General features: G+C 38.2%; 3 protein-coding genes and 1 long non-coding RNA gene across 18 annotated transcripts; 2 read left to right on the forward strand and 2 right to left on the reverse strand.

Moving 5' to 3' along the window:
- Positions 1–11,442: 11,442 nt before the first annotated feature.
- Positions 11,443–198,365, reverse strand: BIRC6 (baculoviral IAP repeat containing 6). 8 transcript variants are annotated; one of them, XM_054196359.1, is made up of 75 exons: positions 197,930–198,364; positions 180,894–181,075; positions 177,830–177,967; positions 177,220–177,413; positions 175,204–175,315; positions 173,831–173,913; positions 172,494–172,716; positions 172,233–172,393; positions 170,271–170,329; positions 167,541–168,935; positions 158,358–158,507; positions 154,673–154,898; positions 150,077–150,237; positions 147,104–147,235; positions 145,287–145,418; positions 144,828–145,006; positions 144,114–144,244; positions 143,049–143,210; positions 142,810–142,941; positions 142,468–142,565; positions 141,064–141,211; positions 136,563–136,696; positions 135,315–135,449; positions 134,700–134,788; positions 133,628–133,942; positions 133,126–133,225; positions 132,492–132,706; positions 132,095–132,303; positions 131,269–131,615; positions 130,148–130,367; positions 129,079–129,212; positions 126,369–126,506; positions 125,470–125,597; positions 124,747–124,878; positions 122,596–122,811; positions 122,021–122,204; positions 121,440–121,595; positions 120,946–121,079; positions 119,147–119,300; positions 118,259–118,375; positions 117,102–117,256; positions 115,798–115,924; positions 114,960–115,070; positions 114,729–114,791; positions 108,316–108,449; positions 107,197–107,324; positions 104,664–105,226; positions 101,410–101,585; positions 100,753–100,849; positions 100,373–100,567; positions 99,205–99,405; positions 98,299–98,578; positions 95,966–96,222; positions 94,655–94,763; positions 93,917–94,138; positions 90,090–90,870; positions 89,275–89,418; positions 87,269–87,398; positions 83,463–83,594; positions 81,146–81,313; positions 79,116–79,289; positions 75,635–75,831; positions 73,565–73,865; positions 70,636–70,853; positions 66,278–66,442; positions 64,087–64,255; positions 34,782–34,992; positions 25,912–26,057; positions 24,681–24,791; positions 23,256–23,473; positions 22,430–22,591; positions 20,804–20,881; positions 15,850–16,038; positions 13,839–13,973; positions 11,443–12,827 (listed from the first exon to the last, which is right to left on the reverse strand). In XM_054196359.1, exons 1-75 carry the CDS (start codon positions 198,180–198,182, stop codon positions 12,648–12,650), a joined length of 14,535 nt encoding a protein of 4,844 aa, XP_054052334.1. In that variant the 5' UTR covers positions 198,183–198,364; the 3' UTR covers positions 11,443–12,647. The 8 variants fall into 8 exon arrangements, with proteins under 8 accessions (XP_054052334.1, XP_054052329.1, XP_054052333.1 ...); XM_054196354.1 differs by having other exon boundaries at positions 134,601–134,788; XM_054196358.1 differs by having other exon boundaries at positions 135,303–135,449.
- A 268-nt stretch (positions 198,366–198,633) lies between these two features.
- LOC128906650 (uncharacterized) lies at positions 198,634–199,396 on the forward strand. The gene is made up of 2 exons (XR_008465267.1): positions 198,634–198,969; positions 199,136–199,396. It is a non-coding gene; the product is annotated as an uncharacterized LOC128906650 (long non-coding RNA).
- Positions 199,397–201,567: 2,171 nt separating this feature from the next.
- YIPF4 (Yip1 domain family member 4) lies at positions 201,568–216,174 on the reverse strand. 3 transcript variants are annotated; one of them, XM_054194214.1, is made up of 7 exons: positions 215,950–216,174; positions 212,245–212,398; positions 209,198–209,369; positions 206,951–207,028; positions 204,981–205,094; positions 204,493–204,594; positions 201,568–202,604 (listed from the first exon to the last, which is right to left on the reverse strand). In XM_054194214.1, the coding sequence occupies exons 1-7, from the start codon at positions 216,035–216,037 to the stop codon at positions 202,467–202,469; spliced, it is 846 nt and encodes a 281-aa protein (XP_054050189.1). In that variant the 5' UTR covers positions 216,038–216,174; the 3' UTR covers positions 201,568–202,466. The 3 variants fall into 3 exon arrangements, 2 of the variants coding, with proteins under 2 accessions (XP_054050189.1, XP_054050190.1); XR_008465266.1 differs by lacking the exon at positions 204,493–204,594 and adding an exon at positions 203,409–203,584 and having other exon boundaries at positions 202,589–202,604; XM_054194215.1 differs by lacking the exon at positions 204,493–204,594.
- A 2,138-nt stretch (positions 216,175–218,312) lies between these two features.
- NLRC4 (NLR family CARD domain containing 4) lies at positions 218,313–238,716 on the forward strand. Of its 6 annotated transcripts, XM_054194210.1 has the most exons (11): positions 218,313–220,239; positions 220,367–220,454; positions 222,681–222,866; positions 223,529–223,586; positions 225,191–225,451; positions 226,807–228,786; positions 231,122–231,214; positions 232,038–232,208; positions 234,320–234,412; positions 234,753–234,920; positions 235,832–238,716. In XM_054194210.1, coding segments are annotated over exons 4-11 (3,084 nt in total). In that variant the 5' UTR covers positions 218,313–220,239; positions 220,367–220,454; positions 222,681–222,866; positions 223,529–223,585; the 3' UTR covers positions 236,149–238,716. The 6 variants fall into 6 exon arrangements, with proteins under 6 accessions (XP_054050185.1, XP_054050184.1, XP_054050186.1 ...); XM_054194209.1 differs by having other exon boundaries at positions 218,313–220,454; XM_054194208.1 differs by lacking the exons at positions 218,313–220,239; positions 220,367–220,454 and adding an exon at positions 220,810–221,970.
- The last annotated feature ends 49,642 nt before the right edge of the window (positions 238,717–288,358 follow it).

Below are 288,358 nucleotides of genomic sequence, written 5' to 3' on the forward strand. Positions count from 1 at the left end.
ATAGCATGAATGTGTTTGTGGAGCAAAGGGTAAACGGGCAATGGAAATGGATGTTGCTAGCTGAGTGAGGGATCAGGCTGTACCGATTTACATACATGCATATTAAGAGCACTAGTATCTTGTTCAGGAGGTGATGAATGAGAGGAGTGGGTGGACATGTAAGAAGTCTGATACGTTATTGTTACTGACAAGGAAAACCATTATTAATGGTAGCATTTGATGCTGAGAGTTATGTTATGGAAGAACCCTGGTAAATTGTGGCAGCATTGCTGGTAGAGGTTAAGCATCTGGACAAGATGTGGTTCAGTGGCTGGTCGAGAGTATTTTGAAGTCTGCTTTGTTTCTTTAGAGTGCAATAGGAATTTTCCAAGCAAATGAAACCTAGTCCATGTTCTTTCCTCCCACACACAATTTACATCCTTTTCTCCAAAAGACTTCTTGGTTGTCTTGGAATAAAGAGCATTTCAGCCTCATAGCTCAAATACGGGGCAGATGGTGCCCTTGCAGAATTTAAATAAGCTATCAGTATGTTGTCACCTGTAAGTGCAGTGGTTAGAGCAGTTCTGCAGTACTATCACTGGGATGTCAAAAACAGAGGAAAGAGAAGTTTTACTTTAGCAAATGCTGCGTACAACAGTTTTGTGAATTGGTTAATGCTATTCTTTGGCTTGCTGCAGTGCACCTTGCAGAAAATTATTAGAGTGAGACACATCTGCACACCAAAGCACTATGAGTTTCAAAAAAAAAACGTAGTTGGTTTCAGCATGTAGTAGATTAAGGGAATTACAGGGAATTTAATATATCCATAGCTGGCAGGTTTAATTTGTCAGCTTTTAACATCATTTTAATGATAATGCGCCTCAGTATGAATTTTAAAATATACTACCTTTATCAACATCAAGGACTACAAAAATATGAATCCTCAGTTTTCTTGAAGTAAATAGAAGGTTGTCATCTGCAGCCCGTTCCTAAGTTGAACACGATATGGAGAACGTGTGCATACCTTTCCCTTTTCATCTGTATTACTATTGTCAGTGTCATTTAAACATTACGTTAACATATTGCTCAAGTAAATCACTGTTTTGATTACTGAATTCCATTTTATATTTTTTTCTTAAAAGGGGCAGAAAGGTGGAGAGCTTGCAAAATAATTTAGATGGAACACGATTATTTAGGCTGCCGTTTTAGGAAAAAATGGTGACATTTTTACTGTTAACCTAGGAAATACTGTAGGAGTTAGGCATCCAAGTATGAGGTAAGTACTCACCACTACTTAAATAATCTGGAGCGAAGGACCTCACATTACCAGAAGGGACCATTTTTTAAAGAAAGAAGTCAAGCTTTGCATTAGCAATGGAAAGAACAACGCAAACACTGGAAAAGTTTTTGCAGTGAGAACGAGATAAATGAATGAAAAAATCTATTAATCAATAAAGGGTCACACAGGGAAACAGCACTTGAGAACACAGTGTTTGTGATTAAAATGTTTTCGTGAGAGGAAATCATACTTGTTTTAGTGAATGTTTTTTGGATGCAATTCTGTGTTGCATCTCTTGAGAGTCGGCAGTAAAAATTCCGTTTTGGGAGTTACGCTATCCTGACTGATTGCTAGCAAGGGTTGTTCTTAGTTAAGGTGGCATCCTCCAAGATGCCACTGACCCAATATGCAGCTATAGATAATCCAAAGCACGTGATATTGCACATTAATCTAGTTCCTTTCCCTTCTCCCATATCAGTATAGACAAACCAGTGAAGCTTACCAAAGCACATCAGAAGGAAAGGGACCATGTCATCCCTGTCAAACAAAGCAGAATTATTTTATTTGATTTTGGTTTTCTGTCATCATCAGTGGGCTCACACATAGATACAACTACAGAAATGCAGTCTCTCTTTTTATGAAGGATAAGAGCAGAAGGAGGGGGGAAGATTTATTGTCCCTGAGGTGGTTGGTTTTTATTTTGATGTGTCATGTGAGAGGCAGAAGGATGCCTGGACAGTATGCAGACGTATGGAAAAGGAAAGATTTCTGTTTGCGTTTCTTATGTGTATTGATGAAGATTCTTTACTGGTGATGTATTGTTTGGATTTTTATGTGTCTTGTTTTTTTTTTTTCCCCTGTACTATGTACTACAGGTTTTCCTGGTGCAAGGGCATATTAATGATAAGTCTTCCCCTAAAGATGTATTTCAGAGCACCTCTAGAAGAATTTAAAATTGATGAGCTAATCAAGCTGAATAAAAATGAACAAACATCACTGGTGAAAAGACTAGGTTGAATCCACCAAGAAACTGTCCTATTGTAATGAATCAAATTACTTTAAGGATCTATTGAAATCTATAAATAGAGTTTTTTTATTTATTTTTTTTTTTTACAGAGAAGGAAGCTGACAGTTACAAGGTAAGTTTAAAAATTAGCATGGTAGAAGAGCTGAAGCTGTACTTGCGTGAGCAGCCGAGCTGGCCAAACAGCTCACTGCCTTGCCCCTTCCTTGGAGGTTGCTCTGATACCCAGGAGACCTTTTCCTTGGCAGGACCCAGTTCCTGACAGGTTCCTCTTTGTACAGGCCGCTTTTTGTCAAGTTAAGGACGACACTGTCACAGTGATAGCACTGGTCAGATAAGCATTGGAGCCCATCTGGTAGCTGAGCTGTAGGAGTGCAGGTCTGAACTGAGGAAAAGGGGACCATCCTCATTCCCACAGTTCATCCCATCATTCCCTCATTCCTATCGTCTCACACAGCTGTGTACTATCCTTCAGGATGAAATGGATAATTAAAACATTTGTGCTAATTATCAAACCTGCTTAACTGCTTTACAGAAATAAACTGCCCTGACAAAATTGCTTCTCCTTTGGAGTCAGGTGTTGAAGTATAATTTGAAGGTGAAAAGAAACAAATAATGAACCAATCCATATTTTTAAGTGTTAGTTCTCTTTTGCCCAGCCCAGGTGTTCTACAAGATGGTATTTGTTTCTGTGGGGTGTGTAATTTGTAAGTGAAGATCTAAAAGTCTTATGTGCAAAAAGCTGGCTTCCAAGGAGCTGATCAGAAAGCTGACAGAGCTGCAACCATGGTGCTCAGTGGAGGCTGTGAACCCCATTTTAAGAGCTGGATAAATGCTGAGGGGATATCCAGCTTTATGTTTTATCTCTATATGAAATAGCTGTTCTAAAGGGGACTCGCTTCTTTCATTGCAGCCGGCCTGTGTGGGCTGTAGCACACCTCTGATTACAGCAACTGTGCGGAAAGAGAATTGCTATGCCTTACCCAGCAGGGCTGCGGTTACTGAGCATACATACCCACTGCTGCAGTAAGGAGTAGGGATTAAAGCTATGTGAAACATAGTTTTTTGATCTATTTCCCCCCCCCGCCCCCCGCCAAAAAAAAAGAGCAAATAGAAAAAAGAATGGTTTGAACCAAACCAAAGTCAGTAATTTCTTCCAAGGCTTGACTTGGAGAGATCTTATCCTTCTGTTTTCCATGATGCCACATATGTATTTATTCTACCATGCTTTTGTAGGATTTCAGTAAATAGTTGCATTTTGGTTAAGGTATAGACTGCAATTCAGGCAAGGTTGGTTGCTTTTAGGGGGGAGAAATAAAATTCTATTTGTTTCCTGTACTTCTGTTTAATTGTTTGAGAATTCTTACAGAATTCATATAACCATATTAGATGCAAAGCTATTTTCAGTTAAAAGAATCTGTGTATTCAACTATATGTACATGTACAAATGGTATCATGAAGGGCTGAATTATTGCTCAAAAATTGTCCTTAAAAAGAGGAATGATATTATGCAACTTGCAAAGTTAATTTTTATTTTAACGGTCTCTTACAAGTTTCAGAAAATCTTACTATTAACTGGAGTTGGATTTTTATTCTAGAATGGTCTTGGGCTCTTACTGCTCCAGTATTAAGTTATGGGTATATTTTCTCAGTCTGTAAAAGTGTGTCTGTGTCAATATAGTATTTAGGTCTATTTTATGAAAATGAAAACCAAATTTTTCTTACCAGCAGCTGACATCAATCATGCCCTGCCCCCCCAGTAACCTTAATGCTAAACAATGTTCCAAAAGGCAAATTTATTAGATCACCTATTTAGATTGTCTGACATCATTCTGTCATGGCAATGTAATGATTTACATGGAAAAATATATTACCTCTGCTTTTAGACAAAATGAGTTTACGATGATTAATGGTTTTACTGCAAGTATGAGATAAACTGGAAACGGCCAGCCTTTTCAAAGTAAAACAGGACCGATGCTCAGTTTTCCTCCTCATTTTCTTCACCTATTGTAAAATGGTTTTGGTTTTGAGTAAATTAAAATGCACAAATTATGTCTTGTAACTGAAGTAAGCTATAAACGCAGGGTATCCATGGTAACATCACTACATAACTGGGACTAGAGACAAAAGGGAGAAAGCAATTACCTTGAAGCAGAGAGTCTAAAGTATCGTGATGGTAGGGAACCCAGATCACGTATTCCATGAGTAGCAGTAGCTGTTGAGGGAGCTAGCCGAAGAAGAGGGGGGCCATGACCTCCCGCTGTCCCTCCTGGTCAGCATTTCTATGATTTTATGATAAAACTGACTTTGGGCAGAGGACTTAGTATGCAGAATGATCATATGAATGGCGAACTAGTATTTTAACAAGAAAGCAAAGAGCAAATCATCTTTTCTGATACATGCATAAAAACATTTCCTTTAGCTTCGTAAGAGCTGTCTTTTTCCTTAGATATCATATAAATAACAAGTCATACACAAAGGCCTAAACTAGGATGAGAAGATGATGCAGAGTGAAAACTGTGAAATATTTTCTTTACATATGCTAACTAAACTAAAATCCAAAGGCCACTAAGGCAAAAGCTGTTCAACTATGGAAATACTTAAATTTAGGGAAAATGTAAATAGTGGCATTTTTTCCAGAGGGCTTATGGAACAAATTCAGTCTGATACAAAGAAGGCAAAGGTTGAGGTGAACACTGCTGGCAATTTAATCTGCACGGAAACTGCATCAGTCACAGGATGTAGTATTTGGGAATAAATAGAGAATAATTTTGGTACAACAGATCAAGCACGCTTTGCTGTGGGACCCCAAATTCTGACCAGTAGGACGCTTAATTGCAGCCCGTGATGAAGGCCAGGGCACAGAGCGCTGTTCTGGTGCCTCGGTGGAGCTTTGATGCATAGAAGGTCCGTGTGTTGAAATGTGGAAAATGAACTGTCAGGGGAAAATGAAAGCTGGATGAATTTACAGTCCTGGTTTGTCCTTAGTGACATTGACTGGACAACTGTCTTTGAGGGCACACTTGGTAATGGAAAATCACTTGCTGTTGGATTCTGTGCCTGAAAATACATTTGCAAGTAAAAGCAAAAGCATATTTAAAGTAGTAATTAAAAATACACTTACGCAAGTCATACTAACATTTTCAAGAAGACAGGAGTATCACAAGAAGCATTTTAACTGTGTTATTTTTATTCAGATGATTAATCCGTGTCTTGCATTAGGCATACATTGAATTAAGCATTCCACTGCAGTTCTCTGGATGCAATCTTGAGATTTCAGCACTATCCTTCATTGATTTCTGCTAGCAGTACACTCTTGAGAGCTCTTCAAGATAGAACCATCTTTTCTGAATTACACAGTTGTTTATCAGGAGCCATGCACTGTTGTTCTCCTATTCTTTGTTGAAATGGCTTGGCTTCTCCTCTGATACAGGTTATTGATGTTCAGTTTCCTGCTGTGTGTCATTTGTTCATCTGGCTATTTGTTTTCAAACATGAATGATTTCCTTGGCAGAACAACTAGAAAAGAGCGGAAGGAGGTTTAACACATCAGTAGGCGGCGCAGATAGAAAAGGCTATTGTGTTCTCTGGAGCACCTCTGCTTCAGTCTCCACTTGCTGTCATCCACAGCAATTGTTTGTGACTGAGTGCGTATTTGTAGTGTTGTTGGTTTGTGTTTTGTTGTTGTTTGTTTTGTTTTTTAAACGAGAGTGAAATCTCTATTGAGCAAAATGATCATTTGGATATAATTTCCACCCTTGTCCTCCCTGTTCTGTCATACGGATCAGGTGGTCTCTATTAGACCCTTCATGTTGCTAACGTTTAGAGCCTCCCAGGGAGCTGTATGGCAGCCGGTGTTTCAGTGTCTGTGCGACCTGCCTGCACGCTTTGTCGCCTTTCGTGACCAGGAGGCAGACGGGAGATGTATTGAACTGAATATGGAAGAAATTTTTTTCCCTCTAGTTTATGGCTTTTGTAATGCTCTGGGACTTATCCAGAATCCCACATGCTATGGCAAAATTCAGCCAGCCAGATGGTCGCATGATTTCTCTTGTGACTGCTGTTGAGCTGGAGGCAGCCCCTGTGAATTCCATACATCACACCAAGTTTTGCTGGTTGAAACTGCCTCAAAATCCAGTTGAGATTTCCTCAGTGAAGACTCGGTAGTTGAGAGGATGGGTCCTGCTGGCAGACATATCATTCCCTTTCCAGCAATCCTGCTGTCGGCTATTAGTTTTTGATCTGCCATGTCACCTCCGTTTCCTCTTGAACCATTGCCACGGTACGCTGCCAGCAAACATTCACAAGGTTTTCAGGACAGCCTGAACTGTAGCTATAGCCAGGATGGAGGCTGGGACTCACATCCCACAGGACCTTTCCCAGCCAGCGCACACAGGGATCTGGCACCCTGGCTTCCCTCATGTGAGAATGCCGGTGCTTGGCTAGGCTGGTTGCGCATATGTAATGATAATGGCCTTGTTACATCCTAAATTAACCCCACTGGTACCCCTCAGGCAGCATTAATGAGCTGCTGTCATGCTCTAGGTTTAGGATTGTGCTGTGCTGGGCTTCAGCTGAGTGCTGTACAGCTGTGTGGCATCCAACTCATTGCGACCTTCTTACAAGCTGCTTAAAATAACTGTAGAAATAAGCTTATCATTATTACCAGAGGTTTTAAACAAAGGCATTTTGACTGACAAAGTCCTGGAAGTTTGCATTGATGTGGTTATTGCTAATTTAGGTATGGACAAAGGTTTTCTGTGACTGAAAACTTACAGTTTCAAGGTGAGAGAACAGGACTTCTGGAGACATCCAAACCATTGTTTGGGAGTAGGTTGCAAGACATTTTCTGTTGGTATTCTTTTTCTGAATTACATACTTGTTTAAATATCTGAAAGAAAAGAGAAAAGATGGAAAAAACCTGCCACATTTTGCTTTTCCCATTGCTCTCCTGGTAAATGAGAAAATGCTTAATGAAGCAACTGAGGCTGTTTTTAATGATGGCAAATTGAATTTTTTATGATGAGATTTTAGTTTGCTTTAATTTTCTCGTTGCAGGGGTTGCCTTTTTTTATTTATTTTTTTTTTCAAAAATGTGTTCGTATGTTTGCTATTGGGGGACTGGGATGTGGTTGCTTTCTATCCATAGAGCTTTATGGAAAAAGATTATGAACTAGGGAAAGGTTTGTGCGTGTCTGTGGATGTGAGTCAGTAGGCGAGGAAGAGAACAATGAATGGAGGTGCAGGACAAATAAATTTAAAAATATGCAGTAAGTGGTGAAGCTGGAAGTATGGAGCACAAGTGGCAACAGGAAAGTGACTGCAGGTTTTTAAATGCAGTGACACATGATGTGTTTGAGAAGCTTGTTCCTCATGTAAAACCATGTCCGACTCGTTGCTCCGACGACCTTAGTAGGTCAACCTGCTCCTTATTTTTGCAAATATACATTTATATTTGGTTTAAGTATAATTTTGGACATTACTCAAGGTTTAACAACTTCTGTTGTGTGCAAGTCTCAGTAGTTACCTCATTTCTAAGTGTTTTTGAGGTGGACAATAACATGCCTTTTCTTGCGCCCAGGAGATTTCCTTAGGACTCTGCTTGCACTGGTTCCTAAGATTAACTCAGCTGTCTTCCCATCAGAAGGGGGGCTGCTAAACGCCCTGTGCCGTCTCTGACTGATAAAGGACCCTGCTTCTTCCCTTTCTGGACTTTTAACTAAACCACCTTGAAATAGAAAATTTCGCTATCTGGATTATAGAAATGTTACCAACTCTAGCATTAATATTATCTAGACATTTGAGGATGATACTGTATTATTAAGTGATGCAGATATTACAAGCATTCTTGATGTAAAGGGTAAGTAGCATTAATACAGCTGGAGAACTCAGTGGAGCAGGTTATCACTTTTCAAGAGCTAAAAAGCTGCTTCTGAGGTAAGAAGCATCGAAAAGAAGAGATTGCAGCCATCAGAGATGACAGGTCACAATATGCAGAACTCTCTCAATCAAGATGGAGCATTGTGGTTTGGGATTCAGTTTTCTCTGAGCCTTTATTAAAAACAGAGGCAGTGGTGAGAGATTATTTTAGAGCTGTGCTATAGTAATTCACTGGGTAGATTATTGTATTTTCTGCACTCATGCTGTAGGAGAATAAAGCAATGGCAACAACTAAATCTCTGGAGAATGAAATGTTTTTACCTGTGATTTGTTTTAGTAATTGTGGAACTTACATTTACCCCTATTCAGCTTACTATATTTCAGAAAGCTCATGTTCTGATATAAATGCCTGCACGTTCTGTCTAATGTTGTCACTATCTGTGGAAAAAGAGAGGGAAAATAAAGCTCAGAAAACTGTTTTTCAAAGACAAGTAGCTGTCAGACCTGATGCATTTATACATATATAGATAGGTATGTGTGTATATACAGGGTAAAAAAAATAAATTGAGAACACATACCTGAAATAGCTTCCGTACCTTGTACTTGTTCCTTATGGTAAGGTAAATGTAAATTTGTGTCTCCTTTCCATTGAAAAATGCTTCCAATTTCTGTTTTCTAACTACAGGGAGTTGCCAGTCCAGGGAGGCGACTCCATGCAATGGTGACTGGCTTCTGGAGAAACAAATAAGAGAACAAAAAAAGAACACTTCTAAACCACACTAATAGAAAGGGACCATGGAGGTAAACAGTTAAGAAGACGTGCCTGAGGAACTCCGACTAAAATCCCAAGCCTAAGTAAGTCTCCTTCACAGGGATCAGAGTAACACAGTATAGTCCCAGCTTAAATGTAGGTCAGCTGGATTTGTATTCACATATTTATGGGTAAACAAGGTAAATTAATAATGTGGTTGTTTGCTTATCAAGTTGTTTGTCTCAGGGTGTAAAACAGAACATTTGTTTATGTAACACCAGAAACATTTTGGGGCAGGAAAAGGTCCCCTAATAAACATCCTATGTGTAGGATTATATAGTTGCATGGAAAAAAAATATTGTTTTGTAGTACTGTTTTCTTTAACAATGTGATTCGTGCTGGAAACTGAATGTCCTATTTGATATAGCAAGCAGAGGTTAAAGCCATCATAAGTAGTTTGGTACACTTATTTCCTGTATTGTATGGGAGCTTGCTTTATTATTATTCTTTTTTAAGTAAAGAATTCGAGCTCTACTGCTGCCAAATAGATCATCATCCAACCATAGCACTGATGACAGACCCACACTGAAGCTATGAGTAGTCCAGTGCCTTACCTGTGCATGATTTTACCTGCTGCAAGGGAATCTTCTCGACAGGAGAGCAGGCGTGCACGATCTCCACCTTGAACTTACGTCAAAGATTTAGAGAAAAAAAACAATAACAAAACCCAACCAACAATACCAAACAGGCTGCTGCAGACCCCGTCAATCTCTAGTCACACATACTTTATTCTGCCAGTACCTAAATATCTAACGTAATTACCAGAGTGAAACTTGAGGTTGTTTACAGGGTTTTTATGTTTCAAATTTTCTTGTTTTTCTAGATTGTTATCGTTGGTTTTTCATGTATAGCAGTGGTGAGATTACAGAGGAGCATTAATCCATACCTTTATGTGTACATCTTTTACCCAAAGGAAATTCCAGAGGAAACACCTAAATCTTGCAGCGCTATCATTCATGTCTCTCTACGAAGAGTACTCTGTCTACAGCTGCGAAACAGAACCGTTGTTTATGCATAGCAATCAGTATAACGAGTGGTTTGCTCTCATGGAGCACAAGGTCTCATAGATTGCTGAGCTGTTCCCTCTTCGGTAGGTAGCATGGATTGAATCAGTCAGAAAAGCTTGGCATTGTCATCATGAAGCGTCAGCAAAGACTATTGACTTATTATTGCGGTGCGCTCTTCCTTCCACAGAGTGGCTGCAGCGATTCCACTGGCTGGTAACATCCCCCGCTACATGGCATGGCAGGGTGTTAGTGGTGAATCTTGGGGCAAAGGCAGTACCAAAAACTATGGGGTAAAATTCCACAACGAGCTGATTAGCAGTTTGCTGCCCTTTGCGCTTTTGAAAATAATTTCTGTTGATTTTTAAAACATTTTCTACAAAGACAGCGTAACAGTTAAAACACAGTAATGTGATGGCTAGAAACTGTGATCTATCTATTTAGGTTTCTATTTAATTTGATGAAATGGTAAAAGACGAGGGGAACTGTTTAAAAAAAAAATACTGTTGTCTACATACATCATTGGATTTACTGTGATTTTACTGCAAAATAACATAACTATCTTTATGTGTTATACCCAAAAAACTGAAAATAGGTATTTTGTATCTGTCGCCAAGTTCACAGTGTAGTTACTAGACAGTAACATAGTTGAAAGTTATTAAGGATCTGATCTCTGCATTAATTTGTTACAATGCCATTCTACCTTCAGCAAGAGCGAAAAAATGATAATTGGTACGTGGATACAAATTAAGAGTTTAATATCCCATGCAGCTGTTTACATCTGCTTAATTAAGCAGCAGCGACTTTACATTAGCATTGCTACGATACCATAAATACACACAAGAGAAAAAGGTACAATCATGTTAGCCACCCTCTTAATGTCAAATCAATGCAAGTTAGGTGCTTTTTATTTCAGTGTTGTTTTTTAATGGTTAAAAAAAAAGTCTTCACGTTTAAGGAGGATCTTCAGGGCTGATACATTTGGTTTTGGTACAAGTGCCAGGATTTTGTAAAAAGACCGTGCTCCTGTAGGCAGACGGTTTAAGCACTAAATGAAGAGCTCTAATGGAAACCACTAACTTAAATATAGTTGGAAGTCAGTGAGTAATTTTGCTGTTGGAGCCTTTACAAGAGCATCGCAGTCATTTTGTACAGTAATAGGAGGCAAGTAAATACCCATCTAGAAAAATGCAGTGCTGTTTTAACAGTGATGAAGGTCTAACACTTTGACTGTGTGGCATAAACTCTTTGTTTCACGTATTTACCAGCAGCTCCGGCACAGAGCGGCTTGTTTTGCTTTTTGATTAAGGATCCCCTGAAGTAACGCAGACGAGCCTGTTGGTATTTTGAGAGGTATGTACAATCAGGACAGGCCTTGGATTAACACAACACATCAATATAACAGAAAAACTGTACTTTGGTCAGAACTATCGAAGTCCGTTAACCATCAGCATAAGAACACAACCTCGGTTGGTGCCGTTTTTAATGATTAGAAATAATACATTGTAAAACAAAAAGTGAAAAAATTCCAGCGTGATACTTATAAACAAAGAACAAAGAGAAAACAAAAAAGCTTCGGTTTTGCCTGATTTATAGTATTTATAATACAACAGATCATTAGTCCGAGGTAATACCAGTAATAACTTTTCAGTCCTTCAAGGACTGCTCAAAAATTAAGAACAGTGTAATAGTAATGCATGTCAGGTTAAAAGCGAGACTTGATTGTTAAACAAATCCCTTGCCCTTTTTAGTTAGGGATCTGTGATTGCAAGTATAAAATTGGAAATAAGTCTATACAGTAAGAACTACAGAACGTTAGAGTCCTGCGCGGTGCGTCATTAGCCCCTGCCTGTACTCAGGACTACAGCTGATTATGTAAAAATCAGATATTTCAACAGAGAAAAGACTTTGTTCCAGAATAGCCCTTAAAAAATTTAGAATACTGTTAGTTTGCATAAAATAGCCAAACAAGATGAATTCAGAAGTCCAAATTTTGGCATGAGGTAAAACCATGTGCATTTATTTCATCTGCATTTTAGACTTATTAAGCATAAAATTAAATATGTTGACTGTAATGAATTCAGTCATACAAGTGCAAGTCTCCGGCTAGAACGTATTTTATGGCAGTTTATTTAAAAAATGTACCAGTAAATCATAAAAGAGGGATCATGTCCATTTAACGTTTATTGAAGTATACAGGAGGTTTTCTTTAGAATCAAATATGAGCATGAATATATGGCCAAACGTAAAATCTATCAAATTCAGTGAAAATTTTCTGACTTTAAATAGTAGCTGTAAGAATGACCAATATATATTCTTTGTTACAACCGCCCTCACTCTACAAGTAAAAAAAAATAATAAACATTCAGTAAACATTCTTTCCTAAGGTAGTTTCCCTTATATATCAGTGATTTATCCATTTCTTGTATACATAACTTTTTAAACATACCAATCAGTGGTTCTCACAATTGAAAAATAAAAGCACAAAAAAGTTTACACTCTTGTACAGGTAAATAAAAGATCATCTTGAATTAAACTGTATATCCTTAAGGGCATAGTATAGTTTCAATTTCATTACCTATTACATAATTAGCTTCTTACATACAAATATTGACATATTTGGCTTGTGCTTCAAAGCCTTTGTGTCTAGAAAGTCCACGTCAATGCAACTCATAACTTGAAATCAGTGGGGATATCTTTACTGCTGCTGGGTTTAACCTGTTCGTGCAACAGAGTCTCTTCTGAACTAGTTGTGGCACTGCATTTTTCTGTGGAGTCCTCAGTGTCCGGATCCAACCCTTCGGGACAGGGAAGTTTGAGAAGTTCTTCCCGCAACTGAGCTGTGTGACGCTGAATATACAAAAAGAAGTCAGCATGGAAGAGACTGCAGTTAATTTTCACGATGTTACAGAACACAAGGCAAAAAAAGGAGTAAGTAGAAAAGGTGGAAATATACTGTTTCAATGACTGGATGAACTCTTCCCCTGTATTTAAGGGCTGGTGCTTTCCTTGTACTGACAGAACAATTAGCAAATGCTGCTAGGGACAAATTAAAGGCAGTAAACAGAACTGCAGCAAACAAGTGCATCAATATAATGCTCCGCTATATAGTGCTCCGCTATTTGTCTTGCAGTTGATCTGCAATCACAGCAGAAACAGGCTTGGACTAGATGGTTCATAGCATCAAAACATGAATTGATAAAGAGCTCATGGTCTTGGTGAGATCTCCTACAGAGACAGCTATACAGAGACTCCCGTACTCAGCACAGTAACAGGACCAGTCGGTCACATTGAAGGAATGCAAGTCTAGCAACAGAAAAAAGAAGCCTTTCAAACTTTTTTTTTTTCCCCCAGGGGAAGAAAAAAAAAAAAAAGAAAGGTCTGTTGTCTGTGTGGACACAAACTACACAAATGATAATACTTGGCCTAGGAAGGAAGAAAACACTATAATGGTTCTAACTGCTGATAAAAATTTAACACAGGGTAAAATTAATTGTAGTGGAGCACAGTTCAATAACTCTGCTTGTCTATTCAAAAAGCTTGTTTTCTGGCAAGGAATGAGCAGTAGCACAACTTTATCACAAACCCCCAGCCACCCTTAGAGAGAACAAAATAAACTATATCTTACATAAGTATTTGGGTGCTAAAGGAAAATCTAACTTGTAGAAAAAAATTCTGGAGGAGAAGTGGAGTGCACATACACTGTATCTCTTGACAGCTGAGGAACTTAGGTTTGTTTACATGTTTTAAAGTTGCTGGGGTTTTCTATTATTATTATTATAAAAATCAGCTGCTGAGCAATTTCGTCGCCATTTGTCATGTTTGCATTAAAGAACATAAAATTATAAAAGCAAGTCTCACCTTTAGAGCTGCTGCATGATGGGACATAGTCCTGCCTACCCGTTTGTCACTGCTGTACTGCTGTATGTCTGCTATCCACTCCTCACACTGAGCCATGATCTCCACTCTTTTCAAGTAAAAATGTTTGTGGATGACCTGCAAGAAAATATTCCAAATGAAAGCATGGTGTGTTTGTTGTTTTCTAAGAACCACAGACTTCAACAGTACAAAATTTGCAAGATCCCTGTGAGCCTAACTGGATATAAGGGGAGGGAAAAAAAAAATAAATTTATCTCAGAATTATCCTCAGTATGAGGATAATTCAGCATTGAACCAGGTTGCAGATAAATTGTGGAATTTTTGTCCTTGGAGGTTTCCAAGACCCAACTAGAAAAAACTCCTGAGGAACCTGGTCTGAATTCAGCTGATCCTCTTTTGAGGAGGAGGTTGGCCTGGATGTCTCTTCCAGTCTGTATGAATCTACGACTCGTGTACAGCCATTGCAGCCTTCGCTTGTGTTACCTGGGTGAAGGGTAAATGAGTGCCAGAAACACAGTATCACAGCGGGGAAAAGAAAAAGTGTTGGCAAAACGTTAAGACACATTCTTCCGTTCACTATGCAGGCACTACACATGGATGTTTATATCTGCATAGGGGCAGGGTTACACAGATAGAATCATAGAATCTTCATGGTTGGAAAGGACCTCTGAGATCATCAAGTCCAACCAAACAACCTACAATCTCTGCCACTAGAACATGCCCTGAAGTGCCACATCTAGACGTTTCTTAAACACCTCTAGGGATGGTGACTCAACCTCCTCCCTGGGCAGGCTGTTCCAGTGCCTGACCACTCTTTCAGTAAAGTAATTCTTCCTAATATCTAATCTAAACCTCCCCTGCCGCAACTTCAGACCATTTCCTCTGGTCCTGTCATTACAGATACAATATTAAGGCTTTTATTTTTGGTTTCACAGTCCTATTTGATTAAAGAAGGATGGGTAGGAAATGTATGCACCATGTCTTCCCCTATCACTAACCACTCGCTGCCTGAACAGAAAACAGACGAGCAGAAACACTGTCAACGTGATGAGCACAGGAACAGAACATGCTTCTGCATAGAGCAGGATCACAGCAGCTGCTATGGAAGAGGTACAACCACAGGGACGTGCCCTGTGCAGAGGCAGCACCTGTGGGGACAACTGGAGCTCCCAGGCAATAGTAGTTGAGCCACTTCCAGTTTGGGTGGAACCAGCATTTGATCGCATAGTAATTTTGGTATTTCTGTACAGATTTGAGTTTTAAAAAAACCAAGCGATCAATCCTCAGACAAAGTTGTGAAACTGTGCTTAGTGTTGGCTTTGTCTTAAATGGTTTTCTAAAACTCTGCCTGGTGAAAGAAACAATAAAATCAAAGAAATTTTATTGAGCACAGAGAGTTCTTGGCAATACTGCAACATAATTGACAAAATCATCTTTCCCTTTAGACGTTACAGAATATAGCTATCTGTCTAAAGAAAAACTGCATACTGAAGGCATAATTGGCTCCAATTCTGGATGCATTCCTTATATCCATAATGGAGCTTGGAAGAACTGCCAAAGACCAGCAGTTCGGATCTCTTGAGCCTACCTGTCATTTAAGACACTGAAGACAGCTCAGATTTGTGAAGACAAAAGATCTTTGAAGCTGAAGGATGTACGTTCTTTCATAGACGTAAGTTTTCAGGATGCCTTTGCATTTATGTTACTGAATGATCATCATGGCTAAGGTTCCTAACACAACCCTACAAAAACTCTATAGGTCTTAACAAGAAGCCAGCTCCTCAGAGCAGTGCTCAGATAACCTATACAAGAGACGCATTTTCATTCCGATGGGGCTGCGTCTCTGACTCTCTGGAGTCATTTGCCCCATGGAATAAAGGGGAGGCTCAAATGGACATCTCATGCATGATGTTTCCAAATACTTGCATTATTCTTAACACTCAAACAAGATAAATAAATCAAGAAGGTATTTACTGTGTTTCACAAAACCTACCTCCTTAAAACATGGTGATGGGTTTCTGATTTGTTCAAGCATTGCCCACTTGACCGTTGCCTGTCGTATATTTCCATCGTATTCTCTGGAGCTCTGGGTACCGCTCGGAGTGCCTCTTGATCGTTCATAACCCGGTTCATTAAAATATGGTTCTGCTACCAGTATTAGGGATTGGACAGACACTAACACCTGTTAAGAGAAGAAACTAAATATTAAAATTGTGCCACCCGCTTGTTTTTATAAATATACGTAGTTTTGCTCACCTTATGTGCAAAACCACTTCTCTGGCAAAGTACTGACATTTATAATACAGGCTACTTGCAAGTAGGGAATGTCCGTGCTTTTAAACCAAAGCCACTACTACACATAAAGAAACTTAAGTCCTACAACTAGGTATTTAGCTTAAACACTGAGAAAACGAAAAGATAAGTTAAAAATAACAAAACCCCAAATATAAGTAAAAGAAAACGTTTAAAGGAAGAGATGTCTGATTGCAGCCTTTTGTGAAAGAAAGTGTATTTGTCAAGTTCTCAGTCAACAATTCTTGAACTTTTCCTGTGTCTGAGCTTACTCATCCTTCTGATTCTGAACTCGATGGAAAAGGAACAAGGGAGGTAAAATGCGAACCACTGGAATTAATCTTGGTATACACGCTATCCCATTTTTTCTTTCAAATGCATTCAATTGATTTAGGTATGTTTTTAGCCCTTTAGTTTCAGATTTTACATAAAACACAATGCGTCACATGCCATTAAAACAAAACTTCAGTATTTCTCTCGAGACTGGAAAAAAATGTTTTCAGTACTATAGCAACAAAGCACCAACTATTCAGTGATAAGGAAATGACAATTTTGCCCCTTTCAATTTTATTATCAAGTACATGTGGGAATAGATGCAGACAAGGCATTTAACTATATGTCCAAGTATTTAAAATATAAAACAGAATTAAATAGGGCACTTCAGAATCCAAATGTATATGTACTACATATTCCTGATTTGTTGGCTTGCTAATTTTCCCAGTATTAGAGTGTTTGGCCCTGTCAACCTGTTGTTGTACTTAATCAGAACGATGTTAGGTGCAAAACCATTGTTATATAGGTAGAAAAACATTGCTTTTTTTTTCATTTAATTCATTAAATGAAGGTTTGGTTTTTCTTACATACTTAGGACCAAGTCCACCAAGAACTTTAGGAATTACAATTCTGTGACACATACGTAGTCCCAGAACTATAAAGAATTCAACAAAGGTGACTTGAACACTTACGTTTCCTCAAATATTGACAAACTGATGATATGTTACGTGCCTAAAAATGGCATTTCCAGCACCTGACGATACTTAGCTGCAAGACCTCCACTGCAGGAGATTAAAAACATCAGGGCAGCTCTTTCTGGAGCTGACTCTCCTCCCACCCTAGATACAATATAAAGCTTGGAGCCATCCCCTAATTTAGCAGCCCGGTTTGTGAATTTGGATATGGATGACAACAGTCCTTTTTCTTGGAACGTGCAGAACATACAGCTCACGTCAGATAGATACGGTGTCAGTGACAGTTCAAGGCTTTGGTTCTTGCACAGGGCAGCGCCCCAAGAAGTAGGTAGTTGTGCTCTCTGCTTAAAGGTGGTGTGGTCTCAGAGTTTCTCTTGTAGCAATGCCAGCACAAAGGCGTTCCACCTTGCCATACTCTCTGCGACGTGTATTGACACAACGCCAAACCAGTAGCTCGTATCAAAGCAACAGCCCAAGAACCAGTTGAATAAACCAGGTTAATCTCAGTCCCACCATCACCTCACAGAAACACGCCCTTATTGCTTTTGGTGCTGTGACACCATCTTTGTAGTTGTGTAGTTGCTGTGCTTTGACTATAGCACAGAAAGGCAATCTCAGGCAGCTCAGTCTTTATCCTGATGGATAAGGCAGGTGGCCGTGCAGTGGGAAACGTGAACTAGCATCCTCCTTTGGGCTGAGATGGAAAATTAAGTTTTTCTGTTTCCCAGTAGGTGCTCCAGCTATCTGCTGTTATACGGTATAGTGTGCACCATCACGTTGTCTCCCGTGCCCGCCATGCATTCATCTAGAAGCAGCCATGGCTGTTTTGTGTCACACTTAAAAATTAACATATAGGTAAATGCGTTAAAATATACAGAATGTGCCTCGCAAATCAGGTTCCAGCACGAAAATGGCCACTTGTGACACTGAAAAAGGCAGAATATTAATGCAAATGTGCTGAGACAAAGACAGAGTACTTCAGGTACCTAAGGTGTTTTGGTGATCTGTGGCCTTTACATGTGTCTGGAAGTAGTTGGGTTTTGCTTTTTAAAATTTTACATTTTAGAGATATATGTATTTTTAAATAGCTAGGTAGAGAAATTTGACACGATGCACCATTGTACTTTCTTGGCCTTAATAAAGAGTTGTTACTTTGAATTATAATTGTAATGAATGAGAAACTCTAAACTGATCTTCCACATTCATTTGGGTTATAAAAGTGAGTTTCTGAAGTATTTTGGGTGGTCTGACAATAGCTTCATCTTTAAGCCAGAAAACACATGTACAGCTTAATCCTTTCCAAGCAATTTAGTTAGTCCTACAGCTGTTTTCCATTTAAAAGCTACAAAGTGTTTTTCTCCCAGAACGGTGGGAACTTTTTCCAACACCTTTCTTACTATTTTCAAAATGATACCCTAAAAAACTTCAAAATTTGAAGCTTAAATGCTGCGTGAGATTTCTTACAATCAAATCTAACACTTTAATCTAAAAAAAAAAAAAAAAAAAGACTTTAGTGAAAATAAGACTCCACACTACTTGCACCTTTCTGCACTGATTTTATAGTTAAAGAGTCCAAAATTTTAGTTCATCTCTTGATTAAGAAGTTGTATCTTGGGAAAGCGACACTATGTAAGGAACCACAACTTAGATTTCCAAATCATAGTTGTCCCTTGAAGGAAGAAGGAACATTAGTATCTCCAAGGATGGAAATTCCACCATTTCTCTTAGACAACTGTCCTAGTGTTCGATCACTGTCATGTGAAAAAGTTTTTCCTAATATTTAAATCAAAATTTCCCACGTCCCATCTTGTGTCAACTGGTACTTGTCCTAGTGCTCTGCATCTGTAAGAGGTGCCTGGCTCCATCTTCTCTATACCTTCCCCATTTAGGTATTGAAGATAGCCGTAAGATCTCTTTGCCATTGGTCCAGCCACTTCTTCACCCACTTACAACGCACATCTCACCGATGTGGCTACAAGGGTGCTAGGGGGGCCTGCATCAGAGGTCTTGCTATAGTCAAAGCAAGCTATGTCCACCGCTCTCCCCTTGTGCAGAGCCAGTCACCTCACTGTAGAAGGCAACCAGGCCAGGAGTGCTATCCGCCCCCAGTAAATCCACGCTAGCTGTTCTCAATCACTTTCTTGTCTTCCATTTGCTTGAAAATAGCTTCCAGGAGGATTTGCTCCATAATCTTCCCAAGGAGTCCGGTGGTGCTGACCAGCCTGCAGCTCCTTCTTGCCCGATTTGAAGCTGGGTGTGAGATTTGCCAGGAAGCTCCCTTGATTGTTCTGACCTTTCAAAGATGAGAGCTAGTGGCGTTGCAATGACACTGGCTGGCTCCCTCAGCACCCCCTGATCCATGAGATTTGGTTTCATGAGCCTGTGGGTCCAATCAGCTTGAATACTGTTTCTTCTACTGTGGGTGATTCCTCATTCTCACAGACCTTCCTAGTGAGGGCTCAGGGACACAGGAAAGTAAATCTTACCCCTAAAGAGCGAGGCAGAGATGAGCCCTGCCTTTGATATGTCCTTGTCAGTAGGTTCCCTGCCCCACTGAGCGGCAGGAAAGCCTAAGGAAAATGTATAAGAAGCCCTTGTTGCTCTTTATATCCCTTGCCATTTTCACCTGAGCTGAGCTTTGGTGTTCCTGATTTCTCTCCTGAATGGCCAGTGTCTTTATTTCTAAAAAGTAGCCCATTCTCTCCTTCCACCTCCTGCGTACTTTCTTTTTGCAGTTGAGCTTAGGCAGGAGTTCCTTGTTTACCCACGCTGGCCTTCTGCCACTCTTGCTTGACCTCCGCACACTGGAATAGACCATTCTTGAACTTTTAGGAGACTGGTCAACCAGCTCTCCAAGGCCGATTCCTGAACAAGCCGAAATCTGTTCTGCTGAAGGCCAGGGTTGTTTATTCTACTATGCTGAAACACAAACTTTGCCAAAAGACTTTTAGGATATGGAACAGAAAACGTACTTTGTGCTACATAATTCCTCCAAGGAAGGAATAAATTCAGGAAGCGCCATAGGAAATAAGCCATTGCAAGCTTTACTTTTATTTAATGTATGTGCTTATTAGTCAGTGCGTTTCTATGATATAAAGCTGAAAATTATAAAGAATGTATGTCCTAATAAATTCAAGTCTAATTTAACACTAATTGTTATTGAACACAGTACACCTCTGCTTTAACTCCCTTCAGCTTTATTCTTCTATTCAGCTTACTTGTAGACTTTGAAGGACTACCCTTACAGATCTCACTAGCATACTTCGCTTCCTCATCTCTCACCACGTGGAGCCTGCTCTGTCTCCACCATGGCTAGCTTGTGATAGAGAGTTCCAGAAGCTGATGCCATCTTCCAGTCTTTTTTTTTTTTTTTTTTTTTTTTTAAATAAAGTATTTGAAATCTTCCAAGCAAAGTCCAGGCAGTGCAGGAACAAGCTGCACACATGAACAGCCACTCTTCAAGACAAGACCCATAGAAATATCAGTTGAAAAGAGCACTTTGAAGAACTTGTCTACTCTACAGCGTTTCTCTTCTAGTGTTCCAAGGACGTTTTCTGGACTTTTGTCTTACTTATGCTTATTTAAGAAAATTCTGGTTTAAAAGCACTAGAAAAAGAATCCTTAGGACTGACAGACCACTTACTACTCCTAAATAACATCTACTGAAGAGAAAGAAGAAATGCTCACCTGCAAAAAACTTGATGTTTGGGGATTCCATTTCTCTTCTGGCCTCCCGTGCCATGTGTTAAGTATGCTTAAACACACCTGAAAAGGTGACATTATTAATACCACAGACAAACATTATGAAAAAATTGTTCCGCTGGGCAGAACAAAATGTTAACATTATGTTTAATTTTTTTTGACAAACTTTTGTATAACTGCGTTCTGAAAGACAAATTTGTTTCCCATGAAACTAATTTGAAATAAAAGCAGATGAAAATAATGTGGATAAGCAAGAACAGCGTGTTAATAAATGAACAAAGTAAAGGTCGATTACTTTTCTTCAAGGAAAACCTATGGATTCTAGTGGCTCCAAAAATAAATGAATCATGAATACTATCTGATTCTCTGCTTTCCTCTTTAAATACTGTTCTAACACTTACTGTTGTGGGTTTTAAAGACAATCGTTCTGCTTAAGCATGTGAAAGGTGGTTTCTGTCACACAGACCATCGAGGGACTGGAAATATTCGTTAACTTTTATGACTGATCCGGGCTTTAGGGAAGTGTATGGAGTTCTTGAACCTTATCCCAAAATGGAACAATCAAAGATAGGGAACACAAAGAGACAAAATAAGGAGAGGAAATTTAGAGGCGAGTATTTGCCAGGACTTAAGGTATATTAGGCAAAGAAAAGAGGAGATAAAGTCTCCGGTGTGAATTACATTTGGTGTCCATGTTAAGAGAAAACTCCGTGTCTAGTACTGGAAAGGAATATTACAGCTTTTGAAAATAGGGATCCCATGAACGACAGTGGAATAAGGGGAAAATATTAGCCTGTGGATTAAATGTTTACACATACACACACAAAAAAAGGCTGAAGGAGTGCCACAGTGCTACAGCCAAAGCTACTCTGCGGGCCTGTGCTTTGGTGGGGACATAGGCATCGCCATCTCTATAGCTCTGCAGTGAATTTAACGTGTGCTTATTTTTATTCCAAATAGAAATTGCATCTCCCTGATATGCACTTGACTTTTTGTTAGCTTTTTGGAGCCTTTACAATGAGCCACAACATACCAAGGAGATGGGGAAGGGAAGGGGGAAAGCTTAACTTTTAATATTATTTGAAAAAGCTTTACTATTTTTTGAGAAAACCGTCATTAAGTCCATACTTTAGAGTTACATTTTTTTAAATAAAGGCTACTGAGATTAGGGAAAGCCTTTATCTTCCCACAAAAGGCACTTTTGCATGGAAAGAGACGGGGCACTTGTCAAACACGTTCAGTTGCAGCTGCTATGAAGCATACTTTGTCCGTGGAAAGGATCCTGGGTATTTCAGCAAGGCAAAATAGATTTCCAGCTGGTTAATTTAGCAAAGAAGATGGGAAAGAACATTTTTCTAGGTCCAAATTACTTGCATTTTGTTGCAATCTAGCTCATAAAGGCTTTAAAAAAATCTCCAAGACTATTCAGAAAGGAGATCATTCCCATTTGAAACTGTTAAATCACTCGGCATTTCAGTTTGAAGACCAGTTTTAACCAAACAGCTTCCTGCAGTATATTGGGAGCGGCTGATCATTTGATTGTAAAATGAAGAAATTTTCATCCGTTTCACTTTCTTGTGACATCTATACACGGGAACAAAGGTGACCTACCTTGCCATCATTGTAGAGGTTGGGATTAAATCTCACGCTGTGGCCTCCAGTTGTTTCCAGATTCACAAGTGGAGGGGAATTAGGATAGTCTTGTGGAAAATATACATCAAATTCAAAGCAACCATTTGCGTAAGGGGTGTCTGCAGGACCAGTAATGAGAACCTACCATTGTAAAAAAAGACAAAAAGATGCCAGTTTTAAAAAAAAAGAAACAACAAAAAAACCCCCAAAAACCCCAAACCCCTTATATTTGCCAAACAGTTGAGATTTTTCTACGTTATATGAAGCATTTTATTTCCACATCATAATCACATGCAGGCTGTCAGTCTGTTTATTTTGATACTCTGGGTAAGTGAAGCTCTCTGCTAATTCTCATTTCTCCAGATTACAAATGGAAAACAAAACAGAAGGAGCTAAAACTCTACCCCCTATTGGATGCTATTAATAGGACTTTTCTTCAAACTTCAGGTCCAAACTCCTCCATAGCTACTGCTTTTAATCGACTTAAATGGTTGTGTGCGAAGATACACTTGGACCATAATGGAGTAACAAAATTAAACTTTTCTCTTCAGAGTAGGTGAAGAAGAATGAACCTTGTTCTGTGACATCTGCTTGGCCAACAGAGCAGTCCTGGGGTAGATGAACTCTCCCTGCCCCCTGCCAAGTTATTGAGAAATCGGGATCAGACTAAAATACTACTACTTATGTTAAAGTTTGGACAGCAATTAAAGTACACGTGAAATACCTCTGGTTTATTTAAGGCACCTTCTTAAACATTTATCTGCCAAGCTGAAAAAGGGAAATAAAAATAACTTTGCTTCTTTACCTTCATAATGTCAAGCCGCTCCTCATCACAGCGTACAAAAACGCTGGATGAAGATGAGAGAGGCAGCGATGTTGAAAGAGTCACAGCTTCTTGAGCAAGACGTCGGGCTCTGGCAGCACTGTTGGCGTCACTTGCATTTTTTACCTGAGACATGTAGTGGTAATTTACTTTAAAAACCAATTTTCCGTCATCATCTTCAGAAACCATTTCAAATGTATCTAGAAGAGAAGAAAATTTTAATGCATCAGGACAATAGTGAAGTTAATAATGGATTAGGTCTTGGATAAAGATTCTAAGTATTTTTTAATCAGGAAAGTTTAATTTGCATTATATTACTGCAAAAAAATAACGTCTCTTTTGAGTTAGTTTTGTGAGAAAACAAAGCTTTAACAGTCCTGGGTCAAATTAATTTCTGCAGCAAATTTACAAGCTTTCAAGTGCAAGTTGTCAAACGTACACCATTTCTGATTTGGAAAGCTACCAGCCTCTCCAGGCCGGGAAACTAACGGTACTTATGAATACATAATAATGCTAATAAGGGAATCAGTGTGAAGCAGAGTGCCAACAGTATTTACTTGTGTGGTGGCTGCAATGTGTTATTAAAGAATCATAAAAAAATTACAGTGCAGCTAGTTTTCTTTAATCACTTACTACGCAAAATCTGCTTGGCTTGGCTGCCAGGGTGAAAAGCTACCCTTGCAGACTTGCCTCCCTCCTATTCTTGGCATACGCTCCAAACATTTGTGAGGAAAACCCCTTACAAACACAACAGCAAAGAAACGCGATTGCAAATGCTGTCACTGCAACTCAAAAAATAGTCATAGAACATGTTTTTGCAATAATTTTATAGCTCTGTTTGGATGAGATACTATTTGTTCTGTACGAATTTTTTTTAACACGTTCCCTTTATAGCCAAAATAAGCACCGATTCCCATCACATTTTCCCAATGCAACATACTGCACTCCATGAAAGGACACAACGAAGTTATACTACAGTTTCATGTTAAAAACCCCACCTTTTAATCCGAATCCTAGTCCATTTAAACAATAAAAGCTACACTAACAAACATATATAGAGTCATATACGAGCTTTAAAAAAATCTACTAACATTTCAATATGCTTTGAGGACTGAAAGACTCACAAATCATTACTGGAATGAAAACACGAGTATCGTCATTGAATTAATCTGATCCCTTGAATTCATCTAGTGTACGTTTAAAACATTTCTTATTAGTTCAAAGAGTGCATTAGTTGTTAATCAAAAATACAGACTTACATCATTTTCCGTATGTGAAAAGTCTCAGTGGTCACATACGTAAAAAAGTTGGTAACTTTCTAAAACAATTAGGGATTCAAGGCAACAGATTGCTTATTTCTTAGATATCTCCGTTCTAAGAGACAAATATTCACACTTCTCAACCTACCAAACTGGAGTTTTTTCATGACAGCCACATACTTTTCTTCAAGAGACCGTAAAACAGACAAAGGCTTGGGCTTCACAGCAGCCTTTTTGGAGTATTCAGCCATCTTCTTTTCTGTTATATAAAATGTGATGATTATTTGTAGTTAACCATGTAATTTTGAGACAAGTAGAGCAAGCACTGGGGGATTATTTAGCTTGAAATGACATTTTATGGTGACGCTGTTTGCAGAGAAGCCTGAAAACGGCATCGTTCACAACATACAAATCCTTTTTTCTCACTACTACATATTTCATTATCTGAACAGCTCAAAGTAAATACAGATTTTTATCTCAGAAATAATTCTTGGCTGCTGCTGCTATGAATATTCTTTTATTGTTTCTTCTGATTCTTTTTTTTTTTTTTTTTAATTTAAAGTAGGAAGTATGACATACACTTTAGTGGATGGACGTTAACACAAGTATTCTTGATGCATTCTCCAAAATCAAGAGTTGATTATACACGCCTTTTTAAAATCTACACCCCTGATTAAGCTACTTAATCTTTAGGGGTTTTTTACTAGACAGCCACATGGTCCTTTGAACGTCTGCAGGTTCAATCCATGAGTTAAGACTTTGTTCTGCATTCATCTAGTTAAGAGTTAATCTAATGCACAAGATTTAGTTTTAACAGCAAAGGCTTTACTATTAAAGGTCATGTATGTTGTCATCTGCCACGAAAACAAAAAAAGGTGCTACGATATTTTGCTGAAAGTTGTGAGGTGTATTCTCACCTCCTTGAATTATTCTATTTCCTGACTGAAACATTTAAGAATTCCACAAGGTCCCACCCGCCTTTGAAAAGGTAGTCAGTGGTAGGGGGACGGAAGGAAAGGAAGGAAAGGAAGGAAAGGAAGGAAAGGAAGGAAAGGAAGGAAAGGAAGGAAAGGAAGGAAAGGAAGGAAAGGAAGGAAAGGAAGGAAAGGAAGGAAAGGAAGGAAAGGAAGGAAAGGAAGGAAAGGAAGGAAAGGAAGGAAAGGAAGGAAAGGAAGGAAAGGAAGGAAAGGAAGGAAAGGAAGGAAAGGAAGGAAAGGAAGGAAAGGAAGGAAAGGAAGGAAAGGAAGGAAAGGAAGGAAAGGAAGGAAAGGAAGGAAAGGAAGGAAAGGAAGGAGTTTTTCTTGCTTTTAAGCTATTTTATAAGTTACCTGTTAATGAATGTATTACAAATAAACACTACAAAAGTATTTCTATTTTACCTTGGTTTGCTTGGCGCAAACTGGTGGTAGCAGCATAAACTATCTCTGCAGTCTTTTGGATGTCTGGTACCAAAAGCGTCAGTCCCTCTGGTTCTTGATCGGAAGTATCTGGTTTTACTCCTGCTTTAGCTTTGTCTTTTTTAGACCTGTTTTTGGCAAAGAAACAGGATATACCATGAAGGAATGTTTTTCAACCAGTCATACAGTACTCAGCATATTTGCCAACAGGGAAAAATACGAAAGATTAAAGATCAAGATTAAAACAAGTCTTCTGAAATGGAATGTCTGTCTGTATCTCCAGGTCCATCACTGAATGCAGCCATCAGCTGTGACAGTACTGAACATCCAGCCTTGATCCCACAAACAGAAGTACACTTGATATGAAGAGTAAAAGCGTGTATACAAAGCCAGTGATACCAGTACACGAGTTTCTGCTTCAACCATTTGCTACTTTTGATTGTTACGCCTGCATGCTGACCTTACATTTGCACATTTTCAAAAAAATATTAGAGAAGCTTATGAAACGAGCGTAAGAAAGATCATGTCGTGAATGTGCGCTTCATCCACCCATGTAGATCCTGGTGCAAAAATCAAGTCCTAAATAGGTAATACAGAACTCTTTCCCATTCCATAACGCACTAGCCATTCTTTAAAATACACTGACAATAAAACACTAGGAAAACTCAAGTAAAAATTCCCAGTATGTCTATGAACTACAACCTCGCAAGCGAGTGGGTGAAAAAGGAAGTTTGTGTCTCTCTGCAGTTCTCTTCTGGGCTATAAATTTAAGACCTTTTATGTCAATAAACAGTTTAACGTAACGTAGTTCTAAAAGTCTAACAAATATAGAAGGTGCCTGTATTATATTGGATGTTTATAATCAATGTATTGCAATTTAAACACCTCAAATTTTCATAATAATTTGAAAATACAGTATGTATTACCACCGTTGTTTGACAGAAGCTAGCTGCCTAATAATTGAAATATTTTGATTGTCATAAGCCAGTCTTTACTAGAATATATATTCAATGGTTGAAATTAAGACATACTTGATAACACTGTAACCTAAACGTATATATTTAAAAGCTGCTATATGTTTTAAGAGCTAGCATAAATTTACACTGTTATCTTGAGAGATCTTAATGCTAACAGCTCCCAAATTATTTTACTGTAATTTCTGTATGGTTTTTGTTTTAATAGCATTTGTTCATTTTAAGAGCCAAACAAGTTCAAAAGCCAAGAAGCACTGTTTTTTTCTTTCCCACTACCATACCCAGAAGCAAAACAGAACGCTATCTACACAAGAAAAATTAACAGTTTAATGCTTTGACGTCCCAAACATATTTTAGCAACTACCAAATACTATATCCTTTCTGTATTTTAACCTAGACTGAAACGATGCATAAAGAATAAGTCTCTAAACTATTCAATAGAGGTAGTTACAGTAATACTGAAAGTCTTTGTACTGTACCTAATCAAATTAGAATATCCCCAGAGCACATTAATAACAAAATTCATTACTGCAGCATGGTGAATCTTCTCTGTTCCAGACTTACTCCAAAAGGACGTTAGCCTGTTGTTGGCTTCGAGCAATTCCGAGCTTTCAGGCGCTCAAAGTTAGGAGGAAAGCATCACAGCCAAACAGCGCCATTCAACGTTTGAAGAATAGTTTAAGACAAGGAAGCACCAGCAGCTGCCTCTCCCATTCATGCTTTCCAAAATCCTCATCGCTGCCTTCTTCCTTGAGGAAATCCAACTCAATATTTTTTTTGAAGTAACCTAAAAATGTATATTTAAGCCCACTAAAGCTCAGTGATGCCTATTTTAACATCACAGACATGCTAGCAGCCACCAGCCCCAAGAAAGGTGTACAGATGTAGAACTGCATGCTGCTGATGTAGAATCCCTAAGCTATTTGCTACAGAACCCTTGGAGAAATTTAGACTAAAATTAAATGTCAATGGGCTTATCCAAGAGAGAGATGCATGAAAAGCAATTAACATGTGATTGGTGAAGATATTGAAAGTGAAATTAATTCTTATGAATTTCTTTTCAAGACGGTCATCTTGTAGGGCGTTTACCTTCCACATGGTTTTACAATTTAGACTATCAGCCTTTCCCTCTTACTTGGTCTTAGAGTGAAACAAAAATTAAAGTGTTGGCCCCGTTAGACCACATGCTTAAAACCTCCTACAGATGAGCTAATGACAGTCAGCTCCCTAAGCAGACAAGGATATATAGATATATATATATAGTTGAAACAGCAGGAAAAGGAGGCATCTACTCAAATGCAAATTCTCAGTACCAATAACAGAATTTCCGCTCGTTCCCCTGCTATCAGCAACAGTTAACACTTCAGCACTTTTGAACTATCACAACAGAACATATTTTTTTATGTCCCTTTTACCACCGATACAACTATTCTGTCCACTGTTATCCTGAGCAAAACAGACAAAAAAGCCCCGCTCCTCAGAATATACCTTTTCAGTCAAGGGTTGGCAGAACAGCTCTGCCTTGTCACCTGCAGGTACGTGGAGGTTGTGTGAGGGTCTGTATTACCAGGCTGCCTCAGTCAGGCCAGAACTCAGGCTGTATAAAAGCAGTTTAGGAGGTGAAGTGCAGGAGTGATTCCACCCTGGACACCAAGAAGAAACCAGGTCTCATATTTGACCTTGATTCTGCCTAATGAGGGATTTCAGTCAGTTCTTCATGATTATAAGGTAGCTGGCATCACAAAACTCCCAAATCAGATGTACTGCCTTATCAACATTTACTTTCCTCACACAATTCATGCCTGTATATTGTAATGGTCAGGGTAAAGATAAGTTTTTTTCTGTCTTTTGGGGAAAAACCCAACTGATCCTGCCATAACTTGTAAGACTCCCATTAATTATGGCCTCCAATTTTTTCTTCCCTCATTTTGCCTTCCTACCCTTGTTTGATTCAAATCTTTTGCTGTTTAAGTAAGAATACCAACTTAGCATGATTAATCCTGCACAGTTCCTACGATGTCACTACATGAGCTTCTTTACATATGTAGTGTTATACACAATTATTTGGAGATATTTAACAATACTTTACAGCTTGTCAATTTATTTACAGTCGACATATGGTAAATGAGGTAATTCCCTAGACTCTACATGGGGAAATCTGCCAAAGGTTCCCTACTGGTATACATTTTCATGCTGATTATGATTTGTAAAGTTCACACAATTTTTGTCATCTCTAGCCATCTGAGACAGAACTGAATTTCATTGCAGACATGAGCTATTACACTTGATTTTATATTTCTCTACATTAGAAGACCACAGCAGCCCTTTCTAAAAATCACATCCTTACAATCATATCATGACTATTAAATGAAAATCTAAAAGTCTATGCAGTTTCCTAACCTGTATGCTTATAAAAGGGGAGAGATACAAAGGTAATTCCCAAGCCCTGTGAAAAAGATGAATGGGTTTACATATAACTGATGCATAGATGAATCTTACAGCACTTGGAGAAGTAAAGGTCAAAGACTCTCGTGGCCTCTGTAAACCTGCTGCGGCCTGTCGGCCTGCTGCACGGATCCTCAGTAATGAATACTTTGACAGGTGTTGTTAGCTTTGGTCTTGGAGGTGGGAAGCAGGACTTTCAGAGCAGTGCAAATGTTACTCGAAGGACAAAATTACAGCAATACCAAAGACGATTTTTTTAGTCCCCAAACCTGTATCTTAGTGTCATCTGAAAGACACGGTGTTACGTTGTGTGCACGTGAAAAAGAAGCCTGGTGACCATTCTACCATTCGTGAGCATATGTAACATGCGCAAACAAAATTATTAGTTGAGAAAACGTCATCCTTCCTTCTTAGTATCATCTCCACTTTTATACTGCTGCTGCAGTCCTGCCTGGATTCAGAGCCGCGGCGAGCTTCTCCAAGCCGTGGATGATACGCAAGTGTTTCAAAGGGACGAGTCGAGTGCCAGCTTGAGAGAGGCAGTTGCTGGGAATTACAAGGCTCTCCCACGAAAAATATGAATGAGAAAACGAAATACCAAAATTAAAGCGATAAAACTGGCAAGATCCTTCCCCCGCACTCTAGCAGCCTGCATATAAATTTAGGTATGCAGGTAAACTAACAGTGTTAATCAAACTCCTGAGCTGTAACTATACGGTATTCCAAAGAAACGTGAAAACCAATAATACTCATAAATAATAAACTAAGGTCAAATATGTAACCAATTCTCTCTATTTTTAGAAACATTTAAATGCCTGTGTTATACTGTACATCTCTTTCTGCCAAGATTCTGCATATGAAGCCAAATTTAATGCAGTTATTTAATAAAGGCCAAACCTTTAACTAAATGTTACAATTTTCAGAGTGGAGGAGGAGCCAAATATTTAATTTAGACTTAAAAACTTCCCTATAAAGTTTTTCAACTATTGAAGAAAACGCAGGCAAAATCATGTCAACTCATATTTAAAGGGATGCCAGTCACTAATATATTCGCTAGAAGAGACAGCAGTGTACATGCTAATAATTTAAGCCATTAATTTAGCTTGTGCTAGAAGATGACAGCCTTCTCTTCACGCTGTGCTAAATGAATAATGAATGCTACGCTCCCAAGGCAACTTTAATTTTTAAAGCCAATACTGATACTTACTCACCCATGCCTGACACTGCGAGGTAAACGTGCTGATGTGGAATGATACCTTTATCAAAGTATTCACAACATAAAGCCAATGAACCAACCATTCAGCCCCTCTGTACTACAGAGATGGAGCTTATAGCTGAATTCTGCTCAGTTTTATACTGACGCTCACTGTGTTGGGATGGAACTGCCACAGGTTTGCAACCGTGGTATCGCTCAGCCCTCACGGCCCCCCACCCTCTGTAGGTTCCCACAGGTACCAAGCAGAAGCTCATTCCTTCCAGTAACTCGCAGATTCTTAAACCGATCTCCTGAAATCAGGCAAAAGAAGGACGGGACTGTGCCTTTGCAAATAACCACGGGTGAAAGCGAGTAACCTCCTCTGAGGTGGCTCCACACACTCCTCCCTGGGGCTTCCAGCACTGTATTTAGAGACACTAAGCTGAAGCATCCCAAACCAGCAGAGGCTGCAGGACTGCTCCCTGCAGCCAACCATCGTCTCCGAACACCAGCTTGAGAGTGCAGCAAGAAAAACCAACAGTTGTTTCATCTTTTAAAGAAAAATAAATTTAAACAAATTAGGCCTCAATTCTTGTGACGCAATTATAAAGAAAATTTTTTGTTTGCAAAATGTACCGTTTCACATAGAAGTTCTGCAAAATAACAGTGAAGGCAATGAAAAGCCATAGCAGGGACAATGCCTCAGGCCTACCAGGTTGTATTCTAGCATCTCCGTGCAACAGAAAAACATCCAGGTCATAACTGCAATGTGACGGGCAGGGCTGATACATTCAGCCAGCCTTGGAACTGGCAGGATTAACCCTCAGTAGCAACGCTGACAAACGACAGAAGTGTGAAGATGAGAGAATTCAGATCTCCCTCAAGCAGTCACCATGGGGGTGGGCCAGGGTGACGTGGAAAGTTAAAGCACAGTTAAGAATTTTAGACATAGGCTTGCTACATACCTTACGCAAACAAGCCATCAGCTTATTTTGTCAAATTTAACAATTTGCCATGGAAGCTCACCTGGCAGATGGTGGTTCAGATGAGCCTGCTTTGCTACACAGCAGCAGCTCTCTGCAGCAGAGGGCTCAGCCCTCACAGCAAACAAACGTCTCAAACTCAGCCCTTGTAGAAACCACTGCACAAGCCCGACCGCTCTCAAATTAGGCATGGCTTTTCACTCCCCAGCAGTCCAACAAACAGTCACGAGAAACCATCTCATACCCAAATGTCTTCTCCATTATCCAGAATTTTCCCAATAGACTATTATGGCCTTTTAAAGTACATGAAATCAAATGCTAGCTGTAATCCAAACCCAGAAACGTTCCCCCTCAAATTCTGTATCCAAGTGGACACTCTTGCTCCAACACGGAGATGGTGTTTGGTAGACATGCAAGTAGAACTGCTGTTCAGATAAAGGAAAGTTCTGTCTTTGAAAGCAGATGCCATAATTATGCTGTTGTTCTGGCATTTGACCTAAAAGGGGCAGCAGATTGTCCCACTGAAGAAATTCATGCCAACACTTGCTTATATTGCTGGCAAACCTTCAACTAAAATGCTGAGAATTAAAACCTTCCACCCCACTGATTCCAGGCTGTGCAGGCTGTTGGTGTTTTCATCCTTGTCTATATAATGCTTTAAAGACAAACAGTATTATGCTTAAACCAACCAGTGAAAGACAAGAATTCTTTTTGTGCTGATATATCAAAGTAATAGAAGAAAATTGTACAGATAATGTAACTGAGCCAACCATGGCATTTTTATCAAATTCATCAATTATTAAAATAATACCAACTGTGCTTCTAGAATTGCCCTTCGTTTTCAGATCCTAAGCTGACACTGAAGAACGAGTCATACCGCATTTTATTTTTCCAAGTTGAAAAGAGCTTATGACGAGTAGTCATATGCCATTCTCACAAAGAGACTTATTAGACTTCAACCTGGGCAAGTGACATGAGAAGATACAGGTTTCCATGCCCATTCAATCTGAGGCTAACAGGTGATTGGACTAGCAAAAAAAGCTATTGTGTTGGAGAATGTTTTACATACATCTATACTGAAAATGAATTACACAGAAGCCAAATATATTTTCTTTTCTATTTTAAGAAGATTATATATACTATGATCTACATAATATTGCCAGCAAGCACAAGCTGATATTTTCAGATGGGTATCCAATATAAAGAACCGTTATTTGTCCTTCCTAATTCTGCTTCTTTTGCCTTTAGTCAGCAAAAAAATCCCACCACAGACACATTACATGCTTGATAGGCAAGACTAGCAGTCTCAGTCAGGAAGCATTAGAGAAATTCAATCGGTAAAGTCCGGTCCATCAGGAGTTACTAGAAAGAGTTCCCAATGAATGGGATTCCTGCTCAGAAAATATCTCACGTATTGGCTGGTAAATACTGTCAGCTTGTAGTGGGAGGAAGAACATTGAACGCACGCCTTTTCCTGGCATTATATTGACCTTCTTTTCATGATGTTTCAGCATATGCTTAGGGACAGCACTAAATTTTTCAGGGAAGGACGGGTATTATTTCCTAACAAGCCATCTTTAAATTGGAAACAAGTAAACAGAATTGAGAAACCAATTAATTGCTGGAAGCAGAAAATTATTAAAAGGAAGAAATTATTAAAAGAAAGGAAAGTGTATATTGCAACATTTGCTTTTTCAGCTCCCTCAATCAGGGCAGAAAAAGATGATTAAGGCATTAAACCCCACCAAATCTTCGGTTATGGAAACAAGAGCGGTTGAGGACATGGAGAAACAGAGATGGAAAGTTGATTGTGACATCTGTACCAAATACCGCACCCTCCCAGAGGCAGGAGGTATTGGGAGGCACACAGGGGCTCCTTCCTTCCGCGTGTGCTAGTCTGGTGACTGTCCCTTCAAACAGCTACAACCACATGTAGCACCAACTTAATCGGTCAATTGACTGAAAACCGGGCCCTCAGGCTTGTATCTTGGCTATAACAGAAGTGCAACATTTCACAGAAGGTGACAGTCAGATCTCAGTCATAGCGGCATTTCTGAAGATGAGAGGCCATAGTTTTGCGGTGTGAGAATTGATGATAAAAGCAACCATAAAGCAACACTGTGTGAATCACTCAGAAGTGCTCTGAGAAGATGATTTGAAGGGATTTACCTAGAGGCTCATCCACAGTTACTGAAAGGTACTGTCATTCATGGTTTGTCTGTATGTGTGGCCTTAAGAAGTCGGCTGAACTCTGGAAGGAGTGCAGAACAAGCTCAGACAACACTATACTACAACACTTCCGCAGCCCAGTGCCATCACAGCTGAGATGGGATATTCAGATACTTTTCCATTTGTTTGCTAATTGCTCTGCTGGACTGCAAGTGTTTGACAAGAAGTGTCAAACACAGAGTTTCTCAGAGGAGGCTGGAAGACCCCGAAGCCTGGCAGGGATGACTCCAGGGCGTTCGTTTGTAATTTCACATCATCTTTAGCACACCAGCTCACCTCTGACGCCTGTGCTAATGGGCAAACCGTCATAAAATCACAGATGGATGGAAACACGCTTTTCATCTGTAGCACCAACAGATACCACTGGTCAAAAATTTTCAACCGTCTCTAAACAGTTAGGGTTCTCACCACAAGTAATAAATCCCAAATCTTTTGCCTCCTGAACCTTATTCTTCCTGACAGAAGCCAAAGGCTTCTCTCCTAACCAGTTAGCCTCTGATGGAGAATCCATTGAGGAACCCGGTCCTTACTCAATGGGTACAGCAGCACAAAAGCATACAGAAGAGAGCTGGAATATTTCTTGTAAAAGCTACCATTTGGTTTGGCCCTCCCTGATCCCATTCTTTACAGAATGCTCCTGCCTTCAGACTGACGGCAGGAAATGCACAGTCTCGCAAACAGAAGATTCGCCTCACTGAAGAGGGAAAGAAATTTAAGAAAGCTTTGAAGCTCCCAGATTCCTGAGCAGCAATCCTCTTTCTGATCATTGGGCTGTTAATGATGAAGAGAGAAGAGTATGCAAACCTAGCAGCTTCTCTGTGTCATTGAAAAAAAAAATCCTTGTAAATAGTATAGTAAAACAGAATACATACATATAAACAGAAGTTTAGATCAAACAGATGGTACGTTCTCACTCTGGACTGCAGTACCTGTTCAGATAAATATGCAGAACGGAATCTTCTTCCACTTCTCACCTAAGTGCAAAATGCAGTTTAAATGAAGGTTAGGGATGACAGAAGCGATTACCTCAGTCGGTTGGTGTAAGTATCTACACAGGTCTTCATTTTAGCCAACAAAGTCCCAACAGAAGCTTGTGACTCCAACTGTTCTTCCTCCTCTTCACTATTTTCTCCCGACAGAGGAAGCAGTAATGGAACCATCGACGTGCAGGATGCAATAGCACGGAGTAATTCCAGCAGGGCTCGGTAAAGGGGAACGTGGCGGGCCATATCCAAAACTAAGAGAGAAAAACATTTTTCAAAAATTACTACAATTGAAGACGACCCTTCTTCTCTAAGTACAGATGTTTTGTATAGAAAAGCTAGATTTTAATAAGTATTAAAATGTTAATGACATTTAATGATAAAACACAGTATGTTATAATACCAATTTATAAGTTCATGTTTTAATGGACTTGTCCAGAAAAAAATGCATAAGATACCTTGAAAACAAAGGTTAGCAAAAGACACAAGAGGACAAAAGTGCTAACAAGGAAGGGAACAGGATTACCACATGCTATATTCATTTCTAGTAGCTTAATATACAATCCTAGCTCAAGTTGTATGCCAACAGTAATTGCAAAAAAAAAAAAAATCTATGGAGGAAAAATTGTAACCCATGGCGTAGCAGGGCAGCCTCTGCTGATTCTAAATGTGTAAGCATTAATAAAGACAGACTTTCATATCACCCGCTATTTATAGTTATCTTCTCCTTTGGGAAAATTTGTCTGCATTACTGCAGCAATATTTATGGTCATGAAATAAATGAAGTTATCTACTAAGAAGTCTAGCTTGCTGCTAGAGAGTATCATTTTAAGTATCATTTTAAAAATCATTACGCATTCTTCAGAGCATGCAAAGGCTCTGACGAAGATACAATTTTTTTCTGCATACATATGGACCACAAAACAGTAAAGATTATTAACAAGACACATTAGGTAGGCAAAGCTCACCGTCTTAGTGTTGCTCAGTGCGATGTATATATATTATAGAAATAACTGTGGGTAGACTATAGATATCAGCTGCCCTGACTGGGAAAGACAGGCAGAGACACACAGTTTAATGGACTCTCTAGCACATTGTTTATTTTTCTTTTCCACTTGCTTGGACAAATATGTAATGGATGTCATTTCAACTGACTTTGTAGCATTAATAGAAATCCTGAAAATGTAGCTATACGCAGATACTTTAACACAGCTGCTTCCTCTGTCCCTAGGACATGCTATTTTTAACCTAACTGCAGAAAAAAATTGCTCTAGTTCAAAGTATTTACAAATGACTGAGTTTATGATAAAATAAATTTATGCTTTTTCCATCAAAAAACCCACAACAAACAAAAAGCCCCTGCCAACTCACATTAGGACAGAACAAAGCATAGAACTCTAATGTTTCATTTAGCACATCTCACCCTCTAAGCTAAAGTGTATCCCAAACACCAAAACCCTTAGCTCTAAACACAGCACGATGGGACAGCATGAACAGCCAAGCCAAATTCAACAAGCAGGTTTATCCATGTTTAAAGCTAGATTTATCTCTCCCAAGAGTTCTTTGATCAACAGCTTGCTATTCATATTTGGAAACTATTACAATGGCACAAACTCTTAAGTTTGTGGAGTTCTGTTGTGTTGAACAGGAAGAAATTTTACTGAAACAAAGCATTCACCTAAATGGCTCTAAAAAAAATCCTGTGTCAAAATATTCCATATATTTAAAGCAACTTATATTGAATTTGAACACTGACATTAAGAAAATCAGTTTCAATTATCTGTCAATTCTTACATTTTATACATATACACATTTTTTTATATATATCTCCATTCCTTATTCTCAGTCTCTAGTCAACAACGATTGCCCACAGAAAAATCCCCACCATGTGTAAAACGGCCTTAAAATAAACAGGAATAGATCTGATGATGTGTGAATTTAAAGAAAAAAAAAGGAAAGAAAAAAAGAAAAAAAAAAAAGGAGTGTGGGGGCAGAGCAGGGCAAAAGAAAGGGAGAAAGGGAGATCATAAAACCCATCGTGTAACCCTCGCCAGAAACGACCTCCCACCTGTAGTGCTAAAGATCAAGCGGTTCCTCAATTTAATCAATAGCTCTTTATTATGAAGATAGTGAGTGAAGGAGAAATATGACCTCTTAGATAACCACAGCATTTCATTTCTGGAAAGCTTTTATTTATTTATTTTAACCATGAAATATTCATGAGGCCAGAATATATAATTTCAAATCCTTCAGTGCTTATTTGCCCTCTCCTTTGCTAAACGGATAGTTAAATTCGAAATTACTGTCAGGAGGGAAACTGAACTGACATAACTTTAAAATGGGAATGTTATCCAGAAAGACAGGAGCGAATTTCTGGCTTTAGCAGATTCAACTCACTTGCACTGCTTTGCAATTCTTCCCATGTGAAACAAATGAAAAGCATTCACTTGGTTTCAATTTAAACAATCTTTTGGGGAACAACTACCAATTTCTTTTACCTGAATGCTAGACTCCTCTAAACTCCATTTTTTGATACCATTATGTGTCTCACACTATATTTGTCCAAGGCCTTTACTATACTTACTAAGGATTATGACACATGCAGGTGTGTTTGTCTATCCAAAATGCCAGAATTCCCCCCCATCCTCAATATGTTTATCAGGACTGGATATCTGGAGAAGTAGCAGAAAAGCTTGCTGTAAAGAACTCAAAATTGACAAATTTCTGTTTATTACCTTTACTTGGCAGTTCATCTGCTCGTGCCTATTTTCCTTTCAGTTGGAAGAGAAGCCAAACTGACTACAGTATACGTTTTCTGCAGACACAGCTCTGCTCAAAAAAATTGAGCATTTTTTTAATTTCTATATTTACATGTAATTAGATGTTCCAAATTGGATAATGCTCAATTTTTAAGAGACGGTGTTCAAGCCACTAGGACTACAAGACACTCCTTTGTAAAAATAATCCCCTGGCCCAGATCTACTGTTTGCTGACCTGCCCATCTCCGCCTGGCATGGCCGGCTGCAGCTCCAGATGTCCTAACAGCACCTTTCTGGACTGACAGAGGCTTCGCAAGTCCAGCAGTGTTCAAACGAGAGCCTCAGCCATCAGGCTGCACCACTCAGACTCCACCATCATCTTTGCTGCTTTTAGTGTCGGCAGCATATTTAGTTAGTTGGGATTTATGATCGATTTATTCCCTTTAGATATCATTTTATATATATGTATTTTTTTTTTCAGGAGAGTATTTCAGAAATAGAAATGATAGAGCTTTGTAAAAAAAAATATTTAGATCCTGTAACAAAATCCTTTAAAGGAATTGAATGAAGATAATAAAAACATGAAGAAAAATATCAGATACAAATCTTCAAATTAACAAACCGTATTTCCATCAAATGGAAGCAATGGAACCTTCAGACTATCTTAGCAACTAAGAAGCCAGCAATTTGGATTTTAGCAAATATAAACTTCAATGGAGAACAAGCGTTAAAAGTAATCCACTGCTTTCTTCAAAGTCTGCTATTCCTTGGGAACATACGCAATTTTTTTTTGCCCGACTGAATTGGGCAATACAGGAGTAGCGTAACACTTTACTCGAATTAAATAAGGTAGCTTCTTGCGTAGAAAAGAAAATCCAACACATCACAAAAAAGAAACAAATACTTTTGCACATAGCAGAGCTATAATTTGAATAGCATTAGCACATCTTAAATATGTCAGGTTTTTTTATATGGGTACTTCAGTTGTATGAGAAGGCACTAACAACATTTGATTTATATGGACACGCGCATAAGCACACTAAACTGCAAATACACAGCATTCCTAAGAAAATGAAAACGGGAGATTAAGATTCTTGGCTCTGTAAAAATGACAGACGGATATATTATCTGGGATTCTCTGTTATCCCAAAGTCAAAAATGTCATTAAATAACGACAAATACCTTTTCTGAACAGCTCCGTTTGCTGCCCTCAGACTCCCACACTGCGTATGCCTGGACCGTCCCGCCTGGTAGGCACACGCAAACTGTGGGGTCTTTCACATCTGTCCATTTTTGTGCTCTCGGTGCTCCCCGATTCTATGGGGCAGTGAATTGCTGAGAAAGGTCCAACCCCCAGCACCAGGGACCAGTTCAGAAGCTCCCCCTTGTTGACCCTCAAACAGAATGCTGCCCAAGAGAGCCTATCTGCACTTCTGCTAGGTTTCTTCAAATTAATACTATATGCCACACACTTACATCAAAAGAGAGGTAAAGATTAAATTATTTTATTACTAGACTCAGAGCAGGGATTTGTACTCAGTTTTTCTCCTGCTTCCTTGTCCACTTTAAACAGGGCCGGCAGGACAGGGTTGCCTGGTGACAACAGTGTTGTCTCAGAGAAAGCTCCAAAACCGGTGCCTGGACTGTGGCTTTTGCTCCACCTGACCCAGTCTGATTCCCCTGGGAGCTTTGTATGTGCTTCTTAACTTGCAGTCAGCAAATACACATCAAGGTCCACCTTTTGGCTACACCAGCAGTCAACCAGTTCAAACCGTGGAGCAAGAAGCAGAGCACAAGCTAAAAACTGCTGCTAGACCTGAAGCATAAGCAGCCAGCTGCAGGAGACCTGCAAAACGGCCCCTCGCTGGTGGCCGGGAGGTGGCTGTGACAGCCCGGGGCACAGGAGTAGGACCGGGAGGCGACAGAGAGCAGCAGGGCAACACCACCACGTGGTGGGTGACAATGCGATGACAGCCGCGCTCTTCAAGGTTGGAGTCCCAGTGCATCTTTATTACCATCTTTGTTTTAGAAATTGCAGGAACTGGGAGTTCTAGAAGGACAAACGGACACATCCAAAACACAGACCGATGTCTTATTGTCCTTGATAATTAGCAAGGAAGTTCACTGTAGTCTTTCTGGACAATAGGCAGCATGCATATATACTCATAATTCACATCAAAAAAGTGTCTTGAGTCTAAATTTATTCTGTTGCATTTATGAAAAGCAGAAATCTTAGCCAGGACACTGCCATTTACTAAGACAGGGAGGGATGGAAAACATCTGGAAAACATGTTTTAATGGAATAAGGTCTCATCCCTCCCTCCCATTCATTTGGGTAATAAAGGTCAAGTTTTACCGGAATCACTAAAATTCAGTTAGCCTATTGACACACTATTTATAATTTAGAAAGACACTGAAGGCTAAATAGGTAAAAAAATAGACATTTCATAAAACCAGATCTCCCTTATATGCTAATAACAAGCAGTTCTGATTTTGGGGGCTGGTGGAGAGAAGAAAAGTCTGACTGAAGTTATTTTAAGAAGTCTTAACTTTCAGAAACTGCTGAGCATCCTGTCTTTTGGAAACTGCAGTCTTTCACAAATGCCTAAAGGTCAGGAGGTATTAAGGTACTGATCACATTTTTGAAAACTTCTAGACACAGACTACTTATTCCTGGGAAACAACTGATTACCGTTCAAAGATCGTCTGTGTGATTTCAAAACATTCCAATTGCTTTCCACGCATCTATTTATCACCAATATAGATCTACTTCTTACAAAGACCCAAGGCTACCCATATGCAATTACAACCTTAATATAATGAAAAAGCATATGAGGGAAGGTAGTTTCACAGGATCAAGGTATCACCTGAAATTGCATATATATCTGTAACATGATAATGGCCCAACTGAGTCTAATACTCCTTTGCTTTCTTTTAATATTATACAATATTCAAACAAAGAATAGCCAGACCTAATGGCCCATTAAATAGATAGTACTGAACAGCAATAAATTTTTTTTCAATTCATTTAACATCCTCAGTACAACTTAACTGGCTATGAATAAGATTATAAAACTTATTTCCATTGCAAAGGATATTTAAAACATATCACAAAGAATATGCACATTTATTTTAAAATAAAGGCAATTATTCATGTAGCATATCCATTGTATCCAAAAATTTTCACACTTTGCAGCAGATTAAAGAAACAAATAGAGAAGAACAATTTGTAAGAAAATGATGAAAAGTGTATCTAATGTGAAGGCCTTCCCACTGTGTTTCTCACTGTGACCAAACTAGGAATTCCTACCCTGAAAGGGCTTACAAATTTGATGTAAAATATAACAAGAGACACTTGAGGAAAAAAACCATGCATACCATCCCTGCTTCTCTGCTACAAGAAAAGCTGTAAGTAGATGCTCTCAATCTACATCCTGTACATCATTTCTCATTTAGCAGACTCACTTCATTTCCGGACTTCTTGAATTTCTGTTATTTTAAAGGCCCACAAAAGTATGACTTTTTCAAAGTAGTTTTCCTTACATGCAATTTCTTTTTACTTCTGACCAATACACGTGACTGACTTTCTGCCTTTGTTGAAAGAAAGAAGGGTGTGCTGGCAGCCACGGCAGAAGGCACCACTGGAAACTCTTTCCAAATTACAGCCCTTTTATTTGTTCTCTCAGAGAGATCTGCCACTGCTAACATGAGAGGGATGGTCATGAATGGTCAACTAAAAGGAAATAACTGGAAAAAAAAAAAAAAAAAAAAAAAAGGCTTTCTGGAGAGAATGCATATCTAAAACCAAAAAAATCTTGCAAATGGCTACAAGCGTGGCTTACATTTAACAGGTCAGAAGAGGGGGAAAAAACAAGTCAAAACTTGAAATGAACAAATTGACCCCTATAATCAAAGATCAAGTTGAATTCTAATTTTATAATTACGTTCTCAACTTCCATTCCAAGAGGCCTCTCTCTTGCATGAGGTAGAGTTTCCAGTGACCCAAAAGACTCCTTCAACTCTCATTTCTTATTTTGTTTTGGATCTATTCTTCTCCTATTTCAATGAGACTACATCTTCCCGAAAAGACGACTGGTTGTATTTTGTTAAATATTTGTCCAGAAGCAGCCATCTAATCCTGCCTCTGTTTTAAGCAGTGTGAAAGAAAACCACTGACAGTTATGCAGAGCAGCTGTACTATAAAACTGTTCTATTCACCTTATGCGCAAATGCTCAAAATTTAATACAGTATATCCAAACCTCCACCGCAAAAAAACCCCAAGAAAATACCTTTGTATTCCAAGATATCTATTTTTCTTTTGTAGTAATAAAGTTTAAAGGACACTGTTCTCATCAATTTAAGAAGCTAAAGGTAAAGTAAGACATTATCACTACCACGCTACCTACTAAAAAAGTTTAAGTCCAATGTTAAGATCATGACTTGCGTAACATGAACACCCGCCACTACATTTGTCTTCTTTATTTTACTTTATTTTTCCCTCTGAATAATTTAAAAATACATCTTAAAGTCCTGTCAATTTTACACCATTTCTAAAACATGCTTAGAAATTACCGTGGACATATTTTTGATGCCTCAGTATGTTATTCACAAACCTAAACCCCATAGCCATGACTAAATTAAAGACTTCAGGATCTCATTACCATATTAAAGACTCTCAGTAGCTACAAACGCCGCTGTTCAAAAAAGCCACACAAAGGAAACACTCGTTTTCATATTTTAATTAAAACCTTCAGACACAGTCTTGTGGCCACAGATACTGCCAAGCACGAGTGAGAGGCACTGTCTTCCCAATAGGGCCACATATCCATTTTCTAAACATTTTAAAACCGGAGCCGTTCCTCAGTCCCCCTTTACTGCATCTTTGCAAACATATGATCTATGAATGCAGTCCACGCTGCAGGCAATAGTGTCAGTTCCAAATACGTCATGCTCTACTGCCTCTTGATTTTCTGTTTCAGAATCAACCCAGGGCGAGCCTCTTTTATAATAGACCTAATTAACACCCTGTGTTCCGCTCCTTATTGATAGTAAAAAAGATTGCCTACAGAGTATTTCAAAAGCAGGTCTTTTTAAGAAAGTATTAGCCTTTGGGTAAAAACGAAACAAATACTTTCTAAATATTGTCATCTTGTAATAATTTAATTAGTTTGACTTTTTCTTCACTTTTCTTTATAGGAGTAACAACACAAGCATTTTCACAATACTATTTTGAGTATCAGAAAAAACTGGCATCAGAAAAACTGGTCCCCTTGCACAATGAAGCAGGAGAAGGAGGGGTTAAGCCCCCCCACAGGTCACGAGTTACAAATTCTGTGTCAGAGCAGTAAAACAATGCAAGAAGGGTGGGACTCTCAATTCAACATGTACAGTGTCAGGCTCCAAGTTGATGGATATTATTGTTCAGATACAGCCTTAAAATTTTGCTCTTCTGATGTCAGCACTGAGCCCGTTAGTAGTCAAAAAAAAATAATTAATCAGATCAAACGTTAGAAAAGGTGAAGAGAAATTAGAACTTACTTAATGAGACTGCATTCAATCATTAGTACCACTTCAATAACCATGTGAATTTTCCCTCTTTCTCAAAAAGACTGGACAGAAATGGAAAAGGGATGAGAGAAAAGCGACTAAACAATCCAAGGTAGGGAATGAGGTACTGTACTATCTAAAATGAAATAAGCTAAGACTTTGCGGCCTCAGTGACTAATGAATTGTATGATGAAGTCTTTTTTTTAAATTATGAGTGGTAAAAATAGTGAATAGAATTGGACTGATCAATACGTTCAAAGGACTAGGCACACCATTAGAAGAAATATTGCCACTTGTAAAAGAACATACACTACAGAACGTATCACTGTTAAGCTTTGGAAAAGCTTAGCACTAAATGCTGGGGCAGTAAACATTGTTACAGGTTCAAAAGTAATTGGGTAAATTCATGTAAGAAAGACCATCAAGGACTAATAAATGAGGAGACATCACCCCATGCCACACACCAGCAATACCAGGGTCTGTGTGTCAGCCCTATTCCTATATTTTCCCATCTGTTATTGTCCACTGTTGGTGACAAAGTAATGGATGACCTCGGTCTGTCTTGGCGTTGCTATTCTTACAAGCGTCTTCTAGGAAACTTGGGAAAAAAACAACAGTTTAACTGCAATATAAAAGGAAAGCAGGGTAGTTCAATTACAGAAGCAAAATGCCTTGCTCAACTTAATTGGTCAGTCATCTGGAGTTAGTGTAGTAATGTGGCTCAAGGGAGCAGACCATTGCTCTTAACTATTTCTGGTTTGCTTATTTTTTAAGAAATATTTTATTTTGGTGAAAGTAAGTATTTTCAGGAAAGTTCTATTTCCAAGTGAACTTGAACAACACTTACGAACTTGTCACAAACATATACAAGAATCCAGAGAAAACCTTTGCCAGAAAAAGCAGGAGGCATTCTTTCATTAGGCTGGTGCGTACAGTTGAGTAAACTGACACAATTTCCCGTATTTTGAAAGGAAAGAAAAAAGAAACCCCAAAAATATAAGAGACATAAAAACCAAACTGAGCTTTTAAAGCATAAGAGATTGCTAAAAGCATGCGTGGTCCCCAGTGTTGGAGATACTACTATTCCCATGCCACACCCTAGTCCCCGATAATGGAACACATTAGAGAGATCACTCTCTGCTGTTAAATAGTGCTCCAAATAATCTTGGAAAGGTGGTCAGGTAACGAAGAGATGCTGCTTGGAGGCTAGAGAGTCATCTAACGCAGGGAGTGGTGGGGAAGACATCATCAAGAAAAAATAATTAATGAAAACGAAAAATGCAAAATTCTATATTAATTGGTTTTGTGTGTTTGTTTGAAAAAAATGGCCCATCAGGCATTGGTGTAGACAGGATGTGAGCAGAGCACTGCGGAGGAAGCTCCTGCCACAGGATCCAACCCCACTGCAACTTTTAAGAATCTCTCCTCTGAAAGATCGCTGGTTTTACCCAACATCAGTTCTTTAAAACCAATAAAACAGGAAGAAACACAATTAAAGCATAAAGCTGTAACCAAATCATGCTTGTATCCAAATTTAGAAAACAAGCCTAGGGAAGCATCAATGTAAAGCTACAGGATTGCTCCATATTATCCAATAAATACATAATGATATAAAGAAACGCATAGGTAAAAGAAAGATATAAAAAAAGATATGAAGAAAGATATCTCTCTATATATATATAGAGAGAGAGAGATAAAGGCATTCAGAGACCGCATGAGAATAAAGTTTTTTTGGCTGGTCAGGGGATGAGGATGAAAGAGACTTCATTATTAATACAACTCTTTACTATGGCACTTAGCAATATAAAAAGGACCAATAACTTCTATTTGAGGTAAATGTAATGAAATAAATCTAATATAAAAGGTAACACAGAAGTGTCAAATTAATCTTCCACTTAGCCAAGAAAATAAGAAAAATATGTTCCATAGAGAAAAAAAAATACAAGATTTAAATACTCAGCAGACATAACCTTTCTTGAAAAAGTAAAAATAAAACCAAAACAAATGCCTACCACTTCATATTAAGTGTCTCAAGTGCAGGCACTCCACAGAGATAAAAGGAAAAGTATCGCTGCTCTAAGCATGAAGCAGGATTTTTAAGGAAGTGAATCTGGCTTTCACCATCCCTGCACTGGAGGAGGGAATAGTGATTTCACTATTTTTGGCAGAGGAGTGGGCAAGCAGCCATCCTGAAATGGTCCTCAGTCTGAGCGTCACCCCTTCCCGCCCATAAAAGTCACCAGCATTTTACAATAAGATGGGAATTGAAAATAAGATGGAAATCTGCCATTTCATTGCACATGCTGCAGAAATCGACGTAGAAATTCAAAATTAGGGGTCTTTTTTTAAACCATTACTTCAGCAGATGGAAAAAGGCCAAGACCCAAGTCTTCTATTTTACTGTCAGACTGTCAGCAGAGGATACCAACTTCGTTACTGGAATGAAAGGACACGTGGTTCCTGAGCTTTATGGCAAACTTTTCACATGTGTAAGCACACCTACAAGATCACAACCCCAGGGGACAGAAATGAGAATACCTAAGAATCTCATTCTGCCTTCAGTATCTAATTATTTTGCTTGTCCAAGATGGCAGAGCCCCTGTGCATATGCAAAACTGAACCTTTATCATTTTAGTGTCTTTTCTAGACAATAGTTGGTTGTTTAAATCCCAAGATGGGCTTTTGGTAAGCACACAAAGTGCAGGTTGAGGAGAAAAATTCAAGCCTAATAGCCTCCCTAAGTTAAATGAAAGGTAACCCCTTGCACTCACTGCATGCTGAAAGTGCCTTAGAGTGCCAACAGCTATATGGAAAACTTATCAACCAGTTTAACTGAGCACCACATATGATATGATGGGGAGAACCATCTCCACGCCCCAGACTTGTGGAATAGGAGAATTTGCACCTTCCGTGCAATCTCATGCAAGTTCCCGCATCACTTCTTAAAATGGATCATCCCCCATTACGTTAGAGTGTAACAACAAAGACAAACTCAAAAGAAAAGAAAATATTCTTTTGCTAACAAGAGGTACTATCTTGAAGCTGTCTTCTAGAGAGGACAAGAAGATATAAACAGTAGTAAAAAAGCTAGAGTTCAGACGTTGGAATAATCTACCATAAATTAACTCTTTCTAGACTAACTCCTTCAGCCACAGAGATCCATTTCCTTTGACTTGTACTCAATACTATGCCTACCCTCAGAGCATAGTAAGAAAGGAAATACCATGACTGGAAAGTGTCTGCATATGAGTATAGGAAATGCCAGGTACGTTTACAATATTTTGTTCTCAAACACAGGAGAGAAAACAAGAACAGAAAAGAAATGAAAGACAAGTGAGACTGTTACTGCCCGGAATAATGAAGACCTACCACTTGACCAAAAAGCCAAGACTTTCAACCACTGAAAATGAAAGCCGTCCCTCACCTCAATGTTCCGCTAAGTTCCCCTTCAAACGCGTGCTGAGCTACGCATCTCAGCTGGCAAAACTCTTTCCTGAAAGCACAGTGAGCTTTTTCTTACATGAAGTAAAAATATCTAGAACTAACGCAGGCACCCAGGCAATCTGCTCTGTAAATGAACAGGAAGAAAGGGATTGCTAGTTTGTTTGGTCAAAACATTTTTAGCAGCTTATCCAATTGTGCTACCCCTAATTGACAAAGCCACTAATATGTAAGAAGACAAAAAAACCCCTGAAAATGCATTACTTACAGTCCTTTCGGGAGTCTCGTGCGTACCAATAAAACGTTGTGGCCCATTAGCGGTTACTGCATCTTTAGCAACAAGGACCAGGAAGCATGAGAGTTAAAGAAAAGGGAAAGAAGTGGATCGTACATTTCTGCGATATAATATGGAAGCGCAGGACATCTAGTATGGTGTCACATTCTCCTCTGATGTCATATTCTTTTCTCAAAAAGGACTGAGTCTGTTGGTAACGAGAGGCATAATTTAAAAAATTAATTCTTAATGCCTCCAGTAAAATCTGTGAATGCTTGTAGCATATGGTGCTGCACAGCAATCTATTCCAGACACCAAGCGCTCATATTCCCATACATGATTACCAAGTCTAAATGAAACCATTTGAGATGTACTGTCTGACTAAAGTAAAACAAGAAAAAAAATGGGAGGCTCAGTAACATTTACTCTGGAAATTTTGGAAGATGAAATGTGGTATCTCAAATTTTAAAGGGCCTGCTGAATGTCTTTACCAATTATCTTCAGAGGGAAACCCAGTCTAGTACTTGTCCTACAAGCAGGGATATAGCTACCAGGTTTGGCGTCCAATTAATGAAGGGAAAAAAGGAACTCCTGGATGAAATGCTCATGGGCCTTAGCAATGAGAAAAAAGGACTAGGAAAGCTTAAGGACAGGCCCCCACAACTTGAAACAAGGCAGAAGCTTTACTGCCATGTGCCTTAAACAGTCACGTCAGTGACCTGTACTGTTTTCTGTAAATTAAACAGATATTGCAAGATAGTGACAGTCTATTGGCAGAGAGAATTTCATGGAACACTTATGGCCAAAACTAATCACTTTTGAACGCAACAGCCCCTAACTTTTATTTCTCAAATAAATAATTCAAAATAAACACACAGAAACTAACTTCAGGAATGAAATGAACACCAGCTGCATCTCATGTATGATTTGTTAGCTTCTGTACAAGCTTGCATCAAGGATCAGCATCTAATCGCATTTCTCCTGAAAACTTATTAAAAGAGATAACTCTGCTGTGGGAGGCAGGACGGCAAACACCACAGTTTAGTTTCCTTTTACATAAAACGTATTACATAGTGGAGGGCAAGGCATCAAGGTCTGTCAAAAAAGGTGTCGCTCACGTTAGTACCAGAAGAGTGATGTCTAAGTGGATTCAAAGGGAAATAGTAAACGGATCGCAGGTCCTTGGCAGGCAGATACAGATACATAAGCAGTCTGTTGCTCACGCTTTCAAGACAGTCACACTGTCCTGTAACCACAGAGGTCCAGAACTTCACAGTGGTCTCCAGATGAGAAAGAAACCTTGTTTACTTATGTTTTCACTATTGTCCTGTAAATCACCTTCAGTGGCTCCGTCATCATGTGGAAAAATTTGTGTGATTTAAGGCTCATAAAAACAAACAGACAAAAAAAACCCAACCCCACTCTTGATTACAGAGTACTGTTTTTCCGAAAAGTACTCTGTATTATTTAGGCAGTGGGACAAAGAACATGTGGGTGAGAAGCAGGAGAAGGAAGAAAAAATCCAGCCTTTACCCCTCCTATTTCTCACCTGGTAATTTCTTGACTATCTTTTCCACAAAACTCCCTTCCTTCTGGAAAATCCAACATGCACTTGAATTCACTGCGATCAAGTGAATGGTGCCAGAGGTTGCAAGCTAGTCTGAAGTACGTTCTCTACATACAGCTGCAAAATCCACCACCAGCTGTGTAAATCAATGAAGAGCTCTCCAGTTAATGGATTTGTGTTTAAAAGTCATAGAAAACAATGCTGCAGTACAGAAACAGGTAAAGACTGAAGCAGCAGTTAGTCTCTCAGTGATCTTGGCTAAATAATGATTTGTTGAAAAAATATTTCCATTATCTCTTTGAAGTAAGTACACTTCAGTCTTTAAAGGACTAAGTGCTTCATCTGGCATGCAATCCAGTAGTACTCAATTACAACCCAAATCTAAGCTGCTTCGTTCCTTGTAACAACTAGGTATTTAATTCCCAAAGATCTCAATGCCATGATGTTTCAATACATACTTCATAATTACTTCCTATAAATTACAACAAATTTCTGCAACACAGTAGAGCTCGAAGTACAAATTTACAATTTGTTCTTTCATACATCTTTTATATTATTAACCACTCAAATGGATAATTGGTTTTGACATTTAAAAAAAAAATCTGTTATTTAAGTTCTACTCTAAAAGCACTATCTACTAGGAAATAGTATTTTCAAATGCTTTGAAAATATAATGAGCATGTATTCATATTCTTTTGCAGTAGAAAATAAGAGATTTCATGAGACAATAATTGCATCCTTTTATTTCTACTAACTACTTCCTACTAAAGGAGATAAATCAGAGGAAAGGTATGTGGCAAAAGGTGCTGGGATGGTGGTATCTTCTAGGTTTGTTTGTTTCGTTTTTTAAGATCAGTCAACTGGAAACTTATAGGGACAAGATTTTTTCTTTCTCACAAGGTAAGATGCTTTAAGGGCTTTGGAGAAAGAAGAGCGTGTTTTAGTACTGTTGTTCCCCATGAGCCACCCCTCCATGACTAGGATCAGTTCTCAGTACTCTGCTTCCCTCTGCTTGCCCAGTAAGGACCCAATATTCACGTAATGGACTTCTCTAACACAACAAAATTTATGAACATGACAGGTCAAAAACCTGATACGTGAAAGCCCTAATACTCCTCCAGAACCATGCAGCCTACACTCAAACCAATGTGAAGAAATAGTCCCGGATACCTGCTGTCTGACAAAAAACCTCTTGAGCTGCAGAGAACAGCACTGAATCATGACTGAAGCATGTCTTCATTTAAAATTCATTTAAAAATGAAGACTGCCTGATGTCCCATGTGAGACTAGAGACTGAAGAAGAGGGAAAAAAAAACCAAACAAACAACCTCTTGCCTTTTTTTCAGTCATTTCCTTCCACCATATCCAGAAGGCCACCACACACAGTTGGGGCTGAAACCCTCACCTCTAACTCAGCAACATTCATCGCTCACCAACTTCTGAGTTGCTTCAGTTCATCAAGAGAGCGATTAACGCAGTTCCCTCAAAACCAGTGTGTGACATGTCACTTGACACCCTCCAAAGGCAGGATGGCTCAGTTTTTCCTAAACTATTACTCAACCGGCACACTTACCCCTTTTCTTGGCAAAATACTGGTGTGCATTCTGACCATATTGACAGACAATAAAGCAGTGGTTGATGTTGACTGGTGCTAAGAGATGCTGGCATTGAAAGGAGTGTGGCAGAAGAAGTCCATTTAATTGATTTCTTAACACAGAACGACTTTAAAGCAAGTGTGAGAGACTGGAACAAGTAAATTTCTGGTAAGCGAAGACTGACAGGTGGGAACAACCTTGAGGAACTTCTAGTTATGAGATAATTCTGGATTTTTCCAAGGATATTCTGGGTCGGTAACTAGGTTACAAAATCAGGGAAAAACCCAGATAATGGCCAAAAAGCACTGAAGTTCCTCAATCAGAAGGAAAACAAGACATAGACGCATAGCTGAATTGTCAAAATCATCAAGTCAATGCCGAGTTGAAACACATGAAAGAAGTGTGAATGAGAATAGTAAGAAATCTAAAAGTAACTTGTGTTGCTACAGACAAAGAATCTGAGTTCTTCCTCTTTTTTTTCAACAGAAGAGCAAAAAAACCCAGCAACTTTGAAACCTGTCTCAAATTGGCCATGCCCATCGCTGCTGACTCAAGGGCATCATACATCAATCTATATCATAAAAAAATAGGCTAACAGCTCCCACAAAGTAAACAGTAGCTGTGTTTAGTTCTCGGGGGGTGGGGGTGGGGGGTTGTGTGTGAATAAAGAAAATAAGAAAAAAAATAAGGAAGAAGGAGGGAGCATGGATATCCATACATTCCTTGCTTATGCTAAGTGAACAAATTTATCTTAATTTATGTATACTACTGCATCTCCCAACAGACAAAGCTTTGCTCTGCTGTTCTGTGATTTAACTGAAAAAGTGTCAGATCTCATAAAGAGAAGTCTGTAGAGGTTGTCAGAGAAGAAAACCAGTATGTATCACCTACACGATGCACGTGCTACTGCATTTCAAGTATCTTCCTGTATCCTGGGGAAAATGCAGAACAACTAACTGCAAGGAAAAACAGTCTTCATGGACAACTGATGTATGAATGATCTTTTGGATTTCATTACAGAATTTTAACCTTAATAGAATTTTAAGTCTAGACAGCTCTTTACATTTTTCTTTCCGTTTTCTCCTTCAAATCTTCCTGTACATTCTGCTTTAACTTGCAATCTTCAGAGCATTTGCTCTCTAAAAGAGCAAACAATATCTGACTCAAAACTTGCTATTTTAATGAAAAAATACAGCATAATCTTAGAGTACATGAAAATCAAAATTATATAAAACCATGAAAATACATGAGGGAAAAGAAAACTTACACTTCGATTAAGAGCACTTGTTCCTTTTGTAAATGCGATGTTATGGGTGTACCACATCACTCACAGCAGTAGCGTATAGCAGGATAATGATCATCAAAGGATCAAGACTGTAAATCGTTGAATTTATACCGCTGGGTTTTCACAAGATAGCCTGACAACTCCCTCTTGAAGCATGAATATCTTTAAAATCTGACATACATTTGTACTGCCTAAGGTCTATTCCCATGCAATACAAGTGCTCAAACACCAGTGGTAATGAACAGAATGACCTCTAATCAACAGAATTTGTTCTGCTCTCGGGATGCTACATAAATCAGTTACTAAGATGTTGCCAAAGTCTTACTAAGTGCTTGAAAGCTCTGCCTAGACAGAAGTAAGAGAATTAAATTTAGGACATTTTTGGATAACAGTGCCAAACCCAAATACTGTGTAACCATGTAATGTTCACCCCAAAACACGTGGTTTTATTACTGACTTGTATAAAACATACTCCCAGACTCTAATGTTATTTTACACAAAATATAAATTATCTCCCCATTTTTCCAAATATCATAAAATATTATAGATAAATCAAGGTCTTTTCAAATCAACCTATATTAATAGCTTCACTCATGTGAGGAATCTCAGAAAATTTTCTCTTCACACTGAAGATGCACTGTAGCTATAAGGAAGTTATTTGTAAATACCAGCTTCCACCCAACACGGATGAATTCCTCAGGTTTCCTGTAACTGAGAAACCTTTCTCTGTCTTTTTTTTTTTCCCTTTCCATTTTTTTTTTCTTTTCCCTCCCCCCAACCAGCAACTCTTTGCCAACACTGACAGCTTAAGCAGCTACTGCCCCATCCCTCTTACCGCGCTGTGCTAGAGATCTATTTTTGGCTGGGTGTGTTTTCCAAAACAGTTCATGGCATGTCCACATAGACACACGTATCAATGCAATGGAAGGACAGGACGGGAGAAATGCCATCGAACCAAGGTCCATGGCAAACCTTGGATCTGAATGCTGGTGTGCAGAGGGAGCCCAGAAAGACTTGTTTCCCTGGGTTCACCTTAAGCCACTGAAGTGCCAGTTGCATCACAGCTATGTAAATGGCAGAGCGCTGAGACCTCAACCATGGCAAAAAACAGGCCAAGAAATATTGTGTGAATCTTTTACTGCTTTCTGTGGATACATCTTCATTAGCTGGTTATTTGCAGTGGAGCTTCCGAATTTCCTTTATTGTCACTATTTACACTTGACAATACTGCAAGAAAGTCTTCTGCTGACCTTGAATCTTTATATCTGGTGGTGTTGACAAGGTGACAGATTCCTACCTCTCAAATACATCATTAATCTTTAAATAAGAGACAATGCACATTGCGCAATTTCCCCCCTTCACAAAGGAAAGGGTTTGATTTTTAACATGCAAGGGTTAATACGGTACAATGGCTTGAAAATTTGGTTATTGCTAGGTGCTCTTAGCAACGTGAATGGTCAGGATACACAGGGTAAAATTTACCCACCTTTGTATCTCTGAATGGATGTAAATGAATACAGAAATATGTTCCAGATACATGGACAGAAAACAATTCCAGAAACAAGTGAAGTTGCCGCAGCCTTTTCAGAATAAGGGAAGAGCTTAAAAGGAAATACCATATAGACATATTAGAATATATGTTAAGGAAAGCTATGTTGGAGAGATTTAACCTAATTACTTAATTCTTTTAGAGTCAAACAATTTCACTCTGGCAACGTTACTTTCAGGATAAAGGGCAAATCGTGTACAAGTACCATACAACTTGTGGTACTTCAAACACTGTATTTTCCACTAAAATAATGCACATGTAAAATATGCAGTTTTGTCCATTACTAAGAAACTAACAAACTACTCGGACGCTTTAGAAAAATAATGAGAAAAAAAATTTAACACTTAAGTAAATGAATTTGAAAATGGAAGTATTTCAAATAGCAAAGGAATGATTTTACTCTCTCTTGCTTTCTCACAGAAAGATTACTGAAAACTGAATTTCAAATAATGCCTTGTAATTTCTAAAACATGCTGTTCTGGTAAGTGGTCAAGGTTTCCAGTTACATTGCTACTGTTTGAATTCAATGTAATTAATTATCTTTTGATTTTTCATATGCATAAGCTTTTTGTATTTTGAATTGTGAATTGATTGATATTGCAAGTATTTTTTTTTAAATAAATTTTCCAATATACATAAAATATAGTTGCCTTCATATCAAGAAGCTATGCTATACCAACAAAACCACACTGCATTGGTAGCCTTCATGGAACGAAGTGATTGAATAAAATTACTTGAAACACAGCTACTTGCAGAGGTTATTAAAATTGTGGCTTTTTGTCTGAAGAGACTGGGAAGAGGAGTTGACTTTACAGACACACATACCACACACACACCCCCCCACACCCACACCCCGCCTTTCAAAGAGGGCGGGCAAAAAAATACCTCTCTGATTCACCTAGGAAAAAAATTGAGTTACTGCTTCCTATGAAATCGGAACAGGAATATTTTTCTTGAAGTCTGTGTTTTCATTAATTCCACACTAACCTGCATTCTTTGGGTGGCAAACAAAAAGAGGAGAAGCTTAGAAGTACTATTTCCCATAGAAACAATTGCCTGTCAAACAAAGCATAAAAAGACAAAAGGCAGAAACACTGTTTCAGCTTGAATGCCTTAATGTCACCATTTGTCATGCAGCGCTTCCCCAGAAAACCCCCCCAAGTACAGTTAACTCTACTCCTCTTTACACCGCACACTTTCTCCTCCCTTGGTGGAGGATTAAAATGTGCCGGGCCTGACAATGAAACAGCAGAGCCATCGCACATTGTTATGCAACTCACTGTCTGCAAGGGTGGCTCGTAGCTCCTTCTTTATTCAGCAAGTGCCAAGTGCATGTTTAATCAATGTCACAGCTCGCCACAGTGTGCAACTAAAGCCACTGTCATTCCGCTCTTCAGATTTGCCTGGCTAAGTTATGCAATGCTCCGAAGAATACCTTGGAATTCTTTCCAGAGGCTCTGAATGCAGGTGTGTGACAGCGTTCACACTATTGCCAGTAAAGCAGACTTCTTTTCGTCCTTTTTCAGGCTGGACTAAAATTACATAGTGTGACTGCACGTAGTTCGCTGCATTTGGAATTACAGCATGTCAACGTGAGAAAGCCTCTTCAGACGGCTGCCACAAAGAGTAAATCAAAGGCTGGGTTTTCCTGAAGTCTTAATAAATAACTAAGTGCAACTGAATAAAACCAGGAGCTGTTCGTATTTTTTTTTTTTTTTTAAAGGCAAAACCGAACAGCATGCATTTCGTGGCTCTGCATCATCTAAGGAAAAAAATCCTCAATTTTAATGAGAATTAGTCAACAGCGAGGATCATTACCAGAAAAGGTTTTACTGTTTTTCGACTGCACTTGCTGTAGTGGATTACCGAGAGAGAAGGCCAGTCATTTGGAAGATTCTGTAACGTTATTATCCTCACCGATAAACTTCTTCATCAAGGAACTGTTCATGCTCCTATCTGATCTGTCTGAGTGAGGACAGCAGCCCCCTCCATGAAGAAAAAAGCCTGGTTTGCCACCGAATCGACGAGTAAGAAGCATGTCTGATGACATTTTATTCCTGATGCAATGTAGGGTAAGAAACATCGTCTTTTTTTTACCTTTCTGTGAAATATGCTCTGAGCTGATGGCTTTAATTAGACTCACAGCAGAAATACGTTTATCTCCAATGATTAAAGATGTTTGCCAGGAGAGAAAAATGCTATTGCACTATAAAATGTGGCTGCAAATTTCCAGTAAATTGGGGTTATCTGAACTAGTAGACACCCCAATCAAATTTTGGTTTAAGGTTGGAAATTTCTGATTAATAAGGCTAAAACAGCATAGCAGATCACATATAAGATCATCATTTTAGCCACCAATTAACATAATTTTACAGGCAATATGTTTCTAGAGGATATTTGACTGCAAATTAAGAGTACATGAGCAGCTAAGTAACAGAGATGACCTGTCAACCCCACTTTTGCCACAAAAAAGGTAATAAATCATATACGCATCTGTAAATATCTATCTCAAGTCCCTATATTGCATAGAATTTGGTTACTATAAGAATACTACTGTCCTTTGGCAGACTGCAATAATAAGCATATATAATAACAACAACCACCTTTATATTTGAAGAGAGACATTTTCTGTTAAATGTTTACTGTTGCATGGATGTCCAAAAGCTGATCTATTAAACACGTAAAAGGATAAGATCTCACCTGCAAACGTCTACTTAGGGCTCACTCGTCAAAAGATACTGTGATACTGTATTAAGGAGACATATTCTTCACGTTCAAAAACAGCAGACTTGAACATTTTCAACCGGTTTTTGTACTGTGACAGTTAAATATTTAACAACAGCTGAAAATTCACATAATCTCCCGAAGCATTTCAGAGTATCTGACAATGCTCACATACCTGCTTTCACCAATTTGATGTTTCATAAGGAAACAAATTAGCTGACTAAAGACAGATTTTAAATTTCTTTTATAGTAAAGCATGTTAATTGCCTTGAAGCATCAAGCTATTTTTCACTCCTTCTACCAAATCTGTATCTACAAGAACAATTACTTTTAACATGGACATGCACATACAAAAAGAAAACAAAAGATGAATACAAATCAATCAACAGAGCGTTAAGGAATATTGTGTAAAGAAATAGAGAATTGTTTTTCAAAAGATCAAAGCTTGCATGTTTGTCAGACCAGATTTACCATTTGCCTTCTTTCTTCTAGCTAGCTGCCAGAATACTGGTGAAGGTATTTGCAGGAAAAATGGGGACCTCTGCCATCACAACACTGGAGGATGTGAAAAGGCAAGAGGAGAAAGAGGAAAAAGAAGAATCTATTTTAGCACTGCTTGGGATTATTGGAACTGTACTCAATTTATTTGTTATTGTTTTTGTGTACATCTACACTACACTTTGATGACATTTTTGAACATCAATTGCATAGCACACAGTGCAAAGACCAGTGATGGTAAGAATGATTTCTAAATTTAAAGCAAAAAAAACCACTGTCTGAAGAGATTATCAAAAATATTCCAGAGCAAAGTGTCTGGCTAAGGGTGCTGCATCAATGACTGCTAAATGTATCAGCGAGCCCAGCTAGCGTGCTGAATTACGTAAATGAAGGCAGGCGATACTCAACTTCTCATTGATAACAGATGAAATCTAAATAGCAGAAACAGAGACAGCACTGCAAACATGCAAGACACAAGAAACGTAAGCAAACGCTGAAAACAATCAGTACATAGAGATTAATTAAATATATAAATACATATAAGCAAGCCCCATGATGCTTTCTATGGTTTTGTGCAATGTCTCTTCATAGCTGAGACCAGAAAACAGACAAAAGGGTTTTATTTTTAGATCACCATAATTTAGGCTTATAACTTACACTAATGTATAAGTGTGGAAACAGGAACACTGTTATACCAAAAATTGAAATATTATAAATAAAATTTTAACTATTGACTATATTCTGCAGCATTTTTGTTAGTCTTGTGGAAAGCTGAAAAAGGTTAGATTTTCTTGCCTTTACTGAATCTGTATTTGAAATCATCATGCTATACTGACCATGTGCTTTTCTAATTAAAAATCCTTTAAAGTGGTGTGAAAAAACAAATAATAGTTTCAGTACTTCTTTTCAGAAATATTAATAATTACAATGACACACTAATACATATTCTCCAAATGAAAAAAAAAATCTTAAGTTACATTTTCTATATCACCATTTTTAGACTGTATTTAACATAAGTCAAATACAACTTTCATGTTTTCATCCTGACGCTTATTTTCAAGTACAATAAAACATATCACACAAGGATTCATGGTGTTGCATGGAAAACAGGTTTAATATCTTTGCCCAGAAGGGTGTACTCTCTCTGGACCAGGTCTTTAAGACATTTTCCCTTTTTTTATCATTTATGACTGAGGCCCAGAATTTTAACTCTTAGGCATACTTCATGGAATATGCAATTAGACTACTGAAATTGATTAAACTATTTCCACGTTTTAAATTAAACCTATGCATGTATTTGAATTAGATCCAAAGCTGCAGACAGTCTGAGATCATAGAAGCTTTTATTTACATGAATATATCTCGCATATACCTTCTAATAGAAAAGCTGCTTCTGAGATCTTAGGATTAAAAACGAAGTAGAAAAACACTACTAAAAAAACCCCAACACTGATTTTAATAAATACCATTCTTAGTATTACACGTGCCACAGAGGAACAATGGAGCTGTATTTCTGAAAATCTGTTCAGTTATCTCTCCTAGGCAGCAAAGCTACATCCAGTCATTCCATAAAATGACAAGCAAAGAAATACATCTCTTGTATAGGTGATAGCTTATTACTGTGTAGAACTTCATAACTGCTACACCAACTGAGCCTTTGGAAATCACTTTGAAACAAGCACATACATAAAATAAGGTCAGAGATCTAGAACAGAATGAATTTGGCAATGATATTTCAGTCAGTTGCAGAAACTGTAACACACTGATTTATGGACGAATGAGGTGGAAGATGGTGTATTCTGGTTTTGCCTCTCTGAGTCAGTACTGGCTCATCCAGAAGAAATGATAAACAGATCTGAGGCTGCACCGGAAGAAAACGTGTGCAGACAAGAAAATTCATTCACTATCCATAGTGTACAGCAAATCTCTACTCATTTTCAGTATATGAAGCACCAAAGCATTCTGTAAAACTAAGCTACCTTCTAGAGAAATTATGCAGGTTATTCATGTTTATTTAAGACTATAGAATACAGTCAATACATTGAAAAATTTTTCAATGTACTTCTTGTATCTACATACTTATGGATATTATTGCATTAATCTCATAATACAAGGATATTTGAGATGATTCTTAAAATGAGAGGTTAAAGGAACCTGAAAACTGAACAGAAATATGAAATTCAAGTAGAAATTACTGCTGTTTATTTTCATCCTGAAGTTATTTAAAACTTGTCAATTTTGTGAAATAAATAAACAGTTTTATTTCATGTCATTTCAGTCCATAGCTGTGTTCTCAAAATTGCGAATCAACTCCAGCACTGGAGTGAGATACTGCACCTTTTTTTGTAAACACTTCAACAGCAAAACAGAAAAGAACGATCCCAAAGTTATAACCAAATGCGGCAAAGGTTCAGCATCATTCTTTTACCACTGAACGAGTCCATTAACACTAATGAAAACTAGTGGAATTTTTAATTTTGGTAATTATATACTGTCTATCTAAACTGCCATTGTACTTGTAATTTTGCTTATAGCAAAAGGCTTTGACCCTGTGAAGGAAGTCACAGGGTAATATTATCACTAGACACTGCCCTGGCATATGAGTTAGATTTTGTTTTAAAACAGAAGTCTGCTATCCTCTCTTAATACGTAATACTTGCGCGCTGTACTCATGTGGACCTAAGTCTAAATTTAGTTAAATGAGCTCCAATATACAGCGCTGGTGCTTATACATTTAATCCAATATATGCATAAGAATCTCAACAACAAAAAATACCTTAACAGCAAACACCTCTTATTAGGTACAGTAAAAAGTCAATAGTCTAGGGAAAAGCAGAATTTCATGGTGATTCAACATTTACACTGCAGTAGCACCTTCACACCCTCAGCAACAGATGAATAAAGATGTAGTAGCTGAATGAGCTCAGCGTACCAATTCCAGAGACCCATAAGGGAACACAAGCTTCCTCAGGTACTCAGCCTACTCAGTCCAGTGGAACTGCTTTGCAAAAACTAAAGCAACAGCATATAATGCCTTGTGAGAACAAGACTAATAGAAAATAAACAATTTCAGCAGGCAACCTACTGTAGTTCTAGCTCTGAGGTAAGGCCTGAAAAGTATGACTTTAATGGACTCAACTAACAAAGGTATATCAACAGAGGCAGAAAAAAAATCACTCAGTGTGTTCACCTTCAAAGGTTTAGTCCATAGTACTTTCTAAATAAAGTTCACAATGAGGCATTTGGCAGAGGGATGAAGCAGCACAACCATTAATGGAATCCACAAGTCCAGGGCGTGACAGTACTTGATAAACTATGACATGTGCATTAAAAGCAAATATTGGACTCTTACGAAGTGGAACATGCTGGTCAGTAAACACAATCCTTTCAGTAGAGCACTCCCACAGAAATGCATCACCTCTTCTCAGCAGTCAAACCCAAGGAAGACTGAGCTAATGTTCCACCACAAGCTATGCTGACCACATCACACGGAGTCTTTGTCCACCACAGAAGAAAGGGTGGCTAAGAGGGGAGCATGTGAGGAAAGGGCTGCAAGAAAACCCCAGCCAAAATCCCAACATCTGCTTTCTGAAAGCATGGGATCTGAAGCAGAGAGAGTTCAGGCAGAATTCTCCAGCTTGCTATGAGGTCTCTCTTCCAAGGAAAAGGTTGTACCAAACCTCTCTCACTCTTCAGCTTTAAACAAGATTAAGTCATCTTAAAGTTTGCTAGAGACTAGTTTACGGACAAACTAGTACAACTACATTTAAAAGCATGAAGAGTCTACCTTATATTGTGGTATCACTGATAAATCCCAGCTTTACTGGGCTTTCTGCTGTTCAAGCCTGTAACAAAATATATACAATCCCTGTTCTAAAAGTCACTTGATTTTCCTTCTATGTCACCATTCCTTTCCGCTGCCTTCTCTCTATAAACCTTGTTAGCTACAAAGACTACTATTGCTACTGCTTTCTTCTCTCCCACTTGTAAATACTAACTTGTATTAGTCTTCATAAACCTAGGTCCACCAGTCAAGTAACTCTTACTTTTATCAGCAAAAATCTAGACCTTCAAGATAGCCGTGTACTCTAGTTAGAACCTGGCGGTCACGGGTATGCTGGGAACCTCTTGTGGTACGGCACAAATTTCATTGTTGAGCATTTTGTTTAAGGAGAGAAACGTTCAGATATTTGAAAGAGTTCCTACAGTGGTAATTCTTTCAAGTGAAAAGCGCTGCATACAAGACAACAATGAAAAGGTTTTAAATGACAGATTTCAGCATGAAATGTGCATAAATGCTCAGCAATTAATACACGCTACACGTTCCACAATACAGAAGTTGAATGACATGAATTTTATCAATGTAAACATGAATTAAGTACTTACGAATAAACACAAATGTTAAAAAAAAATAATCTCATCATATTACAAAGATAAACTTTTTTCATTTATAAAATGAAAGATAATAAAAGCCACCGTAATGCCATACCAAGATCTGAAACAAACACAGGAAAAAACGATCAAGAAACAGGGTGAGGATTACAGCAGCTATTGCTCCTTGTGAGTATAGCTATGATCTCTCTTGCATAATAAGGAAAGTCCTTCATAGACACATAAACATTCTTGCTCTACAAGAAAAAAGCAATTACAGAAATTAATGAAAGTGGTCAGCTCACAATTTTCAAGGACTTCACACAATCACCTTGCTCTGATGCAGATGAAGCTGCAGAATGTGTCAGGGCAATCTGTTTTGTAAGGATCTGCTTTAAGGTGAGGCTTCTAAAAGATTAAATGATACGTGAGCACTCCTTATCTGGTCAATATTCCTTTTATGTAGAAAGTCTAGATAACAATCTAGTCCATGCATGTTTTGGGCAAATTGAGCAGGGACAGCAAAACATATTTAAGCGACAAAAAATCTAGGTAAATTTCTAACTGTGCCAAAGGCCAATTTAGATTTTAACACCAGAACTGTTCAAGAATTTTGCCAAAACAACTTTGCAAGCAGTATGTATCATACCTGTAGCTAACAGAACACGTTTAAACCAAACACAAAATTCTCATCGATACCAAAAGATTACATCTTGTATCACCACAGTGGTATCAGCCTACCGTGCAATAAAGGGAAACAGCACACCCAGCAGCTTCACTGCATATTATATTTCTTTATAAATTTTTTTCCCACATAACTTTATGCTTATGGCAGATACATAATATGTGAAGATCACTGTTACTGCAACTGTTTACAGCAAAACCAAAAATGTAGTAGAGGAATACCTCCAGCATAAGGGTAACCATTAACTGATACCGCTAGCATCCATTCATGTCTGAGAAAGTTACAAGCTGCTGAAAATTGCCATTTTCTGTCAGCATTGTGCTGGGCACAGCTTGTACCCGCTGGAGTGCCAAACCCAGAACGCTCTATTAGCATCCTGTATGCAGTGTCCTAATTTCTCAGTCCAGCACGTTACAAGGAAGAATACAGTTACCTCCTCCTTCCACATGAAAGTACGTTTTGATAGCAGAAGGTACACTGGTCTGAAAACTAGAAGACCAAGTACATGAGTGTTACAGATAATGCTGTTTGCTTTCCTGCTGCCCCTGAGTAGGCAATTCAGCCCTACTGGAGAAGGGAATTTTTCAGTCTTACAAGCATTGTACCAGAGCTTACCATAGCTCCAGAGCTTCTCAACCTCTGCCTCTCTTGTGACAGCCAGGCTCTCTGTCAGTGCCGTCTCCAGACACTCTGTTAGTGACACCTAGAGCCCCGGCATCACCTGCAACTCAGACTCATTCGTGTGAGAATTATCTGTCTGCTTTTGAACTAAAGAGTAATTACTGCATTGGAATTATGCCTGGCTATCACCAACACAAACTATTTTCAGGGACTTCTTTCAAACTAAATGCATCTGACTCAAATATTCATGAAGAGAAGACATTCTTTCTAGAAATCATGCCTTTTTGCACATTTCCCTCTCATACTGATATCCTATTACGTTTTCAAAGACAAGCTTGACTGACATAAGCCCGCAAAGCTATTTTGTTTAAATCCAGAAGAACATTGTTAACTAGTTTTATGTGTAGAATTTCCAAAAAACACAGCAGGAAGCATTCAAGACAATTGCTTGGATCAACGTATTAAGCATAAAAACGCTGCTACATTAAGAGCTACAGATCCATTTATGAAAAAGCAGGAAGCATCTGCTTTGTTCACTCTTCACTAATTTTTATTTCACAAGCACCAACATACGAACACCCCCTACCAAACACATATAACAGTACTCCAGGAGTGGACAACATACCTAAAATGAACATTTCCCACTGAAACTTCTCCTTTTCTTTGCACTTTGGGAAAACAAATGGTTCCAGAAAGCCAAACAAGTCTGAACTTCTCTCCACCAGCCACATATCTCATCTCTTCTATCAGTATCTGTCTGTTCTTCCCCAGTTAGAGGTGACTTATACAGACAGACACGTTTTTCTACTGAAAACAGCAAAAAGCAATTTCAACAGCTGTATTCCTCTATAACTCTGAACCAACAGCTTTATCCTTTAGATAACATAGCAGTTTTGCCAGGTCTTTCAGTGCCTTTTCCTTCCTACCTCAACAAAGAAGAATTTACGAGTATCTGTTAGAAAGATTACTTTATCGTTTTACTTTATCATTTACTTCATTGTTTGATATTAGATTTTCATTTGCAATAACGAGCCTGGTGCATAAGCTACAGAGTTCATTCTCCTCACTGTAATATGAGAAAAATAGAACCAACAAATTAGGGACAGGTGTCAACCTGTGGACTGGCAAGTAAAACATCTTCATATTTTTATTTTTATTACAAGGCCCCAGCAGACTTTTTGAACTACTTCCATTCCATCATACAAGATTATGTAATGCCCTAGTTACCACAGATTAAAAGAGCCACATTCTTGTTTTAGTCCTATGTAGCTTTGTAAATACTTAAGACACAGACGATTTCTCTTTTACCCTGGAGATAAAACATACTGTGTAATTCAACCAGAAGCTATGACATTGTTTCAAGAAACTCACATCACCACACCCTACAACTGGCATTCAAAAGAACCACAGTAATGTGACAAGACATTTAGCAGTTACTCCAAAAATAGGGCAAGCAAAAGAAGGGTCCGAAACCCAAATTCTTCAGATTTGGAACAACTCCTTCTGCTACTTAGGGATTAAATCCATCCTTACAAAGCAACTAAACAAAAAATTCAACCTCAGGCTAAGGCAGTGTTTAAAAACTTCAGGCTGACAGTTATCTGAAGAAAAAAAATGCTTATCAATAAATTCATACTAAAGCCTGTCATCTAATGAGATTGAAAATAAATCACAAACTCAATCTGCTGGTTTTTGCCACTAGTTCCACAAAGGCATTTGCTTAACTCATACTGCTTGACACTACGTTGTAAAACTGAAATGGTTTTCACAGCAAGGTACAACATACTGGATGGAATTCTCAAAATGCCTTTGTTTTAAAATTATGAGTAGAAATGTGATGACAACAAATAACTTACCTGGTTTTCCTTTTTAAAAAAAAAAAAAAAACAACAGCAATTTCATTGTTCCCATATATTTGAAATATTTTGCGGTTTTGGTAAGAGGCTTATTTTTATATTTCCTAAATAAAGCAGAAAAAGCTCTGATCAAAGTGAAAGAGAATTGCCCTAGTGCAACATTTACCAACTTCATGCATATACCTGTTGAATTTTCTCACAAAATGAACGTTTTTATTCACAGTAAGATTCATGGTCTTGTATAAAGCACTCTCCCTCTCTCCATGTCTATTCTAGAGAATAACTAAAATACAAACTTTCCTGTTGCGTTCAACAGTTTAAGAACTAAATTTCAAATTTAAAACAGACATTAGAACAACAAAGTTTAAACTCTTACCACAAATGAGTATTTCAGCGAACACCATAATTTCGTTTTCTAAGGCTCAAGTGAATGTTCCATTATATACTTACAATATCTATACAATTCTAAAATGGCAGACATATTGAAACTAGCCAGAACTACCTATTGTTTAGATAAACACTGATTTGACAGACGTAAGCCAACTTTGATTTAGAAGGAGACAATGGCACATTACCTGAATCGTTGCGGAGGTACGATGACATTGCTGGGATGAGGCAAGATTGACTGAGTAGCTCTAGGAGAACGGATGGAAGAGCACTGCTGTTTTGTCCCCTCCCCTCATGGCTAGTTTGGGTCTCTCCATTTGACGTACTCCCTGCAGGATTTATGTAACTGGCAAGCACCTGGAATACACGAAAATATTTAATCAAACCTGATTTACCTTAGGCAAAAGAACTTGGACTTTCCTTCCTTAAAGGAAGACACCATAATACTTCAGTAGTTATTTTTCTAATTCAGTACTGGGATTTATTTCAGCAGTCCCAAAGATCTCTCAGAACAAATTCTATACAGTTATTAGATTACAACTCCACCTTTGGCTAATGCTAAAATTAAATAGCTATTATAATTATGAATTACATTAAGACGTCAATTAATATGAATTTTGACAAAATCGTCAAAACTGTCAGAGTTACTCAAAGCAGGACCTCGCCAGGTCACACCACCGAGACATACAGCTGATCAGTCCCACTTACTTCAGAACACCCGCTAGCCACAGAAGATTTTTATTTTTTTTTAAACTGCAAATGTTTTAAAAACACTTCTAACTTCCTTTTGGATGGCACTTCAGGGTTTACAGATGAAACAACTTACAGTGAGCATGACAGCTACTTGGAACAAGCACTTGTGAGCAGGGCTCTTCCCTCAGCAACCAAAGAGCAGCCTTCCCCTCAGTGACGGCAGGGGAGTCACCTCACGACTGCACATCTGCTTGTCCCAAGGGCAGTTCTTCCTGAGTTTACAGGCCTTTACCGTGTGTTGTAGACATTCAACCTAACACATTTCCATGGGTCTGATTTGAGAGCTGTACTCTCAAATGAAGTAACTTCAAGTCTTTAAAGACTACATTATTTGAAGTCTCAGGGTCTCCATTCACCTTTTTAGCCTCTTCTTTCTTTCATTCTCCCTCTTTGCTCTAACCCCTTCCCCATGGTATTTTGCTGCAGCATCTTCTCAGCACTCCGTACGACAGAATCTTTCTAAACAACCTTTCTAGAGAAGGGACGAGGCAAAGTCTGCCGTACAACTGCCCGACATCTTCAACAAAACGCTGAAGGGTTTTCTACTTCTTTCTAGAATTGCTGACTGCTCAAAGCAAAAGCCTCCTTACCTCATGATCTATGACACGTATAGCTAAACCTCTGCATAATATAGAATACTGCCTAGAAGCTTCGCCAAGAGTAATTCAGGTGATTTTCCTCTTTCTTGCTTAGGAAAATTGTTTCCGATTTTATTTGTTTTGCTTTTGCAAGGGACATGATACTTGTGCCTCGTAATCTACGGTGACTGGAATAACTGATAAAATCAAAATGATATCTTCACTAGTCAGGGCATGGCTATTTTCAGAACTTCATCTCCTTTGTGCTCTACCCCAGCAGTGAGGTTACCTAATGCATTTGAGCTGACAGTTCTGTGAATGAAATTTTTGATGACTAGACAAGAGTCTAATTTTACCTACACTGACCTAAGATAACAGGGGTTGGCTGCATTTCACAATGGACTGAAAAGCCTAATTATGCAGGATTTTCTTCTTGCTAGCACGAGGCATTTGGAAGGCACCAGAATTTTACTAAGATCTGGACACTTACTGGTGATTTACTGTTCTCATTTAATTAACACACTTATGATTTTATAGTATGTCTAAGTGCGATTTTGTTACGTTGGCATAACATACTCTTGGACACCAGTAACAACTATGGGCATTTTCTTAAAGCAGAGCAAAAATATGCGAGAAATGAATAGGTAAGATTATTTGGCACACAAAACAAAATGCCTGTTCCTGCATCATCCTCCTTTAGTGGACAGTTTTTACTTTTGACTGAATGCAGTTATGTCCACAGAGGTATATAACACCTCCAGGGAAATACACAGGAATGCTTCTTGGTTCATTGTCTATTCAGAACTGCCACCCAGGCTTACCCACACAGGTCTTTTTGTATGCAGCAGCCTACTGACGTTTGAACACAACCTCACTCACAATATGATATATACCATTTTTCACGTAGACAGGCAGTTGTAAACTAATCTTCTCACAAAATACCATAATTACTGTGTTATATGACTGAAAAAATACATGCCCAATTTTTATTATCCAGGTTCTAACATTTCAAATGCTTATCATTAATCAAAATTTCATTATTACACACCTGTAGAAGGCAGGTCACATGCTCTTCTTCTAGCCTTTGCTTAGTCAAAGCTTGTTCAACATCCCATCCTGAAGCTGTGGAGCCTGTTCCAAAGCCTGTACCCTTAGCCCAGTACAACTGCTGTTCTTCTGTGGATGCACTGTTGTGTGTACTTGACACCTGTGGCTAAGGTAAAAACAAACAAACAAATACACAATAATTTAACTTTTTTCATCTTATGAACCAATTCTTTAGAAAGCCTTTGTTCTGTAAAAGAAGGTAATCCCAATTTATTAGCTTAATAAAGATATCATTGGGATTCAAGGGAATTCAAAGCTTTAAATAGGAAAGACCTTGCCACACACGGATTCCAGCATAGGTCAGTGCTAAGTTGTTGCAAGTTATTCTTCTGTAAGCCCATTTATGTTCTCTTTTAAGATACTGTCACTGCTTAAATGATTAAAGGCACTAAAATGCTACTTAATCCATATCATGCTAAACATCACAGCTCTGTAATTATTACTGTTTAACACCTAGTCAACTTCAACAGCATAAGTAGATGAAGTGAATGGTAGTAAAAATGTTGTCAGAAGTACACAATCAAAAGTACAGAAGCTCAAGCACGTGCCCATTTTGAATAAATGCTCCAAAATGGCAAGAGGTGTAAGTTACATGTACAGCTCTAACAAATCATCTCTGGGTCACTGAAACACACGCTATTTCCTCTCCAATTATTTAGGGGAAATACTTTGTCCTTAAAATATTCTGAAAGACGGCATTTTTCCAAAGGTGTTTGTATGGCTTTTTCCAATGGTCTGCATCACTGCATTTTACTAACATTAACTCCAATATGATATTGCTTAGCCCTTATGAAACTATTTAAGTGCTTATGCTAATTTTGAAAGTCTACCAGATTTTTGGTGAAAAGGATGCAGAAAACACTGCTAAGCATTTTTAAACTAATGCTTTCTTAATTATACATTTAGCACCCTAAACAAGTGACCTCATTTTCTGAAGTGATGAACACTTGCTACCCTCATCAGAGTTACTCAGTGCCAATTAGCCTTACTGGAAACAGGTCACATGAGTAGATGCCCAACTTTAATTTGTAAAATTTGATTTACGGCTCTGAAAAGTTTCATCTTCTGTTCAGATCGTCTTCAGTGACTTTGTTCAGGATTATATTTGAAGGAAATTATGTGTGAGCAGACTGCAATGGTCAAAAAAGTTATCACCTATGAAGTACTGTACTGACGGTAGTCCGGAATGACCACTGAACTTTTACACTGGGAATGTAGAGCATCTTGGTGATGAAACAGCTATGTGGTTATTCTCATGTAGACATTACCAAAGCCCAGCTAGAACTTAACCTAGCTTTGGATATTAAGAACAACAAAAAAAGTTTCTATAAATACATTAGTAATAAAAGGAAGACTAAGGAGAATCTCCATCCTTTATTAGATGAGGGTGGGAACTTGGTGACAAAGGATGAGGAGAAGGCTGAGGTACTTAATGCCTTCTTTGCCTCAGTCTTCAGTAGTAGAATCAGTTGACCTGAGTACCCAGAGCCCTGAGCTAGTAGACACAGGCTGTGAGCAGAATGAAGCCCCCGTAATCCAGAGGGAGATGGTGAGGGTCCTGCTCCAGCACCTAGACACACACAAGCCGGATGGGATCCACCTGAGGGTACTGAGGGAGCTGGTGGAAGTACTCACCAGGCCGCTTTCCATCATTTACCATCTACCTCCCTGGCAAACCGGGGAGGTCCCAGTTAACTGGTGTCTAGCAAATGTGATGCCCATCCACAAGACGGGCCGGAAGGAGGATACAGGGAACTACAGGCCTGTCAGCCTGACCTCAGTGCTTGGGAAGATTATTGAGCAGATCATCCTGAGTGCCATTATGCAGCATGTGAAGGACGATCAGCCCCAGTCAGCATGGGTCCATGAAAGGCAGCTGCTGCTTGACAAACCTGGTTTCCTTCTATGACAAAGTGACCTGCTTGGTGGATGAGGGAAAGGCTGTGGATGTTGTTTACCTGGACTTTATTAAGGCCTTTGATACGGTTTCCCACAGCATCCTCCTTGAGAAACTGGCTGCCCATGGCTTGGATGGGAGTACTCTCTGCTGGGTAAAAAACTGGCTGGAGGGCCGGGCCCAGAGAGTGGTGGTGAATGGAGTTAAATCCAGTTGGCGGCTGGTCATGAGTGGTGTTCCCCAGGGCTCGGTATTGGGGCCAGTTCTCTCCAATATCTTTATCAATTATCTTGATTGATCAGTAAGTTTGCAGACAGCTCCAAGTTAGGTGGGAGTGTCAACCTGCTTGAGGGTAGGATGGCTTTGCAGAGGGATCTTGTGAGGCTTGGATCGATGGGCTGAGGCCAATGGTATGAGGTTCAACAAGGCCAAGTGCTGGGTCCTGCACAACAACTCCATGCAGTGATAAGAAGCTTGGGGAAGAGTGGCTGGAGAGCTACCTGGTGGAAAAGGACCTGGGGGTGTTGGTCGACTGGCAACTGAATATGAGCCAACAGCGTGCCCAGGTGGCCAAGGCGGCCAACAGCGTGCCAGTTTGTATCAGGAATAGTGTGCTGAGTAGGACTACGGAAGTTATGGTCCCCCTGTACTTGGCACTGGTGAGGCTGCGCGTTGAGTGCTGTGTCCGCTTTTGGGCCCCTCCCCGGAAGAAAGACTTTGAGGTGCTGGAGTGTGTCCAGAGAAGGGCAATGAAGCTGGTGAGGGGTCTGGAGCACAAGTCTTAATGAGGAGCGGCTGAGGGAGCTGGGGTTGTTTAGCCTGGAGAAAAGGAGGCTAAGGGGAAACCTTATCGCTCTCTACAACTACCTGAAAGGAGGTTGTAGAGAAGTGGGGATTGGGCTCTTCTCCCAAGTTACAAGCAATAGGACAAGAGGAAATGGCCTCAAGTTACGCCAGGGGAAGTCTAGACTGGATATTAGGAAAAATTTTTACGCAGAAAGAAAGAGTTATTAAGCATTGGAACAGGCTGCCCAGGGAAGTGGTTGAGGCACCATCCCTGGAGGTATTTAAAAGACAGGTAGACAGTGCTTAGAGATATAGTTTAGTGATGGTTTTTGTCAGAGTTAGGTTGATGGTTGGACTAGATGATCTGAAAGGTCCCTTCCAAACAAGGCAATTCTATGCTTACTCATTACATTACTCATAAACATGCTGTGCCTTTAACACTCAAAAGGACTGTCATGAGCACTGACTTAAAGCACTTAAGGGAAAGCCTGGCCCCAGAAATACTATCCTCGCTACAGGCCTGATGGATCTCTAGTTTTAGGTTACCATCTATCACCTGATAGATATGAAGTATGAGAAAGGAAGCTGTTTAAGGGGTCATGGTAGAAGTGAAGCAGAGATAAGAATTAATGGTTGCCCCTTCCCTCCAAAAGCACGATAATGCTGAAGCATTAATGTGTCAGCAGCCTGATACCCCATTAGGAGTAGAATATTTCAGCTTCCCCTTAAAACTGACTAGCCATTAAAGTGAATCATTCTCATGCACAGTTTCATCTCGTCCTTGCTCAACCCCTCATCAGTATCAGAGCTGCTAAAATATGGACAGCCCTGCATTTTGCATCTACTTACACATATTTAGCCACCAGAAGCTTTTTCATGCAAGCCTCTGCGACAAAGATGCTGAAGAGGGCAAGTAATGAATTTTTTAAAAAACTCTTTGATAGACAATTGGTATGCTATGCAGAAACGGCAATTCATAAATCCTAAAAAAATCAGGGGATACATGTTCTGAATAAAGGGTAGTATCATACAGTAAGTACTTCAAAAAAGTTTAATTTTGGAGATTCACTTGGGATCTTCAATGCTATGGAAAATTTTTGTCTTTGGATCTCTTTTCCCCATCAGTAAAAAGGGGATAAAAAAATCACTACATTAATTCATTAATTTTCACAACTCATTTACGTTTGTGAAGCATTTAAGAGGAAATAATTTGCAGCCAGTAGAGTTTAGATGATGCATGCTAAATAAGGTAATGAGGTCATGCTATCTAATGAGGATTAAAGAACCACCACCCATTGAGCATTATGCCTCTCATGCACTGAAAAAGAAGGTCCTGTGAAAGAAACTGATTATATCTTGGTCCTGTGAAAGAAACTAATTACACCTTAATGCCTCATGACAAGCCTTCTTTGTTGGTTAAATTTCATGATTACTATGTTTATTTGCAACATGCAAGGACAATTACTTAATCAAATACTTTTGAATTATTTTTGCTCTTTATTCAAATGCCAACTCTGCAGAAGGCAGACTACAATGAAAGCATGGAGATTATTTTATTTTTTATAGTTAAAACTCTTACTGCTTCTCAGTGGTAATTACTCTGCTGCTAAACTTACCTCTGCTTGGTTGGGACTCGAGTTGGGCACTCTTGGTGCATGGTGGCTTAGAGCAGACAGACAAGCAAGGATAAGGTGTATCGCCCCAATCTCCAGTGCCATCCGCCTAAGCAGTACTCCATCATCAGTAGTCAATGGTGTAGTGCTGAACAAACTACGCAACACATGGAAAGGCAGAGTTGGAAGCACGTTTGCTGAAGGGGACTGCAGGATATGACCTAGATTGAAGAAGAAAAATATCAAAACCACATTTTCTTTCAATAGTTCACTTCAGCCTGTTAATCTCTACAATGGTTTATAAACAACACCCACAGAAATATACTAAGGACTTGAGCATTCGCATAAAGTAAGCTATCTAATGTCAGGCTTCTCTTCACAAAACCTTTTCAGCAGGAGAAGAGTACAGAAGAAAGAACGTTTCTTTATTTCCTTTACGGATTTGGTTAAAAACCAAAGTTATAAAATCTGATTCACCATTTCCAGGGAGAAAACTTAGTTTGCGGGTATACTTCTGTATTTGACTACATTCAGTTCGTATTTCTGAATGAGGAAACAAAGGTGGTTCGGACTAATTTAATTAATGTATTTATTTATTAAAACATTCCAACTACAGGCAATTAAAGAATGCACATGGCCAGTTAATAGCAGCTCAGTGGACAAGGAGCTGTAGTTTATCATGATGTAGGAATTTTTTTTCATATTCGTGTCCCCAAAGTGGGAATTAAGTCACTGACACAACCCAAGCTGTGATGCCATTCAAGTTGAATACACGGTGAAATACTAACATAATTCTAATTAGATGAGATGAATGTTTTAATTTTGTAATAGAATTATTTTAAATTTTTAACCCTTTTGCATTATTAGCAAAAATTACTAATTTTAAAAGCCACATTTCAAATAACAGAGTGAAGTGACGTATTAATGCAATGTACTCAGATTTGGGAAACTGTCTCAGTTTCTTCTGAATTTAACAATGCATTTCACATTCTTTCCCCTGTGCATATGTAAATAGAGATGTTTGACAACTGAAAACACTTCAAAATAGCCAACTTTGCTCAGAAGTTTGCTTCTTATTTTAAATATATTTATATTATTTTCTCCCTCATTTTTAGAGTTTATCAGCTATATAACAATCCAGAGGTCTAAACTGAAACACATGACAAATATGTATGTCTATATTTGTATGCGTATGTATATGTATCTATACACACACATGCATACACACATGAGTTAATTCATATCTATCTGATACTCTTTGTAAAGACAGTTAGAAGAAGGAGGCAAAAAATCCTCTGACTAGGATCTTCACAAATAAAACTGAACACCTCTGGAAAAAAGCCCATACAATAGACTTCCATAACTGCAGGTGTAGCCAAATGACAAAGAGACAAAAGAAAAGAAAATCTAAACATTTGCCCATGATTTATTTTAGCAGACAACTGAATCCATGTTTATTCTATAAGACATGGATTTATAATTGCAGCTCTTCATATTACGCAAGAAAGTAAAGAGGTATATGAAAAGATGCGTTTCCAACAGAAAAGGAAAATATTAATGCTTTATTCAGAGAACTGATGTGGACTACTGCGTACAATTGATCCCACATTTCGTAAAGAATTGAATTCAGATTGTTTGGCTTAGGGAATGGAGAAACTGACTGTTTAGTCCAGCAAAAACAAAGGCTAGGAGGGAATACAATTCCTGTCAACAAATGCATCAGAGAAAGCAGAGCTATTTACGCTGAGGAACAATGCTGGCACAATGATAAATGGGCACAACTGGAATATGAATAAGTTTAGCCCGAAAATTAAAGCAGCCCCTACCTATCAGGAAATTATATTCTGGAACTGTATTCCAATAGCAATAGTGGATATGCACACACACAAAAAAGAAAGCAACCCAAATTTTAAAGGTTTGAGTTGGTATCTCTTTGTTGTTTTTTTAATAAAGAGATATAAAATTGTTTCCAGTAGCAAAAATATGAGGGACTGCATATCCTTCAGTTAATTACTACTCAAATTAGGTGGGACTAAGCAGCCAGACTGAATTTTTGTTACCCAGTTTATTCTTGTCTACTGTCCTGTACCTAAATACAAGAGAAATAAAAACATAAACAGAAGGGAGGGTCAACAAGATTCTTTGTTTCTCACTTGGTCTCATGAGCTACACACTGTCCACCACTCTACAGGCTGCTGAACAGAGATTAACTTCAGTTGATTGCTGCACAGAAAAACCAGCATTCTTTTCAAAGTCATAATGAAAGGAAATATCTTAAAAGTACTAAAACATCTTTCGCATACACTCTTTAGTTTTTCAAAACAACTATTAGAACGACATGCAGAATTCCAGGTTTGTCTGCAAAGACACTGACTACAAATTGTTTCCCTGCTCATCTGTTCATTCATCGAAGAATACCCCGTTTCTCCCTCTGAACTCACACCATACCATTACGGTAAAGCTCCTGCTCAGCTAATTTGATCACTGTGATCTTTAGATCTTTCTCTCCTTTTCTAAAACAGTATTATTTAACAGTTTATTCTACGTCTGCTGTAGCTATGCTCCTACCCATATTATTCTGCATTTGGTTGTAGAATTATATGATGTTTTCTCAATTAGTTGAGCACACACAGCTACTTAAGATTGTTCTGTCTGAGCGCGCTGTCATCTTTAGTGTCATTGGAAGTTTTATCAGCTGTTATTTTACATTTACTCTGACATTTGGATGAGAACACTTGAATACCGATGACTGTGACAAAACTTTGCCAGACAGAATTTAATATTTAGGGACAACAGACTATCAAAGATGCTAGCAACACAGTTCTGCACAAATCAATTCTAACTTCCCGATAAAAACATTACAGTGTAAATAAATTTAAGTAAAATGATCTAGTCGTGGTCTACAAAGAAACATAGTAATTGCAGCACATACTTCCTTCACCATCATCTGTAACTCCCAACACCAATCTCAACAGACACTGAGCATGTTTCCGTTCTTTTAGCAGCACCTCAGCATAGCCCGGGAGACGAAGAAATAAACCAAAGGCAGCCAAAGAATGCGCGGGTATGGGAGACATAGTCTGAACTGTTGACTTGATCGGTGGAGGTTCTGCAGCAATTGTTTCTGGTGCTTCATACACCAATTCCCCCGATTGTTCAATGGTAACCCATTCAAACTGATCACTGTCCTTCTGCTTTTCCTGCGTGGTCGATGTAACCACTGGAGTGCTCACCTTAAGCAACAAAAAAACCAAAAAAAATTTGGTAGTCATTCAGTTAATCACCTAGGCAAAAATTTTGTTGAAGTTAGGATCTAAAGGACATACAATCTTAATACAGGACACCATTAAAAAGTCACATGAAATACAATAGATACCCTTTACAGATACAGGTACCAGGGTAAATGGCTAAAAAGGGCACACTTGTTGCATTTTCAATACACTCCTAGAAAGTCCCACCTATACCAGCGAGCAACTATATTTTGCCACCTAAAATCCTCAGTTAAAAACGTGTTGCTTAAAATCTAGAGGAACAGGAGACATACATTACACAGACATAAACAATATGAAGATCAGCTTATATATCAGACTGTTAAATAAGAAACGGCCCTTTTAATTTTAACATTAAATAGTGTGAACTCAAGTGGTTAATTTTTAATTACATATTGCAAAAAGGAGAACAACTACAATACCTGTAAAAACTAAGAAGAAATTTGGGTATCTTAACATGCTCCTTTCAGGCTTTTGATTGATTGACAGGCTTTATTATTATTATACTTTAACACAACAGTCTGTAGCTCTATTTTACAAACTAACGCTGCACAGAGGACTAAGCAGCCAGGTATTATGATGGCAATCAGAATCTAAGATGGATAACAGTTGTACAATCCCCCAGGAAAGAGTTAAAATGAAGGTATGACACCCAGGTCCCTCTCATCAGATGAACTTATGCAATCATATTTAAAATTTTAGTATTTATCACCAGACTGATCTAAACTGGAAAAGATTAATCTGAAAAGCCCTTCCAGAATTTATCCAGAATACCAAATTCCTAATTAAAAGTCAAAGCCATGTTTAGCTGCATTTATTCCAATCATCTACACATTAAGAGAATAATTAGGCAAATCTTAAAATACAGAATTTAGAGAATCAGAATTATCAGTGACAGAGAAATATAAAAGTAAAATTAAGGAATGAAGAGTCTGGAGAATTCATCAGCCGTCACTCTGAATCTTTGGAATCATTGTACTTAATTTGTTTTTACAGATCATGGAATTCTTATTCATCATTTGAATACAAACTTATATCTCAAGCTAAAAGACTATGAAAAGAAAGTAACTTCCCAGGACTATAGAAAAAGGAGGAAAAAAAGGGATGAAATTTCTCACGGTCGTAAGTTGCCTTTCGTCTGTTGCAGAATCTCACGAATCAGTCGTCTTCAATACAGAGTACGTTACCTCTCTCGGATTTCAAAATACAATAATTGCTTAAGCAAACACATTTCCTTACCTTTTATTTTTTGAACAGGCTTGATACTAGACTTCTAAAACATCTTTGCAGAACTATTTACAAAGGATTCATACTAATTACCCAGTTTCACTACAGGGTTCCTATGCCTGCCATAGTTTTGCAGTCAGGGTACTGAACAATACCCTTAACTCATAACTAACTTAATTTCAAAGGGAACAGACATGCACAATCTTTCCTACTAGGAGTATCAGCCAAAAAATTTTTTAAAAAAACCAACAAACCCACAACCAAATAGAATTTGAATAATTCACAGGTTATTTTTTTACTCAAGCAGCCTATAATGCGTGCAGGGAAGCAGGATGTATAGCTGAACTGGGCTGTGGAGTTAAGCACTCGCCTATTTTAAAGCAGCTTCGACAAGTAACCGAGATTGTCAAACTGAACCATGGAGAAATAAGAGGAAAATACTGCCCTTAAACAAATAAACAAAACACTCTTAGCATGTTTTTGTACACTGATTTTTTTTCACTCACTTGCTGAATTACGTCGGGATAAAGCATAGGGAGTCTCTCTGCAATGAGGGCCAATCCACCCATTCCTGCAAAAACTTGCAGTGGAGACTGAATGGGACAGGTTTCAAGAAGCGATTCATCTAGGACTGCGTCCATGCACTCATCCCCAGGACTGATGGCTTCATCTTCAGGGCAAGGTCCCAGTAAATCTGCATGTTCTACATAAACACGGAGGTAAAAGAAATTAATACATCATGATCAATACTGTGTTTGTTTCTTCGTCCTCGCTTAAAGGTGTACTTCAAAAGTAGCAGTTCCTTCTTAGGCAAAACCTGAGTCGAGAACCTGAAATGAATGAGTAGACAAATATCAAAAGAAAATAAAAGTATTCGTGGTACTTTTTGTCAATGATGTCAGATCCATGTCATAATTTGGGATTATTTATACAGGGTTACATGTTAATTATTATAATTTTATGTTTTATTAGAATATGACCTATGCCTTCAAAATTTTGTTAACTTTGGAAGTATATTTTTAAACATTGTCTTTCATCTAGGAGATAAGAGTAGGTTTGCTACTCTCTGATAGAGAGTTCACAGTTGAAAAGAAAGATGACCTCCTCCCAGTTTTACTAAGCACTGTAGTATCTTGTACAATGGACAAAAACCTGATCATTTTATACAATGATGCACACAAGCTGTATACACAGACCCCTAGCACAATTCACTGTGCTGAAAATTAACCCTCTTCTTGTTACCACAGGCAAACTTCACAGTGTATATTCAATTTATTTCACCTAAAGAATTTGCATTGCAGATTATGTTGTTAAATACTATAACACAGTGGGCCTCAAAACCTTCACAGTATACACACATCAAAAGGCAGCATGTATCAAGTGGTTTCAGTATCTCTTCGCTGTGAGCACCCTGACACCCAGCTGAAAATCCACGATTATATTTAAAATCTTTACACGGACACACACTATCATTTAGTATATACTTGTAAAAACACGGAAGCACATTAAAGCATAATTCATGCACCTACCAAAATGAACTTTTATTTAAAAAAAAAAGTTTTAGCCACAGATACCATATCTTTTAAAACCTTTTCTTCCCTAATTTGAAAGGGAATAGGAAACAGCAGGTCTTCCCCCATCCTAATTCTGAACTTCTAAATGTGCAAGAAGCACCAGGTTACAAGGACATCATGGATATGTTGTGTGAGGAGCACATCGCTATGGAGCAATGTGGTCAAAGGATCAGATTTAATAAGGTCAAATCAGGGATATGTAGAAGTATGTACATCAATTCTCCTTAATTCAACCTCAAGTACTGCGAGAAACAGAAAAGGTCAATATGCTTCCCAAGCAGGATAATCCTTGTCAGAAAGAGCCCAAACATAACACTTTGAGTACACACAGCTTTAATGTCTACTGTTCGTAAGGATACAGACAGAAGCCACCTCTGTGGAAATTTTCCCTGTCACCACAGATAGTGGACAAGGATGTCTGCAAACATGCTGGTCTCATCAAAGGACCACCTTCCGTCAGTCTTGTGGAGGACTAGGCTAGGCTGAACATGATTTACAGTTCAATTGCTTGCAATGACACGAATTGATCAGACCATGCAAAAGGTTAGACTTCCTTAATAAGGAAAATTTCAAAATAAAGATTTTGAAGGAAGACTAGCCCTTCTGTTTTACACTGTTTTACAGTGTGAAAAGCTGTAAGCTTTCCCGAAGAAAGAAAACAAGAAACTAGACACACACAGATATTCAGAATGCACAGAAAAATCTCTAAGGTCAAATGCTTCTCTGCAAAAGACGTTATCAGTGAGTAAGAGTATAGGCAGACCTTTTATTATGTAGCAAATATAATGCTACTCCTTTCACATCTTAAGTATTGTTGCAAGGAGTTACACAAGTATGGTTCCACAGCGCTCGCTTTTGTTAATCTCCTTATAACCCAGTTTAAACCATTTCACCTCCATGAATGTTCTGCAAGGTTTCAGTGAAGTAGTGCACTTCAGCTATGGAGAACTGCTGATCTCAAAGGCACTGAAGCACACAGGAAAAAATATAAATAAATGACACTTTTCCTCAAATACAGTAGTAGTAAATGCAGCTCTGGAGACACCATGTGAAGCTATAAAATCTATCCACCACATATTAAAAAAAGTCTACCTTAAGTCGCAAGTAAGGAAATACTGACATTTAAGAATGATTTCTACAGATATTAAAAACTAGTCATGAAAAAGCAGTAGCACTAACCTTTGTAACTGATGAGTGGTGGCTGTGAGACACCTGAATGTAACTAATATTGTGCTGTACAGCAGCACAGATCAATGGATTTCTAATGACAAATTCAAATTTTCAAAAGCATTAGTCTCAAGTTAAGTTAAAAAACAGCCTTGTAACTTTTAATAAAAGTTCAAAGAGGACCTTCATGTTTTCATATGCAACTCTACTACTAAACTGAACCTCCTCTAATAATTTTTGAGTTTCATTCAAATAGAAAAATATTTATTATATGTTTAGATTTTAACTAAAACAGCAAAACAAAACAAAAATATTATTTGAAAGAGAAAGGCCTCACAATAGCATGCGAGATCTGTATATCCAGCCACTATATGGAGACATAAAATACTTAGCTCAGACCAGATAGCAAGAAAACAGACTTTTTTCTTTTTCAACTCTTTCTGTTTCTTATCTTTTCTAGAAGGAGGTGGATCTATCGAGTGAACAGTTTTTACAAGAAGCCCCTGTCTTAAAACAGCCGAATGATTAACTTTGTAATTCCATGCTGTGTCAGTGGGCTGGTGATCAGCAGATTGCCTTAGCTTAATTTCAAGGTCCCATCCCTCTAAGTCCTTCCCTAAAGGAATGATATAAAAATATGTCAAAACAGATTCCTGGGATACAGCTCCTCCCTCCCCTTTCCCCAGCACTATGAGTAAGTAGACAGCAAGCGATTAGACAAAAACCTTAGCAAGAAACAGACCATATTAGAAAATGTCAAAAATAATGTTTTAAAAAGCTAGAGTTACAAGTCCTGCTTAGATGGTCTTGAGAATAATTCTCATTTTCAATGAAGCATTTAAGTACCCAAGTTCCCACAATAAAAAATTTCACAGGCTTCTATAACTCATATGGTTTCAAACAGCTTCTGCATTACTGAATCTGCCCTGGTTATCAGCACAAACACTTACTACAGAGAAGTGGTATACATGTCAAGAAATAAAATACACAGTATCTATACAATCATATACAACACTATAATGAAAACAGAAAAGTGAAACCAGAACAACCATATTGGTGCATCTTACAGATACAATCTAAAGCCAGGCAATGAATTTGTTCTTCATCACTAAGTTTAGCACTTGGCTCAGGAACATCACCCAAGAGAATACAGAAAACCGCTGTTTCTTCCCAAGAAAATCAAAAACAGTTTTGTCCACAATAAATTCATTTTAAAAAGGAAGATACCAAAAAAGTAAGAACACACCTTTTTCTGTATGAAGACGTTTAAATGAGTCTGTTTTCGATAAGCTTGGATCTGAGATGACTTTGGAACCAAGCTTAACTGTCAAATCTATTGATCGGTATCCTTGAGGGAGTTTACGGTCATACAGCAGAGTCAGAAGCTGGGCAAGTGTCATTTCAGCTGGTAACGGTTGGCCTAAACAACAATGGCATTGAGTCAGAGAGGAAAATTATGATTAGGTTATTTTAACATACATGTCCAGGTGCTGTTCATTACTTGTACCACAGATGCCAAGTAGACTAAATATTATCTGGCTCCAAACCAAGGCCTTAATTTTAACATTTGTTCTCTTGGGAAAAGGGGCCCCATCAGTTTGGAACCAACTATCAAAGAACTATGCCAACATTCCCTAAGGCAGCTTTGTGCTACGAGCCCAAGCACTTGGCATATTCGACAGATGGCTAAGGCTGTAATTTGATGTTCATTTTAAGCCTGTCCCCTACTTTCAAACACCACCCCTGCATCACACTTGAATTGTGGTGGCATAAAGGTGTGTGACCATGAAGTGGAAAAAAATGGAAACCAAAGAAACCTGCAATTCTTTTTCAGTCATATTAGTCCCAAGCACCCTCACTACTCTGGTGTTGGGACACAACTCAGCGAGAAGAAATGAATGGCATTGCCAGGAATACTTTTCTCAGCATCAGCAAAGACTTGAAATGCACACGCAATACAGCCCAAACCGATCACTGGAATCAAGATTTTGGCCACTCTGTTGTTTACAAAGAATATGTTCTTCCCTGAAATTACAAGTTACTCTCAAGGCAAAACAATTTTTTCCCTGATAACAAGTAGACTTACATATAAAGTGAATTGCTTTATAGTTGGATCATATAATACACTTAGCATGCCCGTTTCACCGTGACTGTGCTTAATCAAGTAACACAAGTTCCAGAAAGGTCGTTAGTTTCTGTTTCTTCAATAGAAAATGGTGTCTTAAGAAATGAAAATTAAAAATATCTCCCATCGTGCAAGTGAAGAAGTTTCTGCCCTTTTCTTTCCATCACCAATTCCGCTTTCCATGGCTTCTTTTTTTGTAACAACTGGCTGTTGCGCAAGATGTGTGATCAACCAGTACAGAATGCTCTACCTTACCATTAGTGGACAGTCAACCTTTACCAGCTAGGTACTAAAACAGGCACCGAGTTTTGATCTCCTTTCCAAAATAGCAGCATTAACTGTATCAATTTTAGCTATTTAAATTCAAGTATATGATACCTCTAACAATTGTTGGAGGATAGTCTCAAAACCAACAATTTTGTAGCGAGTTCCAAAATTAGATTTTTATTGGGTGAAAACGGTCAGAAGTTTATGGAATTAAGTGGTTGCTTATTTTTATACTATAAAACAGGTAAGAAGCTCTTCCACATAATATAAAGTGTTTCACCCATGTTCCTGTTCTTTATCACTGATCTAAGATTAAGAATTCCAGTCACACCAATCTCTCTCTATAGGAGAAAGACCTCTATGCCCCAGCTGCAACATTGCCACCAGCTTTTTCCCAATAAAGTGCAAGTACATGTCTGCTATACGTAAAACGTGACTAACTTAAGACATGCTGAATATTCCTGAACTGGCAAGTCAGCCTTCCAGAGAGCAATGCAAGCTGGCTGCCCACTCATAACATCAAATAACAGGGCTCAAATACCAGTTTATTTGGCCTTGCAGGTCAAAGAAAATGTGAGTCAACTTACAAACCCATCCCCCTTTTATTTCTGAGTGAAAGCGGAAATGTTTTTGAGATTTTGTTTAGGAACAAGGAACTAAACTTCAAGGAAATCAGCATAATTCTTATTTTTGTCAAGCCACCATGATATTATAATGTTCCACTTCCCATTGAAAGCTGTTACCAAACCCAGAAGGGCTCTACATTCAAGATACTCAATAGAAATACAGAAGACGTCCATTAGCATTATATCTACTTTCTGATGACATATCAGCCACTGAAAAAGACCATGATTTTTAAGTTTAAAAAAAGTTATTAAAGTTACCTGGTAGAAGTTTATGGTATAGATGAAAGACTGGAACACTAATGGTCTTGCTGGAAGCTTCTCCTCCTGAGGAAGAGGTACCTACTTTATCTGCCATCACTCTCCCTCGCCTTGATGGTGGACGTGGAGGTGTGGATGAAACAGCTCTTTTTGACTGAGATTTCAAACCTAGTACAGAAGTAAAAAAAACAGTCATTCCCGTATTTAGTTACTTCAGCTAGCCAAGATGGAATGTACTTGCTACCTTCAAATATAGCAAAAAAAGTCAAACTTTTCAGCACTGGCAAATTAGATATCAGAATAGCATTCATGTATAAAATACATTTGGATATAATCCCGGCATTTTTACAGTTACAAGGCTCCACACCCTCCTGAGCCCCAAACATAAACCAAACCGTAACCGTACTAGATCATATCATCCATTAAAAAAAGCAAAAAATATTCTGGTTCTGCTCTTAAATTTAGTTAAAGAGCCTGCCAAGCAATGGGCCATACAGTAAAACTTTTTCAGGTTGTTTTTGCAATGAAAGCAAGAAAGGCAAAAATTTCTAAAGTGACAGAGATTTCAGCAGGCAAAAATAGATAACAACCATTTGTCTGGCCTACGAAGGTGACTTCAGCTGCAGTACTGACAATAGCACATGTGATGAAAGGTGTCTTTAAACATGCTTAAGGTGGCCTAGGTAAAAACCTTTAAAGCACTACATGAAAATTAAAAGACAGAATAGGAACATAAAAGCTTACTGATCTTATACAGCAAGAGTGTCATATTTTGGGACAGATTAAGCTGACTTAAGGTACAGTGAAATTATACTACTATCACTTACCCTTCTATGCAGGTGACAGAGCAAGGAAAAAAGCCAGCAGGTCCATACACAAAGACTCATACAACTACCGCCTCATAATCAGCCAAGAGCAGCTGGAAAGCTAGCAACATCCATACCTGAAATGCTACAATACACTCTGGTTTCAGCTGAGCAGGAGGAGCCGTTATAATACGCAACACATTCTCCAATAATCTCAGTATACTAAACTAGCTTGTCTCAGGAATACCAGGCTCCAAATACCATCTCTACTCTTTATTAATTTTACCAATAAGGAACAAGTTAAACCCTGGCTGCATGAGGCTCTGAGGACACTAAAAAAAACTCAGAATATGTAAGACGACAAAGACAAAAGAAGACAAGATTTCACAAACGGGTCCATAAAACCAAATAAAAATGAATTAAGTTTACATTTAAACTGATCTACCGAACTGGAGAAAATACAAGGAAAAATAAGAAAAAACTTAATTCTGCTTCTTTCTAAATAGGGAATGGGCTACATCAGGCACTACGATCAGAGATGCAACTGGGATGAGACATGGCTGACCGTGCTATACCCTGTCTTCAAGGCTGGTATATTACTTTTTTTCTTCACAGATTCTTTATTCATGTCTTAACCCTTCACTTGGGCCTATTAATATTTTAGATCTGACCCATTTGAACCAGCAGCTACTGCAAATATCTTTCCAGATAAAGATGCGGTAATTAAAAATCAGCTGTGTTGCTTTAAATATATACCAAGATCCATGAAACTGCTGTGCTATTCAACACTTGAGTTTAGAGTTCTATCTACATCTAAAAACCTGAAATAAAAAGCTTAAGAAGTATTGGTGCCAGAAGTCAAAGGAAATCAGCATCTCTTCTTATGCTTCATGAAGTGTAAAAGAAATTGAGGTAGCTCAATGAAGGCAGAAAGCTAGATAGGAAAAGGGTAGTTTGAAGTTCACTAATCTCTCTCTCACAAACACACCAGAACTTCAAACCAAAAGACTAATGACCTCCACAGCCATCATCTGAACAGTAGTCTTCTCGTACCACTGCAAAATAACTATGGTCAATCTACAACCTCCACATCAGCTTGGGAGGAAAAGGGTTTATATGAATGATTTCAGAAGGATCTTCACATTAGTTTTCAGAAGGCAAATGCTTTGGAAGAAAATCCTGTATGTGTAGTTTCCAAGTGGAATAATATGCTTTTATGCTTACATCTCCATCTGACAGTTTTTAGCAGAGTACAACCAGTTGTTATGCAAAGTATATGAACCCTTGTATTTCCAAAGCATATTGTGGGAGTAGGTGATCACACTCTGATGCACCAACCACTGCAAAAAGGTAGAGGTAGTAACACCCATACCACAGTAATACTACATAAATACTAATATATCGTCACATAATCCATGCTCCAGGTGTGTTTCTATAAAATCCTGTAAAACGCACTAGCAACAGCAATGTCTGAAAGATCCTTTTCAGAAAGTGGAATTAAAAAAACATACCAGAAGCAACAACAACACTATAATTGTCCTGAAATCCATTTTCTGCTTTAACTTTTTCTTTCTCTTCATAGTTCTTTTTTTCTTTATCTTCCTTCTGTTCATTAATTAGCTTAGCTGTGATACTGGGTGTATCTATACAGGGAGAAAAAAGAGGAGAGAAAGGGCTTTCAAGATATCAAGTTGACTTTACTACAGTTTCTAGGCTATTAACAAAGCTATTCTCAACTATTTTAGTGGCTTAGAGTTCCATCCCAGGCAGTAATAGTCTTGTAAATATCCATAAATTAAGGCATCATGATAATTCTGGTCCTCTCTTCCCCCAAAAATCTGTCCTCTGACAATTTAAAACTGTAACAACTTAAACCCATTACCTGATGAGTCAAACACATTCATGTTAAAGCACCACTGCAACCAACCAAAAATGAGATTAAGCAAAATAAACAAGAAGAAAAACAAAAAAAAAAACAATAAAAAAAAAATCCTAACAAAACAACAAGAAAAAACCAAACCCCAAATCCAGAACTTTTTCAAGGACACCTGCAGACTTATTTAAATAAATTGTTGTATTTAGGTCTGTGTGTCTAGTGTTATACTGACTCAATTTCAGAACTGGCAAGTATGATTGTTCCTTTGAAACTGGAATATGTCTAAAATACATTACACATCCAAACCTTGTGCTGTTTGCTTAAATGAGTATTAGATTACTGCAGTTCAACCGGTTTGATTCAACTGCTAGCGTAGATCACAAATATCAGCAAGCAACTATCAAATCATTGATTACTGGTGACAATGGATCATTTCACACCTTGTAAGGTACAACACCAGCATCAAAAATGGCTAAATAATTCTCTAATTGCTTCTGAGTAGTAACTTGTTTCCACATAGCCACAGCAGCCTTAAGATATAATCAAAGACTCAAGACCTGGAAGTACCCTCCCGTTACTTTTACCTGTATATCACCAGTGGATGAAGTGCTGATAGAGATTTGGTTTCACCTGCTTGGAAATATATTATTATTTGTGCCTGAAGACATTGGTTATGTCTGTGTTAAAGTAGTGCAGACGAAAAGAAGATAAGAGAGTGTGAAATTGCTGCTACTCAGGACCCAACGTTCACACACATGCTATATATATTTATTTTAGACTGTGTGCTTGCTTTTTTAAAAATTCTCATTATTATTTTAAACTTCAGAGTTGCCCTAGTTTGGTCTCACGGACTGAATGCCCATATATATGGCTGAAGAATTTAGAAGCCATTAATAAAATTAGTAAGGAAGCTTAAGCAATGGTATTATTAGTACTCAGGTAATACCCAGATTTGTTGTTCAATTTTCCTGACCAGCCAAGACCAGTAACTTAAGATAAGATGAATGAAATACAAAACAACTGGTACTCATCCTAGACAATCCTATCTGCAGTGATACAGCACATTTTCTTCCTATGGTGAAGGGATGTGAGCAGCAGATTTAGCAATGATTTTAGACACCCCCCGCCCCACTTTTTTTTAAAGGCTGGGAGAAAAACTATGAAATGAACATGCTTATTGTGATTTATTTTTGCGGTAAGTATGACACAATCAACTTGAGACATTAGCACCATAGTTAAGAAAAAAGAAGTTAAGCCAAGGGACAGCCTCTGACACAGGATCTTCATGACTTCCTATTGTTGCAGTGGTGACAGTCTTTTCCTTTCCACCCCCTTCTCTCTCCCTGTCACCCCACACGGTTTACTCCTCAGTCAAATCTTCCTTACTGTGTCCTAACCGTGGAATTCATGGAATGGTATACAAGCATGACAAAGCTTTTAATACAATCAGAGAAATCACATTAGATGAAGGATGAAAACAGAAAAGAACCCAAACTTTTCCAGAATTAATTCTTCCAATTTAAAATAAGAGTTAAGCTGAGGAATACCAATTCCGTAGCAAACCACAAAGTTACGGTGCCCTACAAAGTCAGCAGCTGATCAATTTCAATTACAGGCATTACAGTACACCACATCATCACATTCCCCTGCCCAGTCCCTATGAGCACTGGCTATCAAGCTGACTACAATACACCACTAAGGCAGCTATTCAGTACAGTTTATGTCACTGCTCAACAACTGATCCCTGCCTCCTACGGGGTGACCACCCCACCCGTTACAGAAATTCTCACCATAAATTGTACGAGGATCTAAAAAACCTTGGTCACACTCCACACATGACCGTGCCTGGACAGTCAATGAATACAGAACTCTACCAGAAATAGTAGATTATTCCCTGATAAATAAGCGTCAAATATTTTTCTAGGCTTTACTATTTTTTTAATTAAAATCCCAAAGCACATGTTCTGTCTAGTGTTCTGCCAAATATCTTTTTAGTACTTTATCACCTTGTTAGATAACATACTTACTGCCCTAATGAATTTATTAACAATTTTGATGTAAAGATCTTCAGTAGATAACAAGGCAATAGTTCCTCTGAACTCCATGAAGATACGCTTCAGAAATTAAAGTTGATCTGCACTGAGTTCCAAAAAATTACACATACAAATATATCTACATCAAGAACATACAAACCTAGTCAGGTATGTGTGCAGCTAGGGCACACACTTCAGTGCACATCTGCAAAATGGCAAAATCATAACTGCCGTGATGATCCTTAACTTTGCTATTACTAAGAACCACATATTAAGAGTAAAGAGGATGTGCTGGGGTTTTTTTTGTTTGTTTGTTTGTTTTTTAATTAGACTTGCTTAAAAATGATTTTTGATGTAACGAGACCTACCAAATTTCCCTCTATTTCTTACCTGAGGAGAATCAACTTGCATCTTGCTGGTTTTACCTAGAGAGCTCTAAGCATGGGTGCAACACCCTTAGTACGCATTCTACTCTAACTACATTTAAAAAAAGATCACTAACTTTAACATTTAACATACAGCTCTATTTTCTGAAGTACTGAATAAACACTAAAGTTCAAGGTGGGATTAATTTTAAGATTAAGACATCTACCATTCAGGTGTCAAAACTTGTATTATGGTCTGCGGAGACCGGATCAACAGAGCTCCCTACAGGGCGGTTCATCTCTCCATGTATATTCAAGCAGTGTAATTGAAAGTACTGAACTTCAAAAAAAACCCTAACAAATAAATTCTTGCCTTGACATTATCCTCTCATTGTATATATTTTTTAAATCAATCTCTAAAAGTGAATTATGGTTTTCAATCTCCATTTAGTGAGCAAATTCACATGTTCAGGCAAATGCATAACCACAGAAATTAGATGGAGCCTTCATTGATGCCCTTTTCATAGCAACACAATTTCACCTCCATCTTGAGATAAACTTAAGTTCCCGGATATTTAATTGACATAATTTGGGAATATTTAGGTGACTGGGTGAAAGACAGGGCATTTTAAAGACAGATATTTGCAGCGTCTTTTGTACGGTCTTGCAAATATCTCAAGAGATTTGAGAACACATTAATATTAAAAAGCAAACAAATACCCCCAAAATAACCAACCAACCAACAAGCCCCCATCCAAACAAATAAAGAATGAAACAAAAACCCCACCTTCCCCACATGAGCTTTATAGAAGGAAAAAATTGTATTTGAGCAATAAAAGTGCATTTTACGTGGAATATATAAGGCATATGCAAAAACTTACAACTTAAACTTTCATATTCTGCAATTACTGATGAACACTGCAAATATATATCTTAGACTTACTTGGTTTATGCAGGTTTTTTTTGGTGTTGTTTTGGGGACTTTTTTTGAAACCGTATCTTAAAAAACCAAACAAACAAAATATGAATTACTGCAAACTTGCCTGACACACGATCAAGAACCTCCGCTAGTGTTGTTGAGACAGGCAAATGAAGAGTACGAAATTTGTGTCCAGCTCCATACATTGGATGTTGAATTACATGACTAGTAGCATTGATTCTACCTTTGTACAGCTGAATGAGAAAAAAAAAAGAAAAAAGTTGACACTTAACATGATTTTAACATTCAGAAATAAGTTAACACACTAAGTCCTTATAAATTCAACTCAGCAAAGTAAAGTTACATCTTTTGTGTGCTAAAAAGAAAACTGACACATCCTTCAACTTTGGAGGTATACAATAAAATGCATAAAATAAGGAGTTCAATTTTTTGAAAAGTTAAAAAAAAAACCAGTTCAATTTTTTAACTCAATTTTTTAACTCTAAAGAATTTGCTTCAAAGTCTAGAGTATTTTTAGAATCAGAAACACTACAACATATTTGTTAAAAAAACCCCAATCGTTTCATATAGCTGTATATGTCAGAAAAACTGAGTATCTGCGACTTGCAATGATTTATGAAATTAAAACTTAATTCTGAAAATAAATTAGGAAAATTACAATATACTTAGCGTAGAGAAAGATGTCATTTCCCTATTGCTCTGACTTGAGGATGAAGTTTATTCTAGATTTAATATCTACTTTTTGCTATTATGACAGATAACTAAGTCACTAATAGTTAAAACATTTCAAATATTTTAACATAACATATTTTAGTCTGAGCTCTGTTCATGTTTTCTGTCATTCTTTGCTTGCAGTAACTTTTTACAGCCTTTTTCTGCAATGATAGTGCCACTGGTCCCCTTCCTCCTCTTATCAGGAGAACTGTTTACTAATACTCACATACGGAACCAATTTATCATTGTGCAAGATTATCAAACAAACGTAATGCTTGATGACAATCAGAATTTAGCTTATAAAACACAGGTTTGGTAAGAAGAGATTAAAATGAGGATCCAGTCTTTGATGGGTTATGTTGTTGAATATGCTAGAAGTATATTCTGCACATCCACACTATTTTTAAGGTTTCTCTCTGGATGTTAAAATCATCTTCTCCTCTGTAATAAGAGACAGATTGTTTCCTGGTGTTTTTAACAGAAGAAACTCAATTATTTGACAACTACTTTTCAAGATATTTTTTCTGCTTTTACCTGCCTAGTAACATTTTGTGAAAATCTGTTCCATGCAAAACACGTTATTAGAGAATTGATGTTACCTTCACGTTACCAATGGCCATGTTAAAAAATCATCTCAGCCAGGTTAAAACAAAACATTTAAATGTTTGCACTAAAACTGTATTTGTTTCTCCATTTCCATTTTGTACTATCTAGCCAGTTTCCCTGTCATATATCTCATGTAGTACTGTACTTCTGAGATGTAGTAAGAACAGCAGAAACCAAAGCAGAAAATAATTTTTCCTTGTTTAATAACTTCTGGTTTTCCTATATTTCTTTATTCAAAGCATTCAATTAAAAGCATAGCACTGCAGTCATTAATTATAATTCTATTTTATGGTGAAGCATGTGGAAGTATAAAAGCATACATCTGCTTTATCGATTAATTCAAGTATTTGTCACTCAAGAATTTATTCATGGTGTTTTGATTAATGCTGAAGGATCTCTGCCAGTTTTGAAGCATCAAAACTTCGACTGTTCCTCAATGAAACTGATAATGAAGAACTGCTGGAAGGACGAGAACTTGTATCTATATTTGCTGCTAATGCGTAAGGATACTATTAAAGAAGTCTTACATAAGATAAATTTCAGTTGTCAATTCTTTCAGAAGCAATATATTTTCAACAAGATGGCTTTGTCTTAAACAGTGCCTTAAATTTCCTTTTAAAATACTGAGTTACAATTCACCAACACGTTCTTTTCCAAAATTCCGCAATGTGTAGAGTAGGAAAAGCTGCCATCTGACATTTCAAAGTTGAATATACCCAGATTTTTATATTTTTTTTATTAAGGCTAAATTTATTCCATGTTCTCCATACAGTTATTAGAAATTCTTACTGGACACGGGGATTGAAGAAACAAAGTCACTTTCTCATCCTCTAGCATCAGTTGCAAAAAAAGCCTCCTAATAAATCCTGAAATGTTTCCAGAGGTTGGAAGGTTCCCACGCTGAGGAGAGGACTGGAACAATTCACAGAGAACCTGGGAATGCAAAATGACATCAGATTTAAAATATTTCTATATTTAGGTCCATAAAATATAGCTCTACACAGCCATAATAGGCAGTGCCTAAGATCTACCTTCCAGTTATCAAACCAGATCAGAAGTGACCATTGAGGAAAATACTAGCAGCAAATAAGTTTGGTTTTTTTTTTTTTTTTAAAAAAGTTCAAGACATTGGCTACAGCATCTAAGTAATTGTAAACACATAACTACTCAAAAAGATAAAAAACTGAAGATAAAAGTATTTAGAAAAATAGCTTTCAAATTCCTAAAGCAAAAATTTCCCACTGCATAACGCAGGATTACTACCAGCTACTGATTTTTTTTACTGAAGTCCACCTGTCCCCAGGGCATTGTGATTCTTAAATCTTGAAAAATCTTTTTTTAATTATACTTTTATTCAACTAGGTCTGCAAGGCTAACAAATGTGAGGAAAATAGCTGAATTTGCATTAGAATACCAGATGCAAAGCCATATTCTGCAATAGCCGACATTTCCCTGGTCACAGATTGTGCAGGCTATATACAAAACTTTTCCAGTCAATGACAGATTAAAGTTATTTTAAAGAAAGCTAAAGAAAAATAAAAATGTTTAAAAGTTGGCTGTAGTTATTAATAAAGAAATGAAAACATTTTTTTTTCCTCTCTCACCTGTGCCATAAGTCTCTGGTTATTAGGATGGCAAGAAATGCACTGTAAGAAGAAAGCAACTGTTGCATTTTCAATTGCTGTCCGCTGCTGAGTGGTCAACCCTGTTGTTACAGTTGACGAAAGCAAGCTAGATCTTGCGCTGGTCTGTTGTGCTGTCACATTGTGTCCTCCAGAAGTAGCACCAGAATGGCACAACAGAAATAAAAGTGCTGTCCACAATGGATTGACTTCAGAGCCACCCAACCAATCCTTCATCATGTGACTGTTGCCAACTTCTGTCAAAAACCTGAGAACAGGAGCAACCAGGTCTGCCGTGATGGGCATTTTATTAAAGTGCTGCGGAACATGATGCCTCCTGAGCCTGTCCTGGGGGATATCCATTGATTGTGCAGTGCAGTCAGAGCTAGAAGTATGGTTAAAGCAAAAACTAGCAAGACTTCTTACAAGCAGTGAAGGCAAACCTGAGTCCAATAATTGCTTGATAGCTTCAGGAGACTGAGATGAGGCAGCAAGAGTAGCCAGGTGAGACTCTGTTAGTGCAAGAGGGGCTTGTGCGTTTTTAGAGTCATCTGTTAAAGACGAACTAAGGTCCTGCTTTTTGCTGTCATCAGTCATGGACAGTCTGTGTTGACACTGCATTGGAGGAGGAGTAATACCCATCCATCCCATGAGCAAGGAAAAGTAATTTGGGTGGATGTGGCACATTGAGCAAAGCAAACTGTCAACAGCTTTCTTCAAAACCATGTTGCAGGGAAGAGACATGGACCAGTTAAACAGTGACCTGCAGAAGACAGAAAATCACGTCAACACAGTTTGCCACTCATAGTCCCTTTTCTTCATTGGTTCATAAAACATCTTTCTACCTTTAAGATTAACTACTGTAGAAGCTGCTGTAAAACACACTGAGCTAAGCTTGAAAGCCCTACTTCCATCACACTCTTTGCAGGACATTCATTACCCAAAAGGCATTCCTCAACCCTATGTCTAAATTTCTTTCATCATACTGTATTTAAAATAGAAATAAGCCGACTTTTTTTGGCATGCTGCACGTGAAAGACAGGATTTCAGTCTTTTGACAGTTGTCACATAATTTCCACATTTTTAGCCAACTGCACCCTCTTCGTGCTTCCACTCCCTAAGCTGCAGCTACTAGGATCACATACGCACACTCATTTACATAAAGCTCTCTTAATCCCTTGTAAGAACTAAAAGTATTTTAACATGTTCCCATTTTTTTTAATTTGTTTTATTAAGGTTCTACCTAAAGATGTTCCAAAAAAAAAAATGAAAGCAGCAACAATCTTGTTGGTTGAATGATGTTACCCTCGCTATCCTTACTCAACTAGAACTTAGGACACAAGTTAACAACAGAATTATTCCTCAGAGATACTAAAAGCCCATCTATTTTTGAACCCACTTCCATGCAAATACCATGTGCTTGAATGCTAATCCAAGGCACATGAACACAAAAGCTAATTTAGCTTAAATTATTCAGCTTAAATTTCAGAAGTGGTATTTGTAAAATAGCGAAATCATCATTTCTTCACATAGACTTGCTCAGAGTAGGTGAAGTATTCAAAAAACCCAACCAACCAGTTTTCTGAACTGCATTCACAGTACTGTAACACCATAGATAAGTTACATTATCTTAACCTTTACATACACAGGTGTATGCACACTTCGTGCCACTTCAATGTTAGTTTTTAAAATAAGTTTGGATGTATCATCATATATCACATTCCCGTCTGAATATAAGAATTGTTTTCCCTTCTTCCGGATGGAAGTGTTATTCTATGTTTAGTCTAAGGGACACTAAGAGTCTAGAATAGAACATGGGTCTAACCCAAAGTTAGCTTTATCATTACGCTCTAGTGAATGGCTGATAAAACACCCTCTCCAAGATAAAACATTAAAAAGTCACCTCAGTGAAGAAATGACCCATAACTTTGGGAAGAGAGTCAAAATTTCCCAAAGCCCACATACAACAAAGGTACACTTAAACTCTTCTCCAACTATACATTCACACAATCCTTCAGCCAAAATTTTCTGGGTAAGTTCATGCTCTGTGAAAAATAAGATTCTTTTCCAACTAGATATTAAAAAATAACTGAGGAATAAATTAGTATCCATTGCCCAAAGCAGAACTATTGTAATGGAAAATGGGGATGATAGGAAAATATATCCAAGACAAAAGTGAAATAACACATGAAGGAGAAACTAGGAGTTATAGCTAGAATCAATGAAAATATTTCAAAATTTAAAATATCAAAGAGGATGAAGCATACACATGAGAAGTTATTTTTATTAGAAGAATTATTTAGCCTTAAAAGTCTCACAACAATCCTCCTCTATTTATTAAAAATGCATTTTATAATTTGCTCCAGATGCTGGCTGATATGAATTATAGTTTTATGTGGCATGACGTAGAGGAACAGGGCTATATTGCAACATGCATATTCAAACTAGGTACAATAGTTTTATTAGTATTCCTTCATTTCGTACTGGGATGAAAACAACATACTCTCCTCCAAAAGACAGGAATTTTGTTGTGAAACCCACTTTTACATTAGTACAAATCAAAATAGGCTATCCATTTTAAGAAGTCTATTTCTGTTAGAGTTCTTCCTTTTCAAATGTTAAAATTGTTAAAATCCATCCTGAAAATATATTTCTGTTAAAATGTATTCCTGGAAGGACTAATTGACCTGCAATTTAAAATCCTTAAATTGATTCCCAAAATGAACAAGCTTATTTTGAATTAACAATTATTTCTATGACAGTATCACTGAAGTGTCTTTGGAAAAGTTCTAGCTTGTAGTCATGTATCTAAAGACCATCGGACTGCACATACAGTTATTGGTAGGAGCACAGGGAGCTCTTCTGTAACTTGTACACCTGAGTGTTTAAATGTTTGACTGTGGCTAATAGAAGACAGTGAGGTAGCAGGAAAACATGAATGTTTCCTAAGGGCAACAAAAAAATTATGTGCTATCAAAGCTCCTTTTATTAACTGGAATTTTATTTAATGGTAGAAAGGAAAGATGCTTTACTAGATACAGGAATTTAACAGCTGTATTTCTGTAATATTCATGAAACAAAGCCATGTGGCGTCTCTTTTTTGTTTTGTTGAAACAGAAGAGATGATTAAGCAACATAAATTAGGAACGTTACCTCACATATTTTCAGTCTGTAAACACCAAAAGTATATATTTGGTGTTTAGGGTGAACTTTCCTTTAGAATCAAACAACATCCAGCAAATCCATAGTTCAAGATTCACTCAAGATTTTATGCTTTGTTTCTTTCAAATCAGACTACGGCTGGAACAAAAGTGGCAACTAAAAAAATACCCCCCACACACCCTAGCTCTTAGCTATCAGTTACAGATATTGGATTCCATGAATAATAAACCAATGCTTTTATAACAGGATACTAATGAAGATCATGATTTATAGCTACTGTGAAAGTTACTGCCAACACTCAATTTCAAAAACAGCAGCCCTGGGTTATCCATCAAAAAACCAAAACAAAACCAAAAACATGCAACAGTTTACCTTTTATATATGTGCAAGTATATACATGGATTTGCTGTTTTGTTTTGGATTTTTGGTTTTGGACACAATTATACCTGGAATATGTGAAGTGCAGTTTTCGGTTTAGAGCTACAAAACTACCTGTTTAAATATCTTTATGCATTCACTCTGTCAATTAGCTTCAGGGATGACAATTTCTACTACTGTTTCACGAGTGCACTTCAAGTCATACCATTTCAGTGAACGAAACAACTCAGTTTTAAAAAGTATGTGGTGCAAGACTTTGTTTTACTTACTCAAAGAGCTCTCTGTCCAGCAACGCTGGTAAATCATATTCAACAAGCAATTCATAACTATGCCACAAAATTGCTGCCACGCAATGCAAATGGGAAGGAGACGGCATCAAAAGACCATACTCTCTTGTCGAGCTATTTGGACAAATGTAGCTGACCCGGCCACTTTTTTTCATAGCTGCAACTCTTGCGGAATCGCTGACCCATTTCAGCAATGCTTGAATTCTGGAAGGCAAGATGATGTAGTACATTACAAAGGGTCAAAGAAACACTCAAAAATAAATTAGCTTGCTGTCTTTTAGTAATCTGAATTACACGTTTATCTCTTCCTTTGAAGCAAAGTTCAAGAGTGACTTCAAATCCTGTTTTCTCAAGACTTAGATCACTAACAGGGGAAAAATTAATTAAAAATACTTATTGTCTTGGAAAGGCAAATATAAGTTTTCTTTCTACAGAGAAAAAAACATAGCAAGTATCCCAGTTTGAGTATTTGAGAGAAAAGTCAGTTGAACACTAGAAGTTTTATCACATTTATAAGAGCAAAAAAAGAGGGATAGCCTAAAAGTGCAGAAATCTAAAGAAGCTTTCCAGCTTTCCCTCCTAACTCCTTGCATCGTTTGCAAAAAACGCTCTCTCATAACAATCAGATTTTTAAAAGTCTTGTTTTGTGCAGTAACATCAAGCCACTATTTGGCAGATTATTTTTGTATACACTTCCACATGAGAATCCAAATACATTACCTATCTTTTGTTCCAGGGTCTTGAGTTGTTCCAAGCTGATAAAGAATGTCTATTGTGGAGTCAGAAGAGAGACCATTTAATCTTCCAAACAGTAAAGGGCTATTCAGATCTTGCCGCATTAAAAAAAAAAAAAAGGGAGGAGGGGAAATAACAGAAGTACTTACATATGTATTTTTTAAAAGCACTGATGAAATTATTATAGAATTACAATATTAACATTGAATTGAGTTTAGCCATTAACATAAGGATGCAATTCTTACACACAACACTATCTCAAAACTGTGCATTTTGTATGTTCGATGCAATGTTCAGCCTTACTAGAAAAGGAAAAATCACTGCAACATTCATCAGATACAGGCCTTAAAGGTTTAACTAGTAGGATTTTCCTCAATATGATCCAAAAAGACGTGACTAATTCCAATAGAGCTCTCCAACATCATACCTCACAGAAGCAAACAATTATTTCAAAATGGAAGCTTATTTAACTCCAATTTCCATCAATAGGAATAAGGCCGAGGATTTCCTCAGATTATTTCCTATTCATCTTCTCCTTGCTGTGCTCATCTCCTGCCCCAGAGGAAACTACTCTCCTGTCTCACAGCATTCCAGCAAAAGACCGTAGGCTACACTGAAACGTTAACTCACGGCAAAATAAGTCACGGAAATAATTTTGAAAAGAGTGTTTTCTGTTAGTATCAGCAATTTCAAAACAGGGAATACTGATTCCAGCTTTCTTTTACTTAAAAGCCACTAAACACCAAAGCAAAGTGCTATGGAATCACAAATACAAAAACCCAGTCCATTACCAGAAGAGCTACTGGAAAATTTTGCTGTGGGACACAGACTAGTTGTTCAAGTGTCTTGATTATGTAGCTCCACCTGTAAGTATTTTTAATGTTTAGTGCTATTCAGACTTTATACTGTCCTACAGACTATTACTGCCCAAATTTTTATGCACTTGTTTTCTTTAACACTGCTCATGGATGCTCTGTATTTTGAAACATCTAGACACAGTATATATAGTAAGACATGCTTACAATATACTGCAGGTTCTACTCTCATGTCTTCAAAACATTCACCTAATTATGTATTCTACACAAAAATCAAAACAACCCTGGTTGCGCTGCTTTACTGCTGTAGAACTACCCACATACAAAGACTGTGATACTTAGAAGCATAACAAAGCACAACGGCAACTTCTGGCAACCCAAATTCAGAACAAGAAAGTAACATGCAAATATACTGTATGTCTACATTTATTCAAGCAGTGTTTTTAAGCAACAACTGAAAAGAAAAAAACTTTGCACTCACCTGCGGGATCGCTCCCTGATGCTGAGCAGTTTCTTAGAAGAATGTCAATCAATTTTAGGCCTATTCTGGTGGACTGAAGCCCAATTTTTACAAGGACAGCCTCAATGTTTGGAGAGTGCATACCACAGTAAGGTGACATAAGTAATGCAGCACATGTCTGCAACAGATTAGCAGTGGGTGCTGCAGCACTAGCCATCATTCCTTCTAAATCACTTATGTGAGTGAGGCAGTGGTGCAATAATCTTAGCCATCCAATACTGAAAAGGAAAACATGAAAATGAGCTAAGATAGCATTTTCTTATTATTTTATTTTTCATCTATAACTACTTGTATTAGATTCTACGACAAGTACTGCAGAAAACTGCTGTGACATGATCAGACATCATATGAGAAAAGCAAATTAAAATGACTGAATTTAAAACCACAAAGTTTTATACATTAGCAATGCTGTTGTAATCACTGGCTTAATGTAAGAAAGGCAAGGCCTGTGGGTAAGAAGAGTTAAGATCCTGCAAGCTTTATTACTAAAGTTTCTCAAGATTTCTCGATTCGCATACATACTTCTTCCAACAGGGTCAGCCTACTGGGGGGAATGTGGAGGGGAAGGTGTTTATACAGGGGGAAAGTGGAGGGGAGGGTGTGTTGTTTTGTGAGTTAGGTTTTGTTTGTTTGTTACATTAAAAGGAGCTGGCCAAAACATAAATGTGAAACATGAAACAGCACATTGCCTCATTTGGGGACCACTGGATTTATTCGTATTTGAGGTCAAGATTCTGCAAGAGTGGTTGGCATTAAAATTATACACCTGCATAGCTTTCCTGACTTTATAACCTTTTACAGTCATACACATCTACAATAAATTACAGTGAACCTTAGCGAACCTGATTTAAAAAGCACACAGCAAAAGTGCAGAAATTAAAACTGTTATCCACAGCATCTCTTATCCCCATGCCTCTCTTATTCTTTAGCAATATTGTTCAGTATTCCTTTTAATATTAAATCTGGAAAAGTAAACCTATTGTAATTGAATCAATTTGAAAACACATTGACTAGACTTTATTTATAAAAAGTATACTACAATGTTGTTTAAACAATCAGACAATCAAGTTGCAGGTGAAATAAACGGCATCATTTCACTGACAAACTCTAAACTAACAGGTTAACTTATTTTCACAGCTAACCTTATCTCCCACAGTTCAAAAAAAAGGCAAACTTGCATACAGACCTTAAGTGAAGTTTCTACTTTTATTTTAGGAATTATTTACTCCTAAATATTTATCATTTTAGAAATGATTAAGTTTTCTGTTAGGTCTAAACCAAAATTATATCCAAGTTTATTGAATATATCTATCCTACTACTACCACCACCACGCAATAAAACATTTCACGACACGAAGAAGGTACACTCGCCTTCTTTCTTTAGATGCTGATTAGTTTTGTGTGACTTTAAGATAACCTTTTCTGAAGCACAAATAACAATAATATAAATTTGGCTGTGAAAATTTGCTTCACTGCTATTGAAGATCAAAGACCAATTTCAGTTATACAACTTTTATCAAATATATACTGGATAATATTCATGTTCTATAAATTTACTTACTCTCAAAATTTTTCCCAGCAAAAGAAGGAAGGTTTTTTAAACTTTCCCATGCTCTTTTTTCAAATTTATAAACATTAAGGTTCAAAAATGAAATATTTCAAAAGTAACAAATTTTTACAATTTGGCAAGTTAAATTTCAGAACCAGGAAATCTCAAAAATTCACTCATTAAATCCTTAAGGGTTTTATTTTACAAATGAGTATGAAACTCAAGATGCCACCTAACCAAATAAAAGCTTTTGGAAAGAAATCTTGCTGATATGCCAAAATCACAACAACATTCAGTTCCTATTTTGCAAATGTTTGCAAACAGCAATATTAGATATGACGTCCACAAAACATCCCATTGTCCTATTTCTATTCCTGCTCCGATACTTATGTAACTCTGTTGACTTCAGTAGGGATAAGAAATATGTCGCTACTTCAGTTTTTATGACAACTGCCTACCCATTAAAAACTCAGACTGCAACTCTGAATGCTTTACTATCCTTTGTATTCTTTCACCATTGCAGAGATGAAACACACCCTTTTACGTATGCAGATTAAGCATACTACCAAGAAAGCGAGATATTTGAAACAGATTCTGCAAATGTCAAAATTCAACTGCAGAAACAGGTTCTCATGAATAGAGTTTGCTCCTGAAAGATCTGTCTCTGAGCAGAAAACATCACTAAAAAAGACAAAAGCATGAAGTGGCACAAACATGCCTCCGTCCACTGATATTAGAGGCTTACCTTGTTTTAGAGACCTGATCCTCAGAGGGCAGGAATGGATTATTGACGGTTGCAGACGAGGTGTTTCCGAAGGCCGTGAGGCCTAACAGCTTGATCTGGGAGAGGCCGAGTGTGCTGGCATCCCGAGGGCGATGGAGACGGAGGCAGACAGCTGAGGCAACTTCAGCTTTTACCAGCTGGATTTTTATATACGTGAGACCACTTGTGATAACAGGAGTTGACAAAGGTAACATATTGACACCATCTGCGCTTATTTCAACAGATACTGATGAAGGGCAAGCTACAGAGTAAGATAAGAAGGTTTAATACTATTTAGAAATCTGTAGTGGTTTGAATTTTAAGTGTTAAACACGTATCCCTGTTAAAGAAACAGAACAACGTGACTGAAATAATCTTAGGCAAACGCTACTGCAGAACTGCAGCTGGAATATTTGACCTGTGCAATGGAATATGTTAAAATGCATAAGCATTTTGATACATGGCGTATACAGTTTATTTCAAAGACTTAAGATGATGAGAAGTCCTGTCAGTGTACAATGCGACACGTTTCCCTAAGCAGGGCTATCACAATAAGAGCTGAAAATCTCATGCTTTATTCCAACCACCATACAAGACCATTTTGCCTGAAGACCCCTCACAAACATCACATTATCACTATGGCAAGTTTGGCAAGGTTTTTGGAATATTCAAATTTAATGCCACAAAACACGTACTGAGATAGAAGAAATCAAGTGGAGGCAGGGCCTTTCTCAAGGAAAGCAGAATTAGCAAACTTTTCAACTTATTTTACAGGCATTCTTCAAACAATCTGTCCACTTTAGTTCCTTTGATTATACTCTTTGTATCATTTCTAAATCCTACCCTTCAAATTTTCAAACCGGCACCAACGTCGGTGAATCTACTTACTTGCCAGAGAGGCCAGGTGAGGCTGGATGTGGATCTCCTTGAGCAGCACGGCCGCGGGGAGGTGAATCGTGAGGTCGCACCAAGCTTCCTCGGGTAAAAATATATACGACCATGCGGCAGACCGAGCTCGCCTGTGGGGAGGAGTAGCCTGTAACAGCACTTCAGCGGGCTGGGCAGTGGGACTGCTTGAGGTGATGGAACCTTCAAAACAAGCACCGTTAACACTGATTATTAATGTTTATTAATTAAAAAAACAAAAAATAAAATTAATAATAAACGTGAACTGCAGCAAACACTTTTTGTTCCCACCCTATCTCACATGTTTCGGTTTATTGATAACATCCCATGTATAATAATGACAACTGCTGAGATATTTTTCTTTTACTTGTAGACTGTTTTACAACAGGCAGTTTACACATCCATATGCACATGCTTGAAAATTTGCTAGGGGACACTTGCTACCAAAATCCTAAACTTTCTATAAAGAGTTCATTACGAAAAGGTGCAGGTTGAACAGTATGCTTAGAAATTGAACTCAGTTAATTCACAGTTAACATAAGGAAGGCTTTGAAGTTTTAAATATTATAAAGATAACATAAGCGACTCCATAACCAAAATCTGCAAACCTTTTTCTTTAAAAAGGTTTGTTTCACATGAAAACCTATTTCTAACAAAGACGTCAGAAGCAAAGAACCTGACCACAGCCCCTTATTTTTCTAATCTTAGCATGAGTTAAGAATGAAGCAAGAAGATCTAGGCTATGTCTTCTTTAGCACGTAGTATGGCACAAGACCAGATTTGTGCTGCTTAAACTACAGGTACTTGGGGTGTTTTACTTTAAAGTGGCTCTAGGACTGAATGCCTAGTAGCAGCTGGAGGTTAATTCCCAGACACACTTTGATAGACTTTCATTCCAAATGAAGCCAGGTCGTCTCTCAGAGAACACTACATGATGAGAATCAGAGTGTAGTAAGTGAGGACAACCTTTCCTTCTTTCCCCTATCCACAAACTAGCGTCCTCCCCCAACATCTTCTTGAAACACCAGCAACCCCTCTGTTTAGACAATTTAATGGCATCGCAACATTTGACACTATCGCAATATTTTTTGTTAAGAACTCGATAAAGATTCAAATGTATATTAATGTAAGAGAAAGAAGTATTACTTACCCAAAGGTGCAAAATTGTGAATTCCTTCTGCATTATCAGGCTCAGAAGCTAGCACTCTAGCTTTCAAACTGCTGTCTGTTGCTTTGGTGGGACCAGAATCAAGAAATTTCATAATAGTCGAAACCATACTTCTTGCTGTGTTAACAATGGCTCTTGTACTCGTTACCATGTTGTTACAAATAAGCTGAACACCACCTGTGTATAACGCAGGCAGAGGGGAAAATAACCAATGCTGTTCAGAAGCATGCATTAGATTCCAAGCAAGCAAAGGCCTATTTAGTGAATTTGGTCCTCCAGACATATCTATATTCCTTTTTAAGTACCAAAAAAATCTACAATAAACCTTTTACTTGATGCAGGGAAAGAAAAAACATTCTTACCCATGTCATGGAAAGCCTTCAGTGCCTCGCTTGTATCCAACACCCGTAAAATGAACCAGAGCAGTGGCTCGGATAACTGACAAGTGGCGAGAGAACCCTAGAAGAAAAAGTTAAGAAATACACAGTTTCATGCAAAATTAGCATGACAGATATACGCATTAAGTCTCCCTTTTTAGTAGGCAAAAATCCCAGAGGGGAAATGCTACCATGGTTGACCTCTATACCACAAAATAGCAATATCATGCTCCGTATGGTTCACTCCTACATAGGAGAAGTCTTTGTAGTAGGAAAAGATCAAACTATGGGGGGGAAGCAGCTGAAAGGAAATACGAATATTGAGCATTTAAAGTATCCACTAATATGAACACAATAAATGTGTTTCCCACCTGAACACAATAAAACATTCAATCCATCTTCAAGCCTTTAGCCAGGAACGTTTACGGGAATGTCAAAATGTCCCTACAGAAACTCTCTCTCCCCCTCTACCATGGGTAACAGAGGGAGGCTTCCTAACTTCAGCATGAAAGTGAAGTGAGGTTGGAAAAATGTTAACACTTCTTTTACATAGCACTAGTTCAGTTTTCTGAGATTATTACAGGTTACAGCATCAACTAGCCTATAATTCCCTTGAAGCACAGCAGCCCTAAGGGAACTTACCTGTCTTCCCATGTACCCACAGGCCATGTAGGTAAGAATTGGCTGAAGCATCACTTGCACTGTTGTTGCTTTTTTACTAAGTGTTGTCAGGATAGTGAACAACCCATCTCCAACTGATATTGCATCCAAGCCACCATGAAAGTTTTCGTGCTTAGTGAGATGTAAGCCACTTGCACCTTAGTGAAAACAGAAACAGTTCAAAGACGAGAAGCTGAGACCTAACAAACCATTACAGCACATAAGAGAACTCAAGGATACTAAAATGTCTTTCCGGTTAAACGTTCACATGGATTTTACAAACTACAAAGGGGCAAGTTTTCAGGATCACATAAACTACTGTTAGTGTTCCCAGATACATGCTGCCTTCTTTACAGTATACATAGGAAGACTAGACCCAGGAAGTCAGGGAATTTAAATCCAATTTTAGATGAGACCATACAAATGACTGTAATTAGTGAAGGAAACAGAACAACTAGAAGGATTGGAATCACCCCTAGCCAGAAGCAACTAACAAGTATTTAAGATTTTTTTCAGATAACAGAAGTGCAGATGTGCCGCCAAAAAAACCAAAACCATTTAACATATATATTTCTATCAGAAATACTTCTCTTGAAATCATCTTTCTCAGTGTTACAGCTCAGGATTTATTCATGAGGTTTTACTGAATATCAATATTCAGCATTATTGATTACACATTGCTGAAATTGTGGATGGAACGCAAAAGAATAGTCTTTCCAAGGAAGACATCACCTCCGTAAATACAACTGTCTTACAAAGCATAGGACATCAATCTGGAAGAGCTTTTTAAAGTGCTTTTAAATTTGGGCGGGGGGAATGGATGGAATAATCACATTCCATTTAGAGAAACTGCAGTTATACTAACTAAACTATATACATAACTATATATAAATGTATAGTTTATATGTAACTATATAAAAATTATACTAACTAAAAAAAAATAACATGTTCAAGTGATGTTTGAACATGCCATAGAGAAACAATCCAGCAAGAGAACTGACAGCTGTAGAACTTAAATCACCTTCAAGCTATCAAGAATGAAAATATTGATGAGCACTGGATACACGGAGACAGAGAAAGAAGAGTCTTAAGACTCAGTCTCTGCACGGTTTAGAAAAGTTAAATGGAACAAATGATGGAACTGAAGACAACTATGGTGGATTTGCTGTGAAGCCTTTGAGGCAAGGAGAAGGAGGGGAATACTGTAACATGTATGATTTTCATAGTCTGTCAATGACAAAGCAAAAAAAAAAACCTAATGAAATGAATAGACAAAATGGTCATAAAAGAAAACTCCAACAGACGTTTTAACTTCATGTGACAAATGAATTACGCAAGGCCATGCTGGTTACTGACCAGCTGGCTCGCCAGGTGCAGTAAATTAACATTATTAGCATAAATTTTGACACCGTAGCCACTAATTATTAGTACACATCTGCAGACATCTTCTTGTATATCTTTCCTGGGTAGCTAGCATGCTGCACTAGGTATTATGTGTTTACTACTATATGCTGATAACGGATTTTTGGATCCTATATAACCTTGGCTGTAGTCTTGGAGAAATGTTTTGTTCATAGAAATTGTCTGGAGAGAGCTTAATACGGTTCTTCATGAAGGAACTAAAACCACAAATAGTTGTGTTATATCTTCCCAAAATACACATACAAATTAGTTTTAATAACCTATATTAAAAGACCTTGGGAAAAACAATCCACTGAAGGGATCAGCTTGCCCAATATCCTGAATTCAATGAAAAACATTTTGAAGAAACACTACCTTTCCAAACTGCCTTCTTAAAAATGCAAAACAATCGCTGGACAGAAATCAGTTGTTTAGAAAGACATCAAAGTTGAGAAGAATTTTTGAATTTCACCCCAGAGAAACACATATTGAGCACAAACCATCGTTCCCAGAATAAACTACTTTCAGTGTTCATAGTGTACTTGCAATACAACACCAACTACCCAGAGCAAAGCAGGATATGTTCTGGAATTAATTTCGGGAAGGTTCCGACAGCACGATCCAGGCTTGTCAAATCCTGCCTGCTGTTTAATTTGACTACTGAAGGTTACTACTTTCTTCTTAATTGCTTTTATGCCAAAATGAACCACTGTTCTAACATTCATGTGCTCTCATACAAGTGGTATATTTTTTTTTGATAATGGCATTGGTTAACAGTTTCACATCTCCTTAAAGGAGACTAGCACAGAAAAGGCCAGAGGTACTTTGAAACATGAGAATCACTATAAACAGAATGACATTTTTCAACTACTACACCTGAAACGTAGTGCAAGCTCTTTGCCTGTCCTCCTGCAAAATGTTTTTCCAGTTTTGCGCATGCAGTAACATTCACAGTATTTCAGTCAGTGGTTTAATTTGTGCAAATAAACTCTATCCTATCATCACAGCTCACAAGCAAGTCACAAAGACACTCTCTGAGAAAATGCACCTCAGGTTCATGTCTGACAAACAGTAACTTCGCTGTTCAAATTATTATCAGCTTCCTCACTTGTTTGTAGCAGGAATATCCCACCCACAACTATATGACTGGACCTCCCAGAACATGATGTTAATGACATTTCTGGTAAAACAGAGGAATGGAAAAGTTTATGTATTCTGTGCAAGGGCCACAATTGTAATTTTTCTTTTTCAGAAATGATTAAAAAAGAAGGAAAATAACACAATACAGACAGAATAATTGAGGTAATGTGTCTATAGTACAAACTGAAGACTAATCCTAATCCATGCATACAGGCACGTGACGGGCACAGATTGAAATAGAGGAAATTCCATTTAAACATAAGAAAAAGGCTTTTCCACTTTAAGAATGACTGAACATTGTAACAGGTTGCCCAGAGGGGTTGTGGAGTTTCCACCCTTGGGGAATTAAAAACCCAACTGGACAAGGTACTGAGTAACCTGCTCCCTGAGGCAGGCTCTGAGCTGACCCTGCTTTGTGCAGGGAGGTTGGACTGGACAATCTCCAGAGGCCCCTTTTAACATCGACCATTCCGACATTCAACAAATTCAAATGCCAAACACATTCCTGTTCAGTTTTAACTACTGTCTAGGTTTTTTCCACATACCTGTTTCCCCTTTCACTTCTTATCAGTCTCTTATTTCCTGCCATTACTGTGGCCCAGACTTTCACGTATACACCCAATTTATGAGTTTGCAGAAGTTTTAAATGTTTTACCACCCCAAAATATGTTTCGTTTTATTTACAAAATACCTACCAATAATCATTGCCATAGCACTGCTGTTACACTGGCCAAGTGCAGACAAAATCTGGCTCATAATTTGTTGGTTGGCTAACACCAAGTCTGCCACATATGCAGTTGATCCTTGAGTATTGGGGTTGCTTCCATTGCCATCTTTGCCTCCTGAAACCTTTTCTTCATCAGACACACTGTCTGTAGTACTGCTTGCTACTGGAACACGGGCACTATATTCTCGGTTACTGGAAAGCGGCAGTTGAACTAAAATGTTGACCAGCTTTAGCAAATCAAACATAAGTTGATCCCTTGTCATTTCTCCACAAACTGCTTTGGCATCACCTGGACGGATAATATTGGCAAAAAGCCCTCCAAAACACGCTCGAGCACCCACAGAGCTGTCTGAGCCGCTGCGAGACATCACTTTGTCCGAACATGTAATGTAATGATGCACAAGGAAGGTTATAGACTCAATTACTGCAGAAATAGTGCTAACTGATACAACTTCAAAATTCTGTTCCAGGGTAAATTCCAAGAGTTTCACTTGTGCATCCAAAGGTCCCTGGCCTGTCTGGAAAGCACCCCTGAAAGGAGAAAAAAGAAAAGAAAAAAATAAGATATTTAATTGTTCAATATTAACAAATTAAACACATTTTGTTTTTGGATTTTTTTTGTGGGGATTAATCTTTAAGAATCCAAAAGCACGCCAGACTTTCAAGAAGTAAAAATCCAGCCATTTTCAAAAATGCATGGTGAAGTAAAATCTGATCTTTCACGTGAGTCAAGCATTCATCACTTTTTAATATACTGGTCATTACACAGCCTGTAGAACCTGCTCATGCAATCACTTTCCTGGTACCACTAAGGATTAAAGTGTCCTTTGAAAAAGTCTAAGATGCATCATTTTTTTAATCATTCAGTTAATTTTGTAGGTATAGGCTTAGAATACAGTCCTGTTCAGTTGTGGGTGAAAAGTTTCATATGGTTGCAGGGAAACTTCATGGGAAGAGGCCATCTAATACTTTAATATCATTAGGATTATTTGTTTTCTAACAGGAAATCATGATGGGTTTTTTCTTCCCACAGTTTTCTGTTTGTTGGTTTGGGATTTTTTTTTTTTTTCCTTTTTTTGCCCTGAGGCAGAAAGAATAACGGTCAGGTTTTAGCTATCTAAATAGTAACTATACATAAGACTATGAGAAGGTACTGAAACTATCACCGCTTGGTGCTTATAGGTTGATTGTTTGAAGGATCCCTTTTAGGGATAACTATATTTTCCCAATTACTTTTACACGTATACTGGTGAACTGCAAAACAAACCTTTTGAATCAGGATATTTAAAATAAAACTGGTGCTAATTCTTGAAGTGTGTTAGTGATTTTTGATATATTTCTCTCTGACATTGATTAATCTTACTATATAAGTAAGATTATAACTTTTAGATTTATATACAGAACAAAACAGTTTATAGAAACAGCCCTGAAGAAAATATTTGGCATTTAATTAGTTCTACTAGTAAAACACTGCTTTTCTTCACAATCAATCTTATGCTTTGATCAGACATGGTATACTTCAATAATTACCTGAGGCTTTAGAAAAAACCACCTAAACCCTTTTCCGGTGCTTTGCCATCCTTCGGTTTGTCTCAAAAAAAATAAACCTAACAAATTTCAAAAACTATCCTTTCAGTGGTCTCGTCAGCTTATTTCAAATATTTCAAATGCAGACACACATTCCAAGATTCACTGTGAATTAATGATTTGATTGTATTATGACGTTTCTTGTATAAGTGATTGATCATCAATGTAACCGGGTAACCACCACCCATTCAATTTAAATTACTAAGGTAAAATCTCTTAGAAAAGGACAAAACTGTTTTCTGTATGATTAAAGAATAGATAACGCCAAAGTGCCACCTACTGGGAAGCCAGAAACTGAGGAAACTCATCCCTAATTATATGAAGCCTTTGTCTGGGAATGAGCAGAACTTCAGTAACAGAAATAAATGATAATTCTAATTTACTTCAGACCAAACAGTTGGCACATTCCTGGTATATTGCTTCATACATAATGGTCTTGTGCTCATCGACCTAGCCTTGAAGAAGCAGAGCTTGTATTTCCTCCTACCATGTTATAAATGCCATCCACGTTATTCTCACAATCTACAAATAATTTCTAGAGTCTTTCATTAATTCGGGCCTCAGAATACTTCTTCTCTTTCAAATAGGTAAGCTCATCGACAGTGCCCTCATTTCAGGGATTACTTTAACAAGGCCTTTAGCTCTAGATAAAATCAGTCCAACCAACTGTTTAGCGCTTCTATTCACTGTCCCTCACACATGGACGGCTATGTGTGGATTCCAGCTGCACTCTTCCATGTGCCAGAAGCAGCCCGGTTCCTGCTGGCATTGGCGCAGCAACACCCAAGATCTCCGTCCTTATATAACTTGACAGTATGACAATGCAGGACATACACATCTTAGCTGTGATTCAGACTCACACAGATTTTAAAGGCAAAGAGGGCGTGAAAGGAAAAAAAATAGTTAATATTTACCTTTCTGTTGAAAGTATATGTATTAACTTCAATAAAAATTCACTGAACATCTGAGGGCAAGTTGAAGAAAGGTGCACTTGTAACCGAGTAAGAAATTCTTGCATAGCTTGTGTCGCTGTTGGTCCAACCTAGAGGGAAAGGCATTTTCAGAAGTATTATATAAAACTGAAATGTCTTCAAGAACATTAAGTGTTATCTAACAAGAACATTTTCCAAGAAAAGAAAACTATTATGTAGCTTAATTTACTTTCTGAAAAATTTTACAGGGTTTTCACAGAACTACTCCGTATCAATTTATATGTGTTTTTCTATTACTAACTACGAGTAAAAGGCAAACCCTTCAGTTCTTTGCCTAAGACTCGTTTTGCAGCTTGAGACTTTATCTTTTCAACAATGCAAGCTACACTTCACACAGAATACATTTCTGTGCTAATCTAAACATTTTTTTTCCACAAACTACACATTTACACATAAGTGCTTTAAATTAATGGCACTGCGCAATGTTTAAGATCTACAAAAGACTATATACTTCCTGGAATTTTTTTCCTGGAAAATACTGGAAATATCAGGTGTTTTCTGAGATTTCTGTGAAATATTACATACAATTAAGTTAACTTGGCTTTTTTTTTAATCACTATTCACAGATGTTTCAAGGACTGCAAAAAGCAAAAAAAACCATTAGCTGAAATTATGAGAAACAGTAGACACCACATGAATTCAGAAAACAGGCAGAAAATAAAAGCATAATTTCAAATTCTGGAATTTTTAGATATTTAAACTTAATCTTCGTTGGCATTTTTATCCCAACACAACAAGATTTCAGGAAACTAACTGAACTCATTACTTTTTTCATGCATGCAACTAAGGAATCCTAATGTGGAATACATTCACTGACATATCACATCGCATTCTCCCCCTGTGGCAAGTCTTCAGACAGTTATAAAATCGTATGATCACTACTCAGAGTGCTTCACCAACAGGAACTTCCCCATGGTTGCTCATCAGAACCAACTAAGACTATAACCAAAAAAATAAGAAACAAGCCAAGCATATAATACATGAATAAGACATAATATGAATAACTAATATTCATGCCAAGTGTGTTGAAATTCTATTTACCTGTGGACTATGTTGATTTGTTCCATGAGGATTAGTGCCGGAAAGGAATTTCACTAACACATGAATGAGGTTTGGATCTGACACCAACAATTGGGCAGTACTTTCCTGAGCTCCAATGGCACTGCTCAGACCAGCTTAAAAGTAAAGACGTAAAAATTAAATTTGTAATCTTAAGCATGAAGTGTAAATCAAACATTTATACTGCACGTCCCTTATATGTATTTCATGATGTGCAAATATTCTCAGCAAAATCAGCTATCAAAAGCTGCTTACTCAGGACAACAATTTTGAGTGTAGAGTTTTTTATTAAGTACTGATATAAACCCCCAAAACTGTTCCACCAGTGCTCCAAGCTTGCTAAGGCAGTATTCCTGACAGTAGAGCTTCATGTTGGAGAAGCAATACATACAGACATTTTTATTTGTTTCTCTTTGCTAGTCCAACACTTTAATAAGGCTTAAGTGCATTTGTTAGTTTCTCAGAGACCACATGTTCTATTATCCTGTAAACAATCAACATATTTTTGGCCTTGGCACATTCAGAGACTTCTCATCATTCACTAAAACTATAGGGAGCTTAACAGATTAAGGACTTTGAGGAGCAGAATTAGAATTAAAATACACCCTTCAATGATCAAACAAATGAGCTTTATTAAATATGAAGTCTTACTCATTCAGTAGTGGTAAAACCAATCAATTCAAAACACAACTTGAGAAAAGCATAGCTACCTACTGAATAAAAAATAAGTATTCTTGTAACATTACACGCACATAAATGAAGTTGCGGTCTCTTTCTGACCATCTCATCGTGTACAAAAGATTAAATCAAGAGGAAATGATGCTCTAGTATGAGAGCTCATCTGGCATCTCTTCATATCCCAAGATAAGATTCTTACCTAGGGAGGCTGTTAAAAGAACCAAATCCTGAACTACTTACTAGTCATTCTGTTTATCAGTCTTCATCTTTCACAGCAATTTCCTTAAGCTAAGGAAAGTTAAACTAAAGATCCAACCAGGAGGGAAACGTCTCCACCAAAAAAAGAATTTAAAAAAAAAACACAACAGAATTAAACCCTGACTGCTTCCATCTCAGTTGAAAAAGCTTTCAGAGCAATGAAATAAAAATAGCATTGGAAAGACACTTGCTATAAGAAGAAGTCCTTACAGGATGATGGAAGGAGAAGATAATCCACAGTAAGTTTTCCCCTTATCAAATGCCATTTTATTCTCAAACTGTAAACAGATTTCTTGCTTTAGATGAATGCGGAAAACTAATGCTGAATGTATGCCTTGTACAGCTGTACAAACCGTTTTGCATTGATTTATCAACAGTAGTAGTGGAACGAGGCTGTACGGCTACAACTGATGGCATGGCAATAGCTGGAGTTGAATAAAAGCAAGAAAGCATCCCACAGCGTTCCAGTTCCATTGTACTGTAGACAATAGACTGCTCTAGTTTACATTTGATAGTGCAAAAGATGAAAAGGCTAGGTTTTGTCTGAATGGGGGACAAGTCTGTAAAAAGTAAATGCACAACTCCACAGGCTCTCTGAAAGAAAAACTGAACATTTCAGAACAAGAGAGAAGCCTTCCATCGCAGGATGTGCCTTGGAAACCCCAGTCCAGCTGAACTGATCAAGTTTATTTTCCCCTGCTGAATCTGCACCCCTGAACATTTACTTAAATAAAACATACAATACGCTGACTTTCCCTCTAAGAAAAATAGGTATGTTGGTTGTTGGTGGGTTTTTTTTTTGATTGGTTGGTTTTGGGTGGTGTTTCTGAGTATATCACGATACAAGTTAAAAATGAAAATGACACTCAGGTCACTAAGAATATTAATGTGCTAAGCTCATAGCTCTTGCATGTATACTTAGATCTGTTATATTACTTCATTTTGTTTGCCCCCCCCCTTTTTTTTTTTTGAAAAAAGTCCCACTCAAACTATTTTGAAGTTTAAGACAAATCGCTATCACTAAAATTACATTCAACTGCAGCTGATGTAACTAATCAAAATGAGAAGTTAATCTGAATTTGGTTATGCTGTTTTTCATAGTTTTCTGTAATTTTTCATTGCTTCAATGTAAATGCATCATTCAGACTTTGTGTATGACCAGTTTTGAACTAGATGTCACTTGAGTTTGTCCGAAAGTACTGAGTAACCAAATTAATTTGAAAATAAATGTATAAAGCGCCCAAAATGTTTACACTTCTATTTGAAAAAGGGACATACTTTTGTGCTTTCCTTCATTCCTGACATAGGAATAGACATAAGAAGGTATTTCATTTTCTTCAGAGACCTTGAATCACCTGTGAAGTCTATAATGATCAGTGTGACAAGGAACACTGCTATTCAATGTTGTTCGTTTTTAAAAAAGAAATGAAAACAAAATCTCCATTGAAACTACAGCTTCTAGAATATGTATGCTTGCATTTTTCTGAACAGGGCACATCTGGGGTGTAGCTTCAAGTTATCTAATTTGTTCACTCAGTGTTTCTTTGAAGGTAACATTATTTTAAAAACTCCAGTTTTTAAACTTTTAAAAGTTTTTCCTGCTGTGTTCACTTTCACTTGTTAGGTATGTACTGAAACTACTTAATTAAATCTGGCTATTCGTGAAGACTTTAAATCTTAATATCAGTAGATGTTACATTAGAACTTCCCTGGAATTGATAGTCCCAGACCATCTCCTCTTGCCGAGCAGTAGCCAACTCCACGCGCTAACCTTCAACTCATTTCCTTCCAGGATTAGAAGGCTCCGTAGTTTTTTTTTTTTACTGTTTCATGATACAGTTGATGCCATAACTAAATAAATACATCTTCATTACTTCCTACGTTATTTTATTTTTATATTTTATATTTAACAGATGAAAATACCTCTACAATACAAAACCTCACTTTGTCTACCTTATGTTTGTAGTCTGACATGTTTTGTTTGACATTTTAACTCAGATTTCACGATCTACATTATCTACTCAAAACACCACTTCTCAAACGGTATTTCTGGTGACAACGATAACGTAAGCAAAAGCGCATGTAGGGAGAGCACAAATAGTTCCTGCTAAAGGAAGCGATGAGTAAATGCATTATGAGAATAATTCGACAGATGACAGCTGTTTACTCTAAGGCAACTGTAGCTCCGAGAAATTTGTCTTAGCCCGGTGTCACTGCAGATTTGCTTCTACCCACCTTCCTTTACATGGCATTAAATGGTTCTAGGTGTCACCCATCAAATACTGATTTCAAACACCATCCTTGCAAAATTTGTCATGGATCTTCTAACTAATTAAGGTCATTGTTCTGAAAAGAAATGGCCAGGGGTATTGGTTTATCCCTGAAAAATATCTTGCACCCCTCAGATAAGAGTTTCTGAAGCACAGAAGTTACACAGTCTGAGCTTTCATTCTGAAGACATTTATCAGCACATAATGGCATAATTAAATAAGACTTTTCTGACCGCGAACTGACCTGCCCTAGACAGTGGTTGCTCATAAAATCCCAACATAGGACATTTCCGAAAAAGAATCTGTCCTATACTCAGGTGTGGAAAAAACCCAAACAACTAAAAAGCTTTGGTTACTACTGGAGAGACCTGGGGTTTTGGAAAAATAACTAGGGAACAGCTTTGAAAACAACATCAGGACAAGATCTCTAGAACCACCTCACTTCTCATGACAAGATCTTCTAACTCCTTGATCTCTTAAAGAAATGGTGACCAAAACTGTAATTTTCAGAGTACAATAGTTCAGAAGTATGTTCAAAGATACTACCCATAAAATACAAATAAGACGAGACCCTTAGCTAGAATGGATGGAAAAATATGAAAAAGCACCACCTCTTCCCCCCCCTTTATTCCCCCCTTTTGTTTCCTCACCTGTCTTCTTTTTAAATGAAAGACTGGAAAAAACAGAATGGCTGAATGTGAACATATGTATCAAATGGCAATAATGAATTTCAACTAAATAAAGCAAACTTAAGAAGGAGGTTCTCTGAGAAGGTTTTGAGATCCAGTGGTTTAGAAAAATAGTGATAGCGGGATTTTCTCAGTGCTAAAATGCCCCCTTGCAAAAAGAGTTTAGTGAATCATCCATGAGTGGATACACCTCTAAGTTGTTTTTCAGTTTCTGAAACAGCAAATATGATTATCTAATGAGGGTTATGTCAAGAAGAGGTACCTTCTTGCTTATTTAAAAGGTTTATTATATATGAAGAGGTTTATTATACCTGAAATTATCTGAATAAAGTATTTTTGGTGGTGGTGGTGTTTTTTTCATCAGTGAAGATATTCTGCAAATGGACACATTTGGGGGCTTGCTGTATTTTGGGTATTAAAAGGGGAAAGAACCTCATTTTATAACCACACACATCTAGCAAGACTGATCTAAATTATTCCCAATTAACTGTAATTGACATCGTAGTGGTTTAAAATAAAACCACCAAAGAACCTAACCATAACCTGTGAATACAGTGAAGATGTGTGAACAATTTGTACTTCATAACTTAAAACATTACAGAATTAAAGAGGATACAAGAGCAACTTGAATCCAAAGAAAGCTGTCATGTCACTTACATTTCACCAGTCTCAGGAACAACTTGTCTTATACTGGCTGTATTTCTTTAAAAAAATCAAAAACTTATCTCTTCAGGAAAGCACGATCTTGAAAACTAAGTTGATGAGAACTCCTATGAGACACTATCTGTAATGGCTTAAGAGACTATTAATAGTCCCAGTTCTGAACTTAAAGCACATGGAAACCAAAATTATTGATTGGAGAAGTGCTACAACGGATCCCACCTTCAATTGTCAAGAACTGAACCGAGATTATTTCACTTCTTAAATGTGACAACTCAGTGCCATTGAGAGAGACTATTATCTTGAATCATCATCTGCTGAGGAATCCTGGCACAGAAGTTATCTGATGGGTGCTCAAACTTAATTAGCTCCTGGTTCTGTTAGTGAGTATGGGAAAAGGGGCAGTTAAGGGATATACATCTGTGTTAATCCACACACATGTATAAAAGTAGACCTTCAACCCTTTTCTTTACCCTCCAGCAAGTTTGCTTCTATAACCGTTTCCAACTCAACCCCAACCTTGGGCTCACAATCCTATATACACAAAAATCCATAACCACATTCATATGCTGAAGTGCGCCTGCAATGAGTCACAGTGGTTGCTTCTGAGCAGCTTTTCATTCACATGGTCACTTACTGATCTCAGGCAGTTGCTTAAGAAACTCCTGCAAACACCCAGCTGCCTGTCCATCGGCGTCAGAGCACAAACACTGAGCCTCATACCACTTGGAAGAGATTCATATACGGTACACACAGTGGTAGATTCTCAGTGGTACATGCAGCATAATTTTTGGAAATTGCTAGTCTATGGTTACAAATTGGAGAGTTGAAAATACACATGGGCATTAACTGCGGGCACTGTCATCATACAAATCAAGCCATGTTCTATTCTCAAATACCAAGTATAAGATGGAGGTCTCAGTTTGAGAATATCAATTAGGTCTCTTCCATTAACTTATTCACAGCTCTACTGCTTCACCTAATAGCACAAATTTAATCATATTTTTGTGATACTGATCTCTAAGAAACACCACAGAAGAGGGACAGAAACTGAAAACCTGAAAAAAAAAAGCGCATCCCGAGGATGATGGTTTGAAACGGCACATATGAAAAAAAGGATTCATAAGCATCTTTTGAGGAAACCCGTGGAGAACAGCTGTGTCATCACAGGATGGCAAATTCCTTCATAGAAGTGTGATCTTCAGGCAGCTCTGGGTTTCTTTCTTCTGTAATTACTATCTTTAGTCATGTGCTCGGAGTGAAAATAGAATTTAAAAGAGCTCTGACTTGGTCTAGCACGTAGGTTTTAAGAGATTCCAGTCTCCAAGTTCTTACTATTTGATACCTTCTTTAGACTTGAGGACAAAGCCACAAAAGCATTTCTTGTGACAGCTGCCCTATGATAGGAGCCATTTAGAAGCTTAATTTCTTCATTTGAAAATTACGTCCTTTAATTTCTACCAGTGTTGTGGCAAAATCTCATTCAAAAAGGGAGATTATTTCTAGTGTGCTACAAAGCAATATACAGAATGTGAAATAATCTGGTGTGCATAGGGAAATGAAATTAAACGAAAAGAAAGGGCTGGATTTCTTTTTTAATACATTCAGCTTCTATGGGCTTATTTTCAGATAGCTTAACATAAGCAATGACTAGTGCCTGCATTTACAAAAATATTCCTACTGCATCAGAAAAACACGAACCTCTCTTACAGCACCTTAGTCCTTCCTCCCTGCTACCTCCTCCCATAGCACAAAGCTAATTCCCAAGGATCATCACTTAGTCCTAAAATTCATTTTTAGAAGACATTGCCAACCTATTTATAATGACATTTTCTTTTACCACTACGGTTTCCGTTTCCATTTCCATGGTACAAGCAATTCAAGGAGCTCACTCTTGAAAAGCCTGAAGTTATGGAGAACCAACAAAAGTACTTAAATGACAAAGGGAAATTTCTGGTAGTCTTCTGGATGGGAATCAACACCCATCTGTACATCTCATTAAAACAGGCAATATATACAAAAAACCCCAAACCAAACCAAAACAAAAACCACCAAAACACCCACAACTTACCATTAAGCTGCATATTTGTCATGAGAGTTAGGCTATGAAGCACAAGGCACCATGTCCGGAGTAAGGTATTAGGATACCATGCCAGAACTGACAGGAAGCTAGTTACTGAAGCTGTCAAGAAAAACATGTTTTTCCAAGCATTAATTTTCAGGGTATCACTATAAATGTCTTATTGTTACTGTAAGTTGCTACATTTATTATTAATATTATTATTAATATTGTTTGTTGTATTTACTCTGTTTTGACAACTATTGTTTCAGGAACTTCACTTCAACACTTCACAGGAACTGCCCCACAGAACTTTCTACAGTGCCCAGACCCTGGCATCTCAGTGAAAACAATGCAAGGGAACTCCTGGTTTCAGAACGCTCTCATGGAAGTCAGCATTAACACATTCATTACAGCAGGCATTAATGTTCTGGACTGTCTCCCACACCAACTCCTTTGATAAAGGGATCACAGGATAGTATACAAGGAGAAGAAATTCATCAGAGAAGTACATACAGGTGCACAGTTCACCTCAGACTAAGAAGTGTCTTTTTAAAAAGTCCTCTTGGGATTAATGATGAATTAAGAACCACAAATTGTACAATTTAATTTCTGAGGAGATTATGCAAATTCAAGGAATGAGCTTTCAATTACATACTAGCTACACATTTTTCATGTTAAGAAGATAATGAGCCCAAGAGCTCTTTAATAAGAATACATAAACTATCCCAACATAGATCTTATGAAGAATATTTATTTTAATACTTTTTGCTTACTAGCAAAAATTGAGTACTTAAAAAAAAATCTTACACCTCCTGAAAATTAATTTCACACATTTGATGTATTTTACCTTGGTTCAAGGAAATTACAGGTATTCGGTTAGCATTATAAAGGAAAATATCAGCGCCGCTATCCTTACTTCCAGAGGAGCTGGAATTTAGGCTTAATGTGAGCCATAACTGTAAAAGGGATTCAAGCTGAAAAAAAAAAAAAGGAAAAAAACCAACACATTATGAGACCAAACTGAAATCCAGAGCATAAAAGGTTATCTGTTTTGATTTTAAAAGCCTTTATCTACATTCTCAGGTGCTACTGTTTCACGGATCTCACACACACACACATTCTCTCTCCCCCCTTTACTGGATTTGAAGATTCTAATTAAAGATAATATTCAGAGCAAATTCAGCATAACTAGTAAATGCTTCTGCTGTGTTTTTGCAATTGATTTCTTCTAAATACAGTTAAGTTTCTCTTAAGAAGTTTCTTCAAACTTATGTTAAAAAACCCCCAGTTTTACACACTGCTCAGAAATGCCTGGATCCTAACCCTACATCCGTAATACTGATTTGCACGTAAGTTTTTGGAGTGTCTCAAATATAGTCAACTGATGTTTACCAGTCAACTGAAATTATTCAAAAGGCCAATTAAACTACTGGGAAACCTTCTTTACTCTCAGAGAGACACAGATTCTCACTCTGAAAAACTTCCTTAAGGAAAATAACTATTTAGATATTTTGGGGAAGCATGAAACTGTATTTTGGACGAGATATTTAAAGAACCAGTGAGGGACAGAGTCAGCCTCCGAATCAAAATACAAATAGGTAGGCAAGCATCTAACCGCTCATCTATAGCATGCATGACATTCCTTTGAATGTATCAAGAAAAGCATTGCTAAGCCAACGACTTTTTAAAAAGTTTATTTCTAGTTTTAACATTTAGGATGACTGGATAATTCTGGTTGGAAGCATACTCTGGAGGTCATCCAGTCCAATCTTCTACTCAAAGAAAGTCCAACTAAGATGTCAGACTGGGATTTATCCAGCTGGGTTTTGAAAACCTCCACAGGTGGAGACTGCACGCTTAACAACACTCTTCACTAATAAGCTAGCAATTATTTTTCAATGAACCTAATAACTTGTTTTTAAATTTGAACACATATAACCACTTTTTCACTGCAACAAGAAATGTCCTGTTTGATAAAAGCTTTCAGCAGCTTGTCTATTACATTATTGGTACCATTGTCCATGACAACTTCATAAGCAATAAAGCACATAACGGGCTACTTGCATCCTAAATAGCATGAAATACAGGAAAACAACTTTCAAATTTAGAGAGAAATACTACCAAAACATTTCAAAGTTCATAATTCTATACCTGAACATGGTGGACTTGTAGCATGGAAAAGAGTTTGTTGAAGCATGTGCTCAGCATAGGTATAGATGACAACTGTACAATCAACGGGGCATTTTGGTTAGCAGCATGTAATCCTCTTAGCAATGAATCATCTGTTCCACTAGGAGACTGGGTTACTGAAAAACAAAACAAAAAGTACCATCCCCCCATGAATTATTTTGTAAAAGTCGCTAAAAGTCATTTCATATTTATTTCCTTGTATTTTATACATAAGGGAAAGACACTTATTTTATAATTTACAAGAACATCTTCAATATAGTGTTCAGCTAAGTTGGCCTTTTGACTACCATACTGTGAAAGGTATACTTGAATTTCAGACATCTCCATCTTCACAAAAATCTATTTGGAAAGTGAGCCCAGAAATACATTTTAACAGTTCTTGCCAAACGTATTATAGGTGTGTCCTGGTAGCACTATGATGAGACAAACAACTGGAACATCTCTTCATACGTTAACTATGATTCTGTTATCTATGATTCTATGATTATGGTAAAACTAGTGTAGTCAATAATAAGTTTGCAGAAAATAAAGTCTAAGGATGTCACTTAACCTACTCCATCATCAGACATTCAACTAATGACTGCATGCATATTAAGGTACCCAGAGAGCTATGAAGAAAGACACCTTAACAAGATGGGCAGCACAACTCGCTGAAAATATGTTCAAAAATAAATTGTCATCATAAATGTTTTTATATCATAAAGATTACTGAACAGGTGAGTTCAAAATTGTATTCAAATATTTTCATTTCATCACTGAATAGGTGAAACTGTCAAGTTCAAAGTAGCTTCCAAATAGCTGAAATTTCACACTGAATGCAAGCATGAAGCTTCACAAAAATAGGGAACTGAACATTCAATTTCACCTAGATCAGAAAATGAAAACAATTCCTTCATTGTACTATTATGCACTGTAAAATGAATCCTGCATGCTTGACGAATTTCACAAAATTTCTTAAATATACATGTACACATAATTTAAAAAATCTGAATGAAGAAATATCTATAAAGCATAGCCTAACAGAAAATTTATTTCTAAGCTGCTAAGTGACTACAGAAAAAACTAGTACAAATTTCAAAGCATCACATGAAGAGAATGATATGACAACATGTAGTTACATGTAGGAGATGTGTTTGTTAATGCTTGTAGAATGGAATCAGCCTCCAGGGTGGACATCATTTTCAGCATCAGCTCAGCCTGCTGTTCCAGTCCAACTTCTAGACGTGCATCTAAAGCTACGCAAGGCAACAAACAGGGTAAAACTGCATTATATCAACAGGCATATATAATTAGTTACTCCAACTTCCTGTGCAAGCAATATAGATATACAGTCCACATTAAACTGAAAAAGATCTCAGTATCAGTAACAGGAAGATTCATTTTTATATATGATGGAAACAGAATGTAGAAACTTATATTCTGAACTGAACAAGATTCTTATAGATGTGAAGTACATAGTTAATAAGATACTAAATTTCTGTGAAACACACACATACTTATTTTCACAGTCACTTTAATATCACACATGACTAAACCTGCATAATTTTAAGCCTGGTTTCCCTAAGGTATCAGGTCTCAAACAAGAACAAAAAAAGCTGTTTTTCCCCAGTGTGGGAGGAGAAAGCTCAATCACCCCAGTTCAGTAGTACTCCTCCAAACTAAGTAATCTACCCTCCTCATTCCTTAGGGTAGAGCCAACTATCCAAAATATCAGCCAACTAGAGAAGAGCTTCCAAAATTTCCTGAAAAAACAGGAATGACTTCAAAATGCCTGTAAGTGTGTGTTCAAAAGTGTTAGAAAATAAGATTTTCTGCACTGTTAAGCTGTTTTAAATGTAAACCTCACATAAAATTTTCATTTACTACAGAAAAACTGTGGCATATAGAAAATTTAATTCTTTCCACTTAATGCATGCAGAGATTGTTAACAGAATTTGATACGTGGAAGTGTCAAATAGAGTATGACAGAAAACAGACCCTGAACAGAACTTTAGTTCATTGCTTACCTTGAGAGACTGATACGCTCACAGTTTGTGATCCATTTTTCTCTGTAGTTACTGGTGGTTTTGCAACTGGAATTCCAACGCCTCCAATGTAAGGATTGTAATTGTAGGTGCCATAATCGGCACCCCAGTAATCGTACCAGGTGCTGCTTATAGGCTTAAAAAAAAAAAAACAAAACAAGAAAAAAAATAAACAGCAACTCTTTGGACTGTCCAAGTACGAAAATAAAATTTGTAATGACTAACAACAAACATTGCAGTTACAAAAAAACAAACCCAGAAGATTGGATCCAATAGCTTTAGAATATTTTGTTTCAATTTTTATTGCAGCATAAACTACTGAGTCCCTAGTGATTGTCAAAATCCAGCAACATAGTTAGCTGTCTCAAAGATCAAGAAGCCAGTTTGAAAATGTTATTATCAGTTTTTATTCACACATTTGTACTATATTGGAAATTTGGAAGCGGAGTATCGCACAGATGTTTTGAGAAGTTATTTATCAAGACAGAATACTATATTATTAACTGTACTACTAAAGTACCTTGAAGCCTCAGTGAGGCTCAGGGATTATTTGTACCAAGTTCTGCAAAAGAAAGAGTTGAAAAATCTCTACTAAAGTGTCATAAATTAAGACACTTAGAAAGCATATGGATCGCAAGAAAAAAAAAAAAGTAATGTAGGGCTGCATGAAGGCGATTTGTGTATGCCTGTCTTTTTAATGACAAGATCCAATATCAACTGTCATTTTACAGACAGAAGCAAATCTTAAGAAGGATTAAGATTGAAGAAGCATTTTTATGGCTGTTTTTTAAAGGACATCCTATCAGGCAATAAGATCATGAAGATACCTTTGGATGAAGTGGGCTAAGGAGTACTGCCAAATGAAATGATAGCAGAATAAAGGAGGGAAACATCAGTTACACAAAAATTAAGCAATAAGTGGAATACTTTGGTAGGGTGAGATTTGAAGAAAAAAATTTTACATGATAGGTAATCAGTGGAAGGACATATAAGGCAATATAGAAAAAAAAGAGAAAATTTAGTGTTGTCTGAGCAAGTGGTAAGAAAGATAATTTAGGTTAATTCCAATGAGGCTAAAGGTTTAAGTCAATAGTGACAAGAGCAGGAAAACTCCAAATGAATGTCATCCTTATGGACAGAGAAAAGAGATTCAACTTTTTATTACAAACAACTGTGTTTCTTTACAACCAATATCGTTTAGATTTTTAATACAACTTGACAATATACTATTGCATCTAAATGTAATTTTACTACTTCCGATATGTTTAGCTTCCATTTTAAGTATGAAAGGATTTAATAATTTTCTTGTTCCACACCGAAATAAGTTTTGAAGTTAGTTGCTTCCCTTCATAGGCTGACGCTGGTCTGAGCACTAGCTACAGCTGACTTTTTTCTTTTTTTTTTTTTAAACACCATACTAGCAGTATTAATTTGTAAGATCAATCACAGAAGCAAATGGCACTCTATTCTTAATCAAAAAAGACAAGACTAGATCTTATTTTTCTTTTATATTATGCTTTTGTTGTCTTTAATATGTGTTCTAAGCATCTTCTTTATAAAGATATCTTTACGCAAAACCAAAATATTTTGTGGTCAACTGAGATATGAATACATCTGAGACATGAATGCAATCTTTACATTCTTTCCTGTCACTCTACATTAAACCTTTATAAAAAGCAAAGATCTAAGACATCAAATACCACTAACAAAGAAGTGTAAGAAAGAAAGGATTTTACTATTTCACATGTAAAGGTTATCCTGAAAACTCAGGTGTGTCATACCTTGAAGACTTTGGCTGCAAGGGGATCTTTTTCCAAGTCAATATCCAAAGGATCTATATCAACTTCCATCAGGTCTTGCAGTAATTCAAGGTCAATGTCCTTATCTTTTTCCAAAGATGACAGAGGTGGAGCACCTTTGAATGATTAAAAGGGTATTAATACTACCAAGTACAAACTATAAAAGATGGATATATCATACACTTAATGGGCAATTTTGAGGCTTTTAATACTACAGCTCCCAGTGGAAAAAGTTAATGAATGCAATCAAATTGCCTTTTTTCAGCAATCAGAAAAATAACCGTTTTTTACGGATCAACTGTAAAACTAAGTTGAAGAATTGCTCATATTTTGCCTATATTTTCAGAAACTAATCCTATCACCAAAAATCCTTTACTGATATTTTGATAGATGAGTAACAGCAAAGGTTTAGGGTTTTTTTTTCCACTTTTTTCAGTATACATATATATATATATCAAGATTATGAAATAATTTACCTGTGATATCATGTGTCAAAGGCTCATCTATTGTTTCCACTAACTGAACTGTGGACTGCTGGAGAGAGTCATCAGAATCCCCAGCCGAAGCTCCAGCATCATCTCCCAGAGCACTTTCTTCCATAGCTTCAGCTGCTATAGGTGCCAACAACTCTCCTATGCATTAGATTAAGCAGACAACTCTATTTCAAGCTTTATTCCAGTTACAAATTAACATCCCAGTGTCTACGCCAACTGCTTTTCTTCATCTAACTCTAAATTCTCTAAGGACTACTTCTTCAAGGGGAGGAGTTTTGAATAATTTTCAAATAATCAGGGTCACATAAATATTAACTTTTGAATGCACAAGTCACTAATTCAGGATTGACTGTAACTGCAATTTTAAATTGCATTTTTTACACACTAATCTCAATTTTATTGTTTAGTTTGGGGTTTTTTGTTTTGTTTGTTTGGTTTTTTTTTTTTTTTTACCATCTTAATAGTGTCAGTAGATTCTAACACAATAAAAAAACCCTAAAACATTAAAGGATGAAAGTTTCAAGTGTACCATACATTCTGGAAAATATGAACCTAAAACAAACCTGCTAGAATATCCTGCAGCATACAAGTCAGAGAATACTGAGCCCACGCTCCTCCCCAAGAGATGTCTCCTCTGTTAAAGTCAGTTCCTACGAGAAGCAGCAATAATCTTTCCAACTGAGTCTCATTTACAATCTCACATAAATGAATTGTTGGTCTTGTAGCATTTGCAATTCTAGCAAGAACCTATGACAAAAAAAAAAAAAGAAATATACGCCTATTCATACTTAACACTATGAAAATATGCAAAATATGTAATAGCTTTAACTTCTGTGATTATTAGATTTTGCTTACAAGTAAATCAGGTATTTTTACTAGCTTAAATTTTAGAATTTTACGAGTCTAACTACATAAAAATATTTTTTCAAAAGTTACTTTTTCTATGCAACTTTGAAGCCACCACGTCATAAGTTACAGAAAAGCTGACAAATCAGAAAAACTACCTCACCAGAAATTACTAGAAATTTTAATGCTGCATCTGGTTTTTACCATCAAGCCAGCAAAAAAGCAGTAATAGAAAGCTAACTTAATGCAGTCTCCATTGCAACTACAGAGCGATGTTCCGTATTCTGTTTACCTTACAAACAAATAGAAGTAAATCTGCATGACAGGTAAAGTCCATGGACAAGAGAAAGAGTGCCAGCTTCTGCACTACAGAAATACAACGTTCATGTGCCAGTGTAAATGGAAGTGGTTCGATATCTGGAGTTTCCTTTGTTGTTGAAACTTCTGTATCTAAAGTAGAACGAGGCCATTCTGCAGTCCGACGTAAGCGTATCAAGTCCTTGAAGTGCTGCAGGATGTAAATTTGAAAAAACAGTTGCATTTTAAAACTAATCTCTAAATCTTTTCCCAGTAAAAATCTGAGGCAGCGATAACAATAACTATAAAACTTTTTTAAAAAAGAAAAATGAAGAGTCTAAAATACATGAGAATCTGGAATGTAATTAAGGCTGCCATTAAGGCCGAAATTTGTTTTGGCAGCATGTTATCTCAGGTGACAGACTCATAACCATATTATCCAGTTCCGCACAAGCGCCAATTAAGCTTTTATGTTTGCCATAAAATATATTGCAAATACGTATTTTAGAAGTTCCTTCACATTTCCACACCTGCATATAAAACTATGGTTACTATGAAGTAAACTACACATAAAAGAATACTGACTTCTCAGTTCTTCACATTAGATAAATCATCAATAATTTCTACCTTTCTTACTACTTCCAGGGTACAAAGTGTCCATTGGCCACCATAAATTGAACTAGTCTGGTATTTGATCAGGGCTCTAAACTACACCCTTTTTGACAGAAGGTCTACAAATTCAATGGAGGAAGGAAGGTGCTTTTATTAATCCTCCCAACCACCAAGGGCACACATTTAGCAGCTCAGTTCGCTGTATCAGCTACGCAAGCAGTGTAAAATCAGGTAACACAAACACCTCCTATAATCTCACTTAAGTAGTAGCTACGGAGGTAGACCAGAGAAAGAACTAACACAAAGGTTTCAGCTTTCTCCTAAATGCAATCAACGTTACTCACATCTTATCACAATTGAAAGTGATTAGTATGCGAAGTAGTAAATACTGCATGAAATGCAACTATGGAGTGTATAACAACATCATAACTAGATGTTAAGATACTGCAAAGGGAAAACTATTTCAACATGCATTTTTGATGCAGCATGGCCGCTATAAAGTGAAACTTAAATAGCTGGACAGCGTATTTCAGCCAATGACTCATTTAAAGATGTCTCAAGGGGGCCAACAGTGGAGTAGCCCCCCCTCCCCCCCGATATAAACTGCTGGAGGTAAAGCAGAAGATAGTGCAAGAAAGAACAGCTCATGACAAGCAGAGTTAGTGAAAATGTAGGGCTTTATTTTTATGCTGGTGTTTAAATTTTGGGGTGGGTTTGTTGGTTTTTTTTCATAATTACTCGAAGTTGTTGTGAGATTTCCATTTAGATTGCCTTTAATGTCCAACATTCTATAATCTTTTTCCACAAGCCTACTTTAAGTCATCCTAACGCATATTACTACTTCTGGAACTAAAGAGCAAATATTTAAAGAGATACCTAAGCTTGGTAGCTAGAAAGACTTATGCATTTTTTTTTTGTGTTCCCTGCAAAGGCCATGTTGCCATCTCCAGAAATCCCTAAATTTCAGCATCTCATCTCATAATTAAAGTAATTCTTTAACTACCACATCCACTCTCAGTATCTGGGGCTTACTGCAAGATGCCACAACTTTTAGGTGCAGTAATTACTTTTAGGAAGCTAAAAAGCTTCTGAGAAAGTTCAGAAAACATTCTCAAAAGTCATATTTATTAGTTTGGGGAGACTGTCATTGGCATGATTACTTTCTGATTACTCAACCAGGAGAGCATCCAGAAGAGTGTCACGCATCTAAGTTAGCCATATAATACATTATTTTACTTTTCTATTGGTATGTGTTATCCAAAGTTTAAACATACGACTGGCATTCCCAATGCCACAAGATTATTAGTGATTTTGGCCGTGACTACCTAAAATACCCAGTAGAAGTCTGAACTATTTTTCACAGCGCAAGAAATTTCCAGATGGCTGCTGTTTTCAGCACCAAAATATACTTGAGAGAAGCCATGATGAAACAACTTTTTCAGGTAAGGTCAACGTAGGACAAAAAATGACTTTGCAGGAACAGGTCTTTTCACACAAAGGACAAGAAGTCAGTTACAGTTTCAGAGCATCATACCTTTGAAGTAGCCTGCTTTAGTTTTGCCTGTTCTACTAAAAGTTTGTATGATGATCCTTTGTTGCTTTGTATTTTCTCTTTTTCCATCTGTTCCACCAAAGCCTTCTGTTTTGCTTTTAATAAGTTAAGTTGCTAAAAGAAAATGTTAATAGGAAAAAATGAAAATTTAAGCAATAAGATGTTAAAAGGATCAGTATGTTCATATGATAGTAATCTTCAGTTCAAATCATAACTTGAGCTTTTAAGATACAGTTTATCTACAATTTTAACTAAGACACCGTAAGAGGCTACTAGCAGACCCAGAACGGAGCAAGTTTTAAGAAGAAATTATATTTTTAAAGGAGCTCAAGACATACACATCCTGGGTCATAAAACCTGCACAGCTGCCTTTAGAAATGAAAATTTTGTCTCTTAAGAATTACCAACTTTTAAATCAGAACTTAGGTGTACTCAGATTTATCTAGAAAGTAAATTATATCTATTGTCCAATATGGGCCACAGAGTGCAACAGCATACTCCAACATCTGTTCTTCCAGCAGATGCCATGCCCCGCGGTTTGAAACGAATGTCAAAGAAGTTAGGCAGCCTTTAGCTACAGAACCAGACCTACGCAAAAGCAAGGCTGAATGAGACCCAAGGCCAAAGCTGTTCTTTCAAGAAATTAGATAAACTAGAAATTAGATATACTTCTGTGAAAATAGCCACTACCGTGCTGGAAGTCACCTGTTTATGATGCACAAGCTGTTTTCTGATCTTTCGGGAATACAGTCTATCTAGGCTACTGTTGCCTTTAGTAGATCTGCTCAGATTCTGAGTGTGAAGGCTATTATTTATGAAACTCCACTGGTTTCCTAATGGAAATAGAAAAAAAAGAGATATTAATCCAACTTATTAAACCTCATTTAACTCCAGAGAAAAGCATTTATGTTGCAGCAATGGTTAGCATCTCCATACACTAAATACTAAAGAAAAAAGCAAAATTTAAATAACACTCCGTGTTATGCAACTATCACCACTGATGGTAATATTTCTGTGTAATTTTAAAATGCAGTGGTACCATGGTACCATCTTGTTTTCATTATTTGTATAGCATATACGGAGGTAAGCAAGACTGTCCTAACTAAAAATACCTGAACAGCTTCCATTACACAAAAGCTTTACAGTTATAATTTCTAGAAAAGATGTTAAAAGAAAATCATAGCTAATTCTCTTTAATAATAATAAAAATAAACAGACAAAAAAAATGCATTTAAAGATACTGTACACAAACACCACAGCAAACACCAAAGCAGTTACGGAGTTATACTGTTGCCCTTTCTCACAATACAAACTGTCTCAACATGGTGTACTCTCAATTGCCAGGTCCCGGAGTCACAGGGTAATAGACAGACCAAATATACAATTAAAATAAATCCTGTATTTTTCACTTTAAAAAAGTGAAAGCGGTCATATTTCTAACAACAAGGGAACACAAAGAAGGAGACAACAGTGCAAAATAAAATGATTGCAACATCTATTTTTAAAATATCATTTTTCAAGTGAATTGAAAATACATTTTAGTATTTGAATAGCTCCCAAACAAACACCCATAGAAGCAAGTTTTGATAAGAAGTGTTGCATACCTGTCAAAAATCGTTCCCTCTCTTTTCCATTCAGAGGTTTCTTGGCTGTGGCTGCTTCATCCTCCACAGTAGCTACATAATCCAGTAGTCTGGACACCAGCATTACAACCCAGCTGATCATGGGAATATCTAAAACTCCTTCAAAATAAATAGATTCCAGTGCCTTAATAAAGTTTTGAAGCCATAACAAACTGGTTTTAAAGAAATCATAACAGGCATTACACGCCACACATTTCACTAGGACACAAAGATTCTGCTCTTTTTTTTTTTTTAAATGAGGATAAGAGTCTGAGTAATCATAAATGAGGGAAGAAATCAAACATTCAGTACAGAACTCAGGTTCAAGAGAAAATACCACAGTTCTCTTAGTTGGATGAAGTCAGAAGTCAAATGCTTCACCTCTACTGTTAAAGTTAAAAATTAAGCAGCATTTTTTTTAAAAAAAATAGTCAAAAATTGTATATCTAGATTTCCTAAATACCAAATGCAGAATTACAGCCGCTTACATTAAAGCACATAAATTAGATGTCTCAAATTCCATAGTGTGAAATTCCTCCATCAACCAGGGCTCCAACAAGAGAGTTATAACCATGTACCCAAATACCTTTGGTTTTACTCCTTTGTTAGTGTATTTTCACGTAGCCATTTGAATAAGATGCAGGAAAGTCAAGACTGAGTTCAGACTAGATGGAGCATGCTGGCAGCACTAACGATTGGCTATTGCCTATTTCAGTCTCACACATTAAATACAGCATTTTTGTACAGGCAGAAGAGAAAAAAAAAATGTATCTTACACATCATGCAAGAAAAATCTTTGTGTGCATGAGCAAATCTAAACGAACAGTTCTAAAGTGAACTCACGCATGCTCAATAAAGACCAGAAACCTACAATTAATGACCATTTAATCACAGTCATTCTACAAATGGCATACTTTTACATAATATCAATACAGCAAAGTCATTAGTACTAGAGGTTACACGCACATTTTCATATCTGCACACTGTGCTGAGCCATACTTAACTAAACCGCGCTTTTCATGCACTGACCTCAAAAAAGTTTTAATTAATTCAAACTATTATTAATTCCAGACCAAGCAAGAAAACTAAGGCACAGAAATGACTTGTCCAAAATCACACGTATCTGCTGGCAGTCCAAGCAATAGGATGCAGGCCCTGACTGTTAACTCGTTTCCTGGCCACACGGGCAGAAAGCAGCCCACCCCAAGCAGGCAGAGGAACAGGAAGCCACCCCATAACAGGACCTCAACAGAAACTGCAGACTAAATTGCAAGAACAGAAATGAGTACCACTGGTGACCGCTACACACCTTTTCGGTTGGCAGAATAAAAAGAAAGGAGGCTGCTGCAGAGCAAAGTATATACCTTTTCATACTTCTGTTTAAACAAGTGCATTTCTTTTCCTTTGAGCTCTTAAAAAAAAAATAATCAAAATTTTCAGCTTCTCTCCCTCCCTCCCTCCAAGTGTCTTTGGTTTATTCCTTTTTTCGTGCTTCTGCCTCAAAGTTTACAACTTCTCTCTACCCACAACACTCACCTCTTGCTCTGACTGTCCTTCGTTTTCGGACTTTTTCCCCAGTAAGTTTTCACCCCTTTGACCCTTAGTTATGCGTGATAGTTCTCAAATAGGAATTTCTTCTGCCATACCTGATGCTTCCACCACACATGGTAATGCCCTAGTACTCACCTGTACTGTCCAGGAGGAAGGAAGCTGGAAGACCAGCAAATAAAGCTCTGAAGTATCAGTTACTTCTGCTTCCTAAAGTCCTCCGTGAGGACAACTAGTAAGGCAAGAGCTATGAAAGGAATTGGCAGCTGTGGGGAGAGTGCAAACAGAGGTAGAGGAGACGTAAGCTTGGGTTTGCCTCAAACTAGTTAGAGACTACAGCAGGATATGGCCACGACAGAGAAAGTACACAGTAGACCAATGGGAAGCTTCTGACACCAGCTGTAGGCTTGTTTACATCAGGAGACAAGGTAAAAAGTGAAGACAGAGTCTCAGCTGGCATTTATCAACTTCACAATGACAAGAATTTTAAATAACGTATCTTCTACAATGCTCTGTTACACGTACGTAACAAATGAAGTAGCCAAGCATTTGATGTTTTTAAAAGCAAGCATTTTCTTAAACTTAGGATAGTTAAGAAAACACTCCAAGAAAGTTGTATTTGGAGAACATCATTCCAGTAATTTTTTTAGGGTCAAAAAAAAAAAAAGTAAACTCCTTGTGATTACAAAAAAAAAAAACCAAACGATGTAGTTTGCACTAGCCATGCAGATACGCCTAACAGACTTCTCTTCATAACCTCAAAAGCTTAAAACTTAGGAAGGATCTCATGAGCAAAAAGGGGCACTTCTTTCCAAAAGGCTAAATTCCAAAGTCATTCACTAGAGTCGCTAGAGCTGTCTACACACCGGATGTTCCCCTCACTTTGTTAAACCTTTCAAGCTTCCTAGCTGAATTAAAAGCAACCAAAAAAAAATCCTCAGGTTCAAACAGAGGGAGAGGGGGAGGAATCTCTTTTAGCACCTAAAGAACAAGAAGTTTCAGCACATTTTAAAACACAACTGTGTTTTGGAAATACAGTAAACGAGTAATTTCTTCTTTTAACACAACAAAATTGTGAGCTAGACTCTCAATTTTCTAGCTCAGAATGAATATGAAAATATAGTTCCCCAAATTAGAGGACTACCTTCAGTTCTTCTGTGCACGGGTAAATGAGGTTGCAGTGGTGACAGCAGGTTATCCAGGAGATTAAGCAAACTTTCTAAAACACCACTGTTGCTAAGCGATCTTTGGCCAATGCAAGAAAGCAACATGAAGACCCTAAAAATAAAATTTACATATTTAAGATTTTATTTCTTTTTCAGATCCAGTAATATTCTGAAACACCCCTTATAGAACAATATTCCCCTGGGCTTTCATCGGAGACACAAGCACGTTGCTACAGAAAGCAGTACTGGGGCCCAGCAAGTGAATTGTATTTCACGTTCTATTGTTGTAAGGTAATGCAGTATTTTAGGGTGAACATTTCCTCTTTCACCCTCAAGAGGTCAGCAGACCTCTTCGTACATCTGAAATGAGATCTCATCTGTTTTATGTCCTATTACATATGATATACTGAATAGTTGGGATAGAGAATTAAATCCATGTATTCTTATATCCTTGAATGAATTAATTTTAGAAAATTATGAAACTATAAATGTTGCTGTCCAAAGAAGGCAGCAAGCCACAAAACGGCAAATATGTTCGATTAAGATAAAATGCTGATGTTTAGAATATCAAAGACCTCAATCAATAATCTGGAATAATCAACACATCTGACATTTAACGCTCAACTCCATGTTTGTTTGCTCTTATCTCAGAGAAGTCTTTTGTATTAAATGCTAATAGTGTGCTTTCCAGTCTCAATCCTACTTCCAAATGCATTAGAAGAGCAGCTCTGTGATGAGGTGGCATTTAAACCTGATAAAGGAGAAGGAAATTTTTGACACTGGGGAGCAATCCTGCCAGGTGTGCAAAGATCTCCAAGTAAGGAAAAATAACAACTTATTGTGGTGCGAGCACCAAATAGGTGCAATAAATAACTGCAATTGGACGTTTATAATTTGCAGTACTTTTTTGGGATTATTTCTTAAATCAATGCAATAGATGGATAATTATCTTTCAGTCACGTTTTGTCGATTCCAATGTTAAGTTATGAGCAAGGGAATTATTTAAATGATCCACAGGTAATATATCAATATAGACTTATACCTTACCTGTCTTGTGGGAATATGAGAAGTTGCTCTGAATTGTATAATTCCTGCAGTACGTTTGAGAGAAACTGACCCCACCATCTTTCTCCTCCACAGAGCTGAACAAGTAGAAGGCCAGTATGCAATCGTATCTTTGGGGTTCCACTGATACATAGGTGTTTAAATAATTCTTCACAAGCTTGAGCATGAAAGGTACTTTGCAGAACCACAGGAACAGAGTGCCCTTTTAAGAAAACGGAACAAGCAACTATGTTTAAGACGACAATGGCTGGAAAACATCGGAGGAAAAAGTTTGCAGGAAGTTTTTGAAACTTATGATTCGATTAATCGGCACAGGGGGGAAGGAGAAGGAAACACATGGGCAGATGATTTGCAGGTGATCCATAAAGATCAGGCCATTTGGTCAAAACCAACCCATCATTACGCTTAAGAACAAACTGACACAGAAAATTACAAGACAGACACACCTATCTATCAATAAGAACAATATTTTGCCTTTTTTTTTTAATTGAAAAAACCATGACTCCCACTCATATTTTTCAATTTCTATTCTCCAAGAACTCTTTTGAATGGCAAGTTTAGGAAATAAAAATCCTTACTGGATATTAAAAATCATGAACTGAGTAGAGATACTGGTTTTATGACTTTTGCCACACACACAGAAGCAATTTCTGCTTATTCTCCCCACTTCTAACTGCCTAATCCATCCCCAGTGTTGTACAGGCTTCCATGCTCACAGATCCTTCCACAAGCTGATTCTACCTATGAAAACAACACAAGTATTCTGCCTGGGCAGTCTTTTGTTCCTTCAGCAAAATGAATCAGCCCACAGAAGGATCACATGACTATCTGAACAAAGGAATATGCAGCCAGGACTACGGAAAAGGGAGAAGGACCTCGACACCCTCTCCTATCCTTTTCGGGAGCAGGAAGTAGTTAGGTCAGCTTGCTGCCAACTGGTGAAACTTTACACTGCATGTTACCAGCTACTAAAATCATTGTAAAACATATCCAAACACAGTTTAAAAACTTCATAGTGGGAAAGTACAGATCAAGATGCATAAACACTTGCAAACTGTTTCTACTAACGTGACAAAAATATCAAGACCTCAAAAAATACTAACCATTGGAAGAATGAAGCAAACTAAGCAGAGTATCCAGTAAATATCTAATGATGGTGCGTAACTGTTCTGTGGATGACATCTGAATCAACTCTTTTGGATCAGATTGCTCCTTCAGCGTTTTCCTGCTTGCACCTAAAGCGACTTTCAGCCTTTGAACAGCATGGTGAGCCAAGTTTAGTTGAAGCTGTAGCTGAATGCAGTCCTGGTAAGCAGAAAATACTCTGCTATCTTCCTCTACTGCCTTGTCTGGCTTTCGTAAAAAGTACTGGGCATTGTTAGCACTATTGAGTGGTGGCAGGTCAATACTCTGCAGAAGGATTTCTAACCGATGACAGGCCAAATTGTACCTAAAGGGAAATATTCCGACACACAATTCAATAAACATTAGCAAATGGCAATACATTTAACAGTCACCCTGACAGAAGACAGCTTCTGGTATATTTTGAATGTACTGTTAAAACAGATATTGAAAAAAAAAAATACAGTGTAGTCTTTGCTAGTGCTATAAAGATATTCACTGTAACAACTCTACAATAAAGGCAGAGTTTTCGTTGGTCTGAAGAATATCATAGAATCACTCAGGTTGGAAAAGACCCTTGGGATCATCAAGTCCAACCATCAACCCCACGCTACAAAGTTCTCCCCTACACCATATCCCTTAACACCACATCTAAACGAGTCTTAAACGCATTCAGGGATGGTGACTCCACCGCCTCCCTTGGCAGCCATATCATGGGAAGGGAAAAAAATAATATCTATAACATTACGATATCCCAGTGTTTTAAATTAAAATAACTAATAAGTACACTTTTTTTTTTCTTCTAACCTGCATTGTATGTCTTCTTGCAATGCAACCATCATTGCCAAATGTTGGTCAATTTCTGGCTGATTTGCAGCTTCACCTTCGCCTCTGAGGGGATCGTGCATTAGTTTCAGCTCATTTTCAAAGGGTAAGATATAGGTATGGCCATAATAAAATCCTAATGGAATTTTTGCTCTGGCATTTGTGCTACCGTATCGACCAATAACAGTGATCTGAAAAAGAACACAATTCCACTGTAACACAATCGTATCAAAACAGGCAAAATAAACACGCAGTCAAAAATTTGTAAGAAATTTATAGCCAACTAAGGTTTGGTCTGAAGAGAACTTTAAGAGAAAATTCACATATTAACAAAGACCAAGAGTTTAAAAGATAGAGTATGCAGTTTGTCTCCTTTTACCTTCATAAACCTGCAAACTGGGGGTGGCAACAAGTCATGTAAAATAAGCGAATGTGTGCTAATGTCAGTAGCCACTACCAGTCGTCTTCCATCCACTTCCTCTCCTAAAGTCCAGATGTCAATTGACAAAGAAGCCAAATCGCCACAAGTGGGAATCAATACATCCGTCAGCAATATAGGTCTTCCAAAATCTAAGGTCACAAATCTTCTTGCTCCTAGGGGAAAAACACAGGATTGCCTAAAATAGCAGTGCATGCTAACTTCTTTAAGATGTTACTTCTTAAACAACAAAGCCGTTGTTTATATATTGTAAAAATAGCTGCACAATCTAAGAATCTCTCACTACAGCTTGTACCCTTTGAAAAGAAAATTCTGGCTTCAACTTAATTTAACTTGTTATGTTTCTTATGGATTATTTCAGAACAGGTGTTCTGTCCAGAGATCCAACATATTCCCCCAGGAATTTTTCAACTTGATAAACATCCCTGACACAACAGAAATGCAAACTGAGAAATAGCTTTTCTTTGGAAAGCCAAGTGAGACTGCAGCTAAGCAACTTACTTAAGACCCTGGAAAACATTCTACTGCTTATTAGAAAATGTGGCAAAATTATTATCAGGAATTCTGGTTTTACCTGAGTGCATTCGCTCTATAATAATTGACTGATGAGGTGGAGGTTGAAGAAAATGTGAAGCGTGAGATATTGCAAGAGCAAGACCAGATCCAAGTGGATTCTGAGGAGTGGGAAAACATTAGCAAAATTAAGTAATTAAAATCTATGCTGTTCTTTACAAAAGACTGTAAAAAAACCTCTTGTGATTTAAAGATGTACAATTTTGACAACACCTCACTACATTTAGATTTGAGCATGAACCATCAAAATATATTAACACCTAAGTTCAAAGGATAAATAACTCCTTATACAGTTAAGCTAGCTCCAATTAAACCATTTTAGGTACTATAACAACTCTATCTTGCTTTTGTAAGTCTTCCTTTTCATATGGTCTAAATTTAGTGATATAGTTTTCACATCTCATCTAAATAAACAGATATTCACTAGCACTCAAGTACAAATTAGATCCTAATAAGGCTTACAGAATCTTGTTTCTATAAGAAAACCAAAGAAAAATAATTACCGTTCTAGACTTGCTTGTGTTTTTGTTATGTGCTGCAAGGTTAACTGTTGGGGGATCAATGACTGAACCAGGGAAAAGCTGAGCAAGCTCTGCATTAATAACAGCAGAAACCGCCTCGTTAGGTGGAGTCAAAGGTGGAGTCATGAACAGAGGAGTTGTTTTTGGTGTGGGTGGAATGACGTCTGAAGGATGGATGAAGAACCCTGGGGCTGCTACTGGATTAGAAGGCACAGAGTTGTGAACAGGACCAACTGCTGATGCTGCTGCTGCCGCCGCTGCTGTTGTCTGATGTAGTTTTGCTTCCAGCTTAGCTTTCTGTGGGGAAAACGAAAGCAGTGTATGTAGCAGATAATACTGCTCGTGATCACAGCAGTAGTACTGAACTGCGAGTTCAACTTTAATTACAAAACCGGATTTAATAAATCCAAGCCACCTCCAACATAGGCATGTTAGACGTCTAACTACAAGCTGAAAAATGAAACTCTAGTCAATTTGACCTCACTTGCTGAGGAACATGAGTAATTAGGTAATTAATTATAGTAATAAAAAAATAACAAAAAACCTACAATTGAGCAGCAAAGTAGAGTCAGCACAGCCAAGCTTCATACCGACAACGGCTTTATGACCGGTACCGCTCTGTATCAGCAACTGCACTTTTCATTTCAGTGGGCTTTTTCAATTTCAGACTAATATGCTTATGCATTAAGACTCAGTTTTGATTACAAACTCCCAACCCACCCTCAAAATACACAAAAAACAAGTCTGAAAGACCAAAGCACCACGGGAGACACTCTCAGCATTTTGCTTAGCAAGAGTGATCCTCAGTGCAGAGCTGTTCCTTCCTTAAATACACTATGGAGAAAAAGGAAAAAAAAAAAGGAAAAAAAAAAAAAGGGGCAACTAGCTCTGCAACTACTTTCTCAGCTTTTGAAGTTTAGAGACAGCATTAAAAAATAGCCAAATAGCCTCCAACCTGTTGCTGAAGCTTCAAAAGCTGCTGCTGTTTCTCTTGCAGCACCTGGAGCTGTTGCTCGGCTGAGGCCATTGCATGAGAGAGAGACTGCAAAGCTACCTGGGCTGCCGAACTCAGTGCTGTCGAGGCTTCCCCAACCGTTCCAGAAGAGAGGCCACCAACTGCTGGGGTAACCCCAAAGGTACTCACTGGCATGAAACAAACAAACAAACCAAAAACATGGATGTAGAAAATAAATGATAAAACGCACCTTCAATTTAATTCCTTACTAATTATTACGAGCAATGTAAAACCAAGAGAAATATCTCCTTTTAACCAGTTCTTGCCACAAAGTAACATAATCTTGAATCACCAAGTATATGGTTTATAGACTACTCACGCTCATCACACATGCAACATTTTCATTACAGAAAAGCCACCTAATGCCCCAGAATTCTTTCACCACATAAGGCTAAGATTCAAGCTTGTATGTTATACTCTCCAATAGAAACAAATTGATTCAAATTAATAAATTTGGAATCCACTTTGTGTTAAGCTCTAAGGAGTTTAACTTCACATATATTAGCTATTTAAAAAAACCCAACATTTCAACACTCATAAAACTACAGGCAATCTGTTTGTCGAACAGTGCTCATTATGTCCAATTAAAAATACCATATTGTGGAACTATGCTAAGTAGAAAAATAGAAAAATTGTATATACCAGTAAACGTACTTGCATCGTCCCTTTCTATTCTAGTTCCATCACTTGTTGAAACACAGGTAAAGTGCAGAGGTTCAACTTCCAGAAGTCCAGTAAGGGAAGTAAAACTACCTTCAGCAGCTGCACAGCTACTTATTTTCCCATTTCCTGAAAGAGAAATAAATATCTGCACAATCAGCTAATGTTTTCTTGATAGCGACATTTCAAGTCATGAAGAATCGAAAGGGACAACTAAATATAATCCACATATTTTATTACTTCACGTTGTGGAACAAACACCTTAACACTATCACATCCACAATATATATGGAAGTATATTTTTAAATGGATAATGCTGCCAAATCTGAACAGAGTATCCTAGTAAGTCAAACTATCAAATGTGAAGGCAGAAGCATAGTGTAGCCTTCCTAATTCCAGAAATGAATTACATACCAATGTTCTATTCTACCTACACTGTGAGAAAATTAGTTTGCAAAAATACACTGTTGTTACTGGAAAGGAAAAGAAAGAAAATAACAGACCAACTACGATCATACACCAAGTTAGCAAAAGAACTAGACTATTATCAATATACTAACAAATTCACAGTGTTGGAGGGAGGGAGGCATGGGAAGGAGGTCGACAAGACCATAAAGAAAAGGAAAGGAGCAACTATGATTGATGAATATGCTTGCTATGAAAAAAAGAATTTCATGACAGGTAAAAATTGTCTCATTCTTAGGACATTCCATGGTCTAAAGATTCACTTATGAACTAACCGGAGAGGATAGGTACAAATATGCTTTTAAGGTATTTTAATGACTCTAAAACAGAAAAAGTATCTCATTAATTCTGTAATATTTAAGTAGAAGAGTACCGTATGGCAGCTTCCCAACTTCAGAAAAATCCATTTAGGTTTCTCTGCCTACAAGACAGTTGCTAGTTGAAATGAATAATAACATAACTCAAGGAAGCTGCTCAACAGAAGTGACAGATGTTTCCTAGATGACTCTGACCCAGGGAATGACAGCAGCCTTTCTGTTTAATCTCTAGCCTTTTCTTAGATCTTCTACAGCATGAGAAAAGAACAGATTCCAGTAAGAGGCTTTTTTCTCGCCCTAAGGGCTACAGGAAATGTAAGAAATATCACAAAGCAAGAGAATATCTTGAACTTGATTATGTACAGCTATAAAACAGATGGAAGGCATAAAACCACACCTTCACTAGTAGTAGAGAGAACTACCAATTCTTCCATAATAGGTTACTGTTAAACATACATACCTGATAGAACATCAGACAAATCAATTTCATCTGACTGTACTCCAATGCTGCTGTTGTATACATTTTTACAAGAAGAGCCACTTATTTCCAAATCAAACAGTACTGGATCAAAAGGTGAACTATACAATCCATATCTGCAAACAGAATAAGACAAAAAGCACTATTCAAACAATAAGAATTTATATAAAATTATTTATAGAAAAAGGTCGAGTATTTAATCATCAGGATTTATTATATTCCAAACTATTATTTTCATTCAATTCACATTCCTTAGAGATTACCATTTATTTATATTTCATTAAAGTAATTTCTTAGGTGACCTTTTCAACCAGCTTATGATGCTAAATAAGTAACTCTTTGTTACTAAATAGTTTTGAAGATTATAATACTGTCCTGGAAACATGACATACAATCACACTCAGACATAGAAACTAGAACTACAAGCCTTAGACAATTAGCCACAGCAATATGCATGCCTGCACATGGTAAATCAGATATTTATCTAAAGTCAATAAAAACATAGTAGTGTTTTCCAAAACAGCAAAAGAAATTCCACCTCAGCTTTTTCTTCCAGCTGAAGTAAGAACAAAAAGGGAAATGCCGCTAGGGATACCAATCAACACTTGGGAGTACTTTAAATATCTCAACAGAAGAAAATCTCATTACTGCTACTCTGGCAGTACTGCAGGGGAAAAAAATAATACAATCACTGAGGTAACAAGGTGGTCCCAAATCAATTAGGGTTTTATAAGCCAAGAAAAAGGAAAATCCAAAGTAATAACAAAGCCAGTCTTGGTTTTTTTGTGTACCAATACCTATTACAAGCAACTAATAAGAGGAGAAAAAATGGAAATCAGGCCAAATCATTGAGCAGGCGTAGAAAGAAAGAATGCATCTGTGTAGGTACAAAAGTGAGAAACACATAACATTTTGTGCTTTGACTCGCAAGAGACAGAACAAATATGAAATATTTCCATGAACACACCAGCAGCGACGGGCAGTTCCTCCACCCCCTGTTCCCTCTGTCTCCAAGCAGCTTCTCTGTTCTTTAGCAGGCAAGGAAAGCCCCCAACAGGTAATTCTGAGAAGGCTGAAGCATTTAGATGTCTTTTTAGACCACGTGGTCACCAAAGGATAAACGCCTACATGAATACTACACAACCAGCAACAAGGTAGGAGGGGTTGTAGAACTTCTCTGACTGTTAAAATGCTTCCATGTTGTCTGGGCTCAATGCTTTTTGCCAAACAATACTAAGACTGTAACCAGTCAGAAAATGACGTTAGACAAAAGGGCAATAATTGCTACTGATCTTAAGAAAAACAAAAAAGGAAATAAAATCTGAGAATTAGAGACCAACCCGTTTAACGGAAACTCCTCAACCAATTTACCTACAAGCACCTACAAGGTAGCAAATTTAACACGAGAACTTTATACTAACAACAACACATATCAGATGAATCTAGGTTGCTCTCTACAAGCATGTACCACACAGAAAGAGTGCATCCTGCACATCTAGCAAGACTGATGTGTATGCTGCGTGACGTTTTTTCACAAGCAAAGTGAGATAATATGTTACTGAAAGTGGTTAAGTGGTTACTGAAACACACAAAAATTCTCAGACAAAATTCAGTAGGGTATCTTTACAGCCTGTTTTAGACCTCAGACTTACAAACTCAATATACTAGATCAGCTCAATTTTAACACTGATTACTTGCCTGATTTAAGCGAAGGGTTTGATTTATTAAGTAGGCAGGTGATAGAACATAAAAAGGGGTTTCAAGAGCTTTGTAGAATAGGATCAGAATTTGAATGTATTGCAGAGCGCTAAATATATTCTAACTCAGATTTATTTCAACAAGCATAGTATCTTTTACTGATCCTTCAGCATGAATGGTCAAGTTCACAGTTTTAAGCTGCATTAGCAACACTTTTCAGAAAAGAATATAGAAGTTATAGCAACAAACAACAAAGAATGAATCAACATTACAGAAAAAACCCATCACCCTATTCGTCTACGCAGTAATGAATATAAACTATGTGAAACACCTCTTCTGCTTCACTCATCAGAGATCTCAACGAGAATAATGTTTACAATTTTGTGTACCACAATTCAAGGAAGATGAGGACCAAAGAAAGCAGCTCAAGGAAATGCTTTAAGAATGACTACAGATCTGGAGAATACAATCAAGATACAAACATCCTCTAGACATCCAAAATTTGTTAAGAATTAAATAATCTGCTCTTTATCGCCCAGGTGGACAGGACACAAGCATTAAAAGGCTTTAGTTACAGCAGGAGGTATTTCAGATCAGATGTGGGTAGAAGGAGACTGTTCAAGTGTTAATGACAAGAATAATTAAAGCCACGTAAGAGCTTACAATATTTAGAATAATTAAATTCCACTACCACTTTAATCAGGTGCTTTCAAGAACAGGGTGGAGAAAGTTGTCAGATTTGCTAGAGACAAACCAACCTGCTTTGTTTTAGGACAGTCTAAAATACTGTCTGAAATCCCTTTTTTCTTGTTCTCTGAACTGCAAGTCATGTAACACACCCATCTAGCCTTATCCTTGCAAGTTTTACTTGCTTTATTGCAGCATATGATAGTAAAATGAGTACTACTCTGCCTTAAGACAACATGAATGTGCAGCTCCTTTAATTAAACATTTGCTTATATTTGATTACCAAATTTTAGCCTATTGTACCTGGGAACAATGACAAAAAAGGAAGAAAACCAATACTAGAAACTCTGCAACACAAACCCACACAAATATGATAAAATACAACTCAGGGAGAAGGAAGGGGAAAAAGAGAGAAGCAATAGCTGTCAACTTTTCTTTTTTTTTAATTTTTAATAGGAATACTTACATTCTACATTTAAAAAAAAAAAAAGGGAAATGACAATATTCTCTTAATCTGTAGACATATAAAGGAAAGGCCAGTAAATGCCACCTAACTTAGTAAACCAGGTCAAGAAGTAGTCAGTCCTTGTTAGAGAGCGAGCTATAGTAATAAAACCAGGATTAGACAGATGTGTCTGCTGTTATTCTTATCCTCACTGTGGGGATACTGAGTTAAAAGAGAAAGCAAATTTAGTTCCAAGAAGGAAATCAGTAAAACATCACCTAGAAACTTTCAGAAAACCTAAGCTTGAAGGATGTCAAGAACAGGGGCTCACTTCAGAAAGCTTCTTTTTAGATGCAGACAGCTATGTTCACCACTAAGTGATCTGAAGTGTTACATGTGCCGAACTTATAAGCGGACAACTGGAAAGGAAAAAACTTCTATTTCAGATATGCTGTTTAAAGGAAGTACATTGAGACAATCTATATATGAAGGAATGAGTCAATTCCTTCAGCAAGGCGCCATTCTCAAGTCAAGTGGAATTTTCACGTTTTTCTCCTCCATTTGGTTTCTAATTAAAATTCAACATAAAAACACAGAACCTTTTATTTTTTCCAGTTCACTCTGTATATTTTTTAAAATTCTCTATTAACCAGTCACCATTTCTACTGCTGAGATAAATCTTCTAATCAGCTGCAAGGATTAGAGATAGTAAAATAAAATAACTGAGAAGAGGAATGCCACAGAGCATGCTAAGGATCCATGTGTAACACCTGAGAACAAGTTTTTATCACCTATTTTGGGATTATAGTCCTTAAAAAAAAAAATCCCCTCCAAAACCAAAAAACCCTAAAATGAACAAACATTCCCCACCCCCTCCAAACTTAGCTTACTAAATTTTCAATGTGATCTGAAGATTCTGAACTAACCTCTACCAAACGTCTTCTGCATTGATCTTCCTTGACTTGGAGGAAAATTGTTGCCCACAAATCGTAATTGAAAGAGCTGTCTAACAGCAGCATGTTCCCATCATCATAATACGGCTTTGGAAACTGCTACAAAACTGAACACCCATAGATTTCCTTTTGGTACCATGAAAATCCAAAGTTAAACGGCCAATCAGTTCAATATGTAAAAGATACAACATCCGAGTCCGAAATTACATTGATATATAATTTATAATAAAAACTTACATTCCTGGTAAATTACTCCAGGTCTCTACACTTTACAATACGTTAAATGTATGGTCAGCTTACAGAGAGACTGCAATTTTGTGTAGCATTACACAGAACTGAAATTATTCAGTATATCTGATTCCCTACTGTACTTGAAATAGGACATGCTTTGTCATTCCTTACACTAAAAATCATAAATACTAACTTAAGGTTTGCACAGACTTCAAATATTACATACACATTTGTTGATTCAAAGTGCACTGTAAATTGCAAGATACCAATTAAATTCACCTTTAACTTTGGACAAGTCAAAACTATTTCCCCAAGCTGTATCAAATTAATCCTTGCTCAAACAAATACAGCAAAATGCATCTTTTTTTTTTTTTAAACAGACAACCCTTTTTCAGAACACCAGAGGATGGCATTAGACAGTTTGTATGTTTGCTTTTATTAAGATTACAACAACCACAATTCTTAGTACCTTGTTTGAAGTAATGCTTCCATAGGTGTTAGGCGATCCTGCAACTGTCTGGACACAGCAGTCAGCAACGATGCACAAGCCGTACTACACCCTGCCAAATCTTCATCCTTTACATAATTCAGCAATACAAAATACCAATACACAGATCCTGCATTAGAAAAAAAAACAAAAACAATTTCAGGTGAAATGAGATGTGAATTTTCCACTCAGAAAGCATACTCTGAAGCATAATCAATGGAAGTGATAAATGAAGTATCTAATGGTTACTGAATACAAACTAGAAAGCATTCTCCCCCTGCCCTTTTTTTGAGAGACTTCAATTTAGAATCATTCTGTATCATTAGTTTCCACAAGTACATCAAATTCTCCTATCAACGAATTCATAATTGAAGAAAAAAGGTTCCCAAGAGACAGCTTCAGACGTACTTCTTTCATTGCATCTGTCCACTACTTCTACTAATCACAACAATCAAAATGCTCTTGATACACTAAGGTCCTAGGCTAGCTGTTACACTCCCTTCAGAGCCAAGCCTTACTCTAGATTCAACTCTTCCTCTCTTATCCTCTGGTTTTGGCTCCTGTCTCCTTATTCTGTATTTGCTGGAGGCACCATTTCCTTACAGATCAATTCTGGGAGCACAGTGCAGTGGTTCTGCGCGGAAACACAAACCTCAGCTTTCCCCTCCTCCTCCTCCTCCCTCTGTGCATTCCACACCCTCAATAGCAGAATGTTAAGTGTTTCCACCTGGGTGGTAGCACAACTAGCATTTCAGACCACAAAATAATTTTTCTGCATTACCCCTCAATAATGCCAAGCTAGATGTGACTCAACAACGTCACACAGTGAAAAACACAAAGCAGGCCAACCGAATTACAAGTGCTAAAGCCATCTTCCCATTCTACCTGGCACTCAAAAGGCTTCAACAAGGTGCTAAGGTACCATTACTCTGCAATGTAGATGGGGAAGGAATTTAATTTAGTTAAAAGTTTCCTTTTGGTGCAGAAGTAATGGACATGGATTGATAGCAGGACATCATTTGGACAGCCAGGCTCCCCGCAATAAACCTCCTAATTTTCAGAAATAACAGACAATCCTGACTCTGACTGGTACCAAAAGAATCTATGGTTGCTGAACACCTTTGAAAATTCTTACAAAACTTACTTAAGCTCTCTGAAAAACACCAGTGCCTTAGCACTCTGTTTTAAGCAAGCTAGTTTGCTTAAAATTCCATCATCTACAAATGCATCCTTCATACTTGGATACCCCCTGACCAGGCCACTCCAAGAAGCAGTTTGTACCAACCAAACAATTACCTAATTCTTATTTCACAAGAGAGTCTAACAAAACATGCCAAGCAACAAATGTCCTGTGTATTTTTATGACAACAAACATTGTATACATACCACCTGTTGCAGCAGCAGGCAAAAGAGGCATATTGTCAAGTAAAGCTTTTAGAAGAACTGATCCAAATCCCTGCTGACTTGGGTCACATCTGCCATTGCTACAGAGAAACACATAGACACTTTAACACTTAATGAAGCACGAACGAAACATGAAATCTCTTCCAGAAGATGAAGCTGAAGGACTGATTTCTTTGCAGTCATACCTTAACATATTTCTCCTCAACAGATCTTCCGGATCTTGTTGCTTGAACATGTACATACAATTCAGACTGCATGCAAAACCCCCAAATATATATAAAAAATAAATACATAAAAATAAATACATAAGTAATTAGCACTGACCTGATGCACAGTGCAAGAAATCGTGCACATTTGTGAGCTATGCTCCGCCCAGCTTCAAAGAAGCAAACACGTATTATATCAGAAACACATTTACGTGTTTTAGAAAGCAAGCTGTCATTTCCTTCCTTTGAGCTGTAAAAACAAGTTGCACACCTTAGAGAATCATATAAAACTCTATTTTTTAACAGAGGTGATACTGAGAAATAGCCATGCTAATTTAAACACAGTCTCTCTCTTACCTGCCAGGTCCATTTGAATACACTCCGGCCAGCCAACAAAGTGTGTCTAGTACAAGACTCTGAGCATGTTCTGTAGTCAGACCATCATCTGTCTTCTTGCAAAGAGTGGTGAGCAGCTTCTCATGGAACTCTGAAAACTGTAACATGGCACACCGTTGAACTCTAGGGAGAAGGGGAGGGAAATAAAAAAAAATAATCAATTATCCAATATGGCCATTCTCCCATTAAAGTGTCCCTCCAACTTTGTATCCTGTCTTAGGAGTGGCGAAAAAAAGATGACTAGATGAGAGTAAAACTAGTACACAAGCATACGTGATAATTTCCATGCACAGATTCCCAATCTTCCTATTTTCTGCTCACAGAACTTCCTAGGTTACTGTATATTTAGTACCCTTCAGGGAACTTTTTTCCTTATTAACTTGTCTAGTAACTTCTAAACCTAAATAAACTTTCACCATCTACGCTCTTTGGCAACCATTTGCAGCCTCTTTGACCTCTTTAAGCCGACTACAGCCAGTGCCACCATTGCAGGGTGGCAGCTGGTAATACAAATTAAACACTGTATTATTTGTATTTAGGTCTGTAGTACCAATCCATAGAGACTTTAACCAGTTTTCTGAGTAACAATTTGTTAGTGAATTTTGAATCTAAACTTTTTAACAAATAGTATACTCCCTGCTGTAAGAAGCAAGACAATACATGGAAACAGAAAGGAAAAATGCTTCCTTAAAAAAAAAATCTGTCCAAATAATTTAACTAATTTACCAAGAAAACTTATTTACATTTTCCTTTTTAAGTCGGGCAAATAATCACTCAACTTACAGTTTCATGCATGGTGTTATTCTACCACAACCTGCACAGCACAGTGCCCTCGAACTCACAATTTGCAGGATTTTCCACATAAAATGTTTATGAAATGACAATTTCATAATTGACAATAATTCAAGATGGTGGCTCGACCTGAGCTATTTTGAGAACTAAGTATTTATGAGAAGTGTCTCATAATAAGCTAATATTTTAATATAAGAAGCTAGAATTTTTTAGAATTAAAAAACACCTACTAACCTTTCCTTTGAAATGGATGTTTTTTTAAATCTTCGAATCGTTACAGAGACTTCTTGAAGTAAGTCACAGCCTCTCAGATTATCTGATTTTCTTGAAGAATTAGTGGCTTCAATTTTGCTAGATGGCTTTTCCTGTTTTTTTGGGAAAAAAAATAAAAATATTCATAAATCACATTGGTTTTGACTGCTTCATTTGTATACCTTGTTCAGTGAAATACATACAGTTCAACAAAATATCTCTCAGTTTGAGCATTGTACTAATAGACTACTGTTATTCACTAATTGTTTTAACACAGAACATCAAACTTAACAATGCGTTGTAATTTATTATGTTCTAACCATTCTAATAACGTCCACAAGATGTACATCATATCATCCAATCTTACACCTACAACAATCAAGAGTAAAATACAGACACGCGCAAAACTCTTTGTAAGGCGTTATCAGCTACTGAAAACACTAATGGAAACGGAAGTTTCAAAAACAAGTGCCGAGAACGGGAAAGTGGCAGAACAGACCTTTTCAACTAAATTGGCAGAGAAGAAACAACCTAGAGATGTTGAACTCTGATTCTTGCAGGTGACAGAGTCAACTCTTAAAAAAAAGCAGTTTTTAATAGATCTTAATTCTCCTAACAGCTGTTTCATTTTCAGATTACATAAATCATACCAATTCTACAACTTTAACACAGATGTCTTTCTTGGCTATTCATTACCTTGCCTGCTGCAACTTTTGCCAACAATGAAGCAAGGGAATGGCCCTTGTTAGTCTGAGGTTTTAGGGATGGTATTCTAACAACTGGTCTAATGCCACCATTGCAGATTTCTTCTGTTCCTCTGTCATTCACTGCTTTAACATGAATTAAAAATGAGCGGTACTTGCCACCAGCCATGCCTAAAAGTGGAAAGGAAAAAAAAAGGGAGGGAGGGGAGAATTTGCATGGTTTACTACAGCAAGTTGTAAACACGTTTCAACTTCACAGACATGGTGTACAAGCAGAGCTCAACTACATTAATTACAGTACTTTAGTGAGTTTGAAAAGGTAACTCACTATTGTGTTATACAGCAAAATTTGTCAATGTGAAAATAAATACAAACCAAAGTCTGACTACAGAAGTATGAGATGCACTTTAGCCATGCATACTTGATGAAATAGCATAATAAACCGGTTTACCTTTAACAAGCTTTGGACTTGTTAGTGTCAACATTCCAGCATGTCCTGATAGATCAAGTCCAGTAGCCAACCATACTGGGCCACAAAGTATATCTTCCTTGTGCTCCTCCAGGAACGGACACAATCTAAGACCTTAAAAAGCAAGAGTAATACAGACCTGAATTGCTCCTATATAAAACACAAAATCTGATAATTTGCAGGCATTAAAAATATACCATGTCAAACTCTGATCACTAAATACATATAAACTCTATATAGAAAAACTAACAGCTACTTAAGGTCCGCTTTTAGCCATTTTCCAGTGAAATTTGTAAAGGTCAACAACAGTTTTCAAAGCATTTTCAGTTCTGTTATATGGGTAATATGTTTAACGACTGGCTCAGAGCTGCAAAATACACAACTGATAAAATGATGAACAAATATGCTTTGATCCACAACTCTCACTAGGTCTTTTGTGAAGCACGACAGAACTGTTTAGACAAAAAAAAGAAGCCTAATTTGTTTCTCCTGTGGTATATTGAAATTCTCCTTCACTCATCTTCTGCTTCTTTCTCAGCATAAAAAACCTTCTTCCTCCTTTCTTTCTTTTATAGCCCTTTGACCCCCACCCCCAGTCCTTTGAAACACCTTTCTTGGAGTCATAGAATCACATAATAGTTTGGGTTGGAAGGGACCTTTAAAGTCATGCTCTAGATAAGCCTGACCACAATAAAGGACAAGTATAAAGCAACACTGTTGAAAGGACCAAGAAAAAGAATCATTGTTCTGTAACTGATTCGCTCCAACTATCAATTTTTAGCCTGTAGCTCTCCTCACTTGGATCCAATCTGATTGCCTTTCAGAGTCAACCAATTTTATGGAAGAGTATGGTTAACAAAAAAATTTACACAAACAGGCACAGCGAGTCTGATATAGCTGAAAATTAACATGACTAGTTATGAATTCTTTACCAGCTGTTTATTTTTCTTGGTTTACAGCAGCCAGGTAGGTAAAGAAATATTCAGTTAAAACTAGCTAAGGAAACCAAGTAAATAAAATACTGCTGGAACAGGGTAAGAGTTTAAGTTAGAAAGGTGCTGTATCAATCCACTTTATTTCTAAACCCTAAATACTAATCCGCATTTAAGCACTAAGTCTCCAGTACTTTGTTCTTCTTGGTGTGTTTGTGTTAAACTTTCTGTACAGTACTGGTCTGTACAGTAAACAGACAAGTGAGAGAGGCAACACTGAACAGGGCTGACAAATCAGTCTGTTTTAAATGGCTGAGAAATTTTTGCAGAGAAATTCCAGCATATCAGGGCTGGAGCACCTACGCTATGAGGACAGGCTGAGAGAGTTGGGGCTGTTCAGCCTGGAGAAGAGAGGGCTCCAAGGAGACCTTATAACGGCCTTCCTGCACCTAAAGGGGGCCTACAGGAAAGATGGGGAGGGACTCTTTATCAGGGAGTGTAGCGATAGGACATGGGGTAACGACCTCAAACTGAAAGAGGGGTGATTTAGATTAGATATCAGAAAGAAATTCTTTACTGTGAGGGTGGTGAGGCACTGGAACAGGTTGCCCAGGGAAGCTGTGGATGCCCCATCCCTGGAAGTGTTCAAGGCCAGGCTGGATGGGGCTTTGAGCAGCCTGGTCCAGTGGGAGGTGTCCCTGCCCAGGGCAGGGGGGTTGGAACTAGATGATCTTTAAGGTCCCTTCCAACCCAAACCATTCTGTGATTAAAAAAAAAAAAAAAAAAAAGCAAGCTCATATTTTAAACAAGGTATAACAAGATAAATACATATTTTAAACAAGGTATAACAAGATAAATAAAACTTACATTGTGGTTCCTCTACATCCATATACTGCATTTCTTCATTGAATTCAACCAGTCCTGGTTTTCCATTTCTCTCCACTTCAATATTATGAGCTGGAGATAAAGGAAATGTGATCTGTCTGTCTACTGCTGCTTCTGGAAATAAAAATATTAGCAAGATTTCATAAACATTGCTTAAGGCTCACAGAAAACAGAAGCAGTAGTATTCATATCAAATTTATCAGCTTTCTGCCCAAAACACTACTTCTAATATAGGTATGTTTTTCATATTAGGATTGCAACTGAACTTGCAGCAAATAGCTAAAAAATATTTCTTTGAATGACCTGTAAACATCCTGCTTTACTTTAACATTGTCCAAATTATTTTCTCCTAATAATCAACTGCAGATTCCTCCTAAGTAATTAGATTCCAGTTCTGAAAGTCTGATAATTTAAACTGAAAATAACTAGATCGCTCCTGCTGAACATCAGACATTATTTTGATAACACTTAAGTACAGCTCTTTTTTTAATTAAATGGTTCTCATGAATCATAGATGAAAAGGACACGCAAGCAAATGAACAAGAAGCATATACAGTGAACCAACTGCCAGATCAAAAACACTAGTTCCAAACTGGAAGAATTATGCCTCTGGCCTTCCCGTTATTACACACTACGCATTTAACTTGTTCCGGGGGCCTGTCGTAGAAAAACCAGCTGAATAAACTCTCCCCTACAAATCTTCCTTAGCTCTCATTATCTTAAAATTTCAGTTCCTTTCTCACCCTAGGGAGGCAGAGAAGGGAAGGGTCGGAAGGAACTAACTGAATTTCAGTCTGAAGATTTTATACCTTTTCAAGAGCCACCAAACAATCCTGAATATTACTTTTCCCCAGGAGTATAAGATTTTGGTTAATATCCAGCACAGACATTAATTATCCAGATTTGCGTTCCTTTATACTGAAATCATTAGCGTTCTATTACTTCACTCAGTAGGGCGTAGAAAAAAAGGCAAATGTCATCAAGGTCCTTTCCCAAAACCCGACAAATTGAAAAAGGGTAGGAAGCAATTGCAATGCAATAACACTTAAGAGGATGTGTTTTAGTCGAAGCTTCCCAATCCTACTGAAATGAAAAGAAAAAAAGACCTTGCACAGGTTGCCTTGCAGGCATTCTCACATCCCCCAGCCCTTTCCAAACCGTCTGTGTATACCCTGGCCCTCCACTCCATGCTTTCTCCACCCTATCCATAACAGAAAAAAGCAAATTTCACTATTCTGCGCGTAAGGAAGTCAAATGTCACTTTCTGGAAGAGCTCTGTCATGTCTTATGTTCGATATGCTGCACTGTAAAGCATCCACAAAAAGCTCTGGCCATTTATTTCACAACCAAATCAAACGTCTTCGAAGAATTACCAACTCATCAAACTGCTTTGATCAGCAATATTTAAAATTGAAACATTATGGAAAAGAGTTTAGCATTTCTTCTTTTCAGATTAATTCTGACATTCAGATCTGCAAATGGACTGAATTCTAAAATTCATGCCAAAAAAAGGCAAGTTCCATTCAGAAGAGCAATGTGGACTATCTGTCCTATTTTTTTATTTGATAGAATAAAATTCTGCTGTGTGTTAAAATCAAGGTTTTGCTTCGAGAATTAAACAAAGGAAGAACCTGCAAGAACATCTGTTGACTGCTGCCCTGCAGTCACAGCTAGCACTTCTGCCAAAACTGTTAAACCATCTTGTATCCTAAAAGAATACACCTTTCTCCAAGAATATTACTATGCTAAAATATTTTATTCTTGGATAACCACCAGAAGTTCTTTAAGGACCATCTCCAGCACACTTTTTTTCTTTTTCGCTTATTAAACACTGGGAGACACTAAAGAGTGAAAAGTTGTATGAAAGCACGTCAATGATCTTTGGTATGCCTGTATTCCTTTTCAAAATTTACAGCTCTGTAACTCTTGTTTAACTGGCATGCTCTTACTTAGCATTTAGCAAAATAGAAAAGAAAAAATAAAGAGCTTTTAAACATGCTTGCTATACTCCCCAACACATTTTATATTCAGCAGCCATTTCAATAATATTTAACAGCAAGATTTCTCTGAAATACCAAGTTCCTCGAAGCTTTTCAAAAAGAGACGGCCTGATAAAGATAACCTCAGTAAAAGGAAGTACTACATGTAATACCTTCCTCCCTAGCAGACAGGGCAAGAGCACATGCTACGAACACTCCCACCACAGGAAAATCCCAACGGAGGCACAAACACATCATCTTCCACATCAAAGAAGTGACTTTTCAATTTATGCTACCCCCTCACAAGATCCCCGAGAGCTACTAAGATGCAGAGTCCAGCTAGGAGTTTTCCCAAGGCAAGAGCATTCATAACTTCAGTCTGCCCTGTCAAAGCTGCAAGGAACAAAAGGTGAAATCATACTGCGGCTTTCACGTAGCTTAGTTAATGAGCCAGACCATGAGAGAATTCACAAGGAAGCCAAGTTTTATCTACTGTCATCAAAAAAAGCCTTGCTGTTTTCTCTTATGCATCCAAGAGGCGCTGGCAAATAATTTCCTTCTGTGATTTGGAATAATTTATTATAATTTTAAAAAAAATATGTCAAGAATTTAAAAGAGCACCATTTGTTCACCAGTCAATCTTTAGGATAGTTTACAATTGACCACATATTTTTTGTAATAACTGTAGGATTCAAGCAGTACAGAACAATAATTCAGTTCAACCTTTTTGAGCTATGCACTTTTTTTTGTATAAAATTCAGGATTTTTAAAGCGTTTACCCAGTTTGTTTCCCCAATTTACATTGAAACATGGTAAGTGAAAACAGACCACGATGCTGACAAATGGAATAAAATGGAAATAAGTAAAATCGAAATATATACACAACTTCAAGCAAGTCTTCTAATATACATCACAGAGAACACTGAGTTTGAGAAAAGAAATAATATTCTAAAAAATATCTTACTTTCTTTCTTACCATTGACTTTCCCTAAGCCTGGAGCTTTATTTTTCAGTAAAGTCACTTGAATCTGGGGAATGTTTGTGATGTTTGAATTCAAAACAAATTTGAAGTCCACATGTCCAACCATACAGGCTTTTGGTAGAACCAGTTCAAAGACATGTTCATCCCAGCTGTTACTGTCAGAAAAAAGGAAGACAATGACCCAGTGTTAAGTGAAAATTCAGCTGAGGCAGGCAGCATTACCCGGTGCATTCTCCATCTGTGCACACTTCCGTTAACAAGAACAACTTATTTCGCATTAGTCGACATCCACATGAATTTCTCAAGTAAAAGTCTTTCAAGCTGCAGTTAACCACATTCATTTTGTGAAGAACATGTTAAAAGCCAACTGGTAAGAGAGGGAGAATCAATGTTCACATAAAACTAGCAGTGAAAAGATTCCCTATTACCTTCATTACAGTACTATTTCCGTATTACTATAAATAACAATTACTAATTCCTAGAAAAAAGGAATGGGGGGGAGGGGGGAAAAAAAATCACCAAAAAAGGATCTACCCATCAGTGACATTTATGAAAGCATGATGGCAAATATCTTGCAATCTCTCAAGTTGGCCTTCCCCATTGGTAAATGTTACACAATGTCACTTTCCAGTGGTACAACAGCCACATCCAGAAGACTCAAAATACTAGTTTCCAATTATTTTTTAAAATATATTTGTTAATTTATCCAGGATGAGAAGTGCTTCTTACCAGGTGCACACTCAGAAGCCTGCGCTGTGCAAAATGGGTACAGCTTTCTTTTAATGAGTCATATTTTCCTTTTGAAGCCAACTTTGCTTTACACTGAAAGTGTAAACTTCAGATAATAAGTACCCCTCAATGATCTGTTCCATGGTTTGATACACTAAGGTTTGCAAAAAATAGTTCAAACGCAAGAGCAATTAAAATAAAACTAATCACGCGTCAGCTGTCAATTTGTATACATTTTTAAAATAACTGCACTTCCTGATCTCAATTTATCAGTAAATAATTTTTTAAAATGCAGTAACTTTGATAGCCTGTGATTATTTTATTATATAACTGAAAACACTACGAAACCGAACATGTTGCTATAAATATTGGTTAGATGTTTTTCTAAAATCTAAATTACAAAAAGGTATTTTAAATCAAATAATACGCTACACATTGAATATTGTGCAGAAAACCATTTTAAAATACATTAACGATTGGTACAAATATATTTAATTCTTTGCATTTTTTTTTACAGTAATAGCCCTGAAGGCCATATCTCCCTTAGGCAAGTATAATACACTTATAACTGATTCCAGGTACACATAATAAAATGGCATGACAGCTTTTGAGAACACAGAAGCAACACAGAAAAGCAGTGATTTTGGGAGGAAAGATGGACAGAAAAGAACTTGTGGTTATGATTTAATTTAAGAAACAACAGGGAAGAATTTTCAGCTAACTATACAAATAACTCAGGTAAATAAAATATAATGAAAATTTATCTTACAACTCCAGGGGGAAAAAACCAACCAAACAAACAACTCTGTTAGCAAATCTAACACTAAAAAAATTAGAATCATTCAATGCCTTTCTTCTGACTTGGAGAATATGTAGCCCAGTGCAGAACAGGGAAAGGTCTGGGAGTGGTTTTTTATGTCTGAGTACTCCTATAGGTGTCGTGCAAAGCATGGACTGAATAAGACATTCAAAGGAGCAAGCCTTCCGAAAGACTAAGTAATATTCTGCTCATCCAGTTTAAGCTTAGATCTAGTACAACACAAAAAATGAATGATGAACCACTAGTCTGCAGTACTCTTCTGTAGTCTCTCTGTTGCATACGATGCACACTGCCGTACTGATTTACAACTGTTGTCTACTCCAGAAACCTACTCTTGACAAAATTCAGCAGCAGATGCCACAAAGAAAGTTTTAAGTATCTCTCAATAGGCATGTATGGAATAGTGATCCTCCATGGAGGTCTCCCATTAATCCAACAGCGAAGAGATCATCTTATACACACCTGTGGCAATGAACTTCACAATCTAATTCTGTGATGAGTGAAAAACTCCCCTTTATACGGGTTTTTAATTTCTCATAGCTCTGTTTAAGTGCATCCTCTTTATTCATGTGTAAAGTTTCAAAGAAACAAAAAAATTAATTTACTTCCTTTATTATTTTCTAAATATTTTAGCATATCCATCCTAAATATCACTTTTCTCTGACAATCTAATGCAAGTACTTTTAGCAACTTTTCTCACCTTTGAAACCCTTCTAAATCTATATCATCTTTTTAAAGGATACACACTCAAGACTGTGTTCTAAATGCAAATATACCATCATTCTCACAACTACAAAATATTTTCCAACACACTTCATTCCTTTTCTAGAACACCTCATCAACATTTGATCTTGCACTACAACTGAACTTTGAGCTGCAGACCCATTTCCAGAGTTTAAATACTGGAAAGCACCCTAGTACCTAGCTCTTCTTTCTTTCACAGATTTTCAAATATGTCTGCATAAGATGAATACATAAAATATTTCCTATATAAATTTCAGAAAAAGCCAGGAAACTCAGATATCACTGTTTTATCAAAGCACGTTCGGAAATCATGTACTTTTTTTTAAAGAGGATTAACCCAATTTAACATTTCAGTTAAATTGCCACTGAAGGGGAAATACTGATATTTAGATAAGTCATAAGATAAACCAGACTCTGCTTTTTCTGTTTTCTTTGTTACACAGCCTTTTTAAAATAACAAAAGTAGGATTTAAAGAGCATGAGTGTAGTATAATGCCATTCCCTAAAATACATTTACAGGGTTTTATCTCCTTCTATCTATTTGAGAAACAAAAGAATTACCATATCAAATTGCATTACTCATCCATCTAACCCTGTAATCCCACATCTTGATAGGAATCAGCATGAGACACTCAGAAAGGAGATAAAATGAACCTCATATTAAGGACAAACAAAATAATCCAAAATCAAAAAGTTTCTTCCCAGATAACTTTTAATTAAAAGCTAACGTGGCTCTCAATCTTAAAATTGTATATTCTAACCTATGAACAAAGGAATTGTAATTTAATCATCTTCATCATGAGTCACTTAGCAGCTGTCAAAGGTTTCCAGTACTGAATCAAAACTTTTAAATTTACCTCCTCACGTTCCTGTTTTACTTTGCAGCAGACATAATTCTTTTTCTCTAATGAAACAATATTCATAAGCTAATGTTCCACCTATCACCTTCCAATTAACAGCTATAACCTTCATTGTTTGCTCCCTTATGTCTTCCCATTGGTAGTTTTTTACTCTTGAACTGTTGCTAAACACACTGGATAATCAGTAGTTTTAACTGGAAGTTATTTTGCAAGGAACCACCTTCTTTTTCCACTTGTTACATACAGAATATTTTACACAAAGCAGAACCACAAGATAATAAGGTTTTAAAGCCTGTAACACATTGCAAGTTTTTAACCATGGCTTATGAATATTTAATTAAAGCAAGTTCAGCTCATGTTAGGTGCCAGCCCTGGAAACGCCTGCAACTATTATCTTCCAGACCTGCTTTCCCACCCGGAATGCTTCATTATCACATGCTAGCTTCCACTTATTTATACGACAAGCTTTTTTTCCCCACAAGTGATCTCTAGCTCCCCTGGCACCCTTTAGCTACATGATTGTTTCCGCTCTATGGGCATTTAGATTTGACATTACTATCCAACTCTTGTACATAAGAGGGACAGATGTGTGACAGCCCAACCCAAAAGATCTTGTAGTGCCTTATTATGCACGTCCCTTAATAAAACACACAACACAACTTATTATCTGTATCTCGTTTCTCCAAGCACTTTTCAGAAAAACTACTTAAAGCTACTTCAGGTAGGTTTTAAGCAACTCTTCAAGCAGACTGCAACACTGCTGTTCCGATCTTTAGGATCCTGGAGGAATTTCAAGTTCTCATGCCACATGTAAAAAACTAAGAAGTACTACACCTACTGTGTCGGTGCAGTTACTTTCAATGAAACTATTGCCTAAATCTTAGCACAACTAGGGCTCTATACTGGCTTATGTAAATGTCTCGCTTATAAAAGTTTAACTTGAGACGAACAGACATAAAACCAGAGTTTATCTTCACATTTTAAAATAAAGTACAACCCGATTTTGTTCAGGACAACTGATTAGTCATAGTGGCACCTGCAGCTTGCATTTTATGATTAAAAAATGTACTAAGAATGTGTGTATGCATAAGAAGGGTGAATCAGACTTTTATAGAAACAGTGAAGAATACCTGTAACTCTGGTGAATGTGCTTGTCTAATTATATAATGAAATGGCAACATTTGACAAACAAAAATACACAAATTCAAAACTTGACTTTTCAATTTGTTTCAAGGTACGCTAAAACAACTCTGGCAATCTCACAAAGACCTATAATGCAAGCTACCAGATAGGAATTATTATCTTTGAAAGTACACATTCTTAAACTTGCACACTACTTAAAAATGAATTAAACTGCATTAAATTTGTGATTATACCAGTTATATAAACTAGTTAAGCAATACACACAATTTTTTTTTGCACCGTTACCCTACCTACCTGTCCGTCTGTAGCTTCCAAGTTCGAGTATGCTGAGCTGCATCCCCATGGTGTTGCTGGTGCAAATGCTGTGGATGCCGCCTTTGCTGCTGCTCTTGCTGGACTTCTACCCAACAGGGAGGAACAGTGGCTGAAAACCGTGGCGTCAAGGTCTCAAAACGGGTCAGTTCCACCAGGGATGTCAGCGTTTCAAGGGAAAATGGCTGGTCCACCAAAAGATCAACTCCTGAATAATTACAGAACATACATTAATTACTACATAGATTATTTTTTTTTTCCAGAACATCCTATAAACCGTTTGAAATACATCCAAACTGCTAAACGTAAAATTAACTACGTTATATGAAGTTTCTAATAAAAAAAAAAAAAAAAGAAAACAACACACACACACAAAAACCCCCAACACCTAACAACAACACCCAAACAAACAAAAAAGAAGTCAACCAAAAAAAAAAAACCCCAAACACAAGCAACCAAACAACCCTAGCCTTGAAGTCAGTACCCTTTGAAGACAGCTCATTTGGAATAAATTTTTTTTAAGTACTGAGAGCTCCGAGCATGCTGTCTGGGATTCAACCAGAAGCATGAGGAAAAAGTAACTAGCCAGCTATACTTTGATGATGTAAAGCTGATTAAAACTTTTTTTTAATACCTCTATTGACTCAGATAAAAAGAAAAAAAACATGAAAGTTTTATATTTCATGAAAACAGATGGAATTAGTACGCTATTGTAACATTTTTATCACTGTTTAAAACATTACTTTGGCACCTGCTTATCAATATACACTTATTTTATGGTGGATTATTAGAATGTTTTGGAAGGCTCCCAATTTAGCTTAAAAGAGGGGTGAGAGAAAAACAACCATGCTTTATGTAATGCACTTAAAAGACACTGGGCCTAGACAAGTATTTTGTCGTCTTGTCTTCATATTCAAGTCTTGTCCTGAGGAAACAAGAATATTAATTGAAGAAGTACTGAAAATTAAAATATCCCAGGAGTCAAACACCTAAAGAAACAGTACAAAGGAACTAAAAATAATCAGGTTTCCTCAGACAAAAAAAAATAAATTGAAAACTTGAGGGAAAATAAGATATGCACAATGTCAATTTTCTTACATTTCGAGCATTTTCTCTTAAAAATGCATTTTGAAGAAAATCTTGGAAAGAGATGATGGTTTTCAAAAAGAGAAAGTTTGCTACTTGAGTACTACTGTCACCACCCCGGGGAAAAAAAAAACAAACCAAACACCACCGCAAATACCATCCCCCCAGTTAAGTGTGAACCTTGAGACTATCTTGCGAAGCAAGACAGGTTGAAACCAGAACAAGATTTCATCCTCCAGCTTGAGGGTAGAACAGCATATGCAATTCTTCCCAAAAAGTGAAGAAGCTCAAGATGAAATACCCAGAGCCAGGCAAAAAATTCACTCTCCTTGCAACAACTATGATTTCTACTTTTCAATCTAGGAGGCAGGAAAATGCTGAAGAGACTAGAAATCAAAAATGCTTTAGAAATATAATTTCAATAATACAGGAAACACCTTCATTTTTTTACTGCCAAATGTGAACTTCATTAGCTAGATGACATTGCAATGAGAAGTGAAATCATAGCAATGACAAGTGAGATCATAGCTCAAACTGTGCAACAATTCTATCTTTGAGTAGACTGGATTTTTACTGCTTCATTCCCCCTCCCAACATAAACAACTACAAATTCAGAGCTACCACATGTAATGTGATATCAGCCCCTAAAATCGAAAAATGAAGGACTCAACTTTCCAGTGCTGCCAAGTATACTTGGCTTCTTTTGCAAAATTACTTTTGTTATATTGAAATAGTGAGTTATGACAAGCTGAAGTTCTAATAGCAAACTTGAAAAAGGAAGATGATTATTGCTTTATTTGCTATTAGCAAAAGAAGAAAGGTGCAGAAGAAAGCCACAGACTTCTTTCCCTGAGATATGTGCAATAGGGGAGGAGCAAGAGAAATTCAGTCTTCAAAGCAGAGAAGACGACAGCAACTGCTGTACTGCTGTTTACAGGTAATCTTAGACAAAAAGCATCTTTTCCTTCCTTCTTTTGATCGCTTCTTGAGGAGTAAAATCAGGGGTCATACAAACACAGCACAACACAGTTTAATGTGTTACAAGGCTGGCAGAAAGCAGGGGCTTGGGGAGAAAGACAGCAAGTAGCCTGTTGAACACCAAGACGCCATGATCCAAAATGGTCCCTGTACTGCCACTAAGTCCTCTACCAGCTTTTTTTGTCTTCTGCAGCTGCAGGCAAAGACACCCACACCACACACACAAAAAATTAACGTCACTTCTCTGAAATAGTCATATCTACTAAACCATACATGAATGGTTTATTTTCACTGTATCATTGCTTTATCTTCATGCTTTATATTATTTATTCTTGTATTTTATACTCTACATCACCTATTCCCAATATATCCCTATTTCTGTCCCAACAGACATGACCAAAACCTCCAAACTCCAACCCAACTAAAATAATCGTGCTTTGTGTCTCTATCTTCAACAATTGCCGGTTAAAACAAAATGAAAAACATAATAGTTTTACAGGTCTCATAAACAATTCCCTTTAAAACTCAAAGCAAGGCTACATATATACATACATATGTGTGTGTGTATATATATATATATACACACACACACACACACAGAGTTCAAAAACCTCAGCATGACTCAAATTTTCCTCAGGCCTAACGAGCAAAATTAGATTTGTTGTTAGATTTTAATAGCAAGTTATCTACACTATAGCATCTTTGATGAGGGTTGAGAAAAGATCAAGAGGCTCACACCGGAGCTCCCATAACCTGCATACTCACTGTTCTCCCTTACAAGCAGGAGGAGCCCCTCACATTTTCCCCCTTCTACCTCACTACAAAAGGAACAACTGTCCCACCCAACTAAGTGGGACACAATACTACAAAAGGCAGCAGACTGGTGGGAGTATTGGTACATGAGAACCGCAGTAAAGGCAAGACCTAAATATGATGTTTAGGGTAAAACCAGAATTTGGACAATTAGAAGCAATTATTTCTTGTTGTCCAAGGGCAGACAAACCTTTCCAGGAAGGAAACTGGTAGGTAAATGACAGCAGAATTTAAGCATAGCTCAACCCAGACTAACTGCTAAAAACAAAAATCCAAGAGTTCACTTCATAAGTTTAATTTATCAACAGCATCTGCACTGTTTGAAGTATAGAGAGCATCAATTTCACTGTGTGCAACAACACCTGTTGAATACATGTTTTATTAAATAGAGCTGTACAGCTTCCGCAATAAACTTTAAGGCAATTTTACATAATGAACATACAATTATAATTCCAAATAAAGAGCTCAAGCCTACTTAAACTATGAGGGAAGCTCTGTGCCTGCATGATTACCTGTTTTTTCCTGTCTGCCACACTTAAAATAACATGCAGAGACTGGAAAAACAAACAGTAATACAAAAGGTTTGGTTTTTTTTAAATCAGGAACTGCTAAAGTGTCATGCTTGTACATAACCAGTGATAGACATACAGTAACTACAGAACTCCAACTTCGGGCAGCAAAAATGTATAAAGCACATACTATTAAATAACTCAAAATCATCTCAATATGCAACTTTCAAAAATTACAAAAGCATTTTTACTTACAATACATTTAAGCATGTGCAATTTACCTGTAATGCCTGGACTAGAAGGATTAGATAAGGGCTTGGTGCCTTCTGATGACTGTTCTACGCTTTTGGAAAGGGATCCATCTACAAGTATATCAGCTTCATCTATATCATCGCAGGTCCCTCCAATCTGAAGGAAATGAAGTTCTCCGCCTAAAAATCATCACAGACAACAAAAGAAGCAAGTTTAGACAGGCAAACATCTAAACTCAACTCACAAGACAGGCTTGCAAATTATGACAGTAATTACGCGGGACCTGAAACTAGTAAGATTGTACAGGAATACTCATTTTGTTTTACTACTGCAAATGTTTACAGGGTAAACACAAAACAGAACTACAAAAATACTGACTCCTGTTGTAAATGGCATCAAAGGAAAAACAAAATTAGGAGGGAGGGGAGTTAAAAGGCAGTTAACTAAGGAAACCTCAATGGAAATTATGACACTTTCCATAATCTAAATCATGCTTTAAACAGAAAATATTCCATCATGTCAACTGAAGGCCTATACTACGTTGTTTTTAGAGGTGGCATAAATTTCCTTTTGAAGTTGAATATTTGATAATTGAAAAATCATTTCCCCACTGAGCTCTCCTAACTAAGGGGCTCTTCACATTATTTCATCAAACCTGGAATTATAACACTGATCAGGTCAACAGTCAAAAGAGGAAGTGCAAAATTTTCAGTGGACACAATGTTTTGATGGAAGCTTGAAATCATTCAAGGAAGTTGCCCATTATTCACCACTATATACACAGATGAATTCTGTCATCTACAGAGAAGTCACCGAGAAGGAACGCTCAAATTTACATAAAGGTTGGGGGGAGAGAAAGGGCTGTTAACAGTTTCAGAAGTTACAAAAATCGTAATCAGTAGGATTTAAACAGAGAGGAAAATCCTAGGGTAGCCCTTCAATAGCTTTTCTGAAAATTGATTACAGACTGTCCTTCAGCATCTGACTAATGTTATGACAAACCCTGTTATGCAAATTATCCAGGTAATCTGAAACAAAAAAACCTCGAGACGATATATATAATAAAAACCCAAGATAAAAGCACAATCAGCAACTACACGCTCTGCACTGTGAGGGGAGCAAAACAGAGAGCAACAAAGGCACAGCGAGGCAGAGCGCGAGCGTGAGACAAGTACAGAGAAGGCACAGAAAGAGCTGGTATGTGTTTTCTTCTGGATCTCAAGAAGAAAGGCCCAACAGCAAATGGCTTAATAAAACAGATGTTTTAACAAGACAGAATAAAAAGAGGAAAATAACAGCTCAAACAACCAACAAGGAAGAAGCTCTCCATGTACAGGATCTGCACAGTGTGCTGTGGGAAAATCCACTCAGGGTCTGGGTGACAATGCACGAAAGGAGGGCTCACAGCATCTGAAGGGATGTGAGACTTTCTCACTATCTACATTTCTCTTATTAAAACAGCTACTTCATTAGGCCGTTAAGCCATTTGTTGGTGAGGCCTTTCTCCCTGAGATCCAGTAAGAAGCCTGTACCGCCCCTCTCTCAGCCCCAACCCACCCGCGCCCGGTGCAGAACAGTAGATCCCAAGTGTGGAGGGGAAAAAAAAGTAGTTCTAGCAAATAACACTTATAATGAGTTTCCTTAAAATTAAACAGCTCACAAACGAGCAATTTTCCTCAAACAAAGAGAATTAGGGACACATTAGAAAAAACAGACCTTGACAGTTTCATTTGGTAATAAGCCAAACCTCAGTTTGTTTCCTATTCTGTTTAGTGCTCAAAGATCAATGATCAGAATGATCTCAACAACCAAAACCAGATAATCTCCCGTCCTGGAAATAAAGTACACCCTCATGCAACGGAAGTTCAACCTACTGATTTGCACCATCTGCCAGTTTTATGGCTCACAGAAGGAGAAACACTGGAGAACTTCAGAAAGTTGTGTGTTTTTCTAAGGGAAAGTTATGCCAAGGTCTCACTTATTCTGTAGATTGTTGGGTAGGGTTTGGTTTTAAAAGAAACAAAACCTTGGTTCTTAAACCAAGTTTCTGAGTTTCTGTCGCTAATTAACAGCAACAACAAACATCCTTACCATTTAATTCACACTACAAGAGGAAGAGAGAGTCACGATCCCTGCATTCCTGAAAGACTCCAGCACTTTTCCAAGAAAAATTTTGTGCTAAATTTGAGATATCTCACTTCCTCATATTTGTTTTTAAAAAGCTTCTGTAAAGAAGTTTATCATGAACTTCAGTTACACAGTATTAGCCTACAAAATTATTGGTACTTATGCATGCTTTCCAAAATCCTGTAGGTGGCTTTGTTTCTGTATCACAAAGGAGGCATTTGTTCTCCTAGAACATCCAAAGACGACGTTCTGATGATGCATGCTTAATTTTGTTTCAAGGATATCATAGTTCCTACAGTCAAGCGCCAGGAAAAGAAATCTGTGCAAAAGTCATGGTGTGTGGGGGGGGAAAGCATTACTACTGGCTCATGGTATGCACTACTAGGCTGAAACAGTGACTCATCTCGTGCTTTCTGATTCTAGCCAAGTAGCAAACATAGTAAGTAGTAGTTTACCTGAAGACTCCTCTGCTTCTATCACTTTGGCAGAGGCAATAAATGCTTCTGTTGCACTACCAAGAAGATATGAAAGCTGACACTGATGTACTCAGTGATCACAAAGGAGATGAATTGGAAACCACCATCACTATACTTCCCGAAAGTAATGGGTAACACATTCAAAACACTTTTAAATCTGTAATTTTCTTGGACTCAAGAAGCTGCTGGGTTATACAAACAGAACATAAGAACCATAAATCCATCCAAATAAATTCCAACCGTCCTTCTGGCAAAACAGTTACTGGTTCCAGGAAAGCAGCATTGGCACAAGTTAGAGAACATGTCAGAGACGAGGTCACTGCAGTCAAAGCCAACCTGGTGAAACGTTCAGTATCCTCAACGTATCCTACACCCTGGCAGGAGTCTGGAAGAGTGATACAATCGCCGATTGCAAATCACAACACAAGGACATAGTTGAACCCGAACAATTGAAGAAATTAAGAAAACGAAGGCATACCCACAGGAAACTATTCACTAGATCACTTCTAGCCCTCCACGTCTCACCACTGGGCTGTAGAGAAAGGGTGAGCTCTAAACATACTTGTTCAGAACACTTGAAAAATGTCCTCAAGAAAGCCTCCCCAAAACCTCACTCCACCAGAATTTACACTATTCTTGGAGATTTCAGCTGTAAAATTCCATCCCAGCTTATGAAAAAATAGAATGCAATTGAATAGGGACAAGTGAAAGCTACTATGCCAAGCGAGAAATAATTAAATGCACTATTACAGAATGAAGAAAAATCAGCTAGCCAGCAGTTTTTTAAAAGAGGCTCTTATGAGTCAGAAGATAAACCTGATTCAATTTCCTGCTCTAAAGTGCAAACATCCCACTATGTATATGCACACATGGCATGTACAGACTGCAGAGCTGCTAAGGAATTCTTCTGTTCCATTCAAAGACATACGTAGGATTACTGTGCCTAGGTTTGGGTATCTCGCCAAGAAACATGTGGACTGACTTGAGCAGGTCTTTTGAGAGGGGAGATTAAGGGTTGGGTTTTTTCCAATGCCCCTGAGGAAAGTTTAAAAGGATTGGAGATATTCAGCTTAAGGAAATAAATGGTTGGAGAAGGACAGTACCTAAATAAACTCTGTCTTCTCCTCCTTTTTTGAAGCAATCTCTTTGCCATGTTCATAGAGGACAGTAATGACTCCAATCAGCAAAGATGATACAGGCTATACTCTAAGAAAAAAAAAAAAATATCATCGAGGACTGCACGCAACAGAAGAAATTTCACGAGTAGACTCTTAAATCTCCACGTGGAAGATCTTCAAAAACAGGCTGATCAGTACTCTGGTTCTGAATGGGTGTTATTGATCCTGACTTGAAGATGATCGCTTGGCATCACTTCCAACACTAATTTTGATGTGGAAAAACTCGACCTCTCCCCAGTCCTGTTAGACCGCGTTGCCTATGAAGGCAGAAAACTGAAAACACTAAATTGAGTCCTGAACTTCAAATACACCAGTATGCAAAGCTGGCAAAGCCTAATGACATGGAAAAGACAAATAAGACATCCAAACAAAACCAGAAAAAAATCTAGGGAGAGTAGTTCATACACTATATACAACTCAAGAGCAAGAAATCTGTTTTAATTGAAAGGTACAGGATTTGGGGGAATCAATTCTGAAATGTATAAAACTGACATCCAGTTCTGCCAGGCTATCAACCAGAAAAATTAGCACAGACAACTCACTTTCAACATACCAAACTTCAGTCTGAAAAAAAACACTTTCTCCAACAAAGGGCAGGGATCAGAAAAACTCTTGTTATAATATAACACTGCAGGCAAGAATTTAGGAGAATTATGCATATAGAAAAGAAGATTAAAAAAAGCAGAATCACAAAACAGACACCTAAAGGAAAAAGTGCTTATAAATGGAAGTGTAAAACAATCAGTAAGATACAAATGTACATGATGGATTACATTCAGTGTTCATGGTTTTCTTTTACAGCTTCCAACTCTGATTAATTAAAAAAACCCCAATATTCAAAAGACCTGATGCAATATAGGAATAGCTATGTGCGAGAAGCTGTTTAGGGGAACTTCAATTGGAGCTGTCAGCTGAAGCAATATAGACAGAAAAGAGAACTGCTAGATCAAGAAGACACTAAAGTTTTTCTTTCTTATGATGAAAACAAGTAGAAAAACGTCATTTTCCCCCCTGCTTTTCACCAAATGACTTCCAAAAAATTAAACTGAAAATATAACTAAATGAGTTTAGGGGACTACTGAAGAACCACTTCTTAAAAATCAAATTGAGTTTCTGTTGAGAAATATTTCCTTAGATGTAATGCAAAAACAAATACTAGCATTTTCAGTGGGACTCCACAGGAAAATGATTTACTGTAAAACCTTCACTCACCACAGACATTCAAAAAGTAGATTAGTGAAAAAATTAGACTGCAAATGTCACAATGCAGGAATGCTTCACTCACTAGAAGGAACTCAAGCACTCAAACAGATCACACAGATTTTAACACCTACTCAACCTGACCATCTGGCAGGGAAGTACCTGTTTCACCCCAACAACATGAACATTTCCACTTCTCGTAGCATTTGGCTGAAATGCCACCTCACTTTCCTACTCATTAATACTTCTTCAGGAACTTCAGTGTCTGAAGCTCTCTAACTTGACAAGGGAGAACATCAGTAGCAATGAAAGACAGAAAATTGACAATTCTTAATGATCTTTTTAAAAATACTCCCAGAAACACAAGCATGCATAATTTTCAAAACTGCCCAAACTACAAGCAGCGATTTGCACCTTTATGTTAGAGTAAAAAAGGAACATTTCAGATACGTCCATTTTTCCACCTCCTTCCATACTCTAAAGCAAAGTTCAACAAAATTACCTGAACGGCAAACACAGCTAAGCAGCTAAACTAAGAAAACAATTCAAAACAAACCCAACAAAAGAAGAAAGTGGGATGTATGGTGTGAACCGCTTTCTTCAGTAATTTTTGATAGGACTGTAATTTAAAAAAAGAAATATGGTTAGGTGAAAACTGAGACTTTAAGAAGGTGGTGACAACCGTAGTTCTGGAAATTTATACATCCAAAACAAACTATATGTGATCCTCTTAAATACCAGATAACAGGCTTCAAATATCATCAAAAGATGACCCTATAGCTGTAACCCTATTCAAAAACAATACCTGTCAGCCTACTGCATAGTTTTGTAATAAAGAATTCTGGATTATTTTGGATGCTGCAAAAGCAGAATTAAAGCTGTTTTATATTAACAACACAAGACAAAATGTTTAAAACTCCCATATGATAACACACAAAGCACTACTAAGAGGGATATTAAGTATAGTGTACCTGGGCCAAGGGGAAGAGAAGAAAGCAAAATACAAAGACGTTAAAGTCCACCATGTTTCCTTAACAGAACTGGAACCAAGAATATACTTGCATATTTCCCCCCAGAGGTCAACTCCAGGTAATCCTTGCAGAAAGAGAGAAGCACCTGAAGCTGACACCAAGAGGAAACCTCCTTTTGAAGCGGGATAAGAATAATTATTCCCAACTCACAAAGATGGATAATGTCAAATGAAGGTCTAAAACATCCTTACATGAAAGGACTCAAACCCTGAAACACCCATTCACACAGAGGTTTCTTTTCAGTTATATCTTAGAGGCAGCTACGGGAAAAATTACACGATCTACCAATGATAATAATATGTCAACAAGCAGGAGCAGCAGAAAAAAAAAGCAGCTATTCTACATCCAAAACTTTCAGACATTAAAGTACCTCTTTGCCTACTCCCACCATCCAAGCAAGTAAACAGGAAAGAATATACTGCTCAGTTTATATTCTTGAATAGTTTTCCAACAACATCCAAGCATTTCCAGTGCATGTAGGTTCCAAACCTGCATTTTCACTTATGTCTTCTAGCTACTTGCTAGAAGGATTAACATTAAATACATCAGTGAATATAGCTATTCTACTTTCAACACATATTCTCCTAATGCTGTCAGACTGCAGCCACCATCCCATACATGGTAGTAAATATAGAGGAGCTAAGACCTCAAAGTGATTTTGGAAGAAGCCTAAGAAAACTGCATTTAAGAAGAAAAAAAATATAATCTTCATCTGCCTAGCAGGTAAGCAAGCAATTTCACTCACTTACGCAGAAAGATTACAGGATGGTTATGATTCAAAACAAGAAAAATTATGCAAAATTTATTCCTTCAATTGTTTTTCAAATGTACATTAAGATGTAGGATTGAAAAGCTATATTAATAGTTGAGCTTTTTAATTTGGTTTTTCTTTTAGTATTCCTGAATTTTATGCAGTACTGTTATTTATAAACATTTAAGATCAAGCCATTCTTTACAAATCTTCATATTTAGGCATAAGGTTAGGACTCCGAGGCTTCAGACTCTGGTATCAGACCCTGAAATCCAGGTGTCTAATGGACATTGGTTCCTAAATATTTATGATGGCTTTTTGACTTAATTTCTCAAAAGTGAGAAAAATTATACCACAAGAAGTGACTGTAATATTTAAAAAGGAATAGAAATTGAAAGCTTCTAAAAACATTTAAACAATGAAAATAAAGAATTCTGAAGTTCATTCTAATCTGGCTGCAGAACAGAAAATCAAGATCCAAATGGAGGAGCAGCGGGTGTAAACGAACGATAAGAATAATTCAACAGATAAAAAAATATAAAATTAAGAGTTATCAAAGGACTATATTCAAAAGAGGAAACTTGAAGGCAGAGGGATACCTGTGGCACATAGGACTGCAGAAGGAAAAAACGAAAATCCGAGTCATCTTAAAGGCATCAAGAAAAAAAGAAGTCACAGCAAAGCTATTTATAAATTACTAGACGGATATTACAACACTCTCAGAGAGGAAAAAATACAGAGATATTCACTGAAAAAGCAGAATGACGTGCTTTTCTATTATGAGGAAGATGAAGTATTCTCCAGTCAGTAACAGAGGTGGTGGTTATCTAGGCAGAAGAGACAAATACTCCTACGCACACAGAATAAATGCTCCCAACTCAACAGACCTGCATATCTTACAATCAAAGTCCCAAAACAGGTTTAGATAATACCAAATGCTACAACAATAGAATTACCAAACACGCTAACACTGGATGGGAAAGTACCGTGCACAGTCACGATAAGCCCTTTAACTTTTATCATTAATCTTAAAACCCTAGACAGACAGAATAGATTTGATGTAAGAAAGAAATTAATTAGTAGTACAATTCTGTAGAAGAAAAACCTTAGCAAGGTCTGGTTTTTTTTTTTTAAATGGGACTGCAGTTTGATCAGCAAAGTATAGATAAAAACATTATGACATGGATATGATATACTAACAGTTTTCAAAGACAATTAACCTTTCAGTTAGAGTTTCATTTTAACTAGGAAAAGCGTGCATTATTAAATAAAGCTAAAAATGTTTAATAAGACATTTCCTCAAATGCAGTTACCAAAAGAGAACAATTTAGTAAATATGAATGTTTCCGTTGGGAATCTGCAAACATAAATAATAGTTGCTAATACCTGATGTTTTCATCCACACTAAAAAAGCAAATATAAAATCTCCACTGCTAAAAATCTTGGTAGGTAAGTGATCAACACAGGGCCTTAACAGACATGAGATCTTTTACAATAAGCCTGATGTTATCTGTTGAAAATAACAGGTAAATCTGATTTGAATTTAACAATCGCTCATAGAGGATTGTGTAATCAACGTGACATGATGAAAGGAGGAAACATGTCAATTCAAAATCTTCTGGTAGAAATAAAATTCAACATAATATTGGTGGGAGTTCATTTCAAATGTGTGAACCATCCCATCAGCTTAGCCCATCTGAGAGGCTAAGCACTTCCACGAGAGCTACATTCAAGCGCAGGAGAACTAAATGAGACATTGGTGCATGGAGGAACTCAGCTGGATGCCAGCCAGAGCTGTTTCCACTGCCCCAGTGTGACACGAGGAGGCGGGGAGGTGTAGGGTGGTTTAGGGGCTTCTACGAAGTAGCAGTTGCCTGGACTTGAGTTACGCTCCCCTCATACCCTTCCCCCAAAATGCCTCATGTTCAGTTTGAAAAAGGTTTAATAATCCTGCATGGATAGTCTGGTTCTCATGCTCAAGAAAGCGTAATCCCAATTGCAAAGACCTGTAACAGAACCAGCAGCCCTATTTGAAAGAAGATGCAATTGATCAATTGAATAAGGTATAAAAGCATTATCTTCTCTACCCTCTTGAATATCGCCAATTACAAACAGGAGACATTTTTCCGAAACATGGATCTCTAGCACTGAAACAATTACATACAAGAATTACTTTCATTTGCTTTCGATTTAAGAAAATCTGTGCCTCTACAAGAATAAATTTACCAGTATACTGAACATACCCAAGAGTTATTCCCATTTTAGAGATTAAAATCTACATTTAAAATGAGGAATTAACTAGAGTCCATGTTTCCTAGAAGAGAATTAAACTGTACACAAATTCAATGGAATTTGGACTGTTTTGAAACTTAGATTCTAATATTCTATAATATAATCCAAATACAGTCAATTCAAACATTAAAAAAATTTTTTTTAAGAAAAGTCTTACCTTTGGTGCACGCACACAATCTGTCTGTGCCCGAACAGTATATCACAGAGACAAACATATCTGGTTCCTCAGTGCCCTCTTTTTTAGGTGGCTCCACTTTGGCCAGAATTTCAAAGTTCGAAAGATCTAGTATTTTTACATATCCTCCCTGAGTAGTTATTACCAGGTGCCCAAGAGTAGAGATCTCAGATCTTCTCTCTCTCCCACTGCCATTTTTAGAAGTTAATTGTATTTCCTCTACAGGCTCCTCACAGTCATCCTCTCGATTATCCAATATATCTGGTGGGAGCAAAATCATTGAGGTAATTGTGTCTTGGGGGTCTTTGATATGCTGGATTTTTACCGGTTCCTCCTCTAGAGTAACTATTCTAGTGGCATAATTCATCTTATAAAGCACTAGGTATCCACCACTAACACTTCTCTGTTCAGGTTGAATTATTAAAGGAGTTGGTACATCTGCTGGTGACTCATGTTGGATTACATCAATACTCGTGCCATTCACTACAGCAAGACTTGATTCTAGCTCCCCCTTCCTTCTATTACATAATGCCGAGTTTAATTTATTTAAATTATTCAAGGCCTCTACTTGATTTATTGCACTCAGAGATTCGACAGGACAAGTCCGCAGTCCTACTAACAAATGAACTCCATCTGCACAAGGAGTGATTGAATCTACACACAGGTTCTCCTCCTCTGCAAACTTTGGCAGACGCAGGCACTGAACCAAAGTCCCAGGCTTGGGAACCATAGAGCTCCACTTGTCCGAGTCCGGAGAAGTTAAGTTGGCTGCAGCATCTGCAAACTGCTGAATGTAAGTCACAGGGGGATCCTGTAACAGCAACTGTTCCTGACTGTCCAGCTCCATTTCAATGATCTGTGGAACTGTGAAACCATCATCGTGTATACTTTTACTCATAATATTGTTCATCTGTGAAAAGAGTTTTCCTGCTTTTTCATCAGACTCCTTAATGCTGTATAGCAGCAATACAGGTAAAGTCCTCCTTACCAGAGGGGAATTCAGTTCTGAGTTAGTGCAGGATTCATTGTCAGTTGATCCCTGTTCCGAGACACTCTCACCTCGAGTCCTACTTAAGCCATCCAGTGACCTCTGAGAGTTACTGCTAACAGGAGAGGTAGCAGGTGATTTGTATGTTAATAGACCTCCAGCTAATAAACAAGGAAAGGGAATGTTGTGTTGTTCTAGATGTTTTTCCTTCATCTTTTCACTCTTACAGTTGGCCAAACAGGGGTTTGCCCCAAGTTCTTCTAGATCCTTAACCGTGTCTTCCAGAACATTTGCAACAATTTCCCACTGAAGTTTTTCAGGTTGCTGAAGAACACTGAGAGCTGTTATATCAAGGCTGACTTCCATCGTTTCTTTTTGTGATGTATGCCCTTTAAAACAAAAATGTTTAACATAATATATGTTCAAAAAAGGAATCATATTGCATATATTACGGACTTATCCTCATAAATAAGCAAAAAGTCACTGCTCTGGAGTTTCAATATGTTAAAACATTCCGTATGTTCAAGATTTGAGAGTCAAGAAACCATAAGAGGCACAGAAATATTCCTTCCGCATAGACTAATGGTTCTCCTAATTTTATCAACAAGAGTGAAAGTAAAGACAACAGGACATTAGCCTTTGTAACAAGTCTCCCAGTTAACAGCACTATCTTTCTACCAATTACTCTACTTGGCTAGACCACCATACTGCAATACAACTAATCTAACTAACACAATTCATGTTCTGCCATATATTATTCCCCTTCCTTCCTAGACAATCCAGTACCATCAAATATCTGCAATTCTGCGGATTCGTTCTCCAATCTCAGTTGAAAAACATGTCATTTTACTCTAAAACTTGGTACTACCCACCATGTAACACATCACTTAATAGAAAGAACGCCAGGCTATTACAAAACAAAACCCAGTGAAAACTTAGAAGAGATAGCCTGATCAAATTAAACGGTACTGCAAGAATAACAATGCATCAGAAGAGTTCAACTAAGTAACATCAAGATTTAAAAGATCAGAAAGGACACAGTACAAAACCAGATTAAGAGGTGATTTAAGCATAAATGCCAGAGTACCACCTTTGCTAATACGTTCATTGAAAAAAAATCCTTGTGGATGCACATGCACGTGTTCTTTTTTTCCCCACTTGCTGATCCTTATTCAAAGACGTAAACTGTATTATGGAAAATAAGCACGTAATCCTCCCTCCCATCAAAATTTCTGATTCAACTTCTAAGAAAATAATACAAGAACACTGTGCATAGCACTGTTCTGCTTCCACATGAAATCTTTATTCAGGAAAAGAAATACTCTATCAAAGTGCACACCCACAGGGAAACAATCAAGATACAGGAATCCTCTCTGGCAGTCCCCTGAATTTAAAGGCTTTTGTACAACTATAATTTGTTCCTGTTCTAAGCAAGTTCTTTTAACTTGGTTTGTGTGTTTTATTGACAGCAAGATAAGCAATGCTTGTTGTCAAATAAGACATTTATTAACCAACAAAGTAGGATTCTTCTTTTCTCCTGTCTGTCATCTCTCCACCACACAAACAGTGACTTAAATATTGGCATTGCTTGCAAGGTCAATCTTTCTTCTTTTTTCTATTATAATGCATACAATATCCTTTGCTTTTGACAGGGCTTTTTTAAAAGCCTGAGAACAGTTGCCCTCCTGACCTCTAAACTATCACATGGATCAGATATAACCTACCTGTCACAGATTCCGATCTGGAATGCTCTTCACTGTCTGAATCCTCCAGTAGGTCATCACTAAAAAAAAAAAAAAAAAAAAAAAGCATGAATGACACCACGTACACTATAGCTGCGTTCTTGTTTTCAATTAAATTGAAAAAATAATTTAGTAAAATATACAATGTGCATTATAAGCTGGAATTTCTTTAGTAAGCATTGTATGCCCATTGATGAGCTCCTCACAGACACTAACAATATAAAGACTTTTTTTTCCTCCTTCATTGAACCAGTAGACAAGCTTTCTATTTGCCTCTTTCTACTATTGTATTCACAACAATTCAGACATAAATGGAATTAAAATGAAAGCCAGTTCTCAGGAGTCTTTCCAAGATAAACAAAACCAACCAGGCAAAACCTCTAAAAACTGATGGGACCTTATTCAAAGCTCCTCAAAACAGTCTCTGAAAACTGGAGCTGCCAGACTGGTCTTCAATTCTATCAAGGCGATTTTGTAGCTAGTATGGAAAGGGTGTATGAACAGCGTGTTGCTTTTAAAAACACTACTAGATGAATAATTTTTTCATAAAGGCAGATTCTGTTCAATACACCCCTTCAAGAGAAATAGGCCCTTCAGTAGTTCTAAGAATATACGAAGATTTTACGCATCTGGCTTCTCCAACATAAGAAACGATGTTCTATTACAGACTCTTCACACACAGGAAGAACAGTAGTGCCTTTGCAGCTTCAGGTATAACTACTCACAGTGCCTAGCTGGATCCCCAAATTTGAACAAACTGGATGCTTCCTCATGCCCAAGAAAGAGATCTTTTCTGGCTCAAACCTGATCAACCTTTACTTCACAACAAGACAGCGACAATTCAATACTTTGATTCTCATCCAGCTTCCTCTTGAGTTGGAAAGTGATAGTAAATTTCACGTAGGTTAAGTGAAGTGAAAGACACTTAGTTCTTCGCAGTATGATTGTAACTATCCTTTAATCAGCTCTTTAAATTTGCTTAATTCTTTAACTCTCAAGGTGTTTACAGCCCTAAAGCTACAGTGGAAGTCGAGGCCCCAGCAGCTGTTAGGCCCCACACTCTGATGTTGCCCACATTTCTACATACCCTCTTCACAACGGCAAGCTTCACATTTGCTCTACAGTAATATGGGAATCACACCAAGCTTAAAACCAAAGACTTACTTTCCTGTGCATGTAGCACTACTGTTACTTTCCATGATGCTGAAGTTTAAGAAGAAACATTCAGAAAAATAGCAAGGCTCCCCAAACACCTTTTGTCCTAAGCTTTCCAATAATCATTCACTTTTTCGTTTGAGTTTTGGTAATATGAGAAAATAGTTTCCAGTAAGAGACTGTAAGAAGCATAAATGAAAGAATACTGCTTTTTTTCACATGACACTTTCTAAGCACTGGCATACCCTCTAGCTTATCTAAAAGTTTGCGACAGGACTGTGTAACTGTTTATAGAGCCTGTATGCACGTGGTTAAAGGTACAAAATGAAAGCAATTCCTAGCACGCCCACATCATTTATTTTCAGAATGACATAACCAGAAACTACAGAGAAGCAATCGGAGAAAAGCATGTTCCAGAAGTCTGCCAGTAGTCTTCACTTTCAAAACCCAAACCGCATAATCCATAACTAAAATGAAAAGCTGTTCCAAAACTTATAATCCTTTCTCTTTTTTCTCTGCATCTGGAACATCAGCACAGGGCAGCAATGAGATTTGGTACCTCTCTGTTAGTGGAGTATAAAAACTGAAACAGCAGGAATAAGATGGAACTGGCTTTGAAGACAGAAATTTAGATTATTGTTTTTGAAGAGCTGAATTGTGTACAGATACACAGTGTTTAAAAAAAAAAAATCTTACCAATCTCATGTTTCACAAAGCATGACTTGACTAAATGGCATTTATCACTTACACAGCAGCATTTCGTATTTCTAATTTTGTAGATTGGCATACCTGTCTCCTTCTAATTTTGGTATATCTGAGCAGCTGGATGAATCTTCTAGCCAAGCTAGTGTTGGTCTCCTTGAGTCAACCCCTGAGCTCTGTTCTCCTGATAACATCAGTTGCTGCACAATAGCTGGATCATATGCATTGATCTCAAATTTTAAGTGGACCTGAGAAATAACAACAAAAAACAGAAGAGGTCTTTGGTTTAAATCAAGATATGCTTAATCAGTAAATAGTTAATAAAACCTGGTTGTTTATATTATATACCTTCATAAGTTTGGAGACATCCCATATGCAGATCTTTCCTCGTTTTGTTGCAGCAGCTAGAAAATGAGGGCAACTTCCAGATCCAAAGCAGGCTATTCTGTCAGTGCCATCTGTGCAGGGAAATTGTGCTGGACTTGTTGCCAGTGTGACTGAAAGAGGTACATTCTGAGTGTGCTCACCCTTGACAAATGGGCAGTTCGGGGAATGTCTCTCATGTTCAGACCTTTTCATATTAAAAGCAAACATAGCAAAGATTGATTTCTTACTGTGAAAAATATACACATCATATACAAACTCAGCCCTTGAAGTGAAGCTGAAACTGAACTGTTTGAACTGTACTGCAGTCAACCATACAAGAGAGTTCTGAAGTTACTAATGCAGCTTTCCCTGCTGTTTCTCAATAGCAGACTGTATTAAAGCCTTTGACCACTTAATGGATATTCATATTCAAATGGAGGAATCTACACACAGTGCTCTTAATATAATTAGTCCATTTAAAAAAATAATTGTCGTATAGGCAGTAGTCCGTAATGTCCTCATGAAGAGAAGTGCAAACTAAATTCTATAGAGTGTACATTAGAACACCAATGTGATATTATTATAAATAGCCTTAGTAAGATGAAGCAACGTCCAGTCTTTAGTTCTACATCCAGACTTAAACCAATCAAAACTGAACACAGTTCTGAATGACACAGTGACTAAGAACCATGAAAAAAACCTTCTAATCTCAATATATACCTAAGGCAGAGACATGGCAAAGAGCAATTACACTACTACAAAATATATGGAAACTAACAAGGAAAAGGTGGAGACAAGGATTATGAGGATAATATTACAAGGCAAAGTTTCCAGCAAGTCATGAATCTGACATGCTCAAATCACAATTATAAATTACCAAATAAACAAAACAAAAATTACATTGAGAACCCTTTTAAAATCAGTATAAGGTCCTGCATTTTTGTTCCTATGCGCAACTTTAGCTGATTCAGGAAACTAGTAACGGATCTTGCAACTTGACATAAAAGGCAAATATGCACTGCATGGCCATTGCAGTTTAAGAACTTTAAAATGTGTTCTAGTCACCACAGTCATACAGAAGATTGAGTTTAGATCCCTGCAAAGAAAAGTTGGCTGCCATCTTCGCCTTGGAACAATTTCAAATTAAACAGGCAAATCAGAATTAAGAAATAAAACCAACTACAACTTCTCGGGTTTAGTATTACAAAGAAGTTTGACATAGCACAGGAAATTAATGTGTGATTTGTCCCATGGAATCATACTGGAAATCCATTCTTGTCAGTGACAGTCCTACTCTACTCCAAACATCATTAACTTACCAAGGTTCATCTGTGGGCTCCCAGCATACCAAACACACACTACAGGTAAAGCACATGGCTCTGTCATCTCCTGATGAAGCAGGCTATAAAAATACAAAGAAACACTTGAAACGTATATAGCTGTGTACTACAAAACACTTTAACTAAGTGATCAAGTCCCCTCCTTCTCCTAGTGTCATAGCAAAGCACCATAAATTACATACTATAAAGTAGCAGTATTTCACATTTAAAAAAAAAAAGAAAAAAATGGATACACCACATTACTATAGAAGAGATTCAGAACCAACACCCGTGCAAGCCACTGCATAAAAATGACACAGACATAGAACAGAACTCAGCAAAACTGCTAAGACTTTTTTTTGTCCCCTTGGAAAAAGTTCAGAAGGTTCAAAAAAATTTAGAACATCAGCAGAATAACTGTACATCTGCATGCTTGGAAAAAGATAGGTTAAACAAATATTTCCTATTACGCCTTCAATCTGCTGGAATAGAAAGCATTCTGTATCACTCCTCTGCAAAGAGCAGTTGTCACTAGCCGAAGTGGAAAAGAATGCAAACTTCCATTCTCTTAAAATTTAGTATTTTCTTGACCACATTTCAAGTTGCCAAGATATGCTTGGGAACATGCAGATGCAATTCTAACATATGAATACCCTGCATTTCTTCTCCTGAACAAGCTTAAGAAATACTCCAAAAACGTTATCCACTTGCACCTATCAGGCTTTGCAGTTGACGTAATGAGGCAGATAATATTGATGTCAAATTATATGCACTGCCTACCCATTGTTATGTAAATCCACATCACAATTTTTTTTTTATAGCAGAAATAATTTCAAAGAATGAAAAATGGAAATAAGCAAAAGTAGTGGAATAAAAAGTTGAGGTTGTATTTATTCACTAAGCTTAATAATTCAGTAGTGTGACCTAGGACCATTGTTTGTTACAACACAGTTTAAGTCCCGCTAGGAGAGTACAGTTAGAGAACTCCAACATCTAGCTTACTGCTTTTTTTTGCTTTACTAATAATATAAAAAGTAAGAATATTTACTCAACAATCTTAACAAGGAGAAACAGAGACTCTACACAACAACCAACTTCATCTTCATTATTGTTGTTTAACTTAGATCAATTTGATACTTTTTGTTTTATATGCTGAAGTTCAGGACAGTATTTTCTGTGATCTGTACAAAAAACAGAAGCAACCTCAAGGCACGGAAAAAACCTGAGACTTGAAAAGCGCTGAATGACAAACTTTTTCATCATGGTTTTTGTATCATTGAAGGAATCCATTTAATTAATTTTAAAAAAAAAAAAAAAGGACTTTTTCCCCTGCTCCCTAAGGAACTCATACTAAGAACAACTAAACCCTTTACCTGGTGATAGAACCCAGCTTGAGCCATAGGATCTGGCTGTGCCCACCTATAACCCACATGAGGCCATGAAGTGAATGTCTCTCGTCTGTTAGCTTCACTATACATCAAAGACCTAGAAAGATGAAAAGTTATATGTTACCCAAAACTGCCACTTAGAATAAAAAAAAAGCAAGCTATTTATGAGATATTTTCAATGCTTTAGTAACCATTAGAAATACCACAGATAGTTATAGATAACTTAAAACTATCATTGACAATTACAGAAAAGTTACAAAGTTCTCTCACTCGGGTTGCCTAAAGTACATCCTCAGCAAAAGACCAAAAGCAATAAAACAACCTACGGGCCTTAAAAGCAAGATTAATAAAATAAGCTTCCATGTAACCGATTTGGTCTAACTGCAGGAAAGCATCAGATATCGAAAGCTACTCTGCATTTAGAGAAGATGCAGACCCTAGCCTAATATAACTGCTAGAGAGTTTGTTTTTTTAACATAACAACTGCAGCAAAAAATTGGGTTTATTAGTTGAACAGATATGAGTACGCATATTTAAAAATACTCCAAAGTGATATTTTAGGCTTAACTGAACACACGGTACAAAATCCCCCAACATCCGTCCCTCACTGCATATTATAATACTTAAAAATTATAAACTACTCAGTCACAAAATACAAACTCCTCTGCAACTCAATATCTACAAAGAAAAGCAGCTCCTCTCTTTTCCACCTTCACTCAGTGCATGTTCCTCATCTGAAATAGTACCTAAGAAACAACTATCAGCTTTTCTTTTTCTTTGACAGTTTGTTCTCCAGGAAGCGAAGGAAGTAAACTATTCTTGCAACACCCACGAGGGCTGTCTTAACTTGACGTTATCACACGTCATCACACGAATGGTAGGGGTTGGAAGGGACCTTCAGAGACCATTTAGTCCAACTTCCCTGCCAATTATACCATCTTAAGAGACAGATCTTGGAGAGCTCTAATCAAAAATACAACATGGCGAGGTACAGGCAGGCATGAAGGCTTGGGGAAGGGAAGTAAGAGATGAATGAAATAAAATTTACTGAAGTATTTGAGCTGTAAGAAATTATAATACGCTTGCAAAATAACATTTGTGTAAAAACTTTCAAGAAGGAAATAATTTATAGATTTATAAAATTTATCAGTATTCTAACTAGTCTTGGCTTATGGAAGTTAAAATAATGGGTTGCTCACTTATGTACACAATATCACTTGGATCAGGAAGAGATGAACCAACAGTCTGAGGTAAAATTTTCTCTGACCCCAAACACATAACAGGTGACTAGAGAGTTCAGAAGTAGTATATGTATATTCTGCAAAGGTACCAACTTCCTAAACGTCTAAAACACAAAACATGGGCATAAATCTTTCTTGTATGAAGGAACTGATCTCATGACGCAGCATGGTATGTATTCTGTCTTTGGTAAACAAATGAGTGCTCTCTTTGCATTGAGAAGAGCTGTACATATGCTCTTAAAGCTATGCAGTTTCTGAACATCTCATCATTGCAGTCCCAGTAAAGTTTCGGTACTAGTTTGAGTAAAGTCAGCAACTTAAGTAACGAGTCATACACATCTGACTGTTCCAATAAAACCCATAATCAAACATGACGAAGAATAAAGCCTAGATGAACATATCACACTAACGAGTTACAGTACCACCTAGGGACCTATATTAGGGCTGCAATCGTCACCTTTCTGAAAGTGTATTTTGGGATTAGGAGCCAAGTGAAGTCAATTTGCCTGGCATTAAAGTCAAAATGCAAACAACGCAGTCTTGTGGCACCCACAAAGGTTTCTCTAAGTTTAGTAATATTGTGTATATTGTGCGTTATTGTATTGTGTACTGTGCATTAAACAGTTAATTAGCAGTATGTATAAGAACACGAAAGTACAGAATAGGACTAATTCCTTTGGCAAATAAATTAAAGTAATCTAAGAGCTTACTCTGATACAACTAAGGGGTCACATTCATCGCTTATTTTATCTTAATATACCTGTCCACAGATCGACCAGGTCCCACACCAAGTTCTGGCCGTGCGCTGGGTAAGAGGTAAGATAACCTATCCATCACAGAGGATGCTACAGGTAAGGCAGCAATATTTTGATTTATCTTCTTGAGTTCATTTACAATGGCACTGGCGACAGACTTCAAAACATGATGAGGAAGGTGGAACGTAACCGTTGCCCACTAAATTAAGAAAAAAAAGTGCCTGGTTTATATCTTAAAATTTTAACATCTAAACAGCAAATAGATCACAAAAGTGTCAAAAGCAAAACCACATCTTGCACCCTCTCTTGATTTCAAGAAGTAATACAAGAACAGACACACAAAAGCAACATGGACATAATGCAAGGAAAGTCAGTAACTTCAGATTTTAAGCTCTGTTGGGTTTATTATTTGGGTTTACTGGCAAGAAACTAACCTTGTTTGTTCTCTTAACAAGTGAAACTTCACACAGCAGAACTAAGGAACACATAATACCTTCCATCCTCTTCAAACAAAATCCACCACACTAAGTCAAGCATTTTGTATGCTTCAATAATGGCAGCCAAGCAAATTAGACTTGGGAATCCACATTAGACAGTACAGAGACAAATTCTTACCTTTGCAACTTTATGATTTGCTGCTGTTTCATGTGAGGTATTTTTTAAACCATCCTTCAGTTGTGTGATGAATAAGTCATATCCCTCTGTGCTAGAAACATCTACTTTTTCTATGCAAGCAGATAACAGCTGCTGAGCCTAAAATGCAGATGTGCAGGAAAAGTTAGCATCCATGTTGAATAACTACAGACAAAAATTATACCTGTTTCTTACTCAGGGAAGTGTAATTTGTCATATCCTACTTTATCATATATTATATCAGCATAATTCCCATAAAAGACACAGAGTTGAGTAAGCAGTTCCAATTTCTACTTTGTAGGCCAATCAATGGATAAACTTCAGCAACAGTGGCAGTTATTACTACAAGTTCCCTCAAGGGCAATATTACCAAATATTAAACAAATCAGTCATAGAAACAATTAAAACAGAACATCTATTAAGGAGACATTTTATTGCCCAACACTTTCCCTTCAAAAGCATTCATTCAGCTTTAGGGACAAAAAGTGAGAGCAAGAACAAAAGTCTTCACATTTTTCTGAGTAGCTTTGTATCTTAAAAAAAGTAGATGATAACAAGGAAAACAACGTTCCAATAAAATCTGAGATAAGTTACTTACAATGCTAGTATAATGAAGCTGAAAAATGAGGCAGAAAAAAAACCCCAGGCTAGTTTAGAAACTAGAAATTGTTAAAACTCAGAAATAATGCATCCAGAAAAGAACACTATAAACATCCATTTATAGGTGTTTTTTCTTCCAAGTCTCATCTGTTTCTAGCTTGTCCCTCTGTCTACTAACTTCATGTTAACAGGTAAGATCTAAAGGTACTCTTTATGTGCAAAGCACAGGGTATTCTAATCTGTTGTTAGGTGGGCTAACATCTGAAAAACATTATATGAAATCTTTCAAGTGACAAATACAGGGAAACGTTTCCCAAGTGCAACAGCCAGCCAGTCCTTTAAACAGCCACAAACCGCTCCAAGCAGAACGAGGCAGAATGGCCACTTCGTTACATCCTTGGGGAGTTCAGGGGAAGAACGACAGAAATAAGGCAAATCAGTCTCCTAGCTAAGGCTGTATCTGTTTCTCAGATTTCAATAAAAAAACAATTGCAATTCTTGTGGCATCTCATTCTTCCCAAGTCTCTTGCTGATGACACAAGAACAACAGATAGATGGTGGAGGTTTATAAATTTACAGTATTTTATGGGAAAGTAAAAACAGCATAGAGGCTGTATCATAACTTGTCAATGTTGCTGATTAGAAATGCATAAAGATGCAACGCACTACTAGCGGATCAATTGTATAAAAGACTACTTAATTTAAGTGAAAAAATTTGCAGGAAAGTTACAGAGACTAACAAAAAATCAAGGCTCTTGCTTGGATAAAGGTTCTTGATCTTCCTATGATGAAAGAGGAGGACTGATGCATTTGTATGATATTTGCTTAATATCTACTAAAGTTTTCTGAAGTCTGTGCACCTCCTCTTTAAACTTAAAAGTAAGAAATGAAGACTGCTGCTGTTTTTCCTTCCGCCTCGCTGATTTGGCCATGAACTCCCCAAATCTGTTCCTACTGAACTATAATATTTTCCAGTCTTTTTCTACAGGAAGGACCTTTACAGAGAAGTGCTCTACTTTAACCTTGAAATAAGGGTCTGTAAACTCTTTAGAAACAAAGAAGCTTTAGCTAAAACTGACACAAACTTATGGTTTGTATTGAACCATGTGAGACTGCAAACCAGTGACAGCAAAACTTAGGAAAGGAAACGCTGACCTCTGTCAGTCTCTTCACACTCAGCCACACGTACCAAGATTTTGTAGTTACCCACAAAGGGTATAAAAATGATGCCAGTGGCAGCGAGCCACAGGGACCTGGAAAGCTCTCTTTGGGAGACCTCTATGAAGCAACATTTTATTGCTGTTACTCCCACTCAAGACAAGTAGTTAAAAACCCCATATATAACACACATTCTTGGTTCATAATAAGCACCTATTAGTCAATACTTCAAGAGCACATTAATATTTTAAATGAATGCTCAGGAAAATTTTTGTTGGTGGTGCATAATTCAATATAAATTTATTTCCCATAGAGATGAGTGGGGAGTGCTCTTTCCTCAGAGTGCTTTAAAGATTCAGAATCTGGATCTTGTAGTCCAGTTTTGTTTTTCCGACTGTAAGCACTATTCTAAATATTACTATTGGCAGATGCTCAATGCTTTTCCCAAAAAAAGAATTAGTCTCAGTTGCAACTAAAATTATTGCACAGATTTACTTCCCAGGTCTTACTTCACGACCACTACAAAGGTGAAAACTACTTTCCTCATCACCAAGTGCCTTAGAATAGAAGCAATTGTTAGCTATCTTGCATTAGGCAACACTTGAAAATAAGAACGTACGTGCTACCTTACCTAATAAATGCTATGTTAGCTGAAGGTAAACCAATGCAACAAAATCCTAAGCACTACACTCCAAGCAAAAATGTACACATTAGATTCCCTTAAAATGATAGTAAATGCTTGGTTATACTGTCTCAAACCAGGAGGAATCGTGTTACAGCTGCGATAGTCCAAACATAAAAGGGAAGTCAGGTTGGCAGAGAAAAAAAGTCTTTCATTAGGCCAACTGACCTAGCTAGAAAAGTTAAGATTCCAGCATTAATTTTTCACACATAGCAACACCATATTAGCTGATTTTAATTGTCTTTTTCCCCCTGAAAGCCTAAAACAGAAAAATTCAAGGATGCCTAGCAGCCCAGACGGACTTCTGGAAGTGCATGTAGATTCTACACATAAGCACTGATAAAGCTCTGGAAATGAGTCCTTATTTCTGGTCACTAAAAAGTTCTTTCATCTGAAATAACATGCTCTTGATGATGCAATCTCTTATTTGTTCAAGATATGGGTAACTGCAAAAAGCTATTGCCCTATGACAGCTAATAACTAAGAAACTTTTCCGTGACATGCTCTTAATATCACACTAGAAACTCAGGGTCAAACGTCTGGTTTCAGTATTTCTGACAGAATTATTTACATACTCTTTTTTTTTTTTCCCTCTCCACATCTTACCTCTGTAACCGGCAATTCAAGCTGAACCACGTCATCTTGTTTTGAAACAGGCGTTTGCAGAGCTGTGTCTAACAGTAAGATGCCATTGAGATCTTTCCTACATCCTACTGCATAATCATCCACAAAGATCACTTTATCCACAGCAGAAATATACTGACATTTCACCCGTCCACCTGGTTTAGCTACAAAGGGAAAGAAAAAAAGCAAGATCCAATTAGAAAACAGCTTTTACAAAAGACCTTACAGAAAGTAATGTAACACTTCAGCAAAATCTTTACCTCTTGACATGATCAAAAACTAGCACTTTAGCTACTACAACTTCCACCAAACTTTTCTATTTCCTATGTTAAAAAAAACAAACCAACAAAATCTATGCATCCCATCAACAATTACAACCATTTTATTCCTATAATGGAAGCCATCATTCAAGTCCCACTCCTATCAGGAATCCTACTAGTCCTACTAGTGTTTTAAGCCTAATGTAGATGCCTGATGCACTTGATGTTAGCTGACAACCAATAATAAGAATGAAATTGTACAAATCAGCATGAAAACCAAAACAAAATTGCTAAACTACCATTAAGGCTGATTAACTCCATTTCATCAAGCAAAATAATACTCAAACTTCTGAAAACCAAGTAGAGCATTTAACACATGCCAATGCTACACATGTTCCTTGAGACACTAAGGTAGCTTTCTTCTGCTCAGTGCTGCACACGTGGTATCAGTAACAGGTTAGAGAAGTTTGGTGGGAGTGGAGGAAGACCGTCAGCAGATAAATAAGGAAAGGCTGTGGCAATGGATATTATCCCCAGGAACATTCAATGTAACTTGACATTATTACATGTCTAAGGCTGGATGGATTGTAAAACTGAATCCATGTAATATGCTATCTCATGTAGAAGGCATATCGCTTTAATTCACGAAAAGTGTAAGCTGCTGCTACAGAAGCAGACTGTTTGTATAAGTGTATGGACACGTTGTCCAAAGGGCAAAGCTGAAATCGCTGGATCATCAACATAGATCTCTTCTTGTTGCACAGGAACAGGAGTTTCATTAAATTTTGCATAATCAAGTCCCATCCCTGTTCTCCTCTTTCCTCAGATGCTGGATACTGTTTTTGTTATGAATAATTAAAAAATCACCCTTTAGGTAGCTGGCATACAAATAAAGCATCCAGATAAAGGCAACTACATAATTCCATCATCTTCACACTTAGATATAGTTAAGCGGAAATTAAAACTTCTCCAAATATAGGGCACATCAATCTAACCACATTGCATTTGTGGTATCCTCTCTTGAAAACTGAAGTCGAGAATAGTTGCCAGCTGCCCTTCTCAACAAAATTTTGGAAACAATGACTCATATATTCTCAAAATATAGGGCATATGCCTTTGCCGGCGTGAAGTATACTGCAATTGTAATCATTGCTACAACAGTCAGAAACACTTCAAGAGCCCTGAAATCACTTGATAGTTGAGAAGTTGTTAGTCCTAGCTCAACAAAAAAGGGTCCTCTGAATGGCAAATCAACTAGGTTCAAACTGTACTTTTGCCAATACACTGGAGCTCCTCACACAAGAATTTCTACAGACAACACAGCTGCAGGCAAGGAAGTAAGTTATTCTACAGAAAAGTAACAGTTTCAACAAAAACTCAAATACAAGTTTTAACATCTTTTAAAGCACTAGTCTCAACAATGTACTGGAAACTACTATGTAAATAAACTGAAAGGTAACCGATGCCCTAAACAAGAAACCTCAGTAGATTCACATGGTGTTTGCAGTCTATTCAGTGTGATCCAAGTGATGGTTCACTACAGGACACTTTCTTTAACCCATCACTTCTCTCCTCCTCCTTCCCAGAGAAAATGGGAAAAGCAGCTCACCTTTTCTGGCAGTGCCAACACCAGGAACACTTTATTTTGCACTTTCCTTATTTCGTATCAAGCACAGGAGTCTGTTCATGCCCTATGACTAGGAGTTCAGCAGCCTGTAGGAGCCCCAGCCCTTGTGGCTTTCCAAGCTAGACCATTCTTATTTTATGATTTCTGTAGTTAGCGAAATCTTATGTCTAAACCACCAAACAGATAACAAATATCTTCTGTGTAAATAGTCCCAATTTTTAGAAGCCAATGAAGATTTTTAATGAGGTAGATAACATATCTAATCAATACGATATTTCTGCTCCATTACGAAACAAAACAAAAAGTTGTAACTACAGCACAAGAAATATATTGCCTAACAGCTGTGATTCTCACTCTGCTGCTTAATGTTTTGGTTGGTTACATTGACAGAAAGATTTTGGCCAAACTGTCTCTAGAAAGTTATTTACTGTTCATGGTTGTATTTTATTCAAAGCACATAAAACCAAAACAATCTCCCTTAGCCTAAGTCGATGGAGCTTCAAGGAAATTATTCCATCAATATTTAGTGTCTTTCCAACACCCTGGGAAACACATTCTGCAACTGACTGGTTTACCATTTGAATAGCCTCTGAACTGTTGACAAGCTATTTTGCAAACTTAGGATTTTAATTTTGAAGTTCAGAAAACACATTTCAAGATCATTCTACTACTAGTCACAAACTATATCATAGTTCACATATGGCTGGCCATATGATAAAACAGTAGGTTGAGAACCAGGAAACTAAAGAATTTAGAAGTCACCATTATAGAAGTCACCACTGTAGAAGACATGCCTAGAAAAGTTTAATCATCCTCAAAGCACTGGCAAAAGGGTCCTTTCTAACTCAGGATCAACGTTTTACAATATGCCAAAGGACTCCAACCAATATCTTTTGACAAACCTTCTGGTGGCACTACAACATTATGTCCAGCCTGCCTAAGGTTACTAACAATAATTTGTGATCTGCATCTTCACAAATCACAATTCAAAAGTTTCACATAAACTCACTGACTGACTTAAGCCAGATCATCAAAAGCCAAATGTTATTCTCATTTTAGCCCTAATTCCTTCAGCTGTAATTTATTTTGGGTGGCGGAAGGAGAAATAGTCATTCAAAGTTTTATACGATTTTGCTTTTCTGTCTTTGCAAAAGTGGATCACAGCTTCCCCCAATATCTCCAGCTTATCTGTCTAGGATTAAAAACAGAATAACTCACAAAGAACTCATTAAGCCTTTTGTCAGTTCCTATAAGGAAACTTGGCAGGCTGCTAGCATGCTAGAAGTGCAAGCCCAAAAGCATATTATTTTATGGGATGTCATCTGTAACAACCTTAGAACTAGCAACCTGAAAACTTAAAACAAAATCCAATAAACATTAGACTGCAGAAATGAAGAATGTGAGAAAAGGAGATCCTCCCTCTGCCACCTTTGTTTCAAACAACACAGAACAGAGATCAGCAATTTCCTGTGATCAAAATCTGACCTACAAAAAATATTACAGAAAACAAACTTGTTTGGAGAACACATAACAGTCTAAGAAGCATCTATTGTGCCCCCCTTGTTTGCAGGCATTACGATGAACCAAACTAATTTGAGAATTAGTTTGTTCTAAGTAGAAGAATGAAAAAGCTTGTCTCTGTTTCTCCACTAGAGATAGCTTTAGCCTGAAAGCTTTAGAGCTTAAGAGAAAGTGGCTCTCACCAGAATATGCATGGCCACCATCATGAAGAGATGTAGGTTAATGTTGATAGTAACACCTTTGATCTTTTCTAATATTGAAAAAAAAGTTAATGAACCTTGATAACTGCTAGCCAGGAATGGCACTAGAACGTATCACAAAGTCCGTAATTCTCTTGACAAGAAGCTCCCAATGCACAGCATGCAAAAACTCAAATAGTTTCTAAATTACAACAAACTAACACTTTTATCTGCAGCTATAAAATGAGACTGGTAAACACATGCATCATAGCACTAATACCATAATGCTAACATCCAAGACCAATCAAATACCTAAAGGAGCATCCATAACTTCGATCTGTGACTGCAACTAGGTCTTTGGATTAAGATTTAAAGTAACATTTTTGGAGAAGGGCTACCAAGATGATTAGGGGACTGGAACACCTCTCTTATGAAGAAAGACTGAGGGATTTGGGTCTCTTCAGTCTGGAAAAAAGACAACTGAGGGGGGATCTTATCAACACTTATAAATACTTAAAGGGTGGGTGTCAGGAGGATGGGGCCAGGATCTTTTCAGTGGTGCCCAGCAACAGGACAAGAGGTAATGGGCACAAACTTGAGCATAGGAAGTTCCACCTAAACATGAGGAGGAACTTCTTTACTTTGAGGGTGGCAGAGCCCTGGAACAGGCTGCCCAGAGAGGTGGTGGAGTCTCCAACTCTGGAGACATTCAAAACCCGCCTGGATGCGTTCCTGTGCAACCTGCTCTAGGTGACCCTGCTCTGGCAGGGGGGTTGGACTAGATGATCTCCAGAGGTCCCTTCCAACCCTATAATTCTATGAAATAGGAATTCCATCAGCTCAGCAAAACATACACATCATGTGCACTGATACCAGTTTTTGCACTTTCAATTTAATCTAGAATATCCAAACAATATCTCAGTATTCATTTCAAAATAATGCAACCATGGAAAGCTAAATAGATTAAGTTTCAGGTGATCAAAAGCCCTATCTATTCTATAAACTTTGTATCATTAGGTTTGAACATCAAGCTATTTAAAGGCAAGAGAAGGGAACGGTACAACTGCAGAAGTCCTTAAAATTTGCTGTTAGAATTAAAAGTAAAATTTTAATTTTCCTCTTTCTATTGTGAAGTGTGCATGTAAAGCTTCAAATTTAGGAGATATTATCACTCATGGTAACACGCTGTGTGAAATTCCCTTTCCAGAAGCCAGGTTAGCAGACAGCAAAACTAGCCTTTCTATCAGAGACAAAAAATGCTTCTTGCCAGAACGCTGCTCAGCTACTTCTCTCACATTTTTCACAGGTACCTGGAATTAAAAAAACATATATATCAGTTGTCCTCATTTGTTGCGAGGCAGGTGCCTTTCCTATTACTACCATTTCACATTATCATAAAATCAACTGAAAAATCCAGTTAGCAAGTATAACACATTGTATGCTACCTAAGTAACACAAGTTTGCCAATGAAAGCATATCAGAACACTTGCAGTTTGAGGAAGCTCTACAATACAAATAAAAACCAAAGTGGCCTTAAGTTTAACTTGCTGTCTTAACTTGCTATATTTGCAGGAAACTATTTTGAACTAATACTACATAAAATCACAACTATGGATCAGTTGCAAAGGGTAACATTTTCACACAAAAAAAGGACAAAAAGCAAACCCCTGCAAGTCTGGTTTAAAAAGGAGAAAGTTGTCTCTAAATGGTTTTACATCAGTGGCTCCCAAAGGAAACAGAAACATAGCGTTTATGAACATTTGGGAACACAGTAATAAGAAGATGGTGTCAAGGTTTAGGCTGTGCTGGCCACTAAATGAACAACCGATGCTCTGTATTAACCCCTCTCCCTTCCCAGAAGGGGAAGGGAAAGAGAATAAAGGAGAGAGAATTATGGGTCAGAGAAAAAAACATAACACAGCTCTAATGAAATACTAACAATAAAAAGAAAATAGAATAATATTAATAAAAAAATAATGAAATGTAGACAAATATATTCAAAGCCTATATGGAGCTCCCAGGATGATGATCCTGTCACCGGCCAGCACTAGGACTGGACTCAGCAGCAGATGGGAACTGGATTCGAGAACTGGATTCAAGAACACACAGACTGGGATTAAAGGCAGAATAACGGACAGAGTCCTCCTCGGATGCCAGCCACTGAAGAAGAAAGAGGATTTATCCCTTTGATCCCTCAGCTTTATACTGAACATCATGCAGACAGGATGGAATACCCTGTTGGTCAGTTTTGGGTCGCCTGTCCTGTCCGCTCCTCCCCACAGGTGCAACCCCTCTAACGCCTTTCCACTTCCGAGCCTCCAGGGTGGCACATAACAAAGTGAGCTGACCTTAGCTGGTAGAGGAGTAAGTATAAGCAAGAGCCTCTCTGCATACCATCCCTTGGTATTAACTATAACATCAAAGGTTATAACTGCTTGAAGCGGACACTGTCTGAAAAACACACTGTTAATTTCAGAGAGTGCAGTCAGTTAGAAGAGACTTAACTGAAAAGTAAAATAACTGAAAAGGAAAATTGGTTTTGTTCTATCTTAAACCTGCACAGATGGCTAAGGCATGGCCAAACCAGGCCATGACTGCTCATCATTACTGAATTTATCAGCTATAGATTCTCTCTTGTTAACCCTCTTCTCCTCCTCACCTACATCTTCAGAAGAAACTTCAGCAGTGCAGTTTTACCTTCCAGATCCAGGCCCAGACCCTTACTTGCTCTAAACATCTAAACATCACCTCAGCAAAGCACTCTGCTGCCACCATGAAGACACTCCATGGGTCCCTCCTTTCCCAAAACAAAAGCATTCTCAGACTTGAGGAAAGGATGGAAAGGAAACTATTGGATGAAAACAAGTTCAGGTTGTCTATTTTAGACGAATGACGTAGATGGGCTTAAACCAGCTATACAAAAGCAACATTTTCTCTTTTAGATTTCACTATATACACACACCTCCATCTGCAACATCACCTGGAAAAGAAGTCCGAAGAGACTGAATAATGCAAAAACACATTCAGAGCTGAAACAGGAAAAAAACTAAGAATGTTCTCCAAACAGCAAAAATGCTAAACGAGGCAGAAATACCCAGCTTAACATCACAAAGTGCCTTCAGACTCCCTTATTTGCCAAAACTGGATTTAGTTAATCAAGAACAATACATGTGATCTACAGTTTAACTTTTCCTTTAGCAACAAACAGGACAGAATTGTTTCAGCATCAGTTTCGTTATATGACAGCTGGTTTTAATAATTCTTATTAGAGTAAGAAGATGTGTTATCTGGGCCGAAGCACTGGAGACTGCCACATGAATATTAACTAGATGTGTCTGATCAAGCAACTACTAACAGAAGTTAACATTAACACTTAAAAAGGTTTCAGAACATGAACAAAAACCCACTGAGATCAAGGCAGTTCATATCTCACTAGCTTTGCAGGCATAGGGTCCTCTCCCACTCTACGGACTTAAACCAAGATGGAATCAGCACGATGACACTGGTGAGCCCTTTGTGCCCACGCTCTTTATGTTGTTTCTGATCTCCGTGTATCCAACATTACTGCTGCCTCGTATGCCGTACAGAATGCAATTGCTTACAGAACTTTACACCGTTATCCCCAAGAACAAATTATGAAAGATTTCACAAGATATTCTACAATCCTTCCTGCAAACTCAGGTAAATTATAAAAACTTAAGTTCCTACAATTCTCCTGCAAACGCCTCACATAGGACAGTGTCTTCTACAAAACTTTTCTCGAAGTGAAAACTATGATTAAAAATTTTCAGGAAAGTTGTCTTTCCCAAATTGCAGACAGACAGATTACACAGCATCTACCCAGAACCAGAGACAGGCAATAAATACTTCACAGCTCAGTAACAGGAAGTTCCTGTCACAAACAGCAATTCCCATCGCAGCATTTCACAACAAAGAACCTTTGCCAGATTAAATTCTATCACCAGTTCCTCTTTTTGTCACTGAAGTGGCTAGAGCATCTGAGTTCACCCATGATGTATCCTGCAGTCTCTGTAACAGGAGAAAAACACCTCCAGTCGTGGCACCTTTTAAATTCCAAGACTGTTTGGCAGGAAATGATTTAGCTTCCCCCACCCCAAGCCCCAATATTTTAAGAAGCCTCCAAAATATCAAGCTGGGAGAAGCAGCAAGTTCTCAAAAGCTGATGGGTGGGCTACAAGGCAAGTGAAAAACTGGCTAGACTGTCATATGCAAAGTTAGTAGTTAATGATTTAACACCCACCTGGCAGCCAGTTATGAGTGGCATTCAGTAAAGCTTGATATGGTTTACTGTCTTCTTCAATGGCGTGGATGGTAGGACAGACTGCACCTTTAGCAAGACTGGATTACAACAACGGGAGGTGATCGCAGGCAACTGATGCATTAAATGGCCAAGCTGCCCTTTCAAGGATCTCAAAAAGCCAGAGAAATGGCTTGACACAAACCTCCTGATGTTCAACAAAGACAAATGTGAGGTCTTACACCTGGTATGAAATGTAACAGTTGGGGACCAACTGTCTAGGTGGCAACCCTACAGAAAGAACCTGGGGATGCTGATGGACAGGCTGAATAACAGGCAGCAATGCATCCTTGCAGCCACAAACTGTTACCACACAGGGGATTAGGGGAAAATACTAGTCTCGTCTACTCAGCAGTTTCCAGACCACATCCAGAATACCATGTCCAGCTTCAGTCCTCCATCTGAGATACCAGAACATTATGTGAGAGTCCCATGAAGGAGTACTAAGAAAGTCAGAGGGGTGGAGCATACAACACGTGAAGAAAGATTAAGATAACTGGGCTCGTTTAGTCTGCAGAAAAAACAGTTTAGGAGGAAATCTAACAGGAGTCTTCCATTACTGCAGCAGTAGTTCAACTGCTATGATGAGTTACTACCTATCTTTCTCTTTTTGACGTTACTTTTAAGGAAATACAGCAGCAACCATACTGAATCAGAGGAAAATGCACATAACCCCACATTTTGTCCATGACAGTGGTCTAAACCAAGTGGTTAGAGAAGAATTTAAGAAAGGGTATGTATACAATGGTACTTCCCTGTAGCAACTCAGCTCCTGCTACTTTGTGCTCATGGACCTTCTCAGCCAGAAGTGATTTCTTTTTTTATAGAACGACCTTCTTCCATCACTTTGTCCAAAGCTGTTGTAATTCCACAAACATCTAGCATCCACAATGTTCTGTAGCCATGTGCTCCATATTTATGAGTACTTCAAATTAATTAAATGCATTCTCACATTCTGCTAATAACTGTACCTACATAGGTAGCCTAAAGTAGAACAGACTAGATCCATTCATGTTTAAGTTATATTTAAAAGCGAATGCTTCACTTTTCAAATTCTTTGGAGAAGATGGCAAAATTAAAAGACCTTGTATGTTACCTATTTGCAGCACAGGAACATCCAAACCTGGTAATTGTGTAAGTTTAACTTTAGTTCTGTCACTCAAAAGGGATATTCAGAAAAGCTAACTTAAGCCTTGTAAGGCTGGTCCTCCACAGAGCCTGGCATCAATTAATGGCATCTTGGCAGCCTAGCATCCCCTTCTATAGGTCATGGGAAGCAGGTTCCTCCGAAAGTTCAGAGTGAGGACTTTTTCTTTTCTCTGTATTGAATGGAGAGGGAACCTAAGATTATTTGTTGAAAAATGCTAATCTTCTTAATTTTCACTTACCAAAGCTATAGAAAACTGAACAGAAAAAAATCCACTACTAAAGAAAGTCTAGAGTAGTGTTGTATGTCATTGTTTACATCACAACGTGAAACTCGGACCCCGCAGAAGACAAGTCAACTAAGCCTATCACTGTATTTCTCCACAATAACCACAGTACCCTCTTGCTCTCCCGTAAAACATTCCCTATCTTCCCAGTCTTCACTGCCATCTGCCCAGCTTCCTGCTTCCCTAACCCCTTCCCCACTGTCATCCAGCGATTCCGTCATAGTTCTCGGTCCCACCCCTCACCCTCCCAGCTCTTCTTTTCCATAAGGAGTTTTTCACAATAGCCTCTGTAGCACGTTGCCCGGTAAACAGAGTTTACCCTGACTCTTCTCCTACAGTTGCCAAACGCTCAGATGAGATCCTGATTGCTTCACAGTCACGTCAGGGAAGGGCAGTGGGTCAGTTTTCCTTCCATGAACTATACAGAGGACTGAAGAACTGACGACAGACTGTATGCTATGCAAGCCTTCATTAACCAGCACTTGAGACCAGATACGTGTTTTCACTAATGCTACTAATTTTCAAGACTGCTAAACTAATAAGCAAATTCCCTCAGGTTACACATTAAAAAAATTATCAATAAAATACTCGCTGAACAGCTCTAGCAAATAACTCAAGAAAATTTTAAACATAATGTTGTTTACATTTATGTGACAGATAGGCTATTATTTCCATAACTTTACACTTCTAATCCAGGCTGCAAAACAAAAGCTGTTTTTTCTCCCCCGCTTCTCGTGCATCATCCTTATCTGTGGAGTGCTCTTTCCCCTAACATTACATGCAAATCTTCAAAATAAATATTTTGCATATAGCAGACTTCCTGTCTACTTTTTGACTAGCAGTGTGCACTAGGTCCTTACCAAATCTTGATACTCTTCCCAAAGACAAGGCAGCAAAGGAATTGGGCCAATATATAATTTAATATTTGACTCCACAGAAAACAAAAGAAGCTGCAAGTGTTGGTATCCATGTGTACTTCACATGCAGGTGATAGCTGTTTCTTGAACTGTTCACTCAGTGATAAGCACTCACCTGGTGACTGCAAGCAGTCATTGCAATTAAGAGAGCATTAACTATTTAAAGGACAGCTTTCTAACAGCAGATAGCAATACTGTGGCATCACTTAAGAGCCATCAGGAAAGTGAACCGATCCACATATAATATTTTATTTAAAAGTAAAAAAATGGTGAGCAGCTACTGATGCCACTGGAATAGACAATATGCAACAAGCTATCTCATAACATGACTGATCAAAAGTTGTCTAAGACTCCACATGGTTGTAAGTCATATCTCCAAGACAGCCCAAGAAGCATTTTTGAAAGACGTCATACTGTTCAGGGAGCTACAAAGATGATTAGGGGACTGGAACACCTCTCTTATGAGGAAAGGCTGAGGGATTTGGGTCTCTTCAGTCTGGAAAAAAGACAACTGAGGGGGGACCTTATCAACACTTATAAATCTTAAAGGGTGGGTGTCAGGAGGATGGGGCCAGGCTCTTTTCAGTGGTGCCCGGGGACAGGACAAGAGGCAATCGGCACAAACTTGAACATAGGAAGTTCCACCTAAACATGAGGAGGAACTTCTTTACCCTGAAGGTGGCAGAGCCCTGGAACAGGCTGCTCAGAGAGGTGGTGGAGTCTCCAACTCTGGAGACATTCAAAACCCACCTGGACGTGTTCCTGTGTAACCTGCTGTAGGTGACCCTGCTCTGGCAGGGGGGTTGGACTAGATGATCTCCAGAGGTCCCTTCCAACCCTATGATTCTATGATTCTATGAATTAAAGAATCCTGCTACCAGCAAGGATGAACAGCTTTGTTTTCTTATTTGAAAGTAACTTGGAAAGAAAACCTGAAATAATGGATCAATACCATACCAAAAAATCAGACATAATTGTTATTAAAAGCTTGAGAGAAACAATTAAGGTGAATCTTCAGTCTAGGACAGATTTTTCTTATACTCTCTGTTATAAAATCCTACATGTTGTATTTCACTTAAGCTCAAGTTATGGATACAAATACAATAGCAACCACCACAATATTGTTATAAACAATATAACTAAAGACTCAGACAGGGGTTCTACTGAGCCACCTAACATTATGGTGGGCTGCCAGAAAGGACCAGTTATAGGACTGGAGAGTACACTAGTTCCAAACCACTGATCACCATGATGTTCAGAATAGTAAAAAGACCAGGGCATCTGAAGATCACTAGGCTGGGCAACCCAAAGCAAAAACCTTCTCCACAATTCCGTTACTTCAAGTCCAACAGAGATTTACCTTCTTTCTTTCATAATGTTCTGGACTTGAACTACTCAATTATCTCCACCAGAACATATTTCTGCCAATTTTCTTCTACATTTTATGTAATACAGTATACAACATGACTGGGACATGAAGGATTTATCAGTATTTTCCCAAGGATTCTTCATATCAATGAGAAATACCTTAACTACCTGTGAGATAGAATAGAACAGGAAGCCAAAGTTCAAATCGCTGACACAGAGCACAGTATTTCCTCTTTGGGTCTGTAAGAAGCATTTCAAGGTACATCTCCCTGCAGAGGCCCTTTCTCAAAACCCATTTGCAGAGGGCTAGGAAATTTCTGATTATCTGACATTAAAGCATTCTGTAACCTTAAATAATACAGCATTACTGTTGCAATGACAGTCATGAATCCATCAGTCCAGATATGACTGATCTGTCAATAAAATGAAAAATGTTGTGCTATCTTGCCTGGCAACATAACACATGCCTGCATCGTTGTCAGTTGTTACTTCTGGATCCCTGCAATAAGCATAGCAATGCAAACATCCCTTTAAAGGCGTGTGAAAAGAAGCAATCTCTATTTTTACCCTATTTTAGCTTCTGCAGAAGATAATCCAGATGTGCTTCCACAGAGCCTGGAAGTATCAATTAATGGCATCTTGACAGTCTGGCAAGTAAGAAGGGATCTCTGACATACTCTGATTAAGTCAGCAGACAAATGGAGCACACAGGGGTCTAGAATCTTTATTGGTATAAAACACTGAACTCAAATCTAACAGTTCTCCTATTCTGTTTTTTCAAGTGCGTAAGGCTTTTCATGAATGACCTTAAGATCACACAAATCAATGGAACGATCTCTTTCAGAAGCATCTTACCCAGATTAGCATTGTCGTCCAAGTATACTCAAATGCAAGGTGGGCTGTAGCAGATCATTAGATATTTGACAATACTCCCCAAGCAGTGAGAAAATAATCAAGGAGAAAATTCTGTATTAACAGCAACAGCCTTCACTATTACTATTTTTTGGTCTCATAATTGAACAAATGAAAAAAAGAGCGAAGAAGATGAAGAAACTTGCCCCAATTGTGAGCATTGGAGGAGACAACTTGAGCAGTATTACCACGGTGAGCTTGAAACAGCTGAAACTGCTGCTGATGTCTTCAAATAATTCAAGCCTAGAATTGGATGGCAAAGTATGCCAACAGTTTCTTCCTAGAGATTATAAGAAGCGTACACTCTCTTTATGACTTCCAAGCTGCAAAAGAAAATCTTTTCTTCTCGTTTTGCTTCCTGCATCACTTCAAAAGGAATAAAAAAGAAACACAACTGGATACCCCTTGACAGATTTCCAAGGCTCCATAATTCCAAGTGATCCAGCTTGGGATTCTCAATGGGATTTCTCAAAAGGGAATGCTGACAGATAGACAACGGTGTTGAACTTTCTGCCACAGGTGAGCCTCCTGAGCTGGGTTCTATTTCTTTCTAATTTCTTCTGGCGGAGGAACAGCAGTTGAGGGCCTCTGGTGATAATGCAGAGTCTCTGTTTCCCCTACAGGAACTGCTACATATGTACAATGAACAGATCCTTCCCTGTGTGGTTTCAGAAGTCTGTATTTTGATTACTGTTAGGGCCTCTATAGTAATTTAGAGGGCTTTAGACACAAAACACTGTGCATTTTAGGTAACGAGGCTCTGAAGCTATTGTTTCGTCAAATTAATCTATAAAAACCTACAGAAACATTCAAGATGGTCACCGTCCACCTGACAGTACATTTTAGTTTCTTATTGTGTTCGTGGCCAAGCTTCTCTGGGAATGACAGTACTCTCCCAGTTCAAGCAGTTTTCTTATTTTATTTGTAAGTAGAAGGAACTGATAAATCAAACATCTCTACAAACACTAAGACAGTCTTCGGGGGGGGGGGGGGGGGCGGGGAGGAGGGTGTTGTATGGGGTTTTGTTTGGTTGTTGTTGGGTTTTTTTTGAGGCAGAGGAAAAGGCTCATCCTTACTGCTGTATTTGGAGATTGATCATTCGTGCTCTTTGGCTACCAGTGTTCAACTTGAAACTGAAAGCACACAAATACCTAAATGCCTAAGAGGGAAAACAAAGTACTCGATAGACTTGCATGACAGATTCAAAACTAGTCCTGACTAATCACTACTAACAAACACCCAGAAATGCATAATATCCAGTACTCATAAGAATGGTCCTTACAGTCCCAGTCTGGCTGTCCGAAATGCACAGTGTGTATGCAACAGCCTTGGTAGAATAAAAAGGACAACTTTGTGACCAGATAAGACAAAGATTAATGTTAAAGGATCACCTGATTTTCCCCTTACCAATGGTACTCTTATTCACTACTGCGCTCTGGGCTGCTGCAAACGATCACTTGGCCCTCTTGAACAGGCCATACAGCAAACAGACTAAAGATGATCACACACTTTCAAGAGACAGATCTGATGAAGATTCAGTGTGGTATAATAACAACAATAATAATCATCATAATCCTCCTCCTCATTGGATTCCTACAGTTTGAGCTCAGAAGAACAATCCCTGGGTCACCACATACATCAGACCAATGAAGTTCACATGAGAAACCGAAGCACATAAACCAGAGACCCCATCCTAATGTTCGGACCTCATCTATAACCAAACTGTCTTTTAGCTGTGAATCTTTGGTGTGTAAAAGAACAAGACAAAAAAGAGCAATCTGCATTTACATTCTGACAAAGGCAGCCTCCACTGCTCTACCCGATTCAGTATTCCACAAGTTCAATCTTTTCACTAAAAATGAGCTCAAATCTTAACGTACTGCAGCAGTGAACTGCGACAGCAAATAAAAGCAACACTCAGGCTTGGTGGTGTTTCCTTTTCTCCCTCCCCGCCCCCCCCCCCCCCCTTGATGGGGAATCCTTTTTCTTTCTCTGCTTTCTAGAAAGAGAGGCCTGCGATGTTTTGTTTTTCCTTGGGTAATGAGCAACAGCATTTCTGTCCAATATACATGTTTTGGCAGGGCAAAAGACCTGCAGACCCAATTACTAAGGAGGACAAGCAGCCTCCCAAGAGAAGCAGTTTTAATTCCCAGGGACTCTATTTTTAGCTATAGCACCAGAAGTCCCTGAAGCAACAATATCCTTTGACCTGTCATTTATGGCAGGGGAGGGAGCAGGGACAGAGTTGGTCTACAGGTCTGAGTGTCCACCTACTACTACCCTGTATTAAAGGAGCTCACGCTGTACAGAGCTGGCAGACATCAGAGAACAGCTGAATTGCCTTTTCCTCCTCTTCCCAAAGAAAGGCTGAAGGAGAGAACAAGAGTGAACATGAACGTAGCCACTAACAGCCCAAACAGACACCAACTGCTGAGATGAACCAGATTTCTGACAGGCATGCCACTCTGAATCTATAAGGACATTCACTTAAAGTTTCTTCAAACTAAACTACGGTTATAAATTTTTTTCCACTAACGCAATCATCATCTATACTGCACAGATGAAACCTGGGGACATTGCAAGCAATTCTGTTGTTTCATGTGAGGAGGAGTAGAATCCATCTTTTACTGTCGCGCTGCCACAGAGAAGACTGACACTAAAGGAAGTATACATGACTGAATGTACGTAACAGAAGCAAAGCATTAAGTTATTTTTAAGTAGTTACTATTTAGGGGAGAATCTCCATTAGCATTTTGAATACTAAATCAAATCCCTTGCAAGGATTTTCTCATAGAAAAGTATAAAACAACAGCTTAGGCTTTGATTTACACTTGACTTCTTTTTCTATTCATGAGAATTAAACATCTCCTACGCAGACAACCAATCACAAATTAAGTCCTCGATTCATGCCCTCTTCATCCACAATTTAAAAGCAATTCTCAAATTCTGGCAAAAGCGTGAAGAAAAGTAAGAAATAAAGTTATTCATAAAAAAGAGTACTTTAGGAGATAGCATGGTAGAAGAGAGGGAATTATAGAAGCAGAGTGATCTGAATTCTGAACAAAGCGGGAAACACCACACGACAGCCTCATGTTGAATACAAGCGATCTACAACAAAGGCAGCTGACAGCTTCTTAGTAATTCCACAAAACTTTTTTTTCTTAATCACCCAAAACACTTAGATCTTTACAATGTACCGACTTTTAACTTATGAAAGGAAACAACTGATTTTTGTCCTTTTCTCTTCAGTTTGACATTGGAATACGGTTGCTGGTTTTCAAGGTTAAAGTATACATATTACCTAGACTATGGTATTTCCGTACAATTCTTGACATTACTATGCCATGTTCAGCTTGAAAACATCAACCCTTCACTGCCACCACTCAGCAAAGCTGGATCTTATTAGCAACACACAACTGCAAGGAGAAACTGAACATGGAAACACAAAACTAGTAAGAAACGTATCTTTCTATGCCAAGGGCTGGTCTCACAACATACCAAATGACACTCCCCCTACCCAATATTCTGACAAGTACCACAGTTTAAGAACCATTAATGAACCAGGAACAAAAGCTGTTAATAGCATATGGATTTTTTTTTTTTTTTACAGAACTAGTTTATTAATAGTGTAAAAACATTAATGGGCAACAAAAAAAGTTGCTTCATAGTTATGGAGATACTAGAGTCTTCGCCTCCACAAAGTCAGTACACAACCATGCCTCCTTAACATAATGGCAGGGATACTGTTACTAGCACCAGAGACAGTCAAGATACTCAGCAGCATAAAGAACTATGCAAATATATACATAAACGCACCATGAAATAACTTTATAGAAGATTCTGATCTTAAATAATTTTAAGCTGCAAGACAAATGACACCTGTAAGAAATAAGCCTTCTTAAAAAACCCCGATTAAGGCTCAACAAATAAACTACTACAATATCACACACCAATAAGAACTAGAACTACGCCTATCCTACACAACATGCTGCTTCTAATCTTTGGAAGGTTCAACGTTATGTCACCCACAAGAACACACAAAAAAATGAAATTAAAAAATGCAGCCCTACACATCACAGCCTTCCATCCCCGTTTAATCTTTTAGTAACCACGCCAACACGCTTTACAGAAGAAAAACGCCTCGGTGCTGCCCACACGGGTATCTCTGCCCCGAACAACAGGAACCGTTCAGGCTTGAAAAACGAGCAGGGGTGAAAAAGAGCCAGGGGAAACCCCCCGGCGCCACGGGCCCGAAACAAGCCCGGCCTCTCCCCCCCCGGAGCCGCCCCACACGGAAACCCCTCGCCCGCCACGACACCTGTTTTCAGCCGATCCTCCGGCCCGCCTCCCCCCACCACCACCCCCCCTCGGCTCCGCAGCGCCGCGATCGTGCCCCGCAGCCGCCCCGGGGGCTGCCACGGCCCCGCTCCCCCCACCGCCCGGGCCGCGGGGCCCGGCAGGCCGCGGGAGCCCCTGCGCTCACCGTTGAGCGCCGACGCCTGCAGCGTGGCCCCCGAGGTGCCGTCGATGACTTTGATGGCGCCGCGAGCGGTCACGGCCAGGATGGCGTTGAGGGCCGGGTGGTAGCACAGGCTGCAGAGCCCGTCGGCGTCGCAGCGCAGGCAGCCGTCCCGCAGCAGCAGCCACTCGCAGGAGCCCGGCCCGGCCGACACCGGCCCGGGCCCAGGCCCAGCCGGCGGTGCCGCCGCCGAAGAGCAGGAGGCTGCCGCAGCCATCTTCCCGGCCGCCGCTGCCGCCGCCCTCAGGACAAGAGGCCCGGGGGGAGCCGCTCACTGACAGTCCCTGGAGGAGCCGCCGCCGCCGCCGCCGCCAGTCACCATCCGGGTCCGGGGAGAGGGGGAAAGGGAGAGCGCCAGCGTGAGCAGGAAGTGACACAACCGCGCCGGATGCGGAACCGACCGCCGGCCTGACACTGGGCGGCGGGGGGGCGGGAGAGAGCAGCCGCTCGTCACGGCAGAGGGGCGGAGGGGGGGCAAGGAGAGGGGCGGGGCTCCGCTGTGCGCGCGCATCCTCATCCCCCCTGATTGCACAGCGGTGGGGGCCGCGGGTGTCCTGCGCATGCGCGGGGAGAGGGGGCGAGCTGGGCGGCGGGCGGCTCGCCAGGCCTTCCGCAGGCCCGCGGGCGGCGGCGAGGAGCCAGGCCTGAGCGGGCGGGCGAGGGTGCGCTGGGGCCGCCCTGCGCGGTGGCGGAGGCCGGCGGTGGGCGGTTCCCGCCCTGGGGCTGGGGGGCTGCTGCTTGCTTGTGAGGGGCCGGTGTAGCTTCTCCGTCCTGGCCCCGCTCCCTGCGGGAGCGCGGTGGCTGGGCCGGCCGCCGTCCTGCCCTGACGCGCATCGCTGCCCTGGCCCTGCCGCTCCGGGCGAACGCTGGGCCGTGAGCGGGGAAGCGCGTTTGCCGCCTCCCGCCCCGGGGAAAGCGGGGTGGGGGGTTGTTTGTCGTGCCCGGTCTCTGCAAGAGCGATGTGAGAGAGGCCCTGGTTAAGTTGCCTCCAGCTCTGGCACCAGGTGAAAAAGTGGAAGCATTGGTGTGCTGCGGAGTCCTTTCACACCAGCCTCGGTGCTGCGGGGGCGGCCTCCTGCCTCTTCGTGTGGGCGGGATCGTGTGTCAATATACACAACGGCTCCGGGCTGAATTCCTTAATATTTTTTTTTCTTCTTTTTTTAACCCTAGAATTGGGGGCGGAGTCATTCTCCCCACGAAGGCGTTTTGTTCCGAAGCAGCATTCGCCAAGCTTCAAAAATGACGCGAGTACAATAAAGCCTTTCGTATTGCAGAGATTTTGCCTCTTCACCCCCTGGAACAGCAACGGCAGCTGGTAGAGCTCAGCCTGCCCGCAGGCGTTCTTTTATCTCGGTGACACCTTCTGATAAAATATTTGAGAAAGCTTTTAGGCTACTGATGGTCTTAAATATAATGAAGTTTCCAATATAATGTGGTTTCCTATAGAATATTTTTATTAGGACCCAAATTAGCGTAGGTTGCTGTAGCAGGGAAATTATTTAAGAAATTGCGTCTCTGTAAAGAAAAACAAATCCAAAACCACATGGGTACGTGTGCCATCCAGGATAATCCAGATTGTCCTGAGAGTGAAACATTAAAAGCTAATAAGGGTAGTGACAAAACTTAAAGCAGTTATCTCAAGGTGTATGTTGTCTCCACATCAAAGAAATTGATTTCATACACTTTTCAAGTAGGTATGATTTTTCTGATAAACAACAGAGTGTGTCTGATGGGTAGAAGAGGGAGAAAGACACAGGTGTACATGTCTAGCTGCTCTATACTGAACATCCTCCAAAGAGCTTGTCTCATTGTTAAGGTACGATACCCCTGTCTCTACCTTGAAATGAGACGTTGCATCTTTTTGCTAGATGGATGTGCTCTTAAGTTTCCAGTTTTGACAGAAGTAGTGTATTGTCACAAAAATTTATTTATAGCCTCAAAACTTGAGATTGAGATGTATAAGGATATAGATGTCAATTCAGTAAATATAAATGAGCTTCATACATTCTGTAAACAAGTTTAATTCAAAATTTTTATAAAATACATCTTGTATTTACACACATACCTCATCTAAAAATATGAGTTTGTTTAATGCAAAGTTATTACAAACTATCAGAACCATTTGAAAGCTGTTTGTACATATTTCTTGCCCAGCATATGCAAAAGGTGACCCTAGAGATACTAAGATTAAAAGGTGCAAATCTGCAATTGTGTACAAAATCTGTACTATGTTAAGTGCTTATCTACATTGCATATTACACATGTGCCAAGTCTGTGGAAAGGAACAGTTAAAATCGCAACTATAAATTTCACAGAACACGAGTATAGAGGAAATTAAGAGATCTGGAGATTAAACAGAACGTTCTTGCATCCTTTGATTAGTCATAGTCGTTCAGATGCACAGGATCTGTTACGGACACCTAATGAACAGCTATGCAAAGAGGAACTAAGTTGAAAGCTCTCTGACAGCCTGGTAACCTAAATGTGTCCTTGCCCTGCATGTTTGTGGCAACATTAGTTAAACATGTATTCACAGGGTCTGGGTTGAGCCTTCTAATACTAGTTGGATATTCCTGCTAAAAAAAGAGATATAGGTCATGAGAAAAAAAGAGGCAGGACCAGATTATCATGCAAGATTCCAAAGCTAACATGCTTTTTCTTTTTTTTTAAATGCACTGTAACTTCTTTTTTTTAAATGCATTATTTATTTATGTATTTAGTATGAATGTTCATAAAACACCTGCAGATAAGTACTAAGCTTCTGGTGTAACTGGTTTCATACGACATCAGTAATTCCACCAGAATTTCTGTAGAAGTCAAAAATTAGGTGAAAAGTCAATCCAGTTTTTCCTCCGTTAATATAAAGCAGCTAGAGTATTACATTACAATTTATGTCCAGCACCAACTTTAAGTAGTTCTGTTTAATACCAACACAAGCATCATCCAGAAAAAGCAGAATAAGCTAAAGGTTTGTGGCAGAGTGTGGCATTGCATCAATAATGAGTGACAAAAATAAGTTATCAGAATGGCAAGTTATGCCATCTAAAAAAGGTGGAAAACTACAGTTTTGATAAGGAAATATGTCCATTAGGGATCAAAGACAGCCCTTGCTATTACCTTGTCATGACTGATTTTTTCTTTGCAGCATTAAAAAAAAAAGAAAAAAGGAAGAAGACAGGGGGAATGCTTTTTTTCTGCTAGAAAAAAAAAAATAAAATCAGAAACTTAAGATCTATTTGGCGATACTAAATACTGAAGATTGCAAATGCCGAAGTTAGTACCACGCAAAGTGAACTTCAGTGGACTTGTCTTGCGAGGAAACATTACCATAAGGACCATTGCATAAGCAATCAACACGGTACACAGGAAATATTTAACGTGTCATCACGTTATTACATAATCCTTGGACAGTCAAAATTAGCAAGACTGTAATCGTTACTAAGGCTGTCATTCTGCCTCATGTTAGCGGAGGGAGAATCTGGCCTTACAAATCTTTTTATTTCTCTGCATATGGGATTACAAGTACTGGGAAAGAAAAAATGGATGCGTGTTAAATACCATGCTATTAAAAGCAAGACAGAGCAAGATGTTGTAAAACATAGTTAGGGAAGCATTACTTTTATTTTGTCATCATAAAATAACATTGTTTAAAGATCACACAAATTTGATAGATCATCTTTTTTCTCCAACATTAAGCCAACACTACAGTTGAGAAAGGTGTTTACCTGTTTCTCTGTAAATTTATACTTTTAAGTAAAATAATTTGATTCTCTAAATATGCAATTTAATTAATAATGTCACGCAGTAAATATCTTGCTCCTTTGGTCAGAGATAGTTAATGAAGACTTCAAATACTTGCATCTTCAGTTTTTAAAAACCCAATATACATCCTTAACCAAGGAGTATTTACGCTACACACAAGCCATAGATACAAAATACACAGTATATACATGTTTTGAAAACAAATTGGAATTTATAAAAACTCAATAGCCAAATCAAAGTAATTGAGGCACTAAATTAAAAGTAGTATCTTCATGTCTTGATTATACAGACTATTCTGTGAACAATCAGGACTGTTTCATAAATATATATTATCTACAGAATTTGCTGTGCCAAAAAAGCCAGCTGTGTTTAAGCTCAAAAGAAAAATTGCACTTTGAGATTGTTACAGTTAACTTCTCATTTTTCTCCTCAAACATAGTAATCTGGTCCTAGTGCTTTTGGCACAGGTATCAAGTTGTGGTTTTGCTACACTTTCTTATAAAACACAAGGTTCTTACTTTGTTCATTAAAATCTGAAGAGTCTTAAACAAACCTAGAACTTTGATACAAATCTATATAGCTACAATTGCTTCATTAAATAATATACACAAATACGCTCTTTGATCTTAAAACATCTTGACAACTGGATACAAAACAGTCACTTGTATTATCTCCAGCCTTATGCATTATCGGTCTGCAAGTGAATAAAATATGGTTGCTGGCCACATCTTGCACTAGATCACACCCCAGTGTACAAGGACAGAAAATAAATGTATAATAAAAAGATTGGATAAATTAGAAGGGGTTTCTTGGTCTTGAATTCTTCTCCGACTAATAATGATGCAGCACTGTATGCAGCCCAAAAGACTCCAAACAACTGAAAAAGAAGATAAACAGTCTGAGCTGACACCACAAGAAAATCTCTCCAAATATCAAGATAAAAATCAGTTCTTCTCCCAATATAACAAAAAAGAAACCACCCCAAAAGAATTGGGGGGGTGGAGAGGGGGAAGAACTCCCCCCCCCCCAAAAAAAATATACTATGCATTTTCATGTAAATTTAGAGAAATATTTAACAGATACGTATGTTATTTTTGTTTGACACATTTTTACTAAAATGACCAGCTAAGGATCTACAGTAAGTTTTCTCGAAGACATAATTGATACCACAAAGCAAGCTGTAAGCTTACATACACTGATGATTTGAAATTTGACTGGATTAATAATTTTTCATTCTACCTTAACTGTCAGCAACTGTTAACTCCTCCCTTTCTCTAAGCAAAAGAATTACTATACTTGACTCTTCCTCCTATGATATATAGGGCTATATTACTATCTTTTTATTTCAGGATTCGTCTGGCTCATAAGCTTTATTTATGGTGCTCCCACCTCAAGGTGGCCGAAACTCACATACCTATTCCTTTCAGGTGCAGGAAGAAGCCTGACAAAATACAATCTGTATCAAAAACTGTATTGCTTAGTAAGTTAAGAAAGAGCCAGTTTAAAAGACTGGCAGAAAGAAACATTACCGATGTGCATCTGTTATGTTACATGAAATTAGCATGCACACTTTGGGGGGAAAGAAAAAAAAAAAGCCTTGAGGTCAGTGAACTTGACTCAAATCTCAAACTAACAAGGCTATGGCAAAAAGTAATCAGACATTATTATCTTCTAGCAGCACCTTGAGTATTAATAAAAGGAGAAATACTTAAAACTGATTGTCACACAAAAACACCGTCATCTCCTGCAAACCACAAGACCAATGAGGGCAGACATAATAGGACCCCAGCAAAGAACTTTTTCCACAGTTCTGTCAGAGGAGCTGAAGCCCCTTGAGGGATTATGTGGTCCATTCAACTGCCGTTGAAAAAAGAAGAAAAAAAAATTGCACGTGATTGCATACTTCTGGTTTTGCTGCCTAACCTGGGACTGCAAAGATGGACATGTGGGGACAACCAAGATCATGACTGAATTCCGTTAAGACGCATTAGTAAAATTGCAACAATAAAAACAATTGAGGTGCATTACTTAAGTAGTTTACTTTGCTGATTGCGCCTGGAGAAGAACTGTCTGGAACTTCACTATTTCACTGTAAGTTCCCCAACTTTAGGTCTGTGAAATATTTCCCCAAGCACAGAGCTCTCAGGCCATAGGAAGCGCTACTTGCACAGCGTAAGTAGTTCGGGCCATGTGGGGCTTCTGCTGCGTTTTCACACTATGATGCAAAGGTAAGAACCTTGGCACAGATTCGCCCTGACGTTAACGCAAGACTGTGAGCAGTAATCAAGTTAACAAAGGTTTCATTAACATATATTTATTTTCAAGTTATATATTAGTTAACTGGCAAGTTAATAATTTGCTTTCTGACTGTATCGCTTACTAGTAATTGCAAATTATCATATCACAAACACAGCAATTCTGTTATTTATCATACATTTTAGTTGTTCTTCAATTATACTGTTTACCAGCAAGCTAAAAGGACAGAAATCAATCAAATCAACAGAACAAGAACTCAAAAAGCGTACAGCTTAGCTAGCAACAGAATTTTTTCAGTCAGCCTTTCCAAAAGTTCAGCAGTAACTTCAAAGGCTACCTAAAAAGGGTTTTAAGAAGTACTGGAGGTGTTTGAGAACATTATGTAGTTCCAGGACCCATCAGGGACTGTTGCTAGCTTCATAAACGTGTCCAACAGCAGGTGGTATCAGGCAGGTTATTCCTGCTTTGTGCCTTACATTCCACATCTATAAAATCAGAACAATACTTACCTTCCCTGCAAAGGGTACTGAGAGCTTTGTACTGCTTCCAGTATGGGAAGGTCTCAGAACAATGACTAACGTCATATTCATGCTGCAGTAACTAAAAATAAACTGGATGATGGGGGAAGGGACAGAACAGCTTATTTTCAGATTCTTCATTTTGAGGTTCAATTATGCATCCTCTTCTCAAAATGATAATCCTATTTATTTTAATGCAACTATTATAGCACAGCAAAGTATCTGATAACAACAGGTGTCGTTATAGCAACAGCGCTGTATATCCCCAAGTACTCAAAAGAAACATTTAAAACAGAATTCATTTAGCAGTCATGTCCACCATGCTAACCAAAGCTCATAATTCTAAATATTTTGACACATGGTTATGTTGTCCTCAACAGATTAATACTTGAAGTCTTAGCAAAGTGACTTAAAAACAACTGTAAACAATAGATGATATAAACAAGAGATCAATTCTCAATAGATGATATCGAACTTACTTTTATTAGGGTAGAAACAACTTCAAATGATCCAACCACCAAAAGTACAGGTGCTATGACAATAAGGGGAAGTAGGGAATATCCTATCACACCAAGAACTTGGCCATAAGCAACCTGAAATTTTGAAGCACACAAAACCAAACTTTTTAGTACTCAGTCTTTGTCACCCAATACAATTCAATCTTGTTATAACAGTAATAGCGATAATATGTTAGGTATTCATGAAATTTTAGCTAAAGGAAGCTTGCTAGTATGGAAATTGTTTTTGTACGCTACCCCCTAGAATTTTGTAATTAATCATTAGTTCTCTTAGAAATATGTTGCCTTGTCTTTTTTTTTTTTTTACCACTGTAAATGACAATTTTATCATTTCCAAGGGAAGTATTTACACAGGTTAAAATATGTAATTCCACCCATCCCTCACATTTTCACGTTCTGCCTTAAGTGGTTCTCAGCTGCCACTCTCCGTGGAATGTGCAACTGATACCCAGGAGCACAGAACTACAACACACCTCTCAGTCACCAGCTGTAGTGCCGGCTGTCACAAGCAGCAAAGATATAATTTTCTGTATTAACACACTCATATCCATTATACATAAATAAATTCATAAAGTACATTAATGCTTTTGGCGTCAGGGCAAGACCTAGAACCTGATCCCTCTAAGGCACAGAAATGTTACAATTTTCTGTTTAAATTTATGACTATCTTAAACAGATTTGCTCAAGTATTTCCATAACTGTTTTTAGTTTCATGAGGATTAAAATGTCCTATTTTCTCCCACTATGGTTCAAAATGTTCCTGGGCCCAGCTCAGCTTCTTGGATTTCACAAGAAAAACAGTGGGGAGACAAGTGACCATCTTGCAAGCAATTTCTCATGGCTGTTGATCCTTCACAGTGAACTGTACAGACCCATACGTTCTCCCCTGTTTATACATTCTGATAATCTCACATTTTGACCCACAAAACGGATAGATTTAAGGGCATCTGGATTCTCCCAGTGTGCAGAAAAAAACATGTAATCACATTTATAAAAGCTCTTTCTTTCAAAATAGTGTTCACACAAGAAGACTCTAGCAATTATGATTAAAAGGAAAACATAAAAAAATTAAAGTAAATGTAAATAATGCAGGAAGTCTGCAACACCAGTTCATCATTAGTGCAAGATGCATAGTAAAAATATAAAAACCAAGTATCACTGAATATTTAGTTCTTCACAACACAGTTCAATGCATTTTATGCTGCAGAGCCATTCTAAGAGTTTCTACCTTCCTGACTGTTCCACTGAAGCTGTCTCTGGGCCTTGCTGTAAGTCATTTTTTGTTGTTTACACCTGAAGCGCTTAGTGACTCCATTTGTAAACAACTCAAACAGCTATTCCAACCCTGCTGATACAAGCAGCTGGAGGGAGGGATGCAAGCCAGAATTTCAATTGGCTTTGCAGTTGAAGAACATGACGTGACTTTTAACCTTTAATGGGTTTAAGCTGCATCAGGCTAAGGATGAAAACAAACACTGGTAGGTGCTCTACCCACAAGGACATTATACAACATTAAAAAAAAAAGTTTAACTAAAGAGCAGCACAAGAGCAGTGCAAGGAGGAGAAAGGGTCCCATTTAGCTCAGTGACCAAAAATTTGAAAGCACTTGACCCTCAAGAATGGACTTCAGTTCTGGATCACAGGCAGCTGTTAGAATTTCTGGGATTCATAGTACAAATTTCCAGATTGTTTATCACATCCAGTGTGCCATCCATCCCTCAGAAAGATTAGCTGACTACCTCTGTATTTTAGATTTTATTTTGGAGGCCAAGAACCTGAAATGTACATGTTACACTTACCAACTGCATCCACTCTTAGCTGGCTACAAAGTCTAAAGCCAAGCACCAAGAAAACCCAACTACTACTGAAAAATGTAGCCAAGAGACTTTACATATACTCCCTCTATGTCCTTTTTGCATACAGGTACTTACTTCTCCTCCAAGAACCCTGGCCAGTAAAAAAATTGTCAAGGATCCAAATATCCAAATCGTTATAATCCAAGAAACCACCTTTAAGAGATAAAGAACAATTCATTTATATTAATCATGATTTTATGCAAAACTGAATTCTGTATTGCAGCAAGAATAGTTTTACTTAGTATCACGATGCAACTTGAGAATAAAATTAAGCAGTTACATTTACAGAATCACATTAATGGTAAGTTCGGTGAACATGGAATGCACATGCAGTGTCTTTTGTAAGTATTGTAATATTCTATCAGAGTAGGAAGGGTTTAGTTAAAACGAAAGGTAAGACCACCCTAGCTAAATGTCTTCACATCCCACCTATTACAAAAGGTGGGCGCAGACAGTTTTTGAAAGTCAGCCCAACCAATACACAGAGTTAGAATTCTGCTTCTTTCATCCATAAAAACGCCACTTTATTCTTTACTCAAACTGAGAATGCTCAGAAGAAGACAAAGGACTTCAACTCTCCAACTCTCAGTAGAACTTGATGATGATTACAACTTAAGAAACAGCCCCAGTCTCCTGGGACAAAGTCTGTCGTTATTTTTCCTTGATTCTTTCATTGGTCTGCTCTTAAACTGAAGCAGAAATCTTAGAGTCATTCTCCAGCTTAACAGAACCTTCAAAGTAACTTAGCTATTCTTGGAGTTGAGGCACCAGGATGTTTAGAAGTGAAGCTCTCCCATTAGAAATACCTTTTTAGAGGGAAAGAACAGTTATCAGTCCACTTAAAAATTAAGCTAGTACTCAATTTAGTTGTTTTTTGGGTTTTTTTTGCTTAATTCAAACTTACAGATTCACAGAAGAATCAAGTAGAGGATGATTTTTCTTTAAATTTAAAATCACATAAAAATCACAGCAACACTTCAAAAAAATAAGATAAATATAATGGCTTTATGCTATTTGTGAAAATAGTGCACGTCCTCCTTTTACTTTCTCCCTTCTTCCACAGCCTAAAATAGGAGGGCTGGATTAAAGTCTTAGAGCAGGAATGCTCATCTCTCTCCAGCTTACAGCCCACCATTCGGTTCACCTAGTCTAGCTGCTGTCAGTCGTCGTGTTGCTACCTACTAGCCTTCCCTCCTCACACATATACAGCACTCTTACATCAGTACAGTAAACCCACTGTTCCTAAGAAACATTATACCTACTGTTCATGTACAGTAGGTACACAATCTCCAGAAGGTAGTTTATCTGTCAAGGGATCAAGGAATGGTCCTTGCTTTGCCTAGGAGGCAGCTAAGTGGTCCACCCAGAAGACTCGAATAATACAGTGCTTCAGTCTACTCATTTCAAGTCTCTTAGAAACAAGATACTGAGAGTGAATTCTTAGTCAGAATTTGGTACACCATATGGAAGCCAGAGATCACAAAAAGAATGATTTTTATCTCACCATTCACAAAAATCCTTGCATAAGCACATTCTGCTACTTTACATATGGCTTACTGCTATACTACATTGTATTTAAAACAACTGTAACTACACATACAGCAAAGATTTCCGAAGGAGGATCACAGAGGCTCACATTCAAATCGTTGACTATAAATGACACCATTTCTGTATTTCAATCTGGACATAAAGAAAAAAGCTAACGGTGTTTATGGGGGCCAATTAAATCTGCACAATGCCTCTGAATAGCTGTTCACCCTAGAGTTCAAACAGAATTATGGAAAAAGTCTATTGACCAGAGGAAAGTTATTTGATTGTCATTGAGCAGGGAGGACAAAATAACAAATGGCACCAATGAAGAGTAAATATAACAGATAACAGTGGTGATATAGTATGAATTAAACAAGTAGCTTTATTTGTCAGGAAATTAAAATTCGTGGCATACAAACAAATGTTCTTTGGCAACATTTTTTAGTAATAAAAAGCATGTTAACAAAAGGTCACAATTAAAATGGAAAGATTCACTAATATGACTATAAACCCATTAGTATCAATCTGCCTCCTCTAGAAACCACATCTTTCCTTTGTTTTACTGTATAAAAAACAAACCTGACATTTCATCATGATTAACTCATCCGTGGGCTATTTAATACATTTCTTACTGCTGTCTTTCTACATATTAACTTGAGAAACAGCATTTGAAATGCCTCACATTAGTATGTGAGGAAAAGACTTTCTACCTACGTAACAATGCAAATTGCTTGGCAATCATGTGCCCAAGTTTAGTTTAGATTTCTTTTTAGGTAGAAGGCTTATACCTACCTTAAATTGTCCATATAATGAGATCATTGAGAAGAAGAGGACAACTGCCAGAGGACCCCAAAAGTCTGGATTGTCTCTCACTACCTGCCTATTGAACCCAAGAGATGGCATAGGCATCAACACACATCGAATTTTGTAGTAAATATCCTTTAGATCAATGTCGAGCTCTTCCCTGAAATTGAGTAAAGCAAGAGAGCATTACTATACACCACAGTAATGAAATAAAGTGTAAAAAGGCAAGTTCAGGGGCAAACAGCAGGTTTATCGTGCAAGTCTCCTGTCACCCATAAGGCTTTCTGAAGCCACAACTAGCAAAGGAACAGCTTCATCCACAACAAAGCAACACCATACCTTTATCTTGCATCCAGTAACTCGTGTGACATAGTTAACATATATTTAATTATTCAAAAAATCAATGACATGACTGAGAACAGAAAACATACACAACAGACCCTAACAATCTACACTTAGACAGTAGACCTATTTTCTGACATGCAGGAACACAACACATTCATACCATTGTAACTACTTAAAAGTAAAAGACATGCATACACCAAAGTAGGATGTCTGCCTATTTCTATGATGAGGAGTTTGCCACGAGCACACATATGATGGAAACGTTTTATTTCAAATTCTACAAGAAAGAATACCTTTACATTCACTAATCCAAACCCATTCAAAATACATCAGGTAAAAAAAAAAATTAAAAAATAAAATGGGGTTTAACTTGCTTCAACACCAGTAGTTTTCAGCAGACCAGTTTATACCAATTGTTTAATTAGTGGCTTGTTTCCAATATGGGTAAAAAATAAAAGCCAATTAAACTAGCAATAAATTCTATCAACAGATCTTGCTCTTCTGGAATTGCCTTTTCCGCTCCCTGCTACAAACTATCTATAAGCAGCTACAAATTGACCAGAAGACTCTTCTCCATAGGAGACTCCTAACTGGTACATCTTGCCCCGATTGTCCCAGGATAATGGGAAGGAATCAGGCTTTCCAAATAATGGGCAATTCCCTTTAAGTTTATGCATGGAACCTTAAGACAGAACTGTATGCTAGCATTTTCCTTATGCAGTCATGACTGAGGAGCTCTGAAGAGTTGCAAGAGACTTCCCGACAGATATCCCTCTGCTCTACTTTTAAGAGCACAATGGCGAAAAATGTAGAATCACATTAAATCCATTTATGAAAGTTTCATAGAAGGCTTTGATTTACAGCCTTTTCCTCAGAAAAGCTGAAGCAAGAAATAAATGCAAAGTCGTGATTCACTACAATTTCTTTTTAAAAAAATAATTAAATACTGCTCATTGAGTCTCTCAAGGCAATTAAATACTGCTCATTGAGTCTCTCCAGGCAATTTCAGGATTGCTGTTACTGAAGCTATTTCAGAATTGGTATTACTAACCTGTGACTAAAAAAACCAAATATTGCTCTTTAACCACATCTCTGAATCTAAGGAGTAGAGTAGAAGCATCTATTTTCCTCCATTTATCTAAACAGGATGTAGCATTCCTATATTTTACTCTGAAGACTATGTAACACAAATATTTCCTGTCTGGAAATAATTCTTTGTCATCACCTAGGGCTTCTGACAGTTTCTCATGTGAGCAAAACGTCTTTTGCATGAAGTTGACAGCTACCTCACTTAAGAAGTAATGGTAGCTGTAATAGGAAACAAGTACCTGGAGTAATGCTGCCCAATGAGAAGGAAAAAAAATAAATCCCACTCTACTGAACAAAATGCTTGCACAGTAATACCACACTGAACTTCCCTCAGCTGGATGCTATTCTTTAAATCCTTAGTGGGATTCAGGTTACAAGGCTTCATTACAGCACACGTCCTGGGAATAATCAGAACTGCATAGAAACCGCTACATGGAAGTCAGATTAAGGTCTTCTCCATTAGGATGATTATATCTATCCTGTTTGCACAAACAGATCGTTCCCCTGGCATGTTCTCCCCACTTCCAGCAATCAGCAGCTTAGAAAACTTAACTGTCTTTGAATCAGAAACTTTGTTTTCATGGTATAAGTTCGACAAAAGAGAAAATTCATATGTTGTCACCTCAATACATCATTCTGTTTCCTAATTAAAAGTTAGAGGTTTACAGAACAGACTTACTCACACAAGGAGTTAGTTCTACGTGCTTTTAAATTAAAGTACTTTTCAAGTAGCGGTTTCATTATTAAGCTCTCCAGACATCTGTTCTCTCCCAACACCCTTCATTCGAGTTCTCCAGAGTACTCTCCTGCTCACTCATTTTTTTTAAAGCATCATTACCTTCAATTCACACAGGAAAACACTGTGACACTAAGAATGAAGTTGCTTAGGTGCAGAACAAGGACTATGATCCAGGCCACCTGACTCAGTATGGTAATCTTAAGATACAAACTTTCTTCAACTAACCACATTTCTATGAACAGAACAAAAGACGCAGAGATTTTCCGTTTTAAGGACATTTTTGTCCTTCAACACTATCACCCTTTTAATCTAGCTTCATAATATAAGATAGCATCAAAGATTCCAAAGTTTGTACTACCTTGCTTACTCTACTGTAATAAGCATGATTCACAATGCATTTACTTCAGCCTAACTTGACAGAATTTACTTAGATTCACTTAACATGAATCTTTCCACAGGGTTGTCTTAACCTCTGATTGTTCTATGGCATTAAGAAACTCACAACATCAGCACAAAAGATAGAAAGAATACAATGTAATTTTTTTAACCATTACAAGATCAACAGATATGAGCAGAAAAGCCGTAATAGCTTTATAGGAGATAAATAAAATTGGATTTTACTTCCTCCTTCCTTTCTCCCCAACAGGGAATAACCAGCATCTATTTTCCACTAAAAATAAAAACCATACTGAGAAACATATTGTTTTCATTCCTGCACCAGAAAATACTCATTGGTCAAGTGATTTGTCAAATATAATTCTAGTCACAGAAAAAGGCTGTGGGACAATTTGAGAGACTACAATTTGTTTGTTTTTACTACACAGCTAATATAGATAGATACCCAAAAATAATTACGACATACAGGAGGGGCTTGTTATCTTCTGGGTCATCATCTTCCACTTCCAGAAGCCAGCCATACCCTCTCTGTCTTAGGAATGTAGTTGCAGTAGATTCTTTGATGAATTCTCCTCCAAGATTTAGCTTAACATCTGGAGTTGTTATGGAGCCACTAAGATCTTAGAGAAAGAGGGAGAGAAAGACATACCTTTTTATGTCTTGCCAAAAGCCACTTGATTTCAAAAGTACTGGAAGATAAATAACAGACATATAAAGCTACATGTCCTGGTCATCACCATAAAAATATTCAATATATAATTTGAAAGGGTACTTCTAGTTTTAATGCAATAGTAACAATGTTGGTTTAGTTAGGTCTCAAATTACCAAGTTTTGGCTTCCAGACAGAACTCTTGTTTTGATGACACAGTGTTATAATGTGACAGAAAGGCTTCAATTTGTGCTTTATCATTAAGCATTTAAAGGCATAAAAGGAGTTCACTAATTAAAGTCTCACCATACTGTAAGTTGTGGATTATTTACCCTTTTTTTTCCGACCATACTATACCTCTTTGGGAGCTCATTTATGCACAGTGGCATTGTTTCAGCCAAAACCATTCTCTGCCTTTATTCATCAAAGGAAAACATTTGTACATGTTTTTATTTGTAGTTTGCCTTTAATACAGGTGAAAATACTAGAAAAAGAATACTATCAGAGATCCTTCGGCTCCAGCCAATATAAAGAGACACAAGGAGTTCTCTTCAATATACTATGATCTTGCTCTGCTAGAGTACTAAACAAAACAAAGAGCAATTTAGGTATGTGTCAAAGTCACCAATAAATATTATTATCTCATTGTATTCATTTATGTAAAGATGAAAAATACAAAATAGTAATTGAAAATATACAAAGCATTTTGAAGAAAGAATAAAAAAAATATAGAAGAGGGGAATAATTATTTCTTTAGAAAATCATGGATTTCCATTATTTGCTAAAAAGGAAAAAAACAAATAGAAACACGTACATTTTTTGTACAAACCCTATTACAAATATATTGAGAAACAAAAACTCTCTTCTCATCCAACACCTTTATGTTTCACCAAAGAAAATCTTATTTTGCCTTCCCACTGTTGTGCGTTCTTCACACAAAAATGTTTCTAGGCACAAATTTCCTGCAACACCTCGCTATAGCAAGTATTTCTGAAACGCATACTCACCGAGGCAAGTCAGGCCAGATTTGTAGATTACATTTGTGACATCTTCTATCAAAATGCAATGTAGTTTTACAGAAACAAAATCTGTACAGTGACAGAATCTCACAGTCTTCAGCCAGCATGTCTAAAGTGTTCACCAATCACTCAGCATCGCAATTGATTTAACAGAATTCTCCTTCCCAAATCAACTTGCTAGGCCACTCAAGCTTAAATTTAAGCTTCTCCATAAATGCTTTTCAACTGTTTCATAACCATGACAGTTAATGATCCATTGCTTTGACTCTTTAAACACAATCTGCGCAGGATCCTTGTAAAGATTGCTGTAACTTAAAGAAGGAATATCTCTTTGTTCTTGTCAGTATCAGCACACATACACTGTTCTCACCAGATACAAGCAAAGCCTTCCTCTGCTGTTTACAGAGGAAGAAAAAAAGAAAAAGGTGTTCTTAATGCCTGTGCATCGAGGTAGTGAGAGCCTCAGAAGTCTTCTGCTGACACTGGGACCCTTTAATCTAAAAATATTTGTTTATGCTACAACAGAACACCACTTCTGAAGGAGAGGTTCTTGCTACTCTGTATGCACAAATGTGGCTGTCAAACAAGCAAACATAACAGTCCAACCAGCCATTTTTCTCCTTTCACAGTGACTGCTGACAATCCATCCTGGGGCAGGGAAACTTCTACACAAGTCTTATTTACCAAGACTCCTTCTAGCAGTTGATGACTGGTGAATACCTGCAACCACGCTTTTTAATCATGAAACCTATTAACAGGATCTTAAGTCTATTTTGCAAGACATTTCAGATGTGACATAAAGCTGCAGAAACCAAGGAAAAAGAGTCTGCCACCTCCTCTTCTATAGACTGCTTTGAATGAGATGGTTAACAGCAGGCCCACCGAGCACTGAACAATCTGCCAAGAACTGATGGTTCTGATGCTTGCTAGCGAGAGTTAGGGTGCCTTCACTTCTCAGGCAGAACGCCACAGAAGCAAAACTGAGGTATCTCACATGCCTCAGTTCAACCAGACCTTGTGGAAAAACAGCTTTCAAGACAGTCTTTGCCCTCAACTTTGAAAAAGCAGTACAAGAGGCAAATAAAACCCCCAAACAGTCCATTCTTTGTACCATATTTGTCCATTCAACGGAGAACACCTCTCCAGCATTCTTTACCACAAAGAGCTCCTACCTCTCACGGAAATAAGATGGGAAAATAAAATAGCTTATACTTTTATTTTTCATGTGGATCAAGATTTGGGAAACAGAAATTAGAGTGCAATGTGTAGTATTTTAATTTAGAAATATCAAGCTGTTTAACTTTGCTTATGTTCTTGTTTGTTAGGGTAGGTCTATACAGCACTTTGCAAAAAGGACTACACTTGAACAGGCAGGAGATCACACCTTGCTTGTGTTCACAAAGAGCACAGAGCCGAGTCCAATTCAACACATCCTACTGGAAAGGCGGCTCTGTTGGACTGGGTTCAGCATTGCTGAACAAATACTTCCAGGGGAATCCAGAGTTTCCATCCACAGGTACGTGGATCCTTTTTCAGGCCAAGGTGGAGAAGAAAAACAAACCAAACGAAACAAGGACAAAAAAACCAAAACAGCTGAGATCGTACCTGTTGATTAGCATTCCTTGTCAGAAGGACTGGGAAGTTCACCAAAGAACAGGCATCCTACAGTAGTTTTTCCACTTCAGTAATTCTTTACCAGGGTGGGGCACATGAGTCAAGATTTAGATGATTCCCTACCCCTGTCCACAATTACAAGAGTAACTAAATACATGCATAAAGCAGAACGTTTGTTGTTTAAATGGGTAGAGCCCAAAAGGTCATCCTCCATCAAAATAAGTTAGCACAATGCTGACTCTTGTATGTTCGTTTTCCCAGTCTTAGGGTGGATCTTCACGGCATGCTGGTACACCACAACTATTTGTGCAGCAGTTCGGCAGCAGGCCACGCTTCACATCCTACACTACACCCAGGGCTTCTCCCCCACCCCCACCCCACCACGACTGTGCTGAAATAAGACGCGGTGCAGAGACTTTGGCACAGCAGTACAGCGAATGCAAACACAGGTATGATCTTCAACAAACACCAAATTGCTCTCCCAGCAACGCAGGGAAGAGGAGCGGCCTGTGACAGCGCTTGTCACGGTGACGGCAGGTCGCCGGGCACAACCCCGATGATGGGCTTCAGAGAACGCGAGAAGGGGAGCCCCACGGCCGGCTCTGCCACGCTGCTGCTTCCCCCACGCGGGTACGGCAGCTGCTCGCACCGGCCCTAAGCGCCGCTCCCTGCCCGCAGCGGAGCCGCGGCCCGAGGGCACCAGCCACTGCGGCCGCCTCCGCCGGCCCGCTCCGCCTCCAGCCACGCCAGCGGCCTCGGGGCGGGGGGAGGAGGGCACAGAAGGCACCCCTCGCCTCAGCGGCCCGGGAGCCGCCCGCTCCCCCACGGCCTGGCCGAGCCCTTCTCCCGGGGAACGCGAGAGCGGCCCCAACCGCGGCCCCGCGCTCACCTTCAGCGTCTGCCGAGGAGACGAAGGTGAAGTCCCCGTTGCCGGGCGCATAAAGGGGCGGCGGCGGCTGCGAGCCCGGGGGCTGCATCTCCCCGCCCTCCGCAGGGGCTGCGGGGCCGGTGGGGGCAGCGAGAAGCGAGCGGGCGGGCGGCCGGACACCGCGGCCTGGGGCCTGCCGGGTCCCTCCTCCTACGGCGGCGGCCGGCACCCGACGCCCGCAGCGCAGCCGCCTCACGGACAGGGGGAGCGACAACAAGAGACACCGCCCCGCCGATTGGCTGCTTGCAAGACGCGCCGCGATTGGCCGCCGCGGGGCCAATGCTGACTGGCTTCCCCCGGCTGTGGGTCGGGGAGTGAGGTCGCTTCGACTCCGCTATAAAGCTCCTCCTGGATTGGCAGAGGCGCGATGTGACGCGGAGGGTGGGGGGCACGGAGGCAGGAAGCTGCCGCAAGGCATTGTGGGGTTGTGCGGCTCTATGCGCGAGGGCTGGCGTCATCACTCCTGCGTCATCATCAGCCCAACGGCCGCCGCGGCCTTCTGGGCGGCCTCTTTCCCCCCTCTCCCCTTCGAGGGCAGCCGCGGGTGCCTTTTCCTCCAGCCATCGCTTCCCAAGGGGGAGGGCGGCTGCAAGGCCCTGGGCGGGGTGAGAAGCAGCCCCCCCCCACCTTGCGCTAGAGGCCCTGGGGGGGCGGCCGGGGCAGCTCCCACCCCGCTGGGCGCTCCGGCGCGAGAGCCGCTGCCATGGGCGGTGTTGAAGGCACCAGGACAGGTGTTTTAGCCCGGCCTGACCCCCCAGGGCTGGTGTGAAGGCTGACGGCAGACATTGGGCACCTGCAGTAGCCAGGGGCAACAGCTTCACCCCCTTGCCTCTGTGCGCAAGGGTTTATCTGGTTTTCTTCTACGCGTTGTTCATCCACGTGGCCAATGCCATCTGCCCGTTTAATTGTATACCTGTCTGACTGTAAACCTGCTGCTCATTTCATAATGAGATATTTTCTTTGTGTCTTTGTATGTGCTTGACCCGTGTTACATGCTTCCTGCATACTGCTAAAAATCATATTTTGAACTCTTCAGTAGCAAAAGATTTTGCAGCCATTCTAATATAACTCTGGACTTTGGTTTGGTGGGGGTTTTTTTTGTTGTTGAATAAAAGGATCATCCCATCCCACATACTTTGCTTCCATGATGGATATGAAAAAATGCGTCGTTCCTTTTGACTGGTCAGAAGAATTTGCCTTCATCTTTATTATCCACGGATATTTTATATGGCTCTGCCTCCCAGTACTGTCATGGTCATCTGCAACCCTTTTGCTAATTGCTTCCATGTACAATCCTAAATCTACTCTGTTACGCTCCATGCTTTTTTCTCTCCCATTCTTTTGAATTTGCTCCATCTCAGTATCTATATGCAGTTTTCATAGTATTTTTTTAAGCTATGCCCTATCCCTGTATATTGATGGTATCCTTCGTAGTCCCCTGCAGTACCACTCTCCTGCAATTTCTTTGTCTAGAAGGAAATCTAGCATAGTCACAAATCAGATGTAGAATGCAGCACATTGCGTATACTCCAGAATGGATAACTTTTTAGTTGATAATTAAAACACATTAGCATATCTAAAAACTTCTCCCACAGTTTAAGCTGCTACATCCAAGACTGACCCTTTACCAGACCTTGGTAGCAGCACCTGTGACCAATAGAATAGAATAGATTTCAGGTGGGAGGGACCTACAGTGATCACTTAGTCCAACTGCCTGACCAATTCAGTCAGGGCTGACCAAAAGTTAAAGCGTGTTATGACGGGCATTGGCCAAATGCCTCTTAAAGACTTGACAGGTTTGGGGCATCGACCACCTCTCTAGGGAGCCTGTTCCAGTGTTTGACCAACCTCTGTCTAAAGAAATGCTTCCTAATGTCCAGTCTGATAACCTGCAAGGCATCACCAAATGGTCTGTTTGTGATCTGGTTGATGATAGCACTGTGAAGCCTGGTTTTGACTGACCTGCAAAGAGACCTATGTAGTACTGAAAAGCTGAAAAATAATATGATTGACATGCTGTTGCTGGTCCTGTTAAAATAAGAGGACAAGCATGATGGCTGCGTTTGTGGTCTATGCTTTGAAGAATTTGGAACCAGGATCTCACTTTTTATGTGTTCAATGACTACTAGATTTAACAGAAAAGCTCCCAGGTAACCCTCCTAAGGCTTAGCCGTTAGTTCCTTCCCTCTGCTCCCTGCTGAACACCAACACATTTATTCTCAGTGTTTACTTTTTTCTCCTGACATCTCAAGGAAACAGGCTTAAATTTGGTGTTCATGCTACAAATATTTAATTCTACTTCCTACAAATATGGATGTATTTTCAAAAGAAAAAGTTATGGGATGAGAAATTGCATTAGAGCAGTGGTTTGATTTGGAGAAGGAACCTCCTTTCTCAGATATATCCCATTGAAGGAAATCATTGCGAGTTCCATCTCAAATAATTTTGAACAAGTAAAAGCCAATCTGATTGTAATGGAGAGAGCATGGCTGGAAAGTTCCTACTTTGCATATCCAACCATACGTGAAGTTTGCGTTTATATAAAATATAACTTGGGTTCAGGTTCTGTGTGGACATTTTACAGTGATTATAGATTTCCTTGCAGCAGCATGAAAAAAAATCACCTGTAATTGCACGTAACCTATTTTTTAATTGAAAACTGTCTTGCTAATACAAAACGTCCCTACAGATATTTCTGTAGTTTGATTTTCCCTTTAAAAAATTGAGTAATCAAGACATCTGGTAAGAGTAACTCATTTGCTTAACTATTATGTGGAACTTGTTCGTTACAAGACATTTGCAATAGGCTTCCTTCAATTTCTGATGTCTTCCTCTTTAATCTGTTTCGGAGTTCAAGAAGCTTTTGGATGATGCTCTTAGTCATATGGTTTATCTGTAAGTAGTCCTGGGAGGAGGAGAGAGTTGAGCTCAATCATCCTTATGGGTCCCTTCCGACTCAAGATATTCTATGATTATATTTACCTACACTGTTATGATTGTGCTGTTCCCTCTTGTTGCTGGGATATCTTGGATGCTTCCGGAAGCTGTGTCCTCCATAGGATGCCAGACACATCTGGTTTTGGACAAATTTAGAATCATGAAACCATAGAATCATTAAGGTTGGAGAAGACCCATAAGATAATTGAGTCCAACCATTAATCTAGCACTGCCAAGTCCATCACTAAACCATGTCCCTAAGCACCACTTCCCTAGTCCTGCTGGTCACACTATTTCTGATACAAGCCAGGATGCTGTTGGCCTTTTTGGCCGCCTAGGCACACTGCTGGCTTATATTCAGCCAGCTCTCGACCAACACCCCCAGGTCCTTTTCCACCAGGCAGCTTTGCAGCCACCCTTCCCCGAGCTTGTTATCACTGCATGGTGTTGTTGTGACCCAAGCGCAGGACCCGGCACTTGGCCTTGTTGAACTTCATGCCGTTGGCCTCGGCCCATTGCTCCAGCCTGTCCAGATCCTTCTGTAGAGCCTAGGCTCCTTAACGCTTTTTTCTTTGTTTGCAGGTGTTTTGTTTGTTTGTTTGCTTGTTTTTATTCCTTTTTCCTTTTAGTTAACTACATAAAGGGATGACAACAAAGAATGCCATGTCAAGGAATTGCTAGCACTTAAGGCAAACCTGTCATTTGCCTCATTGTAATTCTTACTTATTGAAGTCAGGTCTCAAAACCTTTCAGGATTTTGGTACATGCCTCCTAACAACACCAGCAACATACGCTGCTAGAACAAGACTTGGATCTGCGTGGGACAAAAGTAGTGTACCTCTTGATAAATGTGAGGAATAGCTCTCAGGGCACCATTACAGGGTGGGAGGAGACAAAAGAGAAAGAGATGAAGTATCACACTGCATCAGCTTTGAGGAGGAAGCTTGGGACAATAATAATTAATGACAGAATGTTATGAAATAACGAGTCACAAATGCAACATTTTATTAATGTGCCAAATAGGAGCAGAAACAAATAAGAGTGCATGGTAGGCTGGGTGACCAGTTCTTTCTCTCCCTCCTCATTTCACGGCTTCATGCACTGGCCCCAACGTACGCTGTATGTGCAATATGTGCTGTATGATTTTCTAAGTACAACTAAAATACACATAGGTTGATGTGAAGCAGAAGACAATTTTGTGACACTGCTGAGCATGCCTAGCAAAGAAGAGACCTTGTTCGCTATTTGGAAATATTTTCCATATTTTCTTATTGTTTGTGTTTCTGACTATGATCTCTGTGTGAACACAGGCAAGTAAGTAATTCTATTTCTCTGCTTTCAATAGACTATTTATAAAGACATTCATTATCATTCACTTTCTTCTTTTTAAACATGATTTTGATAGTAGCATTATTTGTTTTCCTTGGGGCCTTTTGACCAGCTGAGATCCAAATGGAATTTCACATAGAAGAGACACTGAAGGAGACAGAGGAAAGACATTCTGAGCATGCTTACCTGAAACGAGAACAGTGAGTAGATTTTCAAGAGTTGCTCCTCCTGATATGTCATACAAGGGCAGTGAAGGATCAAGAAACACACTTGATCCAGGCACTCTGGATTTTTCTCAGCATTTGCTCAAATCTTAAGATTTTAGCTGTCCTTCCCCCTCCTTTCAGCCCCCTTTCCTTCCCCTTCAGGCTCTGCAAGTGTCTGAACCCGTTGGTTGTCCCCTGCCCGGGCTGTGCCAGCGGAGGGCACTCTAACACTACTTTTGCCAGGTCAGACCTCGTCCAGGGTTTCAGTTCAGGGTGGGATTCTGAAAGAAAAAAAAAAAAAAAAGTGTTGAAAACCAGTTGAGTAACCTGTTTCGCCCAGATGCTGCTACTGGATTTCTCAGCATTTTATGCATTTTCCTTTTCTGTGCGCTTTAGAAATGACCTTCATTGATTAAGGCCCAGGCTACATGTAAAAATGGGAGCAATTATAAATTGCTGCAGTTGGTCTGCTGAAGTTTAGGTTGTCTTGTAGCTGTTTGCACATAACCACCCGTCCATGTATCTTAACTGTTTGCAAGCGCTGGCTTTACTCCTGCCACCAGTGGGACAATTTGCTTGCGTTCTGCCTTAATTAGCCAGTATAGTAGTCAGGGGAAGGAAAAAGGGGAAGGAAGTATTTTAAAAGGCTGTAGAAAGCTGTGCTGCATATAAATGCCTTTTTGGACAACCACAAATACAGTCTATCTGCAAATGGTTACCTTAGGAAGGGCTCCTGTTTAATTTTGATTTTAGAAGTACAAGAATCATGCAGAATGTGAATTTACTGGAACATTTTGTAATATTTACTGTGTGAAAAGGAAGTCAGAATCATTGATGTTGAGTCATCTTCCGATTTCTTGGGGAAGTCTGGAGCTGACTGCTGTGACAGGGGAAGTAGGCAGAGCTGTTGGGGAGCTTTATTCCTAAATCACCCACTTTAAAATGGCTTTTGCATTTGCATCTGGCATTGTTAGACCCTCTCTTTGGCCCTGCCTCACTAAATCTAGTTGTTTGAGTCAGTGCTGCTCTAATTAGTGAGGAAAGCCCTGAGCCCTGGCTTCTTGGAACAGCAAGACTCCATGTCTAGATATCACAGAGTCCCACAATGAACATCTCACTTGTGAATTAAAGTTACTATCTTTTAATGAAACCATTAAAGAGTGGATGAAGTAAATGCAGCATGGATACACTCATTTCTACTGGTAGTAGAAACATTTACTAACTTGACCATTGACCCTGGACTGAAGGCTAGGTTTTTGATAACTGCTGAATCATAAAATTTCAAATAGTTATGAACTGGAACTCGCTTTCCGTCAAGAAAGAATTTCAAATGTTTCTGGCAACAGAAGGGTATTGCACAACATACTCTTTAAGCAAACAAGATATTAAGTAATTGTACAAGGAGGAACCTTACAGAGAAGGAACCTACAGATAACGTGGAGTCAGTTTTTGACAAGCACTATGACACTTTGCTTCTTACTGAGTCTTTTTAATTTAAGAGCACGCTGATGTGAGTAAACTGCTTTCTTTCTTACCACTACCTTACTTCTTGAATATTTGTAAAGAAGAAAGTTCAGAGATGTTTTAACTTCATTTTGCTATAATTTTTTTTCTCTTAAGAAATCTTACATGCCTTTTGCAGTGGGGAATTAGTATCTACTTATTTTAAATATTGCTTTAAACAAAAAAAATAATAAAAGCCTGTGTGACATTTGCTTAGAAAAACTATTAGAAAAGTTGTAGTATTTAAGGTGATACTTTTTACAGGAGCTAGTTCAAATTGATCTTTCAGCACTGTAAAGCGAGAATAGTTTTCCAGAATTTACAGCTAAGTAATAATCTAGTATACTAGCAATTATTATTAATTACTACTAACTATTAACATACCATTTAGTGTGCTACAAACTATGAGATTATTACAAAGTAAAGCTGTTAATACTGGAAACTATTGTAGATTCTATAAGCTTCAGAATATTTAAGTTTTGGCTTAGAGAGGGTTAATGTCAATAGACCATGCTTCTACACTTGATATTTGAGTATTTTAAGGATTTAAAAAAAAAAAAAAGCTTGTCTAAGCAAACAGTATTTTTTATTCAGTTTATTGTTAAGTTATTCTTAAAAATCGTGGGTTTGCCTACTTGAGGATGGTGATCAGCATTTACAAATGAGAGCTGAGGTTTAAAATTGATATCTCTATGAAAATATCTGCTTAACACTCAGTGAAAGCAAATGGAAGGAAGTGTCAGCAAATGGAGAATGAAAGAGAGAACATCATTATTGTGGCACTGTGGCCATCCATAAAGCAGTAAAACCATGCAGCCGTAAAACCGTACAGAAGGCACTGCTGGAGATGGGATACTGAGCTAGACGGACCTTTAATTTGACCTGCTACATGTTATCACAAAGGTACTTTATTTTCTCAGTTGTATCTATTAACATTAATTTTATTTAAGGTATCTTTATTTAGTTTTATGTAATGAATACATTAATTTAAATGTTGGGTTTGTATGCTATTACCTTAATTGCCATTTCATCCAAATGTATCTTGGTGTCATTCAAAGTAAAAACAAATAAGTGACGTTATGTCTCATTTACTATCCTTAATGATAAAAATGTGAAAAATAAGAATCTTCATATATATATTACACTATGAAACTATGTGAAACATGAACAGAAACAATATGAAACATGAACTGAAACAATGTGAAAAATGAACTGTATCTTTCTGGCTGTGAAAAATAATGACCAAATTTACTTTAAAGGTTATATTTTAATGATTATGCTTGTCTACGAGAATGATCTGTTTCTTAGGAATTAAAGCACAGAAGATTAAAATCAGGTGCTTAAATCAATATTGCCTGCTTATTGATTTGAAACATGCTTTAAAGTTATCAAATATATCTATAAGATATCAAATCAAAGTAGTTGCAGTCAATTTGCCGAGAGAAAATATTGTTATATCTGACTAGTTTTGTATCATCATTTCATGAACGGTAATTTTTTTCTGGTCTAGGAGAATGCCAGTAATGTCTTGAGTATTCAATCTTTTGATTTGTTTTATTTTTCAGTCTGGGTATGAGATTCCCCGTTCCACAGTTCAAGCATTGAAACTTTCAGCCTGAACAAGTAAGATTTATAAACTGCAGTTTCTTTGTATTTAATGTTAGATGTAAGTAGTAATTAAGAAAACAAATAACCTTAAAAAGAAAATGTCTTTTCAAAAAACAATGCATTATAATTGCTGTATTTACGTTCTAGTTATATAATATGTCTATTTATTAACATTGTAAAACGTCTTGCTCTAAAACACTTTTTAAAGGTAGCCTTTACAGAGAATTTTTATTAAAAAAATCTCTATTTCACCATATTACAGATTGAAAATTTTGCATTAATAATTTTTTCTGATAAAATATTTTTCTGAATGGGGTATTTCTCATGTTAGCTATTTTATAATAATTTCTACGGTTTATTCCAAAATACTGCAGATAATGTCAGACTTGTAAAGACCACCTTCTCTCATTCCCCCACAATTATACAGAAGCTTTAGTTTTATAAATTATCCCTGAAAAAGCCTTGTTTACTGTAGTATTCAACCTCTAAAAAACTTAGAGGAATGACAGTCCAGTTTTATGTTGACAAGTGAAGGTTAATCAATGTCCCCAATATTTAGTTTAAAATTTCACATGATGAAATTGCAAATTTGCAAAAAATGGAAAATTCTCAAAATGCAGCTCTTTCTGGAGAAATATTTGTGGCACATACACATCTTCCCACAAAAGACATTCCCATGACTACCCTCGTTATTACTATTATGTCTCAGACCTCTCCTAGGTTTTGTGGAAGGAAAGAGAACAGAGCTGCCCGACTGAAATGGGGCTGTCCCTAATGATTCCAATTTACTAGCATCAGGACAGAGCCCCACCTCATTCCTATAACATCTTTCTTTTATCTCCTTACTGCCTCTACAATGCTGTTACCTACCTTCAACTGGCTATTAAAAAATAATTTTGGCCAGATATTCTTGGCTAGCTTGGGAGCTGAGAATCTGTGCCTTTCTCCAAGCTGCACACAGATAAATATCACAGATATACAGTCCTTCTGATTAGGGCTGCTTGCATGCCCTGACACTGATTCTTAGCCATCCCAATCACAAAGCACAGAAGCCTGTTTGGGGATGTTTTCATCCTGCCATGTGTTCAGGACTGCCTACGAGCCTGAGCATTAAATGTAACTCGTTTGACTGTTTTAGTCTTAAAATGACTGCAATAATGTCTAAGTACTTCATACGTGTTGTGTTTGGAGAATCAGATTATATTTGTCATGACCTACATGAACTTGCCAAGGTCTTGTAATGCAGATCCAGAAATATGAAACCATATTTAGACATATTAGTAAATAATATAATTTTCAAAAGCAATTCCTATTGAAACTTTTAATATGTTTCTGTGATGCCAGCCAACATCTCAGGCATATTACCTTCATACCCATACTGATACATTCTGCACTGCACCTTTTTTTACCAGAAACCTTCTATCCATTCACAGAAACTTTTACAAACTTTTCTACGTTCCTACTAAGACCTCACCATTTCCAGAGTACTGTTTGTACCTGTGCAGATATTAGCCACTCAGTGCACCACAAAAGCGTGCATTCAATACTGAAGGACAGTTTATGTGTCAGCTACTGTATGAGCTAGACTTATTCTAAGAAACTGAATTCTCTCTTCTCAGTGGAATTTATAGAAAGCAACAGAGTACATCTCATTCAAAGAATGGGAATGATCACTGTCAAGCAAATAGCAGATGGCCTTTTGGCCTGCAATGTCATGTCTTATGAGGAAGTGAATACCATTGCCTGTGAAAGGGTTGAACAAGAAGCCTCAAGAATGATGATTTACATGATTTTGAATAAGGGTTCAGAAGCCTGCAATATTTTGGTTAAGTCACTTGAGAAACACAACCCTTTTCTCTTTCATGACCTGCAAGGATATTGTAAGTATTAATGGTTATATTTTTGTCTTCTAGTCAGGAGCTCAATTATAACAGAAAAAAAAAAACACATGAAAAACTTGCGGTGCACTCATTTTTATGACAGTCTTATAATTCTGTAGTTTAAGTAAATTCTAATTCAATCTGTACGGTCTAAATTGTTTAATCTGAGAGAGGAAGACAGCGAACACTAAGAAATTTTACAAACGTTAAGACACAAAAAAGAGGGGAAACCCAAATCCAGTGAAAAACTCTGAAAGGGTGAAAATCATCTGTGATCAGGTAGCTGAAGTTCAGGCGGTTAAACGCATCCCATCACTTGTTTATGATAAGTGAGTTGTGGGCGAGCTGAACACTGAATTAGATCAGTTCTATGGACAAAATTGTATAAAATTTAATGGGGATATGTAATGAGTTTTTCAAATATAAACCTCTTCCCTGTGACTGAAACTACTTGTGCACAGGCTGCAAGTTTGTTGTGTTGTTAAAGGACTTACTGTATGAATGTAACGCATACACCTTCAGTAACGAAGCATTTCCCTAAAATAGGTTTCCCCGATTTCCTTCAGTTTGTGGGACCGTGTTTCCTTAGTCCACCTGCTTCAAAAGTCTGATCTTGAAATACATGTCTGACTCAGCCCTGTCCCTTAGTCTACATAAATGCACTTTAAAAAGCAGTGCATACAAACCTTCCAGGACTCCCTTTAGAAGCTGGGTTTCTGTAAGCTTCAGACTTCCTAGACCTTACTACGTTTTATTATGTGTATGATTGAAGGTTCAAATAAGCTTGCCTCCAAACCGTATGAAAGCAACTCTTAGACTAACCCAAAGTAACAAAAATGCAAATGACATAGTTTAAAAAATGAACTGGATTAAAAGTTCATTTGGTCCAACTGTCAAAAACTGTTACTGATTTACAAATCTCTCTCTTAATACTCTTAATACCTTTCATGTGTATATAAATGCTGCCTTTCCATATTAAAACCTTATTACATAAAAAACTCATACTCTCATCATGCATTTGCACATGTAAACTTTCCTATGCTTGCGTGCAAGCTTGCATTTTTGGAATCCAATGCATGAATAGGATAAGTCCAAAAGGTCCTCATATAAGGAATGAAGCGGAGCCAGATTGATATCTGCAGACTACATGAATCTCCTGCACAAGGAGTAACTACAGCCCTTATCAATTTAGTCTCACCTAGACAGTGGACAATAAATACATCTCATGCCTCTTCTTTACTGCTGTTTCATTGATTTAGCAAGTACATTCAGGCAGTTCTTCCAAAAGTCATGAAATTTTAATCGTCAAACTCATTGACTATTTAATTCACTGATACGTGATGTGTTTGCCTTAGGTACTACCAGGCAAGTGGAACAAGATAAATTAAATGACTTGATTCAGGATTTAAAGTATGTGTATCTATCTTCAGCTTTTCAAAAATATCATCCTCTGGGTAGCGATATTGACATAATTTTTGATTTGGGAACTGCCTATACCGACATCTTGCTGTGGAAAAAAGATATACATAATAGCAGGAAAGGGCAGCTGACGCTAAATGTCCTGCTGGAGGAACTGAAAAATCCCTGCATTATAGAAGGAGAAGCTGGCAAAGGAAAAACAACTCTTCTAAAAAGAATTGCGGTACTCTGGGCTTCTGAAAATTGCTCTGCTTTGAAAAAATTCCAATTTGTTTTCTTTATCAGCCTGACTAGCACAAGAGGTGGAATTTATGAGACTGTCTGTGATCAGCTTCTTTTTGAACAATACCCCATCTGCAAACAAGATTTCATGAAAATGCTGCTAGCACAAAGACAAAGGGTTCTTTTTCTGTTAGATGGGTACGATGAATTCAAACCCCCAAACTGTCCAGAGATAGAAGCAATGATTAAAGAAAACCACAAATTCAAGAACGTGGTTATTATTGCTACCAGGACTGAGTCTATCCATAAAATCAGACAGTTTGGGTCATTGATTGCTGAAATAGGAGACCTATCGGAGGAGAGTTGCAAGAAGCTCATTAAAAATGTCTTGACAAATAAGATGGCTGATGGCCTGTTAAACCAGCTTACAGAGGCCACTTCCATGAAGAACCTTATGAAGACACCACTCTTTGTCATCATTGCTTGTGCCATCCAAATGGGTGAAAGTAATTTTCATCCAAGCACCCAGACTCTACTTTTCTCTACTTTGTATGACTTGATGGTGGAGAAAAACAGATACAAAACAAAAGAAATAACAGAAAATCATATTATGCTGAGCATAAGTCATTGTGGAGACTTAGCTTTAGATGGAATATTTGATCAAAGATTTGATTTTCAGTCTGAGGATTTAGCTGACATAAAAGAAGAAGTCCTGCTAGCTTCAGGTCTTCTCAATAAATACACAGCTCAAAGACTAAAGCCAACATATAGGTTCTTTCATAAATCATTTCAGGAATACACTGCAGGCAGAAAACTTTGCGAACTACTGACATCCTCCCAAGAAGCAGAGGTGAAGAAAGGGTATAGTTATCTACAGAAAATTAATACTATTTCCGATATTACTAATACTTATTTCAACTTGCTCCTCTACACTTGCGGATCCTCTCTAGATGCCACTAGAATAATTTTGGACTTACTGAAAAGAGTTGATCAGCATAGAGATATTTCTGAAAAGAATCTGGCTTTGGAAAGAGAATACACAAAAAAATCAGAAAATATAACAGAAAAGGAAGATTTAAAAAGAACTGATAAGGATATTTTTGCGGAGTGTGTCATTAATTTCTTTTATGAAAGTTCTTCAAAATCAGCCTTGAGCAGAGATTTTGAAGAGTTTTTTTATGATAAAAGTATTTTCATTAATACTCAAAATATCCCAACTTATTTCTCTGATTTTTTTAGATACTTACCAAATTGTCTTAGTGTACTAGGACTCATTAAGTTAGATTTTTTTGGAAATTACTCATCAAATAAGGAAATAGACCATGGGAATGTGGAAGATCTTCAAATTAGTTCACTTAAAACTTACATTCCTGAAAAGGCTGTCTCCTTATTCTTCAACTGGAACCAGAGTCTCAGATCTTTAGAAATTACACTGCAAGATTTCAACAAGTTAAAGAAACGTGATATTAAATATCTGGGTAAAATATGTTGCTCTGCTGAAAGCCTCAAGCTGCACATCAGCAACAGTGCTGGTATCACAGGAACATTGAAAGAAGTCCTTGAAACCTGTAAAAACCTACAAGATCTTACTGTGGAGTCCACTCCTCTTACTGTGGAAGATGAGCAACAGATCACAGCCATGACAAAGCTGAAAACCTTACATATAAGAGATCTGCAAAGTGAAAATCTAGAAGGTACAGTATTACTGGCACTAAATGAGATCTTTTAGGTAAATGTGGATGAGAAGGTAAAACAAAGGGGCTCGTGGCTGCCTTGTATATGGAAGATGCCTGGTTTTGATCAGTTTAAGAAATGTTATGTTGCAAGAATGCAATTCTATATTCATGGTGAAAGTGACTGCAGTTATGTAAATTTACTTATGTTATTTAGTTGTGTAAGTCAGGTCTGGCCTTTGAATTCCTGTAAGTTGCCATTTCTTTATATTCTTGGTTCTTGCTACACAAAGGCCTTTGAATTCGTGTAAGTTGTCATTCCATCATATCCTTGGTTCTTGGTACACAATATATTAAAAAATCTGTTTTTTAGTAAGATACTAGATGGGAGAAGAAATTTTACAACTCTGGTGCAAATAATTCACAGTAAATGACATAACATCTATAGGCTAGCTAAACTCTGTAAGTGCCATGGGATACAGCATACCATCACTTTAACTTAGTTCTCGCAACATGCCAATGTGTTCAGCAGCCAAATAAGAGTGTTGTAGCCTAATCTAGACCTGTAACATTGGACAGAAATTTTCCCTCATTGCTTCGTACATCTCTGTCATAATTTCTGGGTAAGCATTTTTTTGAAAGAAATCTAGTTCTGAGGTTAATATCTAATATGATGGAAGACCTGCAGTAACTTTTCATAAGTCATTCCCATAATTAATTAAATGGATGATTCTATCTTGAGTAATTGTTTTCTTTGAAAATTACAATGGCATAATAAAGAGTGTAGTAACTATAGCGTAGTATGCTCCAGACGTGCCTGAGGTGAAGGATTCTGCAATTAGGATGAGGGACATGTATTTCGTTATGCTGTGAAACGCACATATGGGATCCTTCGACGCTTTGTTGAAGGTCATTGTTAGACCAGGGCACTAGTGGAGGATGGGTACATCTGCTGCTGCACTGTGCTCTGAGCTTTTCATCATTCAAGCTAGCCATGAATGCACCTTGTCTTGAGAAATGTACACAAGTACTGATAGTACCAAATCTCAGAGGCAGGTGCTCATGAGTCAGCAAAGTACTCTTCTAGTGACAAAGACTAAGCACGTAGTGGGCTGTGTTAATACCAGCATACCCTGGGAAGTGATTATTCCCTTCTATTCTGCTCTCTTGAGGCCAAATCTGGAGTATTATGTGCAGTTTCTGGCTGCCCAGTATAAAAGAGATACTAGCAATCTGGTTAGAGTCCAATGGAGGGCCACTAATGTGGCTAGGGAGCTGGTACACCTAATACACAAGGAGAATCTGAGAGAACTGGGCATGGTTTGCCTGGAGAAGAAAAGGCTCATGGGGAAACTAATTGCAGTCTGCCATTACCTTAAGGGTGTTATAGAAAGAAGGAGCTTTCCAGAGGTGCACAACTAAAGGGCGAGAGTTGACAACTTCAAGTTTGTAACAAGGGAAGTTGCAACTGGACATAAAATGTTTTTTACCAGGACAGTGATCAAACAGTGCAACAGGGATCTGGAGGTCATTTAGTCCCTGTCCTTGGAGATTTTCAAAACTTGGCTGGACACAGCCGTGAGCAACCTCATCTGACTTTAAAATCAGCCCTGCTTTGAGCAGGAAATTGAACTAGATGACCTCAGAAGTCCTAACTAGAACTTTGCGATCATTCTATGACATATAATCTCAAGATTATTCTGGAACTACATATTAATTAATTCCCTTTCCTGTGTGCACACATATGCTAAGATTATTAGGGAGAAAACACCAGAATACAATAACAACATCCATAGTGACTCAGAGGAAGGGTCCATCTACCTTGGTTCATTGTCTCCAATAGCACCTGTGAGTGGATGTCTAAGGAAGAGCAACAACAATGCAAGACTCTATAATACTTTCTTCTTAATAATCTCACAACCTCTTTTTTAGGCTCAGACCAGTTGCCTGTGATTATGATTTGTTTGTTCAGTGACCTCCCCAAAGGGTCCTGCTAGTACTTGTCTGTCTTTGCTTTGAACCCATGTAAACTTATATCCTTTGGCAAAGGGTGTGAAGGACTATGTCCTTAATGTTTGTTTTGGACTAGTTTCGATTGGCAGCCTCTCATTCTTGCACTGGAATTAAAAAACGAACAGTCAGTCTCTACACAACCTTTTCCTTGCACTCATTATTTTGCAGACCTCTGTCATATTCTCCCTAGGTCATCCCTTTTAAACATTCATATTATCACATAAAACTATTATTTACTTTTCGCAAGAACCTAATATCACTGATGTGTATCTGTTCTAAAAATGAACTTGTTCCTGTATTAAATTAACATGCTGTATACATCTATGGGGTGTTTTTTTGGCAGGTGGACTTATTGATGGAATAAAGAAACTTGTGAATGCTGAAGGGCTTGTACTTTACCGCATAAGTATGGATGAAGATGATGCAAAAAAATTTGGTAATTTTTGTCTCCTATTTTACACCATAACCAAGTATATAGTGCTGACAATATGAATGTTGTAACATGTTGGCCTGAAGTTTGTATGCTATTAGGACTTGAAAACTCTACCATTTAATTTAGAGAAGTCATTTCTTATAGATTTGCATTGAAGCCTTGATATGTTCTGTATCCTGATTGTCACAAGGTATTAGATTGCTCCTTTCAAGTTAGTAATGCATACTGTAGTCAAACAGATCTAACATACTGATCCCAGGACTGGCTAATCTGCATGAACTGCAAGTCAGGAGGTTGCAAAGGTGATATAGTTCCCTTCCCTGACCTACTGCTGACTTTCTGCAAGGTCAATCACTGGATACCAAGGTTGAAAAGTTTGAATAATGTTTGCTAGGGCCATACTTCCCAGTAACTGAAATGGACATGGCAATTCATATGTCTAGCCGTCCTCTCTTTGATGGCATGGTAAAAAAAAAGTTTCTCCTGGATTTGTTCCACAGGAAGATCCCATTTGATCTTCTATGAGTTACTTTCTCTGGGCTGAGGGGCAGTTTATATTGATGCCATGATACAGTAGCTGAACAGGAGGCTGTGTTTATCATTTTTTTTCAAACAAAACATCATAAATCTTTAAGGTCCCTTCCAACCTAAATCATTCTATGATTCTATATATTTTGTGGCATCATAATATAGATAGTTGTAGTATGCCAGGCAGTAAACATCTAATTCTGTCTAGCTGTTTGCTGTGATTGAGACATTATAAAGATATCAAAGCAGTTGACCTAACAATACGACCTGTTTGTTCTTTTTTTCATTCCATTCACAGCTGAAGGTATCAGAAATTTGAGAAAGCTACGCTTATTATACATGAATCATTTGACAGCCATTGGGGATGGCATAACGTGCATTGTAAGAGCAGTCTCTGATGAACTAAGTGAACTTGAAGAAATCCAACTAGTCAACTGCTGTATCTCCAGTGATGCTGTGGAAATTCTAGGTAAGAATAGTAACTTTACAAACTGAATATGTGTGTTTTGAAAATCAAAACATAATTCTATAACAGAAGAAAAAAGCATATAAGGATAAAATCAGAAATACGTGGGCTCACAAAGAGTTTCAGTTAGCAGAGATGTAATATGCAGTAAGGGATGTTTATATAAAGCTTTTATATAAATCCTAAGCATAAAGGTTATATAAAAGAGAACGACAAACTATTGCATAGCTCTGTAAACAAAAAAAAAAAAACAGCAAAGCAAATAATGGATGATGCAAGCAAAACTAGTTTTCAAAGTTGTTTTTGTTTCAATCATTACCAAAAAGATTCATTCCGATCAGGTGCCTACTCAAGTAATTTTAACACAGTAGTGTAAATAAAGATAAATAAAAATTATTCAACTAAAAAACATGAACTCAGGTTGGCAGAACTTAGGGAAACTCACAGTTAAGTATGTAAGGAACAAGCTGAAGGAATCCTTGAACCATAGACAACGGCCTCTGAAAATTTGTGGAGGCAGGAAAGTGGAAAATGCAGTATCTTTTCAAGGAGATCATAGATAAGCCAACCTCACTGTGATACCAAGAAAAATTCTCAGACAAGATACCACATAAACATTTTGTAAGCACTTAAATTATAGACATAAAAGGAAGTGTGAACAAATCACATCAAACCTTTCCAGGGAACAGGATAATAGCATTGTGAAAAGATAGGTCTGGATCCATCATAATTCAAATGAGGTTTTTAACACTATTTGAGACAACATCCTCAACAATAAGCTAATGAAATACATATAAACAAAATGGGTGCACAATTGGTTGAAAAATTACTTTCAAAGAGTTATCACAAATGTTACACTGAGAGAACATTTTGGTACAATCAATTAAGTCCATCCTTGTTCTAAACAATATTTTAACTGATGGCTTAAATGGCAGAATGGAGGATACACTTATAAAAATTTCAGATGATACTGAGCTTGGAAGGCTTACAAGCCCTGTTGGAATACAAAACCATAAATAAAATTGGATGCATTTAAGAGATGGTCCAAGAACAATGGTAGGGAATTCAGTATAGACAGATGAAAAGGGCTGTGGCTGGGAATGAGACATCAGTTTCAGTAATATAAAGTGGAGATTTACCTGTGTAGCAAGAAAGAATCAGAGTCCTTCTGTGGAAGACTGGAAATACTATGCTATTGCAAAAAACGTGCTGGTGAGTCCTGAGCAACAAATCTGTGCCCAACCTCAGTATCATAATTAAGAAAGGTATAGAGAAATCGAGAGAAAGCACCAAGAACAGGTAGAGGTGAAGAAAATGTGATTTATGAGGAATGGTTTAGTTTTGTTTTTGTTGAGAGAGAAGTCTGAAAAACATATGGTAAATTTTTTATGCTGTTTAAACATTCCTACAAAGAGCTGATAATCAACCATTCTTTTTGTCCACTGGGAGAAGAAAGTAGCTAAATTTGCATCAAAGAATATTTAGATTGGATATTGGAAGAAACTTTCTAAAGCCAAGAAGGTAAAATAGCACTTTGAGAGAATATTGAAAATTTCAAAAAGCAAGATATATAAATATGTATCTTGAATGGTTTAGGCTTATCGGTATCCTGCCCCATTACAGGTGTTTAGACTCTAAGGTACCATCTCATCCTAGTCTTCCAGAATTCTCTGATCCTGTAAAATATACATTTTTATATCATAATAAAACAACTTGTCAGCTTTGTGATGCAGGAGGCTGAAGTCTCCAGGGATTAAACCACTAAAGAATCTCCCATGTATTCAGACAGCTTTGCCCTGCTTCTGTGTTGCAAAGACATCTTAATGTTGTCTCATCACCACTGAAGATTTGTTTAGCCAGCAGAGTATAAGTTATACAGAACCATTACTCCAGCTCTTACAGCTGGCCAGGTCCTTTACTTTATCAATTCCTGGAGACACAAGTAACAACAAGAGAGCACAGTTTGTGTCAGAGAGGCGTCATAAAAGCAAGAAAAACCTGGAGGCGTTTAAAAACCTTGTATTGCCATTCATTAAAAAGCTAAGAAAGATGCAATAGAAGACAAGTCATGCTGCATTGCAATCATGTATAACAAGCTTTTTTTCCTCTGGTAGCTCACAATCTTTGTAATTTGCCAAAACTGAATGTACTTGATTTGTCGGAAAATTACTTAGAAAAGAAAGGAAAAGATGCTATCCACAGACTTGGTAAGTCAGACAATTTCTTTAGATAAATCATTAAATTGGGGATGAACTTCAATTCTAAGACTTATCCAGACAGAAACTCAGTAATTCTTTCCTCTTTTATTTTTAAGTAGGATATAATTGGTATCCTGAACCACTTCCTGTCAGTGAATGGGAAGTTTTTAGAAGTGAGGAATATTGTATGCGATTATCTGCTCTGTCTACCAAAGCAACAGTCTTGGAGTTTTCAACCTACCAGCATTTCCTCATTGTTGAAATGTGATTTGGTTTAACTTTTTAAAGTGATTTTACAGTGAGCTGTTACAACAACAGCAAAAAAAATATTAAACTTATTTTCATTTAGTTGATGGCTTAAGTGTCCTACCTGGGATGAAAGTGCTGATGCTTCCCTGGGGAGATGATGTGAAGGTTTGCCTAACAAAATTGTTAGAACTACTGGAAACAATGCCACAGCTGACAAAACTTGGACTGTGGAAATGGAGCCTCACTGATGTGGAGGTCAGAATTCTAGGTAAGGAAAGGTACTGTGGTTGAGCAAAAGATGAAGGACAAAAACCAGACAACTCAAAAACAGTTCATCAAACCCAGCAACTTTTTAATAATGTAAGTGAAAGAGCATCAAGTCTGGGTAGGAGAGATATATATTTCTCATTAGATAAGCTAAATAATGCCCGCATTTCTACTTAATGAGGACCATTTTTCACTGCATAATAGTGCAAGGAAAACTGCAGGCAACTGGAGATTCCTGGTGAAGAATTTCGAGAGGGAATCTTTTCTGATTGATGGGTTGATTATCTCCTCCATAAACATGACAGAAATACAAGTGGACTCTTCTGACATCAAATCTTCCACTAACATAACGTCTGTTATGGAATATATGTCAATAGTAGACTTAAAAAAGGCCAATACTAGTATAACTTTTATCAAGGTGGATAGCTGAAGATCAGGGAGATGTAAGAACTCCCTGGATTCACATCGTGCACCCCTTCTGAGGATACAGTAGAAATGAAATGTCGAAATGAATGAGAATTTTCATGAGCCTGATCTTGCAATGCTTTTGTGTGAGTGATCATGAGCAGCAGTCCGTAGACCCTTTTAAGCTAGTGACCTCTCTGTAGTTAAAGGGATCCTGTTGTATGCAGCATACAGCAGGTTAAGTTTTAACAAAGGAGAAAAGTCTAGAAATTAAAAAAAAATTGTGATCTGGGCTGCTATATTTTACATTTTGGGTTTTAAATAAGGAAAAAAAAGTGATATGCGAGCACAGGTTTAAGTCTTTTTCTATTAAGAGTGGTATTTTTTTAAGCATAAAATTTCAACTGAATTCAATAAGACTCAATTCTTCAATAACCTGAACAGGAACCATTCTCTTTGTGAGGGCTTGAAGCAAAAATAAATACATAAATAAATATGTGTTCACAGGCAACTTTTTTGAGAAAGAACACCTGCAGAACCTTCAGCACTTGGACTTGGCAATGAATTGTGTGACAAGCGATGGCTGGCTTTCCTTCATGCAGCCACTGATCTCTCTCAAGAAGCTGGTATCTGTAGATTTCAGCAGCAAACAAGACTGGGTGCCTGCATCACTGTTAGTCTGCAAATTAAGTCAGGTACTAACCACACTGAATTATTTAAAGGAGATTAAAGTGACTGGATGGAAGTTTGATTGCCATGATCTTGGACTTATTAATGATGCAAAGATAAACTGCAGAAAACAATTTCAGCTAGTGTATTCTTAAAGAGAACGAGCTTTCCCAGCGAAAGTGTCCCAGCAGACATTTTCCACGGAGCTTTCACTTATAATCTTTCATATTTGAGAAATGCTTTTCTCTATAACCACACATTAAAACAGCAGCTCTAGGGTTATTTGGGTCTTCTGGTCTGCTAGTGAGACTGGAGTGAGAATAGTATCACATCCTCTTCTGGGGGAAATGGGTCAAAAGAAAGGAAGGGAGAGATCACCTTGCATTAGCCCTGAATCCTGCGACCTGTAATGCCTCTCAGCCTTTAAATGGTTTCAAGGAGTGTTCCCTTTATCTGTGTGTGCTTTCCATGAGCTCAATTTTATTAGCTTTGAAGTTAGCTGTGTAGATTAAGGAAAGCTCTTAATAAAAAGTTAACAAAGTCTACAACTTGATGGATAATAGGTAGGTGTTTTACCAGTTGTTTTTTTTTTCCAGTTAGATAGTATAGTTGTTTGACCTAGCACAGAGAAGCTTTTCCTACTGGCAGGCCAATTCTAGTATAGTTACATCTCTGTAATACACTACAGGAAAATTTATTGCAGAGACAGAATACGCCAATGAAAAGTTAGACCTCTAAAATAGCAACAGTACGTTTAGAGCATTTTAGCTCTACAAAAGAGGGCATGGTCACACAAGTGACTGTGAATTAAACAGAGATGTAAACAAGAGCTCTTCTGCAGTTGCTAGCCACAAACAAATCCTTACTCCACAGCAAAACACCAGATAGATAGCTTATTTCAAGTGACTCTTAGCATCTTTAATCTACCACCATTTTGGTTTGTAAAAACGTCAACATTTATTGCTTTCTGTCACAGTAAGCATGTGGTAAGAGTTTACACATGGACATTATCACGAAGTTGCAGGTGTGCTTTTAAGTTCCTTCTGTGGTGAAAAGAAATACAGTGTTTTCCCTGTAGTTAGGATCCTTTAAAGGTATGATCTCAATTCAGCAAAGCACTGAAATCAGTGAAAATGCTTAAGTTTTATCTATTGACAAAATCTGATACAGGGTAGAAAATACTTTTTTGTTTTCCATGCAAAACTCTACATCAAAAATATAAAATAAAAACTGAATAAATCTGAGTAAAATAGAAAAATGGATTTAAAATTACTAGGATGCATCTGTGAAAACAGACATAGATTTCTGTAGTAAATACTTATTTTTTATTTTGACACAGAAAGGAGATCTCAAAATAACACAGTTTAAAGAAGATAGATAGTCTCATCAACACTTATGAATTTCAGTCCTTTCAATTTCTTAGTTGCTTAGCAAGGCAACTTTGTGCTTCAAAGCTCTATTTCAGATTGCTCAATATGTAAAAGAATAACCAAGCTCTTGTCAATTCCTGCATCTCTCTTTCCCACAGACATATTTGGTTTCTTTCCTTCCTAGTCCCTCAGCAGACTATACTTCTCGCCAAAGACTGTACTTAATGTTGTTTACAGTAGAAACAATGAAAAATTGAATAAATTAGAGAGACCATTTTTATTCTGCGTATTCCTTTGTTTATTCTTTATCATTGGCACCTGATGCTGCAGGCCCAGACAAATTTCTTGCCCTCCACAGCTTTGTTCTGTAAGAAAAAAACAGTAGAAATGCACGCTCTCTATTTCTGGTGGATATTGAATTGCAACATACTGTGTGTTCTTGTCTTGAGATGTATAAATCCACTCTGACAGTTAAGACATATGATACAAAACCAAAGAGCTCTATTAGGCCTCGTAATGAATATACTAGGATGTGGACAGGTGTTTGAAACAACCAACATATCTTCAAAGGACTTCATTTTCCATTTAAAGGTAGTTGCGAAAACTCAGATCTAGAAAGCAGCTGACAGAAAAGGGTTAATAGCTATTGCTGGACCTGAAGAAGGAAGTGTGGGTAGGCCAGGCAGGCGGCCTTGTAAGAACAAGATGTTTGACAGACGATGGTAAAGGTATCAGTCCTGGAGCTTGAATGGAGATGGGCAATCCCTTTTTTAGGATGATTGCAATTAAGGCACCTTAGGAAAAAACTTAGGGAGCAAACCAGGAGCTTGGTCAAGATGCTGAGAAATTAGAATGACCAAGAAAACAGTTACTTTGTATTCCACGTGGCTGTGCAGTTTTGTTGCCAGTTGGCATCTGGGACTTAATAAGACCAAGCTTGAAACCTGAGCTACAGAGCAGGCAGATGAGGGCTTGTGTCTGATGCTGTGCCAAAACCCAAAGGACTGTGCGAGCACTGAGGCAATCACCTTCCTGGAGCTCTAATTGGGTTATGTAAAGTTTTTTAGTGGAGAAAAGGAAAGGAGAACAGAACTGAAAAGCCAGTCCTTGAAGTCACGAAAATGAACAAACGATGTCGCTCAGATAGTTGGGGACAAATCTGTACAAGTTTGATTTGACAGTGCTATCAAATTGAACTGCTGACTTCACTTGTTTTTAGGCTCTCGTGCTATTCAGCCTTATTCTTCCAGTCTGAAGACCTTTCTGTTTTCTATGAAAAAAATGAACAAAACCAGGCATAATTTAATTATTGTAATTAAAGGACTATTCTCTACTTTCCAATGTGTTGTGTTGTCTTTTATCCCAGAGTCTCATGTTTCCAGAGAGTGTTTTACAATGGCAGCCTTTTCCCCTCACTTTGTGCTGGTATAAGGAAATACATATAGTGTATAGCAATGGAAAATCAGGCACTAGAAGTGTGGAAGATTATGTTGTGTAGAGAACTGCAGTGTCTTCTACGTCTCGTGAGATCAGAAACAAGTGCTGTTAGCTTTAGTCCTTGGAGGAAGCCTTTACTTTTGGTAAGTAGTGGAAAAGTCTTTGTTAGGACCGTTGACAGGGGGCAAAAAGCAAGCAGCTGAAGAGCAATATTTTAACCACTTTCCAAAATGGGTAACTGAGCCTTTGGAAGACAGTTCTAAAGAGGAGTCTATCATAGCCTGTGGATAGCCTCAGGCCTGCTAGAAGAAAGGCACGATAAGACCAGACCCCGGTTGTTCCATGGTGGAGTCAGTGAATAAGCCTACATTTTGGTGTGCTGTTTTCCTCACTAAACCAGCACATTCAGTACTTCTACAAAATATTTTCAAAGTGAAAAGTTAACCAGCAGTGTCCTCCCCTCCATCCTATAAAGTAAAGGAGCCTGAGGCATATATAAAGCTGATTTTTCACATTCTCTCATTTGCTTTCCCTGGTTTTCCTTCACAATGTCTTGGATCATATTGTTTTATATTTTGTACGTGCTTGTAGTAAGCACAGCTGCGATGCCTGTAAACATGAACAATTTTAGGTTTGTTTTTACAGTCTATCCCCTTCCTTCCTAAAGGTCTGATGATTAACAAGCTGAGTTATAATGCTATTGCTACACATTCACAACTTAGGGATAAAAAGATGCTGATGAGATACTTAAAATGTCAAAACATAGATATATAGAAAGCAGGAAACTGCACCCTACAGAAGATCATTGTTTGTTGTTACAATACTGTATAGTGTATGCTTTCAATGATTTATGAACGATCATTTAATCTGCCTTCCCAGCCCTCTGGACCTGAATTAGTCTCTTGATAGCTCTGATTAACTTGGCCCCCTTCAGTCATATAATGCTGTTTTTGCTTGTAGATAAGCAGCTTTTAGTTCGTTGTATTTGGACTGTTTCCCACAAGTGGTATAAATGTGTCCTTAATGCTTCTTACAAGTTTGCTAATAAGATTAGAAGGATGATTGTAATATTTGTTGATTACTATCCAGTATACTGCTAATTCGTTATGGCGGTGAGGAAAGGGAAGTACACAGCATGGATTTGAACATAAATCTCAAACAGTAGCACTTGTTAACTTTTAGCAGCTTATGTATTTTATTGTGCTCATTGCTAATTAAAATTCTTACACAGAAAGCTTGCTTCACCCGAGGCTTGACCTGCCTCATATGATGCGCTGAGGTGGCAATTTCCTTGAATTAGGGTAGTTTGGGCATGTGACAAGTATTCTCTGATCACCTTCCTTATTGTGAGTCTCTAATAACTAGCTAGCACGCAAGAAGTGCATTAACGTCCTTGTTGTGTTAGTTCTCTTGTGTGAAAGCATAATGGGTTCCACTGGAAGGAAAATAAGACTGGGACTATTTCTGGCCATAGGGATTCCTTCACATATGGCAAGCAATTCTTTTAATTTACTCCTCTGCATTTGCTTTCCTTTTCTCCTTTAATTTACTCCTTTCTACTCCCATTCCTCTTCTTCCCTGTGAATCTTCCCTGACATACTTTTTTTATACAAAGAGATTTTTAACAAAATGTATATAACTAAATTTTTACTGGGATATAGGAATGATGAGGTTACTTTTGTCGGAGTTGCAACTGTTCAAATTCTTTCAAAACTGGGACCTCAAAAATTAGCTTGAGATTTGGATCAAATGGTGCCACCTGCCAAAAGGTGGAAAATAACAGTAAGAATAGATTTGTCAGTGTTACAAATTAGAAAATTCTCTCCAAATTACAAAAATATAATACGGAAAAGAGCAAAGGGTTTTTCCTTTTCAAGTCCATGAATATCCCAGTATCCAGAGAGAAATCTCATTGATCTGAAGGCACTTGCAGAAACGTAGCTACTTCTAGGCCTTCTTCACGGTACACGGATGTCTCAGGAGCTCTACTTGCAATCCCTTAGGTTCTCTACTCAAAATTACCCCAGACCACTTCCAATTGAAGGTCTGAAGGTACGAATGTGGAGGACACCTAGCTCAGCACTGCTGGTGCAGTAGCGTCTTACTGGAAAACTCTGGTAGGAGCTCATGCACATAGGGCAAGAGGGCATGTCAAGTCACAGATAAGCCTAAAAAAGGCCTAAACAACCCTTGTTCTGAACAATGTATTAGAAGATGAGAGTGAAAGTGCATGATTGGTAGGAAGCAAACCTTTTCCAGCACTACATGAAAAGAAGTAAGGATGACTAGGAGGTTTTTCCACAGGCTTTAGGACAAACCCAAGTATTTCATTAAGGCCACAGCCTGGAAAATGAGTCAGTATGCTAATATACAACAGTCAGTGTTAGGGTAGCATAGTAGTCAACTCATAAGCGTACATGTTCCCCGACCTTGAGGAATTTTCGCTGGCAGATTTTGCAACATCATGAATCATCTGGACCAACACTCATAGGCAGTTATGCCCAGTTATGCTCCATTGATGTCACTGGGATCTTCAGTGAGGCCGGGCTTCACCGCCCCTTCACCTCCCCTGACTCTTGAACATGCACAGTCTCTTCTTCTGCAGTGTACTAATGCTAGTCTGTGCCTGGCACAGAATCACTGTTAAGCTCTTACAAAAATCCACAATAAAATTTCAATCTATGCCTTAGAGGTAGAGGAAAACCAGCTTTGTTCTCAAAAATATGAAGTGCTCTTCACACATTGTCAACTGTAAGTGCAGATTTGCTAATCGAAACGCTAAAATAAAGATGGAATAACAAATTGAATGTAAACCATCCTATGTCCTGCCCTAAAGACAAAATAGAAAATATTCCCTCTACAGACTTGGTTAACAAAGGTTTGTGACAAATGAAAACAGATAATTATTTGAATTGTACTTGAGCCAATACAATTTTATTTAGCAAGAGCTCTAAGAAAACATGACATTAACTTAATGTTACTGAGGAAACTGGAAGAATCCAGTGGTGCAGGGTTTTCTTTTCAAAGGAACTTTTCATAAGAAAGTACAAAAAGTAATCTAAAAAGACGGAGACTTATGACATTTTTATTTTTCTTTGCTTAGTATCATTAGTGCTGTGCATTTCTATTTTATTTTAGTTTAGGAGCTTCAATAAAACATTTAAATAGAAAGAGATACGGAATCATGGTTTTTTTTCAATGAATGGCATATGCTGGAACTTTCTGACCTTGGAAAGCATATGAGCTAGTTAATGATCTGATCCAGTGCTCCCAACAAATTATGGATCAGTCTATAATACTTATTAGCAACCACTGGGTGTCACTGTCTCTCTACAAATACAGCTAAAATAGGCTTGATAATATATTAAGGAAAAAAATGCATATCAGTTGCATATAATGCGTACCATTATTGTGTCTTTTTATGGAACTGTCAGGTTGCTTATTCTCCTATGTATATGAAACTCAAAAAAAACCCCAAAGAAATTAAAATCCAATGATTAGAAAACTAGCAGTCAGCTAGGAGGTTGCCCTAGGAGAAAGATTCTCCTTCATTTGCTTTTTGTGCAATCTATAATTGCAATTGCTGGCATCAGCATGGGTGTAGCTCATTTTATACGTCTTTGTTTGCAATGCTTTAGCTACAAAAATATGGCTACCATACATTTTGTCCAACCTCTGCAAGTATTGTATTATTAAAGCCGCATACCTTATTGCAGTTAGAGGCCATTCCCCTTTAAAAGATTCATAGTAGCTATAAATATCAGCTTCAGCATGGAATTCAGCCTGTAAACAACGTGTGCTCCAGAAGGAAGTTCTTTCTTCAGTGAATATTTTTAAAAGATTGATTATGGCACACAATGGCTGAAAACTCTGATTTCCAACCCTCTGTTCTGTCAACAGCTTTCACTCCGACCGAGGCAGCAGAGTCCAGGATGACTTTTAGGCTCCGAACAGACCATAATACATATTATGGCCCCTCAAAATGCTTCTCCAACTATTTAGGTTTCACAAGACAGGGTGTAATTGTCAGTGAGGGTTACCAGGTCCTGCTCGCAGGGAAATAGAATCATAGAATCATAGAATTATAGAATGTGGTGGGTTGGAAGGGACCTTTGAAGGTCACCTAGTCCAACCCCCCTGCAGTAAGCAGGGACATCTTCAACTAGATCAGGTTGCTCAGAGCCTCATCCAGCCTGACCTTGAATGTCTCCAGGGATGGGGCCTCCACCACCTCTCTGGGCAACCTGTTCCAGTGCCTCACCACCCTCATTGTAAAGAACTTCTTCCTAAAGTCTAACCTAAACCTACCCTGCTCTAGTGTAAAACCATCGCCCCTCATCCTATCACTCCAAAAAAACCCCAGCAAAGCTCACCTCGCCAGCACTAGCCCAGCCTGGAGGTGTGCTGTGCTGAGCTCCTGCCAGCAAGGGCTGAGGGGCTGTTGCAGGACTGACAGCGGGTAGAGCAGGGGCAGAAAGAGGTGCTGCTGTCAGAGGAAGAAGTAACCTGCATCCTGCTCACCATGATACTTTACAGTCCTCACTGGAGAGTCCAGGCATGTGAGTGGCCTCTCACAGTCTTTTTTTTCATATGATTCTGCCATGCGTTGTTGTCATGAGATGCACATGTGCAAGCCTCAGAAGAAATACATGGTGATACTCTTCTGGCATCTGTGGACTTAACACCGGCATAAACAGAAATATTAAGACTGGCAGGTTCTCCTGAAGGTATGAGATGCAACATTTCTTTAACCTTGCTTCTATGGTTACCACAGAGCAAGGACAGAAAGTGCTGGCGAAGTGCTTTTACAGTTAGGGTCAAATTCGTGTGATACATTCAGCTATCTGAAGCATTTATAATAGAGACCGGCAGCCATAGGTGTCAACGACAATATTCAGATTGATCAGTTGCAGGAAGGTGAGTGCCCTGAAGAAAATAAGTGAGAGGAATACTGGCTTAGTGTGAGCCATACGTATTTTGTTTTCTAAAGTCTGACTGTGCATTAGAAACATTCCCCAGTGAAGGGCTGGAGCAAGCGTGCAGTTAGCTCTGCCTCTGTGAGTCTGTAGATGCCTAAGCGGTTGCACAGGTCGAAGTCTTGAGACTGCGGCTAGAATTGCCTAAAACTTAGTTTCTTGTACTCCGAAACATGGAAGATTTCCCCTCTGATCTGGAATAGAAACTACAGTCATTGTTATCCCCCATAGATTTGTCCGGTCTTCTTGCTTTGTTTTTTTGGTTTTTATTTTTTTTCAAAAGGCGACAAAGCTGACTTATCTCCTGGGGACTCCCCGGCGGGTTTGCTGCCGCAGCCCTGCGGCCTGGCACAGTGCTCCGCTCTCTGGCAGAGAGCCCAGGACACTCAAAAGCCCCCATCTGTGTCCTGGCTTCCAGGCTCCTAACCTCAGCTCAGGCAGCCTAAAAACTGCAGTGTCTACATTTGGCACCCAGTCCTCCGGGGGGGAGAGGGGGAGTCTTGTGAGCGCCTGCATGAACTGAGGCTCCCGGTGCTCCTGTGCTCAGTGTTACAGCCCAGGGGTCAGTAAGAAGGGAACCCTACAGCTGGACAGGCAGGGGGTTTGAAATCCTGGGGAGCTCTAACCATCAGCTAGCCTGAAGAGCAGGCACTCATGGAGTAAAAGTACATGGGGCCCACCACCAATCTGCCCAGTCCAAAAATGAATTCAATCTCTCAAGCCCCAAATCAAGCCTGTACCTGTGGAAGCAAGATTTACGAAGAGCTGCTTTCTGAGGTGCTTCTCTCCTCCCAAGTTAGTAATGGCAATGTCCTCATCCTCTTTCCCAACACTGGGCAGAGCCAGGTACCGTTTGGCCCTTCCCCTTTCACAGCAAGCTTTTGCAGGGATGGAAATGAAAGGAGCAGTCCTGTTGCTGCCAGGATGGATCCTGAGGTGCTGGATTATTTCTGCTCTAGTCTTCTGTCAGAAGGGCCAAGCAATGGACCTTGCTTGCTCTCTGCAGCAGCTGTCATCAGCTGTTGTAGCCCAGAAACCAGGCTGTAAAGCCAGCAACCAATTAGAGGGATTTCTTCTGAATATTTTGTCAAGTGCTCTCTTCTGCAAACCACCTCTCTCTTCAAAGACTGTAAACTTTGGGTCTTCAGCTCCTTCCAGCTCAACTTATTTTAAACTTTGCCAGAGCTGGCCAGAGCTTTAGACTTTGAAAACACAAACTCCTGAACAGCCTGCTACATGAATTTTCAGAAAACTGGGCAAGTTTTTAAAGGAAATATGACTGTGATTTAGGAAAAGGTTGTTGAAACCAAACTATTTCCAAAGAATACGTTGGGTTTGACAGATGTGCATTTTCCAATGACATTACATTTTGTGCTCAAATTCCTGAACAGCTCCAGTCAGGTCTTCGTTCTGGTTCAGTGACAGCAATGAGATCATCATCCAGTCCTGCCAGACAGCAAATCCAGTTTTGTAAAAGGACCTTTCTCAAGCTGTGAGTTCCTACTTTGCAAAGGGTCTCACCACTACTTTAAATTGCCATTTGCATTTCAGATTTCCCTTTCTTGAAGGGAAAATCACAGGATGCTAAGAGGAACACCAAAGGCATACGTTTATAGTGAGATCATTTGTTCAAACGCAATCAACTGCAAGTGTTGGTGACATCTTTGGAAAGGAAGGTTAAGATGATTACCTTGAGCCAAATAACAAGAAATCAGGGTGTTTACACACTCCCTCTCCCATTCTGCAAATGTAAAAGCAACATCTGTGGATGTATGTCTCTTAGTTGAAGGCAAATAGGGGCAGTAAGGTAGGAAATGACAGACATTCAACTCACACGCTGTGATTAAACTGACATGTCCCCGAATATCCAGCAGTTAGAGACATTTGCAATACTGCTAAGGGGGATCTTCGCCAGGAGCATCTCTGTTCAAATATTTAGAATCACTTGGTGCAGGATTACCTCTGAGGTCTTATTTGGCTTACCACGTTACACATGCTTTTATCAGCTACGTTTATTTTCTATCCCCTCTTAATGATATCCGTTGAGTTTATCCAGTTTCCTACCCCTAAATACTTTTTTTCATAGGCTAATTTCAGAGTACTCTCTGACTTTTTTTTTAATTTCTTTTTTTATTTTTTTTAACCATTTTGAATTTTGGTACCAGACAGATACTGTGATTTTAACACTGCAGTCCTTAGTGATAAGTTCACCACCACGAGCATGCATGCAGAGCTTCTCAGATTTTTTTTGTTTGCACTGAGTCTCAGAATGATCTAAAATGTTCCTCGTTTCAAAAAGGCCTGTGGGCAATATTGTTGGATGACCAAGATCCAGCAATAAGATTTTAAACCTTTAAATTTCAGGTGATCACTAAATTCAGATTCAAAGATCATGATCCAAATTTGCCTCAGAAGTGTTTGGTTCAAGACAAATCAAAACGTATCAGGACTTGATTTTCGGGGCTATTTCTGATTTGCCTGCTTGCTATGGAAATAAGAAGTTCACCAGAGGGGGAGAGGCAAAGCGTTCCAGAAATATCAAATGAGAATTTGGTACCATCAAACTTCACCTGGTAAGCGCTTACATTCGCCTTCAAGGTGAGACTGAACGCAAACTAGCCGTAATGCAGACTCAGTCCCAAAACTTTTCAGTCCACTCTTAAGCAACATTAAACACGCTGACAGCCATAAAAGTCCACTATGCACTAAGGAAACTTGTTAAAGCATGCATACTTTTGATCACTTGAGACAATGAATAAACAGAATAGCACGCACTCCTAGACTCGGGACTTAAGGTGAGTTGATTCGAAAATACTTATATTTATTGACCGTAAAGTGAACTTTACTGGGTAGTGGGCAGACAGGGTTACCTTGCACCATTTGTAAGGTATGGTAGTGATACAACTCCTGATGGATCAAGCGCTTCCAGGCCCACCTCTCAATCAGAAGGAAAGGAAGCAGCTGAGAAAGAATTTTCTTTCTCTGGCCTTTTGTACACAGATGTAAGATTTTTTCTGAGATTCATGGTTACACTTCGGACCTGTCCGCCCTGTTCTGCGATATGGGATTTACCACGAACTTCTTTATGGGTCACTTAGGAGCCTCGAAAGTACGTAGCATGTGAGGAGCTTATTGCTTAGGTTTTATGGGAACTCAAGCAAATAAAACTGTTTGAGTAACAACAGTATCTCTTGAACTCAATAAACCTGGAGGATTTTTAGATACAATTAAAATGGCGCACAAGCCAGAAGTATTATTAAAACTGATTAATCTCAGGGCTGTTTTAGCCTGAGAAGCTCGCAGCTGGTTTATGTCAAGGTTAGTGTGGCTGCAACATCCTGATGAAACCAATTTAAACCTCCCTTATTAATTTTTCTACTGTGTTGTAGCTGTCATCAGTGTATAGACCCAGTGCTAACCTCAAGGATGTCTTTGAAAAATAAAGGTAAACTTGAGTTTATAGGTTTTGGTTAAACAGATAAAAAACCCTATAAAATACCAGGGACTATCTAGATCTTCACTTCAATATAAATTCATAGGATTGCCATAGAAACAAGTGTATTTATTTTTTTTCAGACTGGAAGAAACTAATGAATTAGAGCAGTGAGTTAAATAATTTAGAAGATGAGTATGGATGACTGCTTAACTCTCTAGCAGCAAGCTTGTTCTATTTATAGCATAGTTTCCATTTTTGCTCCTTCTTTCTGTATGTGTTTCAATAATTTACTTCTTCACTAATAAAGTACTAAGTGAGGTCAGTAAGCCCACTGCCCTTTTCTATACCATCACTTGGAATTTGTGAGTTTAGGAGACTTGCTTCTGAGGTCATATGAAGAGGGTGCACAGAGAAGATTATCAGCGTGAGGGCAAAGGTAGTGATGCTGACATGTTGGCATACATATATATTGTTTTATATGTATCATGTGACTGATTTATCAAATGTAGTGTGATGACACCATTGCATGACTGACAGTTTCATTTCAGAGTCTGGGATGACATTACATAATTATCCTTCTGCCTAGAAATAAAAGGGCAAGTTGAATGTTGATCCAGTTAAATAGTTCCAGTAAGGGAATGTTTCACTGGAAGAAAGTGAGTTGCAATGCAGAGGATCCCATTTGAATTAGGCAATGGATTACTTGGTGCATGACCCCTTAGTTGAAAGTAGGACATGGGCAGAATCTCTTTTCATATTTGAAAGGGGCACATAAAGACAAACTGTTATAGCCAGGTATTCAGACAAGTGAGAATGCAGCAGCAAGGTCCCAAAGGCAATAACAGAGGCTCTAGAATGGAAAATAAACAGACAGGTGCTCTGGAGGTCAAACAGCATCATCACGTGTGTTCCCCTTGATACTAATGCATGTTACATTAGTGCTGGAGAAATCACTGATGGGTATCATTGAGCAGTTTGGTCTCCATATCCATTTTAATCTTTTTGCTGCTAGTCATTCAAACTTCCTTCAACAACAGTTTTAGCTCTCATCAGCCAAAAGGTGGACAAAGCAGATGCTACTTAGCAAATAGAAGACCAAGGAGATCCAAATTCTAATATACGCAGCTTATGCCACAGGACAAGATACAAAGAGGCAAGCAGACAAGACAGTACATGGCATAGCGTCAGAAAAAAAACCTGTCAGGAGGAGTGTCCCTGTGGGTGAAAATGAACGACTGACTATTATGCACCTAGATTTAAAATCTAGCAAACCAAAATTTTGGGGAGCAGCAAGTCTCCAAAATCTACTTCTGTAGCAGTTGATTAAAAAAAAAAAAGAAAAAAAGCAGCTATATAAAAATGAGAACTCTTGTTGAAAAAAAAAGTCCTAAAAGGGGCAACTAAAAGAGTAAATGTTTGCAGTTAACATGGAGACTATTTATAGACAAGATACCAAAGGCTCAGAAAGATGGCAGGACTTCTACCACACAGACTTCAGGTATATCAGCACACTCCATGCGAAGCACAAAGCAATCAACTGACATGATTTAATATCAGGTTAATGGAAGGTATTTGAAGTAAGAAGACAGCTTTCAAATATCTGAGGCTACACTGAAAGGAGGAAAATGGAAAATAATATAAAGACTGGCAGGTTAAATATAAAAATGCATGTGAAGGTAGATTGGAAAAGAGTTTGAGGAACAAATTGAAAAAGACATAAAATGTCATATAAATTCTTTTTCAAACAGATGAGGAGTAAAAAGCCAGCCAGAAAGTTTGCAGGGCAATCAATGGCCAAGCATAAGAGGGAGTACTCAGAGAACATAAGGTCAGAGCAGAAAAAGTAAACAATTTTTTTTGTAGCTATGCCCTTTTTGGAGACTTCAGGAACATTTCACCATCAGACTCCTTCCCGGTGGGTGAATCTAAGGATGTGTCACAGACCGAATTGTCAGTGGAACTGGAACCATCAACAAAGTGAATAGTAACAAATCACCATACCCAGATGTTGTTCAGGGAGATGTTGTAAAGGAACGCAAGTCTGAAATAGATGAACTGTTTACTGTCACATATAATTTCTTGTTTAAAACCACCTCAGTACCAGATGAATGGAATTTCATAAATTTGTCAGAAATAAGAATTCACAACCACTGAAAACTCCAGCTAAACCAGTAGAAACAGTGGTAGAGAGTGAGCTGGAAAAGAGGTTAAATAGTGACGTGGCAAAATTTGCTGATGATACTGTATTGTTCAGGGTAATCAAAATGAAAGCTGACTGTGAAGATTTGCAGGAGATCCTTACGATGTTAAGGGAGTAATAAAACAACAAATGAAGCTGAATGCATAAATGTAAAGTAATGCCTGTGGGAGAAACAATCCTATATACATGTTAGACTCAGAAATAGTTTCTATCACTCAGGAGAGAGATTTTGAAAGGTAAGTCTTTACTAATGAACAATTAAGCTGCTAAAATGCTGGGAATTATTTGGAAAAGAGTATGGCATGAATCCATAGTGGACCCGAACTTGAAAACTGTGTGCACTTCCAGCACCCTCATCTCAAAAAGTTTACAGTAAAAATAGAAAAGATAAAGAGAAGGACAAGAAGGACTGTTGAAACTAAACAATGGCTTCCCTTCAAGGAATGGCACACAGCCCAGACAACAACGGAGGGATGCTGTGATAAGACTTCTGTAAACAGAGACTAGCAAAGAAGAGGTGAATAGGAGTTAATTCTCCACTGTCTTTTCTAATATAGTAACTATGGATATCAAATAGACCTGACAGGTGACAGATTCAAAACAAACAGAAAAGAAACACTGCACATAATGCATCATAAATTCTTAAGTCCCTGAGCTGAGTATGTACCAGGGAAACAACAGTAGATACCTTCCCTATTCTTATACTTGGGTTTTTCCAAGTTTAAGAATAGGGACTCTTCTAAGAGTTGGAGTCTTGGGGATAGAATGCTATTCTCATGTCTTGGGAGGAGGTTGCTATTCTCATGCCATAAGACAAATTAATTTCATTCCTCTCCTTTCCATTTTCTGAGTTTATTTGTTAAAGGCTCTTATCATGTCAGCAAAATATACAAAGACCTGGAATTGAACCACTGTAGCAAGAGCTTCCCAAGAAAGCTGGGGTTAAACAGATAAGTTTGGTTTCTGTTGAACTTCAAGCAGAAGTCATTTTGGTTAAACACATATCTCCATAGAGAAAACATCCCTTTTAAGGCAGAACAATATTAGATTACAGGGTATGTGACACCATTTTTCCACATTCCAGTTTAACGTTCACACAAGCTCTTCCTCCCAGATGCGACATTTCGCCTGACACTTACTGCATGTCATGCACTGGCCTGAAGGCAGTAGGTGAAAGTGACATGGCATTTAAAGAAAATGTTCCTGACAGCATTGTCATGATCTACAACCACATGAAAATCACTACTGTTTATTTACAGTGGCTTGGTTAAAGATCTGTACCCGGCCCAAGGGCATAAAGCAGTGACCTGAAGTCTTAAATAGAATTCCACTTGAAATAAAATAAAACAAAGGAAATATGCCACAGTAATAATATTTGAAAGATCTGCTGAGTGGTAAAATAAACACTGCCTCTATTTATCTGGCTATCAATCCATGGAGAACATGAAGTAATTTGTCATGCTGGAATGGTGAGACTTGTGAGCATCTTTGGGATCACTTAGCTTACATACATGAAAACTTTGTGGGAAGACAGAAGATCAAAATCACCCCTTTTTTAAATTGGTATTACAGTCAACACTGGGTAAATAACAATTTCCCTTTCCTTTTCCCAGCGGTCATCAGTCTTATTTTCCTCAAGAATTCCGGCTATGGTCAATTTTAATTTAATATCTGAAACAATCTTGTAATGTACACTAGGAAAGCATTTTTGTATATTTGCCTATTTTAAAAAGGAATTTACAAATAAGCTGTATTGGTTTAAAGAACTGCATTTTAAAGCATACATGATGTTCTATAAGGTTAAGTGGGTGACAGGATGTGTGGATTACAGCGATTTCCCTCTGCAGATGTGCTGGATAGGCTTGGGAACCACATACAACTGTCCCCATGGTACATACCGTATAGAGGTCTGCAGGGCAGAGGAGGAGCTGGTGCCTGGCATGTGCTCACACCTGCAGTGCCTGCTGCGGCACGCCAGCCACATCTCTGCAGCTCAGAGAGCAGCCCAGGGCTGTGCCTGCTGGCCTGATGGAAGAGCAGTACCCACCAGGTGGATCAGAGCACCCATGGAGATGGGTGCTTGAACCGGCACTCGGGTGACAGGATACACCCAGACTCCCTCCCCTAGTATGTGTCCGATCCCGTTGCCAAGTCAGGTCTTGCATTCGTACAAGGAAAAGGAGCAAGTCGGCTCAAACGTGGTCCTACGAACAACACAGATGCACCCATGATTCTGGGGAATTTCCTACCTAGTCCTCCTTCTGGGTCATAGTTTTGACTGCCTAGTAGATGGGTGGGAAGATGCTGACTCTTCTGTGCAAGAAGAACAGAAGCAGCAGCCATTGCTGTTCCTAACAACTACCAGTTCAGGTACATAAAATCAAACCAGAATGACAAGGCTGTTCTTTCATTTTGTGTATCCTTGTGCTGCATTTACCACACGCATCCACATTTTCAGCAAATAAGGTAGGAGTGCTATAGAAACTCTCAGTCATGAGCAGGCTGCCTCACTTGCCATGTACACCACTGAACATTGACCAGAAATGCTGCTGGACAAAGCAATACTTAAAACTCTCAAGGATTCAGTGCAGTGCTTAGCAGCAATAAAAAACAAACCCATGATATATAAACACTGCCTATAATCTGGCAGAAATAATTTTAGAGTGATTTCAAGTGGACAGCAGTATGCAAACATGAACAATATGCACTGAGATTAATATTCAGGGACTAGTATGTGGGGAAAAAGCAACTGGAGTAGTGTCTGAGTGTATATTCTGGCGTTACGGAGAGGGTAATGGAGCAAAAGGCCTGGTTCTCAGAGGGTATCTGCATGACGAGTTCCAAAGGGTTCTCTCTCTCCATTTTACATCCATGAGCAAAAGAAAGAAAATGATCCAGAAACAAAGGATAATCTGCTTAGCACTGAAATCCTGATGCCATCAACATCTCCCGTAAATTCAGTGGGCTTTTGAAGAAACCCTTTATATAACCAGAGCAGGAAAAAGACAAAGGAGTGACCAGGAGAAACACTCTGAAAGGTGGTTTAGTTATCTGTTTGGGGGATTTAAAGAAATGGCGAGGAAACAGCAACGAACCCAGGGCAACGACACTGCTGAATGTCTCGCCTTCTTTATATTTTCGCATCTCCTGAGGCTTCTCAGTAGGACCATATCTCTGGTCTGAAACAGTAGGAGTCAGCAGGATAAATGTACTGTAAGAAACACATTTTCATCCAACAGTTCAAAAGCCTCAGTAAAAATGGTAAAGCTTAATCTGTCCACTGTGGGCTGTAGCAGCAGACAGCACGGGTGGGGCCTCAGTGCAAGTCTTGGCTGCTTGTTTTTTTAGGGAGCTTGAATAAAGATATTTATTCTTGGAAGAAAATAGGTCAATTATTTTCTATGGCAACTGGAAAATAAACACACAAACTGGCAGCAAAACATCTATCCCCTGGTTGCCTTTTTTTTTTTTTTTTATAAAAAGACCAAGTAAAAGGTTACTTTGTAATATTCATTGCTAAACTATTTATTCAGTTAAATTCCATGTTGGCTTTTTACAGCCATGCAGAGCACAGTCTGCATTGCTGGAAGCTGATGGGACGAGCCCCAAGAACTGCTGTGGAAGCTGAGCCTGAGCCCGAGCCCGAGCCTGAGCCCAAGCCTAAGCCTGACCCAGGCCACTGCTGACAGTGAGCGGGGAGAAATTTCACCTGGATGCTCATGCAGCAAAAAATGTGAATCATGAGCACTGTCTCACTTCCAGCGGAATTTGTGTGTGCATCATTTGTGTATAAATTACATTTACATCTTAAAGTTGTCAGTACTACTGGGTTATCAAGGTCAGAGGGCAAGTACTTATTTACTTACCGCCCCTGTCTCTGTAGAAGCCAGCATTACGACAACAGGGCAGCCAGCCTGCAGTTCATTCATTTCTCCTAAGCTCGAGGCATCACTGTTTCTATAGATAGGCTCTTCCTTTCAAAAGTCAGAGGGTTTCCTCAGAGGGAGGAAAGGAGCCTCCTGGCTCCTTTCAAATGAAAGCTGACTGGCTTCCCCACCATCTTTCCTCCTTTTAACAAAAGGGAACCTCAGCCCCTTAGGAATTCCAGTTGCACATCTCCCTCTCAGCCTCTCTTCCTTTTTGTTGGCAATGGGTGATCTGCCAAGGCATTGACTGTGAAGAAAAGGTAGGTAACATATACCACTATGGTCTATACTTGTCAGCTGAGACTCAAATTCTTATTTCTTACATGAATTTGGAGTAACTCAATGGATCTGAGTTGCAGGATTCACTTCAAACTTAGAGTCGATTGATGTCAATTGATGAAGCTTTACATAAGTACTGCTAACATGGGAAGCCAGCCTGTCTTCTTGGGAAAGCGGGAGAACTCGGAGTTATTTGTGTTATTTCAAAACAAAAGGATCAAAATGGTGGACTTTAACTGAAGTCTGGTTTTAAAAAATAATAGTGTCTTTGAATACCATGAAAAAGTGACAGCAGTAGTGAGGCAGCAGGCACAGCACTGAAATGTGAAAATATGAAAATTTTTAAAAATATCTCCACATTCCCCATGAGTGGAGAAGAAAACATGCTACTGCTGTTAGGACATGGTTTGATCTAAGCAGCTGTTAGATCAGGATCTCCTCAGATCTGCCAGCTGGGAAGAAAATGTAGTAACGGTTATACAACTTGATTGTTGTCACATACGGTTATACATATGGTCACATACGGTTATACAACTTGAATTACAGGAATGTATAAATCCCGTTTCTTTGACTGCACAAAAAATCAAACAAGCTATGACAACTTCTTCACTTACCCCTACAAGACTCCTTCTGCCAGAACCTTAATCCAAGAGTCGCCTCTCCAGGCTTCCCACAAGCCTACACAGGAGAGCTGTTCAGACTGCTGAAGCTGCTTTTTCTTTCCCTTCCAATGTGTGGTCTCACTCCTCCTATCCCTGAGCCATATCACACACATACACACAGGCACGCACACACGCACACTCGCCCATACTTTTCCTAGCGCCTCATGCAGCCAAAGTATCTCTGCTCAGAGCATTCAAATCCCTGAACAGCTTTGTCTTGCCTTAATTTTCTGTTAAATATCTAAGAGTAAGAGGGTTCCATGGAAAGAGAGAGGACAAGAAAAGTACAAGTTTGATCTGGGGGCTGTAGTGTTAGGGGTCCTCTATCCTAAAAGCGGGCAGATGTGGGCTCTAGTGCCAGCTTCCTTGAATTATTTCTCTTTCATCCAATAAATGTGCACTGTGAATTACATCCTTTCTGGGGCATAGACTCTTCCTTTTTCATCTGAGTGCTTTAAACAAAGGGGCGGAATCGACACCTCTCCTTGTTTGCTCTAAGTGAAGGGGCATTATTCCTCCCCAAGTCCCAGGCATGGCCTGGCAACTCAGCCCTCTCCTTACAAACTGAACAGGTGATGTAGGAGGCGTCCTTTGAGCCTGTTTTTCAGATAAGGTCTGTGAAGGGTCACAAGTAAAGAGGCATGAAGAGCTAGATAACAGAGCTAAATTCTGAGATTAGGTTGCTTCTGAATATGTATGATAGCTACCTTTAGGTGTCTAAGTAACTTCTGATCTCTGTGTACTTTTAAGATTAAATATATTAGGGCACTAGGCTTTCTGGGCTTCCTTCTTGAAATTGCTGCCTATACGCAGCATAGCTGAAGTTCAGGCAATTTGTACAATGCCTTTGGTTCTGATATTCTTTTTCGGTAAAGTAGGGCTGTTTACCTCAATGATATTAATTTTCATTTTTCCATTGCAAATCAATCAGCATTGGGCCCAGAAGCTGTGAGCCACTGAAGCATAACTCTAATAGTCTCTTACTCTTGGATAATTTTAATAAGTAAAGATGCCAAAGGGTACTTGGGTTTGGAGAGCAAGACTGTTTTCACAGTTTCTATCCACTGTAAATACTGCATGAACTTCTATTGCTACAAAACACCTCTGTTAAAAGAGACCAGACATGAAACTTTTTTTTCCCAAGCACCTTCTTTAATGACAAATTCTTGGGAAAAGGAAGTTTGTTAATAACACAAATTTTACTCTTCTCCTTTTTCATTTTTACCATCAAAGTTTACATATACCCCTGTTTCTTATTTTCCACTTTTGGAACTCACCAGAACTGATGCTGTTCCCAGGGACAATGCTACACATAGGCTTGCTTAAATTAGAGTTAAGTGGGGAGATGGAAAAAAAAAGATAACTTAACTCTTGCAGTTTCTAATGGCCCATATCTCATTTAAGCCATGGCCACCTTACACTTTGCGGGCATAAATTTCTTGGGCAAGAGAGGAAGTACGGGGCTTTTTTGCTCTTCCTGTTAGTTTTCGTTGCTGGTTCTCCTGCTACGGCCCCGCCACCGTTCCTGTTCCCAGAATAGGTATTTGGTGGCATCTCTGAGGAGTCTGAGAGAAGATGGGGAAAAAAGTTGTGCCAGAATATGGCAGGAATGGCTGATGATAGGAAATAATGGAAGAAAAGAGGAGTGGAGTTGAGCCTTGTGGCTACAGCTGGCTAGCACAGTCATACAGTGCCAGGGGTAATCCAGCGACCCATGTCCAGATCATTCCAGCGCAGACTGAGTGCTGGAGATGGAGGAGTGAGCCCTGTCTTCCTCCCCATTCACTGTATCTTCTGAAGATGCCATTTTAGAGATGTAAAACGGCCTTCAAATAAAGATAAAATTACTCTGAAAAGAGATATTTCATATCAACCAACCAATGATCTGGGTTTTTCACATGCAAAATGTGGAAAACTACATGCAAAATGTGGAAAACTTTAATGTGGAAAACCACAACTTCCTGAAGTTCTTGAGTTAGTTACTCATCCTCATTGAAATTCTCCCTGCAGGCTACTGTGAACACTTTTAAACATCTGCATGTAACACCTTACAACATACAAATTTTATTCCAAAATACAAAGGAGAACAATGAATGTGGCTTATTACTCACTTTAGTGGGTAATTACCACAGAATGGTAACAAAAGGCATTTGGGGAAGACAACGCAAGTGACCACTAAACCTATTTTTGGTCAGTATATCTGCAGAATTGAATAATTGGCTCCCTTCATTACTTTGATTTGCTGGCCATCCACACTGCTAAATGTTAGTTTGTTCCCAGCAGCTTCTTAATACCTTCCAAAGCAAAACTGGGTTGTGGGATTGGGCATCGTGGTACCAAGTGAAAACCCAGGGCCAAATGCTCCATGCTGTGCATGCTATCGATCTGCTCAGGAAGGAGCCTGCTCTCATTTGGCAGGGAGGGTTGGAACTTTATGATCTTTAAGGTCCCTTCCAACCCAAACCATTCTATGGTTCTGTGATTTCCGAACAAGCTGATGAAACGAGGTGCTGACGCCGATGTTGAGTGTGAGCAAGACGCTAACTAGTATTTGGAAGTGGAGACAGAGGAGAGAGGGCAAAGACAGGGTGGAAGTTTTGGTGATGTTCAGTTGTCTATCGTCCATCAGATAAGACTTCCTGAGAACAGTGTTAGAGGGTTATGCTTTATTTGGCTGAACTGAGCACTCTATTAGGTCTCTATTTATTTGGATACCCTGGTACTTTGATGAGACGCTATAAGTCTCAGGATATTAAAATGAGCAATATTTTTAGAGCAAGAAACATCTTTCCGTAAGCCCTTCTACCAGCTTCTCCCCAAATTTCTGAGAAGGAACATGCAGTGTAGCTGCCCAAGAGGGCTGCTGAGGTTCAACTGTTTTCTATGCATGAGGGCCTGTCTTGGAGAAAGCAAAGACATCAGAGTCTACCATTTAAAGAGAACAAGAAGAAGTTCAAAGGCCTCATTAAATTCCAATCCTAAAATTAGGAGGAAAGGGACAAAAGCCATTTTGCTGGTAAATGGGTCCACATTTATCTGCAGGCGCATATAGCTTAAATGTAAATGCCAAACTTTGTTTGGAAACTTTTTGCCAGCTGGTGCAGACAGGGTATATAGACACACAAGCGAGGAATTCCACATACAGGAGGAAATGGAACAGTAGGAGATAAAATGGGAATATTTGAGAAAACAGTAAATATAGGTAAAAGAAAAATGCTTAAACTCTGTTAACGGAATACAAGTAGTTTTTCTTCAAGGAACTGGAGAGTTAATCCTTTTACAGACAATGTGACATTTTCCAAAATAAATTCTCCTACGTGTAAGAGCATTGAGCTGGTGAGAAGAAGATTAATCTCTTATCAATGCCTTGTTTATTTTGAACATTTACAGCTTTATGAGACTAACAGCATGATTTATCATTGGCTCTAAAGTACTGTAAACATGTCATCCAGAGTTTCTACATGCACTTTTGCTTTGGGATCTCACGGATAAATTATACAACTGAATTTGTATTCACATTTGCAATGATAGAAGATATTGATGTGATTCACATTTCCAGGATTGTTCCTAGATGTGGCTAGCAAAGAAAAGAGGAAATATTAAAGGAAGAACTAAAAGGACCAATCTTAATTACTACTCAAAGCAACTCATTATGAGGTCCTATCAGTCACATGTAAAAATGCACTCCCTTTTAATGCTATATCCAGAAAGACACCATAAAACAGCCTTTCTTTCTTTTTTTTTAAGATGGCATCCAAGATTGCTCTAATTAGCAACAGGAGACTGAAAGCACGCAAGAAAATAGCTGATACATAAGCTGAAAGCACTTTGGAAAAGATGACAAAATTCCTCAATGTGCTTCCCTTTTTAAGATTGAAAATGGAATAGCTAATTTATGCCACAAATCTGTGTTTGTGGCAAAGGTTCGTGTAGTCTGTTTCCTCAAAATGGTGGAAAACTGCAGCACTTAATCAGAGGAGATATAAGCTCCTCTGATATCTCCTCTGAGATATAAGGGATTGAATACCCGTTCAGTATTACAACTGCATTTAGAATCTTTTGGCTGATTTGATCAAAACTTTTACTATGCTCAGCTTAGGGAAACAAGAAAATAACTGACAAGAACCAATGTCATAGAAGGACATGTATCAGCAAGTTCTAACTGGTTGGTGGAATAGGAGACCCTACTGTGTCCTTCTTTTGTAATAGAGAGCTGCAAAGTTTTCATAACTTGAATGATTGTGTGCTTTAATATGCTAGAGGTACAAAGCATGTACTCAGATGTTTCATTTGATAAATCGCTGATGCATTTCTCATTGTCCACTTTGGTAGGAAAAAAAATAAAGCAGGAAAAGTAACAACCTTGATACATCTATATTCAAACTTGCATCCCTGGAAGTAAGTGCTGACAGTAAGTAAATTCATATGTATTCTTGGTACTTTCTTGTCTTTATCAGTCATCAGGCCCATTATTCATGACGAAAAGGCATTCTTTGAGAATGAAATAACACAAAACATTTGAGACCCAGAGGGCTTTAAAGGAGTCTAGGTGGTCTACTTACCTCTCCTGCACCACTTACTTCTCTATTTGTTTGTTCATAATGTTGGAGGAAGACTCTGGTTTCTGAGGACATGATAAAGCAGACATATAGCTAGCACTTATACAGGATTAACAGGGCTATGAGAGCCCAGAAATAATATCTTGGGAAGAAGATAATACGTAGTCTGTGAGAAAGAGATCGACAATGTAGCTGAATGACACCCTTGAGATGAATTTGTTCTTTTTCACTGTGATTACTGACAAATTTAAATGCTCTGTATACATATGGTCCCTGTGAATTTCTGTAAGACTATCTATAAAGAGAAAGCGTTAGTTCTAACGAGTTTAAAACTTCACTCCAATGTTATGATATTTAAATAATCATTAAGATTTATTCAAACAACATATATGGGTTTGTTTTGATATTTCTGCCAGTGTTATAACCATTCCTCCAGTTTTATTCTGCCTGTACACATATAAGATTGAGAGGGGAATAATTTAACAGTCATTATAAGCATATGCAATCTAATAATGAAAGACAAATCTTCTGCTCTTGTATAATTTCTAGTTTCACATCCACATTGATAGAACAGTTATTAGACTGAAAACACTTTACTACACAGAACTGTAAGAAATATATAAAAACGCTATAAAAGAATATTGAGGTTTCATCATGATGGTCTCAGTCATAAGGAATAACAATGTTGTCCATAAATCCTTAATTCCATTCCTTCATGTACATGCAGTACCAATAATTAGAAGATCACGTATGATCATTTTCCTGCAGGATTTCTATTTCATTCAGCATGGTGTATCATTAGATTTGTCAGTGACTTCTCTAAATATCTCATTAGATCCTTGCTGGCCTTGCAAGACACAAACCCATTGAAAGGAAGCTCATTTTCCTGATTTTTCACAGCAGCAGTCTGCAAAACCCTTCGTGAGCTGGGCTTCTGAAGCCCAGGGTGGGGTCAAAATCTTTGTTGGGAGCCTTCAATTTACATCTAATTAAGTCTATGAATAAGCAAACCTTGCTTTTTGCCTGCCATAAATTCCATGCTCTTTGAGACTTTCTATTGTCACAAGTTCACTGTTGAAACTACTGGTGAGCTATGAGTATCATCTTCAATAAAACATACCTCCTAAAATCTACTGGTAGAATGCATAGAGCAGTTTTCAGCACTGATTATAGCTGCTATGCTATAAGACATTGTCAGCACTAACCTTTTCCCATTGTTGGGGCCTCCTTTCTGCTGCTTCTTTACTGCTTTGATTATGTATCCTCAGCGTTAGAATTATTTATGTTAGGATTCTATACTAAGGCGTATCACCCTATTGTGAGTGTGCTACTCATTTTTGCTACTCATTTGTATGCAAATTTAGAGGCAGAGTCCATATTATACCTCTCCTTTTCTTGCTCCCGATTGGAAATCTAATTGTGAGGATTCAGCACTAATAAAATTAGGACAATTATCAGTACTCTCGATTCTTATTATTTTTAACAGTCTTGCAATAGTTGTTGCGCCCTGAGATTCTCAACTGCTACAATAAGGATACTTAAAGACTGCAGATGTTCTCATTATAGAAAAAAAAATAAAAAGGAAGGAACATTTCTAGCATTTCAGTTTTGACGGAAAAACTTTAAAATGCAAATTTTAAATGCTGACAGCATGAAACATTCAAAGAGAACCAGAAATCCATTAATCCTTTTGTATTATAATTTTATTTTAAAGCCAGTCTCAGTTTTGGGGGACCTGCCCCACATTTTATAAGAATGTTTGATGACTTTTTATTGTGAAACATAAAGTACTGTATGGTAGAAATTTAGTTTAAAAACAGAAGAGAAAACTTTGCGGAAAGACAGCGGCAAAAAGAACTTGAAAATATTACTGCAAGTCAGGAAAAGAATTCATCCTAGAAGAACAGGGGGAAAAACCCTATCATCACATTACTTAGGAAGGAGGAACTGGATTATTGTAACATCTGGTGTGGTCTCACACTGGTTTCAATCCCAGATAAACTATTCTGTGTGATTACATGGGACAGGAGCTACAGTCTGGTAGGCAGCAGATTTTGAAAATAGCAAGAAGATTTTTGCTCATTGCTCTCGCATTTATCATATTTTCATTCTATGCAACACCACCAAACAAAATGATAAATGGTAGCTACTTATATCCTACATTTAACTTTCTGTCATAGAGATGTTGACAGTGTAAGTAGAGTTGCTTTGAAAGATACTATTACAAAATTATCTGATTTTTCCTCATCCCAAATTTGCCATCCAGCCAAGAACTAATTTTGCAGCTTAGTGCTGTCAGAGAAGCGCATGCTGCTGACCTCATGTTCCTTAATCTTGTCACTGACTTTACTAGGTGACAGCGGAATCTTGTGGACACCCTATGAGCCCAGAGACCTCAAATTTTCTAAAGATGCTTCCTGACTCTCCTTCCTGGCTCTATCAGCAAATAAAGTACGATGAAAGATTGAGAGGAGAAATCTCTAGATTGTACAATCACCTTGCCAAAACTAGCTTTTGTATAACTGGGACAATCTCACCTTTCTGTAAGAAAAAAGCTTCAAGGACTGTCAAAGCTAATCTTTGGGCAGCACTTTTAGAAGCCTGGGGACTGCACCCACACACCCCTCAGCAAGCGAAGGGGTAAGTCCAGGCCTGTTTTCAGAAGCTCTCTGGATTTCAATAGCAAGACGTTCCATAAATAAACAATTTTGGACAATCTAAAGTCCAAAGAAAAAGAGGTGATCTGGAGGGATCCACTGTGGCATGATCATGACAGAAAAGGCAACTTTACAGAGACACTGTCCAAAGCAAAGATTATTTGGTAGAAACTAACATCTGTCAGACCCAAATAGCAAATAAATTAGCCTGGATTGACACGCTGAAACACAGATGCGTAATTATTATTTTGCCTAAAAAAAAGGAAAGAAAATGGCAAGAAACATCATCTTTTCTGATAGCAAAAATAATAAACAATAAACATGCATGAAATTACCTCTTCACAATCTTATTATTATTGATATTCAGTGTGCTCTCAGCTCTGATGGTGTTCATGCAGACACATGGCGGGGACTGGCAGCTTCATTATCACCATTTTTGAAGTGAAATTTTCAGGCAAGAGCATGCATAACAGCATGGTTCTGTTTCTTTGTATGTGTATGATAGGATCAGAACCAGTTAACTCTTAACCAGTGTACTAATTCCATAAGTTCCTTTCCCTGTAATAGCATGTGACAGTCAGGGAATGTATTCTTTGATATATATTTACTGGCGGCTCTCAGAAACATGGTACTGTTTGTACAGCAAAGTCAGAGCATCAGTGAGAAGGGCATGGACCTCTCCTTCAAGCAATTTCTCTTCTCTGCAGCCTCACAGACACAACTTGTCAAAGGCTGTTGCCAGAGCAACTGAAATCTCTCCCAGAATAACATTTCTGATGTGAGACAGCTGTACCCCAGGGAAATACAAAAGCAACTATTTTCAAATGGCTGGTGTTGAAGTAACTTGTTATGAGAACACCATAGTATGATAAACAGTCATAAGACATTACAGCTTCATGGTTTGTGGGATCACCTCTTGTAATGCTGCTTTCCTGATAAATAGAAAAATAACCTAAGGAATGGTGTTTATGAGGAGGCTTTTAGGGTAAATTCAGCCCTTTTCTCCACAGATGAAAAAAAGGTCTTAATATTATAAACCTAATGACTCAGCTATGGGATAAGTTCAAAGGACTGGCTGCAAAGGGTCGTGATATCCTCATTAGTTCACTATGCATCTGTCCAGGGAGCAAGAAGAGGCAAGAAACCAAGCTGTGCAGAGCCTGAAGAGAAAAGAGACTTTTGGGTCTTGAGGTTGAAAACTATGACTATGCTTTACTGCTGTACTATAGATGCTAAAAATAACACTTCCTTGCAGGTTTCTTTTCCTGTTTGACTTAGCTTGCAGAGCAGATCATCAGTGAGGAAGCAATTCCCTTTCAGTCTTTAGCTAGGGAAGATGCATTTAGGCTTAACAAGTTTGGGTTTTTTTAAAAGTGACTGAGCACTGTCTGAAAACAGAGAGTCTCTCACTTATAATAAATATATCTCTCACCTAGTCATCAATTTATTTATTCCATTTTTTTTGGGGGGGGGGGGAGGGGTGGTCAACTTCAAGTTGAAATTTGGGAAGAAAACATTGATTAAGAGAAGGTAAGAGACAAAGAGTGTATGTAAGCTGAGTTATAGTCTATACAACAAATTAAGAGGCATCGCATCATTTAAGCAGGCTATTTTCCATTCTCAGGCCATACAGCTTCCCCTTAACTCCTGCTGCAAAGCACACAAAGCTATAAAGGCAGCCACTGGCACTGGATACTGTAATAGATTACATTCAGAAAAATAGGGTTATATTGGAAAGTGACGGTGACTGCAGAGAATTTCTAGGGCAGCAAATATAATTTCTCAGTTTTCTTAGAGCTGAAAACAGTGATAAAGAAGTGTTGTTTATGAATGTCACTCACACCTATAGCCACCTTTGTCTCAGATACAGAAGACGACAAAGGAAAGAGTGGTGGGATTAGAAAGCAAACACTGACTTTTACATTTATATTTCTTCTGAGCAAGGTTCTGAGCATGCTGCCCCTTATTAGACTTACTAGATTAGCCCTGTTGATTTCAGTGACCCTGATAATTTATTTAAGTCCATCCATGAAGATTTTGCTGGATTAGGCTGACGATGTTTGATATTTTGCAGAATCAATTTCAGAGATCTCTCACTGGTGTATTTTTCTTCAGAAGATGTAACTGACGTGATACTCATTTCAGATGCATTCAGATTTGGTTATGTTTCAAAACCTCCCAACACTAGATGTCATGACAGTTATGGCATCTGAAGAAAAGTATTGTCTACTCTTCATAGGAATATCTGCAGGTTTTTTTGAGACTTTAGGACTCTACTATGCTATCATTTGTCAAACCAATTGAAAAGTAGTTTCCTATTCTTCACTTTTTAATGTCATCAGTACTCAGATGCATAACTAGAAGTATAAGAGATGGAATTTAGTGTCACAGCTGTGTTAACCAGGAGTAAGTCCATTAAAGTTAATGGATTATATCAGGCCCAAACTGAATAAACACTATTGACTCAAAGAAATCAGTACAACCCTCTTGAAAATTACGTAAGTAAGAGCTTCTGGGAACTTTCTTCTTTATCAGATTAGTTCATCTAACCCGTATTATATGCTCTCCACTTTGTGTCATTGTTTCCTGTTTTCTCTCCTTCTTCTAAGTGGAAAACTTTTGTTTCCTTAAAAATACTTTAATGGGGATCTTTACAAGATTATAGATATTTGCATTGCCTGCATAAGGTGTACATTTCCTGATATCCCACTTAACTTCTTCAAGAATTAGGAAAGGAAATGTGCCATTTTGCATAAAATGTAGTTCATTAGAAGACTTTGAAAGAGTGCTCGAACACTGTAATTTCATTATGGGGTTGTGAGCCATTTCCATTTGAATCAACTTAATCTTACACAGATTACACATCTTTTTAAAATCACTGTTAGCAATGTTTGGACACAAATATAAGTAAAGAACAGATTGTGTTTCAAAATGCCTGGAATCTAGCTGTGAATATTTTTCTAAAAGATGTTTTAGCTGTCGAGCTTCCAAGTGCTTCAGCACTGGAGCACTTAAATTAGAGCATTTGTATTTACTAAACTGATCATTTCTAGAAATCTATTTGAAGAATCTTTGTGTCATTAATGTTGTTTCTATACTGATGACTGCTAAGATTGGAACCTTGATCACGTTATTGCTTGTTTATATGATGTTATTAAAAAATCAAATGACTATTACTGAATATTCAGTAAAGGAGACACTGTGTGTATCCTCATTTTCTCACTTTCCTCCAGTTCTAACAAATGAAAGTCTATCCACTGGTAATCATCTTGCATAGATTGAAAACTTCATTTAATTTCAGAAATAACTCCTCTTATCCACAGCTTTTAATTTTGCTTTTTTCTCTGTAACTATCTCAGCTAAAAAAAAAAAAAAAAGGGTAACTGTGGAGGCACTTTTTAAATTATAAAGAAGTATGTCTGCCCTTTGATCTCATCCTTTCTGTGGATCCAGTGCAACTATTTACTCACATACTATCTCCTTAACTCAGACAGGAAGGTGCAGACTTCCACATATGCAAAGACCAGAAAGGAGAATACCATCAGTGACCATGTGGAGCTCCAGTGGCATTTCATAAGTCTTTGTTATCAAGGGGGAGGTACACACACCTACTAAGCCAGTTCTGAGAACAAATGCTGAGACAAGAAGAAAGAATTTCCAGAGTCTGAATGGAAACCTTGTGTGTCTACCACTATCTTGAGATAAACTCCTGAAGTACCTTTGATAATGTCAGGGAATTAAATGGGAATTTGATTGTTGACTTTAGTGCAAACATGATTTTGCTTCTGTATTAATAAACAGAGCTAGTGTGCACTCTGATAGATGTCAGGGAGATCAAGGTCCTCCACAAAAGGACCTTTGAACAATTTCCTCTGTCTCCAAGAGCTCCTTCAGACAACCTGACTGGGTGGAGAGGGGGAAAAATGCGAGCTGGCTTCATTTCCCACATTTTTCTCATCGTCGAGCTGAAATAAAGGATCATCTTTTTGAGGCTCTTAATTAGTAAAACTCTTTGCACCCTTCTCCCTGTTCTCTTATGACTCTCTTTCCTTTGCCCCAAAATTTCCTTTCCACCTTAAAATCACTTTGACAATTGGGATCTGAGCATGTTACTTTGCCAGCAGGTCATGAAGTCCTGTTTGCAGCTATTGGGTATTACTTTCGATGGGTTTTTGCTTAAACAGTATATATGCAAGGATTGTAATATGTTCTGTCTTTGAAACACAAGAACTTTTTTTTTGTGTGTGAGATCTTAATCATAAATTGGTTTCTTGGACAGGAATATTCACTTGGCATTAAGCAACAGTAAAGGCCTTTGCTTTCACTTCAGGCTGCTTTAGAACATTTCAAAGGCTACAGGAAATATTCTTTCTATGATTTACACTCTATCTTAATTGTGCTGCAGTATTTCCAAAACAATATTGAAGGATGTTCTTTTGTGGGTAGCTAGGAACAAAAATATCTTGTTTAACTTTTGAGCTATGTATAATTTCTTGGCAAAGCTTAATTTGAGAGATGGATAAAAGATACCTTTTTTGCTCTAAGGAAGGGTTTTACTCTAGGAGATTGAATTTTGTTACCAGTGCAAACCTTTTACAGATTGGGTTCAATTATAAGAAATAAAACTAGGAGAACTGATATTTTCCTGGCTATTTCCCAGAGACTGTTGGTTTGACAGGTTTTTTTGTAAGTCTTTGTCATGCAAGGTATCCGAGTGTTTGTCCTCTTTTTCTTATTTTTGGAAAGGAAACTAATCTCAGGATTTAATCCAACTCAGCATGGAAAAGGTAAGGAGTGAAGAAGAAAGGCTTTCGTTGATCCAGTGTTCTCCTGACTTGTGTGCTATTTTTTCTTCTTTTTTCGTCTACTACTGCGATCATGCATATGGGAACAGAAATGTCAGGCTTCTTTCTAGAAGCCTGATGAAAGGATAAAGATCATCTAAAACAAGTCCTCCATCAGACCCAATGTAAACTTGTGTGCAGAACCCTAGCCCGGAGGAGCACTGGTGTGCCAGCAAAGGCAGATTTCTATGCAACATTGTGCTAGGAGCATCGAGGGGATCTGGAATTAACTAGCATTTTTGTGCTTCAAGAGGCTTGCTTAAAAATAATAATAAAAAAATTATATACTGTACATGTCCACAACTTTACACTGCAAAGCCCATTCAAATTTTAATGGGTAACTTTTGCATTAAAATTCCATCACTTCCTAGTATTTGCCCATCAGTTACGCTCAGCATATTAAATTTGAGTTGAATTCCTGTTATAATGACCTCTCTGGTCCCTGGTGAGGGTCAGTGCATCCTGCCCAGATGTGTACAGCTAACTTCCACTCACTGACAGTCACACTTGTCTCCACATGTATATGAATGCATCCTTTTGCCACCAGGATGACTTTTATTCCAAAAGAAGTTGGCTCCTTTGCCACAGCCATGCTTCCCCCTCCCCTAAATGTGCAAAATGACACATTTCTCTCACCACTTCCATGTTAACAAAAGACCCTCACTCACACACCTCTCTGTGGCACGTGAAAGGACATTTCTACAGATCTGTGGACCCTCTATATGCCCCTTTTGAAATATGCTTCACCTCAGTATTTGCAAAGCACTTTCTACAGAATATGATACTGATCTAGCCATGAATGCAGCTGGGATCGCAGTGGCAAGATTGTACTTGCTTTCATTTCTCATATATTGTATTTGGTTGCAAAATGGCTGCTTTTCTGCCTCAAAAGCTGGGCTGTAGAACCTTTACAGACATCAGCTGCAAACTTCAGGTAGTCTATGAAACTAATGCTGATGGGCTGTGGACATCACACGTGCACAGGCAGAATACATGGAAATATGGAATATATAATAAAATACATATTTCTAAACCTATTGAACAAGCAAAGTGCAACAGTTCTGACTTAAAATGAATCTTATGAAGCAGAATTGCTAGTATGTTTGTGTGCCTGTGAAATGTATTGTTAAGGAAGGCTCATTTTCCTTCTTCTTGTCTCTTTTTGTCTCTGATAAGAAAAATAGGCCGCATTTAAAGCAAAATGTGGCAGTTACAACTGAAATGTGGGCTTGTGCTCACAAACACAGTTAAATAGGTGTCAAACTGTGTTTACACTTATTTAACTTCAAATTTCTGTCTAAAGAAAAATTTAAATGTTTTCAGTCAAGGTCTGGTTTTCTAGCCTAGACAAGTTGGAAACATTGTCCTCTCCAAAACAAACTTATTTTTTCTAAATTTGAGCTACCTTTAAGAATTTCCAAATAAGCAGCTATTTTTCCTGTTTCTGGTTTCAATCAAAACCCAAAACAGCACACTTACATTTCATAATGCTGCAACTGAAGTTACTAATTTTTTTTTGTCTGTATTAAGTTGAACGCAACATACTAATCTTAAGTTGCAGGGATACAAACCAGAACCATAGTACCCAGAAATTGTTAATACGCATGTAAATCAAAATTGGCAAGGTCTGCAGAGTTCCAGCTTTTGGGTCTGCTCCAAAACTTTTAATGTTGCAAAACAGACTTCTTAGCTAGGAATCCTAAAGATGCTCAGAGAATTAAACATTTAGAGAAAGGAAAGGCTGTACAAATATTTACTTATGATTATTATTGTGGTACTTTCAGATCCAGGCCTCCAAACACTTAATAGATGTACTTAACTTTAGTGAGAGTACTTCCACTGAGTTAGTAGAAATATTCATCGGCTTAAAGTTAGACACAAATGTGTTTGCAGGAATGGAACTCTATATTTTATATGACTGGTATTAAATTCACCTTCCAGCTGTAGCTTTAAAGTTCATTTCATAATGGGACTCCTGGGGAAACAAGCTTAGAAATAATATATGGTCCTAGAAAAATATTTTGAGTTCATAAATAATATGATAGAGGATATTTTCAAACTTTGGAATAACTTTTCCATTGAGGCAGGTTTAAAGACTATTTAAAAGATATATGAAGCTTGATTTAAACACTGGAATATATTGCCAGAGGGAAGAGAGTATACATTTTCAGTTTTATGAATTGGGTTTTGCTGAATTATCTTATTTACTGCCATCCCATTTGCATTTGCAAGGGGCTTATTTTACAAAACACAAGAGAAAGGACATTTCATGCCTAAGGTGGATTATCATCTTCTGTGAAAATGTGTCATATATTTCTTGAATCTGAAATTTAGCTGTGCTCACATGCTATATAAGTAAGAGAACTCAGTATGCTAGGGTCCAGCTTATCCTTGCTTTTTGCCCTTTGCATTGTTAGTAACACTGATACAAAGTCTGTAAAACTCCATCAGGTCGCAGTGCCACCCGCCCTGGTAGAAATGACCAGATGTGGTGCAGCGTAGCAGTGCACAGGGCCCAGCACACCTCTGTGCTGAAACAAAGCACTGCTCATAAAACCGTAGTGAATGGAAAAGGGTGAAGGGGGCCTTAATCCCCTCACTGTGCTATATGTGAAAGCAGGATATGACCTGGAGCTTGAAATGCAGTGCTGAAAGCTGAAGGAGGTGCCTGAGAAAGAGAAAAACCACAGGAAAATGACAGCAAAGCTCTCTTTTATAAGACGGAGAATTATAGGCCAGCTGAGAAGGAGACTAAAGCACTAGGCTGTAGAAGCATTTGGGAAGACAGGATGTGGTACTAACAGTAAGTCATCTTTTTGAGTAAGGTTGGGTGTTTTTTTCAGATGATTTCTAATTTTAGGCCACAATAAAATTTAAACTTTTAGGACTTTTCTGTGAGGCCAAGTGGAACATCCTTGTATAGTTCCACACAGTTCTAACAAACCTGAAAACTTACACCCAAGGAAAATTTTTCCCCCACTTGAGGAAGTACTTGTTGCAAAGCCATTAAATGTAAGAAAACAGAAAACTGATAGGATTTTATAAAGACTATTACAGAAATGCAAAAAAAATTAAAGACCAAAGAATATCTTCTCTATAGGCTTCATTAAACAATCCTGGGAATACTGCATAAAAAAATGATCATTCTCTGTCACATCCTATCAGACTGTGCCTTAAGGACCACTGGCATATGCAATCTAGTTAAAACACTAGAGGTCTTTTCATGTGGTCAGCACCTTATGTTTAGGAGATAAGGTTTTCTTATGCAACGTTCAGAACAAACAAAAGTGCCAGACGGTATAAACAGACTAAAATTTCTGTGTTTGTCTAGGGGAGGACTGCCTGAGCAATGTAGAGAGGCCACATAAAACCTTTCCTCTCGGACCTCTTTCCAAGCACAAGAAGCACTCTGAGGTCAGAAGGAATAAGTTCAAAGTGGGTTAAATGCCATGCAATGCTTAGGAAATTAGACAGTGCTGTCTAAATTAAACCAAACACTTCTCCAGCCTCTGGGGTGCCACTAAAAGGTGTAAAGATTGTTTAAAGCTACCCTCCTTGCCAAGATGCCAAAAGCTTTACAGCTAGTTTCCTATGCTGTGAGTGTATTTCTTGGCCACATATCCGAGAGACAAAGGAACTGGACTCTGCATTGACACAGATCTACCGGACATGCTCCTACTGTCCTCCAAGCCACTTCACTGAAGGGATGCAAACTTCCTCATAAATCTGCTCCAAAACCAGTCACTTGGTTGATCAAACCTCTGCACGCTGCATTCAGGATCTTTCTTCCTAGGAGAGAATCACAGAATCACAGAATGGTAGGGGGTGGAGGGGGTGGAAGGGACCTCTGGAGATTATCTAGTCCAACCCCCCTGCCAGAGCAGGGTCACCTAGAGCAGGTTGCACAGGAACGCATCCAGGTGGGTTTTGGAATGTCTCCAGAGATGGAGACTCCACCACCTCTCTGGGCAGCCTGTTCCAGTGCTCTGCCACCCTCAAAGTAAAGAAGTTCCTTCTCGTGTTCCTTCCTATGTTCAAGTTTGTGCCCATTACCTCTTGTCCTGTCACCAGGCACCACTGAAAAGATCCTGGCCCCATCCCCCTGACACCCACCCTTTAAGTATTTATAAGAATGAGTAATATCAAGACCAGGATTTATGAAAATGAAGTATAAACATGGTTTCTTTTTTAGTAAACATGTTCATTTTTTACCAGTAATTTTGTGACTCCCATAACAGTTGGTAAGATTTATAGGCTTTCTATCTAAGAGAGATGTAGACATGTCTGAATTCACAAGTACTTCATAGTTCCCACTAGTTAAATTGTTACTGGAAGATACTTATTTCATCCTCTTCAGGTGATATACAATTAAAGAGCTGTGATTTTGTATCAGCTTTGTCTATATTAATGATTTGATCCAAATTCACACATTTTATGATGTCATTGGTTAACTATCATTATTCCAGGTGTAATGCCAGTGAAATCTGTGGAGTTCCATCATTGATAAAGTCATCCCAATACTGTTTTGTATTAATGCATTTGCTGTAGCAAAACCTCCAAAATTAGGGAGGAAGTATATTTTTGTCTATGTCTATATTAGCAATCAGTGCAATAGAATTGAATCTGCAGAATGAAATACAGTGCAGAGGATCCAACCTCAAAACTGTGTGTTTCACACACAGCACTAGTCTCATGCCATGAACTGAATGCTTATTAGCAGTTCAAATGCATTAGATGTGCTCCTGGAGAATCTCCCACCTAAACTTCAACTGGAAGGATGCCGTTTTGCGTGCTCCATAGCTTCTCCATGATGCAAACCAAAGTGTACAAGCTCAGGCCATGAGGAGATCCATTTGACAAGTGCATTCCTGATTGGCACTGAAGTGCCAAAGTGGATGAACCTTGATGTTCAGAGATGCGAAAGACCAGGATAAACCACTCAGACCTTACTTTGTAGCATTGTGTAAGAAACCTGAGACAGATCTGAGTGAGCTAATTCTACCTGGAAGTACAGTGATTCCACCTGGGATCCCAACAACACCATGGCTCATTAACCTGAGCTCATTAACCCACCATTCCCATTAGTGCTCATTCTTCAACTAGTTTTTTCAGTCTTGTGTCATCGATCCCTGTGCTGCCAAGGGCTCCAGGCTGACATGGCCTTATGCAACCATTGAACAGAGCTATAAAAGAATAAGAGTTTTATTTAATATGTAGGTAGATGAATCAGGTTCTAAGGGAGACATCACTGAGTTTTGCAGGAGTGCGTGATCTAGTCATCAGTTGAGCCCAGATCTGACTCCAACTCTTATCTTTAAGTACAAAACCATCTTTCTCTTTAATACAAGCAGCGTGAATTGTGACTGGTCATAGTAATGATGAATACACTTACTGCAGTCTTGTAATTCAGCTCTTTACTTTCCAGTTACCACAAGAGTCACAAGAGATGAAGTCTGGGGCAAAAACTACTGAATAAATTAGTAGTTGCTTAACAAATTATTCTTGTCTCACTGACATTTGAGATGCCAGAACGCTTTTGTGTTAGTTTCCTGTGCTTTTATTTGCTTCAAGAAGTTTGAAAGGTTATTATGTTAAACACTATAGAAAAGCAGAATGTGCAGGGAGGGGCAGTATTTTACCTTAGATCAACTGATTATTTTACATTAGACCAAACAGAAAAAAATGATAACCTTTGGGATCAGACTCTTTTCTCCACGTTACTACAAGCATTGTATCGAGCCCTACACTTTGTTTTCCATGGCATTATAAAAGCTTTACAGAAGCAAAAGTCCCACAGATTTCATAACTGAAACTAGTAATGCGTTCTTAATTTGAGTCACCAAATGGTCTTATTTTCAGCAAAAGACAAATATTCATGATTCTTCTGAGATTTTCAAGATCTATGACTGTGCAAAGCACAGATTTAGGTGCCAGAACCCAGAAACAAAGCCATCATTTCTGGGCTGTAAGAGTATAAAGGGTTCATGCACACCTTGTGTCTGACAGACCAATGCATGAATTAAAATAAATGGAGATATATTAGTCCTTGGAAGAACAGGTTAGTTTCAGGTGATCTTACCTTAAAAAACCATGACTAACATAGAAAAACTGTTCCGATCAAGCCATGATTTTTTTTTTAACATGCACAGTGATGTCTGCATGTACGTGGCTTTTTGAAGAACAACAAGAAGAAGAGGAATAAGAAGAAAAGGGAGAAGAGGAAGAGGAAGAGGAAGAAAGCAAAGGTGGAGGTTATGGAGAACAAGGAGTATCGTGCTATGCCAGTGAGATCAGATACAAAGCCATCATGACTCCTGTTTAAGGACTAAAAATTTCCCACTGTAGACTATGGTAAAAGGCTACAATATGATTCTGATTTGGTAGAAGATACAAATAACAGTGTAGACAGATCAACAGTATTGCAACTAAAAAATGGGTGGAAAGCAACTGTAAAAAGAATGTATCTTACAAACTAATATGGGGAAAAATAGTCTGAAACATATTGAATTCAACAGGATGAAATAGTACTAGGAATGGAAAAGGACTATTTGAAGGAAGACAGTAATGCTGAAAGGACTTCCATAATAAAGAAGATAATATCTGTGTCACTGGAAACTTGATATAATTACTTACAGAATAAACGGTATAAAGGGAGAATAGAGTGAGAGAAAAGTGGGTAGAGTCTGATGAAGACTTACTACCTTCATGAGGTATCTTTATGGGGAAGATCTCCTGACCCATCTATCAAATAAAGAAGGGACAAAGCAACCTAAATGAAAGACTAGAAAACTCTAGGGCTAAACTGTCTTCACCTTATTCACATGAGTAGCTTTTTGAAATCAACAAACCAAATACTATGAGCAAGCCAGGCATAGTTAGATCTTCAGGAAGTATTTGTATGTGAAAGGTAATGTACTTCACTGAGTCACTGGACTCAGAAATACTACTGATAATATTTCCAACTCCCTGGCTACAAAATCTTGAACATGCTAATTTCTCTGCATGCTTCCATCCCTTTTCTTTCTTATTTGTTTAGTTTGGAAACCCTTTGAGGCAGAAACTATTCTTGCTGTGCAAACATACTTAGCCAAGGACACGTTTTTAAAGGGAATTTCTAGGTACAATTATCACACATCAATACACATCCAATATAACCTTTTAAATACATATTCACAGAACTGGTTACTTACTTTCACATCATCTGTTAGGTCTAAACTCCATTCCTGTTACTTTGGCTTTTTTGGTTTTAGTCATATAAATACATTTTGAGAAGGGTTATATTCCTCTGAGAGGGAGATCTTTGGATTAGTTGGATTTGAGTAAAACATTGTAGCTGCTGTATGTAGCCACAGCTGTAGCTTTCCACTATAATTTTGTCTAGTATTCTATTATCTGTTCACTGTTATAAGTGGAATAGTATGTTGGTAATAGTGCATCATTAGGCAAAAAGCAAACTTGCCCAGGAAGTTTATGAAGTTTAGGATTCCATTACGAACGTCCCTAAAACATTCTGCTAATGCAATTCAATTAATTTTTTTAACCAAAATTGCCATGTGGCCTTGGACAGCTGTGGTTAGCACTACGCAGCATAAAAACTGAATCCTGAAGGAAAAGATTGCTTTGTCAGCCAAATGCACAAAGCGTGAATTCCCAAAGAGAGTCAACATCGTACCAGATAATGGGAGATTAATCTTTCAGAATGGCAAGTTGACATACGGGTAGACTAGCGTATGTACTCTAAGTACAGGGAAAGGAAAGAATTTTTTCAAAAGCCTACACTTTATTCTTAAAATGCCATTTGTTGCATAAAACCTTTTTGCAGTTCTTCTACCAAAAAAGTTCATGAAACATAATGCAATTGACCTTTACAATATAATGCACCATTGACAGCTACCTAATCAAATGGTGAGTGTTTGAAAATGCTTTTATTAAATGTCTTATGCCACACTTAGACTGCATTGTTTGACCAATGACACAAAATTAGAAAAGTAAAAATATTTGAGTTGTATTTACAGTTTTAGAGAGTGAATTTCTCTGGTATTGCTTAAGTATCAAGTGTAGTGGGCCACCTACTCTTCTTACTTGGAGTCACAGCAGGGCTCACACCCTCATTTGGTTTTAGGTCCATTTTATTCTCTTCGACCTCTGAGTGACCCCATGTGCTCACACCATGTCCTTTCTGCATGAATTTTCCTCTGACCCAGCTCTCTCTATCTAATCCAAAATATAAGCTTGTCTACACACCTTGCCTTCTAGCATTTCTCATTTCTACTTACACAAAACATTTCCTTAACTGAACTGCTGGGAAGAGATTCTTCATGCCACGTAAGAAGGTTGGAAGAGCATCAAAGGGCCCTGAAGTATTGTATCTGGTGAGGGATCTATTCCAGTGCTCAGTCATCTTACACTTGGGAAGTCTTCCCTAGTGTCTGACCTGAATTTCCTGCACTTCAGTTTAAGCACATTATATTTTTTCTTGATCTCCGATAAACATGAAGAACAATTTGTTTCTATCCTTTACACGGTAGTCTCTATGTACTTAAAGACTGCTCTCACATCTCTCCTCAGTTCTCTCTTCCTTAGACTAAACAAACCTCATCCTTTCAGCCTCAGAGGTCAGATTTTCTAGGCTTTTGATCATCTTTGCTACTTCCCTCTGCTTCACAGATTTCTTAAAATGGGCTGCCCAAGCCTGAGCATAATGCTACAGATGGGGTCTTGCCAGAGCTAACTAGGAGAGTTTTGATGCATACGTTACACATTTTTATGCATCCTTTGTTATATTCAGTTTGTGGTCTACTAAATCTCTTAATTGTTTTGCCCAGAAAGGCAATCTAGCTGTTTGTTCTCCTTTTCTCAATCACACAAATATTTATTTCAAAGTGTACTACTTTGTGCTTGTCCTTATCAAAACATAGTTTATTTACTTAGTATTTTAATAATAAAATAAATTATTTCCTTTTTTTCATCATCTAAGTCACTAGTGAAAGTGGTGAAAATACTGATTTGGGAAAAGACCATTCTAAATGCACTTAATGCAATCACCTATTTTGACAGAGAGACATTAATAACAGTCCTTTGAGAACAGTTTTCTAACCAGTTTTCCATTCACCATGTTATTAGATTTACTTTACCATATATCCCCAAGTTGCTTATATCATCTAAGACCAAATTAAGATCAGCCATTTACTATTTCTCCAGTATCCACATAGCCAATTACCGTGTTATAGAAGGAAATTAGATTACGGCTACGTCACTTGTTCTTTATAAGTTTGTCCTGCTATTTACTTATTACCCTGAGGCCTTCTAGTAATTACAAATACATTGTTTAAATGCCTGTTTTGATATTTTTCCAAGAATTGAAGCTCAGTCAACCTATCTCTTTTTTAAAGAGGGAGATTTATTTCTTTTTCTGTGAAATCAGGAAGAATGATGTAAGCCTGCCTTTGAAGAATGCCCTCGGCTCCCCTTGGTACCAGCCACAGCAGGATCAATACCAGAGGTGGTGGCAGAAGGTCACAAATTCAGATGACACTGCTACATGTTTGAGATGCATAGGAAATACATCACAGAAAATATGCTTCCCTCCTGGCCTGCCCAGCCATGGCTGAACACGCTTGACAAAGCTGAACTCCCCTGTCACTTACTATCGTCTTCTTCTTTATAGTGTTAACCCTAATGTTAAGTATTTGGCTTAAAGTATTTTAAGCGATACTGTACAGAGTCTTGAGTGCCTTTCTTAATGGGATCCTAATGAACTGGCATCTCCTGGTGTAAAACACCATGCACCTAGACAAGTGCAAGTCCTTCTTCCCTATATAGGTGCTCAATGTCTCTTGTCATACTAAGTTTTATAACTCCCCAGGTGGCCTCATGCTGCATGATTCCCCCTTTTCATCACTACAAAACACAGGTGCTATGCGCTTATTACTTTATTAATTTTTCCTCATCGTTCTGATAACATCAGTTTCATTCTTCATGCTACCCACTAGATCCTCCCTTCCCTGCCACATGAGACTGTGTCAATGGTAAACTGAAAAGCAGCAGCAATGAATCATCCCTAGCAGCTACGTTCGCACCTCTTCTATACAGCGGTTTTGGGAGTGGCTGTGAACACGCATCAACCTGCCTGTCTCTTACTGATGTAGGTGACTTGTGGACACCTGCAGCCAGCCAGCAGCCAGCTTGCCTGGATGTGCCGGCGTTGTGGTGACTCACTTGGGGTGCTCAGGCACACAGGAGCTTGCGCGCTCCATTAGGCACTGTCCCGTCATATCTGGGGCCATGTTTTCAGGTTGATTGTCTGCATAGACGGTGAATCTGGTCTTGAAGACAGCCTCAGTGCCCTGACCCACAGACAGCGTGGGTAGGTCTAATGGTTTCCTTGTGGCATTTGAATGTGTTGCTGTAACTCATTTGGAAGTCTACGAATGCAAGGGTTCAGACCCACTTCACCTCAAATTATTGACGTGAAGGACTGAGTAACCACAGAAACAAAAAGCCATACAGATTAATTGAAAAATAGACCAGCTGTATATTGTTACTTCTGAAAAAATCTTTAATGATCACATTATTTTATCTTCTGCGTGAACGTTTTCCAAATAATAATCCTTTCTTTGATGTAAGAATGTGCTGAATCTCTGAAGATTTTTTTTAAGGGAGAGATGGAGACCAGTTGTTGATTTTTTAACAGGATGCATATATTAAACATCTACATATACATCTTCATAGATGGTTCTGCAGAAGAGTGAGTTATGCCGGGCTGAAATCAGGATGGTAATAATGTAAGATCTGATATTGGCAGGAGAAAATAAGCAAATTCCTCATAATAAAATCAAAACAATTTCATAAATGGCAACAAAAAAAAAAGTTATGAGGAACAGATTTAATGAGTCCTTGGCCATCTTAAAAATTTGAATGACTAATACAACTTCATTACTTTGACACCAAGAGTCTAAGTATGAAAGTTGTAAAGGCATCTTTCAGACTTGCCTGTGCAACCAAAGCAAAAATGTGTAGAAATAAGATGTGCAGATTGAAGATTAAGGATGGTGTGTTTTGCTTTTCTCCAGATGTAACAAAAATTGCCCTGCCATATATTGTGTCAGAATTCACCTTTTACTGTAGTTTTGTGGTTACACAGAGATGGTCATCTCAACACAAGGATAACGCAGAGAGTGTATAGTGAAGCAGTGTTCCTCCTTCGTCCCTTCACAAATCCTCGGAGAGAATGGAATGTGCTCTGCCCTGAGATACAATTTTTCCTCTTCAGTTTTGCATCATATCACAGGGGATCTTCCAATTCTTTTTGTGTTTTCTTGTCTTTGGTTCCAGGCTTTCCTAATCAAAGACTTCAGTAGTCTCCAGTAAGGGGCATAAAATTTCAAATACAAAAGAAATGTACTAGCATGCCTACGCTCTTTGCTACGACTATGTGCGTGTATAATGTGTTCCCACTGGATTTACTCTTTCATTCTTGTGTTGACAGAAAACAAGAAATTGAGCAACTGCATCTTTTCATTTGTAATCTTTGAACTGCTCAGCTTTATGCCTGTATTGATACTGTGTCCAAAAATGCAGACAAGGATTTGATTGCTTGCAAAATAGGGGGACCTTTTTTGAGGCCCCAGAACTTCAGATTACAAGATATGCTTACCTGCCTAAGGGCTGTAGGGCCAGATTTACTCTATACCTGAGTTAGCTTGTTGCCAAAATAACTCAGCCCACCTTACTATGAGCTGTATTATTCTCTTAGAATGGGGGAAAAAAAATTAAAGCAAATGGCAAGGTTGTTTATAGACCAGTCTAACATGAGCCATTAAATGGGAGAAACAGACACACAAAACCCTAAGTCAGCCATTCAATCAATATGAAATTACACTCATAATTAGAGCCTGTGAATGAGCAAGGTTCCTTCAACCATTCCTTTTCTCATGGGTTTGGAAACAGCAAGATTGTTTTTTTCCAGAAACCTCTGCCAACATCTGTTTTATAAAAGTAATTTTTCATTTTTTTATCCTTTTAATCACTTTTCTTGCTCCTTTGAACTCTAGCAACCCAAAGGAAAAGCTAGATTAACTGAACTTTCAAAGCTAAAACTAAATGAGTGCAGAGATCCTTCAGTGGCGTCCCCAGCTCTGTTTTAAATATATTGCAGAATGGCTCTCGAACCTCACCTTGCCTTCCCATGCTTCTCAGAAGACCTCTGTAGCAGTATCTACCAGCTTCTGGGAAAAGAGGTAATACAGACATCAAAGAAGAAGAAAATAAAGGTAAAAGGCAGGAGAAAAAGGGGAAGAAAATGAGATCCATGAGGGAAAGGGCAGACAAAGACTATATCTAGACAGAGATTCCTTTAAGCAGCTGAACTCAGGTTTTGGGATTAAGTACTGCAAAATCATGGCCATATCTTTTATCTTCTCACTAAGCCATCAAGATAGCAGCTGACATACGTAACAATCAACTTCCCCAGCCTTTGGTATCTCCACAGTAAATTGTTGGCCTGTATTCCTGATTGTCCTTTAAAAGGGAAAGGTATCATTAAAGGAGAGATATATGCAATATTTTTCAGGTAGCAATTTTTTTCCAAAAATAATTAGACAATATAGCATTGTTGCAGAACACGCATTGGTATGAGAATAGACTACTTGCAAGCACATCTGCTCACGATTCATGCTGATCCCAGGCTTGAGGACAAGATGAAGGAATGCAGGAAGCACTATTTCCAAGCTGTTAATTCATTGTCTGTGAGTAATGGCAGCAACTATTTGCCTGTCAGACTTCCACATGAAAAAAGGATGATCATGATCATCAAAAGGAGACAGTGCTGATCCCCTTGGTTCTCTCTCTGGGAGGTACGAGAACCCTGTTCTTGAGTGCTAATACAGTTTTCCCAGACAGTCAGTCCACAAGCCAGGATTCAGGAGTCAGAAGAATCTTTAGCAGGGGTGCAGAGTGGTTTAAGACTCAGAGGCTGATCTGTCAAGAGTAACCAGCCATGTATTGGCAAAGAAAAAACAATGTTGAGGAAAGAAATCCAGAAAGAAAAAAAGGGACATGGAGGTGAGCACTGAAGAAAAAAGTCACAAATTTCCATATGACTAAAGCAAATGACTGGAGGTCCAAGCTTCTGAAATCTATTGAGGGCTTTCCTACTGACTGACCTAGCCTCTCTCCCCTTGTATCTGTGCAGGTTCCCAGTGGTATAATTCCCATTATGCCATTTACCTGTATTGCAGGCATGCTGAAGGGCTTTAAATAGTTGGAAGGAAAACATCCAATGTGTGTCAAATATTATCATTATTAGGGAGATTAGACATTGTAGATAAAACTCATGTTTCTTCTTCAGACAATATGTCCCTGGAAGTGCTCTGCAGTTGTGTCAAACTCACTGAAGGGCTAACTCCGTGGCCCATCATTTCAACTGATCTATAGCAACTTTGTGGTTAAGGCACTCCAGAGCTATTTCTTATCTCTCTGCCACTGACTTCTCCTGACAAAACACAAATTTCTCTGTCTTTGCTCCCAATGTATAGAATGGAAATGTTCCTAAAAGATCAGCCCGTTTATGATGTGTTCACACAGTCCATGTAGTGTTTTACTTGTGGGGGGAAAAATTCTGACCTAAACAATGTCTTTGTGAGGCAGGAAAAATAGATTTTCAATCCTCTGCTCCTGTCCAGCACCTACATTCCCCATTACTGACACAGATGATATCTGTATCTAAAATTTCATGAGAGTGCATTAGAAAAAAGCTGGACAAGACTAACACATACCAGAGACTGAAGTAATACGCACAATTATCTTCTTGGAAAAGAAAAAATAAACACAAGTATCTGAATAAAAGCAGAACTTGCAATACTTAGATAGGAGGCATACCAATTTTGATTTGAATGAGTTACCAATTTGGTGCTCGTATATCTACTTAAGCTGTCAAAACATTACATGCCATGGAATATATTATATATATTAGATGGGTCAGATTTAGGCCACTTCCTTCCCACATACAAAATTGGAGGTGGTTAAGTAGGGCACAGATTTTAAGCTTGTTCATGGCCTCCCATAATCCTACTCTCAACAAGTCCTGTAGTAGGAGCCAAATGGCGAACAGAAGGAATCAGAAGGAATAATTTATATTTTTTGTTATTACTGCCTATCAGCCTGATGCTCTCAATGTTTTCCTCTGACAGAAGTCCTTAAACAGCCAGGCATGATATGGAGCAGATGACTTAATCATTTGACCACATCTCACACTCTCCAGAAATTGCCTGAGATTCTCATGCGCTTACTCCTTGTCGTTACAGTCTCTCTACCACTCTGTCACCCCACACACCAGAACTATTAGATTGACCTGATCTACTGCTCTGTAATCTGCAGACCAGCTGGCTCTTGTGCAGGAGGCTGTGGAAAAGGGAGGAGACTAGGATGCTGTGAAGCAGATGCACATTACATATCAGTAGGGCTCAGTGTTGAAAATAAGAATATAAGAAATATCCTACTGTGCTGGACCAGTATTCTGCCTCCACCAATAGGAGATGCTATTCAGGGAGAGCATACATTCTTGGCCGCCATCTCTCTACTACTCTTCCCATGTCCTCAGTCATTGATTAAGGAATTCCCATTTATTTTCTTTAATATACTATTGGACTGATTTTGCAGGAGTTTCTAATTCATTTTATTCTCTGCTGAAACAATCGGCTTCCAAAACTCATAGCAACAAATTTCAGAACTTGACTGCCCGCTGTGTGAAAAAATATGTACCTTTACTTGTTTTAAACCCATTTTGCATTAGCTTTAATGGGTGATGCCTAGTTTTGTTACTGAAGGATTTGGTGAGTTAACAGTTTTGCATTCACTTCATTGAGTCTCTTCACATTTCTCACAGAGCATTCTCCACTCAAAATTGAAGATTCAACCCTTTAAGTCTCTTCTTTTAATGCAGTTGCTTGACTTCCTTAATCACTTCTCTTGCCTTTCTCTGCACCTTTTCTAACTTCACTGTGACTCCTTGTGATGTGAGGATCAAACTGCACACACTGCCCAAGACGTGAAGTACAAGATTTTGTATTGCAGCAAAATGATGCTTTCTGTAATGTTCTCAGTGCCCTTTCTGATGAAGTTTGATTTTTTTTTTGGCCTTTAGTCTGCTATTGTATCTTAAACTGACGACTTCAGAGAATTGCTGGTGGTGATTGCTAGCTCTCTTCCCTTAGGTGTAACTGACAATTTCAAGTTCAGCATCCCATAAGCACACTTTAGGATATTTTTCCCCAAGATTAATTACTTCACTTCTTTTTACACTGATGCTAATTTGACACTTTTTTGTCTATTCACTCAGCTTTGTGAGGTTTTTCCGGAAAACAGGCCTAGCAAAAGGCACATTCCTCAAGTGCAACCGCAACATGCAACTGCATGAGACACCTCATGTGACTGAAGCCCTTCCAGCACACAAAGCACTTTGCAGGTACCCAGATACTCAGCACACAGGGGCATCTCTCCTCCTACCTGAACAAGCTCTCAGGTGCCAGGAGAGCAGGAAGTTGAAATATCTGCATGCTTAGTAGGCATTGCTTATTTGCATGACAGTAAAAGTGTTCTGCCATTTCTGGAATGACTAAAATATAAAATGCTTGCATTTGAGTGGTTATGATTTAAACTTTAGGATCAAAAAAGGGTAAGGATTTCCTTGCTGAACAGCTACATGAATTTTGGAGCCTAGTGAAGAGTTCACGTACCTTCTCCTTCTCTGGCTTCTGTGTGCAGTGACAGCTGGTCTGTCAGCTCCTCTGACCATTCAGTTTGTTTGTTCAGTCCTTTGGGATCCATCTTTTATGTCAGGCTATTCTTATCTACAGGGACATCAGAAACATCAATTCCCTTGCTATGTCCATGAGGAGCCAGAACACAGAAAGGTGAAGGAAGCATACTTCAAATCTTATTATGGATTTAAATAATATTGTAGTGTAGTATCAGGCAGGCAAATTAATTTCAACTGTAATGACAGATCCAGATTACCTCATTGTTTTCAAAACTTCCCCAATATGAGACAGATTTAGCAATGAAAAGCAGCAAATAAAGATCTGCAACTGGCCAGGGAAGACCTGTCCAGGGAATGTCAGAGACAGGAGACTTATGTTACAGTCTGTTAGAATCATGGAAAGGGCTGTCAGACTCAGAGTAGCAAACGCTTTTGGACTCTTGAATCTAGGAGCTAAAATAATAGTACACAAGCCAGTTGTTTTGATGGGCCGTGCTTTACGTGCTGCATGAACCTTACTTCCCTTTATCCATGCTTTGTTTCCAAAGCTTGTACTGAAACAAAATGTTTCAGAAAGAGACATATTTTTCAAGCAATCTTTCAGTCTTTAGTAATGTATGTGAAAGACAGTTCAATCTTCTAGTGCTCTCCTACAATGTGAAAATTATTGGTTCATCATTTTCATGGTGTTTGTCTTTAATTTAAAAAAATACACTGTAGTAAGATTATATCATAAAAGACAGATAATATATTCAGCCTCAGGTGGCCACTCCTAGAATCCCTCTTCCAGGATGACTTAGTCCATACTCTAAATTAGCATTCCCTAGAAAAAAATTAGCTGTTTCCTCTTAGAGCCAGTCTCTGCATGCCAGAAGCTTTCACTTAAACCTTTCTCAGCAGGGCTGCCACCTGCTTCTAGGGCAAGGTTCCTCAGGCAAACAGTGTCAGCCTCTTACGGGATAGCCTAATCTTAATTCCTGACAGTGACATACAGGGAGAGGCTGAGAGATCTGGGATTTTTCAGCCTGGGAAAGAGATGGCTCAGGGACGTCTTCTCAGTGTGTGCAATTATATGATGGTGTTGAGCAAAGAAGACAGAGCCAGGTTTCTCAGTGGTGCCCAGTGAAAGGACAAGAGGACACATATTGAAATACAGGAAATTCCATTTAAACATAAGAAAAAGCTTTTTTCACTAGGCTGGTATAACGCTGAGACAGGTTGCTGAGGCAGATTATGGAGTCTCTGTGCTTGGAGATAATTGAAAACCCAACAGGACACAGCCCTGCGCAACCTGCTTTAGCTGACCCTGCTCTGAGCGGGGAGGACTGGACTAGTCACCAGAGGCCCTATCCAACCTCAGCCCTTCCCCATGATTCTGTGTGAACATCCACAGGCTTGAAAATATTAAACTCATTGCTCTGCTTTCTTGCGGATTTGTCACAGGATATGCAAGAGTTCAAACGCAACTCTCAAGCGTGTCTGTTTGGGATAGGATGGGTTTACACCAAGACAACTCATGAGAAGAAGAGCAATAAACTTGAAAATGAGACGTATAATTTATGTTTGGACATCTGGCTCTGTCGCACGCTGTAAGGCTGACTCTCCACCAGGAAGGGAAAGGCAAAATCGCCCAGAACAAGCATAATAACAATTAAAGACCGCATCTCAGAAAAGAACTTGCACATATATTTGCCTACAGATTTTAGTGGAACTTGCTTAAGCACTCTGCTGAATCAGGAGTAAAATCCAACGATACTAACAGGCACTTCACCTCTACAGGGTGACCTACTTAATTACACTAATACCTTTTAAGAGATTTATTCCTCTCCTGAGGTATGCATTTTTCCCTGGTGTTTTCAGAAAGCCTATGACAGACATTATGATGTGTTAAGTGAACTGCTAAAGATTCCAAATAGTCCCAGATAACAAAGAACACTTTTTCTTTAATGTGCTTTAGAGGAGTAAAGTAAATATATCTGGAAATTTAAGAGCACCAGTTGAAGTGTTTATGAAGTTATACATGAGCTATTTGGTTGTAACAATGCTTAACTGTAATTTAGTGGTCTTATTTGCAAAATTTTTTGTCTTTTTTATGACTTGTGTTTTATGGGATGAGGCAATTTACTGTGCTGTGCCACTACAGGTTACAGTATCATGCTCCAAATTGAGATCCACCTTTTGTTGTTTCATATGGCAGCCCAGTTTCTTAGTTCTAGGAATCATTTTCCACAGGTATGAGTACAGACAAGTATCAGCCTCATTCACCCATCTTCAAGTAACACAGAGGTTTTAGGCCAAAAGGGACTCCAAAAGGAGTCCCTTTGAAGAGACTTCAATTGCCTAAACAAATCCATTAGCTATTCATTTCTAGAAGAATGCAAAGATGTAACCGCAGTACAAATATTGCTAATAAACATACCAGAGTTTACTCCGCCCATCAGACAGCACTGAAAACAGTTGTCTTTCTAGCATGACCAAGGTCAGATGAGTTCAGCACCTGTTGTAGCAAAATGTCGTAACTATTGAGTGTGTTTTTCTAAAGCAGGTGTTGATCTCCCTTGACCTTATTTGCATCAGCTGGACAAATGGACAACTGCTTTTCCTCAACAAAGAGCATGTGTGTGATCTTGACATACAGTAGTTTCTGTGATTTTGAAACAGTCTAAGAGTAAACTCTGAAATTTGCAGCTTAATAATTTCAGTAAAGTGGAAATCAGCCCTGAACTAAACACCTTTTCCAAGTTAAACTTCAACTTTAAAAGATCTGTGATTGATTGATTAATTTAGATGATGCCTCTTACAAGGACACCAGTTCTTATGGTCTCTATTCAGCTCTTTCTTTCAGCCGTCTGGAAACCTATAGCTGACCTATCCCTTAAATATCTCCAGATGCGCTTGTTTCTCAATCTCAACAGCTTCTGAAATCTTTGGCACCCTAACCTCTGTAATACCATTCAGCAAAGGGCTATTGCTTTCTATAAGATTTGTTTCTTGGACATTTATATTAGATAGTTTTTTCTTATTTCATATCAGCTCCTCCGGGAAGGGTAAGTGAATTTGTCCCATTTTGTAATGCGTGAATACTGTGATAATCACATACATCTGGGTTGATGGGTTCCTTTTGATTTAGGCCTTCTTTCCTCCCAAATTATAATCATGTTACCCTTTTCCAGAGGGAAAATATACTATTTTATATTTTATATAATGGCTTTCAATGGAAGTTAATAACAGTGCTGTCCACAAGGATTTGCCCTTCTACTTTTTTTGCAATTTTCAGATGCTTGGTTCAATGGACCAAATAGCTACACCTTCCATTTACAGAGTACGAAGGATTATATTTATATATTCCTATAAAGCCAACTTGATCTCATGTTCTGTTTGGTACATTTTTGCCATGAAACCACCTAACCTTTGGTTATGCAGGACTGAACAGCAGAGCCATCAGCCCAGGCAAGGAGTAGTCAGCGGGTCTTTTTAGAAGTAAAGTACTTCTCACAGTAAGAGGCTTCTCTGGCCCTTCTTACTCCACTACAGTGGAATTCACTGAAGTGTTAGTAAGGGTCTCTGCCAGAGAGACCTCCTCCTCCAAGGTCCCAGTCCTTGGAGGTGCTGAATCTGTCCCTGACAAGTCAGCATGGAGCTCCGTCCTTCATCTCAGTAAAAATAGACTTTTTTTTTTCCTAAAAAAGTCATGCTTAGGACACCTCCTGGGTGTCTTTCCCAGAGAAAGTCCAGTTTCCACCCTAGTTGAAAAATTCATCTATGATTTTTATTTGCCTAAACTACTCTTGCAAGTGCTATATAATCCATGTCTTTTTTTAAAAAGTCTGGACAGGATGAAAAACACAATTTTTCCTGTCTTTTGAAATTTGTGTCTCAAGGCTCATAAAGGGTCAGTTATCTCCACAGAGAGACTGTCTTAGTGAGTCACAGATGATGTTAAAACCTGTTAAGCATCAGTTAGGCAGGGCAGCACAGTATGATCTGAACCTTCATTACAGCTCAGATGGTACTAGTGACCTCTCTGTAGGATGTTTTCATCTCTGCAAATTGCAAAGCTGCCATCTGGACTCCATTCACCCTGTCTGTAACTGTACTACACAAATACAGACAGTTTTAGGCACAAGACTGCTCTGTCATGAAAAAAAAGAGTCTTTCTGTCTTGATTCATTTAAAGAACATCAGGACACTTCTCCAGCTACACAGTGGTGTGCAGGAGGTACTGCCTGAAGTCCCATACTGTGTGAATACACGTATAAATAAGCACTCAAAGAAAAAGAGAGTTTACTGGTAACTGGGATTCTTTCAGTTTGTGTTGTCTATGGGTATACTTGCAGCTCTCTCCCCAGTCTCTCTCTCCTGGGTCCCTGAAAATGTGCAGGATAATTTATGAAGCCAAGAGGAGCAGCTTAGGCCCATAGCACCACTTGCGCGCATAGCCTTGCTTTCTGGGGAGGATAGCTGAGGGGGTGGAGGCTCTGAGCACTGCTGCAGGTGCTGTCCAAGCAAAAAACCCCGCTCTGCTGTGCCAAGTAGCGCATACACCGCATATCCTGAAAAAGTCCAGCTATTGGTGATCTGCTTCTCTGTTCTGGAAAAAGAGCCCACTGCCAGGAAGCTGATGTTGCGGACACCCCAGCAGTGGTCCTCGGGGTGCTGCGCTGCTGCCAGAAGTGCTGGTGGAATGGCTACAAGATGTGACCAGGCTCCCTCCATCAGGAAAGTCATCAATACAACAGCAAATCACTCCACTGCTTGCCAGCCTCTTTACGGCTCTGTGGTCTGAAATTAGTCAAGTCTGACTGTGTGAAGCTTCATTTAACTTTCATCTTGTCATGCAACATTTTGTTCCATTACTGCACTATTATCCAGCCACAGGTTTTGTGTTTAGCTTGCATTAAATATTTTGCTCAGTGGTACATTTAATGAACATCAGCTACCTTTGAACTGAAGATTTATGTAAATAGAGGGTACGCAAGTACTTTTGAAAATACAAGGAAAAGAATTACTTAGCAGAGAACAGGTAGAATTTAAACAGGTAAAAATTAAACAGTTGAAACTGAGTTCTCTTGCAAATATACGTCAAGTATTTGCTTTATTACTGTTACATAAAAGGCTTATAAAGTAAGCCTCAGTCAGAAGCTCAGCCAGTATAAACGCTGGACTGCAGCAACTGAATTTCTGGACCAGGAGTATGAGTTTAAGGAAGGCAGAAAACATTTTCCATCTACTAACCTTCTACAAAACTCCTGCTACTCTAACAATTTAAACTAATAGAGCACCTGGCCCCGACCGAGTCTCTATCTTATTAGAAACACATTGACTCTGACGGCTGCTTGGGAAGCCAAGAGCCACATTCATCACTGGGGTATCTCATCTGACATCAGTGAGATCAGAATTTGGCTTTAATCCTCCAAACCACACACCATTTTTACACATGGACTGTGTGAAAATTAACTTTGAGTGCTACACTAGTTCTACTGTATTCGGAGAAGGACACTGAACGCTTCTCTTTGTTCAAAACTTCTCTTAATAGCATCCTTAATCAGCTATCTTCAAGTGAAAAGTCTTTTCTCCACTGGCATGGAAGAAGGAAAGATTAGAGATGCTTCTCCTTCAGCCTTGGGGTGAAGACAGCACTTGTGGCACTGAGTAACCACAACAGACACACAGGATTGCCGGACCAGGCAGGCAACAAGCTAATTAAGAACAAAGACTCAGGAGATATGTGTAAGCCCCCTTTTCCCTAAAATATCTGTCTAAGAGTCTGGCAACAGCCAGTACTTCTTAGTGGCAGTTGAGCTCTTATTTTGCAGCAGCAGATAGGGCTGGGCCTTCACACCACATGCTGTCAGGAATATTATAGCCTGGAGAATAGCCTGGCTTCTTCTCATTGAAGAATGGAAACTTGCTGTGTATTATTCGATTTGTATGTTCTGTATTTGTTTTAATTTTGGCTGTTGAATAGAAATAGGAAGGCAGAATAAATTTTGTTTAATGCACAGAAAGTGTATGAAACAAGATATGATGGAAAAGGTAATTGTATAGGTACTAATTGGTTAAAATGACTCTTTTTTCTTAAACTAGAGATCTTTCAGAGAATCTTTATTATTTTTAAAATCAAGCAAAGACTTCTGGCAAAAGAGTTTTTGCAGTTACATTTTCATTTTAGCTGGATTTTGGATGAAAATTATTTCTGTATTTTTAACATTTTAATAGTATTTTGCAAATTGTCTATAGCATCAAACTGCCCATAGTGTAT

This window comes from Rissa tridactyla, chromosome 3 (genome assembly GCF_028500815.1).
Source record: "Rissa tridactyla isolate bRisTri1 chromosome 3, bRisTri1.patW.cur.20221130, whole genome shotgun sequence".
Taxonomy (NCBI): domain Eukaryota; kingdom Metazoa; phylum Chordata; class Aves; order Charadriiformes; family Laridae; genus Rissa; species Rissa tridactyla.

Bases quoted from the DNA above. Each gene is read 5' to 3' on its own strand.
- YIPF4 (XM_054194214.1), bottom strand. From the start codon at position 216,037: ATGCAGCCCCCGGGCTCGCAGCCGCCGCCGCCCCTTTATGCGCCCGGC. The intron at 209,370-212,244 runs GTATGTCGTAAT...ACTCAATTTCAG, and splicing joins GAAGATAACAAGCCCCTCCT to GGAAGAGCTCGACATTGATC. The intron at 205,095-206,950 runs GTAAGTACCTGT...TCAAAATTTCAG, and splicing joins CCAGGGTTCTTGGAGGAGAA to GTTGCTTATGGCCAAGTTCT.
- BIRC6 (XM_054196353.1), bottom strand. From the start codon at position 198,182: ATGGCTGCGGCAGCCTCCTGCTCTTCGGCGGCGGCACCGCCGGCTGGG. The intron at 175,316-177,219 runs GTATATTAAGAT...TCATCTTTCTAG, and splicing joins CCTGGTCGATCTGTGGACAG to GTCTTTGATGTATAGTGAAG. The intron at 117,257-118,258 runs GTAACTACATGT...TTTGTTTTTCAG, and splicing joins AACAAACACATCTCCTACAT to TAACCCAGTCTCCTAGTGGA.
- NLRC4 (XM_054194209.1), top strand. The intron at 225,452-226,806 runs GTAAGTATTAAT...TGTTTGCCTTAG, and splicing joins TCATGACCTGCAAGGATATT to GTACTACCAGGCAAGTGGAA. The intron at 234,921-235,831 runs GTAAGGAAAGGT...ATGTGTTCACAG, and splicing joins TGTGGAGGTCAGAATTCTAG to GCAACTTTTTTGAGAAAGAA.